The sequence below is a fragment of the Peromyscus eremicus genome, chromosome 14, assembly GCF_949786415.1.
Source record: "Peromyscus eremicus chromosome 14, PerEre_H2_v1, whole genome shotgun sequence".
NCBI lineage: Eukaryota > Metazoa > Chordata > Mammalia > Rodentia > Cricetidae > Peromyscus > Peromyscus eremicus.
The window spans coordinates 12,711,256-12,999,613 of record NC_081430.1 but is presented as its reverse complement, the minus strand read 5'-3'; positions in this window follow the sequence as shown (position 1 = coordinate 12,999,613).

Below are 288,358 nucleotides of genomic sequence, written 5' to 3'. Positions count from 1 at the left end.
CCTTTCTGACTAATAGGCAACCTCACACTGGCTGGCCATATATGACAATATTATCAGTCCTATGTCCTTGACTAAAAACTAGGGACTGAAGAAAATGACTTGCCAAGTCCTATCTAGAAAGCATGTCTGCCTTGTGTTTCAATTTCAAACGAGGGGGGTGAATTTGGTTTATCAAAAGGAAGCATTTTGGAAGAGAACATAATTATGCTAATCTGAATTAAACTGATTTTTGAAACAGTTGGTGATTATCATACAGGCATAAAATATAGGAAAAGATGTATTTTTTATTTTAGTTTGGAATGAACAGATATCCAAATAGGCTAATGTTTAGCCAAAAACCAACACCAATATTAAAGCTAGCCTGAAAGGCATGTTCTTTATCTGTAATCCACAGCAGCAAAGTCTGCTGCTTCTTCAGAAATGTTTATTCAGGTCCACAAAGTGAGGAGGTATTGTAAGTATTTGAACAGCTACAAAAAAAAGTAAGGATTTCACTGATGTAACTGGTTCAAAGTGAAATTCTTGAATAATTTCTCAAGAATATAAAGTACAGTTTATATGCTAAGGATTTCGATCAGGGTCTTGCTGACAAGAGTCACTCTCCCCAAGCTAAGCAGGGAGCCCAGGTGATGCATTATGGCCTTCCTAAGCTATGGACAAGTGCCCACTCAGCCACTGCCACTCTCACCAGGTAAATAGTTTGAAGGACCAATGAGAATGCTTCAATTCCAAAATTCCACATCACTGACATTAGGGTGGAAAAGTATATAACTAAAAACAATGTAGCAATATATGTGCATGTAGACAAGTGTTTATTCTATTAGTTTGGAGCCTAGAAACACATGATCTCTAACTAGGTGCTATTTTTCCATACATTCTTTGAGGTCTCACCTGAAATTTAGATGCACAGAAGATAAGGGAAAGTTAAAATTTACCTTGACTGAAGGAGTCAGTTTTAGGTGACAGTCTCCAAATCAATCCCAGTCTCTTCAGTTTCTGTCTGTGTCCCTCTCTGTCTGTCTGTGTCCCCTGTCTCTGCTCTCTCTGTGGGCACACACACACACACACACACACACACACACACACACACACCCCTATGTTCCACTCTGCTAGCACTGCTGCTGTTTCCTTGTAAGTGGAACAAAAGGCCTCAACAAGGAAATTAGAAGCACAAACAAATCATTGATCAAGGGATTGTGGAATAATTGTAAAATGTTAATGAAGAATCCAGACAAAAGAGTGATACTAAATTGATCTTCCATTTGTTACTGTGTTCCAACATACTCCAAGCATGAAATTAATTAAGAACCCCATCCTTACACCTACCTTTAAAATATCAGGATTTCTTTCTAAATAAATCTATTACTATGTTTTTAATTTAATAATTAAGGTAATGCATAGAGTTTAAAATATAAAATTATAAAGGCTTCAGATTCATTATTAAGATCTTAATTCGAAAAATTCACATAATTTGCAATATTTAAACTTTTGTTTTTGTTTTTGTTTCTCGTTTTTTGTTGTTGTTTTTTTTTTTCTTTTTTCTCAAGCAACAATTGATTCAGAAATACCCTGGGAACAAGAAGAAGCCAGAAGAATCTCATGGTAGTGAATGAATGAGTACTGAGCTTTTCCTTGTATGTACTGATGTCTGTTTTGTGAGTAGAGAAAAACCAGATCTAGAGGAGTTTAAGCACAGACTGTCCCAAGTTAATAAACACACTGACAGACATTCAAGTCCTACCAGGAGGGACTCATGCTCCATGGAATCAGCTGCAGACCTCACTTTCGTGAGCGCTGCTGTGATGGTCCACCCCAAAAGGCAGCTCCCAAAGGCTGGGAATCAGCAGCTCCTCTGTAATTGCAATATCAATGGTTAAGAGAAGTAAGTAGTCCACGGTGGTGGTTATAAGCTGGTCTTATCTTCAAATTTTTTATTTAGCTTTGTCAAAATATTGGACATGAAAACCAGCAGGTGCTAAACTCCAGTCTCCTTTTCTTCCTCCTGTGTTTCAAAATTAATAGAATTGTCTTAAATATGTGTTTGTATTTTTTATTAAAAGGCAATGTACATATGTTTACTGTTGGTTCAAAACTGTATCTATAATAATCTTTTTTGGCATATTTTTTTATTTTTCATAAGTAATTTTTCTGACTGGTCATGTTCCTTCACATTTCTTGCAAAGCCCTGCTGTCCCATTTCAGGTGGCCTCTGTGATGTCTCTTCTTCCTTCTGTCTGCCTCCAGTTGTCTTCTCTGGTTGCTTACTAAGTCTGCCACTGGAAAGCCACAGCCCTTGCAACTGCTGGTTGCCTTCTTTATTCCCCGAATTCCATGTTTTTCCTTGTTCTGAAGCTACATGTTTTAAGTACATGGAATTTTTGAGAAATACTTATCAATAAACTATCCTCCATTACCATCACACTGTATAGATACTTACTCTGGGTATGAGATACATGTTAAAATCATTTCACTTAGAATTTTGGAAGCATTATCCAACTGTCCTTTTCCTTTCAATACTACACTAGACAAGTCTCCTAAAATTCTCATGTTAAGTTATTTGTACATCATTTATATTTGTATTTTTGAAATTTGGAATCTCTGCATCCCTAGCATTTTATTTCTGGTGTGTTGATATGCATACAATACTTCTGGGTAAATACTTAATGAACCTTTCAGACTATGTAACCATATTTTTTGCTTCTAGGGGAAAACTTTACTTTTTATAATACTCTGTTGGTCTTATTAGATTATACATACAACCTCTTGCTAAATACACATTTGATCTACTGAAAACAAAACATATTTCATTTTTAGTTTTTGAAGTTTAATTTTTATTAAAGACATTTTTAAATTTAAATACATTTGGATCATATTCTTGCTCTCATCCAAGCCCTTCCATATCCTCTCTCCCAGCCTACCCACTCAATGTTAAGTTCTTTCTCAAAAAACAAAAACAAAAACAACAAAACTCCTAAAACTGAGAAAACAAAATAAGACAACAGCCGAAAAGGAAAATAAACAAACAAACAAAAACCAAACAAAACACCACACTGTAACCAAATAAAAATAAAAGCACACACACATAAAAGAAAAAAACCACCTGTGGAGTACATTATTTGTACTACTACATTATACTACAAAAATACTGTGGAGTACATTATATGTTCAGGAGGTCAAGTACTCTGGAACAAAAGCCTTCCCTGGAGTGGTTGCTATACCAAGAGTCTTTCCATTGAACAAAATTGATTTTTTCCCCTCTCCTAGCAAGTATAAATTACAGATGATTGTTAAGCTGAATGACTAGGTTTTTATTCATTCACTCACTTGTTCCTTACTTCATTCATTTTTTTAAAATATAACAAAATAATATGTAATAAGATAAAACAAAAACTATCCCATGGAAGTGTGACAGAACAAACCAACACAGGAATCAGAGACCCATTTGTTTGCACACTCAGGATTCCCATTAAAAACACTAAACTGGAAGCTGTAATATATAACACGGATGACTAGGTGCAGATCCATGCAGGCCTGTGCATGCTGCTTCAGTCTCTGTGAGTTCATATGTTCTTCACTCGTGTTCGTATGAAGGGCCTTGTTTTCTTGATGTCCCCCATCCCCTCTTGCTCTACACATCTTCTTCTGCCTTAGGGTCTGCTGAGCTCTGAGCAGAGGGATATGATGAGACATCCCATTTAGGGCTGAGAGTACCAAAGTCTCTTACTCTCTGCATAATGTCTGGCAGTGGATCTCTAAGTTTGTTCCCATCTGCTGCAGGAGGAAGCCTCTCTGGTGATGGTTGAACAGGGCACTGATACATGGATATAGCAGAATTTCATTAGGAGTCATTTTGTCACTACATTTTTCTTTCTTTTTCCTGGACCAGTATTATTTAGTTTTACTCTAGGCACCTGGGATACCTACTCTCAGGTTCTTGGTCACTGCAAGCAATGTTGAGTGTGATTCCATCTAGTGGCATAGGCCCCTTAAGTCAAATTAGTTGTTGGTTGGTTACACCTACACACTTTGAGCCATCATTACCCTAGCATATCTTGCAGCCAATATACCATTGTAGGTCAATAGGTTTGTGACTGGGTTTTTGTTTAAGTTTCTCTTTTGGTTCAGAGCACTTTCCTCCACCAAGGACATTAGAATGCAGGGAGGAAGGCTCTATGTAGGCACCAGCTCTATATCTCTATTTTCAATGAATTGTGCAGATGCTGTCTTTAGCAACTGGGACTTGCTGTCAATTTGTGGAGAGGATCCTTTAGTCTTGGCAACAGCCTGGGTTGTTTGGGGATTCCCATGGTGCTTCTTTGGACAACAGCTTAATTAGATATAACCCAATCCCATTACTGGCAGCTTTGTTTAGTGACAAGAGAAGGACTTTGTCTTCCCCTTTATTTGGCGATTTCAATTGGATTGCCTTCATATTTTTTATAAAGGTTCCACTGTAGGTTTCCACACTAGCCCTTTAATTTCCCTTAATTTTAGCTGTCTCTTGTTGTAGAACATTATTTTAAGGTGTGTTATTTTTGTTTATGTTCCATTTGTTTAACTCTGTGAGGCTGTGCCTGCCTAAAACACCTGATGGTCTAATAAAGAACTGAACAGCCAATAGTGAGACAGAAGAAAAAATAGGCGAGGCTGGCAGGCAGAGAGAATATATAGAAGGAGAAATCTGGGAGGAGAAAAGAAGAAGTAGCCAGAGAAGGAAGAGGACTCCAGGGGCCAGTCACCCAGCTACACAGCAAGCAATGGAGAAAGAGTAGGATTTACAGAAGTAAGAGAATGAGAAAGCCCAGTGGCAAAAGGTAGATGGAATAATTTAAGTTAAGGAAAGCTGGCAAGAAGCAAGCCAAGCTAAGGTTGTGCATTTATAATTAAGAATAAGCCTCTGTGTGTGATTTATTTGGGAGCTAGGTGGTGGGTCCCCCATAAGGGCAAAAATAACCAACAGCAGTCTCTCTCTGTTTTCCTCCCATCATCCCCTCTCCCCTCGCCCTTCTCATTTGATCCTCCCATTTCAAGTCCCCATCCTTTCACAGCTATCTATTCTATTTCCCTTTACTAATGAGATTTATGTTTCCTCTAGTTCCTTGCTCTATACCTACTCTCTGTGGTTCTATGGATTGTAGCTTAATTGTCTTTGACTTAATAGCTAATATCTACATAAAAATGAATACAAACCATGTTTGTCCTTTGTTATTTGGGTTACCTCACTCATGATGATTTTTTTTCTAGTTCCATCCATTTGCCTGCAAATTTCATGATGTCATATTTTTCCCATGGCTGAGTAATACTCCATTGTGTAAATGTACCACATTTTCATTATCCATTCTTCTTTTGAGAGTTGTCTAGGTTGTTTCCCGTTTCTCCATTTCTGGCTATTATGAATAGAGCAGCAAAGAACACAGTTGAGCAAGCATCTTTGTAGTAGAATAAAGCATCCTTTTGGAATATGCCCAAGAGTGATATAGTTGGATCTTGAGGCAGATCAATTCCCATCTTTCAGAGGAACCTGCACACAGATTTTCATATAGCTGTACAAGCTTGCACTCCACCAGCAATGGATGAGTGTTACTCTAACTACACAGACTTGCAAAATGAACTATCACTTACTCTGTTGATCTTAGATATTCTGAATTGTAAGATGAAATATCAAGGTAGTTTTGACTTGCATTTCCCTGATAGCTAAGGTTGTTGAACATTTCTTTAAGTATTTCTCAGCTAAATTGTTTTCTTATATTGAGAGTTCTCTGTTTAGATCTGTACCCCCATTATTAATTAAGTTATTTTTTCTTGATATCTAGTTTCTTAAATTGTCTATACATTTTGGATCTTAGTCCTCTATTGGATATGTAGTTGGTAAAAATCATTTCCCATTCTGTAGGCTTATGCTTTGTCCAAATGACTGTTCTATGCAGAAGCTTCTTAGTTTATGAGGTCCCACTTACTAAGTATCTTAGTGCCTGTGCTAATTGTATATTGCTCAGAAAGTTTCTTTCTGTGCCAATGAGTTCAAGGCTATTCCTCACTTTCTCTTCTATCAGGTTCAGTGTATCTGGTTTTATGTTAAGGATTTGATCCACCTGGACTTTCGTTTTGTGCAGGATGATAAGTATGGCTCCATTTGAATTCTTCTATATGTAGCAATCCAGTTTTTCCAGCACAATTTGTTAAAGATGCTATTGTTTCCCAGTGTTTATTCCTGACCTCTTTATGTAACACTAGGGGTTTTTAAGTGTGTGGGTTTATGTTTGAGTCTTCAGTTTGATTCCATTCATCAATGTGTCTGTTTTTATGCCAATTCCATGCAGTTTTTTTCATACTATACTTTTATAGCACACTTGAAGTCAGGGATGGTTACATCTCCAGCAGTTCTTTTATTAGTCAGCATTGTTTTAGCTATCCTGGGTTTTTGTTTTCAATATGAAGTTGAGAATTGTTCTTTCAAGACCTGTGAAAGATTGTATTATAATTTTGATGGATATTGCCTTGAATCTGTAGACTGCTTTGGGTAGAACAGCCGTTTTTACTATGTTAATCCTACTAATCCATGAGCGTGGGAGATCTTTCCATCTTATGATACCTTACTCAATTTCTTTCTTTAAAGACTTGATATATTTATCATACAATTCTTTTATTTGCTTGTTTAGAGTTACCCCAAGATATTTTATATTATTTGAGGCTATTGTGAAAGGTGTTGTTTACCTGATTTCTTTCTAGTCCATTTGTCATTTGAATCTACGAGGGCTTTTGACTGTGGTAAGTTAATTTTTTGTCAAGATAGTTTTCTGAAGGTGTTTATTAACTGTAGTTTCCTGGTGAAATTTTTAGGGTCATTGATGTATACTGTCATATCACCTACAAATAATAATACCTTGACTTCTTCTTTTCCAGTTTGTATCTTCTTGATCTCCTTCAGTTGTCTTATTACTCTATCTAAGACTTCAAGTAGTATATTGAATGTGTGTGGAGAGAGGGGACAGCCTTGTCTTATTCCTGATTTTAGCAGACTAGCTTTTAGTTTCTCTCCACTTAAGCTGATGTTGGCTACAGGCTTGCTGTAAACTGCCTTTATTATGTTAAGGTGTGTCCCTTCTATCCTTAATCTCTCCAGGACTTTTATTATGAGGGGTTTTGGATTTTGTCAATAGATTTTTCTTCATCTAATGAGATGATCATGTGATTTTTGTCTTTCAATTAGTTTATATGGTGGGTTACATTTATTGACTTATGTATGTTGCATCATCCTTGATTCTCTGGAATGACTCCTACTTGACCATGGTAGATAATATTTTTAATATACTTTTTATTTGGTTTGCAAGTATTTTATTGAGTATTTTTTGCTTCTATGTTCATAAGGGAAATTGGTCTGTAACTTTCTTTCTTTGTTGGTTCTTTGTGTGGTTTGGGTTTAAGGATGACTGTGGCCTTGTAAAATGAATTGTACAGTGTCCCTTCTGTTTCTAGTTTGGGGAATAATTTCAGGAATATTGGCACTAACTCTTTGTTGAAAGTCTGGTAGAATTTAATGCTAAAATTATATGCCCTTGAGCTTTTCTTTTTGATGGGAGACTTTTAATGACTGTTTCTATTTCACTAATGGTTATAGGTCTGTTTAAATTGCTTTTCTGATCTTGATTTAACTTTGGACAGTAGGATATATCAAGAAAATTATCCATTACTTTTAAATTTTCTAATTTGGTTGAATACAGATTTTTAGAGTATGTCCTTATGATTCTCTTGATGTCTTCAGTGTCTGTTGTTATGTCCAGCTTTTTATTTTTAATTTTGTTAATTCGGATATTCTCTATCTGCCTTTTTTGCTATTAGAAAAACTCAAAACATAAACAAAAACTTACTAAGTGGTTATAAGAGCAAGGGATATTGAGGAATCAAGGGTGTAAGGATAGTTTCTAAGTCTATATATAAAAGCCTTATAGAAACCCATGAGTTTGTAAAATAATTACAAAGCATATATATTTGAAAATGGAGTTTGAGCAATGTTCCTTGCACAGGTAGAAAACATTCCTTCCATAAGCTATGGATTATAAAATTAAAGTCATCTTGCCAGGTATGAGTTACCTCCTTAGAAGTTATTGGTAGGGAGGCCATACAGGTCTGTGAATTAAAATAGACTATTATCATTGCACTTGGTTACCAACCATAATTAGATGGTAAGATTCTATCATTATTATATTACACAAAGTGTTTGTTAGACATAGATAAGTCAATCTGTAATTTGCAGGGGAAAGTTCTACAAGGAGGAAAACTTGCTCCCTGTAGGCAAGGTTTCATAATGCCAGCAGTGCTATGTAGGCTGCTGAGGGACAAAAGCCATCACTGGTTTTACTCAGTACAGGACCTTGAATGCTACAATTCTGACATGTAAAGATCAATGTGCTCACTGGTGTTATACTGACTTGACTGTTATGAAGTATCCAATTTCTTTCTGTTTTGATTTGAGGCCTGATTCACAGGAAAAATTTTATGCTTGTTACTATAAATCTGACCAAAATCTTATGACTTGGGAGGGCATAGAGTCTAGGAAGAAACCTATTATTGTTTTATTATAAAAAAACATATTATTTTGCTGAATGATCATGTTATCAAACTACTTTTTAAATATTATTACTTATAGATCTGCACTATTCTCAGCTTTTGCCAGAGAAGCACTTTTAGGCAATGGGAAATGGTTACTGCAGTAACTTGTAAGTGTTCATAGTGCCAAGATTAAGTTACTGTGGGTGTTCAGTTCTAAATAGTATATCTATGTTAACCCATGCAGTCTCTACTCACAAGACTAGGGTAACACTGAAAAAGAGGAAAGGGAAATAACTAAGAGCTGAAGGACAAGGAGAAATGTGAAATGTTGTTTTCTAGACATGGCATGGATGGTGCACTAATGACTTCAAAGCACTGGGGTTACCTACCCACCTGCATAAGAGCAAGGCAGCCAATATTACAGAATGGATGAGGATGGGTTAGGGATTTATGAGGCCCCAACCTTAGCTGAGAAGATGTTGGAAGTTGATGGTCAATGTGGAGGAAATAATCATTTTCTTATGGGATGTGGCCATTTGGTAAGATATATATATAGCTTTATAGCTATATATAGCTATATATACATATATATGAAAACTTTAAGAGGATGTCAAGTTAGTAGAGGACATGTTGAGGAACATGAGTAAATATCATTACTATACACTGTATACATGTTTTAAATTCAAATACCATGATAAATGAAGATATCATGGGAATAGAGAGAAACAGGGTGCTAGAGAAGTTCCTGCTGTGGGATGTTCTGTATGGCAAATGTGTTGCTAATTAGTCAATAAATAAAACACTGATTGGCCATTGGCTAGGCAGGAAGTGTAGGCGGGACAAGGAGGAGAATAAAGCTGGGAAGTGGAAGGCTGAGTCAGAGAGACACTGCCAGCCGCCATGATGACAAACAGCATGTGAAGATGCCAGTAAGCCACGAGCCATGTGGCAAGGTATAGATTAATGGAAATGGGTTAATTTAAGCTGTAAGAACAGTTAGCAAGAAGCCTGCCATGGCCATACAGTTTGTAAGCAATATAAGTCTCTGTGTTTACTTGTTTGGGTCTGAGGGACTGTGGGGCTGGCAGGTGACAGAGATTTGTCCTGACTGTGGGCCAGGCAGGAAAACTTTAGCTACAAGTTCCCAGTAATCCACAAGGATAACCCCACATTAGACTACTAGCAATAGTTGCGAGGGTACCTGAACTGGTCTACTCTGATAACCCGATTAGTAAATACCCTAACTAACATCATAGAGCCTTCATCTAGTTACTGATGGAAGCAGATGCAGAGATCCACGGCCAGGCACCAGGCTGAGCTCCAGGAGTCCAGTTGATGAGAGAGAGGAGGGATTCTATAAGTAAGGGAGATGGAGACTATGATGGGAAAACATACAGAGATGGCCAGTCAAACCAGTGGAAACCCTTGAACTGTGGACCAATAGCTGTGGAGCCGCCATGGGACTGGACCAGCCCTCTGGATATGTGAGACAGTTGTTTAGCTTGAACTGTTTGGGGGACGCCAAGGCAGAGGGATTGGGATCCATTGCTGGTGCATAAGAGGGCTTTTTGGAGCCTAATGCCTAAGGTGTGACACCTTGCCCAGCCTTGGTGCGGGGGGGGGGGGGGGGGTTCGGATCTGCCTCAATTGAATGTGCCAGGCTCTGCTGACTCCCTGTGGGAGACCTTGTCTTGAAGGAGGTGGGAATGGGTTGGGGGGGATACTGGTAGGTGGGAAGAGGGAGGAGAGGGGGATCTGTGGTTGGTATGTAAAATAAATAGAAATTTTCTTAATAATAAAAAAAGAAAGAAAGAAAAAATTCTTAAGGAAACAACTTTAAAAATATTTATATTTGGTGAGTGACTCTTCTCCCACCCAGAGAGCACTGCCTCTAGGACCTAGGCCCTGGGACACAACCATTCCCCAGGAACTCCCACCCGTCTCTGCCCCAGTTGCTAGCCAGCAGGGAAGACCCCTGCAGGCAAGCTTCCCCACCAAAACCCTCCATCAAACCCTGCAATCTGTAAGACTCATGCCCTACTCCAAACCTACCCACCCCCCTGCAATCCCAATGGCTTCCTGAAACATAGAATCTGTTGGTGCTCACTGGACCAAGAGAAAATCCCTGAGACACAGAATCTGCCAGCTCTGATTGGACCAAGAGACCTGATAAGACCAAGAGTGGCTCCTGAGACACAGAATCCCCAAGCTCCAATTAGACCAAAAGCTAAGATTGGACCCAGAGTGGCCCCCTGAGACACAGACACAGCAAGCACAGATTAGACCAAGATCAGCTCGCTCAGACACAGGTACCTCCTGCACCTATTGGAAGAAGAGTTGGGTAGACACCAGTGTAAAAATACACACAACAACATATGGCATCACGAGACCCTAGTGGTTCTACAACAGCAAGAACTGACATCAAAACATAGAAGAAGCAGAAGAAAGCAACCTAAAAAATAAATTTGTGAAGATTATAGCAGCCTTTAAAGAGGATATGAAAAATTCCCTTAAAGAAATTGAGGAAAAGACAAAAAAATGGAAGAAATCAATAAATCCCTTAAAGAAAGCCAACAAAACCATGAAAATGCAACTAAACATGTGAAGGAAATAGTTTGAGACCTGAAAACTAAAAACAATAAAGAAGACACAAACTGAGGGAATGCTGGAAATAGAAATCTGAACAGGAAATACAGATGCAAGCATAACCAACACAATATAAGAGATGGAAAGCAGAATCTCTGGCATGGAGGATACAATAGAGGAAATATATTCATCAGTCAAAGAAAACACCAAAGCCAAAAAAGTCATAACACAAAATGTCTAGAAAATCTGGGACACCATGAAAAGGCCAAACCTAACAATAATAGGGATAGAAAGGGGAGAAGAATACCAACTCAAAGGCACAGAAAATATATTCAACAAAATCATAGAAGAAAACTTTCCCAACTTAAAGAAGAAAATACCTATGAAGATACAAGAAGCCTATAGAACACCAAATAGACTAGACCCCCCCAAAAAAATCCCCTTGCCACATAATAATTAAACAACTAAACATACAGAATGAAAAAAGAATATTAAGAGCAGCAAAGGAAAAAGGCCAAATGATTTAAAGGGGCAGACCCATGAGACTAACACCCGAATTCTCAATGGAGACTCTGAAAACCAGAAGGTCCTGAACAGATGTAATGCAGACACTAAGAGACCATGGATGCCAGCCTAGACTAATATACCCAGCAAAATTTTCAATCACCATAGACAGAGTGAACAAGGCATTCCAAGACAAACCAGATTTAAACAATACCTATCCACAAATCCAGCCCTACAGGAAGTACTAGAAGGAAAACTCCAACCTAAGGAAGTCAGATGCAACTACAAAAACACAGGCAATAGATAACCCCACAACAGTAAATTCCAAAGAAGAGAAATACACACACACTGCCACCAAAAGATAATAGAAATTAACAATCACTGGTCATTAATATCCTTTAATATCATTGGTCTCAATTCTCCTATAAAAAGATATAGGCTAACAGAATGGATTTGAAATCAGAATCTATCCCTCTGCTTCATACAAGAAACATACCTCAACTTCAAAGACAGACACTACCTCAGATGAAAAGGCTTGGAAAAGACTTCTCAATTAAATGGACTGAAGAAACTAGCTAGTGTAGCTATCCTAATATCTAACAAAATAAACTTCAAACTAAAATCATTCAAAAAAGATCGGGAAGGACATTACATATTCATCACAGGAAAGATCCACCAAGATGAAGTCTCAGTTCTGAAAATTTGTGCCCCCAATACAAGGGCACCCACATATGTAAAAGAACCATTATTAAAGCTTAAATTACACATCAAACCCCAAACACCAGTAGTAGGCCTTATTCTTCAACAGCCTACTCTCACCAATGGACAGCTCAACCAGACTAAAACTTAACGGAGAAATAAGGGACCTAACAGATGTTATGACTCAAATGGACTTAATAGATATCTACAGAACATTCCACTCTAACTACATATATATATATATATATATATATATATATATATATATATATATATATATATATATCTTCTTCTCAGTACCCCATGGAACCATCTTAAAAATCGATCACATACTTGGTCACAAAGCCAATCTCAACACATACAAAAAATTGGAATAACATCCTGTATTTTATTGGACCACCGTGGCTTAAAGTTAGACTTCAACAACAAAAGTTACAGAAAGCCTATACCACATGGAAACCGAATAATACTCAATTGAATCAACAATGGTTCAAGGAAGAAATAAAGAAATTAAAGACTTCCTAGAATTCAATGAAAATGAATGTACTACATACCCAAACTTATGGGACACTATGAAAGCAGTGCTAAGAGGAAAATTCATAGCACTAAATGCCCACATAAAGAAGCTGGAGAAATCTCACACTAGTGACTTAACAGCGTACCTGAGAGTTGTAGAACAAAAAGAAGCAAACTCATTCAGGAAGAATAGACGCCAGGAAATAATCAAATTGAGAGCTGAAATAGAAATAATAAAATAAGCCGGGCGGTGGTGGCGCACGCCTTTAATCCCAGCACTCGGGAGGCAGAGCCAGGTGGATCTCTGTGAGTTCGAGGCCAGCCTGGGCTACCAAGTGAGTTCCAGGAAAGGCGCAAAGCTGCACAGAGAAACCCTGTCTCGAAAAAACCAAAAAAAAAAAAAACAAAAAAAAAAAAGAAATAATAAAATAAAGTAAAAACAATAAAATAGAAACAAAGAGAACAATACAAAGAATCAACGAAAAAAAGAGTTGGCTCCTTGAGAAAATAAAAAAGATAGACAATCCCTTATCCAAACTAAACAAAAGGCAGAGAGAGAGAACATCCAAATTAACAAAATCATAAATGAAAAGGGAGACATAACAGACAACAAAGAAATCCAGAGAATCATCAGGTCATATTTCAAAAACCTGTACTCCACAAAATTGGAAAATTTAAAAAATGGAGAATTTTCTGGATAGGTATCACATACCAAAGTTAAATCAAGACCACACAAACAATTTAAATCCAACAATAACCCCTAAGGAAATAGAAATAGTCATTAAAAGTCTCCCAACCAATAAAAGCCCAGGATGAGATCATTTCAGCACAGAATTCTACCAGATTTTCAAAGAAGAGCTAATTCCAATGCTTTTCAAATTGTTCCACACAATAGAAACAGAAGGAACATTACCAAACTCTTTTTATGAGGCTATAGTTACTCTGATATCCAAACCACAAAAAGATGCAACAAAGAAAGAGAATTAGAGACCAATCTCCCTCATGAACATTGATGCAAAAATACTCAATAAAATATTGGCAAACTGAATCCAAGAACACATCAAAAAAAATTATCCACCATGACCAAGTAGGCTTCATCCCAGAGATGCAAGGATGGTTCAACATATGATAATCTGTCAATGTAATACACTATATAAACAAACTGAAGAAAAAAAAACATGATTATCTCATTAGATGCTGAAAAAGCCTTTGACAAAATCCAACACCCCTTCATGACAAAGGTCCTGGAGAGATCAGGAATACAAGGAACATACCTAAACTTAATAAAGGCAATATAAAGCAAGCTGACAGCCAACAAAAAATTAAATGGGGAGAAATTCAAAGCGATTCCACTAAAATCAGGAACATGACAAGGCTGTCCACTCTTCCCATATTTATTCAATATAGTACTTGAAGTTCTAGCTAGAGCAATAAGACAACAAAAGGAGATCAAAGGGATACAGACTAGAAAGGAAGAAGTTAAACTTACACTATTTGCAGATGATATGATAGTATACATAAGTGACCTAAAAAATTCTACCAGGAACTCCTACAGCTGATAAATACCTTAAGTAGCGTGGCAGGATAAAAGATTAACTCGAAAAAATCTCTAGCCTTCCTATATAGAAATGATAAACAGGCTGAGAAAGAAATCAGAGAAATATCACCCTTTACAATAACCACAAATAATATAAAATACCTTGGGGTAACTCTAACTAAGCAAGTGAAAGACCTGTATGATAAGAACTTTAAGTCTCAGCAGAAATAAACTGAAGAAGATACCAGAAAACAAAAAGATCTCCCATGCTCATGGGTAGCACTAACATAGTAAAAATGGAAATCTTACCAAAAGCAATCTAAAGATTTAATGCAATCCCCATCAAAATCTCAAGACATGGAAAGAACAATAATCAACTTCATATGAAAAAAAAAAAAAAACAGAATATCTAAACGAATCATGTACAACAAAGCCACCTCTGGAGGTATCACCATCCCTGACATCAAGCTCTACTATAGAGCTATAGTAATAAAACCAGCTTGGTATTGGCATAAAAACTGACATGTGGACAAATGGAATTGAATTGAGGATTCTGACATTAAACTACACACCTATGAACACCTGATTTTTGACAAAGAAGCCAAAACTGTACAATGGAAAAAAGAAAGCATCTTCAACAAATGGTGCTGGCATAATTGGATCCAACATGTAGAAGATTGCAAATAGATCCATATCTATCACCATGCACAAAACTCAAGTCAAAATGAATCAAAGACCTCAATATAAAAAAAAAGTTATACTGAATCTGATAGAGGAGAAAGTAGGAAGTAGTCTTGAATGCATTGGCACACTAAATATAACACCAGTTGCACAGACACTGAGAGCAACAATTAATAAATGGGGACTACTGAAACTGAGAAGCTTCTGTGAGGCAAAGGTCACAGTAAATAAGACAAAACAACAGCCTACAGAATGGGAAAAGATCTTCACCAACCCCATATCTGACAGACGGCTGATCTCCAAAACGTATAAAGAATTCAAGAAACTAGACATCAAAATAATGAACTCCAATTAAAAAATGGGCTACAGAGCTTAACAGAGAATTCTCAACAGAAGAAGCTCAAATGGCTGAAAGACATTTAAGGAATTGCACAACATCTTTATTCATCAGGGAAACGCAAATCAAAATGACTCTGAGATACCATCTTATACCTGTCAGAATGGCTAAGATCAAAAACACTGAAGATAGCTTATGTTGGAGAGGATGTGGAGCAAGGCGAACACTCCTCCATTGTTGATGAGAGTGCAAACTTATACAGTCACTTTGGAAGTCAGTGTGGAGTTTTCTCAGAAAATTGGGAATCAACCTACCTTAAGACCCAGCTATACCACTCTTTCACTCTTGGGCATATACCCAAGGAAAGCACAATCATACCACAAGGACACATGCTCAACTATGTTCACAGCAGCATTATTTGTAATAGCCAGAATCTAGAAACAACCTAGATGTCCCTCAACTAAATAACAGATTAAGAAAATGTGGTACATATACACATTGGACTACTACTCAGCAGTGAAAAAATGACATTATGAAACTAGCAGGCAAATGGATGAAACTAGAAAATATCATCCTGAGTGAGGTAACCCAGACTCAGAACTGACAAACATGGTACGTACTCACTCATAAGTGGATACTAGATGTAAAGCAAAGGATAACCAGACTACAACGCACAGCTCCAGAGAAGCTAGATAACAAGGGGGACACAAAAATGGATGCATGGATCACCCTGGGAAGGGGAAATAGATGAGATCTCCATATGTAAACTGGGTATGAGGAGTGAGCAATAGAGGGTAGGGGATGGGGGATGAGAACATAAGGGAATGGGATGGTTGAGCTGGAACAGGGATGGAGTGGGAGAGCAAGGAAAGAGATACCATGGTAGAGGGAGACATCATGGGGATAGGGAGAAATTGGATGCTAGGGAAGTTTCCAGGAATCCCCAAGGATGACCCCAGTTTGGACTACTAGAAATAGTAGAGAGGGTGCCTGAACTGAACTGGCTTACCCCAGTGATCAGATTGGTGAATACTCTGTCATCATAGAGCCTTTCTACAGTAACTGATGGAAGCAGATGCAGAGATCCATAGTCAATCACCAGGCCAAGCTCCAGAAATACAGTGGAAGAGAGAGAAGAGGGTTTCTATGAGCAAGGGCTTCAAGATCATGATAGGAAACCTACAGAGACAACCAAATGAAACTAGTGGGAACTCATGAAATTTAGATCAACAGCTGTGAAGTCTGAATGTGTCTGGACTAGGCCCTCTGCATAGGGAGACAGTTGTGTAGCTTGATCTGCTTAAGGGGTCCCCTGGCAGTAGGGTCAGAATCCATCCCTGGTGCATGAGGAGGCTTTTGGAGCCCACTACCTATGATGGAGCACCTTGCACAGCCTTGAGGCGGGGTGGGGTGGAGTGTGGGGAGTTGGACATGCCCTTACTAAATGTGCCTACCTATGGGAGGCCTTACCTTCTTGTAGAAGGGAATGGAGGGTGGGTTGGGAGGGGGAGGCTGGAGGGATAGGAGAAGGGATGAGGGGGATTTTTGATTAGTATGTAAAATTAATTTTAAAAAATTCTTTAAAAATATTTATATTTGAAAATGGGATGGGAATAGGAACTGGGAATGGGAAGACACTTTGTGTTGTAGATTTATCTTTCACATCTGAGTATGAAAACTGTAGTTAATAACAAATTCAACCATAAAATGCCATAATGTATGGAACTTAAAACACTGGAAATACAGAGTAATATAGTCACCAATTTCTCAGTCAGCCAGGCAAACAGAAAATTTAAAGAGTTTATTTAAAAAAGAAAGAAGTTGTTGAAATTCTAGAAGGGCCATGGGAAGGGCTACACCTACCAAGACTTTGCAGGTCACTGGGTAGATGTAGCAATCTCAGAAAATTCTAGCACTTACCACACAAAAGGAGAATGCCAGAACACCACCGACAACTGGCCATCAGTGCTTTATTTTGATCCCATATTTGTTTTCCAGAGTATAAAGGGACATAGAAACTTCAGCTACTGTGAAAGGCTTTGCACTGGAGTGGAAACTGGCAAGGCTTCTAGGAAATTAGACACCTGGGCTCCCACTTCCTTTCATATAAGAGAAAACATGCCACCACCATTGCAATTATTTACTGTTAACACTTGCACTTTGAAATGTGTTTGGCTTGATACACTGCATGCTTTTCCCTCAGTTCTCTTTGCTCTGTGTTATGGATTCTGTGTTGTTCATGATGCTGTTATACTGCTTTTTGTGCAATGTGTGGTTCTTCTTGAAGCACCATAGGCACCCAGAAGCTGTGTGAATGGAGAGGGTGTTTTCAACATGGGCCTCAGTTCTAGGAGGTCACTCAGCGTATACATTTAAGCAATATGAGCAGATGCCCATCTCATCCTTTAAATTTGGTTTATCTGTACTGGGGTCCTGAGAAATTCAAAACAAGAAAGGCAGCATGAAGAACAATGCAAAGGATGGAAGGAGAGGTAACTCTTCACTGGCTACATAGACACATATTAGAGTTTCAGTGTCTGAATCAGGCATCCTTCAAACCCTTATCCCTACTGATGTTGGAATCTTTCTACTGAGCTGGCTTCATGCATTTACTTGCTCTGAAGTCACAAGAGCTGAGAGTCACAGACTTAGGGAGGCCTCAGATGTCATTTAATGTAGCCATATTCATTGTTCAGCTTTCTTTTTAGAGTTTAGGTTTGTCTTTCTCCTTTGGCTTTTTGATGGTCCTGGAAATTAGATTTGGAGTGTCATAGGAATCTACAACTGAGCTACATTTCAAGCCCTAGTTTTTACTTTGGAGAAAGCTTCTAACTCACCCATACTGCCTTTAAAAAACCTCTGAAGCTGAGAAAGGGCTTCATCTTTGATCACCCTGACTCAGACTCTGAAGTAGCTGGGACTACAGACCTGCACCAGTAAGGTTGAATTTCTATTTCTTTTTAAGTTTACACAGGTTTTCACTTTTCACTACTTTGCCCCACAAATGATGCAGCTGTCCTTTGCTCTGCATAGTTTCTACAAAACCTGACTTCTGAGTTCTGTAGAACAGGAGGAAGGTGGCTACTGTTCTGCCTCAGAGATCATATATTGGAAGAGATGGTGGCAAGGCAGATGCTAACTATAACAAACAGAAGACATCCAAATAAGCAAATGTCTAAGACCTCTGTCTATTGTTTCCAATTCTACTTTCTAAAACCTGTCCAGTGGCCTTTCCCTCGAATCCAAGTCTAACCTGTTCCATAAATCATAAACTTCCCTGGCTCTCACACTATGTGGGTAGACTCAGACATCGAGAACACACACACACACACACACACACACACACACACACACACACACACCACATCACACATCACACATCACACATGTGCACGAACACACATATACACACACACAAAAAAAACTGAGTTCTGCTTCATTCTTTTTTCTTGTTTTAGGGGTGTTATTTGGATAAAGAACAGAGTAGAAAATTCTTTCTGCATCCCAGTTGAAACTGCATACCCAAGTTTATTTTTATAAACATAAATTGAAGAGGCTTTCTCAAGCTGATCCTCTCAAACTGAAACATATGGTTTGGAAATACAGAGCTAAAAAGGTGATGTCAATTATCATTTTATAAATATTTCAATTAAAACATTCCTTGCTCAGTGTGTCATCGGTATTATTTTCCAGACATCCTTACTTACTGATGTGAAACGTATTTATGGAGAATTACTTCTGATAATATACACTGACTTCTTGATTATATCCTTATTTCAAACCAATAGGTTTAGTCATTAATGACATGTGTTACTCTTTCCTAGATAGCCTACTTTATTAAAATAATTTAAATTAATCATGACAAACAAGTCAAACAATTTATTAAAATAAAAGTAGAATTTACAATCATGGGACTGTAGTGTAGTAGACTTAATAACCATGAAAACTTATAGTTGCATGAAGATTTTGCAACAACATTTGCCCTTCCTGAGAATCATTGTCCTCACAAGTGTCAGTGACAGAAGATTGCTTGTTCCTTATTTAACAGACAACTCTAATTCTTTGATATCACACAGGCCCCAGATGTGAAGAACTACCTGCCCTCATGGAGGGTTATGCTCCTGGTACTATTCCAAATCCTCTCAGCCAAGGGCAAGGTATTTTCAGTAGGAATTAGTCTAAATTTTAGTTTCTTTAATTTTAATTCCCTCCTCTCTCTTTCTCTCTCTCTCTCCCTCTATCTCTTTTCTCTCTCTCCATCTCTTCTCTCAATATGTATATATATATATATAATTTTTCACAGATTAAGATATTTTATTAATTTTCTGTAACACTATAATAAATATTCATGAAGCATTATAACAATGGAGTTAACCTTAACAATAATTGTCATCTTACCATGAAGTCTAGAGCAACTTCTTCCAATTACACTCCTACCTTGATTTTTTTAAACTAAATCCTATTATCTGTAATAACCTCTGTTTTCTTTTTAAGTTATTGAAATATTTCTCCTTAATATTATATTGAAAAGACTGATTCATATTATTTCATGAAATAGTAGTGCATTTAGTTTTGATCATCATTATATTCCACTGTGCAAATATTGTGGGAGCCCACAGTGACTCCAGCTTGTGGCTTGATTCCATCTTGACTTAAGATCAGAGATTTCAAGCTTGTTTTTACTCCTCAAGACTGAATAACAGGATGTTTGGCCAAAGGCATGGTTACTAGATGTTTTGATAATTAAGGAATTGTTTACACTTGTTTGATCCTTGAACCATGGTAAGGAAGTCTTTTGCCCACTCCCTTGCTTTGGATATAAAAATGCTATGAGAAATAAATTTGGGGATGCTGCATTATTCATTGAGAGCCCTCCCAATTCTATATTCTGTCTCTTATCTCTGTCTTTTCTTAGTTCTCACTCCCCTACTTAGGTACTGTTTGACAGGACAGCTGGTCCTGACAAAATAATTCCCCGGTGATTCATCCAGTCAATAGTAAGTGTGCACATTCTATGTTCTCCAAAAACAATAGCAAAAAGAAATGCTTTTCCAGTATTGTAAATCTCAGTCATTTCACCAGTGCTGTCTTGCTTCTCATCTTTTACTTATACTGAAATAAAATTGTCTGCTGCACACTAACCAATTAGCATGTTCTAGTTCATGACTGAAAACAACTGGTCCATCAAGAGCAGTGCTGTTTTGCTTCTCATTTTTTACTTATACTGAAATAAAATTGTCTGCTGCACACTAACCAATTAGCATGTTCTAGTTCATGACTGAAAACAACTGATCCATCAAGAGCAGAATGCTCATGCCTAGAACCAGGATGAAGGAAGGGTGTGTGTGAACTAATTTTTACTGTCAACTTGATACAACCTGGAAACACCTGGTAAGAAAGTGTCAGTTGAGGAAGGGTCTATGTCCTGGTGGCTTGTGGGCCTATTAGTGGGGGCTGACTTGATTGCTGTAATTGATGTGGAAAAACTCAACCCAGTATTGTGGCCATTCTCCAGGCAGTGGCTGCACTATATAAAAACGAGGAGAGCCAGTTAAGCAAAACCAAGCAGGCAGTTAGAGTGCGTTCATTTCCCTCTGCTTTTGACTGTGGATGTGGTGTGACCAGCTGCTTCTGCGACACCCTACAATGACAGACTGACACCTGGAACTGTGAGCTGAAATAAAGGCTTCTTCCTCTGGGTTGCCTTTTCTCTGGATATTTCATCACAGCCACAGGAATGAAGACAAGACAGTGTTGAAAGCAGGAGACTTGTTTCCCCAGGGTGTAATGTCTTATCTCTCATCTGACCGTCTACACCATGGGCTTCCTTTAATCCATGGTCCTATCCACAAAAACACCTTTTCATTTCTAAATAAACACCTCACACATGATTGTACATATGAGATAAAGTAAATCATTGCAACTCAGTCAATGCTCAAAATGAACGAGACTTTAAATGCATCATCCTACTTACCAGAATCTTCTATGACACTTCAAGAATTCACATGGAATAAGAAAGTAGCACATTTCCTTGGGCTAAAGGTGTCTTTGATTTTCACAGTGGTTGAGAACAACCTTCACCTTTGTTGTGGTGAACCCACAGAAGAACTGTAATTTCCCTAAAATCTGGCTTTCAACTATTTCACCAAACTGTCTCCATTTTTCTCTCTAACACTAAATGTGCCTTTACTTGTTTTCTGACTTGGGCTTTCATATCTGTATGTTCAGGAACTGTCTGGTTCACCTACAGACATTCTAACCCAGTGTCTCCTCTCTCACTTCTGCCTCCACACAGCAGCACCTGCTACACTCTGAAAGTGCTCACAGCTACCTATCCCCCTTCCTCCATGATTGCAGCCAGTGTTGGCTGTTCAACATATGTGTGTAGCAGGAATCTTAGAAGGTCTTATTAATAAAATCAAACCTGAGGCCAGTTATTGGGGGTGAAGGTTGAAAGATCAGAGAAGCAAAATAAGCCACAGCTACCTCACCTCGCCAGTTCCTCAGCTGATCCTGTTTCCTCAGACTGGATGCCTCTGAGTCCTCATCCAGAATGAATCTTAGCTGAACTGCTGCTCAAAAGCCTGAAAGCTTAACCAGCCAAATGCTTCTAGTTCCCAGTTTTCATGCCTTATTTACCTTTCTGCTTTCTGACATCACTTCCTGGGATTAAAGGCGTGAGTCACAATGCTTGGCTGTTTCCAGTGTGGCCTTAAACTCACAGGTAATGCTAGGATAAAAGGTGTGAGTGCCACCATTTTCTAGCCTTTGTATCTAGTGGCTGTTCTGTCTCTGACCCCAGATAAGTTTATTAGGGTGCACAATATTTTGGGGAACACAATACCACCACATATGTGCAAAGCCCTTCACAAAGAGAGAAAGCCTGCTGATTGCCAGAATAAGAGTTAAAATGACACCAGACAAACCATGCCACATATTATCTCTCAGGCTTCTCTGTCCCCACAGTTTCTTTTCTTGCTGTCATTTCTTTACCAACGCGTGCCAAGTCCTGATGTCTTCTATCAGGTTGTTTTGTTTCCTCCATCATCCAATTTTTATCTTCAGCTGCTCTCATGCTTTCTCTTTCCTGAAAACAGATATCTTCCTGTTGTTTTCTTTATCCAACATCTATGGTTGCCCCATTTACATAATATTGTTATATAAATATTATATATTTATCAAAATGTAAAACAACAGTGAATATGTTCTTCTTAAGGAACCCAAATCAACATAAAAATAAAAATAAAAACCATCAAAGAACTCTATCACATACTATATATGCCTTATTAAGGGATGTCTTGGGCATTTCACCTAATGAAACCCTAATGGGGGGATATTTTCCAATGAAAAAATAAAATGAAAATCACAGGTTTATCATTGTGTGTTTCAGGAACTGTGATTAAGACATGTACATCATGGAAGTTTGCAACTATTTTAATATAACAACTTGAGCATGCCAACAGAAATTGATTTTCAAACATTTCTCACATTCAGGTAAGTACTAACCAGGCACAGTCTTGTTTAACAAGATAAGGTGAGTTTAGGGCATTGCAGCCTTAGAGCAACATCTGTAGCAGCTTTATTTATAATAGCAAAAAGTAGAACGTCCTTGTACTGATTTAGTTATGAGGTGTCCCCTGAATCCCACAAAGGACTCAGGAGTTAACAACAGCTTGATACCTAGCTGGTAGTGTTATTTCTGGATACGATCTAAGTGAAAGAAACAAATTACTGGAGCACAGGTGTGGGGGACCTGTCTGTGGCCCTCTTGCACAATCCTCTCCTCTCTGGGCTCTGATGTGAGCTCTACCTAGCCGCATGATGGACCAACCCACCATGATGGGCCAACTGCTCTGAAACCAGGAACTAAGTGAGGTCTTCTTCCTTTGTTTATGTTAGCCATTTTGTTGCAACAAGAAGGAAAATAACTAATACAGAAAATTTCCCCAACAGATGAATATTTTAAGAATTTGAGTTATTTGTTTACTGTGGGATACTTGGTAATAAAATAGAATAAATTGTTGTTCTGAACAACTTGCATGCATTTCAAATGATGCTGAGTTACGAAGGAAGCCAGTTTTGAAAGGTCACATATGGCATGATTCCACTCATGGGAATTTTTAAAATGATAAAATTGCAGAGATGGATTAATAGCATTGATCATTGTCGGGGGTTAGGAGACAGGTAGAGTGTAGAACTAAGAAAGTGCAATACAGGAATTTTGTGATGGTATTGTTTGTGCTTGGTTTAATTACACAGAGCTACACAAGTAACAAAATTGAATACATACAATACCCACAAAAATGAATGCATACAAAACCTTGCAAAACATAAGATCAGTACATTGTTTCAATATTAAATTTCTGGATGTAATGCTGTGCAATAGTGATGGAATATGATGCCATGAGGTTGGGTTATTAAACACTAGAGAGTTCCTTCAATGTTCTTTCTTATAGCTGCATATTATAAGCTCTGACGACTTCAAAATCAGGTTGAAAAGCAATAGTACTAGAGAAAGATAGGAAAAACAGGATTTATGTTTTTAATATATTGGGATTTATTTTGTGTTATAATATGAATATCAATAATTGCATTTGCCTCTCTTCACCTCCACTCACAGAAAACTGTAAGCAATCAAGGAGCATGGAGGACATTTCTCATTTTTTAAAGATTTATTTATTTATATATTTTAATAATGATGTCTTGCATGCACGTATGTCTGCCAACCATGTATAGGCAGTACCTACAGAATCCAGAAGTGAACATCAGGTTGTACTGCAAATTCCAATTTGTCTTAATAATAAATACCCAGAGTCAGATATCGGGATAAATGCTGAAAGATCAGAGAAGTAAAGGAGCAGCCAAAGTCACCTCTTACCTCCACAACTCCTCAGACAGAAAAGGGCTGAGCTCTTGTCTCCACTCACTTTATATTTTTCTCTCTGTGCATCCATATCTCTTCCTGTCTCCTGTCTGTACAGACCTCCAGACCTCTATGGTTAACTAATGGCTAGCCCCACCCTCTGATCTTCAAGAAAGCTTTATTTGTTAGAGTAAAACCAAAATATTGCCACATCAGATTCTCTGGAACTGGACTTCAAGACAATTATGAGCCAATTGTGGGTGCTTTAAAATGAACCCCTATACTCTAGAAGAGTAACCATTGCTCTTAACTGCTGAGCTTTCTCTCTAGACCCAGGAAGAAGGTTTTAGCATAAAATGTACTTTATAGAAAAATATGTGGCTCTCAATATTGAATCATTCCACTCTATTTAAAAATAGAGACAAGATAATAAAGACAGCTGTTTAATTTCTGATTAAGTTAAAATCTAATTCAGAGAGAAAATACACAAAATTTCATTTTAAAGTTCATACAAAATATTTATTATAAGTGAAAGTTTCTGTCCCTCCAGCAACTCCGAAATACCCAGCAGCTGCTTCTCAAATAATTGACTCGGAGTCTTAATATTACTTATAAATGGTTGGCTGATGGCTCAGGCTTATTATTAACTAGTTCTTACATTTAAATTAACCTATTCCTATTAATCTATTTATTGTCATGTGGTCTGTGACTTATAGATCCTCCAGCATCTTGCTTCTTGGGTGGGTTATTTAAACATAAGAGCTAATTAATAATAAGCCTGAGTCATTAGCCAAGCATTTATAAGTAATATTAATTCACTGAAGCTTAAAAAAATTTCTAACTGCACAGAAACATAACCTCGCTGTGAGATATTCTAGGTTTATAAGCCAAAGTTGGATGCCCCAACATCACAGAGAAACCTTGGGTGACTTGTCTAGGCAGCCAGCTGTTTCTGTCATTCCTTGGTATTTTTGGAAGTCATTTGCTTGCACTTCCTGCTTACTCAGGTAATACTACTTTCCTTCTCAGGTCTTTGATGGGGTTGAAGACTGATAGTCACCCGAATCTTGGCCAAGGATCTATTAGGTACAAAACTTAGATTCTTCAGGAAAGGACGATTGAAACAATCTCTATTAAAATTGCCTATTACCTATGGTCTGGAAGTCTAGAATGTATTTCTTTCTTGGTAGTTGTTCTTGTTATATGTAGTTTCATTCCTTTTTAAAATTATTACCTTTTCCTTTCTCTTGACAATACTTGATAATTGTTCTTAATGTATATAGTTTTTATTATGTTAGGATTAGAACCTTTTCAATTTCGACAAAAAGGGGAAAATGTTGTTGAAATTCTGCCATGGAATGGAGTGGGTTGGCCTAACGGGCATGGTCTTCTCTGGGGATACATCACCCTTTAAGAATAGGATGAGGAGGGTCACATGCCATTCTTTGGTGGAAGGCTTCCTGATACCACAGATCAGTGAACTTGTCTGGAGTTTCCCCATCTCTCCCTGGTGGATGAAGCAATGGTGGTGCAGCTTTGTTCTGTATTCATGAGTGTCCTGTATTGATTTCATCCTTTAATAAATCTGTCCTGATCCAAAACTTCTATGGCCTGCCCCAATAATTTATCAATCTCAATAAAAACTTGAATGTACCATGAATCTAGGTACTGTGTTGTCTCATAACAACATTATACATGCCATATAAAGACAGGAAAGAAATAGTGAAATGCTAGAAAAATGAAAACTGTATTTTCAAAATTTAGGGTATAACTATAAATGTTATGTAATACACTGATATGATTCCCAACAGTTACCATTTGTAAGTGGATCCTTAAATTCGTATAGAGCACATGGAGTGAGAGCAGTCAATATACACCTGAGGTTGAGGAGTAGCACACTGGCTGCTGCTGCTGATACCCGAACTTGAACTTTATATAAGACGTTCCTTCAGGGACCATGGTACCGCTGCTGGTAGGAAGAAACCTTTCTGGAACACATTTCTAGGGAGGCTAGAAACAGACTCATACAACATGTGAAGAGGTGGCACAGGTCAGTGTGTGGCAGAGGGAGCACTATAAACCTCATGGATGAGAAGAGCTGCTTTCAAAGCCTGGCAATGGTGTTCCTTAGGAGCTATATGAATGAAAACAGTCTCAGATTTCAACATTACACTCTCAGAAAAAAAGGTAAATTTCAGTGCATTAAGTCAAATGTGGAAAGCCAACATCATAACTATGAGAAGTAATGAAAGAGAATATTTTATGACCTTTGAGCAGAAAACTTCCTGAAATAAAGTATAAAGATAATAAATTCTACTGGGAAATGATGAATAAATGAAACTCACTTAGACGTCAATTCTAGAACAGTTATCACAGAAAGGGCGAGGAGCTGAAGCCTTAGAGGAAACATTTGTCACCACGTAACTGTCAAAGTATTTGTATTCAAAATTTGTAAATGACTCCTGAGATAAATGACAGATAAGGGGAAAGCAACACATTAATAAAATCCAGAAATATTCAAGCATTAATACTCTAGTTTGATGAGACAACTCAAAGTGACCCCTAAAGAATCAGAGGCGGGAAGTACATTCCCACACACAAGTCTTTTAGACTGACAAAACAAGGTTTTAGATATATTTTGGAATTAAAGATCTTGTCTACAAATTGGGATGGCACGTAGACCACAGAGACAGAAATGAACTCAGTAAATGTGCATAAATAAGTACATCTTTAGACAAAGTAATTCAATTTCCAAGTGTGGAATGCAAATCATTCTATACAAGAAAACCCACTCTAAGACATCCATCACCACCCTGCATCATAAGAAGACTCTTTTCAGCTATCCATGAGCAGAAGAATGGACAAGAAGACAGTGATCCAGCCACAGTTATTACAGAAAGTTAAATGAAACTACGTGTCACTGTAGGTAAACCTCTAGAACATAATTCTAAAATGTAAAAGCAAATTGTCCAGCACTCAGTAAATATAGCATCTCATGGTATTTTAATTTATTCACAAAGTCAGAAGGAATCATGAACAGTGAAGCTCCATGGAATACAACAGGCCTGATGCCTTCCTTAGAACCCCTCATATGTATTTAACCTGAGGGCATATTGTGTTGTGTCAAATAAGGTGCATATAGGACCTGCTGACGTCCACGAAGCAGTAGCTCATTCTGTCTTCCCAGAATGGCTTGTTTCTAGGTTCAGTTGTGCACAGAGATGGGAAAACCAGGAAAAGCACTTATGCTCTCACAGCGCTTCAACCTCCACAGCAGACAGCCATGATGCTGCCACAGTGGGTATTGGCTAAGTCATTTTGCTCTTTAGAAAGTGTTTTAGAAGAATTTTTATAATCTGTTTGTTTTATACCTCACAAAATAGAATACTGTAAACATATATTCAGTCATGAAGTAGTAAGACAAATTGCTAAATGATCTTATTAATAAAAAAAAAATCTGGAGCCAGATATTGGAATGAAAGCCGAGAAATCAGAGGAATAGGACAAGCCACAGACAACCTCACCTCACCAAACCCTCAGCCTCCAAAGAGATCTACTTCCTGTACACCCATGCCTATATGCCTTTTTGTCCCTGCCATCTCACTTCCTCTCTCTGCCCAGTTACATCACTTCCTCTTTCAGCACAGCTCTGTCACTTCCGTCTGTCTGTACAGACTTCCAGATCTTTATGGTTAACTAGTGTTGGAATTTAAGGCGTGTACCACCACACCTGGCTCTGTTCTCAGTGTGGCCTTGAACTCACAGAGATCCGGATAAATCTCTGCCTCTTGAATGCTGGGATTAAAGGCATGTGCTACTATTGCTTGACTTCTATGTTTAATACAGTGGTTAGCTTTTTCCTCTTGTCCTCAGATAAGCTTTATTAGGGGTGCACAATACATTGGGGGGACACAATATATCACCACGTGAAGTGTTACTGCAATATTCCTGAATATCCAATATGCTTGTACAGTAAAGCTTCTTCCTATTTGTTCTTCACTGTGTATTCTCTGTCTCACCATCAGTCTATGAAACCTTCTTTAAATAAAATCCTAACCTGCTCTTAAAAAATACGCTTTCCTGGTAGAAGGCTCATCAATACTTTTGGCTGCTCATTTTTTTTTTTTTATCCTACAGTTGAGTATCAATGGAGAGATTTAAATGTTTGTCCATTTTCCTTGTGTAAAGAGGAAAACTTTCATGTTTAGAGTAAGAAAATTAATCATTCTTATGAATATCAATCACTAGTCATCATATCATATTACTGTTAATTGTTGAGGAGGGGCACATTTCATGAAATATCATTCATTTCTGCAAATTTTACCTTGTATAGTAAATAAAGTATCAGTAGTAAGATTGTGACTAGGTCTAGAATATTGGAGTTTAGTGTCCCCTTACAGTCAGCTATGAGAGATGATGCCAAGCTCTACCTGGAGCAGCATCAAAGCAAAAAGTCTACTTTGGATTTAACAACATATAAGCATGCTAATTCTTAAATGACATGCTATTTTCTCTTCCCTGTCTAAATCACAGGCTCAGCAACAAATTCCTCTCCTCTTCAGTCTACAATACCCATAAGCAGGGAAGCTTATTGCTGGAGATAATCAGTAGCCAGCTGAGGCAGGATTTAATATTGAAGTCTTTAAGGATAGTTACACCAGAGGAGATGAAGAATAAACCATTACTATCAGAATTCTTTAGTCAGAAATTATTATCATTAAGATAATCTAGGAACATCTTAACTCATAGCCGTAGGAAATGCAAATCTTTACATCATCAAATTTTATGCATTTACTTTGTGTTTTTAAAATGTACTTTACAATATATTGATTATTTGAACCGGTTATTAATTTATATGGGAGCTGAAAATACAATAATCTTTTATCAAATGTATCAAAAGCTGAAGAGGAGCCACATCTTCACCTGAGGAGAAAGGCCATCAAACAACACAGGGGGGGAAAGAATCATGATGTCCTTATGCACCAATGGTGGGAAATTGAAATTTCTCTTATATCTAGCAAGTGAATAGCTAAGTCAGTGCCATGAGAACATTAAATGTACATTTAAAACTTTAGTTTTTAAAAACTTTAAGGTATCATCTGTCCTAGAATGCATGCCTTGATCACATTCTATGAAGACAGTATAACAGACATGTTGTGAGTGTGCTAAAGTACACACACACTGTATGTAAAAGTGAGCACCAGAGCAAAACCTGTACATACACACATAGTCACTCACACTTACCATTTAGTTTTTGTCACCTTCATAAATGAGCAGTGCGCAGACAAACAATTCGGTGTCCAGGTCTGTCACCTCTTGATGGTTAATATTCAATGGGAACCTAGATGGATTTAAAATCATCTAGGGTATAGACACCTGTGTATGTTTGTGATGGTGATGCCAAAAATATTTACCTGAGAAAGGTGACCCACCATGAACATGGGCAGCGCCATTTTATAACTTGGCCTCTACACTGTTGCAGTAGGGAAAGTGCTCTAGGGATAAGACCACCACCAACCAAAGACTTCAACTTATGAAGATGCAGTTCAATTGAAAGGAAACCGCCCAAACTGGGAATGCCACTGAAGGAGCTTCCCTGTTCTAAAACAGCTGTCTAAGCGATTATTTTCCCAAGTTCATCCACAGGTAGACAAAGGCCAACTGAGACGTTGAGGAAAGAGCCCAAACTACTATGTAAGTCAGAGAAGACATTAGCAGTGTTCTCCATGGAGTACTTTGTAAGCTTGAAAATGCAGCTTGTACCGTCTTGAACCAAGGTTCCAGAAAGCCTCTGAGACCAAGCAGGATGTGGCAGGATCAGAATGTCTGCAGAAAGGCCATGGTAAGGATACTGCATAAAGCTTATTTTATAAGCCAGAGCCCCAGGAAGATTTGCCAAGGAAAGCTGTGACCACTAAACAGAACTATTCCAGGAGAAATTATCCTGTTCATGTGCTGCAGGTAGCAGGACTGGAAGGGCAAAACTACTCTATGTCACCTGAGCCCAAATGACTCCATTGCCAGATAGATGCTTGAGGTGGAGCTGGAAGAGCTGGCTTTTCCCTATTAGGTTTCAGAGAACAATGAAAGAGGACAAAACAAGACTAGAAAACAAACAAATATATAATGTCACAGAAAAAAAAACATTCTTCCATTCTTTGTAATTGGAATCTTTACTCTGTGGCATTTTATGTTGGACATCTGTAACTTATTTCTGTTTATTTTGTTTTGTTTGGAATTAGTATTATCTCAGAGACACACTGTAGGATACATCTGTAGAGGTGTTTCCAAGAAGGTTGAACTGATCTGTGATAACCCACCCTCAATGTAGGCAGTACCATCCCATGGGCTTGGATAGCAAACGAAATAAAAACTAAATGAGAAAGCAAGCTGAGCATGGACATTCATCTCTCTCTGCTGCTTACTACAAATGCTATATGAAAAACCACTTCATGTGCACACTGCCATGTCTTTTGCTGCAATTCTTTTTTTTTTTTTTGCATCTCCTCCAACCATGATACTTAAATTGCCTTTTTTTCAGGTAGCTCATCAGTGCAACCAGAAATATAACTTACATAAGTTCCATTTAGGGTTTAATATCTTGGTACCCCATAAGGTCTCTTCACCTGTGCTGAATTGATTATAAGTGAATCAGCAGCAAATTTCACCCTTAGACCAACTCTCGTCTATCGCCAATCTTCTTGAAGGCCACAGGAGCAAGGTTCTACTCCTCAAACAGCTACAGTTTTAAAAGCCAGAAATCATTGGTGCTTCTCTTATGCCTAATTTTTCTATAAATAAAATTCTACCATATCCATGCCTTACCATGGTCATGATCTCCTTCATTCATCTAAAAGGCTATAAACAGCTCACAAACAGTATGCTGTTCCCACTCTCAGAAGCAATGCTGAGCTGTCCTCTATGCCTTGCCCACTCATGTACTGAGTCATTGCCAGTACAGATCATGATTAGATGTGATTCGTATTCCTGGCACATAAAATCTTTCACAGGCTTCTCTGTTTCCCTTCTGGGCTTTCTAGTCGGATGTCGATAATGATGAAGTCTAAGGGACAGATACAATATGGCATGGGTCTGGCCACATAAAGACAGCCTACCCAACTTTCACAGTCCTAGGACAATAATGGTAGAATGAAATTAACTTCTAATATTTAAAAATCACTAATGTTTTGGAGTCTGATGATATATTGCCTTCTCTAACTAATATGACAGCACTTTCCTCAGAGAATTCTATGGGCCACTTGAAAGACCATTTTGGGGCCAGCTGTACTTTTTTAAGGCAGCACACATGACTACTTTTAAAGATGTCAATGTCTGTGTTTGTCAAATTTGACCCTAAAAGCGTATTTATGTTTCAACATGAAAATTAAAACTCATTTTGGCATGTTATCGAAGACATTGAACCATTTAGGTTTATACAAAATGGGAAAGACCATACGTTAGAAATTGTTACTTGGGACTAAACAACAAATTTAATAGAAGGAAACTACACTAGATTATATAAAACAGAACTTCAATTTTGGTTTATAAATTAATTCACCTAATACTTATAGTGTCACTAAAATAACTTCATCTTATCTTCATATGTCTTATGCACAAAATTGGCAAGTATCTCCTAACAACTATCATTGTATGAAGGAAGGATTCTATCAAACACCAAACTGCCAAAACTGCAATACTTCTTTGGGGAGATGGCTCAGTAGATAAGAACGCTTTCACAGAAACATTGAGAAGCTGTGTTAGGACCCCCCAAACACATGTAAGTAGCTGATTGTAGTCATATATTTCTTGAACCGAGCTATGGGGTATAGGTAGAAAGGAGCATCTATCCACGGGCTTGCCAAACAACCTGACTAGAAGAAAAGTAGTAATCTTCAGGTTCAATGAGAAATCCATTAAAAGGAATGAGGTACCAAGTCATAGAGGAAGATATTCTATGTCCTTTTCAGGGTCTCTATATGCACATTCACATACATACATATATGAGAGAGAGAGAGAGAGAGAGAGAGAGAGAGAGAGAGAGAGAGAGAGAGAGAGAGAGAGAGAGAGAGAGAGAGAATCTGTTGTGAACTTTGAAGTACTTTGAAAACTAGTGTGAAAATTCAACTAGTAGTTTAATATTCTAAGACAAATGCATAGTCTCACTGCATTCCATTTATTTAGTCATTCACAAAAATTCATATCTTTTATTTCTGGTAAAACTTTACTTCTTTAGGGCCAGAATAAGGATCTTCAGATGTAGCTTTTTTTTTTCAAAGTCCTTGATACTTTACTAAACTCCATCACAGTATTTCTAACAGACATAATTATTATAATTCTGTGGATTCTCATTCTTGTCTCTCTTCTACCTAGCTATTCTTTCAGTGATCTCCAGTCCTAGAGAACAGAAAATTGCTTCCAAGAATGCTTTGAGTACTGACGCTATGTGAGAATAGCAACAAGAAAAATAGTGGATGTTAGGTAAAGCTTCCACCTTTCAAAACAAGAAACAAACATTAAACTCATTTACAAAATATTTTAATTTTATTTATTTATTTTATAATTTTACGTGTATGAGTGCTTTGATTTCATGTATTCTTGTGTTTCACATGTATGCCTGAGGACTTCAGATATCAGAATATGCCATGGGAACTCCTAGGGCTAGAGTTACAGATGGTAATGAGCTGCTATGTGTGTGCTGGGAATCAAAATCCATGTCTATGTCTTCTGCAATAACAAAAAGTACTCTTAAATGTTGAGTCAACTCTCCAACCCCACAAAGTATTCTTAAATTCATTTCTTGAAAAAGTAGAAAAAAACTTCTTCAAGAGAAAAGAAATGAAATTCTCATATTTTTAAAATATAGTATACTCTACCTTTTTTTTATTATGGCATCCTAAATGTGAAATAGATAAACAATCCCAGTGCTGTACATAACTTCTGTATACACCAACCAGCTAATCAAATTGTGGCAAGATTATATAATTATGTGGGAGGCTCTAACTGGTTTTGTGAAAGGCATGCCTAAATGTTCAAAATTACTAAGGTACAGAAATGTTTAAATTGCTGAACTAAGTGGAATATCAATGTCCATTATATCTATGTCTGGTGTGTGTGTGAGGTGGGGGAGTTGAAAGTTTTAGAAGTCTTAAAAGAGGAAATCAGAAAGAATAACAAAATATTAAGAATAAAGCAATAACTCTCCACTTTTTCTCCTACCTTTCATGAAAAATGTGGGCATAGACTCATCACAGTGATATTTCTCTCTGCTTCAGTCCAATCATCGTGCAGTCTTCTCAAGCCTTAGTTTGTATCTTGAGCCTTCTTATTAACAACATTTTGATAAATTCAGTCAATCAATTTAACATTGATTCTTTGCATATCTGTCACTCTTTCCAGTGTTCTTATAGTATAAACTTTTAATAAATACATAATAATTGTACATAATTATTGGGTTTAGATGACTTCATATATATTATATACAATATATGATGACCAATTTGTATTACTGTATAGCAAAAAAGTCTGCGAAATATTTAAATACACTTCTTTAAATGAAAACAAAAGTAGAAAATGAACCATCTATCCATCATTAAAAATGAAAAACATTTAAATCTCAATGTGCAAATTGCTCATGACTGTTTTACTTCTCCCTAAACGTCTACTCATACATTCTTCATGTAGTTTTGTGGAACCTTCATGGCTAAGGTAACCACTATATTGGATAGAAATAGTAGGGGCTGGTGAGATGGCTCAGCAGTTAAGAGCACTGACTGCTCTTCCAGAGGACCCAGGTTCGATTCCCAGCACTCACATGGCAGCTCATGGGTATCTGTAATTCCAGTTGCAGGGGACCTGACACCCTCACACAGACATATGTGCAAGCAAAATACCAATAAAATAAAATGAATGATTTTCTGCCGGGCAGAGGTGGCACACGCCTTTAATCCCAGCACTCGGGAGGCAGAGCCAGGTGGATCTCTGAGTTGGAGGCCATCCTGGGCTACCAAGTGAGTTCCAGGAAAGGCACAAAGCTACACAGAGAAACCCTGTCTCGGAAAAAAAAAAAAGAAAGAAAAAAATAGTAGGGATGTTTAAGAAAATCAATATCAGAGATTAATAAATTAGCATACATAGTCAATGGAAAGTAAACAGCTTTGGCAAAAAATGATCAAAATAATCACTTGTCTATGTGTGAAGTCAACTGTAGTTCCTTCTCTGACATTGGTCATTACCGTCCTAAACTATATTCTGTTCCTGAAATAAGGGGATATAAAAGCTTATGAAAATAATGAGAGATTGAAAGGATCTTGTGAATGAAGTAAGATTAGAGACTGTTTGTCAGGCGCAAGGAGGGGTGGGCATTTTTGATGATTTACTACAAAAACTAAAACCAGTTTAATTAGATCTTTGTGAGTTTGACAACTCTGCCCCTGCACTCATTATTGTTCCTCAGCTACCACTGACACTACACAAAAGTTTCCTAGTACCCTAGCTATTTCTTGAACCTGAGATTGTGAACCACCCAAGCAACTTATTTATTAGAAGTGACTTTCAGATTGTCGACTTACTTAGCCCACCAATCTAAGCTATTATGTCATAAACTTTGTCTTGTTCCCGACAGCTTCCCTGTTGGTAAGATTTGTCTGTGTAATGCACAGCCTGGGTCTTAAATCCCTGTAAATATCTTACCCTAGCCTTTCCACCTTGAGATCATCTCCCTTACAACAGACAAGGGCAGCTTCTCTATCAGATACCACCACAGCCTTTGAGATGCTGGCAGTCAATACCTTGAAGACAGAGATTATAAGGATAGAAAGTGCTTAGGGTTAATAAACAAAAAGCATGTGGATTGTTCTGATCTAGAAAGAAAACAGCCAAGTCAGAGGAAAACTGGGAGTTTCTAAAAACATATATAAGCCTGAAACTGAAAGAAGCCTGAGACATGTTGTGTAGAGAATATCAAAATAAAACATATTTGGATTTCTTTCTGTCAGAAGTTAAAAAATATTATTATTTTAGATTCTATCTTATAATTTTGTTGAAATATCTTATGAGATCCAATTTTTGTTCTAATTTCTTTTGATATTTCATGAGAGCATAGGACTCAATGTCAGTTGTCACTTCTGATTTTATGCAAAAACAAAGCAATAGTTGTGTAAGTCATTGCTTCAGAGACACCCACTTCTACCTGCACCCAAGAGCATTGTATGCACAAGCATAAGCTCTAGTTGCTTAATATTAAAACTTCACCAACAGTACTTCAGAAGACTGCAAAATTTCAAATAGTGTACATCTATTGTATATTAATAAAAGATCTGCCCCAGTGTATAACTGTTGGTTTAAGTCTTGGTTTAAGTCTTTATTTGCCAACAATTGGAAAGCTGACACACATCAAACAAAAAGTTATTGCCTTATTTTAAAAAGTATGTAATTTGTACGTGAAACACTGAATCTTAGATAATTTAAGAATATAAATTATCTTAAAATGTCTAGGAAATATTTTTAACATTTGTAACAATAAATGTTAAAAATGAAAAGAAACAAGATAACTTTTAATTGGATATGAGAAATATTAAAATTTTTATCAAACAGGGCAATTGGCAATCAAAAATTCTCTCTATATAAAGATACACTTCAAGGAAATTGGAAATTTGAAAATAAAAGCTGTTCTAAATCATTGTACTAGAGGATAAAAACATAAACATAGATAATTCAGAACAACACTAAGACTATTCCTAAAATAATAAAGGCACTCAAAGTTGATCCCCATGAAAAATTAAAACATGTCTGCAACATTTTAAACAAATGGAGCCTGGGAATTGGGACATGGCTCAGTAAGTAGAAGTAGATTCTGTAAGCATGACTGCATGACCTCAGTCCCTGGAACCCACATGGAGAAGACAACAGACATCCACAGGCTGTCTTCTGACCTTCATAGAAGTGCCTTATCACCCATGCCTCACACTCCCTACATATGCAATAAATCAAAATGAAAATTAATATTTGAACTACATCAAGTTGGTGAATGCAAGAACTAGTGAATGGAAGAGCTAGTTCTTTTGAAGAGAGTGACACGGAGAGATCTCTGACAACCTAATCAGTCACTACAACCAGTTCTTCCAGTCCTTCACTCTCTGTTCAGAGTGTGAAAATAACTACTAAGCCCCTACAGGATATTTTTCTTAGAGTTTCTTTGAAATATAATATTTTATTCCAAAACTGAATTGACAATAAAAAGTAAAATGCAGAAAGGTGTGTTGTCTAACCTGATTAGGGTCAATAAAAAATTCTCTTTATGGTTTTGAACATGTTGACTAAATATTTTGTTCATTTGGAAGTTCTATTTCTATCTTTAGAAGTGTACTTGGACTATAAGCTAAACATACCTTGGAGAATTAAAAACTGAGGGCTCTGGATGAATTTCAATTTACTTACACATCAGTCTGGTACTGTGTGCTATTATTATGAAGAGACTAGGCAATAAAAGGTACACACACAATGTGGAAAAGATAATAACACACAATCCCATATTGAACATTTAAAATTATATGAAAGGAAACAAATCTAACATACAAAGGTGCTCATGACTTTGGTTAAGTAAATTAAATTACAACCTAATGAATTCTCCTCAGGTGCCTGCCCTGTTTTCTACCAGGTCCAGAACAGAAGCTACAAGTAGCTAAGGATTCTAGTTGAGGGATATAAAATGAATCTAAGCACACTGAGTTCTTTAGTTGGTTCACTTTATTCTTCTAAGTAAATTCTCTCTACACAGTTTCTTTTCTGTTCTCATACTTAGCTCATATCTGTCCCTCCTGCTCTCAGTCCCTTCTACTGTTCTCTTATCTCTATCTAGTTCTTTCCATCTCTGTCATCTTGTTCTTCTCAATCAATTCCCAAAGTGCTGTGAGGGAACCAGTATATATACAGCAGCAGTAATTCTTTGGCAAAGCAATGTGAGGCTTGAAGTTTTCAGGATTGCAGAGAGAGGTGATAAGGATCCACACACAAAGCAATAAATGTCAGCTTCCAATTACAACCCAAAAAGGGAGTGACTACAGGGGAGTTCTCTGGTTAGGGTCAACTAAAGGCTAAGATCAATTAGGGAATCTAGGAATAGCACCTGGCTGAGGAGGAATTAAAACTTAACTTGCACAAGAAAGAAGCTTGGCACCTATCACCTGCCTGGCCTTGAAGGCAATTTCCTTGGGTCAGTGGGAAGTACCTACCTTAACTCAGCAACTAGCAGGTGGCTAAAACATCATCCCAGGAATGTGAGCAGTAAGTCTCTTAAGTCAGGGTCTTGTGTAAATAACCCGGGGTGAAGGTAAGGAGTTGAGGATTTAATTGTTAGTGGTTTATCTATGTGTGGTTTTGTCCCTTGAAAAACTATCTTTGCTGAAATACTTTTGTCTGGAGAATGGCCCTGGCCATATTTATATTAATGAAAAATAAACACAGCTGGGGATAGTTATCCAGTTGCCCCAAATGTATAGGGAAAGTTGTGCCCAAGATTGAGATGCAATCTTGAGATTACATGTACACTAACATGGAAATGCATGGTAAATGGGGAGAATCATAGCTGTTATTGCATAAGAAGTTTACAACAAGAGATAGCCAGTTCATTCAAAAGGCAGTAATTCCATAATGCCTTGTGTGATGATTTCCTCTAAGAGAACCTTAGTTCCGAAGGTTGACCTTCTGAACACTAGTTGTAACTTGCTGTATACTCCCATGGTCTTTTGCTACCAGTGGCTCTCAATAACAACCTGTATAAAATACACATAATAAGCCTTATAATCTACCAACTTTTAAGTCACTCCATCTCTTTCAACTATAATTTCACTGGAAGTGTGTGTGTGTGTGTGTGTGTGTGTGTGTGTGTGTGTGTGTAATAGAGAGAGAAAGACAGAGATACTTCAGCATAATTCTTTTTCTATGCCTATAATTCATAGATTTTATATTTTTTTACTTTCTTATTAATGTAGCTTTGTCATTGTGTAATATCCAAATTTATTAAGTACGCATACTGTACTCCTGTCCCATTATGTTGTAATAACTATCATGGAGGTTTATTTTAGACTTAATAATTTTTTCAATTCTAGAACTTTAGCTTTTATCAGTATTTCTCTGTGTTTATTCCCACTCCCATACACTGTATTCACTACATTATTTTATTCTATTTGTTTGTGTTCTGCTGTGATTCATTTATGAGTTTATTTGACTCCATTTCCATTTCTTAGGACATACTCACAACCATTCTTCTGAATTACTTTCTGGGATTTTTTTCTAATCCACTCCCATTTGAAAACATTACTGTGGTACTAGTAGTCTTTTTAAGAGTAGCATTTCATTGGTTTTTCATATGTCTTATGTTTTTGTGTTGGCATTTGTACTGAAGCTAAATTGTTGTTCGAAATATTGGGTATTTTTAAGATTCTTGTAGTGAATATCTTTGCAATGTTCATCAAACACTGGGTTATAGTAGAGTTGTGGTATCACTTTTCTCTACTGGACTTCTGTTCAGAACAGATATTCTGATGATTAATGATCAGTTCACAAACCAAACACACACATATTAACACATTGGATTTTAAAACAGAATCTAAGAAGTTATGTCCTCAAAAATATCCTTCATCCGCAAAGATAGACATAACTTTAAGGTGGAAGGTTGGGGGAAAAGGTATCCCAAATAGAAGAGTATCAGAATTAGTCAGTTGTAGCTGTTCTTACATTTGACAAAGTAGACTTCAAGCCTAAGCTAGTTAGAAAAGACGAATACTACCACATTACAGTGATTAAGGAAACAATCCATCAGGTAGACATTATAATTTTAACAACTCTATATTGATCATTAGGTACACTAAACTCTATAAAAAAATATACAACTAGACAGAAAGGTAGAGATTAACCTAACAGTGGGTCACTTTAAGACTCTACCATTAGCTGGGTCATGGTGGCACATGCCTTTAATCCCAGCACTCAGAAGGCAGAGGCAAGCAGATCTCTGTGAGTTTGAGGCCAGCATGGACTACAGAATGACTTCTGGACAGCCAGAGCTATAACACAGAGATACTCTGTCTTGAAAAACAAACAAACAAACAAACAAACAGAAAAGAACCTACCATTGTCAATACAAAGGTCATCCCGACAATAAGAAAATAATTTATAAATTAAATTATCTCACAAATCAGCTCTATCAAACAAACACAAAAGAATATGCAAAAAACAGAAAATATATAATCTTATGTAGATTTAATAAAACACATTAAATGATGAGTCAGTCACAAAAGAAAAAAGAAAGTTTTTAAATTTCTGGAATCAAATAAATAGGAAAACATTATATTCAAATGTATGGGATTAATGAAAACAGCCAAATGAGTAAGTTTGTAGTTACAAAAGCCCACAGAAAACTTTCAACTAAACAAATAAATAATACACATTAAGGTCTTGGAAAAAAATAAGAGGAAGCCATGAGCCCAAAAAGTACATAGAAAGAAATAAAGTAAGTGTAGAAATTAATGAAGTGGAAATGAATAAAAAATACAAAGAATTAATAAAACAAAGATTTATCATTTTGAAATTATAAACAAGAGCACCAAATTAAACAAAATAAATAGAAAATCCAAATTAATAAAATTTTATATAGAAAGGGAAAGATTACATCAAATACCAATGAACATTTAAACAAACAAACAAAAAAACATTACTTCATTCCTTGAAAAATTATTGTCCATTAAGTTTGAAAACTAAACTAAATGGATAAATTTTCTGACAACAATTGAACCAAGATGTAAGAAATAATTTAAAAGGTCATATAGTATAGGCAGTGGTAGGAATGGCTCCTTCTTAGGCTTTTCATTCCAGGACACCCTGGGAGAATCTTAGATCAAGTCTCCCTATGTAACACCTTGCCTCTATCTCCACAACTTGTGCTGTCCCAGTAATCTTTGCCTACGGAGGTACCCAGGCCTTGCTAACAACCCTGAAGCCTTATCCATCACTGTTTTGACTTGGGGTGGGATGAGTACAGCATGGCAGTCACTCCTGGCTGCTTTTCTGAGACAAAAACTCCAATGTATTTATTTATTTATTTATTTATTTATTTATTTATTTATTTACATTCAACTCTTACTTTGTAGAAATAGAGCCCACTAATTATTACCTTGTCTTCTTGTCTCCTTGGTCACACAATGGCATGTTCTAACTCATCACTTTACTCCAAAGTCTCTAAATCTGATGTTCCTTATAATGAAACAAGAACATCACCAGATCAATTCCTGGAACATAGTTGTTATTTATGGATTTATTCACCACTTAACTGTAGATGTAACTCTAGTGAGCTTTTCCCATTTTTGGTAACGTAAATGAAAAAACAGAACCTTAGTTTTAATTTGTATTTTTCATTTTATAAATAGTGCTTTATTAAATGCACAAATACATTTAAATTTACTTTTCTATAAACTTTATCAGTATTCCATTGAGTTTGAGTCCTTTGAAGATTTGTAACATGTGTGTGTGTTTAGCAATAATTATTATTTTCAGCCACTTGTTACTCTTCTGTGTTTGACCTTTTCTATATACATTTTAAAATATTTTATGTAATTAAAATTTTAACACGTGATTTTGTGACTTTTACTTAACTACTGTACTTACAACAAAATTCTCTTTCCACGGTTTATATTAAATTATCATTAAGTATTTAATTTTAATGCTTTATGACTTCATTTTTGTACTTTTCTCTTATTCATGTATTTGTTTTGTGTAAAGAATGAGACAGGAATCAAATTTTAATTTCACTTTCTAGTGTGGACCCCGGTTGTTCCAACAGCATGTAATACATAAGTCATTTTTGTTCTGTGGATTTGCAACACACATACAACACAGGAAATCAGGCCTTCCTTAAGAATCTGCCCATTCTCATCATGTCCAGAATAATCATATGTCATCTCCGTTCCTCAAAACACTAAACACAGAGGTTTCATCATATGTCGAGGATGAACATCAGTACTTCTTTTTAACTCTTTCCCCAATTATATCAAACTATTTCCCACGAACTGAAGCTTAGTTTAACATAATTTTGTTTCTATCTTTACCCCCCCTTTTTTTTTTACATCAAATATTACCCAAGCTTCCCTTTCTCAAGTCAATTGATGTTATACCTTCTTAGTATGTATACCACCAAGACCCACTGGAATAATCTATTATAATATATTTTGGGATATTTTAAAATACATTTTTTTCAAGACTTTTGATGTCTCAATATAAAAAAGTAAAGCATGTGACTAGACACCTTGCAAAAATATGAATTACTAGAAAATATTTAAATTATCTCTGATGATCAAATAAAAATCTTAGTATAATTTTTATTTTTTGCTCTAGGAAAATGCCATGTATGAATGGCTCATTTGTATAATCCTAGCACTCAGGAGACTGAGACAGAAGAATTGGTATATTTTTTAAGAACAGCTTGAACTACATTTGTATGATACTCTGTTTCAAGAAGACAAAATAAGATAATCAAGGTGAGGAGAGAGGTTGTGCATACATCATTGCATGGGTGTAAGCATTTATTTGTCTAGAGAAAAATGGCTTCATAGTTCTATCTGACAATGGCCTATGGTCTACAACTTCAATTCTACTAATTTATTCTGCAAAATCATCCAAGTGTACAAAGTTCTATGTATATAGATTTCATAGTGTGCAAGAGTAATACTAAACACACAGCACGTTCTAACTAAATAAATGTTCACCATTGTGATATGAAAAATGGAAAATGCTTCAGGGTCTCAGAAAACACACATGAGACGGAACAACATGCTCTCATATTCCTCTTATGACTTCAAAATATATAGTAGCTTTGAATTAGGTCACTGTTAATAATGAAGCAGCAAAAAACAAAAATGGGAGCATTAAGTTATGACAGCAGTATGATCACAGTCATCATCATGTAGTACGTATATTAAAATGCAACTCATGTATTTCTATGTAAACTGTAAATAATAATTGTGAATTATGCAGTTATTGATGATTTTTATATATTTTTCATCTTCTTGTATTTCCTGTATGGCCAATTAAGCTAGTATAATTAATAAATATTAAGACTAAATAAAAACATTTTCTGATGGTCATAACCATGAAAAATCACTCATTATATTTTACAATGTGTAATAATATAGCATCTGCTTAGCTATGATCTTAAATGCTCATTTATTTTGAATATTTATTAATTTTGATGTATTATCTGCAAACATAAATTATAATATATCTATGTATTTCGTATTACTAATTCTATATTTGCATCTCAAACTGAATACATCTGTATATGTAACTCTAACATCCTAAGAGCTCTCTCTGTGATCTTTCATACAGGTCAGACTTAGTACACAATAAATAAAGCCTAAATCCCACAGCTTCCGTACTTGCAACAAACCTTCCAGATGCACAGAACAGGTCTCTGAGTGTTTTTCCATGATGAACCACATGCCTAAGGTTTTCCAAAGGAAGATGTTCTGTTATCAACTGAAGACATTATCTTTTTCTACTCATATATCCCTACATCTCATAAAAAACATTTAAAGTGGGTTTAGACATTTTGAAGACTTGGAAATTTGTAATTTAGTTAGAGATTTATTTGTTTGTTCATAACAGAGGGCATATATGATAATTGACAGTTGCTTTCACATATAATTTATGTACCAAGAGCAAATCTGATATGTGGGAAGTCTTTGAAGTTGAGTCTCAATGATGTAAAGTTAGAAGTAACTCAATAATATGAATTGTTTTATAAGTCCTAGTACTAGGTCTGTGTGATAAGGAAGAAAAGAAATGTACAATTCATAGAACTAAGATCTAGCACTGGAAAAAATAATATACAGTTTTACAGTGGATCAGTAAGAGATATGATAGTTTATTCCTTTTTTGACAATATTACTAATGTTTTACACAATAATGCTTAGCAAGTTATGAAGCTTGAAATAAACTTTTATCAACTATTAGTCAGAAATTTCAAAATTTTAATCAATCATTTAAGAGAAAAATGCAGTATATTTCTACCATCTCTGTAGACACTGTTAATGATTATTGTCAAAAGAATAAGGAATCATAGGGAGTTCTGTAAAGTACAAAAATAAATATCAGAGACATGTCAAAAGTGAATAAAAACAGCACATTCTCTTCCCTACATTTGTGTGTTTGTGGTATTGCACCCACTATTAGTAAGATTACCCTGAGTCTTTCTGTATTTATACAAGCAAAAAGATAAATTGTATCACTGTATCTAAAAATTGATATAAGCTTCAAATCTGAATCTGTAGCCAACAATTGGTTAATGTTTGTATTTATGATAGCATGTTTGTGCATGTCTCTCTCTGCGTGTACACATGTGTGTGTATATGTGTGTGTGGACCTATAAAAGGAGAAGAAAGACATGGAATGAAACATTCAGTAAGCTGAGATTTTAAAGAATGAGATGAAATGCATTTTATTTCATGTAACTTTCTAAATCAAGTCCACCTATCATTCATTAATTGTTAAGTTTAAATTTAGCACACTGAAAATAACATGTGATTCTGTAGCTGAATTTATTTTCTATTTCCTATTATTTCATTCTTAGTAGGAATTATTACTATATATATATATATAATATATATACTAATATTATACTTACTATTATTGCTATCCTTACCTTTTCACTGGTATGGTTCTCATAGGATAATGAGTGGTACATGCCACTCATTTTGATATGATTTACTCCTTATAATCCTCTAGATTGTTTCTTAGTTCAAATACAGAATTTTAGCTTTAAAATCCTTTCATGTTCTTTCTTTTTAAAAAAAAAATGGGAAAATGTTCATTTTAACACATTTTAATGTAAACTCTATTTATTATGTTATAGCTATAATTTTTTATTTTATATAAGAAATTTTCTAGTCATTTTACATATTAGCCATGAATTCCCCTGTCCTCCCTCCTCCCACCCCCCAGCCTTCCCCCCTAATCCACCCCCCATTCCTACCTCCTCCAAGGCAAGGTCTCCCCTGGGGAGTCAGCCCAGCCTGATACATTCAGTTAAGGCATGTTCAATCCCCTCCTCCCTGCACCAAGGCTGAGCAAAGTGTCTCAGCATAGACCCTAGGTTCTTTCTTACAACAAGAAGGTAATTTGGAATTTGTTAGAATAAACAGTAAATAGGACATTGATATAATACACAGCTGAATTTTTTTTAAATGAAAGGAAAGGAAAGGAAGGGAGGGAGAGAAGGAGGGAGGGAGAGAGGGAGGGAGGAAGGGAGGGAGGGAGGGAGGGAGAAAGGAAAGAGGGAAGGACGAAAGGAAGGAAGGAAGGAAGGAAGGAAGGAAGGAAGGAAGGAAGGACCAGAATGGTAAAACAAATAAAAATCCACTTTCAAGAGCTATAGAGAAGAACCAACAGGATCTTCATTGCCACTGAATAGATGTACTGGAGACACACTTGGTCTCTGCACTTCAATTCTTGGACAAATCCAGTTTAGGGATAGGATTCCACTTTATCACAGGATCTGCTAGGAGAAAGCATTGGGTAATACATGTTGGATCTACAAAAATATGAAGACATTGACTGCAGCACTATCTACAATCAGACACAATGCATAAGAACATCCTGGGGATTCTGCCAATTCTTCTCAAACTCATATTCCTGTTAGACAGACTTCTGTCACTTATAGAGTGAGCTTGGTGTCACCTCACAGTGATTTCCAACCTTTCAAACTCAAGGAGCATTTCCAGGCTTAGGAAAGCCTGCTGTCCTGGAGTGCAGGCTAATTCAGGAACAGAATCTTATGACTGGGAAAATGAATTTGTCCACATCCAGGTATTCAGATACCAAGTTAAAAAAATATCCTCAATAGGTTAAGATACTGACACTGCCTCTAAAAGCAAAGGGAATTCTGCTAAGTGGAAAGCTGTGATACTGAGGTACCTTTCTCACACCTCTCATTTTGGCATGTTAGGCTTTGTAGACATATGTAGGTCATGAATACCTGGAATGATGAATCTCTTCCTTCTTATCACTTTTGCTCATGCCTGCAGCTGTTTCAGCCCTTGCTGGCCAGCTTTATTCTGTTGCCAAGGACTTATTGAAATATCAGTTACAGAGACTCACGAAAACCCTGGTAACAGATTCTAGCAAGTACAGACTGTGGGTCAGAACCATTCACTAATTTGTTTACTCATTTGACAAACATTGAGTGCATAGTGGTTTTTATACTCTGTATAAATGCTGAGAAAATGGACTAGCTTCATCTGTGGATATAACTCATGTCCCTAGAGACATACTTTCAAATGATTAGGAAAATTTCAAACAGATAATGATGATAAATTACCCCAAATTCTCTAATACAGAAATAAACAGAATCATCTAACATCACAAAAGGAAACAAAATTGAAGAAACAATCCTAACCAGAGGCAGTAATACTGGAGCAGCCACATCAAAGAGTTTCTTTGCTCATTTATGCCAAGGAAGGAGTGTAAAAAATAAGTGAGTTAGAGCCCAGCTCCTTTGCCTGCTCTTGGGACCCTTTTCCTCCTACTGGGTTGCTTTGTCCAGTCTTGATATGAGGGTTTGTGCCTAGTCTTATTGTAATTTGTTATTGCCATATTCAGTTGATACGCCTGTGAGGGCTGCTCTTTTCTGAAGAGAAACAGAGGAGGAGTGGATACTGTGGAGAGGGGAAGTGGGGGAGATTTAGAGGAGTGGAGGAAAAGGAAACTGTGATCAAGATGTATTATATGAAATAAGAAACAATTCTTTTAAAAAATGAGTTTAAATAACACCTATACTATTCACTAATTTGTGGTATATATAATTTGTTAATTGTGTGGTAAATATGATTAATATAATAAAAATTATAATTCTACAGCACAATAAATAAACTACCTATCAAAGTCAAGAAAGCTGTTCAAGGCACAAAATACATACTTCGTTACAGTATATAAGCATTGGTTTTGATACCAAGAGCTCCTAATTTAGATGTTGATTTTTTCCTAAGCTAAGTTTCCTTCTGTGTGGCAATTGCACTTAAGGATGAAATAAACTATCCTTAGATAAACAACCTAAGTTTTACATCCTGCTTTATCTTCTGAAATACTTTTGCAGAGTCTAGTACACAAAAGTGCTCAGTGCTACTGCTGGAGTGAATAGTTAACACACAAGACTAAGCTAGCATTCATCAATATCTTTTATAGTCTTTTCCTCTAAGAACTGAGGTATGACTGAAGAAGTCATGACAAGGTGAAAAACGAGACAATCAGGAAGTGGGGTGAAGAACAGATGGTAGCTGAGATGTGAGACGGCCATGCTAAAAATGTTGACAGTCAAGGGAAGGATAATCTCATTTCATTTCCATGACTCCCTTGGAGCGACTCCAAGATCACCAAGATTTCATATTGAGTCTCATTCAAAATTTATTGTGTATGTTTGTATGTGCAATTTCTTGCAAGGATCTTTGGAGAGCAGGCTCTTTTGTCACTAATCCCCAGGCACTGTGACAAAGAAATATGAAAAGACTCAGCTGGCCAAGATCCAAGAGGGAATAAACAGACTGAAAAGATAATGCAGGTGGTTAATCTCCTAAAAGTAAAGACAGGTTTGTTCCCCAGTTCCCTGACTAAGATCTACTTCTATCTGATTTGTTATCTGACCCAATGGGAAATCTATGACTCGACAATGAATCACAAAATAAGGAAGTCTCGGGTCACTAAATAAGGTAAAGCCAGTGAAAAGAAAACCATTTAGTCATACTGTATGCTAGAACTGAAATCTGGAGAAAAATTGGCCCCAGGCATAAATGACTCTGAGTACCTTCATTATGACTTGAGGAAAAGAGAAACCAATGAATTGGCAACATGCCTTATTATTACAAAGCAATCTCTTTTTATCATCATTCAATAATGGCTCTAGATGGCTATCTCAGCCAGAAAACTGCACTTACTGCAGAAAATTATATTATATGTATTACCATAAAGATGACATCTCAATTGTCAAAAACATTAAGTGCTGTCTAGGTAGACAGTGTAGGTTCCATAGATTCTCAATGGACTGAATGTTTCTATTCATTCTCTAATGTGCTATTACTTACTGTGAGATAAGCAAATGTATTTCAGAAAATTTAATATTGTATCAGCTTGCAGGACAAACTCAAATACTGTTGTCATCTTTAAAATGTAGCTTACATGATTGGCATGATACCACTGTTTCCTCCAAATAAATATGAGAAAAATTTGCATGTTTATTTGCAATGTCAAATCAATTTCCATACTAATAAAACATTATGTGACTTTTTACTGAGTCTTGGGTAGAATTCGGGGCCTTGTACATGCTAATATTCACTTTATGACTGAGCTGGATCCCCAGTTGTCATTCGACTGTAAATCTCACTTTCTAAATAATCCATAAAGTTTTCTAGAAATAAAATGACATGTGATATCAGGTTAAAAGCTTAAGTGCAGGCATAAGAAGATAGCTATTTCTAGTTCATCTAGATAATAGTTTTGAATATATAAAATACATATGCATGCATGCATGTATGTATATATGTATACTTAGGAACAGTCTTCTTGTAAGTGTTGAAGCTCACATGGAAAGATATCCTGGAAGCTCTGCTCCCAGGAAATGTTTCCCCAATTCAAGTGTAACAAGTCTACTCCAGGCAGGGAGAGTTTCCCCAGCAAAAGTGTTACAGTTCTACTGCATTCCCACAAAAGTTGTCACACCTGGGCTCCTCTCTGGAGAAAGTGTCTCGCCACACAACAAACCTCACACAAGAGATTTATTGATAAGAAAAACTCCAGGAGGGCGGCTGCCTCTAGGGTGAGAAGCAGCAACAAACTGAACAGAAGACAAAGCTTATATAGGGTTTCTTGGGGGGCGGGGGTAGAGCTTTCCAGGGTGGCTTGGGATTGGTGCGTTTTTATGGCCTGATTCTGGAGCAAGCTCAGGGGTTGGTGTGATTTCAAGTCCTCAGCCATGGTTTTGGGGTCAGGTCAGAGTGAAGCAGTTTTTTCTTGGCCCTGGTCTTAGGGTCCAGTCAAGGCCTGAGAATTTTTCCTGGCCCTTTTACCCTACAGTTCTAATCTCCCATTTTAGTGCTCAAACCTGGAGGGAGGGAATCACAGTGACTCCAGTGAAGAACTGTTTGTTGGTTTTATCCTTTTCCCTTTAGATAAAAATTTGATGATGGAAAACGAAGGAAAACTGTCAAAATCTAAACTGCCGGTTGTAGGACTTATATTTCATACCCCACATAAAACTAAAAGGATAAACTTTTGCATTTAAAGTGAGAATTAAAGTGATATAAATATTAATGATGCAAGAGGGAAGGAGAAATGCAGTGCAAATGTAATAAATTCTTTATGTTTCGTTTTCACATGCAAACAAGACAGGTATAAATGGTATAGAACAAGACAGAATTATTTGGAATCAGGAACCTAACCTTCAAACACTGGAGATGAAAACATGAAGTAGTGATTGACACGAGTGTGTAATGAAAAATGTTTGCATTACCTTAAAAACCTTATAAGGAAGAGCTACCCCCACTGTGCTATTATCAGAGGACAGGGTCACTGGCAGGTGACTGTGTCCTGAAGGTGAGGACTTCTTAAACAGGCATAATACTGTGAAGGCCTAGACTTAACTTTACAGGCTCAGGAATATGCCATGATAACTCAAATGGATACAGAGCAGTATCTTCCTGCAGACATCTTGTCTTCTCTTTAAAGGAAAGCCTAACAAGATCCAGATACTCCTGCAGACATCCTGTCTGCTGTTTATACAGGAAAGGAAAGCTTAACAGGATCCTGTCTGTGGTTTATGGCCCTTGGAGATATCTAGATAATCCTGCTGAGCAGTCCAGATAATCCTGTTCAGCGGGTTGTGCTTCCTTGCCAAAAATCTAGACCAATAGTTTCCAAAAAATCACCTTGCCCCTTCTACCCAATCCCAAGTTGCCAATTCCCGGCTTGTGTTTCTTCCCTATAAAAACCCTCTACACCTGGGCTCATGGCCGTCACCACATTTCCTTCCATCTGCCGTGCAGCAGCCCAGGTTGAACCTGAATAAAAGGACCCTCATGTGCTTGCATCAGAAACTGGCTTCTTGGTGGTCTCTGGGGGTTTCACAAAATGGGTACAACAATACCTGTATGAAAAGGACCCTGCAGTGATCTGAATAAGAAATGTATTTGTGTCCAGCATTTGAACACTTGGTCCACAGTTGGTAGTGCTGTGTGTGGAGTTTAGGAGGTATGACATTAGTGAAGAAAATACGTCACTGGGGGGCAGAACTTGAGAGCCTAAGACCCCGCCCTACTTCCAGTTTGCCCTCTCTGAGTATGTGCCTGGGATTTGGGCTCTCAGCTTCCTGCTCCCGCCATGCGGACTGGCATGGCTCCTACCTGTTTACTGTTTTTTTCGTGCTGTGATGGATTCTGATTGCTAGTCCCTGACAAGGAGGCCATCCAGCCTGGGCCACCAAAGTGGTTATGGCATCACCTGTCACCAGGTGCGTTTCCATCGTCAGCTCTCCAACATGCACACCCTGTAAAAGTGCCTGTTCCTTAGTCCTCTCTCCCTTGCCACTCTTGCCCCTCTTTGGCCCTCTTGCTGTCTTTCTGTCTCTCATTTACTCTTACCTCCCCCAGCAAACCTCTTAATGCTAGATCTGTTGTGCATGGCTTGTTCTTTTAGGGGAATACTTGTCAGGGCTTGCCAAAGGTGCTCCCGTTCTGCTTTTTTCTCCTTTCACTCATCCCTCTGCAACTATAAGCCCAAATAACGCCCCCCCCTTGTGTGTGTGTGTGTGTGTGTGTGTGTGTGTGTGTGTGTGTGTGTGTGTGATATAAGGAACAGTAAGATTGCAGCCTAGAACTCTGACAAACTTTGCAAGAATCCACCCATGCTGGTATGCTGATCTCAGATCTCTAGCACCCCAAACCATCAAAAATACATTTCTGTTGTATTTAAGCTGTACAGACTATATTTTGCTGATACACTGTACATTTATTTTTAAAACTTTTCCAAGTGTTTCTATCACTCACTCCTATACTAAAAATATTTTAAATTAATTTTTTCTCATCTTTCATAATACCATAAAATTTAAGTGGCTACAGGAAATATGTATCCCCTGGGTTTCTGAATTTGCATTTGTAAAACTCTAAATGTGTTTCCAAACTGATGCTGTAGTCATAGTTTTTATATCCTCCCCTGTATAATAAATCAATATAGTTTTTCAATTTTAAGTAAAGTGTTGTCTTTTTTAATGGTTAGAGAGAATGTATTCTTATTAAAAGACAGTTGTATAAATCTCTTTTTTAAATAAAAAATAGATGTGCAAGTAAATCTCACAAATATTAAAATTCAAATTTTATGATATAAATTGTCCAATTTAGCACCTTGCAAAAGTCACAATTTTATGTTTATTATATTTTTTCATTTCTACTACCAAATAACCATTTGATTTATTGAATTATCTATTCATTCTTAATGATAGTATAAAGATTTGATAATATTTTGTTTTCCCAACCTTTATAAGTAAATAAGCTTTATTATTAGAGCAGTTTTAGCTAAAAAGAAAACCTATATCACAAACACATTATTATCCTATGATTTAACATCTTGCATTAGGGTGATATATTTGTTAGGATTGATCAGCCAATATTAATATGTTACTAACTAAAATTCCTAGTTTATGTAAAAGCTTATCCTTTGACCTGTATGGTCATGCAGTCATGAGTATTGTCATAAAGTTGTCAAAACACAATTATTATTTATTCCACTATCATATAGAAGTTTTACTGCCTAGAAAATCCCCTGAACGGGAGCTGAGGAGAAGACATGCAAATGTAAGGACCTGAGTTCAGATTCCCAGAGACCACAGCAGTATATTCCCATAACCCAATTTATGGGAAGCACAAATAGCAGATTCCAGAGTCATTATCTCTAAGAAGACCACTATTCTTGCTTTCAACCTCCTCTGAACAGATGGTTCCAGGTCCATACACACACACACACACACACACACACACACACACAAGATGGAGAAGTGATTGGATTGAAGAGGACCTCCTGACATCAGTCTCTGGTTTCCACCTGGGCCTAGTACACATGAGAACACCACACACAGGAAAGAAAGGAAGAAAGAGGTAAAGGGAGGGAGGAGGTACTGGAAGGAAGGAAGCAAAGAGTGGGGAAGAAGAGAGAGAGGAGGGGAAGACAGAGGGAAGGAAGGATGGGAAAATCTCCTGGGATCTACCGGTTTTCCTTCCTCCTTTATTTTTCCCTGTAAACTTGACAGTCTTCTAGTTTTGATGTTTCTAGATTCATCTTCTCTGTCACATAGTTGTGATCATATCTGCGGCTTTTTGTATTTGGACTCTCTCATTTAGTAATAGGCTGTAGCACGAATCTTAAAAGGTTTTATCAATAAAAACAAACCTGGAGCCAGGTATTGGGGTGAATTCTGAAAGATCAGAGAAGCAGAACAAGCCACAGCTAACCTCACCTCGCCAGTTCCTCAGCTGATCTTGTTTCCTCAGACTGAAAGCCTCTGAGTCCTCACCCAAATTGATCTTAGCTGAACTGCTGCTAAAAGCCTAAAAGTTTAAAAAGACCTCTAGTTCCTGGTCCTCACACCTTATATATCTTTCTGCTTCCTGCCATCACTTCCTGGGATTAAAGGCGTGTGTCTTTCCAAAGCAAGATGTGAGATCTCAAGTGCTGGGATTAAAGGCGTGTGCCACCACACCTGGCTCTGTTCTCAGTGTGGCTTTGAACTCACAGAGATCCAGAGGCATCTCTGCCTCCTGAATGCTAGGATTAAAGGCTTGTGCTACCACTGCCTAAACCTATGTTTAATATAGTGGCTGTTCTGTTCTCTGATCCCCAGATAAGTTTATTGGCGTGCACAACATATTGGGGAACACAATATCACCACAATAGGCTCTTCAGGCACCCTCAGCCCCATGTCTTTTCATGATTTAACAGATCACTTTTTAATTGCTGAATAATATTCCGTTGTCTACATGCACCATAGATGTTTAGCCACTCATCTATAGAGCAACATTTCAATTGCTTCTGACTTTTGGAAGTTATGAAACTCTAAATTCAGGTACATTTTCAACTCACTTGAGGAAAAATGTCTTTCACAAAACTTTCATGGAATATTACTACTTAGGTTTAGGTAATAAATGGAAAATAAATACACAACTGTAATGTTGCTGTGGCTCAAAGGCTCAAACCGTACTAAAAGTATTCTTGTGTGGACAAAGTAGATTACAGCATCTGAGTCCAAATTTATTCCTCAGTAAAATACAAATTAATATATTTCATGTCTTTGTTGTCAATGAGATAGCTAAATTCATGTAAATTAATTATATGAAAGACCTAACTTCTCTTCACATTTCTATATATAAATCTAATACGGTCACTTTCCCAATATCCAACTGTTTTTTTTTTTCAAACATCTAGTGCTCTAAATTTTATTATTTAAGCATTTCTTTGGATTATGCAAATTATCTGGATATTTATAATTTTAACAAAATTAAATACTGTAAAAAGAGCTAACCCTTAGCATGTTTATTAGGAAGCCTGTGGGGTTGAAATTTGAGTAAATAGCATCTATGACTTGCTAATTTGCTGTATCTTTATAATTGATATCATTTAGTCAGGTGACCTGATATATCACTAAATTTAAATACATTCTACCAATGTCCCACTTGCTATAGTTTACCTCTTTATAATACACATTTTCTTTTTTTATAGAATAAAAAGTATTAGAAATGCACATTTTTTGTGTTCACAAGGTAAAAATATGCATGAGTAATAAACAGAATCAATATGCACAAAATTAGTAAGTAATGTTTACTGACTTTTTTTAGCATTTATTAATTTTTAACATGTATGAGCGTTGTGCTTACATGTAAAGTATGTGCACCACATACACACCTGGTACCTAAGAGATCAGAGGAGGTCATCAGATCCACTGGAACTGGATTTACAAGTAGTTGTAAGCTGCCAAGTGGATGCTGAGAACTAAATCCAGGTCCTATGCAAGAGTAGCAAGTGCCCTTAACCACTGAGGAATATCTTTTGCCCAAGTTTAGTGATATGTTAATAAGAAACTCCAGCAGCCTTTAAAAAAATATTTCTATTTATATGTGACCCTCATTGCCTTTTGTAATAAAGAATATTTAATTTTTAATAGTTTATCTCATTAAAGTTATTTTTATGATTTTATCAGCTAAAATAATTTGTGTTAATATCTCCATATTCAAGGACCCTGGCTCAGAGATGTCTCATTATCCTGCAAATGTGCTCTCTCAATGGTTTACAAGACTCATACAGCAAAGAATCACTATGAATGAGGCCCAACACAAAAATGTAAACTTACTTTAAACGTTATATGATTTTTCTATTTTGTTTTCTGTTTTTGTAACTCAACTCCATGATTCTCCATTTTTGCAATGTCAAAGGTTGAACAGGTCTGCAAGGGTTTTCTTTTAGATCTTATGTTTCAAAGTGTGAGCTGCAGAACATTACTGACAATCTCAGCATGTTTGCTAAACTCTTGTCTTTGAGCCCCCCTTAGGTCAAGTCAAAATGTGCAGGTTTGACAATCTTAATTGATAATTAACTGTCTAATGACTGTTGGCAAAACCTTTCAGGACTCTGAGTAGCAAAGCTGTTCACTTTTACATAACTATTACAAATCTATCCTTTTCTATTTGTTAATATAAATAAATGATATAACTTTCACAGCAAATGACGCAGTAAATTTGATTAATCCATATAGTTGATTCAGATGTTCTAGGAAAAATTCCAATTCTACTTAGCCCTTTTATCATCATAAATATTGATGTTCAGAATCAAAATTGATATATATGTGACACAATATTTACATATTCCAAGATGTTCCTGGATCATTTATATGCTTCATCTCCATTGAACAAACTGTCATAAAATCAATTATAGTCCTCAGGAAATAAATTTGACAGTCATTTTTATTCAAAGAAAGTATATTCAAGGCTTAGTATATTTTCCCGAGGTTAACAGAGTCCCTGTGTGCCATAAATTGACTACTACACAGTTCCATAAATGAGAAGGTAAATCATAAATAATACTCAGAGGCAAGGGAATAATCTAGGAGAAAAGAGAGGTCAGTCACTCACTGGAGAGCACACAAAGCTGAGGACTTCAAAGGCAATGTCATAGTCAGAAACAAAAGCAAGGGGAAGCTGATAACATATGACCTGAGGAGTCAAGCAAAACTGCAGGTCTATAACACCATTATATAAGACATCATTAGAATAAGTCAAGCATATTTTTAAAGAACAGACACAAAACACCAAATGTATTGAAACCTGACATCATTGTGCCAAGAGAGAACTTGAAAGCACTGCCTTATTTTGTTTCTTTCATCTTATGATCTTATCAGACTTTTGTTGTGTCTTTTAAAATAATGAAAGTTAATATTGACTGTGCTAAAAGTACTGAATATTTAATTTCTTGTAATAGATAACTAATCGACATACCTTATCCTAGACTCAATCACATTTGTTTATCAAGAATGAATTCATTCAAAAAGTTAGCTCAATTACTTAGAGCATGTAAAATGACTTTTATTTGAACTATAGATACTCTAGGACAGTTGTAGCCTACTGATATGGAATCCAGTCCCAGCTCTGACACTTCTGAGTGAGTTATTCAACCTCTCTAAACCTCATTTTCCTTACCTATTTACTGAGGATAAAGTATCCATCCCCTAGGTAGAAAATTGTATTAAAAATTGTTGTACGGGCCAGTGAACAGGTTAAGAGTCAATAAATAATAATGTTATTTTAGAAATAACTGTTTTTACATCAACATTCTAAACAGCATAGATGCCATTGGCATAAGATTTCAGAATGAGTTTCCCTGCTTCAATTAGAAAAGTTCCACTACTAACTAGCAAGCTCACCAGCTTTCAAAGTTTGCCAATCCATTCTTGGACAATTCAAATTTTTGAAATATTTTTACTTAGTATTTATATGGATCTATCATTTTATTGCCTATATACTTTATTCTAGCAGTGACTTCCAAGGTATTCCTACTTAAATGCCTTTATTTTGTTTTGATGTCAAAGAAAGGGTTATCAGGAAAATTTTTATGAAAAGTTGCCATCTCCTTTATTACATATAACCCACATTACAAAGCCTTCCTATAGACTGCATTTCCTAGACTTGCCTTTTGTGACAGTAAAACAAGTATTTAGAGAATTGATCGGTGCAAAGAGAAGCAGCTGATGATTATGTACACAAGTTTTCGTAGTACCTACTAAGGAAAGGAAAATGATGCTCTTCTGAGATACACTCATTTGTTCACTCAACCCAGCTTCATGCAGAACAGACTTTTCTTGAACAATTGCATTTCTACAAAGCTGAGCAGTAAAAGCAACAAAGTTTGCAGAGAAATAGAATCGAGTCTGTCTTCTATTTTGTGACCAGAGCAGTAACATAAACAGAACAGCTCAGATGAAGGATCCTGGTAAATTTAATGCTCTTTTAACATTATCAGAAAATCTACTGCAATATTGTACACCCGATCCTTCCTCTATTCGAACACAAGTTCTGAAGTCATGTACTGTTTATAAAGACTTCATTAGAAAGCTCTAATACATTACTTTAATTGAAGGAGAAATTCATCCAGTCTGCCTATCTGCCCTCTCTCAATCAGCTGAGCTGAAAGGAACACCATGCTGTTGTTAAAGCAATCAGCCATTTCTTGCTCTATAGAATGTCACTTCCAAGGTTTTCTACCTCTAGCATTTTATTTATTGTCAGAGTTGCCAGGCTGTTTAAATTAAGAAAACTGATCCTGTCGGTAACCAGCACTGATAGGCCAGGGATGACTGTGCAAGAGTCACTCATCCGCCACATTACTATTGCACAATGACTCAAATTACTAGCAATGTATGAGATATTTCAAGGAAATATAGACATTCAGACTATAGTAACTGTATATATGAAGCCCAGAGATGGGTTTCGACATGTGGTTTTCAACAATCGCAATACAGAGATTACAAAGCTACATGGTATTTTGATCCAGGAGCCCAAGAATCATGGACTGGCAGCACCAACTTGCTCCTCCAGAAAAGAGAATGTAGTTAAGAAGTCTTTGAAGTGATCAAGGGCATCTGAATATGTTTATTTAAAATTTACACAGGACTTACTTCCAAAAATGACTATAGGTAACTGCCAGAGAGGAAGGGCTGTGTGCCAAAGAGAATTTCATGCTCTTTTTTTCTGTCATAACATATAAATCAGATGTAATTTTGACTTAAACTTTAGTGGCTCCAAATGGAAAGAGAGCTTAGTGATGATGTAGATGTTGTACTTAAGCAAGACTGGGTTTGAATGTTGGCTTCTCACTCACTGTCTGTAACATGGAGTGACTTCTCTTCTTCAAGCTTTGTTTCACTCTTCTGTGGAGAAAAAAAAAGCTAATAAATATATATCCAAACAAAGTTTTCCTGAATCAAATACCATGTGAGAAACTCCACAACATATTGTAACTAAGAAATGTATATATTTTACATTATTATTTTGTCTTTTGCCAAGAGTGGATCTCATTCAGTATAATCATAGAGCCATTAAACATCTATCTATATGCTAAATGGTTTCAAAATTTCTTGTTATAATAGCATTTTTGAGCTTCTAGAAGTCTCATTTTGTTTCAAAAATGCTAGCTTCCACTTGCAGCACATGCTGGTGTCCTTGAAGGTCACTGAGATCTCATCATAGTTATTGTGAAGCCAGATAAGTAAAAGTGAAATGTCAAGAAGTAAAAGAAGAGCAGAAGCCTACTTTGTTTAGTCAATAAAAGTGATTGGACTTGGTTATCTTTTCTGCCTCCTTCATTAGCTCTGGAGACACTTGAAGGTTATAAGTGATTGGACTTGGTTACCTTCCCTGCCTACTCCATTAGCCCTGGAGACATTTGGAGACTATAATGTAAGCTGTTCTTAATATAAGATCAAAGAAAGAATTTCTTTCTGCATGTAAGCATTTTACCAACAAGTTGGTAAATCAGACTTCCTAAGCGCACATGTAAGAAAAATAAGAGGAATGTGGACACTGGCCAAGCTTTTTATTTCTTTTTGATTAGTTTCAAATTGAAGCATTTAATGCTGCCCCTGGTCTGTTTGTGAATTAGGATTGTACACCTCAGCTGAAAACAATATATTCTGTGCTGGTCATTTCTAGACTTTGACTCTTCCCAACCTCTAAAACCTGTGGTTTTACACTTACTGTTAGAATGTCATCCTATGTACAGCATGTAGGCATCACCTTTAGTCTAACAGAGCTACTGAATGGGAAGCTGCATTTGAATAGAATTTCAGGGTGATTCCTATAAACTCAACAGTTTGAACACTGTGTCTTGTTGTGGGATGTTCTGTATGCTGTGAATGTGTTGCTATGATTGATTGATAAATAAAATGCTGGTTGGGCAGCAGCCAGGCAGGAAGTATAGTATAGGTAGGAGATTTCTGGGAAGTAGAAGGCTGAGTCAAAAAACGCTGCCAGCCGCCACCATGAGAAGCATGATGTGAAAGTATCAGTAAGCCACAAGCCACAAGCCACATGGCAACTTATAGATTAATAGAAATGAGTTAATTTAAGATATAAGAACTAGATAGCAAGAAGCCTGAGCCATTAGGCCAAACAGTTTAAATAATATAAGCATCTGTGTATTTACTTGGGTCTGAGTGGCTGTGAGCCCATGAGGGACTGGAGATTTCTCCAGCTACAAATGGCATCCAATGTGGGGCTCGAACCCATGAACCTGAGATTAAGAGTCTCATGCTCTACCAACTGTAAGAATACAGTGCCCTCATCCATCAGGAAGTAGTATGAGAAGCTACACCCAAATTCCCAATATACCAACCTGGTTTGGGAGATGGAATTGGCTCACTCCTTCTCTAAACCCAAATATATTGCTAAAAAAAAAGGTTGAGAGATTCTTTTGTCCCATATCAGAAGAGCCTTCTTGTGTGGGACAGAGAAAAACCAATATTTTTTATTTAAAGCAAGTTGATTATAAATACAATCTCTTTCTAAAGAAAAAAAAGGGGATAGTATAGATATATAGGATAAAAGGGTAGATTATTGAATCTATTTTTAAAGAGTAACAACTTGTTTAAAATGTTTCACATTGCTATGGATTTTAGTTTGTTGATACAAGTTTAAACTTAGTTTTGTTATACTGTATATATATTTCTACTCTCCTTTGAGGTATTATGTTTATATAACTCATTTAGATTGTAATAGATAATTTAAAAATACAGATTAATAACTAGTCTATGATAGTCAAACTTATAGTCATGTTAAGTTTTCTAGGTATACTTAGATATAATTCAATTAGGTAGGTAATCTTCAAACACTTCAAAGACCTACAGAATATGGCATTTAAAATGTTTTTAAAATTTAGACTTTCTGGACAGTGATACATGTCTGCTCCTGGCAGCACCAATTTACTTCAGAGAGGAGGATGGGCATTGAAGACACTCTATATGGAGTTTATCTTCTTCTTGGCAAAAATAGCCATTTGGGCAAGAAACTGTCCTCGCCTGGACTACTTGATTGACTGGACATGCAGGACCCATAGGAAGGTGACCACTGAATTCGCAGAGGAAACAGCCAAACATTCTACAGGACACAGAGAAGTGACTGTGAGACACTAGGCCTGTGGGCTGAAGACAGATGCCCCAACTTTGCAGAGGAACTTTGGATGACTCTCCAGGCTGCCAGCTGTCTCTGTCTACTCTCTCAAGACTCCTGAAAGTTGCTTGCATCCTCCTCCCATTTCTTAGGTAATATTTTATCCTTTTGAGCTCTTTGATGTAGTTGAAAACTAGATAGTTATAATTTCCTTAGTTATGATAAAAGATAAGTTAGATATAAAACCTTAGACTCATAAATATAGGATAGATATAATATCTTCTTTAATTTTGCCAAATACAAATAGACTAGATATTATAAATAGACTAGATATTATAACTGTAATTCTTGCTTGATTGCTGTTTTGTTATATGTAATTTTACTATGTTAAACCCTTCCTTTTTGATTAGTTAGAAAAGGGGAGGTGCTGTGGGATGTTCTATATGCTGTCAATGTGTTGCTCTGGTTGACTGATAAATAAAATGCTGATTGGTCAGTAGCCAGGCAGGAAGTATAATATAGGTGGGATAAGCAGAGAGGAGATTTCTGGGAAGTGGAAGGCTGAGTCAGGAGACACTGACAGCCACCACCATGAGAAGCATGATGTGAAAGTATCAGTAAGCCACAATCCACATGACAACTTATAGATTAATAGAAATGAGTTAATTTAAGATATAAGAACTAGATAGCAAGAAGCCTGAGCCATTAGGCCAAACAGTTTAAATAATATAAGCATCTGTGTATTTATTTGGGTCTGAGTGGCTGTGGGCCCAGGTGGGACTGGAGATAACTCCAGCTACAGTGTCTATATTTTAGCTCCCATAGATTTCCTCTTCCCTTTATACTCTTCCAAAACTCCCATATCCCCACACTGATGTCTTGGTACTATTTTGTATAATTTCACTCTAATTGAATATGTTTGTTTTAAAATTCTGTATTTTTCACACCAACAGAACTAGGTTCATAGGAAAAATGAGGGTTGGCATGGTCAGTCAAATTATAATTAGTAACTAGAGGCACTAACCAAAAACATAATTGGTATCTCCAGAGATAATATGCATATCCAGGCAGATGTCTAGCATGCCCAGAGACATCTTCAAAGGCAACACAACACACAGTGAACAACAGCATGGATGTGGTGGCCTGAAAAACATACAGGTAATGTGTTGTGGAACATTTGATAACTATGCAAAGATGTGTTGCATTTGTTTAACTATGTGAAGATGTGCTGCATTTGTTTAATTATGTAAAGATGTATTGCTGTTTTACCTTGCCTGCCTAAGGACCTGATTGGTCTAATAAAAAGCTGATGTCCAATAGCAAGGGAGGAGGTATAGGTGGAACTTCCAGGAAGAGAGGATAAGTAGAAGGAGGAATTTAGGTTCCTGGGGGAAGAAGGAAAGTAGATGACAGAGAGACACCAGGGGCCAGAAAGAGAGACACAGAGAAAGCAGGAAAATAGAACTTACAGAATGAAAGAAAGGTAAAAAGCCACAAGGCAAAACACAGATGAATTGCAACAGGTTTAATTAAGTTAAAGGAAGGTAAAAGGAACCATGTACAGGACAATGATCACAGAAGGAGATACCTTTGGAAAGTAGAGACTAATGAAGAACTCTGCTCTGATTGGGTCTCCATCACATGCCAGCTTGTCTCTATTATTATTATTATTATTATTATTATTATTATTACTATTATTATTATTTAACTTTACTTTATGTTCATTGGTGTGAAGGTATCAGAGCCCCTGGAACTGGAGTTACAGACAGTTGTGAGCTGTCATGTGGGTGCTAGGAATAAACCAGAGTCCTCTGGAAGAGCAGCTAGTGCTCTTAACTGCTGAGCCATCTCTACAGCCCCTGGCAGTGGGATCAGGATCTATCCCTGGTGTACAAGCTGGCTTTCAGGAGCCCATTACCTGTGGTGGGATGCCTTACTCACTCTTGATGCAGGGGGAGGAGCTTGGTCCTTTCTCAACTGAATGTACCAGGCTTTACTGACCCCCAATGGGAGGCCTTACCTTTCTGTAGGAGGAGATGGGGGGGCCTGGGAGGGAGAGGGAGGAGGGATGAGAGGGGGATCTGTGGTTGGTATGTAAAATTAATTTTAAATTTTTTAAATAAATAAATAAACAGAATACAAAAAAAAGAAAAAAGAAGTTTAAAGAGTTAGTGTGATAAGCCTAAGTAAATGCCAAGCATTCAAAATTAATAATAATTCTCTGTCTATATTTGGGAGCTGCTCAGCAGCCCAAAGAAAATTCTAACTATAGCAAGCATGTAGAAGTTATTCTAAATATATAAAAGTGAATATTCCATCAGATGTGGAAATCTGGGATTAAGATTTCTAGAAATGTATGCCTAGATGCAATGATTCATTTTTCATTTTCTTTAAATTTAAGCCAGAAGACTATCTTCATTATAGACTTACACTAATAGATCTTTCCTACCATACAGGATTTCCTACTCTTACTAAACCATTTCTTTACCAATAATGGGTCACACATTGACTAACATAACTTTGCTTTTAAGTTGGTTTCATGCTCATCTAAATAATATCAAATACATGGTTGTTATAACAAGAGTTAATCTGGCATTATTTTAGTCATTCCTATAAGCCAAAAATCAAAATGTCCATATTAGTGAATTCTCACTTAGGCATTAATCTAAAAGTATTGGAGCACCAGAATAATGTATAGAATTCAGAAGTCAGTTTCTATTATGAGTTATCTATTATAGTGAGGGAAGATATATTTTAGTAGAGTTCTCTCTCAAAAACCTTCATATCAGACAACACAAGCAAACACATATACCCTGCTGTCACCTTTTTTTCCCTTCCTCCCTTTATTCTTTTATGCCTACTCTCATTCAACTACTATGTATGGTACATACTATGTGTATGGCATTCTGCTGGATGCTATACATGAAATACGCCTTATAATAGGAACACCATTTTAAGAAAACTATTTAGAGATCAAGAGAGGAGTCACAGAAAATGGTCAAAGTATATATATATAATCTATACAGAGACATTAGAGGAAAGCATGTGATTTGTCCTAAAGAGATTGTCAAGGGTCACCTCATGAGTGACTGCAGATATTGGAAATGCTATTTGATCAAGTAGGCTGTATAGCAGTTCTTAGCACTTCAGGGAAAATCAAGTGACTAAAAATGGAGGAAAAGATTTTTCAATAGATGTTTAAAGGACTGTCCTAAAACGATTGACAGTTGATCCCGTAATGGGATATAATGTTTGAAATGCAGAAAGACCAAAGACAGTGGACTTCCAAAAGAGTTTTACCCAACAGAAAGTCTTAAAACCTTCTCACATAAACACATTTAATATTGTATTTCCAAGCATCTTACTAATGATTTACTTGAATTGATGTCAGATGTAATCATCCAGACCAGACACAAAGTAGGGTAGCACAGGACATTGTCCTTGTTTGCAGAACCTCTCCATGTGTTTGACATCCACAATCATTTTATCATCGCTTTATCACCACCAATCCATAATATACATCTACTTTGGTATTTAGAATGTTTGTCATTTGCCATACTCAATACCTTTAAATGCATTCTCCTATGTAAAACTCAAAAGTAAATATTTCTCAACCCAATAGCCATGTGAGTAGGAGATGTGTTATAGGCCATTGTGCAGCAAGAAATTACATTATTTCATGTTTTGTGAAAATCAGCCGGGACTCTTCCTCTCTTCAAAAAGTCTGGGTTCTGGCATTTTGTTAGTTAATCTAGATATTCAGAAACCAATTCACATAAAGACAATTTTCTAAAATGCTACTAAAATAACGGGTAAGATATCTTTTCAGCTCTTACAGAGTAACAATGCTTAGGAAGAGCCTATATTTTCCTCGAGCCCCAAATTGTTTTCAAACTTCCACATGTATTGCATAACACAACAGATTCTCTTCCTTGCAGGGTATTTGTTCTCTAGCCTTTAGGTAATCCAATGTCTTTGTTACTTTTCACATTGCTGTGATAAAATACTCTGACAAAATCACCCTCAGAAAAAAAGAGATTTACTGTAGTTCACAGCTCAAGGTTATCCTCAATCATGGTTGGAAAGCCACAGCAGCAGGAGCTTAGGGTATCTGGTCCCATTGTGTCCATGGTGAAGGGCAGACATCTAACATTGCTTATGCTCAGTTTTCTTTCTTCATTTTATACAGTCTGGGAACCTCACACAGGAAATGGTGCCACTTACTCAACCTTTTAATCTAATCAATAACATCCCTCACAGACATGCCCAGAGGCCTGTCTCCCTGGAGGTCTTAGATTCTGCCAAGTTAACAATGAACACAAATGGTCATATTAAGTATTTCATTTTCCTGCAGTACTAATGTGCCTCTTACTTCCTAATCACCACAATTTCACTAGAGTTCCACTGGCGTCTCTTCTGTTGAAGCTGAGGAAGTTTAAGAAAATGTCTATCTAGTGCCCATTTACACAGTTGTGTGTTACTTGTGCATGCACATTTTCCTATGTACATTTGTATTATAGATATTTCAAAAAGTAATGCAATGAGAAAGAATTTGCAAAGATAAAAAAGAACAAAGGAAAACATTAATTAAAATATGGTTACATAACTTTCCCCTCCTTCTTTTCCCTCCAACTCTCCCATTGTCCCCCAAACTCCCTCTCAAGTTCATGACCTCTTATTACTTCATTATTGTTACATGCACTTGCACACGTGCGCACACACACACACACACAAATATATAAATACACGTGCTGAGTCTGTTCAGCATTACATGTATATGTTTTTAGGTCTAACCAGTTAGTATTAGATAATCAATTAGGAAACTCAATTAGTCATCCCTGGGGAAGACTAATTCTCCCTCTCTCAGCAGTCCTTAACTATTTGCAGCTCTTTATCTATGAGTAGGGTCCCACGAGAGTTCTCCTGTCCACATTGGCAAGTCAATTGGTGTTATCATTGTTCAGGTCTTGTTCAGGCAGATAGATATATTGTGGAGATTTTTAAGATCTATATCAAATGTATTACTTAACTGTAACTTGAATAATGTTTAATAGCTTTGCAAATAAAAATACATGACTTCACTATTTTAATTATTAGCATGGACATCATTTTAAATTTTAATCCCAATATCTTTGTTGTCCATCATCAAACAATAATGACTTCTATAAATTTTCAAACTGTGCATGGTTCATCTGTAGTCAGAGAAAGTTTTAACAGATATTTTCATGTTTTATTAACAATTCTGTTTTTAGATTTTTCCAAAGACACAAGTTCTTTGACAATTTTAATTCTTGTAGTGATTTTGTTTCTCCCAAGAATGGAGAGATGATAGAGATTACATTCATAAAAATATCTAAATTTGTGATTGTGTAATAGGTACCTTTATAATAAAGGAAATTATACTATACAAATCCTATGAAATTAAGAAATTTGGCTACAGAAGTAATGAGTTTTATTTTCAAAGTTTTATAGCACTTGTAGACAATACTATTTAAATAATGTCTTTTTTTCATTACCAATGGTTTTCAGTAGGCTACTGTACTATTTAGGAATTGCTTCTTTAATAGAATCAGCTGGGAAAAGCTTTACAAGCGAAATTCATCATGAAAAAATAGAACAAAGTACATAGTTACATTTTCTCTATCACTGTTTGTGAAGTAACAGCATGAAACTAGGTCATTGCCTATTCATTTTTAATATGCAAAAGTTTTAATACAAGATAAAGAGTAAAGCAATTTCTCCTTTTACTGTCTTTTATCTACTTTTTTCACAGAAATGCAGAACTAAAATAAGAAGAACTTAAGAGGTAAATTAATAGCATTTATTGTTAGAGCTCACTTGATAAATGCATTCCCAGCATGCCTTAAAGAAGTAAGTTCTGCTTGAAAATATTCAACACAAAAAACAATTCAATTCCTCTAAAAGCTTTCTTGGGTGAAAAATTCCTGTAAGACTTTCTTTCTAAAGGGTAGCATTTATATTCTGTTAAAACCTATTCCAAGAGCTCCCATGGGCTAGTAATGAAACTGCCTCAAAGAACCAATGCCTGGACATGCAGTTCCAGAGACCTTGCCTAGTAGGTGCAGGGGCCTGGATTAGGCTCACAGCATCACAAAATGAAGGGAAAGTGTAGGCAGACTTTTCTGTCCTTCCAGCCTGCTCCCAAATAACCAGACAGAGACTTATTATTAATTATAAATGCTTGGCCAATAGCTTAGGCTCATTTTTAGCTAGCTCTTATAACTTAAATTAACCCATTTCTATTGTTCTATGTACCACACCAAGGCTCATTTAACTCATGTACATCTTCCCATCCTGTTCGCTTTGCATCTCATGGTGTTTACCGAGACCCCACCCTTCTCCTTCCCAGTATCCTCCTAGTCTTGCTCTCCCACTCAGTCTCTTCCTGCCCAGCTATAGGCCATTTAGCTCTTATTAACCAATGAGAGTAATATATATTTACAGTGTACAAGGATTGTTACTCAGTATTTCCCTTTTTGTCTAATTAAAAGGAAAGTTTGAACTTTAAAAAGAGTTATCGAATATGAATTACAGTTACAATATCCAGTCCAATTGTATTTGTCAAATTTAGAAAAAAATACTACCTATCTTATCTTTGTGAGTCTAAAGTTTTATATCTAATTTATCTTTTTTAATCATAACTAAGAAAAACTGTAACTTTGGCTATTTAGTCTTTAACTATATTAAAGACACTGAAAGCATATAGTATTACCTAATGACAGGAATGTTTGGCTGCCTGGACAGTCACCCAAAGTTCTTCTGTAACACTGAGGCATTGAACTTTGGACTACAGGCCTAGTATATCTGACAGACATTTTGAGAAGCAGAGGATTTCAAAGAACTACCTTGTCTTAGTAAAGTTCGGCAGCTGCCTTTTTTTTTTTTTGCATCCTGCAGTCCAGTTTGGACAGTATACTGTCAGCAATTGAGCTAAGGGCATTTTTTTTCCAAGATGTATAGCTTTTGCCATAAAGAAAGTAAACTCCATAAGGAGTTTCTTTTATGTCCATCATCTTCTTTGAAGTAAATTAGTGCTGCCAGGAGCAGACATGTCTCACTATCATAAAAAGCTTTAGGTTATTAAACATATTAAATGCCATATTCTGTAGGTCTTTGAAGTGTTTGAAGACCATCTATCTAAATATACTTGTTTAACCTTGGAAACATACTTAATATGACTGCAAGTTTGATTATTATAGATGACTAACTTGTACTAATCTGTATTTTATAATTATATATTACATTTTTAATGAGTTGCATAAGCATAATACCCCATTCAAGAATAGAAACATACATATAATATAGCCAAAATAACTTTAAATTTGTATCAATAAACCAAAATCCACACCAATATAAAATATTTTAAGATTAATAGCTGTTTTTTTAATTAAAGTAAATCCAATAATCAACCCTTTGATCCTATCATTCTTATACTGTACCCCCTTTTTTCCTTTAAAAAAAGATCTTTGAATTCAACTCTTTGTTTAGCTTTTTTTCTGACTGTGATGAATAACAACTTGTAACCAAACTCCCTAAACAATGACAAACATTTATATTCCATTGAATAATCAAAACCCACCCATATCCCATTTCGTGGGAATGTGAGCATCACTCTCTAGACTACTTCCTGTTATCTGTTGGCACTGATATCTTTGGGAGACCCCTGAGAAAATCAGGATAATTGTTAGGTCTTGGCTGGAGTAGTTTGTAAGGCTGGACCATTTCTGCCTATAGTCTTGAAGCTGTTTTGGATGCAGAATTCTGAGGAGACTGTAACAGGGGCACTTTGAGATATTGGATCACCTGGGCCATCTCTTTTTATTGGTGTCTGGTCTCCTTGTTCTGAAAATACATAAACTTTTAAAGGTAACATACATTTCTGTATTAATACAAGTGTAAACTGTGTATTGTACACAAGTTAGCTGTAGAGAGCCGTGCATGGCCACGCCTCAAAGATGGCACCGGCGTCTGGCTTCTGCCTTCCCAATGGCAGGTGTTCTCTGGGATAAACAACTCCTTATTTGGTTAAGGCTAGGATCTGGCTTGCTTCCACGCACCTGGACCTAATCTGGCTTGCTTGCGTATGTCTGACCCTATCGGCATTGTCCACGTGGCACTACGGGGTTGGTTGCCCAGTGGCTATAAAGGGCATGGGCTGGCTTTCCCCAGAGGTAGTCAGAAGATGGCTGTCCCCGGGATCAGAAGATTGTTCAAGGTTCCTGAATAAACTGCTTGGAGAAGAGCCTGGTGTTGCGTCTTCCTTGCTGGTCGAGGAGGACGCGAAAAATGGTGGCCTGTATGGGGATCCTCAGCCTCTTCCTGGAGCTCAGAACTTTTTGCTGTTAGGGTGGTATACCGGTAAGTCCTCAGGTAATTTGGGGAGCCACGATAAAAGCGGATTTTGCTCTCATCTGTAGATAAAGAGAGAGCAGGAAAGAGTAGAGCCGCAACAAAAGCGGACGGAAAACTTAAAGAGTAGAGCCGCGATAAAAGTGGACGGGAAAATTAAAGAAAGTGAAAGCAGGTGAAGGCAAAAGTGCTGCTAGTATCATGGGCGCAACTTCTTCGCACCCAATTTTTCTGGCTCTTAATGAGCTGCTCCTTTCAAAGAAATTAAAGATTAAGAAAAGTAACCTGGAGGTTTGGAGACAGGTTAGAACTGAAATGCAGTTAGCTTGCCCAGTGTTTCTCAATGCCCAGACTCAAGAGAGATACCATGAACCTTTGGATTTTAAGGTCATCAAGTCTCTAGCGGAATCTGTCCAGGATGAAAATAAGATATGTGAGTTTGTAGAAATTCTGTCTTATTAAATCTGTGTTAAGAAATCTTTAGGTGTTTGCTAAGTTGAATATATGCTAATGGTAGCCTTATGTAAGTTTGTAAGATAGATCCATAGAGTTCCTTTAAGAATATAAGCTTGCAAGAAGTATCTAAGGTAGTCTTAAGACATGTAGTAATAAGCTTGTAAGAAGTAAAGATGTTAGTTGTACATGTAAGTTTAAATAAGAAATATAAGAAGTATATAAGAAGTAATAAGAAATATATTTGCTAAAGTAGTTCTATAGTTTCATTAAAGAGAATAAATAAGTAGATGTTAATATGTTATATGTGAGTTCGTAAAAATGTGTAAATGTTGAGTGTGAGTTTAGGCTTAAGCACATGTTATATGTGAGTTTGTGAAAAGGTGTAAATGTTGATTGTGAATCTAAGCTTAATGTATGTGGTGAAAGAACCTGAGACACAGAAGGTTAGTGTCCTAGGAGACTGCAAAGTAGGCAGTCTGAATGGTTTTCAAAAGCTCCAAAAGCCGCTAAGAATTGCGGACACGAGAACCAGCACAACAAGGCATCCACAGCTGAGATCTGTGGAAAATCAACGCAACACAGAAAAACCTGAGCTAACATCAAAAACGGTACAGTTTAGAATACTACTGTACCTAAAAAGGTCTCTGGCTTGAGAATAAAAGTTCAGAGACGCTTATTTGAACAAAAATTAACTGCAGAAAGTTTTGGTTGTAAAACGTATCTTCATATTTGGAAGTGAAAGCCTGATACCAGAATTTATTTCTTGTTTGAACTTTTTGAACTTAAAATGAGATAAAACTATATGCTCTATTAACTGGGGCCCTCAGCCTCAGGGCCCACAAATATATGGGGCAGTGGAGATTCAGGAACAAGGCGGGAGGTTCTGTTTGTGTTTTCCCACAGGACCAGCTAGACCCTATCTGGGTACCTGAACGATTGGTGCGACAGGCCCCTCAGACGGAGAGACATGATGACACCCCGGAAGCTGATGTGCCTGATCCTGATAGCCCTGATTCTGACAAGCGTGCCAGCAGGAGCAGCTGAGGATCGACTCATGAGCGGAACCTGGTCGGTGGAGTTTGATAACCTGACCCAGATCCTGTGCAATGAGATCATTGTGGTCAACTCCACACGTGTGCACCTGGCCTCCGCTGCGGAAATGATGTCTTGGCTGTGAAATTCTATCACCTTTTTAAAGGAGTGGGCAGGATTAGGTGCCCTGGCAGGCCTACTGGTACTTGTCTCCCTGATGTGCCTGTGGTGCATTGTTCGTTTAAGGGTTTCTCAGCAGCACAATGCAGCCATGATTATCCAAGCCTTTACAGCCATAGAGGCTGGACAGTCTCCCCAGGCCTGGCTGGCCACATTATAAGTTTGATCGCGCAGGATGTGAGGCTAGTGCACTGCACTTGGGTCTAGCTGTATTGCAAAACCCAAGAAGAGCAAGTCTAATCGCATGTGGGTTGATACTCTAATTCCCACCTCTGCAAAAAAGGGTATCGGACGGGTCAAGTGTTCTCTGGGTGGATGACACCTGGACTAACACCAGTACAATGTCTAAGTTGTATTTTGGCAGAGATTAGACCTCTGCTCTTGCCTGCTGCTTAAAACAATAAAGGGGGAACTGTAGAGAGCCATGCATGGCCGCGCCTCAAAGATGGCGCCAGGGTCCAGCTTCCGCCTTCCTGATGGCAGGTGTTCTCTGGGATAAACAACTCCTTATTTGGCTAAGGCTAGGATCTGGCTTGCTTCCGCGCACCTGGACCTAATCTGGCTTGCTTGCGTATGTCTGACCCTATCGGCATTGTCCACGTGGCACTACGGGGTTGGTTGCCCAGTGGCTGTAAAGGGCGTGGGCTGACTTTCCCCAGAGGGAGTCAGAAGATGGCTTTCCCCGGGGTCAGAAGATTGTTCAAGGTTCCTGAATAAACTGCTTGGAGAAGAGCCTGGTGTTGCGTCTTCCTTGCTGGTCGAGGCGGACGCGACAGTTAGTCAAAGATGTTTTTTTTTTTATGTTTCAGTAGATAAAAATTGTTACATGTTTTGTAGTTTTTCTAGGTTTTTTTAATGTCTGTAGTTAGGATTTTCAGGGGGTCTTCCCCAATCAAACCTGATCCATATCAACCTGTAATGAATCTACAGCCTCTCATTTCCTATGGAAATAAAAGCATAACCTCTTCCCCAAAGCAACATACCTTTTGACTTCCATTTTGAAGTCAGGACATTTTTAAAATATATTGGTTAGTTTAATCCAGTTTATTTTCATAATCCAGTGTGACTTGGCAGCACTGTTTCTCCATTAACAACCAGAAAATCAAAAGACAACACAATAGCATATAATCTGGACTCTATTTATTTCCCATCTTTACATGTTTACTATATTTTTATTACTTTATTTTACTTTACTTCTTTCTTAAGGACTTTTTTATTTTTAAACTAGTTTTAATCTATGACTGTACATATCATTTCTCTTCTCTCTCCCAAGGCTATGTATATTTTTAAACACACTGTAACCCATTTAGAGGTTTTTGTTCTTGTTTTTGTTTTCTATCTTGATGTTTTTACTCAGCATCTGTATTGTTCTTTGATCACATGAGATGAATATTCAACTACTTTGTTAGTCACTGGCATGGCTTTGCTTAGTACATGCATTGGAACATGGCAATGGTGGCTGGCTCCTCCTGCCTTGTTTCCCTGAGAGCTTAGCCTCATAGTAGAGGTACTGACTGGATCCATGTCTACCACGCCAGTTCTGGGAAGTTGTTGGGTCCATGCTGTCACTGAGTAGCATGCCACCCACTGCTTATAAACCCCATTTATGTGTGTAGTAGCAGGGCCTCTTAAAAGAGCAGTGCCCATATTTGCTGCTAGCACAGAGCCAGGAAGCTGCCTCCTAAAGCAGTTGTGGCCCCATTTGCTGCTAGCAAAGAGAGCCTACCTGAGAAAAGACAGTTGTTAAGAAGCCGAATTTAACTCTGCATTGGTGTGTTCGGAACTTTTTTCTTTTTAAGCTTTCTCAGGTTTTCTGTGGATCTGTGGCCAGACAGTGAGTACCAGATGTAGGCAGACATTTCTATCCCACCAGCCTGTCCTCACAGGGACTTATTTTTAATTATAAAAGCTCAATCAATAGCCTAGGCTAATTTCTTATCAAACTATGCGCTTCACAGAGGCTCATTTACCTCATGTACATACTTCCCATCTTGCTCATTTTGCATCTCATAGTATCTCCTAAGACTCTGCCCTTCTTCCCAGTATCCTCCAAGTCTGGATCTCCTGCCCAGTTTCTTCCTGCCCAGCTATAGGCCAGTCAGCTCTTTATTAACCAATGAGAATAATGTATATTTAAGTGTACAAAGATTGTTCCTCAGCAGGAGGAGGATGATTAGTTTAGATGGTTGGGTTTTAATTTTAAATTATACTATTTATGTTTGAATAAAAACATGTCCAAGCCATATAAATTGGAAAGATACCAAAACTGACTGAGAATTTGATTGCATTGGCCACATGCATAATGAATCTCTTATCTATCTGATATATACTGAAGTTCTTTAATCTCCCAATAGTTCAAATGTTATTTTTGCATCATATGGACAAGGACACCAGCTTCTTATAAACTTCATTGGGGATTTAATCTCCATTTTCTTAAATGTGGGATTCTAAACACTCTAGAGTTGTTTATCGTTCTGTTGTTTTCTTGGAACTCCCTAGCTCATCAAATCCCATGCCAGCAAGAGCTGCCTCCTTCCCATAGGTGACACTCCTCTGGATTCTATCACGGTGACTCTTCCAACTGCAAGGCATCAGCATTCTCACTGGTTTCCTTCTTCCATAGGCTATATCACAGGCTTGACCAGTTGATCAGTCATACCAAATGACTACTATTCTTTCTCCTTTCTGAGATCTATTCTTCTTTAGGAATGCATCCTTTAACTTATGATGAAGATGATGTATGTTCAGAAACCATCAGGCCTTTCCTTGGAGTCTACAGACAAATACTAATGATCTTCTGTTTCCACATTTTCTCTTTAAATATGTTGGAAAAGAGAATCTGATTGAACAGTGACTAGTCAGGATATAAGTCCCTTGTGAGGGATATTTCCTATCTTATTACCTTATGACCAGCTCAGCTCCAGTACCAAGAGCCATCATGTTAATATGCCAGCCTACTAATGTGACCTATGAATGAAATTCATGTCTCAGATTGGGGGGCTGTGTAATTGAGCAGTTCTTACTGCATCCCATGAAATAGAAACATATATTCCAAGGTCCCAAGCCCAGGGCCTATTTACTTCACATAGTTCAGATAAAGAAGAAAATAAGTTTTATATTTTATTTCCAAGTAATTCTTTCATAGAGGAGAAAATATAGGAAGGAGTGGAAGGGAACAAGAAATTATATAAAAGCATGAGTTAGTATAGCAAGTGTGGATGCTAGAGGATGCTCTTAGGACCCAGAACTTTAGCTGAGACAGATTTCACAGTTTAGGGCTTCAAATTACATGGTATATTCTCATTCAGTGTGGTCTTCACTAAACAACCATTATAAAGAGAAATCACATGTTGTAGACTCTACTATTTTTATTTTATTTTTAATTTTCCTTTTATAGCCCCTACTCCTGATGAAGATCCACAGTTTCTCTATTCCCCCTCAGAAAACAACAGGTCTCAAAGGAATATCAACATAACAAGTTAAAAAAGACTAAGCACAAATCCTAATGTCAAGGCTGGATAATGCAATCCAACAGGAGGAAAAGGGTCCCAAGAGCAGGAAAAAGAGTCAGACACCACCACTCCACTCTTAGGACTTATGTAAAACCCCAAGCGAAACAACCATAACATATCTACAGAGGACCTACTGCAGAATCATGCAGAGTCTGTGATTGCCACTTCAGACTCTAAGCCCCTATAAGTCCTGCTTATTTGATTCTGTGGGTAATGTTCTCCTGCTGTTCTCAACCCCTCCAGTTCTTACAATTCTTCCTCCCTGTCTTCTGGGGAGTTCTACCTAAGGTTTGGCTTTGAGTCTCTGTAACTGCTCTCATCAGCTGCTAGAGGAAGCCTCTCTAATCATGATTTTGCTAAGCATCTATAAGAATAGCAGAATATCATTAGTAATCATTTCTTTGGCTTTTTTGCCAGTTGTGTTTGGTTCTACCCTAGGACTGTTGGCCATCCAGCTTCTGGTTCCTGGCTTTCCTGGCAGTGTTGAGCATAGGCTTCCTCTCTTGGTGTGGATGTTCAGTTAGACCAATCATTGGTTGACCACTTCCACAAGCTCTGAACTACCATTGCCTCAGCACATCTTGCATATAGAACAGGTTGTAGGTGGAAGGTTTTGTGGCTGGATTGGTGTCCCAGTCCTACCACTGGCTGCCTTGCCTGGTTACAGAAGATGGCTGGTTCAGGCTCTGTATCCTCCACTGCTAAGAGTCCTCACTATGGTTACCCTCATTGATTCTAGGAAGTATCCACTATGTTAGGTTTCCGAATTCTCCAAATGGCACCTAATCACAGTAGTCTCTGCCCTCATCTTCTCTCCTCCCATCACTCTCCCTGACATGATCTCTCCAGTTCCAGTCTCCACCTGGCCCCAATCTACCTATATAATCTATTCTATTTCCCCTTCCCAGGGAGATCCATGGGTCCCCCCTAGAGCCCTCCTTATTACCTAGCCTGTCTGGGTCTGTGGATTAGAACATGATAATATTTTACTTAACAGCTAATATCTACTTTTAAGTGAATACATATGTTTTTCTTTATGGGGTGTATAGCTAATACCTACTTTTAAGTGAGTACCTATGTTTGTCTTTATAGGTGTATAGCATTAATCACATAATGTATTCATTTTTCATTTATCTTTACATTTATTGTTTTGGGACACTGCTTAGTAAGTATATAGCTGTTGAGTAAAATTGTCTTAATTCAAATCCTGCTGCTTTCATTCATTAGGTTATCTAGTTTCTTTACCAGTATAAAAAAAATAATGTTTGTTTTGTCTTCACAATGGTATAGTCAATGTTCCCACAACCTGATTAACACCCAGTGCATGGTGCTGCTGTTTGTCCTCTAGTGGGGACAAAGTAATATGCACTGTCTTCATCAGGCTACAGTTATGAACCTCACATCCTTTGAAGTATCAAACACAGACTTGGTGCTGGAAATTTGAATGTGTTGTGTTGAGGACAACTTATAAGAACTTCAGGTTGTGACCATTGCAGATGATCCAATTATGTAAATAATTTCTCCTATTGCAAGGTACTCAAATGGCCACTGTATTGCTTTATTAGAAGAGTCTCGGTAGAGTCCAGGTCATGTCACCCAGAACATTTTAAACTGTATTAATTTGAGAAAAACAACAAAGCAAGAAGGTACTTCTCTCTAATTTTTCCCACTCACATCCCCCAAGGAATTTTATCATTCCTTATTTGAAAGGTGGTTTCCTTGACACCTACATGAAAAGAATACACTGGTTTCAAAGAAAGTACAAGAAAATGGAAAAGACTGAAGAAACAAACCCCAAATTCATTACCCCTAGGTCACGAGCTTTCACCCAATGGTACTTCTAAACAAGTATCCATTTCTCTATCAAAACTAACAAAAATAAACAAATAAACAGGTCCCCATGTTCCTTTGGAATATCATTTTATTTTATTTATGAAAAATCCTCTGTTACAGATAATGTCTTTCTCTTATTGATCTCTTATTGTGGTGTCTCAGCTACACTATGATGGCATTGGATGATACATCTTTTCCCCAACAGTATCATACAATGAGCTTCTTCCAGGAACTAAAGCAAAACACAATGGGAAGGTCACATCAGCTAAAAGCTTGTCTTGCTTAAAGAGCAACGTGAAACTCAGCGATTGTCCAGTTATATTTACCAGAGATGCTGCTCAACAATAGCACACTCTAAGTGGTTGGTAAGCAGAATTTTAGTGGAATAACAAGTATCAACAAGCAGAATTTTAGTGGAATAACAAGTATCAACATGTCATTCTGGTCTTTCTCCATGCACAAACTAATGTTTTCTAGTAGCTGAAGTATTCACTTAGTCTATCTTTTAAGTTATGAATTCTCAGTATTTTAAGTCAAAAACATAGGAAAATTACCATAAGTTTTAACCACAAACCACAAAATTATGGTCAAAATCATATTTCTACTTTATAACAATTGGGAATAGTAAAATTAGAAATTATTATGAAAATGATACTGTTATCATTTTAGTGATACACTACTGTCCCTCCATAAGATCCAAATTGGGTTCCCAGCACCCATATTAGGTAGCTCACAACCAGTTTTAACTCCAGGGCAATCCAATACCACTGACTGCAGGGGGCACATGTCTTATGTTTGTCTATGGATCTCTGTACCTGCTCCCATTAGCTGCCTGATGAAGCCTCCCTGACGATGATTGGGCTAGGCACTCATGTCTGAGCATAGTGGAATACGATTAGGAGAGGAATCCTTTTGCTGACTTTTTTTTTTCAGTTGTGTTTGGTTCGACTGTCTGAGCCAGTCTGACACTGTGTGTTAGAATATAGGAAGAACTCAAAAATCAAAGTATCATAAAACAACCATTTCAAGAAATAGGCCTGAGACCTAAATAGAGTACTCAAAAGAAGAAAATATCCCTAATAAATATCTTTCAGAAATATTAATTCAGTGACAATTTTTCAGTCCTGAAAACATACATGCATGTGCCATTAAATGTATTCAACAGGTTATATTTAGGAATATGTATGTATATACAAATATATATAGTATACAGTAACAATTAATGAAAAAAGAGGTCATAAATTTGAAATAGAGCAGGAAGAGGCATATGGGAAGGTTGGGGAGGTTAAAGACAAGGGAGAAATTTTGTAATTAAACTACAGTCCCAAAAATAAACAAAAAAAGTAAAAATGTTCATGGTCCCTAATAAATACAAAAATGCAAATCAAAACAACTTTAAGGTTCTATCTTACCAGTCAGAATGGCAAAGACCAATGGAACAACCCACAACAAATACTGAAAGGGATGCAGGGAAGAGGGAAAATTCATTTACTGTTGGCAGGATTGCAAACTGATGCAATTATTATGAAAATCAGTGTTCTCAAAAACCTAAAAAGAAATCCAGCATAAAACAGATTTTCAAAGCGGGTGAGAGTTAGTGACACTCCTGAGCCAGTCAAGTATGAGCAGGAATCATGTTTACTGTTGATTGAGAAAGCTTCAAAGCTCCCTCGGTTTCACTAAACACAGATAGCCTTCCTTTTGACTCTAGTAACAAATTTGTCGTGTATTTTTCTGCTCATTGAAATATCCTTTGTGCCAGGCAATGGTGGCGCACGCCTTTATTCCCAGCACTCGGGGAGGCAGAGCCAGGCAGATCTCTGTGAGTTTGAGGCCAGCCTGGTCTACAGAGCGAGATCCAAGACAGGCACCAAAGCTACACAGAGAACCCCTGTCTCGAAAAACCAAAAAAGAAAGAAAGAAAGAAATATCCTTTGTTATGTTCCTAACCAATTTCCCAGTCCTAGAATAACTTTCTAAGAATGACCTTTTCAAAATGTATTCATCTATGAAGATAGCATCTTATCTTCTGCCTCTATATGGGTGTTGGAGCCTTAATTTCTTGAGCACCAGTTAACAAGCACAGTCGGCCTAATTACAAAGAAAGTCTTTACAAATTCACAAGTGTTTCTATGTGCTGGACACAGTGTACCTATCACTTTCAACCCTAACACTCATCAGTACTCTCCCAGAGGCTCATCTGATTCATAAAGCCCCCCCCCCCACCTTCTGTGTCTGCAGAGCTGAGCTCTGTCTCCCTTTCTACTACAACAGACAAAAGAAAGTTTTTCCTGCTTATTTTGCTTTGTCCTTTACAATTTATATTTTCCATTATGAAAGAAAGGCAGACTTTGAATATAACAAAAGCATATTATCTAAACTTGTGTGCTAGAATTGTGTGTGGTAAACAGCTGGAGCTTACCTAGACTATTCAACTGGCCCTGCCAGGCTTCTTTCAGTGAGAGCTTATTTGCGTAGACCACCTTCAATTTGCCTTGTCAAAGGTCAAAAGCTTGGCTGAGTCTCAGTATGGATTCTTCTAGGGAGGGTCAGAAGCAGCTCTCCAGTGTGAAGAGCACAGCATACAAGGGAAGCCTAGATCACAGACAGCAACTGTCGGCTTTCATCCAACACATCCCCATGTGAATGAAATCCCATAGAATGGCAAGTTCAAACTACTTCCTGCAGGATAAAAAGCAGAATCCTCACTATCCAGGAAATAACAAAATCTCACACAAGACGCGCATCTTCAAACGTAAGCATTATTATGCAGAACTATATTTCTAAGCAAAAAGCCATTTGCAGCTACCCTTCCTTTGTATGTGAGCAATAATTTACTGAAATTTAATGAATAAAAGAACATCAAGAGAAAATTGGACTGTGTGTGCTGATAACAAAAGGCTATTATGCCTTTTATACTTTTTTATTCTATACAAGACCATTAATTTAGTAAAGCTACAGAATAGCCCTTGTTCTAGGAATTCAGTGCAGAACAGTTGTAAATGTATATAAAGATAATGATCTACAAAAGAACATAGAGTTGCAGTATCTATTCCAAGAGTAACCATTGCTGTTTAAAGCTACAAGAGTAAAAGAAATGATTATTTTCTTAAAAATCATAACTATCACTGTCCTCAAGTTAGAAAACATCAAAGGTGAATAGGGAAATACAAAAAAAAAACTAGTCTAGAAAATTAATGTTCAACAATTTGATATAAAAACAAAGATGGTATGATTCAGCCGAAAGTATGAAATCATAGCTAAAACTTTCAGGATAGCTGGAGGCAAAATTGTAGAAAGAAACAATTTACCTCCCTCCTGATCCATGTCTCTCCTTCCGGGAATAGGAATGACACAAGCCTGGCCCTACTGCCTTGGTGCCTGCCCTATCCTCAGCTTCTTATTGGCTGAATTCACAGAAGAAAGGGCATACATAATGCTGTTTGATTTAAAGGACACACCTCCTGTGCACCTTATCTTTCAATAGCCAGTTCATTGCTGACTTTACATGTTTGTCAATAAATGTCTCATATAAACCACTTCTATGATTGATCTTACAGTTTTAATCAATAAAAAACCCATAGTGATTACCACGAATTTTCTCCAGAACTGGTGCAAGTTTCACAAGACCCCTGGGGGTGGGGGGTGGGTGTTAAACATAAACCTTTAATATCATGTCAACATTTTAATATGCTGAAAATTAATCATAATGCATCTAATTATCTCCTGTGCTTCATCTACCTGCAAAACTAACATCTATGTATAAGGAGAGAGGAATTTTCCTAGCACTGCGATAACTTCACCAAGATCTGAAGGGAGAAGTACAGACCAAGGTAGGACCAAGGTAGGAATTTAGCCATGTTGAGCATAGCATGAAGGACCATGGAAAATGATGCAGTATTCACAGATGGGTGTGAGGTGATAATTGTCCTTTCTTCTGAAAAGGTGTAAGATACTTAAAATAAAACATTATGCATCTGTTAGTTCATTTTTTCCTATTATAATCCAAATTTATGGCTAAGAAATATGTTTCAGGGAAGTGTTTTGTTTTTTTTTTTTTTACAAGAAAATGTATGGAAGGTATATATGCTATCAAAACCATTTATTCATTAGCCTGGTAGAAAATTCAAAGCAAACATCTGTAAATGTGTACATAGAATTACCTGAGCAGTTATTTGTTAACAGCATGCAAAACACCACAGGAAAGGCTTTTAAACAATAATTCATTGCTCCAGAATTGGCTGTCAGTGAATACAATAATCTCTTTCAGGAGAACAATACACTTATTCAAAAGTATAATTTGCTGTTTCATCATACCTTTCTTTCTACCTTGGATTTGCAATGCTAATCATTCATGGTTTGCTGCTGTTGTTTTAACATCGTTAAATTCATTGCAAGTTATACCAAGATTATAAACACCTGTATATTTTTGCATACATATGTATAGAAAAATCAATATTGCCATCTAAAGTGTTTGAAAAAAATATTATAACTACCTAGGCAGTTCTGCCGATCCATTACCACATTGATTTCCCTTTATGGTATTTTTAAGATTTTATAATATAGAAAAATATATAGTCCCATTTATTTAACCTTATTTTTGAAAGAAAGTTCACCAAGTCAATTAAAGTTTCTTCTGCAGATGGATCTTCTAAAGTGTGAAACAGTCTTTATCCAGATGCTAAAGTGAGCAGATGAATACTTAACATAATTTAACAGGTCCTTTCACAGAATCCCTCCTACACAGTATTTCACAGGCAAAAGAAGGATAAAAAGAAAAGAAAGGAAAAGAGAGTCTCCTTGGAGACAATACTGAGTAAAGCAACTGACATCTTTTATTTGGGTATTTTTCAAATGTTTTAGAAAATCACCATGTACCTCTATATAGTTTCCTAAATGAGAACAAAACATTAGTCAGCCCACAAATAACTGCAAATGTTTGACAGCCTAAGGGGGCATTAATTTATTCATTCATTCATTTACTAATGTTAGCCCAAGAAGTATGAAAGTAAAGAGTGGGCAAGTAGGTAGAAATAGTTCTGTGGTAAACCATACTATTCTAAAGCTCGCATTTTGTAGGTGACTGACTAGAGATGCATGCATGACAATCTTCAATAAAATGAATCACAAGTCACACCATAGTGCTTCCTACTTTCTTTAAGATAAGTAAAAATAGCACCTTATGTCACATGACTTCATTTTTTCTCTCTATATTTATTGTTACCAACATGACCTTGGGTCAACCACTTACCGTATGTTAGTTTTTCATCTGTAGTGAAAGGGTATTTTCTCCTACTTTGGATAATTTTTGGTACATTGTTGGCCTCATTAGTATGACTTAAATATAAATTGAGAGGGAAAATGTCTATACATAACTATGATTTCCACTTAAACCTTACAGCCTCCTGGAAATCAGGCAGAACATTGATTCTATCCAGTCTAGTTAAGAGAAAGCTTGGGTATCAGGGATAGCTTACACATTATCATAAATGAAGTATGGTAAATTGTGGGAGCCCACAGAGGTTTCCTAGTGTGATCTGAGCTTGCGTTACCCAGCAGGGTTGCATAAGAGGATGGATTGTCCATGTGCATGGTTACCAGATGTTTGGAAGGGTCTGCACTTGGCTGTGCTAGGGGGAGTTCTTTTGCTCCGCACCTTGGCATTCTTTTAAAAAACCCTTTAGAAGAGACAGAAGAGGCTGGTGGATAAGCATCCAGGCCCTCCCAAGGCTATCCTGTATTTCTATCTGTCTCTCTCTCTCTCCCCTCTATATTTCTATCTAAATCTCTTATCCCTCACTCCTCAAGAGTACCCAGGTGGGCATGGGGGTGGGTCTCACACAGTAAATGTCAAAGCTTACATTTGAACTCATGTTTCCTGAGATTAATTAAAAATTATTTCTGCAGCTATAGATCCTAGTTAAATTGGCCATACACTATTTTCCATAAGCTTTTACATATCAATCAAAATCTAAATTACTTGACTAGTTCTCTATTTTCATCCAGAAAAAGTAAATGACATATTCATCATTTTGTTATAGAGCTGTCTTCTCAACCCAAAAGACACTACCATAGTGACTTGGTTTCATCAGTAACAGAGTATGCACAAGTTCAGGAAAAATCACACCAAGCCACCCAAATGCAGCACTACTAACTCAGAATAACGGAAAGTCTTCTGGAAGAGAAGAGTTCATTATAACAAACAAAAGCGCTAGACAGTGGGGAGTAGCCTGGCTGGCCAGAATGAGTTGGAACCTATGTCAGGACATGGCCTGCATATTGGACATAAGTGAGAGTCAGAGGAGTCCAGCATGTTAAAGACACTTACCTGAAAGTTCATAGAGAGCAGTTTTGCTGGGAATCTTTTATACTGTCCTCACAGTTTCTTCCAGTGAGTACATTGCCCTTTCTTTTAGGTTAACACAGTCATTTCCCAGATATCCACTTTAACCAACTCCAGAAAGGCCCAGATTTCAACAACCCATCTGCAGCTTTTACTACTGGTTCACCAATACCTGAAGCACTGTTTGTGACAGAAGAAACACAAGAATACATATTTATTGAAAAATGGAATAATCCCCAGAGCAATTGTCAGAGAAACATGTGGCATGTAGGAGAGCATAGCCAGAGGGTCAAGAGGCAAGTTCAGTCTGCTGAATCAGAGGGGGGTTTCTTCGTTGTACTGGTGGAGAACACAAACCCAGTCACAGCCAAAAGAAATTGGTTACGTCATAGCAACTGCTCTTGTTTCCAAGTTTCTTCAACCGAACTATGTAGAAGAGATATGTACCATAATATAATCTTAACTATTACATGCCTTTTCCTTGATGATGTGTAAGCTGACATATGCACAAACATCCTTTCTATTTCATCAAGCAGTTCCTAGTTATCTTTATCTGGAAATTAGGTGACTGGAAGGCCCGAGGAAACATAACATATATTAAAGGAAATGATCATCTCTGTTTATCAGGTATTGCATCAACAAATAATTTTTGTAGTGCATGTAAAAATACTTGTGATATTAAAAATCTATTACTGTTATCCAAACCATAAGAAATACTATCAAATGAAATCATTTTCACTGGCTGAAAATCTAAAATGGCTATGTTGTACACTTTTAAGAAAGCCTACTAACCACCAGAGCCCATACTGTCCTGTTTGGTCATAAGTGAATGAGCAAGGCTAGACACTTACAAGGGTAAAAGCCAATAAAGAAAACATTCTGCCTCATCATTTTAATTTGGCTCTACCCTTTTAAAATATTTAGTTAGCAAAGTATTTTCCTCACCCAAAGGCAGACCCTGGCAGCAAGCCCAACTTTTAGTTAATGGGCTCTTAGGGGATAAAAAAGAGAATTAGGGAATTTGATGGTGCTTCATGGGCCTGAGAGCAGTAAAAGCTATGTATGAAAGAGGATAAGATTGCTACTTCATTTGAATTATACAGCAATTGGGTTTCCCCTTTGGGAATATTTCTACATATGTGTTTAGAAATAGTCATTTCAATAAAGAGGCCAGACTGTTATTTTAAGGCTCTCACTGGCACTCAGACCTAGATTTTCATGGTGAGTGCCTACTGTGCACCAACTCACACGTGGGGCTGGCATCACACATCTGAAAACAAACTCAAAGTTTATGACCACAAGATTCTTAATGTCTGGTGAAGAACAAGAGAAATCAATAAGAATCATGGGATGCACGCTTGGCAAGTTGGAGATGAGGCATACCCAGGGATAATGAGTAGAAGTGGGGAGCATGAGGAATTCCTTTCATGACAAACTGCTATAATGGCTGAATCTGGAAGATGGGGTACATAAGATTCAGGCAAAAAGAGGAAGACTCTTAATGCCCAGGCAGCATGTCCAAACATGTGAGTAAGGAGCTCAGCTTCTGCCTGGCTAGAAAAGAATGAGGATACTGATGCATCCTTCAGACATGTGAGAGAAGACACTAACATTACATAACAAATATGCCCAACTAGAAAGACACACCTACTAAACGCAAAAGCTTCCTTTAAGACTAGTGACTCCAAAACCCAACACTTCTTTTAGCTTTCTAACTTTTGTACTGTACAATGAATTTAAAACAAGTAATGCATGAGACACATCCAGACTCTGATCCAGATCGGTGATTTCCTCTCAGAGGTCGAAGGAGAGCCCTTGTTGCTGAGGACACTATATATTTAGGACACAGGACTCAAATGACTTGAGTTGGATCTAATCTGAAAGCTTCCTTCCTGTGGGCTAGCCTCCATGATACCAGCAAATTCTATTCATGTTGCCAAAGAAGAATAAAATTAATAGTTCTAAACTGCTGCGATATCTATGAACCACAACAATAACCAGCATGACAAAACATACATAAAGGTGCAAAAACTGCCATTCAACAGTTGTGCAATTTTTTAAGGCCCATGTAATCAGAAGGAAAGCATGTCTGGTGTGAGATACCTAGCTAGATTCCTTGAGCTACTCAGGTCACAGATCCTAGAAAAAGTCTGCTACCTTGACTTGCTAGCCCAGCATAATTCCTTACTGCTTTCTGAATTTCATACCCACATATAAGAGTAGCTACCATCCCTCATCAAAGAAGGTATTCTTAACAGCAAATGGAGACCATAACAGAAAACCACAATTGGACACAATGCAGAGATCAGGGAACTGTAGGTAGGCCAGCCCAGTGGCTACATGAACAGCACAGCTACAACGTCTATGGTTCAGGGTTCTTCAAGGAAGATGAGGTAGAAAGATTGTAAGATGAGTCAGTATACCAGGAAGTCTGCTGTGAAACAGTCTCTCCTAGAAATGACTGCATAAAGAAGAACGGAGCAATAACAATATCTATACATGTGCTAACATAGAAGGGGGAAATTTTATGGGGTCCCACCCCTAGACAAAAAACTTCAGGTAACTAATGACTGTTAAGGAGATGAATCATCCTTCCTAATGGATAAGCCCATTACTGGTTACCAGTACAAAAGGGTCAAGTGAAACTATGTACACACAAACAACAAAAACAGACCCAGGAGGTTGTATTATATATTTGTTCATGTGTGTACACACACACACACACACACACACACACACACACATACGCACATATATGTAACAACAGTAATCAAAGAAAAGAGGCTATCAGTTTAAGAGTTGGGATATTGAAGTGTCTGGAGGAAGGAAAGGAAAAAAAGTGAAACATTCTCTTTTAACTAGAAATGTATAAGAAAATTAAAATAAAAAATCACAAATAAAATTAATTATTCCATCTTAAACAGAAATTTTAAAGTTGAATTACAATTTAAATAGGACTAATTATCTTATTTATGGCTACTGTAAAATTCAAGACATAGATTCTTTAACAAAAATGATCAAACTTTGTTTTCATTTTCTTCAATATCTCTTAATTCTACTCATCTTCAGCATTGAGTAACACTTACTAGAGAGACATTTGTCTTCTGAGCTCATCAAGGGAAAATTCTGGTCAATTTTTAGTTGTAACTGTACTATAAATTTCAAGACTTTAGGCAACCAAGAAACAGCAGTGTATGCCACTGATGGCCAAACACATGATTAGTTAATTTCGCATCATGTTGGGCTCTATCTCCCCAGTATGTGATGACATCAGAGGCTTAGCTTTATCTTATATACTTAGTGGTTTATTGTTTTCTCAACTAATTTCATTTTTTATCCTATTAGAAGCAAAATGCTAAGTATGTTAAAGTGAAGAAGTAAAAGCCTGAGTTACAGGAGGGTCCTCATGGGTTTGTCCAGTCAAATATCAATAGGCAGGAAACAGTAGCAGAAGGAATGTGGAGATGATGGACTAGAACAACTTGAGAAGATGTGTTTTTCTGTACTGGGTTCATTTGTCTTTCATTGAGCACAAATAAATGACTAATATCACACTGTAAGAACCAATCAAAGTGTGTAAATAATCACGTTTGACATATATGGGCTTGAGAAACAAAAGCCATACAGAATTATTTCAGTCATCACCTGTAACAAGCTTGTGTGAACTGGAGATGCTATGATTACTTAGAAGTTGAAGACTTACTGATTATCTAATCATTATGATTACTTGATTCATTGTTTTAACCCTGCCTTAATTTTTCTTCTGTAAGTGGGCAATTCACAGAAGTGTAAAGTGATTATATATATAAACCAAGGGGCCGGTGTCAAATTGAAATAATTTGAGAGTAGTCAGTTGGTTTTCTGAATTCTAACCTTAAAATGATGCCCCTCTGGATTCTGTGGTTAAGAACACTTGCAGCTCTTGGAAAAGGACAAGGTTCTCTTCCCCAGTATCCACATGGTGCCTCACAACTGTCTGTTACACTAGCTCCTGGGGATATATTCTCTCTTTTGGCCTGCGTGCACCAGGCATGCATGTGGTGACCTGCTTACATGAATGCAAACATGTGTTCATGTAAATCATTTTTAAATACCCCCTAACTGTACTTCTTTTGTGCACGAGCACTCCTCCTGTCTACATGACCTTGGCTTCCTTTGAAAAGCAGCACTTTCCCATTCCCTTGCCTTCCTGAACCCTGATAGCCACCATTGTACTTTCTGCTTCTGTAAGTTCAACCATTTAGCGCCCACTTACAAATGGGATTGCTGTCCACTCCAATCATACATAAGAGAATAGATCCAAAGCCACAGATCCCTCAGGAGTAGTCTCAAGTCCCCACAGGTGACTCTGAGTTGTCACTAATAAAATAGAAGGCTAAAGGTTTTTCTGTATCAGATTAAAGAAAATCAAGACGGTTGTGACTTTGTGAGAAAAATTCATTGAAAACTAACGTTTCTGTAAAAAGATATGGATTCACATCTGGTTATAGGGAGAGGTGAAGAAGGAGGCAGTCTCCAGAGGGACCACTTAAAAAAGCCAAGGAATGGTAGGAGTGGTAAAAGTTGATCTACCGCAGAAATTTAACACACAATGAAGAATGTTCACATTCACTCTGATCAGCGAGGAAACTTAGATTCAGACACTAAACAGTCATTGCATTTTTCTAGTGAATTAAGGAAGATAATGGAACATAAGCACTTAAAATATTCTAAATTCCATGAGCAGTTATTCTGTGTACAGATACATAGCACAGTTTCAAAGCTAGAAAGATAGTGTATGGATCATTTTATTTAGGAAAAAATGATGAGTCAATAAAACATTTTCAACACAATGTAAAGCTGTATTCTTAAAGTTATAGGTAAGCCATAGCATGATAGAAATATTTACCATGTTAAACACTTTGAAAATGAAAGGTATGTTAAGATAAATACTACTCCATAATTAGTTTTGACTGCATCAATCTAAAGGAATGAAAATATATGAAGTTATATGTTTTAGGACCTTGGTAGACACCAGGTTCATCCATTTACTTTTAGTGCTGAAGAAATATACCTTCAATTGACCAAAATTAGAAAAGCTATCAACAATATCTTCAGATTGCTTAAATTTTTGTAATTGTAAACATATGAATTAAATGTTTACAGTAATGAGCCAAATTTCTCAATCCTTTTTCTTCCTTTTTCTTATATCATAGTTCTAATATGATTATATTTTTTAAATTTCCTAGACACCTTAAATAATTTTCTGGTCAAATGTAAAGGGTGAGATATAGAAATGGAGGAAGGAAAAAGAGAAAATTATGGAAGGAAATAATCAAGAGATACAGCATCCCCATCTCACTTCTTAGCTAACGAGAATGCCCCAGACCATCCTTTCTCCTCAAGTACAGTAGTCTAGGAATTCTCTCTTGCCATCCTCTCTGCAGAATCAATATGTCATTTTCTTCTAAAGCACTGGTCATAGTTGTTATATATACAATTAATCTTTCTTTTAAAGGAAAAGAAAGAGAACTTGACTGGCAATATCACATATAGAAGGTCAACCTGCCCTTTCTGTTTCCATCCAGGTTCCTGGACAAGGGCTGGTGACCAGTGTGAGAGCTGCTGGAGCAGAGGCAGGACTAGAGTGTCTTTCTGCCCCTCAGCCCAACCTGCAAAGATGGTGGGATATAGGGAGCCGGGAGGAGTTTGGTGCCTGGGAATAAAATTTTTTCAAGCAAGATATAGAAACACAGATTTATCAATGCTGCATGAAATGTAGAAAACACTACTATCCTGTAGCAATTTGCTATGGATAGATTTGTGCACATCTCCAGATAAGAGACAATGTCAAAGAAATAGTGATTAATAGGCATATGTCCTAAACTGAGGTATTGCTGGCCAAGAGCCTGCCTGCTTCCTGGGACACTTACCGTGCCAACACAGAGGCTGTAATAGCGGTGCAGAGTACAGCTATGGAGAGGTTTTCTGCCACTTTACAAAATATCAGTGTAGGTGAGTCTAAGGAGACCTGGATTCCTGGATTTTGGAAATGAACAAGATACTGAAGACTGCATGTCTGTAGCTGAGATCTCCCAGTTTATTAAGATAAATTCTATTAAAGATCATCAGCAGCATATCCAGCACTGCTGAACTCTTTTAGGGCATGAATTATGTGGAAAACTTGAATGGATTATGTCACAATTTAAGATTTGATATCTATTTATCACTTCTCCATACTTTTAAAAAATAACAAAGTCCTGGACTTTACTTAAAATACTGAAAAAATTAACGCATTGAACACATTTATAATAAACCAGTTTAAACATTTTTAAACACTTTTACATGAAGAAAACCAAGGTGACATTTTGGAAAAAGAAAGATGACATCTCATTTTGTAATTTGTTCTTTCATTAGTTCTTAGCAAAGTATGTTATTAAAGATGTGATTGACATTTTTCTAATGAACCCACTAAGAAGTTTTATAGCCTATGGTAACTACAAAGGGGGTGGGGGACATTTTCAACCTCAAGAGCTTATTTTCATTGATATAAATAAACACCAGATATATAGTGATGAATCCCAAACTAGCTTAATCTTATTCCTCTTACGTTCTCTTAAATCAAAACACAAATGAGCATACATACTGCTTCTAATTTTTAGTGTAATATTACATGTGAAAAGCATTTTGCTTAAGGTAGTATACAATGTGTTTTGATTAATGACTCGGATATGTTCCATAGAAAAAGTTTCTGCAAATGCAGAAACTATTAAAATCCTTTGTTACTAACTAATGAGGTAAATAACGGCACTGGGGTTGAGGGCCAGTGTGTAGATTTGCCCTGTATTCCCTGTATTACTCACTCTAAGCAGTCCCTCACCCTAATCATTCAGTTGCTCTTAAAAGAGAGAAACCAGAAAATACTTGCTATCACATATCTACGCTCTGCTGATCAATAACGTACATGGAAATCCAAATGAGGGGAGTATCTGTCAGATACTTGGCTTTAGTTACTCACAGACAAAAGTCCACAGGGAACAATTGTCACATTATCCTTTGTTGGTACTTACGCCAACTAAGCACTGAATAAATTGTTAACTAATCAATAATAAATTATGATTAAAAACATCAACTCATTTCTTAATTGAAAACTATGGTGTGAAATCTGTCTATGCAAAGAGGTGCCATTCAATAAATGTTATTTTAAAAATTCACTAGTCTTTTAATTATTAAATTATATGTGAAACAATGAAAGTGAATTTGAGAGAACAATTAAGTCTCATCTTCCGAGCAACAGTGATAATGTCTTAATTTGATTATTTTACAAGCTGGATGTGGGAGACTCTTTCACAAGCTGATTTATTAGTTTCATGTGTTTTTGTCCCCCAAATTTTCTGGCATCCTTAAGCCTACTGGGTTTCCTCTACACTTCTACATTCAGTGTCTTGTATTTTCTTAGCTTTCTAAACTCAAAAGTCAATTTAGCAGCCCTGGTCTCAACCTGTGGATGACTCATTTATATAAATAAATACCGGGTATATACCCACAAACTCCACACTAACATTTCTGACTACACCCTTGAAATTAAGTGCATGTATCTGACTATACACTATACATGCATACTAAGTAACTACATGGAATAAAAAAAAATGTCATAAAACACATTTCCAGTCCCCAGCCTCACGCCCGTTATCCTTTCCTGCTTTCTGCCATCTCACCTAGACGGTAACTCTAGTCTTGCTGTTCTATGTGACAGAAAATTTGAAGTCATCCTTGGTTCTCTTATCTCATATTCCACTTAAAACTTCAGCCGGTGTCACCTTGTATATTTTCAAAGTACTTCTGGCTTGATTTTAGCACCCCCATAGCCAGCCTTAAGGCCCACTCTCATCTCTAATTATCACTATACCTTTCCAATCGCAGTAGCCACTTACAATACTCCCTGCCTTTGTTCTTGCCTCCTGCTTGCCCCATTTTCTCTTTTAAGCATGGCGGGAAGAGTAGTCCTTTAAAAAAAAATTAATTTGAATTTTTTATTTTTGAGATTAAAATGTAATTATACCACTTCCCCCTTCCCTTTCTTCCTTCTAAACACTCCCACATGTCCCCCCCACCCAACGTACTTTAATGTATATGTATTTTATTTGTGTTTTACACATATGAGGGTTTTGTCTTCATGTATGTATGTATGTGTACTACTAATGTACAGTATCCTCAGCAGTCAGAAGAAGGTGGTGGATGTCCTGGAACTGGAGTTACAGGGGGTTGTGAACAGCCATCTCTTCATCCTCATGAATATTTCTTCTGAAATGTGACTCTGCTCCTATTACTTCTCTGGTTTCAGAAGTCCCTATCTGTCTAATCTCTAGACACAAGGATTTCCAAGTTGTTTCTCAAACACATTAACTACGCTTTAGCCTCAATTTTTTCATCTCTCTCTGCTTCTTCCCACTCTTATTAGTAGATAGCCAATCCCCTTTCTTCCTGCACATCTTTCTTCAAAGGTCCCTTCAGACACACTTCTCTAATTATCCTGTTTTCATGTGTTTGCAGCTGCATCTCCAACCCGGAACCATTTGTTCCCACAAGCTTGCTTTATCTTCAACCATAGCACTTATAATCAATCAGCATAAGTTGTGCTTACTTATTTTATGAATCATCTATATGCTGCCATAAAAGCAAGTGCTTTTCACCTATTTTTATAATCAACTATAACCCTAGCACTGAGAACCAGGCCAAGCACACAGTGTGTCCTCACTATCCCTATCTGACCTTGCATTTGATGCCTTCTCCATATTAAAAAAAAAATATATCTTAAGACAAAGTACCAGATGGCAACTGGAGATGTCCTGTTTGGAAGCTCATCTGACCTTGTTTTACTTTTAAATCTCTTGAGTTTCAGCCACCACTGATTAAAGTTAATAAAGAACTAAAAAGTGCTACCAGTTAATGTGGTGACATTCTTCATTTATGCATAGTCTCTTTTACTTTATTTAATGCTAGAAGAGATTAAAAACACATAAATAAACAGGGTGAGCTGACATTTGTTTCTCACAGTGGCCAGTTTCTAGGTCAAGGCTTAGTAAAGGCAGAAAATGTAAAATTAAGAAATGTGTCTTCTATTCTGGGTTTGAACATATTTAAAAATTTTTATATCTCAATAAATTTAGGAATCCAAACAAAATTCTGTATTTTCCAGTTACTAATAACTTTATTTTTAAAATCTCAAATATATTTTTTTAAAAAGAAGCCAACACCTATGCTTTCTCCTCTCATTTTTTAATCAGCCCACTTCAACCATAAGTAAAGTCCCACTAAACGAGAATGTAATTATTAATTCCAGTAATCTTAAGAGCATTGGGTTAATTTGGTAAGCAGAGACTTTTTAAATGAGAAATATGAGAGACAAAAATCTGCCTCCTCTCATTTTCACACTCTAGATAACATGCAGCCAGGCTCTAAGTACCAGCTCCACTCCAGTGACTCCCAAGTCGTCTTTCTCTCTTGTGCATCTCCCTTGAGCTTTGGGGCAATATTGTTATGCATCACTCTACATCTCAGTCAACAATGTATCCCAGCCATGATGATGATCCCATAAGATTAGCAACAGCTGAAAGATTCCTGTCAGCTAATGATGGTTTAGCTGTTTAACAATGCTTTCTTCCTGTGTTTGGGATGAACTGATTTAAGCAAACTTTAGCAGTTTGTTGTATAAAAGTATAACATGATTATATACAATATATAATATTTAATAATGTTAATACTGACAACAATGACATGGTTACTTTATTTATGCATTTGATATATATATATTAATATTGTATATGCATTTAATATATATGTACATATTATATATACCTTGTTTATACATTTATTATGTATACATATATGTATACACACATACACACACATAAAAGTCAGAGTACATTTCTTCTATTTACAAAATTTACTGTAAAATAATGGTATGATTAGTGTGTACCGTATAGGTTTGTGTAAATACTCAGCCACACATTTATCAAGCTATAACCCATAACCCCACTGTTAAATGATTGGGTACTTCACATGCAATTACCTAGGCCATACACCACTTGACAAATACTTACTCAGCATTGATGTCTTTATGACACTCTCAAACTTCCAAACATGTTCGTTTGCTCAGGATTTTACAATTATTGGTGATACCATCATTTACTTATTTATTCAAACCATAATTTTCAGTCTTTTCACTTCTATTTTTATCATAATGTTCATTCTTTAATAATGTATACATGACTTCTTATACATAAAATATAATGATAAGATTATCCACATAGCTTCCATAATATTCCCTCTGCTTCTGCTCTCCAAACCACGAACTAATTTCTCAACACAATATCCCAAAAATTCCTTTGGAATGTACATTGTTTGAATTCTGTTGATTAAACCCAAGACTCTCAGAATAAGGTGCAACTGTCTTCCCTGGTGTCTTCCTTAGCCTCACCTTTTCCAAACTCAGAGGCCTCACCTCCAACCCAGCCCCTCTTTGGTCATTTCCCTGGAGCCCTACTGGTGTTTTCCACCTGCTGCTCCAAGTGCAAGCCTGTTGTTCTGAAGTGATCTCACAGTGAGTCTGCTGAGAATCTGTTCTCAACTCTCATTTCAATCCTTGCCTTCTTTGATGAAGATGTTCTTAACTTCCCATCAGATCAGTTTGACCAAACTTCAGAACAGCCTCTTTATTGTTATAGGCCCATGACTTTCCTCCTTTAGAGCATTTACTATAGAAAAACTGCTACTAGGTATTTTTTCTTCACCCAGTTTTAGACTTAAATATGCCAGTCTTTTTTAAGTTTTAAGATCCAGGAATGTGTTTCTCAAGGATCTCAAGAAAGTCATTACTGTCTCAAGTGAAAGAGAGAAGCCTAACATTGATAAGAGGTAATCAATAAGCATAAATGACCCAATCACTTGTTCACCTATACCCTCCATCTTCCCAGACAGTTCTAGTGGATCTCCATACTACTAAATATTTTCAAGCTTTTATTTAAAGAAAATTGAGTTAAGACTCATCCCCTTCTTTTTATAGTCTCGGTCCTACAACCACAGTCAGAGAGAATCTCTTTGATCTTTTAGTTCACTCTGGTGAACTGTGGTATACTCTCACAACCTCATGTGATTTACCTGTCTTTGTAGAACTGGTTACTACCTAACATGCCACCCTCTCTTTTAACATGAACTCCATGGGCACAGTGATCCTCATCACCATTGGACCCTTAGCATATAGAATTTCTTTCTGTATATAGTAAGCTCACAATAATTGTGTGCTCTGGGGATGGAGGGAAGGATTGGAAAGGATTTCAAAATAAATTCATGTAGGAAAGAAAATGTTTCAATATTCTATATTTTCAGTTTTGCTTGTTCAAAGTCCTTGTGATATTCCTAAAAATGTAAGGCCCATGCCAGCATTTTGAATTGCTTCTATATTATGATTCTACAGAGATCTCTTGCTTTCAGCAAATTGCAATTCAATTTCCTACCCCACAGAGGGTGCCTCACTTAAAGCATTGAGAGCAAAATCAGGAGGAGATAGCTCCTAAACTGGCAGGCTCAGTCTTCTCGGTGTGTACAGCCCCCTCTGTACTTCTCTGTGAGGGGGTATGCAGAGACATTCACTCAGGCTCTTTCCCCTTGCCAATAACTCTCTCAGTTTCTAGGTAGAATAGCAGAGGTGAATCCATTTTTCAGGGATCCATTCATGGCCTGATTCTCAGAGGCTGCAGGAAAGAAAATCCATCCTATTATTCACCAAGTATCACATTATAGTAATATGAGCATAACTTAGCAAAAGGTAAAGTAAAGGTCACTTGGCAACTTCTGTTCTGGTGAAGACATATCAACAGAGAAGCAACCATGTAAAATGAGGGTTATGACGGGAATCAAAGCCGGATCATGTCCAAGGATGGGATGAAATTGATACCTGAAAGATAAATAGGAGGAAATCAGGAAGGCAAGAGCAGGCTACAGAAAGAGGAAAGTATGGATCAGTAAGTGGGGGGAGAGGTAGGGAAATCTGAGACTTAGTTCTGGAAAGATGTGGGGAAGTGGTTGGTGAAAGATACGAGTGGGGAAATAACCAGAGAACATGTACAAGATGCATTGTAAACTAACGGAAAGGAGCTTGTGCCTTTGAAGACAGAAACAGCACTGAGCATTATAAATAATTCTACCTTTCAGAAGGGTATTCAGCCTGCAGTGTAAACAGCAAGTTAGAAGGGATCAAAACTTGAGCTGAAAACATTTTTTTGGTTTCTTTTTCTTATTTTAGACAAGATCTCACCAAGTTTCTCAGGCTGACCTCAAGTCTAAGATCCTGCCAGTTTAACTTTTCAAGCAACTGGGATTAGAGAAAGATCATTGTCTGGGCATTTTTGTTTTTGTAATTCCATTGAGATATGCTGATGTCACAGTGACAATCCATCTTCTTAAACTGCAGATTGTGACCCTATATCTGGCCAGCTGATTGTCTCTGTTGAAAAATACTGGGCAAATAACAGTTTCAGTGTACACAACAAATGATCATTAATTCAAAATCAAATTGTTGTGTCAACTGCCATTGTCATTATTCTGATCTTATTCAGACAAGCCCATTGTTTGATGAGTACATTTTCCCTGCCATGTTCAGTGGACACTATCTAGCAACAGGTGCCATAGTTGTTTAACCTATACGATATTTCCACCTCTTCTTCTGTAATTTTCCCTGAGCTTTGATTGTAGACTTCGCACTGCAGATGTTTGAACTGGGGCTGGGCATCCCATAATTACTTAACAGCTGCATTGTGGCCAGTCGTGGATCTGTGCAATAGTCTCCATCTGTTGCAAAAGTTAGCTTCTCTGATAAAGGGTGAGAATCACACTTATCTGCATATATAAGAATAACTATTTAGAATACAGTTCGAAATTATATTAGTTCAGGAAAATGGCAGTAGCAAGTTCTCCTCTAGGGTCCAAATCTCTCCACTAGTAATTGGTTAGGTATATAGTACCAGGCAGGAATTCCCTCACATTAAGTGGGTCTTAAGTCCAATTAGACATATGTCATTTGTTCCCAATATAAAGTGCCACTATTGTACCATTGGCATCCTGAACTTTGTTGTGGTTCATAGGCTTCATAGCTTGGCACAGTGGCAACACTAGTTGACATGCTGATGTGGATAGGAATGTTCCACAAGTTCCAATCTCTAGATGAAGAGCCAAAGATGGTAAATGGCTACTGAGAAAGGGATAATCAATTTCTTCCATAGAGAAGCTCTTGCATAGTTTGCCCAATCCCAATGGTCATCCCTGGACATCTGTACATGGGAGCAACATATACTTCCAAGTGTCATTGTCCATGTAGTGTGTCTTGGGATATTATGTTAGAGTGCTTGATTTTAAGAATTGCTATTTAAATTATCAAATTGAGTTTCTTTTAAAAATTATTAAATGAGTTTTACTTGAGAGTAGGACAGAATTTCCAGCAATTTCTGAAATATATGTAAGCATGTACATGCCACTTTTACTGTACATTTATACAAAACAGCATTCTCAGCATTGATGATTATAAAGTCAAAGCACTGAACAACTCCAAAGAAATACTAAAAATGCTATACATGTTGCCTTATCAGAGATTCAGCTAAGACTCAGTTCTTCATGTAAGAACAAGAACATCCATCTTACTAGTATGTGAATTTGCTTTTGTCCTTAATAAACAGTAAACAAAATATGCCTACAAAAGAATGTAAAATAAATTTCTTCATGAATTAATAGTGTGATTATATACCTATTTCATAACCTATAATGAACTAGTTTCTCATGGTGAGATCTGAATATTGGGGGTGAGAGAAATCACAATTGGTTTCCAGGTTAAGATTAGTTTCAATTCACTAATATGAATAATACTGGCAAAAGAATGGTTATTTAAGGCACGTAATTCACCTGTTTAGTTCATAACATTTAATCATGGCCCATGTTTTCGTGCCCCCCAACACAACAGGAAAGACTCATAAATTTCAAGGCTATACAAGCTTACAAGCTACTCTATTCAGGCTCAGCTCAACCTGCCAATTACTTTTTATAAACTGCCTCTCATTCATCTATTATTGATATTACAGAAAGGTCTGCAGTTTTGATGCTGAAAATGATGGGCAAGATTCTCTTGTTTGTAACAAAACTCTCAGGCATACACAGTCACCCTTTGAAATTGAGCCTAGATAAGAGGACACAGACCCACTGCCTTGTCGGCCTCTCAGTAGTAAAGATTTCAAGACGCAACTCATGATTGCATTTCACACTTGATTTTTTTTCTTCTTCTTTGCTTTCTGTGATGATATGGATCTTAAAAATACTGTGGATGGAGAAAAAGGAAATAAGCTCCCATGGAGAAAAGACTAAAAGGTGTTAGCTCTCTTCTCTCAAACAAGAGAGCACAGTAGGGAATTATTCTTTTTCAATATCCTGTAGCTTGCCAGGCAGCTACATTATATTTGATGGATACATTTTGGACTCATTATTTCCTCTTTGGAACACTGGACATTTTGCTCATTTTGAAGGACTCACAATGGGCAAAGGTTAGAAAAGAGGAAGAGTGTTAGTAGCTGAATGCTCCATTTAGAGCACAGGCAGGTCAGAGGGGCTAAAGACAGAAGGGCCATCATGCTGAGCCCACTACTCAGGGACATCTGACCAAACTCAACTATCCAACCATCAGAACTTAGTTTTCAAATGAGACTTATGTATACTAAAGTGGTGATGATTTCTGTAAAATGAATTGCTAAAGAGTCTTATTAATAAAAAAAACTCGGAGCCAGACATTGGGGTGAAGACCAAGAGTACAGAGGAATAGGACAAGCCACAGTCAACCTCACCTTACCGACTCCTCAGCCTCCAAAGAGAGCTACTTCCTGTATACCCATGCTTATATGCCTTTCTATCCCTGCCATCTCAGTCAGTCCCTCTCTCTGCCCAGCTACCTCACTTCCTCTTTCTGCCTGGCTCTGTCACTTCCTGTCTGTCTGTACAGACCTCCAGACCTCCATGGTTAGTGCTGGCACTAAAGGCGTGTGCCACCATGCCTGTCTCTGTTCCCAGTGTGGCCTTGAACTCACAGAGATCTGGATGGATCTCTGCCTCCTGAATGCTAGGATTAAAGGCGTGTGCCACCATTGCCTGACTTCTATGTTTACTATAGTGGCTGGCTTTTTCCACTGATCCTCAGATAAGCTTTATTGGGGTACACAGATAAAATATCGCCACAAAAAATGCGTATTATTTATCTGCATAAAACAAAAATGACAAATGGATACAAAAGTCCCATAATTGTGGAAGATAGGATCCCCGAACTGAGAAAATTCAACTCTGATACCAATAGTGAAAATATACTGGACATCGAGAAACACACACACACACAGACACACACTGGGGCTGGATTTTGGAAGTTCATTAGAAAGGTGTATAGAAGATAGAAAAACAAATAAGACTAGTAATATATCCTATCTCTGGAATTTAATACATATTTCTAAGCCCTTTAAACTACAACAGTGGAAATATAACTTGTCTTGTTCCTATTGAACAGATGCATTGGGAATCTAAAGAAAATAAAACCATGTTAATTACAGTGAAAAGACACATTAAAAGCCCTGGACCAGCAGAACGGTCAGTAAGTAAAGTCGCTTGACGACAAGACTGACACCTAAATTCAGTGCATGGGGCTCAAAAGAGAAGAAGCGAGAACTGATTACTGAAAGCTGTCTCTGACCTCCATATGTGCACTGTGGCACAAATGCATGTGCACACACATACAGACACACACACACACACACACACACACACACACACACACACTGTGGCACAAATGCATGTGCGCACACACACACACACGCACAAATAAATAGGTAAATAATAAATAAGAAGAAACAAATATCCTAATAGCATAAATTTTACTCATTTCATTTTAGTTTACAATGGTTACTTTTACTGCTTTAGTTCAAGCAAAAATATGCTAGCAAATAAAAAACACTACATCTAAAATTAAATAAAGTCATATATTTTTAAACTTAATTTATAAAATGACCTACAAGAACATCAAGATATACTAGAAAGCAGTCTAACTTGAAAAGACTCATTTCAAATATCCTGAAAATAATCTCTATATTATCCAGCATTGAATGTTTTTTTGTAATCTTCCGACTCTATTCTCATTTGACCCTTCACAATCATGTCCAACATGAGACTTTCCTGTAGACTCACCTTAGCAACTGGTGATTTCTTCAGTTGTTATCCCAAATTAAAGAAGTGTATTAATCAGGATTATCTAGAGGAACAGAATTAATGGACAAAAATAAATGTGTATTGTTAGAATTATGTGTATACCCATCTATAAAAACACATTTACGCGGGCGGTGGTGGCGCACGCCTTTAATCCCAGCACTCGGGAGGCAGAGCCAGGCGGATCTCTGTGAGTTCGAGGCCAGCCTGGGCTACCAAGTGAGTTCCAGGAAAGGCGCAAAGCTACACAGAGAAACCCTGTCTTGAAAAAAAAAAAAAAAAAAAAAAAAAAAAAAAAAAAAAAAAAAAAAACACATTTACTAGATTGGTTTATGTGAATGGCTATGGAAACTAGAGAGTTCAACAATGATCTTAAGGCTAGAGTGCCAACAAACCCACGAGATATATAACTCCAGATGCTGGAAGCCTAAGAATAAGAGCAACACATTATGTGACCATAATCTGAGGCTAAGGTTTGGAAGTCACATGGAGAGTTGCTGGTAGGAGTTCAGAATACAGAATTTTGTTTCATTCATCTCCTAAATACGTCTCAATCAAATCAATTTGACAATCAAAATTAACTGTCACAGGCAGAGAATCACTGAAGGCGTCAAACCTTATTTCTCTCCTTTAAATTTCTAATTTAACACATACTCCATTTGTACATGGAATATATGCACTTGACTTTCCACATAATAATTACCAGGCTGTGGAAGAAAGAGTGAAGAAATCTAAAGCCTATGTGGGCATGGTCATCTGAGAACTCAGGAAACTTAGTAAGGAAGAATGCTATGATAGCCAGACCCATTTGAGCCACATTAGTAAGACTCTGTCTCTAAAACTGCAATAAGCAATCTTCTGGACATGTCATTGCCATTGTACTCACGAGCTCATTGCAGTCATGGTTACCTGCACAAGATTAAGCCAACAAGGTCAGTCAACACGGAGGGTAGAGAGAAACATGATGGAAAGTTCTAGAGGCCATGAAGGGGAAGCTGATAGAACATATGATAAAGACATATTTACATGTATGAAATAATAAAAAAGATATTTTAAAATCTGAATAAATAAATGATCATTCTGAAGACTAATTCTCTCACACCTGGTGTAAGCTGAAAATTGTAGGTTGTATTGAGCTTGTGAAGGATACAGGAATCTGTCTAATTCTCTGGATGAGAAAGCTTAAAGTAGGTATAGAAAGATAGGTCTAAATTTTCATTCTAGATCCTACTTCTAGGTCACCCAAGATTGTGTGTCATAACTGAAAACTCACTCTCTATGCTTTACTGAGGTAAATGCATATCAGTTTTGCAGATACATAACAATCTCTATTTTTACCGCTATTATTTCTTTACATACTTAGAACTAATTCCCACAAATCTTCCTTTCCATATTATTGTTGAATTAAAAAAAATGACAAGAACAAAACCCATAAAAATGCAAAATCAGAAACTATAATATGCAAGCAAAGAGCCAGTAAGACAAACTTCCCAAATCAAAGCAATAAGAAATAGAAAGTCTACAAAAATACCATTGAGTTCACTTTATGTTGGCCATCTACTGCTGGGCATGGTTCATACTCTTAAGTATGATTAATACACCCAGTAAGACTCCATTGGAGAAAAGTTGGTGGATAAACTGTCTCCTCTGGTAGCACACAGAGTACTTTCCAGTATCATGAACATTAGTCACCAGGAGAGAAAGCTCTAATTAGTCAACAGGTCTACTTTTCTGTGTTCAGCGAGATATGCAATTGTTATCTTATCATTGCTACATATATACGTATATGTATGTATGTACTCATAATATATAAATACAACTACTGAATCCATTTTTGTTGTTCATGTGTATATGGCTTCAGGGCTAACCCCATTTTGTTGGGTAACAAATGAGGGGCTTCATCCTTAGGAGACGGTTAATTCTCATTTTTTTCCCTATAGTTCTTTGCCTAGGAGTAGAACCCTATGAGACGGTCCCTCTTCTGCATTAGCGTGGCTATCAACATTGCCATTATTTGGGTCTTATTTATGCATCTGTTTTTGGAAGAGGCTATTTCACAGTGGACATCCTGACATTCTGGCTCTTGAAGTCTTTCCACCTGTCTTTTCCTCGATGTTCCCTAAGTCATAGATGCAAGAACTGCGCTATTGGTGTATCCACTGGGGCTGGGCTCCCTACAGTCCCTTGACCTCTGTATTGTTTACAGGTATGGGTTTTTGTTAAGGTCTCTGTTTTCTCTGGAGAGAAGCTTTTCTGATGAGGAATGATAACTACTTATCTGTGGATAGAAGAACAAGATTTAGATTGTAATTAGAAATTAGTTGGGTCTTGCACAGTGGTTACAGTTCATTCTCTATTAAGATCCATGACCTGATTATTCCCAGAAGTTGCCTGTGTTTCTAGTACCAGGCATGAATTGGCCCTTGTTTTGAGTGAGTCTTAGGTCCAATTAGAGAGCAGTTGTTTGCCACCAACATGTGAATGCCACTTTTTTTTTTTTTTCAGCAATTCTGACCAACTATTTGAAAGGAGATTTCTAGTATCTGGTACTGAGTGTTTTCTTAGTCTGTGGTTCTTGGTGTGTGCGCAATTATCAGACCAAGCAGCAAAAATTTTCTCTGTGTGTGTGTGTGTGTGTGTGTGTGTGTGTGCATGTGTGTGTGTGTATATGTGTACGCACACACTTAAACATATTGTGTATTATTTTAGGTAAATGTAAAATAATAAAATTCCTTGAGCCTTTATCAAATAGCTTTTGTGTTATTTGTATCCCCCTCCTTCTCCTTATGCATTACTCACTTTCCTCTCTCAGCACAGTTGGATCCCCCACCTATTTTTCTATTTCCCACTCCTCGTCACATATATCTTGCTATTTCCCAATCAAGTCTCCTCCCACTTCTCTGCAAAGGTTGTTCTATACTTTCCTTGCTTCTGTGAAACTCCATATTCTAAACTTACATCTGAAGATTTGGAGCAAACCATAGATGACAGGAAACATGTGAGGTTTGTATTTCTATGTCTGAGTTACCTCTCTCAATATAATCTTTTCTAGCTCCATTTACCTACAAATTTCCTAATTTGATTTTTCTGAACAGCTTAATTGTATACCATTGCATAGATGTACACATTGTCACTGTCCACTCATATGTGGAAGCACAGTTAGGTTGTTTCCATTTCCCAGCTATTTTAAATAAGACAGCAATGAACATTGCTGAACAAGTTACCTCAGAGTAGGATGCTGAGGGGTGTGGGCATACCAAGGAGTTTGTTGAAGATTCACCATACTTATTTCCATAATGACTGCTCCAGTTTGAATTCCCACCAACTGTGAGTGAAGACTCCTTTTTTTGCCACAAACTACCCAGTATTTGCTGTCATTTGTTCTGTTGATCTTTGCCATTTTGACTGGAGTGAGACAGAATCTCAAAGTTGTTTGTTTTGGACCCCAAAGGTTTAGGGTCTCAAGTGGGCGCCCCAAGAACCCAGACTCCAGTCCAGTTGATGCAACAGCACGAGGAATTTATTGGCTTCTGTACAGAAGGGCTTCTCCGCTCCCAAGAGCAAGAGTCGCATCTTACTGCAGCCCCATAAGGGCTTTTAAAGGAAAAACCCACAAAACCCACAAGATTACAATTCCCATACAATTTCATGGCCTGATCACAGGGTGATCACAGAGTGGGTACAGTCACATCCGCATGTACATTCTTCCTGAAACCTCAAGGGGGGTATCAGGGCAGGAGTGGAGTTTACACACAGGTCACGATGGTCCTTCCTGGAACACCTGCAACTATCCCAGTCACAGTTGAGCACATCTCTTGACAGAAATCTTTTTACATTGTTATATTGTTACAGGGGTGATTGAGTAGTGGCTGAGTCAGGTGGCCCTTGGAACTAGATTTCTTTTTAGTTCCTTATTTCCTGGGGCTTGGGGGTGTAAGCCTGAAGGGTTAGGGTCTTTCAGTTTGAATTTGTGTTTCCCTAACTGATAAGGTAAACAATGTTTTGGGTGTTTCTTAGCCGTTTACATTTCTTCTGTTGAAAACTCTTCTTTCAGACCCTTAGCTTGATTTTTGGTTTTGTTTGTTTGTTTGTTTGTTCATTATAACATTTGTTTCCTTGACTCTGTGTTGGAACCATGGGAAAGGAACAGCAAGTGGCTTTCGAACTCATAGAACGTGGCTTGGCAGTCAACATAAACTTGCCTAGTGAGCCTCGGAGAAGCAGAGAACCCTGAGGACTATGTGTTCTACGGACCTCATATTGTTATTGAGCACAGCTCTGCTTATTACCCTCTCAGTCACTGTGTCCTTCCTAATCTATGAGTTGTATGAAAACTCTAAGGGGTCTTTAGCCCCTCACTGGGCAGTGTCACTGGTACTTACAACAATAGTGATTGACTTTTTCAAAGCATTGCTGCTGGAGCAGATTAATGATTCAATCACCACCCTTAGAAAAAAATTTAGAGATATAGATTTTTAGTAAAGTTAGGTTAAGTTGTCTTTATGAATGGCTTTGATGTCGAAAATCTTGGGAAACAATTTAAAGTTTAGAAGGGCACACTTTTAATAGTTGGTGAGAGACTTGTTGAGGTCAAGGAACAAAAACAAAGGCAGCCCGGTTATTACTAGCTGACGGGCCTTTCACTTCAGCTTCAAGTCCACTTTGTCAGACATTAAGATGGCAATACCTATTTGTTTCCTGATCCCTCTTGCTAGGATACCTTTTCTCCATTCCTTCACTTCAAGGAGGTACCTGTCTTTAAGCTGAGTTTCTTGTAGATGACAGAAAGATGGATTTTGTTTCTTAATCCATTCAAGCAGGCCTGTTTTGATTGAAAAGTGTGTGGATATTACATTCATTTTGCTGTCATTTAACTTGCTTGTATTCTTAATTGTACTTTGCATTTTATTAAATTATAGCTGTATTTTCTTCCTGGTCTCTTGCCTGTGCTGATTCCTCTCTTAATTTTAAAGTATTGCTTCCAGTATTCTGATTGGGGTTACTTTGATGGATATGAGTTTTTAAGCTTCTTTTTTTTTTTTTTAATCATGGAAAGTTTTTCTTTCTTCTTCAATTATGGCAGATAGTTTTTCTGGGTACAGTAATATAGGTTTGTAGTTGTGTTCTTTTAGGACTTGGGATATATTCCTCCAGGCTTTTCTGGATTTCAGCTTCCATTGAAAAAATCAGATGTTATTCTGATAAGGATTTCTTTATATGTAACTTGTATTCTTTTCTCCTGCAGATTTCAATTTTCTCTTTGTTCAGCATATTTAGACTATTAGCTATTATGTACACTGGAGTACTTCTTTTCTGGTCTTATATAGCTGGGTTCTGTGTGCTTCTCTCATCTAAGTGGTTATGTCTTTCCTTAATTTGGGAAAGTTTTATTCTCTGATTTTGTTAAAGTTCTGATCTGTGCCACTGATCGAGAATTCTCTTGTTTGAGTCATTCTGTGTGTAAGACTTTCCCGTGAATTTTCTTTTCTTTCTTTCTTTTCTCTCTCTCTCTCTCTCTCTCTCTCTCTCTCTCTCTCTCTCTCTCTCTCTCTTTTGGTTTTTGGAGACAGGGTTTCTCTATATAGTTTTGGTGCCTGTCCTGGATCTCACTCTGTAGAGCAGGCTGGTCTTGAATTCACAAAGATCCGCCTGTCTCTGTCTCCTGAGTGCTGGGATTAAAGGTGTACACCATGACCACCTGGCTCCCCTGAGTTTTCTAAATAGGACAGTGACATTTTTAATTCCATCTACACTTTAGCTTGTGTTCTCCTCAACGTCTCTTTCTCAATTTACTTCAATTTTCAAATCCTGAGTTATCTCATTTCTTTTAGTCATGTACTTGTATTTTCTTGGACATTACTCAAGCATGTATTGTCCCATTGGAGTTCAATGAAATATTTGCTCTGTTGTGTCTTCCTTAAATTGCTTGAATTTGTAAATCAAGTTTATGATTGTTCTCTTAAAATCTCTGTCTGGGATTCAGTTAGGTAGTTCTCATTAGAGAACACTTACATATGACTGTGGTTGCTGGCATATATAACTCTTGGCCATCACTGTTTTATTTTGCAGTGTTACCTGGGCATGCGGACTTGCTTCTTTGGTGGTGCATCTGATGTGATAACAGGCCAGTATAGTAACTGCATGACTTGTGCTATGGCAAATAAAGCTGGTAGAGGACCTGTTTAACTGGCAATGATGTTTCCTAAAACTACAGATCTGGAGCTACCCCGGTGAGTTTGCAGATGGTGACATGTTGGGGAAAAGGAGAGGAAAGAGAAAAGGTGTCCAAGGTAAGATGGCTCACAGGTAAAACGCATAATTCTTATGGCTATGTCTTCGGTCATTTATCATTCTGAGATTACTTCTTTCAAAATTCCTATAATCTTCAGGAATAAATTACTAAATTGTCAGATATATTGTCATCATGTAGTACTTTAAACATAAACTATGTTTATTATTCATTGAAAACTTCTGATATGATTTCTGATTTCTCATAGGCAAATTCGTATTCTTTATCATTCTATAATGATTCAAATTATATTATTTTAAAGCTTGACTGCTTCAATTCAAAGTGTCATAGTATCTAGCTAGAGTCACACCCTGGAAATTTTCCATTATAACCTGTGCTGACTCTTAGAAACTGTTCTACTAATAGTTTACTGAGTTTTCACCTTTTTCATGACTTTGGGAAATTGAAGATTTCTGCAGAGAGAATGTTTGCTCTTTTTTGAGGTTCATTCTGTCTGCTTTCCTGAAAATGTCATGTATCTTGCATAGGATTTGAATCTGGCTGCTTGTGAAATTCTGTGACTGATGGGAAGCTAACCAGTGTCAACCACCAGAACTAATCCATCACATACAGTTGTCATAGCACAAAGAATGTCAATTATCTCTCACAAAGTGACTTAGATGGCAAAATCGATCCATGAAGGTGCAGCAAATTATCTTCTAAATATAGCATGTAAAGCTAGAGTCTGTGGCATTCTCAAAAGTTCTTGCCCTAAAGAAAAAACCAAATGACAGGTCTGTTAGACAACACATCAGATACAAAGATCTCAGGACCTAAAAGCCAGAAGGAAAGGGACAGGCAAATTCCAATGTATCTCACACAGAATAGTCCAAGTACAAGGTACAGGTGAAGCAAAGCACTAGCTATCATTTGTGACACCACTTTTAATTGTTAAATTACTCAAAGAACTTTTACCTGAGATTTCCAATTAAGAAAGAGAAAAGAATGGCATCTATCTAATGGATCCATTTGATCCCAAAGTTAAAGAAATATTTTCTCACTCTCAGTTGGTTTTTAAACAGAATTATGAAAAGCATAAAGTATTCCATTAAGTGATAAGGTTGATGTTCTAGGTTAGTATAAAAGACAGTATTCTATGGACCACACAACCGCAGAGATTGTGATTTCTATTTTACACTTATGTACTTTTAATTCAGACAGAGTGAAACAGCATGGAAATATCATCTTCTGTTCAAATGTTTAATGAACATGTACTTCAGATACTGTGCACAGACATAAGTACATTGTAATGAACAACCAGGAAATGACCATTGTCCTCATGGATCTTAAACACAGTAAAACAATAAAACTCATTACTAAAGAACAGTAAATATCTTTCAAGGAATTAATTTCTCTTTTTTTTGTCAGTGTTATTACATACTAGTTCTATTTTGTTAAGATACATACTAAACTATACTTGGGATGAAAGGATACGCTCTGCTGAACTATGACTGTGCTGGAGCATGTTGCAATTATTTTGCCATGTCAAATAGCAAAATTAAAGAGTAACACAATTGAATAAAACCTTTCTTTGAGCAAAGAGGACCAAAATGTTTCATTAATGGTTTAGAGGTAAATGCGAACTTGTGTTTAATTCTACTAAAGACTTAATGATCTCTGCAGGAACTTTGACAATTCAAAGTGAGATCCAAAGAGATGCATTGTGGGCTATCAAATTGTATAAATTAGATATTCAATGAAAATGTACAGTTGAAATCCTGGAAATTATATTCCAAATGTATTTGAATCCTTTATTGTGACAAGAGAATTCAGCTTCAGTTAATTAAAGTTATTTTTGTAATTTAAGTTACTAATCTTACAGTGCATTTCAAGAAATTAGCCAATTCATTCCTAAGAAGTGAATAGCATTGCTGAACAATTGTATGCATATAACCAGGCTTTAAGATTAACAAAATAAGAAATACTGAATTCTTATTAAACATGTTAAGAAACACTGAATTCTTACTAACTAAACACATTTTCTTTTTTAATCTGCCTGTAAATAATGAAAAGAAAGCACAAATTGATTTCTATGGAGGCAAGGAACTAGATAACGGTTGACTGGCTCTTCTATACCAATGATTCAAAAGTCACTCAAAAACCCATGACATTGTCAATTCATGTGACATACAAAGGGTGGGTGTTGATGGACAAGCAGTCCTTGGATGTCCTCAGAAACGACTACTCTTGCCACTTCTACAAAACAGCAACCGAACTGTACCTAAGAAAGCAGTACATCCAGATATATTCATCTTTCAGGCTTAATACTTAAAGCCTAAGTTTAATGAATAAATAGGATCTTATGGTTTCCAAATGACCATTTAGGAAATGGATATGCAACCCCTTGACTCTGCTAGCAAGCCCTTGTTATGAAAAATTTTAAAAGTGCCCCCATGAAATTTTCTTCCCCGTTATGCTCTTCTACAGAGAAGCACAGAATTACAAAAGTTACATGTTTGACCTTGGTATTTTGAACACTGCCAAGAGCAATATTCTCTTAAATTTTCTCCTCCTAATTAGTACAAGCTGTCTCTTGCTTTTTATCTCTCCACATTTAAGTGGAAATATGAGGCAAAAAAAGACAAATTGTTCTTTGCTCCTTTGCTAACTGCCACCAAGACAAATGATACTCCTGTAGGTTATGGGAGCACTTCAAGGAGCTAAAAGCCCTTTATTACGATCTACTAGTGCCATGTGTAATAAAGGAATGAAGAATGAGCAGCATAGCACATCACTTAGATAATGAGCCACCTACTGAACTTGAAACATTGCATGTTTCTTATACAACCATTCCACTATTCACTCCTTTATTCACATATATTTGGAGAACAAAGAGTTTTAAAAAAATACATGTGAAGATAGGAAGCTACAGGCATTGCTGGATGTGTACTTGGCTATGCAACTGATAAAGGGAGATGCCTAAAAATACTTCTAAGGAGGACAAAAATAGCGCCACACTTCAAGAAATGTGTAAAACTAAGTGTTATACATTTATTAGTTTGTTCATACTATACATGCATCTACTATTAAATTGTTGTTCATGAATACTTATTCATGAATATAAACACACAAATGTAAGCCAAATATAGTATGTGATGAGGATTAGACAGAACACAACTGGAGGTACTGGTTAGGGAATACTATTCTTTTGACAATGACCCTTTTTTTCTTTTAACAAATAGTCTATGATATAATGATAAATTGTGGACTGTTACGTATTCTGGGTGGCAATAATATGGATGCTCCTATTTAACTATGAAAATAGTTTCTCTATAGTTAAATTTAAAAAAGAATGAAGAAAACCAACATGACACATTGAAAAATGATGCACAGTTCAGCCAGGTCAGCATAATGCATATATTTTTAAATGTGCCATGGCAGATTTTCAGTGCCAGTGTAAAAAACACTGACTAACTTCAACAAATAGTAAGTTGAATTTTGATAGAAAATTTTCACTAGAATACTAAATCTGAGTTCAATAGGATTGAGTCCCTCAAATCTGCATACACTCAGTTCATGTGAATTTATCACAGTGTTCTAACCTGAGCTAGAAAAATAAGGACGACAAAGATATTAAATGGGGAGCCTGCATGGGACCGAACTAGGCCCTCTGAATGTGGGTGAAAGCTGTGTGGCTTGATGTGTTTGTGGGTCCCCTGGCAATGGGACCAGGACTTACCCCGGGTACATGAGCTGGCTTTTTAGACCCCATTCCCTAAGGTGCAATGCCTTACTCAGCCTTGATGCAGGAGGGAGGGGCTAGGTCAGGCCCCAACATGGTATAACTGCCTGTGTTGACTACCCAAGGGAGGCCTTACTGTCTATGAGGAAGGGATGGGGAGGGGATGGGGGGATAGGTGGAGGAGCAGGAGAAGAGGAGTGAGGGGGAACAAGGGTTGGTATGTAAAAGGAAAGAAAATATTTTTTTAATAAAAATTATATAAAAAAGAATAATTTCAAAATTTTCAGTTTGATAATACCAAGAGATTGTACTGTGTCTAAAGGAAAACAAAACAGAACCAGCAGATGAAAGCATCTGCCAGATAAACATCCTATTATGAGAGCATCATGCCATGTTAGGTAGAGGAAAGGAACTAGAGTTTCATCCAGGTCCTAAACTCAGAGTTACTATGAGAGCTTCCAATGTCATTAGATACATGTAGACAGTATGTTTGGTACTAGAAATTGTTTTTGTGTAATGGTTTTGTGAAATGGAAAACAATTCCTCTGACTAGCTCACAGAGAAGAGAAATACACAGATAGATGTTTGAGAAATGAGACAGTACAAAACTTCATGTGGGAGAATGAGAGCATGTCCCCACAGGAACTAGAACAAGGTTAATAGAACCAAGTTGCAACTTGGACTATACTCATTTATTCAGAAACAAATGAAATACTGGTATACAATTTTTAGCAGTGGTGTGTATGTGCAAAGCAAGCTGAGAGTAGAGTAAGATGGAATTGGGGGTTGCCTGCCACAGAAGATTCAGCGACAGGAGCCAAAGAAAGGGAAATCAAGACCAACTGCGGAATGTAAATTCCAAGGGTGCTATGAAAAGAAACATGCTTTTCAGACATTACAGCGTCACACAGTGGCTGTGACTGCATGCACAAGACTTGTACAATGTCAAGCCAACCTAATTTCCAGGATGGATGGAGGAGGAGCACATAAAATCCTACCCATAGCTGAGAAGCAACTGGAAATCAATGGCTGCTGGGGAAAAGCGAGTCTATTTTCTTCTTATAAGGCCCCTGATAGGCTGCGTATGCTCCAGTGGATGACCCAACACCCATGCATATTCAAGCAGCAGTAAATGGGCTCAGTGGACTTAACAGTGAATATATAAGTGAATCCATAAAATTGGGAAGGAAAAGTGGTAGGGAAGTTACAGAAGGAGTTAGAGAAGAGAAGGGGGGATGAGTTTGATCAAAATGCATCACATGCATGTCTGAAATTCTCACACTAAATTTTTAACAAGAATCAAGGTAAGCAAATGAGGGTGACAGAAAAATTATGAGAACTGCTGAGATGGCTTCACAGATAAAATTATTTACCACGCAAGTCTGATATCCAAAGTTTATTCCCTGAAACCCATGCTGGAATGAGAAAACCAACTTCCCAAAGTTGTTCCACATGCTCCTTGATTCCCATATATTATACACAGAAACATTTCAAACTGGGTGAAATGATGTTATGATCAGTTTAATATTTCAGGGAGTCTTATGCTCTGCTAGAGAAAATGAAGAAAAAGACGTGTTAGGTACAAAAAGTGAACTGAAGAGGTGAACATTGTGGAGGGAGAGCTAAGATCAACAAGAATAAAGTAACATTACTCAATATGAGTATTGAATTCGTGAATATGGATATTGAAATCAATAGCTGTGACAATAGTGAGTATGTCAACAAATGAGTAAAGAAGATGCCTGGGCGTTGGCTAGATGACTTCAATAAGCTTTAGTCCAGAATAACTCATCAATAAACTTCAGAAGAATTCAAAATCTTGATAATAGGAAGTAAGTCTGAAAGAGGCATGAATCATCAGAAAAGATAGTTGTCTTAAGTACAGAAATGTGGATGATGAAAAAGAGAAAAAAAAACATCATTCTTTGAGAGTACATTTGGAAAGTTTCTTCAAGGAAGCCATGTTTTAATTAGGGAAGGAAGATAAGAGGGACCTTCTACAAAGGGCTTAAATATGAAGGAGACTTTTTCTGATTACTGGAAAGAGTAAAGATACTTAAAAGAGTAAAGAAGAAACAATCAGGAAATGAAGAAGTACGGAAAACCTAGGCCAATGACAGGATATTGTAAGTTATTTGATTATAACCCCCCATGTAAGATCACATTGAATATCTATTATGACTGACAGACATGCATAGAGGGATTAACATTGGCCATGTCTATGGTGGCAAGAGCATCTGTAGTATTTTGTGAAGAAGAAACACTGAGATAGTATAAGTAGTTCACCATGCCACCTCTGGGGTTATATCAGTGACATGTTGAGGTCTATGAGGAACATCAAGAGAATATGGAGATATTTTAAGTGTTCCCCATCTGTCTCCTCATTGTGATGGTGAGAAGTTGGTCATTACTTCTAAGAGCTCTTGTGCCTGTATTAGAACTTTAGGAAGCAAGTTCCCCTTTGAAAATGTAAACATCCAAGGGCTGCTAATATGAACCTATAGAGCACTCATATCTTAAAACTAGTTACTTTCATAACAATTACTTTCCAGGAGGCTGGGTGAATTTTAGATTCCCAACATCTATGAAAATTCTGGACATGACAATGCTTGTTTGGAATAGAAGCAATGGTGACGAGGGTGAAGTAGAGACAGATGGTTCCCTGGAGTTGACCAGGCCATTCAGAAAAACTAAATCAGTGAGCTTCAATGATTCACTGGGAAATTTTGTCTAAAAAAAATTTTTTTAGTGAATGACAAAGACTTCCCTGACATATCCTCCACATGCATATGTATATACACACACACAAAATAAGGACACATTCATAAATACACATACTCACACTAAGATAAGCAATAAAGACAATCTTTTCCACTGACCTCTTTCCTTCTGCCATTTGTCCTTGTATGTACAGTATGAACTCACTGAAATAAAGGAAATAGGAAGCTCAGACCTTGGAAATAAGTTTTAGAATCAATAAAAGGAAGAAGAGAAAATACCCTAAGCAATATGTTGGGGCCAAAGTAAAATAAATGAACCAAGAACTTAATAGAAATGAGAAATGAGAGGAATAAGCAAAGCTAAGTCGGCAGCACCTAAGATGGGTATCTCAGTTTCTTCTAGAAAACAAGCAGAAAAGTTAAAAATAAGCCAAAGTGTTTTGGAACTCCTGAGTTACATTAAATAGCGCTCCCTGTTCATACAGGGACACTGAAAATACTACTGCTAGCAATGGCCAGTGGTGGCTCAATTCCGAATGTTTGAGACCCAGTGACAACACTAGAAAACTACAACCAGCAGAGGCCTCAGAAATGCTGCTTGATGACCGCTCCATACATAACCGTAAAAGCCAGATGTGTGCCCTTAGGCATAGCCTGTCCTGGCTGTTTCCCTCTTGTTTACCATGACCAGCACCCACTTAAACCACTTTTCAGCTCAAAAGTTCTGACAAATGTGGAACCTCAACACACACACACACACACACACACACACACACACACACACACACACATCTAACCCATCTCTTCTCCCATGCAAATCCTTATAGTCAAGTGTGTATAAAATTCGAGTTTTAGCATGAAGACAGAAGGCCCAGGCTGTCATGAAGTGGGTCTCCTAGATGTGTTGATTTAATCAACTATACATTTAATGTACACTAAAGTTTGAATGATCAAATGTGGTCTTTAAGATCAACTGAGAGCGTGGAAGCAAATGTCCTCATTTTTCCTTCTACGAAGGCATTAATTGGGTAACTACATTGACTTGATTTACTGTATGCTACAGATAAATCCAACCAGAAAGTGTCAAGTGCTCATTAATCACATATGGACAGCAAGCCCAAGACTGGACTCGTGAAAAGATGGTGATTATTCCACACCTTTAACTTTGCCAGCCCTTCCTGGAATGCCTGCTGCACTCTCCCAGGCTAAGCATTCAAGTCTGTGTCTGATTTTTATTTCCTCTGTAAATATTTACTTAGTTCTGGTCATTTCTGAAAAGTTCCCTTCGCAACATCATGCATCATTGTGCAGTGCCATTAACATTTCCATTTCTCTACTCTGTCGTTCATCCTTCCACTAAAACATATCAATACAGTGGAAGTTTATTGTGGTTTCATTTGTTTTCATATATGTATGTTAAATATGTCACAATGAATGACCAATTGTTTACTTCAGGCTTGTGAATACATATTTCCCAAAAACAAGTCAATTCACCAGTAATGCAAATATCCTGAACAACTGTTATTCTAGAAGTATGATATTGTTGTATTATCAATAGCCATTAAATGAAAACAGATATGACTACTATGATTGATGCACTGTATTTTTAGGACTTTTGTGTTAAACATATTTTTAATTTGGGAAAATATCTATTAGACGAGGATTATTTTTTCAGGCATCAAGTAGCTAAACAACTGGTTCCTTAAGGTTGTTTCTTCAAAAATTAAGTGCTTTTACTGAACATTTTAAACTTTTTTCTCAAAATGTATTCACATTCATCCTGTAAAAAAAATCTTCTAAGGTTTGCTTTGTGTGCTGGCAAATTACTATCATGAAACAGACGGGGTCATGAATTATCTTCCTTTCATAAGGAGTTAGGGGAGTTCTGTGTATATTTTAAAATTATTCCCTAGAACTTTCCTTGGCCTCCAAACAATAATGCATTTCTATTTTGATTCACCATTACTCCACCTAGGTCTTATATAACATAAAACATCAAAAAAATTAATGGTTTCTAACTCACTTGTAAAATTCAGTTTTGTGTTCATCTACAAGGTAAGCATTTTTCCCTTAAATAACACAAGAATAACAGCATGACACATTTTACTAACAAAACAAATGAATTTAAGTTCCTCACTCTCTCCATTTATATCATCAATGTAGTCTGATTACGGTTTTCCCACCTCCCAATCTCTCCGAGTTCCTCCCTACATCTCCACCCACCCATATCCACATTTTTTCTTTCTTTCTCCCGTTAGAGTGCAAATGAACATGTAAAAATTTGTAGCTAAAGTTTTCCTGCCTGGCCCACAATCAGGACAAATCTCTCTCACCTGCCAGTCCCACAGCAGCTCAGACCCAACCAAGCAAACACAGAGACTTATATTGCTTACAAACTGCATGGCCGTGGCAGGCTTCCTGCCAACTGTTCTTACAGCCCAAATTAATTCATTTCTATAAATCCATACCCTGCCACATGGCTCGTGGCTCACCGGCATCCCCACACGCTGTTTCTTATCCTGGCGGCTAGCAGTGTCTCTCTGACTCAGCCTTCCACTTCCCAGCTTTATTCTCCTCCTTGTCCCGCCTATACTTCCTGCCTAGCCAATGACCAATCAGCGTTCTATTCACTGACCAATCAGCAACACATTTGCCATACAGACCATCCCACAGCTAAAATTAATAATGATAAAATAAAAACAAACAAATCAGGACAAAACAAATAAACAGGAAAAATAAGGAACCAAAGAAAAAGCACAAGAAACACAGGCAGATGCTGACATTCATATTCACACACACACCAGAAATCCCATAACAAAATAGAAAATCATATTATATAAGCAAAAGATCTGTAGGGTTAAAAAAAATTTTAAACTTCCAAAAATAACATTGAGTTTGTTTTGTGTTGATCACCTATTGCTGAGTGTGCGGCTTTGTAAATTTTTTAGTTTTTGATACACTTAAAATAATAAAGTGCTGTGCAGACATTAAGATTTGAGTACATTAAGATTTTGTTGAAATTGTAATGCTTCTTCCAAGCTCTTCACAGACACAGATTATAGAAGGTAGGGGAACAGTCAGAATTAATCTGAAGCATGTAAGAACAAACAGAGCATACACTGGTATTGTCAAAACCAAACCAAGGAATCAGTAGTAGATGGTTTGTTGCCCAGACCATCAATAAAATATCACAAGTTCAGTTTCATAAACATCAGATATACATTATTTACCAGTTCTGGATGCCAGGTGTATGAAACCAAGGTGTTAGCAAAGCCATGGTCCTTCTGAAGGCTAATGGAGAATCTTCCCTTGCCTAACCTTTATCTCTGTCTCCGTTTTACACAGCCTTCCCTGACCTCTCTGTCTTTTAATCCAAACTGGCAGTGCTTCCTTTATTCGCTATCCTCAAAAACTTTACTTGCTTGGTCAAGGATTTGCAAACAACAGACAAGGGTTCCTCCACAGAGCTCTCATAGACAACCCATCTCCCTCCCTCATGTCTGCTGTATAAGTCACTCATCTACCTCGTTCTGAAAAACTGTTTCCTACCACCTGTTGGGCTCATGTATATCCCAACAATGAATTTCCTAACTTCAGCACCTTTTGCAAACTGCTTATGCTGAGAACCAAACAAATTAGTAAACCCATGTTTATTCCTCATTACGTTTATCTCTTTCATATTTTACTGTAAGCAACAAGGAGAAATCTTAGGAGTATAGTTTCTGCCTCCTGAAATTTCACATCAGTGCATCTTCATCTTCTTCCTGCAAGGGTACCAGTCACTGGATTCAAGGCCCACTTTAAATATAGAATTATCACATTTCATAATTTCCATCTGTGAAAACTGTCTTTTCCAAATAAGGTTAAGTTTCCATGGCTGATGTTAAAAGTAGGGTTTATATTTCAGTGGGCATTATTAAGTCTATTATAGATAGAAAGTTGAGATTTTCACCTTTATGCACCAGGCTTTCTGACTTATTATGAGAAACTTGCAATAGCCACTGTGCCATCAGCTTACTGCAATAACAACGTTTGTTGTAGAAGCTCCTGCTCCAAAACTCTGAGGATACAGAATGTCAAGTGGAACATTCAGGAAGCCACACTTAACTACAAAAGTTTACCTGATTTTATTCACAAAGAATTTTAACCCTGCAAATATGTGAAACCAGATCCTAGATCAGTATGAGGATGAAGTGAGGGGAACAGGGGTAGGGTCTGCAACCTATTCACATCCAGGAAGAAAGCTGCACACTATAAGTGCTGATAGTGTCTACCCATGTCTTTTAATCCCCAGGCCTCAGAAGAGTAAAATTCATTTGCATTTTGATTATGAACCCAAGCAAAGAAAAATCAGTATTATGGAAGAGGATAACTAAATGAGAAGTCACAGAACCCTGGAAAATTTCCCTGTATCAATTCATTTGGCTTCAAAATGGCTTTCAATAAAGGCAACATTGCTATTATTCTAAGAAAATTCTAATGATGATCTTGGAGTTACATAACAGTTTGATTTTCCAGTTAAAAGGAGAGGAGTTTGTATTTGATCAATTAAAAATAATAGCATTTGCTTAAAAAATATCATTAATCGTTTTAGTTCCTGACATAACTTGAAAAGGCTGCACATTTTTCTATTTTGTGAAGTTAATTGAAATAACTATACCAATCACCTTAGGATAAATTGACAAACTGTATATGCTGGTAACACCTTCCCATCTTAAAGATATATAAACATGAGCAGAGTAGGCATCAGGCAGATTCTTGTGTTTTTAGGAAGGAAGTTGCAATTTTATTCAGCATGAGATTGTGGTGGTTTGAAAGAAAATGGTCCTCCAATGGAGTGGCATTATTAGGAGGTATGGCCTTGTTGGAGGAAGTGTATTACTGTGGGGATAGGCTTTGAGGTCTCTTTTACTCAAGATTTTCTCAATGTGACAGTCAGTTCACTTCCTGTTGCCTCTGAGTCAAGATGTAGGACTCTCAGCTCCAGTTCCACATCTGCCTGCATGCCGCCATGCTCCGCATCCTGATCGTAATGGACTAAACCTCTGAAACTGAAAGTGAGCCACCTCAATTAAAGTTTTTATTTATAAGAGATGCCGTGGTCGTGTCTCTTCATAGTAATAAAAATCCTAAGTCAGACAAGACCATCAATTACTTCTCTTTAAATTTAAAGAACTTTTTTTCTGAATTTACAGAAATGGTACTGGCTTACTAGAGGAAAACAGTGCTAATGATATGGAGATTCAAACTCTGCAGTTCATTCCTGTTCTCATCATTCAGAATCACCACCAGCAGTTACCATCTTTGTCACCCCAATGGCAATACGCAAATACCAGCCTTGACTTATTTCTCTGGGGGACAGCACAGTTGGTTATTGTTTACATAAATATCTTCTTCTGAAATCTGTTAAAAAGGGCACTTAGTTGAAAAATCCATACAATAAAAGAAAAAGCAGCTGGAGTATAAACTGTAAAGTCAGCACATAGTTCCCCCACTTTTCAAATTTTCCCTGAGTCCAGTCAGTTTCATTCTCTGTCCATAGTTGCTCACCTTGGAAGCCTAGGGATGGTCATGATTTAACCCTACTCTGTGGCTGCATCCTCCATGCTTCTATGGTAACCACATAACCATGCATAATTCTCAGGGCACCTCTCCAAATCTGTTATCTCACCCATGAGAGTACTTTCACCATCTAAGTGGCATGAAACCTCCTGGTTAACCTTCTTCCAATCCTAGGCAGAGAACCAGGAGCTGGACAAGGCCTGATGGCAGATCATACATGTGCAGCAAGCCTTACTAAGTAAAATTGTGATCACAAGTATTCAATCAAATGTAATTTCTCATATTTATATTCCCATTCAGCCTCTTTTCTCTCCATCTCATAAAGACATAATGAGAAATATATGCCCCTGCTTTCCACACTATTTTATTCATTCCTAAAAGGGAGTGACTGTAGATGGGCAAGACTGTTTGCCAGCAGAACCAAAGTCATATTGCCTCTCCCAGAGTAGAATTTCTGGCACCTTGGGAAGGAAGTGAGCACAAAGAGGAAGAAAGCTGTGTCATCCCCGAGCCCATTAGAGATCCAGTTTTCTTTTCATCCAGCAGCTAGATCAACTAATGGCTAATGCTTCTCTCAATCACTGAACAGAAGTAGAAAGGAAACGCATGCTCCAGTGGCAATAGATTGCAGCAGGCATTTCTACAGTGTACAGACATTGCCTTCATCTCCAACATGCCACAGGCTTGGCTTTTCTTATCAGAGAATACCCAGCAAGTTTAAACAGTTGATGAAGTCTATGATCTGTAAACCTCATAAGTGGAACGCATTATGCTGTACTTTACTATGCAGGGGACTGAGCTGTCAATACTTAGAAAAATATGGAAAAAATGAAGCAAAATTGGGATTTGTTTTTAAAGGTCATGGAAATGGAGGGCACACATATTGGTTCCTACCTATCCAAAAATAGTATAGTATTTTTATAAAGATAAATTAAATATCAATTATACTACTGTCTATGTAGGGAGTTGTAGTGGCTAATTGTATGAGTCAATTTAAGTGGTTTGAGTATGATATGTGAATAAGTAGACCTAGAATAAAGCAGATTTTCCTTCATGATGTGAATGGACTACACCAATTAGTTGAAGGTTTGACTATAACAGAAAGTCTCAGCAAACTATCTTTCAGTTTCATCTAAGCATTGGCCCACGGGGATCTACAGCCTTCTCACTCACCATGATAAATCTTGCTCTTTCCCAGTCTATTTGTATGTGCAAACCCCTTGTAACAAAATTTTTGATACATATGTGTAAATTGGCTCTATTTCACCTGAGAACTCTAATAGAGCTTGTATATATGTACACTCACCACACATTTCTGATTAAGTTTAATAAAACACATATAATGTGTGCATGTACACATCCTAACCAACCTTTTCTGCTGTCACAACTGCATGTGCCACAATGTTGAACATCACTAGCCACATGGACATTTCCCCAAGTGCAGCTGTATGGCCACTCTTCCTGTGGGCCCCTTAAAAGCCTGCAAGGAATGCTCTTGAGAAACAATGCTTCCTTCCAGAGCAGCCTCTGTTAGAGCTGCTTCTACAGATCTGCTCTTGTCTGGCTGCTTATTATCTACCTTTAGAAATGTCACAATTAGGGTCCACACTGCATCAGATGTAAGCATAAACATAATCCAGATACTTGGATTTTTCGTATAGGTTTGGATTTTTAAACTTGTAGACTTTCAATATTGATACATTCTAGAGTTTTTAAATTCTTAGATCAGTTCTATGACACTTCCTGTCATCAAATCAGTATGATTGTCATCTGTCCTGATACTCTCTGACATTGAATAACCTTCCTCAGGATAGTTCTAAATTACAGGTTATCCTTAAGAAGCAGTCACTTTCAAGGCAGGGAAAGGAGAACCAATGTTTGCTGGCAACAGCCACTGGACGATGTTCTCTAGTGTTTGTATTAGTCAGCCTGGTCTCATAAAAAGAGGAGGTGGCTAAGACAGCATGAATCCATTTTATCACATTTTTGGAGAGTACTAGCTGAAGATCAAGGTGTCATTAGCTTTGGATTCTTCTGGGGCGTACTTCTTTGTCTAATAGATAACCATGGTGCTATAGGGCATGAACCTGAGTGGATTTGCTGACTATGAAGCATGTTCACTGTGCACCCCTTACCAATTTGTAACTTCTACCACTTAAACAAGTCAGGTGAGGTCGACCTCCCACAGAAAATGTTAAGGGAAGCCACTTTATCACTCAGATAGGCATCGAAAGATGAGAGATGCCTAGAATGCATGGCAAGCTCATTTCTCAAAGCTCAGGAAAGCTGACTGTGGCAATAGAATCCTAGTCAGCACGTGTTCTTCCCATTATAGCCAAGGGGCAGCAGCACTGCCTTATCTGGACTTTTATATACCTGATATCATATGGATGTCTCACAGACACTGAAGGCCATCCTTTCCAGGAGGGATGCAAGTGAACCCAAGTTAGTCCAGATAGCACCTCCTCATCAAAAGATGAGGCATTCCAGGCACTCTCCAGTTAATACTGAGAGATATGAGCAAGAAAGGCAAGAGCAAGCTGAGTCAGCCAGACCTGCCCTATACTGGCTCTAGGCACATACACCATCCACTTATACAGCACTTCCAAGAGTGTTTCTGCAGCATGCCTTACAGCACAGTTTTAGTCCCCCTAGCACTAGGTGGGGGTTTTGTCTTTTTCACTCCCCATTTGTGGTGATTTGAATGAAACTGGCCCCCATAGGCCGATAGAGGATGGCACTATTAGAAAGTATGGCAGAGGAAGTGTGTCACAAAGGGTGGGCTTTGAGGTTGCAGAAACTCAAGCCAGGCCCAGCAGTTCTCTATCTTCCTCCTGCCTGTAGATCTGGATATAGAAGTCTCAGCTACCTCTCCAGCACCGTGTCTGCCTGAACGCCACCATGCTTCCCAGTATGATAATGGACTAAACCTCTGAACTGTAAGCGAGCCCCAATTAAACATTTTCCTTTATAAGAGTTGCTGTGGTCATGGTGACTCTTCACAGCAACAGAACCCTAATTAGGACAGCATTCTTCTTAAACTACTAGTTTCTTGTTTTCATACAATTCAGCAAACTCATACTTCTTATGCCTAGAGATTGGCATTAGAGTGGACTCCAACTATCATGCCAAGTGGAGACATTTTTAACCAGCTGTGAAATATTTTATCAATAAGGCATTTCCTTTAATGCAGCAGTTCTCAATTTGTGAGTCACAACACTCTTGGGGATCAAATGACCCTTTCACAGGAGTCACATAAGACCTTTGGAAAACAGATAGTTATATTATGATTTATAATAGTAGCAAAATTACAGTTATGAAGCAGCAATGAAAATAATTTTATGGTTGGAGGTCACCACAACATGAGGAACTGTGTTAAAGGGTCACAGCATTAGGAAGGTTGAAAACCACTTCCTTAAATATGTTAATATGATAAGTGTGAATCATTCAGTAGCTACAGAGAAAAAGTTTGAAACCAATAATTCAGCTCTACTTATTATGATGCAAATTAGTATGATTTTATTCAGTGACAATCCACAATGTTTTACTTGATCATTAATGAGATTCCTCACACTCTTTTCTACATCTTCCAAGAGATTGTTTGAACTTTCTTTTATTAAAGACTTCTATCCTTTAATTTAATTTTCTATTTCATTCCCAAGGGGCTACTGTATTTCTCACTAATATATGTGTTACTGAATATATTATTTTTGCCTGCAACTTTTTAATTATTATAATTACTTATCAGTAGCACTTTTGCATTCTTGCCTGTTTAAGTGGGCACTTTAATTATCAATGCACAGGAGTTGTAATTTTCATGCAAAACAACCTGGTGATATAGGCTAGCTCACTTAAACTACTGATGTATAGTATGACAGGTATGAGTCAGTCTGTTAGGCATGCATGCTATCCAGTTGAATTTCATAGCAGCCTTCAGAGATAAACAATATAGTGCTCTCAGAGAAGAATTTTATGTGTCACGGTTTCATTAGTTTTTTTAAATCAGTTTTTCCTTCACTAACCCTATGACAGAACCAAAAATTTGAATTCTAATTATCCTAGGAGTGGGTAATTAATTAAGCCGAAAGAACTATCAAGAAGTATAGACTTTAGTCATGATGTCATTAGCACAGTCAGGACTCCTCCCCTTCCAAGAAGCTTTGGCTGCTCATTTCTTCCCCATCTCTCTGGTCTAGCATATGACCCCGTTCCCTGCTCCTATCTCAGCTTCCCCATCTGTCTGGTCTAGCACATAACTCACTTCCTTGCTCCTAGCTCAGACTTGTCATCATGTTTATACACTGGAACATTGGGCTCCACTGTTAGACTCCCTGGCCCTGTTACAGTCATGTGATCACTACCTATTCACAGCCACCAAGGAAATAGAACATCTCAGTTTTGTTACTATCATGGATATCCAAATTAACCACAAGCAAATTTTATAGACAGTCACTCATCTGCTTAATTTGTAGATGGCTCCAGCAGGTATCCAATCATAAGGATTATATGATACAACTACTTAAAAATTTGTTAAAGTTTCTATCTAATGGAAAAATAAGAACTTTGAAAACCCCAAGAAATTCATTAAGTATGTAAATTCTTGATTTCATCTTCAAGACTATCCCAGCCCTAAATAAATGTGATCCAATTTAATGGTAAATGGTACATTTTTATCTCTGAAGAGCATATATAGAGACAGAGACAGAGACAGAGAGACAGAGACAGACAGAGAGACAGAAACACACATGCACAGACAGAGACAGGGACACAGAAACACACAGAGATGCATAAATTAAGAGTCAAACTCTAACCACCCACACAGCTCTATGGAGGACATGCACTGTACATCACCTTCAGCTAAATAAACTCAGAGTTGCCCCTAAAGTTTAAAAGGAAGGTTTATAGATGTTTATAGATACAGTTTCTTGAGGTGAGTAGAGGCCATACGTTTACTACAGAAGAAAAAGATCTTAAACAAGGAGAAATTGTAGGTCTAGTTCTGTTTGATAAAATTGTCCACAGCTTTCAGGCCATGAGTTCAGAGAGATCCCTTTTCACCCTCTTCTTCAGAGCACCTCAGAGAAAGGGCTGAAGCTCCTGTTCACAGATGGGGGTTTAGGGGGAAAGTTACATAACCTCTCACAGGTGTGGTTCATTGATTGATGGCTATAATCAAAGGTGCCTGGTAACAAACAAACCCTTCAGGTGTGTTCAACCTTGTGACATTGAGATACACCTGTTGTTATCTCAAAGTTTATGTTAAGATCTTCACCATGTAGTTATACAAAACTTCGCAAGAAAATCTCATGTTTAAGTAAGCTTAAAATTTTGTATTGGACCAGATTCATAGTTATCCTTGGGCAAACAAATATGGACTTCAGGCCACAAGTAGGACAAATCTGAAAGCCTTTCTGAAAAGCACATGACATGTAGATAAGAAGTGAATCTGAAAAATCCAACCATCCTGGAGCCCTGTCAGAGTCACATATATTGGAAAGTAAGTGCTAACCACAATACTGTGGAAAGTAAGTCGCCTAGTGATTCATAGACCTATAGGTTCTTGATGAAAATAGACTTTTCTCAGAGTAGGTAGATAAATGCACTGGCCCGGAAAAGTTCACTTGAAGTTATAAATTTCTAGCTCTCGTTTTTGTAATTCAAGCTTAGGAAGTATGTAGTCTAAAACTATAAGACTGGCAGACCCAGACCACAGCTGAACTGCCTATCCCTTGTACTGGTGATTCAGCAGAAGAGAAGGGATCTTTACTCGAAAGAAGTGAGGAGTAGGAACTGGTATCCAGAGCAGTGTATAATTTTATCAAAGGGGCAAAAAAAGTAAGGAATATTTCAACTCATTTCTACAAGTCTTCTTAGAGAAAGCTGAACTTGGTCCAGCAAGATAGCTCAGCAGGTAAAGATCTTTTCTGTGAGTCCTAATGACTGACTCGCATGAATTCAGTCCCTAAAGCCACCATGTGGGAGGAGAGCCCTGACTCCTGTAATTTGTCCTTTGACATCCACATATGATTTGTGGAGTAAGCGTGCCTCTTTCTCCCCCTTCCACACATAACTCTTTAGTTAATTATTGAATTAATTAATGTAAGAACTGAGGAAAGGGGAAAATTTAAACTTTATAAAAGTTAAAAATGTTTCATTTTCCACTGTAGTAATTTCTGACAATATAGATTAAAATAATTATAACAGGTTGAAACATACTTACACTTTAAATGTGAGGGATGATTAAAATGTAATTAGAACATTTATCCCCTTCCCTTTCCTCCCTCCATCCCTTTCTGTATATACTTCCTTGTTCTCTCTTAAATTCATGATCTCTATTTCTTTATTGTTGTATGTGTGTTTGTTTATGTGCATTCATATGCAAATTCCTAAATATAGTAATACAACTTGATCAGTCTGTACAATTTCACTTATATGTATGTTTTCAGGATTGACCACTTGGTGTTGAATAAACAACTTGGGGGCTGTTTCTCCCACTTTCAGCATGCCTTAGGTACTTGGAATTCTTTGTCTATGATTAAGTTCCCATAAGCTTTCCCTTTCCATGTTAGCAGGACTATTGGTGTTATCCTTGTTGAGGTCTTTTATAGACAACCATGCTGATGAATGAGACTTTATGGAGATAGCTTCTCTGATATTTGTAGGAGACTAAATTTCATAGAAAACTTCTTCCTTTGCCTATTACAATCTTTCTGACTCATTTCTACTAATGACCCTTGAGCCGTAGGTATAGGTGTTGTGTTGTAGATATACTAATTCTGGCTTGGCACCCACAGTCACTTGATCTCTGCATTTTGATCAGTTATGTTTTTCTGTAATGTTATTTTCTGTAACAGTCTTTGTTGTTGAAGGAGACATTTATTTGATGAGGAGTGAAACCTATACTTACCTGTGGGTAAAAGATTTAGATTATAGTTAGGAATTACACTGGTTTAGAAAGTGGTGGTGAGTTCTCCAAGATCTATAACTTGACTATCCCTAGATAATTGGCTAGGTCTACAGTAAAAGGCATAATTTCCAACCTGTTGAGTGGTCTTTAAGTACAACTGGAGAGTTGTAGGTTACTGCTAAGGTATGTGTACCACTATTGTACCCTTGGGGATACTGTGTCATGGTGGTCCACAAAAGATCCAAGATAGCCAAAACAATCCTGAGAAAAAAAATAATACTGGAGAGATTACCATTCCTGACCACAACATAAATTACAGAGTGATAGTGATTTTAAAAACTTATGGTATTTGCACACACAAAAAATGTATGTAGACCACTGGAACAAATTTGAAGACCAAAATGTGAGTATGCACAATTACAACCATCTAATATTTAACAAAGATGTCAAAAGCATATACTGCAAAAAAGACAGAACCTGCAACAAATTTTACTTGGAATGCTGGATATTCAAATGCTGAAAGATAAAATTAGACACATATCTATCACTATACAGTGATGCTTCTGTTTCAGACCTACTTTTATGAATATTTAGGTCACAGTAATGTAAGAAACCATATGACTAATTAACAAGAAACACTGAAGTACAGAATAAAATATTAGAATGTAAATATGAACATAATGAGGATAATGTGCTAAAGCTTTAATTTGTTGTTGTGTATACACCCATAAAGACATTCTTTGTACTTCTTTAAATTACAGAAGCATAATTTATTAAAAATGTGTTCCTCAAAAAGTTAGTATTTTTGTCATCATAGAGTCTTCATCCAGTAACTGATGGAAGCAGATGCAGAGACTCACAGCCAAGCACCACATCAAGCTCCAGGAGTCCAGTCGAAGAGAGGGAAAAGGGATTCTATTCGCAAAGGGAATCAAGATCATGATAGGGAAACCTACAGAGACAACCAAAGCAAGCTAGTGGGAACTCATGAACTTTAGACCAGCATCTGTGGAGCCTCCATGGGACTGAACTAGGCCCTCTGCTTGATCTGCTTAAGGGGTCCCCTGGCAGTAGGATCAGGATCCATCCCTGGTGCATGAGCTGGCTTTTTGGAGCCCACTACCTTTGGTGGGACGCCTTGCACAGCCTTGACGCAGCGAGAGGGGGCTTGGACCTGCCTCAACTGAATGTACCAGGCTCTGCTGTCTCCCCGTGGGAGGACTTATCTTTTCAGAGGAGGGAATGGGTGTTGCGGGGGAAGGCTGGGGGGGATGGGAGGAGAGAAGAGATGGGGATGTGTAATTGGTATGCAAAATGAATTAAAAAATTTTTTAATAAAATAAGTTAGTATTTTATTTGAAGAAAAGTTCAAATAAGTGAAACATGGTTTTTCTTTCTAGTTTTTGTTTACATTGATATCTAAAGGCTTCTAAAAGGCTAAAGTGTCTAGTGAATTTCCAAGGATCAGATACTGGGGAGCTGATGAAGTGGGTTTCCAGACTAACACAAAGTAGAAGACGCTTTCAAAAGAGCTAAGACTTTGCTCTTACTCAACTGTTTATGGTACTTAAATAGATATTTTTATGACGCTAATCCTTTGGTAAATTATACCAAGAACATATCAAATATAAATTGTTTCTCTCCTCCCTGAATCAAGAAATGTTTCCTCCAAACAGGCTTGAATCTATGTTTAAGTATCTAACTGTTCCAATCCACATTGTCTTCCACCACTTTCCCGAGTCTCTGGTTACGAGTCTGTACACATATCTTTGCTTTTTCCTTTCCTCCCTCTACAAGATTCATCAGTTTTTGCCTGAATACTGTCTTGCCTCTTAATGGCCTGACTGTGGCTAAATTGTTTATTGTTTAATGATTCAAACTGTAATATCTAGATTTCCAAGACTTGTTTAAAGTCATTCTTGTCTAAGCCATGGATCTAGAAGAAGAAAAAGCATATTAAAATCGGATTAAACATGAAAATGTACAAGAGCAGAAACCAAATCAGAGAGTTTAAGATGGAGTCTATCGATAATTTAGGGAGGCATGGAATATGCTTTTGTTTGGGCCTGTTTATGTGCTGTAGAGATTCTAGGAAATCTGAAAACTGCCCTTCCTAGGAAGCAGAAACATTAGTAGGGTCTTAAATAATATGTGGAGATGAGTAATAAAAAGCAAGCCACTATAGCATTATTGAGAGAAAATTTCTTCATAGATGAGCTTGGGCAAATGGTTCTTCAAAGTTATTTCAAATCTCAGTAAAGAGTCTGTGTGTGTGTGTGTGTGTGTGTGTGTGTGTGTGTGTGTGTGTATGTATGGTGTATACCTATGTGTGCCTGTATGTGTACACATGTATGTGCATGTATGTACATGTATATGTATGTGTGTGCATTTGTGTATGAATGAGTATGTGTCTGTCTGGCTCTGACCTGCTACTGCAGTTTATTATTAACTGAGTCCCATGATCCACTTGTCCAGTGAATTCTCTGTATGGTCATACACTTGACAAACCTACCCACTGTAGCACAAATTTTAAAGAGTCTTATAAGTAAAATCAAAACTGAAGCCAGGAATTTGGGTGAACGCTGGAAAATCAGAGAAACAGAATAATCCACAGCCACCTCACCTTGCCAATTCCTCAGCTGATCCTTTTTCCTCAGACTGGAAGCTTCTGACTCCTCATCCAAAAGGATCTCAGCTGAACTGTGCTACTCAAAGCCTAAATGCTTAACCAGGCTAGTTCCTGGTCCTCACACCTTATACACCTTTCTGCCATCACTTTCTGGGATTAAAGGCTCTTGTTACCATGCCTGGCTATTTCCAGTGTGGCCTTGAACTCATAGAGATCCGGATGGATCTCTGCCTCCTGAAGGCTAGGATTAAAGGTGTGAGTGCCACCAGTTTCTGGCCTCTGTATTTAGTGGCTATTCTGTTCTCTAACCCCAGATAAGTTTATTAGGGTGCACAATATTTTGGGGAATACAATATCACCACAACCCACTGTTGTAACTCAAGAAAAACCAATGTCTATGGGGTTAGAGTTGTGATTTGTGGATGGATGTTCCTCACAGGCACACTTCTAAGAAACTCCACATGAACTTAGAAGAGCTGTGCCCAGGGTGGTCCAGCAGCAGAACAAGGACATAAACAGAGCAGATATGCTATTTCAAAACTAGTGAATGAAGAATGTTGATCATGGCAAAAATAATATGTTTCTGGGAAACATTTTAAAATATGGGTTGAAACCCTATAGAATATGATTAATGTGCCATTTTTAATATGGTTAAACATTTTTTTTTTTGTTTTTGTTTTTGTTTTTCAAGACAGGGTTTCTCTGTGTAGCTTTGCGCCTTTCCTGGAACCCACTTGGTAGCCCAGGCTGGCCTCGAACTCACTGAGATCCACCTGGCTCTGCCTCCCGAGTGCTGGGATTAAAGGCGTGCACCACCACTGCCCGGTCTTTTTTTTTTTTTTTTTTTGTGGTTAAACATTTTTAACAGATTTTAAGGTATCATAATTAGATACAGCTACCAAATTTCCACAAATACTTTGATGATATATTCCTTGAATATGCTCTTAAATAAGAAGTAAATAGCAACCTTGAGCTGATGAACTTCCCACTGTTATCATCAACAGTATCAGGTCTTCAGATGCCCACTGATTTATAGTGGAAACACATTGTGTTCAGCATTTTCTGTAGTCTTTGGTGTGAGGAGCTCCCTATTTCACATCCGTAGGGCCTTGTTCAGGTAACACCTGATGGTTTCTTTGAAATAAGTTATATTGGATAAATTTACAAAAAACGTATGGGTCAAATATTATAAACCTAATACCTAGAGTATTGTCATAACACTAGAGTATTGTCATAACACTTGAAATATAATGACAAATATGGTATTTCACTTAGTATATTCTCAATTTTAAAAGTAATCCTGATTTCAGAGAGATTTAATTTTTAAGTAATTATCTTAAAATTTATAAAACCTTTAAAATACAATGGCTTCAGATAATAAATGTGCTAAAATGTATATCTATTATACAATTTAAAACTAACATGAGTCTTCAGGGGTCATCATATATCCATTCTTATATCAACTGCAGATATGGTTTTACCGGGCATCCCAGAGATACTTTCTCTAAAATATTCATCAGTTCTGCCTACCCCTGTTCTTATTCATGGCTCCTCCTCCACCTAAAACACAAACCATTGTGATCTGTAGCTTGGGCTAAGACTGGCTTCCCAACTGATTTCTCAGCACCCATGTTTGACTCTGCGACTCATTTATCATCAATCAGTAACAGTGTCGTTTTAGTAGCTTTTGACCATCCTCACAGTGAAATCCGCTCTCCTCAACTGTTGCTTGCACAGACCTGACTGACACAGCTGCTTTCCTCTGACGTAACCCGCCCTTGACCACTCTCTCTCTGGCTTGCTTAGCCCCCTCATTTTAGCTTCTTTCAGGTGATTGCTCTGAGCAAGATATATAAAGTCCTTCCTTAGGACTTCACTCTCTCGACTCCTGTCTAACTGGCTTTTTGCCCAACCTTCTTGTCATCACTGTGTTCTCATGGTCCTAAGGCCCCATTTTACACGTCACTGACTTGATGGGATTATCCCTGCTCAATTGAAAACAGGTCCTCTGCTGTTACTTTTTCCAACCTGATTCCATCATAACACTTTCATAATTGAATATATAGTCAACTATTCACTGGTTTGAATTTAAGTTCCATATCAGCATCAATAGACAGCATGGTGGTTTTCTTTAAAGCTCTGTAATTAGCACTTCCCAAATACATATCTTATTGAAGAAATTAACACGTTTATATCCTATTGCTATAAATAGATAATACACATATCCTTATGTCTCAGTGTATCATATTCATTACTGAGCATGTATTTCTTATAACAGAGACTGCACAAAGACATTTATGTATTGTTATTTAGTTACATATTGAAAATAACTTCATTTTAGACAGTGCTAATCTAAAACAGTGGTGATGCCCTGTCCAACACGGACTACACATGTTAAAAAGTATAGGATAATTGTGGTACAGCAAAACTCAGTCTCTGTCTTTGTCCTCTGTAGTTTCATGAGAGGTAGAAACAGAGAGAGTGGGGAACAGTGGCCATACTAAAGAAAGCATCCTGAGTTCTAATCTCAGCCCTGTCTCTGTTAGAATCAAGGATTTTGAAAAAAGCCTCACATCTCTTTATGTCTCAGTTCCCTTTCATTAAATGGGTTTGAGAAAATAGTCTTTAAAAATTTTAAAACTCTGAGTAATCTTATGAACTTTTCAGCTTACCAAGAATAAACATAGGGATTGTCATGTGGCTAATGCTAGCATTCATTTGTGTGAGATGCAAAATATACCCAACATTAGCACATTAATCTTCACAATTCTACTGCCAGTAAGACTTTCATAGGTATGAAGTAATCACATCACATTGGATGATCTGTACAAGTTCTCTAATCTGTAAGCCATTGTCAGGCAGGACGCTTCATCACAGAGCTCATCCTAATCACTGGACTACACAGGCTTCTTGGTATCCCTAATTTCATTCTTCATTGCTCTATGCTAAGATTGCACACTGGCATACCCCAAATCAACTTGCAGGCTTACTGATGACTAGCACTCTCTGAAGCATCAATTAGATATGTGCTCATGTTGTCATGTGTCCCTGGAGTTTCAATAGAGTTGAATCCCACTTATCTTTGTTCTGCTTTGTCTCTTCAGGAGTGGTTGGTGTGTGGAAAAACTAGATTGCCTCTGTCTCACAGGCCTGCCAGGAAGGTCTCTTCAATGCTAGCTGTTTCTCAGATGTCTTTATTGATTTTTGCATTGCTTTTGGCTTGTTTTCAGCACATCACTTTAGTGTCTTATTTGATGGCCCTCTGACCTATCTGCTATTGAATTGTTGTCCAGGAATGTACTCCTTTGCCCTGCCTGCACAATAGGGCTGAGTACCTATCTATAGCACTGATCAGATTGACACTGTAAAGTGGTGGCCGTATAATTGCGATGGAAGTTTCTATAAACCTGATTCAATAATACTTAGCAAAATTGGATTACAGAATAATGACTTAGGTGTATCCTTCATTTTTTTTTATCATTTTATAGTATTTATATTAATTAACAAACTTTATTCAGTTAGTAGGTAATATTGAGTGTTTTTCATTGGGCCAGCACACTATTGGAAACAATCTCTCTCTCTCTCTCTCTCTCTCTCTCTCTCTCTCTCTCTCTCTCTCTCTCTCTCTCTCTCAAAAACACACACACAAACACATACACACACATGTGTAACCTTATGAGGAAAATGTTTTTGTTGTTTTAATTTTAAGTTATTAAGATAATATAAAAAATGGCTTGAGTGAATATTTTAAGAGTGTCTACAATTAGGATTTTTTAAAGTATGTGGTTACAGACAAGTGTTGATGGTGAAGGCTCTAAGGAAGACATTATCAGCATGAGGAAGCCTAGTCACCATATAGATTCAAATTTTTCTTCCCCTATTCAATAAGTAAATACTCTCGGACAAGTTGTTGGTTTCAAACTCAAAGCCAATTATTAATAAACTAATAATAGTAACAATATTAACCTTACAGAGCTGTGGTTGGGATTAAGGTGGGTGAAACATATGAAAGCAATTTAGTGGCAGGATATGGAACATAATGAGTAACACTGTTAGATCATAGGACAGATGTCATCTGCCTGAAGGATGAACTAGGAGAATATTTCAGGGAAGTGAATTACATCCGCAAGAGAACCAAGGAGCTGGGAGTGAGCATGGTTTATGTCCGGGTTAGAGAATGAAGCTACCTGGTATAATCTAGGCAGTCTAGTGTTCTTCTTCTAGGCATTCTGTTCCAACATTTGAGTTTGGACAAAGAACAATAAAATGTAATTAGGTTTTAGAACTAGCATTTTACCCAGCCTGCAGATGATTCAAACCATCTCACTGTGAAGAGTTAACTTTCATCTGTATGGTGCATTGCTCGCATACTCTCCCTGGCAGTCTTCCAAAGGATGCTCACACTTTCTTAATGTGGGATGCTGTCTCTTTGTCAAGTGATGTCCCAATGCAGGAATCATTTCCAAGCTACACCAATACAGATTCGGTGTCTGACTTTGGGCCATTGAGAGACCAGAGACCCAAAGACAATTATGGGAGGCGGAAAAAGTTCTTTCAGTTATTATGAGAGTGTCTTGTGTGTCCTTCTCAGTGAATTTTATCAGAGATTACAGTGACACATACTGTGGGAAGAGTTAGAATATGTCAGAGTATATTCTATAGAGGCATGGAAGACAAACAGCAGGCTTATTATATGAAAGTTAGGGCCAAGCTACTCCAAGCTAATCTCTTTATTATAGAAAAATTGCTCTCCTTATTAGAACAACAGGAAAATTCTTCCATCATTTCCTGGAGTCTATTAGAAAGAAATACAATGAGAAAAACAGTATTCATGTTTTCACAGTACATATGAGCACCCAAACCTTTATCTCCAAGGCTCACAACATCAGGTAGAGAATTGCCTGACTCTTTAAACCCAGCTTTACCTAACCCTTCCTACTCTTTGTAGCACCCCTGACTTATCAACATTATGGTTCATTTTTGATGTGAAGAACATAGAACGTGTGAAACCCACAGTTAGATTTTTGTTGCAAGATATTCTGTGCCTTATTGCTCTATGCTATCAAAAAACCTTCTTAGCTCACACTTGAGGGACTGTCAAAGAAAACAAAGGGTGCTATAGACTGTGGTATTTGGGCATGAGTAGGTTTATGAGAAAGAGTCAGCAAGAGGTAGTTTCTGTGCATAAAGTCTGGTGATTCTTGGTGAAGAGATCCAAATGGCACACATTGCATTTTAGCTCTTTAGTTTAACAATCAAATCCTTAAGATTTGTCATAGTATGATTTTGTCTATCTGTTGTCAAACCATTCAAAGAAAAAATAATTCATATCATCTAAAACTGTGGATTTGGAATTTATGTTGACAATAGAACTGTAAGATTAGATTGAACTATTTTCTTTCCTTTGGGGTGTGTTGACACTACATATAAGCCACTGGTGGATGAACAAAATAAAGAGAGAGAGACTGAGTGGCCACCTTCCTTAGTTTCTGACTGACATTTGTCTGTCTGACAAACTGTCAAACTTACAAAGGAGATAGTGCCTGGGTGTGGAGGGGTTCATTATCCCTCTCAGACACTAGAAGTTCTCAGTCCACGGAGATGATCCAGAAGCCACAGGAGCATCACAAACCAGGATATGTCCAGACAATGACATAGAGGCAGAGGAGAAGCCTACCATAGTACTACACATACGGCTCTGAGGTACCCATTTAATAAATGCCACTATTAAGAAACCAGATAGACTTTGGATGAGTTCTCTTCTTTACTTTAAAATAAAATATCTTTCTCCCAAGCCTCTGATGCAGCCTATTTAAAATAATACAAAGAGCTGCCTGCCTACATGATCATTTGAAAGCCTATGAATATTGTGTCTGCTCCTGTCCTTATCACAATCCAATCTCTGCTGAGCCTCAAACTTCAAAACTCCACCAACAAAGAAGGCTGGAAAATGTATAAATCATGATGTTGCTCCTGGCTACTTTGCCACAGTGATGAAGTGCTTAGCATCTTCAACCACCTGCATCCTAATGGGCCATAAGCTATTCTGTTTTCTCCGAGGCTTTGAGAAAAGCAAAGTGAATAAGCAGCATGCTCTATCTTTAGTATTCAGGACTGAAAAGAACCTGTTCTCAAAGCCTTCTCGCATGCCTTGGTGCCAGCACACGTTTGACTAGGGATGCGACAGTATTGGATAGCTTTAGAATGCACCGTGTGTGATCATGAAGTAACAGGCCATAGACTGGTTAATGCCTGTGGTGCTGACAGAGGTCTCTCGCAGAGTTCCTCACAGTCAGGAATCCTAATGTGATTACAGCTGCGGCAGTTGGGAATCACACACAGAGAAGGTTGGGATCCTGCATGCTCTGTATAGTCAATAGCTCATTTTCATTCTCAGTTTTCCATTATGCCTCAAGATGGCCTACCAATAGTTGGGCATGTCCCCTCCACCCCCCCTCCATTTGTTTCAGTTCTTACAGGACAATAGGTTGCCATCATCTAGTACAGACCATGAAAGATTTAGAAAATCAACAAATACCATGTAAGAAAGCTGCTTTGTGTTTGGCACTGAATGTTGTTACCAAAAAAAGAAAATTTTAAATCAAATTGAAAACCAAACCTTAACATCCTTTTAATAATCCAGTTGACATTATAAAGCATCTCTCATAGTTCCCATAAGAATGACTAGGGCCATGTTCCCCTGGTGTCCTCCATCACCTCTGATGCCTACAATCTTTCCTTCTGTGGGGTTCCCTGATCTCCAAAAGGGGAGACTGAATGGAGACCTCCAATCTAGACTCTCTCTCCACATAATGTCTGGCTGTGGTTTTCTATACTCATTCCCATTTACTGCCAGAGAAAGCCTCTCTTCTGACAACTGGGCAAGGCACTGATCTATGAGTATAGCAGAATATCATTAGGAATCATTCATTGATTTTTCTTTCCAGTTGTGTTTGGTTCTATGCTAGGTCTCTGGGCTATCCAGTCTTTGGTTCTTGGCCATCCAGGCAGTGCAGGATAGACCATGGGCTCACAGAGGCTGAAATGGTAAGCACAGGGCTTCACCAGGTCCTCTGTGTATATAGCTTGGCTATTATCGTGGTGTTCTTGTGATACTTTCAACAGTGGGAGTGTGTGCATCTCTGACTATTTGACCTGCTCGTGAAGCTCTTCTCCTCCTGCTGGGTTGTCCTGTGCTAACTGGATGGGACGGCTTTGACCTGGTCCTACTGCATCTTGTTTTGTCCTGTTTGGCTGTCCTCTCTTGGAGCTCTGCTCTTTTCTGAAGAGGAAACAGAGGGGAAGTCGATCTGGGGGAGAAAGGAAGGAGAAGGAGCTAGGAAGAATCGAGGGAGGGTAAACTGTTCTTAGGATACATTGTATGAGTGAAGAATATATTTTAAATTTAAAAAAAATGACTGGGGCATTCTTCCTGCCAATGACATTGAAACATTACTCATATTCTCACAATGGTCTGGAGAATGACTTCATGAGACTTGACGATAGTGAGTGGGTAAGAGCTAGGCCCCGTAATCCAGTCAAAAGATGATGGGTTTTGTACCACAGTGTTGAGAGCAGGTACTTGTGAGAGAAGGGGCAGTTTGGATCCACACATGCACACTGCTGTACTCTAAAATAATGCCATGTCGTCTAGCCGCCATTAGAAAGTCATTTTAGAGACTCAGAGGGTCCTCAGAATACACAATGAACTATTCCAAACCTACAGTAAAGGATCTCTGTACATACACATACACTTCTCACCCTCATTTACATTCCTGGAGTAAAGAATGTAAACAACATTGAAAGAAACATCTTGAATTAAATAAATGTGATGACTTAGACTTTCTATTCCTCAGAGAAAGCATATTATAAATATATCATTTTAGAATGCATTTTATACTTTAGAGTAATTATTAGTAGAAACTCACAATCAGCATCTAATGTAGTCTCAATGGCATTTCTCTGCCACAATTTATGAAAAGCATTGCAAATGTCTAGACCTCCATGACACACCTATTTCCAGGTATCAATGTTTGTTTGTTTGTTTGTTTGTTTCAGGATTATGGTTAAATTTTTTTAAATATTTTTTAGAAACTTAAATTGTACATTTTTTTATATTCTTAAACTTTAGGGGTATCCTAGCTAGTTTTTATGCCAATTTGACCCAAGCTACAATCATCTGCAAAACACAATATTCCCAGTGCTTTGTTGAGAAATTACTTTTCCAGAATGAATTGTGTCACATTAGACTCCATGCCAGCCTTATAGGTAACGTGTGGCCAATGGCTGGCTAAAGGAACCTACAAAGACAAATCATTTCCCCAAAATCATATCTCCAAAGGGCTGCATGGCTGAGCTCCAGAGCTTCCATAGACCTGGCTATAGCCTCTGTGGTAGGTGTAACTGAGCTGAGCCTTTCCCTCTATCCATCATGCCTCTCTTGCTTCTTCACAATGTGGTTTCTAAAAGCATTCATTCACTAGTAAACCTTCTACACACACATCTCTACCTCAGCTTTTTCCAGGAATCCATCTAAGACATTACAGTCTCATTTATACAACCATTACCTAATACAAATGGAAATGAAACTGCAAATACAGCTCAGTAATTGGCCACCTAAAAATAATAACGAGATATATTCACTAAAGGAGATTCTTGTTAGCTACTACTATTTTCACTTTTAATTTCAATCTAATCACTGTTTATCTTAAAGAAGAGGCTTTTAAAATGACTTACTAATCTTCAAGATAAAATGCTTTGCCAATGTACAAAACACATTTTCTATTTTTCATATCATTGCAAACATACACATAGTTTAAGAATACACCTGTCCTTAGAAGTCATGAGGCTATGCCGTAATTACCTAAGCATGCAGAAGTCTTGGAAGAAAATCAAGACAATCTTGTTTGAAATTGTCTTCTAAGTTACTCAGTCACCTGGCCATTAATGAAACGAGCATTAACAAAGTCATATTGACAGACAGAGATGTATAAGCTCATATCTGCACCCTGTATTTATTCATAGGTGAGTATGCTTACAAGTGTTCCCTTGACTGGGAATTCTTTCATAAAGTATTTTAAACACAGAGAAACACTGCTTTTGAAGATATCTATATGCCACTGAGAGTTCACCTCCCTAGAAACAGAAAAGATTAACATAATATAACATAATGTAATGTATTCTAGTAATGGCAGTAATTGATTATATATATATATATATATATATATATATATATATATATATATGCCATTGATATTGGTATTTTAACACTGCTCCACAAAACATTTTAATATGCATTGGTAAATTGTCAATAGAGTGAATTGAGAATACTTATTTTCTCATTTGGTTAGCTAAAAGCATAAGAAGATTGAAGATTCCCCCCAACTTTCCTCTCTTCCACTCTCTATTTCCTTTTACTTTCAAAATACTTTCTGTTCTTTCTAATGTTTTTATGAAGGTTGGGTAAGTATAGATTTTTTTTACCTGTTTGAAATATTATTATATGGAAAAAATCATTTCTGTATTGAAGGATATTTAACATTTAATAATGATAAGGGAAGCATTCAATGTTGCTTTGAGATCTTATTTGTCAGGCTAGACCTAAATTACTTCATTTTGTAATATCAGGGCTGGAAACAACTTTCAAAATTATCTAATTATAGTTACTTATTTTTTGAAGAAAAAATTCAGGCCCAGTGTCTTAGTTAGGGTTTACTATTTCTGTGAAAAGACACCATGACCATAGCAACTCTTATAAAGAAAATATTTAATTGAGGTGCCTTGCTCACCCTTTCAGAGGTTCAGTCCATTATCATGACAGGGAGCATGGTGGCATGCAGGCGGATGTGATACAGGAGCTGAGAGTGCTACATCTTGCAGGCAACAGGAAGTCAACTGCCTGTCACAGTGAGTGAAGCTTGAGAAAAAGACCTCAAAGCCCACCCCCACAATGACACACTTTCTCCAACAAGACCACACCTACTCCAACAAGGCCACACCTCCTAATAGTGCCACTCCCTTTAGAGGCCATTTTCTTTCAAACCACTGCAACCACAATGATAAAGTTATGTCAAGTTCATAGACATATTTGTGGTGGAAATGAATCTGGAAATGTGGACATCTTTTCTATCAGGATATTGGATTCAGGACCAGATTTACTTTGTCATCTCCCGATACATGACAAAAGGAGTTATAATATATATCTTGTTTGTAATTATGTGATAACTCTAAAGGCAGAACACCAGCAGAATAGAAACACCAAGGCATTCTCAGGAGACATAGCACATGTCCCTCCCTCTTGAATCCATGTTTACTGTACCATGCAGTGAGCCAGCCAGACTTTTCTATTTAGAAGTAAAGGAGTAGCTGGTGGTTTTGCTATGCTGTTTTATTTTGTTTCCTGTTACTGCTTTTGTTTTAGTTTTTTTGTTTGTTTGTTTGTTTGCTTGCTTCCTTGCCACTGAGTAATTCATAAGAGAATAGGACAGAGTCTATTAGTTGCTCCTCAATGAATCAGGTATGAGTTAATAAAGTATCTCAAAAAAGTTCATGTGTTTGCTCCTGGCACTGGATACTATTGAGCAGTCATTGGATGTTTAAGCCATTAAGCTCACTGTAATGGTTAATTGTCAACTTTATAAACTCAGTTTATAATAAGGGATAGCCTTAGTGTCTGTAGCAGCTTTTCCAGAAAGAATTAAATGAGTGAGGAATGCTTGACCTAAACTTGGGTCACAGCATCCCATGGGCTTGTTTCCTAGGCTGAACAGAAAGTGAAAAAGAAAAAGGCAAATTGAGTGCCAGCATTCCATTCTCTGCTGCCTGATCCACCGAGATGTGAGCCAATAGTCCCACAGGCATGCTGTCGTGGAGTCACCCACTGTCATGTCTTCACCACCACGGGACTTCCAAACCATGAGCCAATATAGCTCCCCTTCTCTTGTTACTTTTGTCAATTAGAAAAGAAACTAATACTCTCATTCATTCACTAATCCATTGATGAGTTCCTACTGAAAGCTTGTAGGAGGCAGCAACTACTAGGAAATGGTGAGTCACTGTGGGAATCTCTTGAATTGCATATATTGTCCCTGCACCTTCCTGCCTTGCCCATCTCTTCCTGTCTGCATGAGGTAACTCACTAACTCCATTACATGCTTCCTACCTTGATGTTCTGCCCCAAACTTCGTGAATCCCAAGACACCAGAGCCAAGTGACAATGTACTGAAACCTCTGGAATTATGAAGGAAAATAAGCCTTCCTTCCTGTGTTGATTGTCTTCATTATTTTGTCAGAGTAATGAAGGGGCTGATTATAGTCAGCTTTCCTAAGATCATACAATGTACCATCTGGGACTCTACTGCCTGGGCACAGAGTTAGGACTCATAACCACATCACATGTGACATCCTGAACATTTTACTTGTTTTCTTGGAGACTTATCTATACATTCCTGATAATAAAGGTTCCTACTTCAGAGGCTACAGTTACTTGTTATTTTACTATCATTTTCTGTACATATACAATGTAAATAATACATAGAATGAGAACATTTTGAAGAAATACCAGTGGGACACCAATTGAAACCTCTGCAAAGGGTGTAGAAGGTTGGTGCATGACAATGCTGGAATGTAACAGGAAACTGCTGAGAACTTTGACCTTGAGATTCAATGACAGCAAAGAAGAAAGGTAAACAAAACAAACGGGGAAAGATACTTAGAATCAGAGAATTAGCCACCAAAAGACTCAGAGTCCACGCCCATCCCTCTATGTAATACAAGCTGTGTGTCTGTCTTCTTCGTCCGTAGGATGAAGATAAAGCAGCACTATTGAAATTAGCTATTGATTTAATTGACCTGAGGTAATACACAGACATATACATTTATTTTATCCTGGTAATACTGGGGATTGAACCCAGGGCCTTATACATAGTAGGCTAGTACTCTACCATTGATCTACAACTTCATCCTATAAAATGTGCATATTTGAACTGGTCTTTGAATGCCTGTGCGTTAAGGACTGTTTTCCTAAATGTGGTCCCTGGTCATACAGACTCATCAAGATGTATGAACTTAGCAGAAACACGAACTGTTTGATCCTATGCTAAAGTAATTAAAGCAGAATCTCTAAGCATAGGACATGATATTTTGGTTCACAAAACTATAAAATGAAATCATCAAAGTTTCATTCAATTCAAAAGAGTTCCTGAAATTCAGTAGCTGGAAACTGTAGCAGACTCTGATAGTGACAAGCAGAAGCTTTGGGTACATGATTCACAAGGAACATGTGCTGCAGAATACTGGATGGATGCAGAAAAATAAGTCATGCTGAGTCCAAAACACTAAAAACACAAAAGCCTGGGAAACAAAACTTGTGATGAGACATGAGATTCTTTGAGGGAGTCTGAGAATCATAAAGTGCTCATGATTTACTTAAGACCAGAGATGAGTAAAAAAGCAGCTACAAGACATTGGAATGCCAAACTGAAAGTATTGATAAAGACACAAAGGCAAGAAGTTAATCTGAGAGTACAGTGGTTTTTACTGCCTTCTTAACATATCTAAAGCCGCCTATAAGGGGAAACTTCAACTGAAGAACTGTCTCAATCATCTTGGCCTGTGGCTATGGCTGTGAGGAATTGTTTTGATTAATGATTGATGTGGGAGGGCTCACTGTGAGATTTGCCACACCTAGGCAGATGTTCCTGGGTTGTAAAAGCAGGCTAGCAAAAGTCCTGAGTGAGACAGTAATCACCACTCCTCCATGCTTCCTGCCTCCAGGCTCATTCCTGAGCTCCTGCCTGACTTCCTTCAGTGATGGACTACGGACTGTAACCGGGAAATAAACTATTTCTTCCACAAGTTGCTTTTAATGCTCTATTACAGCACGGAGACTCAAACTAGAACAGAAATAATTGCAAAAACACACAGGTAGAGGTAGGAAATTAGGTTCACACCTAGATAGCAACAAAAAAATTACTGATGACAAGCTTAAAATATTTAATAAATGAATACACAGAAGATACATAAATCCTGACTTCTATACGAGACATATAAAGTAGAAACTGACACCATTATAGAAATAATTTAGGAAGTCAACTTCAAATTTTATAAAGTGAGGACATGACCACTTCAAGGTACAGTTGAGGGGAAGGTTTTTATTGTAGATATGAGAGTATAGCTAGAGGCATCTGAAACAATCCTGAGCAGGGAGAGAAAGTAGTGGAATGTACATGGCTGTCAGAATGGACTGGAGCATGACAAGAGACAGAGAGAAGGACCAAGAGTGGAAGACCGAACAGCGAGATAAAAGAGAGCAGGGCCAAAATGGCAGGGTTACATGGGAATGAGAAGCTGGGGGAGGAAAGCTCATGAGGCGGAGAAGTTTAGGGAAGCAGGTGGTGCCGCAGGTAGCTGGGAGACTGAGAAAGTCTGGGGGCCAGAATATGCTTTGGTATGATAATAGGAGTGACGGCCATTTGTCCTGAGTTTCTTTTGGAACACACACACACGCACGCACGCACGCACGCACGCACGCGCACACACACACACACACACACACACACACACACACACACGAAACAAGAACAACAAATAAAGCTTTACCTTTTAGAAGCTAATATATTTTAAAGTAGAATAAAGCTGTAAAACTGATAGATTGAACATTTATGAAGTTAGTGTGGCTTCAAATGATTTGGAATATAAGTATGTAACAACAACTAGTAACTCACTGGCCCGTATAGAATCTCAGTAAATCACCCCAAAAATCTTATGGACTGATAATATCTTCTAATCACATAGCAAATAAACAGAGAATAACATCAGAAATATTTTAAAAATATATTAAAAGTCACACTACTAAATAATACATACTTAGTAAAAGCATTTGTATAATTGATTTCCTATATAAAAAAATCACACCCTGTGATGGCTATTCTTGGTTGTCAACTTGACTATATCTGGAACGAACTACAATCCAGAAATGGAGGGCACATCTGCGATCCAGATCTTGAGGCGAGAAGACAACATGCCTTTGATCTAGATCTTGAGGCTGGGGGGCATACCTTTGATCCAGGCCATGCCTTCTTCCAGAAGCCTGTACAATGACAATGAAGAAGGAAGGGATTGTTCAGTCTTCTGATTGCCCTCACCTTGTCAGCACATCCATTCCTTCACTGGCCTTGGACTCTACTTTTTCAGGATTCCAGCATATACTGTAGACCAGCTGAGACACCCAGCCTCATGGACCTAGCAACTACTAGATTCTTGAACTTTCTATTCACAATCAGTCATTGGTGGATAGCTGGACTGCAGCCAGTAAGTCATTCCAATAAGTTCTCTCTCTCTCTCTCTCTCTCTCTCTCTCTCTCTCTCTCTCTCTCTCTCTCTCTCTCTCTCTCACACACACACACACACACACACACACACACACACACACACACAGATTCATTCTGTAACCTCCGTAACTCTAGAGAACCCTGACTAATACAGACCCTTAACTCAAACTGCACTTTATGGTAAGACTCAGGTGCTTTGAAGACCTAAATAAAAATAAAATAGAAAATTAACCAAAAAATTGAAACCATTAGAAGAAAATACAGAAGACTCTCTTATAAACTTATAACATAAAACAGTAAGGTATTTTTATACAAGACACAACATAATCAGTGAAGATATAGATTGATAAATATGACGATACTACAATTTAAAAAGTTCTCCATAAGAATAAATTCTATAAAGTGGGGGCAGGCATGTGAAAGACTGAGAGACTAGGTATCAATGTGTGTGTGTGTGTGTGTGTGTGTGTGTGTGTGTGTGTGTTTTATAATCAAATCATTTTTCACTCTGAATATCAATGAACTACAAATCAATAAGTATAGGTCAAATAGTAGAGGAAAATAATGAAGTGGTAACTCATGGAAGAGGAACCAATGTGACCAACAAACATATAAGAAAGATACTGCATGGACTGAAAATATGACTCCATTGTTAAGTGTGTCCTTTTGCAGTTGACTCAAAGTCATTTCCTAGCACCTGTTGACAACAGCCTGGGACTAAATCTCCAAGATACTTGGCCTCCTTTTCTATACTCTGCTAGCAGCGGTGCTTATGTGCATAGACACACATGTACACATGTAATTCAAAACTAATAGATATAAATCTTTAAAAGGAAATATATATGCCTTACTACCAATTAAGGAATTCAAATATAATAACAAGAAATCATTGTGAGAAATCAAGATGTCTGACTGGGCTAAATGCTGATTAAGGAAGCTGTATCTAAAGGAACTAAAAACTCTGTAGTAAAGGTGTCAAATAGGACTTCCATTTTGTATGTCAACTAACACAGCTGGGGTAGATACAGGGACTGTGAGAGGGAATACTCTATAAATGTAAGGCATTTCCCATACATCTTTCCAGTCTTATTTAATAATACCCATGATCATAGAGATGTTCAATAAGTTTCTCATGTGTGGATAGTCATACCAAGCTGTCACATTAGGAGAACAGGCTTACTCTTTATCATTTTCTCATTAAATCGGGTTCTCAATGGCTCATCTATTTCTAATTCTTCATTTCCTAATTTGACTAATATTTACAAAACAAGGTGATTTTGCCAAATGTAATAGAACCAGACAAACAGTTACCAGTTTATTGTAATTTGCAACTCAAAGTTCACAATGCCCTCACTGCACATGCTAGAGTCCACACCATTTCACAAAATCCTGTTAGGTTTGGTTTGTATTTTTAAAATGGTTGGTAGAGACTTTACTTTTTAAGAATTTTATTCAGCCGGGCGGTGGTGGCGCACGCCTTTAATCCCAGCACTCAGGAGGCAGAGCCAGGCGGATCTTTGTGAGTTCGAGGCCAGCCTGGTCTCCAAAGCGAGTTCCAGGAAAGGCGCAAAGCTACACAGAGAAACCCTGTCTCGAAAAAAACAAAAAAAAAAAAAACAAACAAACAAACAAAAAAAAGAATTTTATTCAACCAATTATTCAGTTAATGAGAGTTTGAACCTCACGATACTTTAATAAAACAAAAATATTTAAAATATATTTGTGTTTTTATATTTTAGATATTCTTTAATAACTGAAAATTGCCACGTACACTCTCGAAGCTATTTTTTCCCTGCATGTCACTGGTTCAAATGAAATAGAACAATCTGGAAAGAAGAGTCTGTTGACATTAGTCTTCAGGCTACAGCAGAGAGCTCTGTGTTTCACTGAAGTAAGTGCATCGTTTGTAAAGTTACCAGACTGGTTTAGTTGCTGCTCTTAGGTAAGATCTTCCTAAACATCTAAAGCCAAGAAACTTTCTTCTTTCCAAGAAAATAAAATTTGAAAATACATATAATAAACCAATATATGTATGTTATATAGAAATGAGCAATGCTAGCACTATTTTGTTAAATAACAACAACAACAATAATAAATCATAGCAGATACAGAAAAAATTCTATTGTATAGTCCTTTAACTCTTTTCTTCTGAAACTCAGGGCAGCTTCCTTGCTAATATAATGAAGACACAGTGAATATAACATTAATGTTTTATAACATTCAATACTATAAATATCTATAAATGGTCTGTAAGACATAACTTCCTACAGTGCTCCTTTGTATTCTTACACTCCTTTCAAATCTATTCTTAGTGTCCTGGCATATCATTTCCACTTTACACACATTTCCATTGTTTGAATGAACCATCCTTTACATGGTGAGATTTATAAACATTTGGTTTGTGTCCATTGTTTCAAACTAAAAATATTTCACAGTTTTAAAACTACTGCAAATATGTTTAAGCATGTCTCCAAGAAATTTTAGGGCACGTGGATTCTCAAAGTTAGAGACTGAATAACTTAAGCCTGAGTTCAGAGAATTTTCATTTGGGTATTGACCAAAAGATTGCATGAGAGAAAAATAATCCTTATCTGGTATAGTATGAGGTGAAAACCAGGAAGGAGTCCTTGTGATTATTTAGAAAAGCGTATTTCAACTTTTAAGAATTTTAAAAGTTCTTTTTAAAGAATTTAAAGAATGCATGCAATCTTTGACTAGAAATTCCTGTGGTGGTATTGTGTTCCCCAAAATATTGTGTACCCTAATAAACTTATCTGGGGTCAGAGAACAGAAAAGCCACTAGATACTTAGGATAGGCAGTGGTAGCACACGCCTTTAATCCTAGCATTCCAGAGGCAGAAATCCATCTATTCAAGGATACAGCCAAGCATGGTGACTCACACCTTTAATCCCAGGAAGTGGTGGTAGAAAGCAGAAAGGTATATAAGGCATGAGGACCAGAAACTAGAAGCAGAAACTAGAAGCATTTGACTGGTTAAGTTTTCAGGCTTTGGAGCAGCACAGTTCAGCTGAGAGCCATTTGGATATGAGGACAGAGGCTTCCAGTCTGAGGAAACAAGATCAGCTGAGAAGTTGGCCAGGTGAGGTTAGCTGTGGTTTGTTCTGTCTCTCTGATCTTCCAGCTTTACCCCAATAGTTGGCTCCAGGTTTGTTTTATTAATAAGAACTTTTAAGATTCCTGCTACAAATTCCATCTACAAATTCATTGTACTCATATAGCTTCATCTCTGTATATAAACATACTTTCAGAACATTGAAAAATGCAGCATTTTTGAAATACCAATCAGACTATTAAATTTGATATTCTTTCTACACATTTTTATAGGGAAAGTAGTAATTGTCGAGAAGTACAATTCTGTGGGATTTTGAATGTAACTGGCCCCCATAAGCTCATAGGGAGTGTCACTATTAGGACATGTGGTTTCGTTGGAGTAAGTATGGACTTATTGGAGGAAGTGTGTCACTGTAGAGGCAGGTTTTGAGTTCTCATATCTGCTCAAGCCAGGCCCAGTGTCATAGATCACTTTCTGTTGCCTGGTCATCAAGATATAAGACTCTCAGCCCCAGCACCATGTCTGCACGCTGCCTTGTCCCACCAGGATGATAATGGACTAAACCTCTGAAACTCTAAGCCAACACCTCAGTTAATTGTTTTCCTTTGTAAGAGTTGCTATAGTCATGATGTCTCTTCATAGCAATAGAAGCCCTAACTAAGATAAACCCCAATCCAGCTACACAATGCATGCATACTCTGAGCTGTTAACACACTGTATTTCACATCTCTTTTCTTTTGTATCCTTTAGCTACGTGCCTGGTGTTTTCAGTCATGCTTCATCTATGTTTTCTTGGCCTCAAAATTATCCAGTATCTATGGCAGTAACTGTCCTCCTCAAAGCAAAGAGGATGGCAATGGGAGTTTTCAATATGTGTAGTGACTTTGGGTATCATTATTTCCTAGTGAAGTCTCTCTGGCAGCCCTGCATGTAAAACTGAGTTGTGTCATGTCTTATTTGGATCAAGAGTGACATTGATCTTAAATCAATGCTCCAGGACCTGAACTAACGTCCTAATCTCTGTTCTTCTCCCTCCATGATCCTTTTCTACCACAGCACATGGAATTTATTCCAACTCATAGAAAGCTCCACAGGATCCCACTATTTCTCAACACAACTATTTTCAGCTGTTGTTAGGGACTATGGGACATGTGGATCTTAAACCTGACCTATAAAGCTATGAATTCCTTAGAAAGATTAAGTCTGACCTATCCTCTGTCTTACTACATTGCCTAGATTGATTAATTTTGATGTGTTCTTGCCCCAGGCTGTTGCTAGTGATCATTTGAAACAATCTTCTTCAAACATGTATTGAGATAAAATTGTCAGTATTTCTATCATCTAAAACTTCTCTGACACTTTAGGTCGAAGGTAAGAGTAAGAAACTCGGTATCTTCATGCTCTTTCTACATCTGCTTTTCTCACATTCTCCATGCCATGAGCTGGGGGTCCGGATGGACACATTTTCTCTTAATGGTCTAGTTCTGTGTCACTTTCTCGCATGCATTCTATAACCTGCATTTTCCTAAGTTGACTTTCCATACAATGAATTCAGAATAATCTTTTTAATACTTAGCTCTCAAACTAGGCATATATCATAAAAATCTGGTTTAGAATTCAGAAACAAAATGTTATCATTGAATAACTGCTGTAGCAATTTTCTCTATCACTATTCTCTTCCCATACTCATAACTCCAAAAGGACAGCAGAAGGATGCCTTAACATAGCATTATAAAAAGAGCAATTAAAGAAAGCATATTAACATAGCTCAGCATAACACACACACACACACACACACACACACACACACACACACACACAGAGAGAGTGATGGAATCCCAGAAAACCAGAGGAATGAGAGGAATGAGGAAGATGGAGCAAAGCAATGGATAGACTGGGAAGAGTCAGTATTGAGAACTCAGGACCCACAGGAAAGTGACCCCTAGAGGGAACTGAGATTTCATCTCTCTGGGTCTGATGCAGAGGTAGATATTGTTCTAGTATAAATGCTAAGGTTTATGGATTTTAAAAATAAAAGAATATTTGAGCAGACCACAAACCTCTACCTCTGTGTGACTAAGAACAAGAGCTAAAGCCTCCTCTGTCTCCATGCTATCCATCTAATCATGCCTACAAGTGGAAATAAGACAGTACTTTAAATAGCATATAAAAGTAGAGTTCTCTACCTCAGAGGGCAGCTGACTACTTTAATTTTTTCCTTTGCTTCTTGTTTATTTGCTTTAATAATTGTAAGTGAACAAAAAGTTGTGGAACCTATGCAGTTTTCTGTTAAAGGAGTTGAAACAATGTACTGATGAGCAATAAGAGAAGAAAGGAAAAGTCTTCACATTCATACTGTATTGAGTTTGCATAATTAAATGCCAAGTGTACATGAAACTTAGGTTAGAAGAAAATCTATATATGCATGTAAATACATATCTATTGCCAGTAAAGTTGTGATTATTTTTTATTTGTAACTTTATAAATATTTTAAAAATCCTAAAATAACCTTTAAAGGACACAATTAAACTACACTGATTCAAAATGAGCAAGTACAGAAAAAGCGTTATGAGACTATCAAGAATGATTTTCGAGGTGTATTACTTATGACTTACTCTTTCATTAATTTCCCCATGTAAGAAGCAGTAGTAATCATAGTTGTCATTGTGCATTTAGAAGTTAATATTTTCTAAATGCTGAAAGAAAATGAAAATTCGTAGAACTGATTAGGACTCCAGGTATTAAAATAGAAAAACTAGAAGAAGTTGTGTATTTGAGCCTCCTGGAATGACTTAACTTGAAGGTAATCTTCCTGAAGGGGAAATGGGGACTCAGAGCTCCCACTGCCATCGGCTCAGTTACACTCCCTTCTCTCTCTCTGTTGCTGAGCATGGTCTCTCTGTTTCTATCTTCAAAGGTTTCTTCGTCTTGAGCCGGCTGGCTGCCTGTGAATAAATGACCCATGCCATGCAAAAGGCAGCAAGAAGCCTCTAGACTCCCCTTAAGAAAGATGGTCATTAATGCAGTGTTTTCATGGAATCAGATCATCCCCTCAGATCAAAGGACATTTCTGTTTTCATGACCAAAGGGCCTCTCCTTGATAATCTTGCTACTGTCATTCCGAAAATATTCAGAGTCCAAACAAAAGTTTGGCCACGGTAACCCTTCAAAGGTTATTTATTTGGTTTTTTTGGAAATGCAATTATTTTCTTGAGTACTATATTTGTAGGTGTATTATTCTTTCACAAGAATCACAATTTTTAGTTAATCAATTATATTACTTACTGATCTTATTGCTACTATTTTGGGCAAACAAGACTGAGAAGGAAACTAGATTAATGACAGAATTAACCGGTTTATTTTAAGCTCAAAAGTCCTTTAGGCATGGGTATCAAAAGCATGGGGCCAAATTAACACGTAATTCCCTTTCCTTCACTTGATATCAGCACTGTTCTCTTAGATACTCTGATTGTATAATAGCAAATTCGTGGGTCACTGAACAGCACCAGATTCTTTACCAACAGTATAGAACATGATGGAATATTACAAAGAAAATTCTGACATTATTTTCAAAGCAATAAAGAGCAAAAATACATGTTTAATAGCGCTGGTATTTTCTTTATTGGAAACATTTGTTGAATTAACTTTTTCTTTTGTTCACTATAAGAATTTACAAATTTATTTTTAAGGATTTGTAATTTTTTAAAAAAAGCATTTTACAAGTTAAAATAGGTTAAAACCTATTTTGTTGCTGTGGTTTTTGTTAGTTTGGTTTGGTTTAATCTTCTCAGTGCACATTGAGGAACTGGACAGACATTCACGTACCCTCAGTCCTTTCTTTGCCGTTCACTAAATAATTAAGGTCCACCTATTGAAAAAGGTTACACAGACCTTGGAAATCTCTGCCCTGGATGTTTCTCCCACTAAGCTGAACTTCAAGCCCAGCCAGTGAGTACAGGATTAACCCCTTAGCATTGAAGGACAAATTCCTAGATGCTCAGCTCATCAGAAGTGGGCTCTGAAGTGTTACATAGGAAAATTCCAGCCCTGGTTGCCCGGAAGAGGTAGAGGTCCATGCACCCTCAGTTCCTCCCTGCCGTTGGCATCCCCAAGCTCCTGCTCCAAGTTCTTCCATCTCTACTTTAAACAAAAAACAAAAAACAAAAAAAAAAAAAAAAAAAAGAAAGAAAGAAAGAAAGCTCAGTACTGTCTAGGAAGCACATCCCTGGTGCCCATGGATCATCTTCCCCTCCAGCAAACTTTAATTATAAACCTGAAGAGCTAATACAGCTGGAGCCGCTGTGTTTCTCTGATAGAGTAAGATTGTTCATTTTCCTCGGGTTTCAGGATCTTCAGGGATGGACAAGGCTGACCACACGAGTCATCCACCGGAGGTGCTGACTCCAAAGACTGACCATTCAGAAGGGTGGAGACAGGGGAGTTCTCTGAAATGCAACTGCAATGACAAAGAGCATGTGGCTATGGCAATTGACATGGAAGCTGGAAAAGGCAGGAAAGGTTCAGAATGACCCAGCCTGCCTTTATCAAGACTGAATCAGGGAGAACGACACAAATGTTTTGTCACTGTGTGGGCATTGCCAGACAGGCTGTTGTTTAACTCTTGCCCCAAGCCTGCAGCTAGCCTGCTTTCTGTTACAGCTGCCGTCCTGCTACTGTGGCTACCAACGTTTATTCTGTGTACCGCGTGATTAACAACAGTAGCTACTTTTCCGTAGAATGTCCATTGAGCGCCAGGGTCTGTGCTTGAGTTATGTGAGTCATCCTCACCCACTGCTGCGACACAGCACTGCTGTCAGTCCTATTTTCTAGAATCTGAGGTTCGGGACATTTAGTAACTTCCCAGAGACTAAGGACATAGCACAGCAAGAGCAGATCCAGTGCAGAAATGGTCTGGGCTCAACTTCACTGTGTGGTGTTGAATCAGGAGAATCAATGGTGTAACTGAATACCATGTCACCCTTTGTCTTTTGGACTGCAGAAGAAGGAAGGCAAGCAAGCCCACCTTTCATTGACATTGGCTGCTACTGAGTGAGCCAAGATGTCTGAGGTGGCACTGTTCTCCTGGCATCTTCTCATCTTTGTGTCCATATATGAAAGAAAATACATGGAAAGAAAATAAGATACATGCTTTTTATCTCAGTTAACGTTATTTGTCCCATCCCATTCATTTTCCTATAAGATATCAGTATCTAATTTTTCATGGCCAAATATTGTAATGTGCTTTTTTTTTTATTCAGTCACCTATTGACTAACAATAAGGCAGATTCTACACCTTGGCCATATGAATAGAGTCACAACAAACAACTGTGCATGTATTTCTTTTCTACAGTGACTTTATTTCTTGAAGTGTACAAAGAAATAGGATAGCTCAATTACAGATTAGGTTCTATCTCTAATGTTTGGAAAAACCACCACACTGCACTCCATCATGACTATATTAACTTATATTCCCACTAATTATATAAGCTCTTCTTTTTCTCCAAGCCCTCACTAACATGTTTTGTTAATATGCATTCTAATTTGGGGATGGGATGGAATCTCATTGTGGTTTTCACTTACATATTACACTGATTACTAAGTAACCATTGGTAATCAGAGGCTTTTCTCTGTTCCACCCTATCTCGCAATTGCTTCCCAAATTATCACACAGAGGCTTATATTAATTATAAATATTTGGCTGATGGCTGAGCCTTATTACTAACTCTTACATTTAAATTAACTCATTTCTATTCATTTATGCATCACCACATGGCCCGTGGCTTACTGCTTCTCTGGCATCATGTTTCTTGGGTGGCTGGATCGCATGCCTAGACCCATACTCTGCTCCTCCTCTAAGTCCTAGTTTAATGTTTCTGCCTAACCTTATCCTGTCTTGCTATAGACCAAAACAACTTTATTATCAACCACTGAAAGAAACACATATTCCCTGCATACAGAAGGACCATCCCATAGCATTTTCCCCTTTCTGTCTAATTAAAAAGGAAGATTTTTAACATCAAGATAGTAAAATTATATAATAAAACAGTTATCAAAAAAGAATTACAGTTGTAATATCTAGTCTATTTGAATTTGACAAAATCACAAAAAAAAAAAAAATTATCCTATCTTGGTGAGCCTAAAGTTTTATATCTAATTTACCCTTAGTTTACCCCATAACTAAGAAAAATTATAACTATGACCAGTCTTCAACTCCATCAAAGACTTCAGAAGGATGAAACATTACCTAATAATAGGGACATCAGGCTGCCTTGACAGTCACTCGAAGTTTCTCTGTGATGTTGGGGCATCCAACTTTGGCTTATAGGCCTAGAATATGTGACAGATCTTTTTCAAAAGCAGGAGAATTTGAGGGACTGTCCTACCCTGTCTTGGCAAATTCAGCAGCCACTCTTTCTTGTCCAGATTGGACAGCATTTTACTGTCAGCAGTCAAGTTAAGGGCAGTCTCCTGCCTAATAGGCCAGTTTTGCCAAAAAGAAAACAACCTCCATATGGAGTGTCTTTGGTGCCCATCATACTCTCGGAAGTAGATCAGTGCGTCCTCAGTGTTGTGAAAAGCTTTAAGTTATTTAAACATCTTAAATGCCATATTTTGTAGGTTTTGAAGTGTTTGAAGATTACCTATCTAACTGAAATATATCTTTGTATACCTAGAAAACCTAACTGATATGACTGTAAGTTTAACTATTACAGATAACTAATTATTAATCTGTATTTTTAATTATACATTACATTTTTAAATTATATAAATATAATAAATTTATATTATAAATTTATATATAAATATAATACCTCTAACAAGAGTAGAAATATACATACAGTATAATAAAATTGACTTTGAATTTGTATCAATAAACTAAAATTCATAACAAAGTAAAATATTTTGAGAATAAAAGGTATTTTTTGGATTAAAATAAATTCAATAATCTACCTTTTTCCCATCATTTTTATATCATAACCCCCTTTCTTCTTTAGAAAGAGATTGACTATGACCAATAACAATTTATAACCAACCCCCTTAAATAAAAAAAATATTCAGAAACAATATTTTGGGAATTTGGGTGTAGTTCTCTAGACTACTTTCTGTTCATTGGGGGTGTTGGTAATGTTATGGGGACCTTGAGACAATTTAGAAGTATAGTCAAGTCCTGACTGGGGTATTTTGTGTGGCTGGTCCACCTCAGCAAGCAGCCTTGAAGCTGTTCTGGATGCAGAATTCAGAGGAAACTGTAACAGAAGTGCTCTGAAACATTGGATCATCTGGGCCATCCATTCCCATTAGAGATTTTTTTCAGTCAGTCTTCTTCAATCAAATCTGATTCTTCTTAACCCAAAATGAATCCAGAGCCTCTCATTTTCTGTGGAAATAAAAGCAGATCCTTTTTCTCAAAGAAACATGTCTTTTGATTTAAATTTTGAAGTCAAGACATTTTTAAAATATATAGATTAGTTTAATCTTGCAGTTTTCATAATTAAATGTCTCTCATCAGTTATCATTTGTTTATTAGCAGTCAAAAAATTATAGACAACACAATAACATACATTATCCAAACTCTTTGTGTATTTTCCATCTTTATGTGACTTACTGTATTTTTTATTACTCTATTTCTTTTTTAGGGACTTTTTCTACCCTTTTTCTTTTTTCTTTCCCAAGCCTATATATATTTTTAAACACACTGTAAATCACTTAGAGGTTGGTTGGTTTGTTTGTTTTTCTTTATCTGTCTTTACTACATATCTCTATCTTTTTCTGACCACATGAGCATTTAAACAGCTAAGCAGGTGTGGCTAGGACTGAAGTGGCTGACTCAGCCCAGCTCCTTGGTCTGTGAAAGCTCAGCTTCATGGCAGAGGTACTGGTGGGAGCCACATTTACTGGCCCAACTCTAGGGAGTCTTTGGATCCATGCTGTCACCAAGTAGGGCACCACTTGCTGCTCATAAACCCCAATTAAGTGTTCAGTAGTAAGACCTCCCAAAATAGGCCTCAGTGTTGCCAGCATGAACTAGGAAGCCATATCTCAAAGGAGCTGTACCTCTGCTTACTCCCAGCAAACAGAGCCTACAAAAGAAAATGCTACTACCAAGAAGCCATGCTTGATTCAGTTCTTTTGGGTGTTTAGAATCCTTTTTTTAAAGCTTTCTCAGGTTTTATGTAAATATTCTTGTCAAACATTTGGGAACCATATGTAATCAGAGGCTTATCTCTGTCCTGCCCTGCCCTGCAGCTGCTTCCCAATTTATCACATGCAGCCTTATATTAATTATAAATGTTTGGCCAATAGCTCAGCTTATTACTAACTAGCTCTTACATTTAAATTAACCCATTTCTATTAATCTATGCATTGCCACATGGCCCGTGGCTTCCCAGTTCTCTGGCATCTTGTTCCTTGGGTAGCTGGATCACATTTGTCTCAATCCAGACTGCTCCCCTTTCCCTCTGAGTTTAATTCTTCTGCCTAACCTTACCCTGTCTTGCCATAGGCCAAAACAACTTTATTATCAACCACTGGGAGAAATACATATTCACTGTAGCTGGAGTTTTTCTGTGTCCCGGTCCGCCGGCAGTTGGGGCTAATCTCTCCTACTAGCATCCAAGTAAACATACAGAGATTTATACTACTTATAAACTGTATGGCCGTGGCAGGCTTCTTGCTATCTGTTCTTATATCTTAAATCAACCCATTTCTATAAATCTATACCTTGCCACGTGGCTTGAGGCTTACCGGTATCTTACATCACGCTTCTCCTCACTGTGGCTGGCTGCATCTCTCATTGACTACACCTTCCTGTTCCCCCAATTCTCCTCTCTGCTAGTCCCGCCTATACTTCCTGCCTGGCTACTGGCCAATCAGCATTTTATTTATCAATCAATCATAGCAACACATTCACAGCATAGAGAACATCCCACAGCAATTCACAGCATATGGAAGGACCATCTCATAACAACCATTTATTCATAAATTTATTGTCCATTTGTGTTTCTTTATAAGCGGTTATTGAGATTTTCACAATCTTTGGACTCCTTGTTTTCTCAAGGTCTCAGTTCTGAGGATATTGATCCTATGAGACAAATACCTGGCAAAAATCACATTCATTCTGTGTTACCTCTCCACTCTGTCGTTCGCTTTACTATGCAGGAATTTTAAAATTTGATGAAATTCTAGTCCTCAATCCTTGCTTTTGTTCCACATACTTGTGGAGTCCTCTCCAAGAACTCTTGGTCGTGCCAATGTCCTACACTGTTTCCTTTATGTTTTACTCTGCTCTCTTTAAGTAAGCAATAAATCTTATATTAAAGTCTCCCACCCACACTGATGGTTTTTGTACAGAGTAAGAGAAGGGCCTGTTTCCAATCTCCTATGTGGGAATTTCCAGTTTTCCTGGCAGAAGTTATTGAAGAGACCATGATTATGTATGCTTTTTAACACTTACACTCACAAGAGTCTTAGGAGGAGATATGGGTTTATTTCCAGGTTCATTGTGTTTCACTGTCCCACACATGTGCTGTTATGCCAGTAACACTCTTCGATGTTTTGCAGTCAGGAGTTATGCTTTCACTATTTCCTTTCACATAGCTTTCCTTGGTTACTTGAGGACCTTGGTGCTCTAACATTCATTTTAAGATTTTTAAATAATTCTCTAGCATTATTATCAGTATAAAAGTGAGAAACTATTACAATGGGGCCTAAATCTCCCTTTTATCTTTAACAGTGTTTGTTTTTATAAAATTAAGTATTCTGACACTAAGCATATATAAATTTATTAATATATTTTTCAGAAAAAATATTCTTTTATTCACATTACAAAATATTCTTAACCTTTTATATAAAATATAGTCCTGTATCAAAGGGCATGTATGATGGTGGCAATAATTGCATTCTCTGAGGCTGAGAAAAGTTACTGAACTGCTTTAGCTGGTTAAATGGCAAAAATATCAAAATCTCACATTTCAAATATGTATTCTGTTCTACACCATTCTCTTGTTAATCATTTTTGTTGGGCTTGTCCATTTGCCATTACGTAGTTACTTGACCATGCAAAAAAATCAGTCCATGTCAGTATTCCACTGGGTGCTACAAAGTATCATTGTTGAAAGTGTGCTCAGTGAGGAAGTCATCTACATTTGACCCCATACCATCCATAGTTATTACCATGACATTCCTTCAGCACACATGATATTATTATATTTTCTTGACAAATTGTTTCTTGGATCAATGTAGGTATACTTTTTATGAAATATGTTTTGTCTTTAAGTCTATGTAGTTAATCTATTCTTGCTTGCTTTTGTGGCCTATATACTTTAAATAGTATTTCTCAACCTTCTACTCCAATTATGTACTCAAGCTGAAATGAGTTTATTACAGGCGTCATCTGAGTCCTATTTATTTTTTTAAACTGGTAAATCTGTGTTTTAATATGAGAGGTAAGATTATTTTAATTCAGAGTTACTAGTGACAGTAATGTGCTTAGTACTGATGTGTTGCTGACTTTCTTCTGGCAGTTGTGGACATATTTTGGTCATTTTTTCCTCTCATTTATTTTATCACATTGATGGTTTACTGTCTTGGTAATATTTTATTCTTTACAGCTTTTCATTTGCATACATATTTTTTCTAGTGGGATCTAGTCACATATTCTAATGAGGACATTTATCAAATTCTTCCTCTTCTGGGTATGGAATTCCTGTAAGCATCTTCTGTAGCTCTGGTCTAGTGGTCAAGAATTCATTAAATTTGTCCTGGTTATGGAAAGCCTGCACTTCTCCTTAGCTATGAAGCTGGTTTCAATAATCTTGGTTGATGGTAAATTTCTTTCAGGAACTGAAATGCATCATTCTATGCCCTGTTGACGTTTAGAGTTTCTTCTGATAAAGTAAACTGCTGTCAGTCTAATAAATTTATCTTTAAACGTTGTTTTGCATTTCTCTCTTGCACATTATAATAGTCTTTGCTTGTCCCGTACTCTTGACAACTTAACTAAAAATATGTTACAGAGAAACATGTGTACTTGGGGTTCTAAAGGCTTCTTGAACACAGATGTTCATGTCTATCTGAAAATTTTGGGAAAGTTCTGTATTATTTTGTTGAATAGTCTTTTTGTTATTAGTTCAATAATATTTTTATTACTTGAAAGTTTTGTACATGCAAACAATGCCACATTTATCCACTACTACTCCCTCCAGCTTGTTTTGTATGCCTTAGACCTATAATTATTTATTCCCATCAAGTTCACCAATAAGCCTAATATTTGATCTCTTAAGGGTGTTGCAAAACACTCCCATTTTTCTTCTTTCTTGGTTTTCTTTGTTTTTCTCTGACACTAACATTTCAGAAATCTTATTTTTTCATTTCTTTATTTTTTCCATCTATCTGATGTAGTCTGCTACTGAGGTTGTCACCTGAATTTTCTATCATGTTTTGAGTTTCATATTCTTGGGGATTCTGTTTGGTTCTTTCTCACAGTCTGTATTCCTTCACTGTATATGTATTCAGCTGTCCCATTGAGATCCTGCAGTACCTTCAATAACTCACTGTTCTATTTATTCATCTTCTCCTTGAATGTCCTTACCCATCTTTGAATATGCCCATTTAATGGACTTCTTGAAGCCATCTTTTGAATTCTTTACTCCACAGTCATCTATTTTGATGCCTTTAGAGTAGAGTTCCTAGAGTGTTATGAATTTGGGAGATAGCAGCAGGATTCCTTTTATGCATGTCACAGTCTCCAAGGCCACTCCCCTTTACAATTGTTTTTTTTTTTCCTTATGTGACCCTTAACTTACCAAGCTAAAATTAGGAAGATGTATACTATGTATTCACATGCTTGCAGTCATATGGGGGGCAACAGCACACACTGGATACACAATTTGAACAGGTCCTTCATCTTTAAAAATGTCTTGATATCAACATTGTCTGTGACTGGTTTGAGTATGTAGTCAGTTAAAGATTTACAAATACATGAAACATAAAACCTTTTGTCAGCCATATCTTACTTATGAAGAATTGCCAAACTTTACCTAAACCTACCCTCCAAAAGCAGGAGCCTAACTTTAGAAATTTTGTTTTCCAAATATTTCACTAGAGACTTAAAATTTAAAACCTCAGACACAGTCCACGCTAAGACATAAAACTTTGCTTTTATTTATTCTCAGTAACTAAAGAAACAAAAATATCATACCAAACTGAAACAGAGTAAGCCAATGGATTTGTTTGTTTTCAGGGAACAGAAAATGGTATTTGCTGGTATAGTATTTATGTGAAATATTTTTCAAAGCTTATGGTTTCATATTGCATATTTCATGTCTTTAGAACATGGTTTTAGATTGGTAAACTCATGTTAAATAGCCAACATTTTGAGCACTCTGAACTTTAAGTTTCCTTATTGATTTCAGTGAGAAAAACAAAGCAACACATTTTATCTTTCTTTTAAATATTTGTCTTATAGGATTTTATTTTTATTATTATTATTCTCTTATATATTACATCCTGACAACAGTTTCCCCTCCTTCTATGCCTTCCAGTCCCTCTAGCCCACCTCCTCTCTCCCCCAGATCCACTCCTTCTCCATTTTCCTTCAGAAATGAGCAGGCCTCCCAAGGACAGCAACAAACATAGTCTAGCCTGAAGATTTCCTGTGTCCTGGAGTGGTCAGGACAAATCTCTCCCACTTGCATCCCCCAAGGAAACACACAGAGGCTTATATTAATTATAACTGCATGGCCATGACTCAAGCTCTTTGCTAGCTCTTATATCTTGAATTAGCCCATAACTATTAATCTATGTATTGCCACATGTTCCATGGCTTTATCTGAATCCCATTATATGTTGCTCCTTGGGCAGCTGGCCATCGTCTCCTCACCTTCTTCCTGTCTCTCTCTTTGAATTTCCCACCTGCCTCTAAGCTACCTTGTCATAGGCCAAATGGCTCTATTTATCAACCAATCAGAGCAACACATATTCACACCATACAGAAAGACATTTCCCCATCACTTCCCCTTTTCTCTCTAAACAAAACAAAGGTTTTAACTTTAACCTATTAATATTACATATAACAAAACAATTATCAAGCAAGAATTATGGTTACAATATCTAGTCTATTTGTATTTGGCAAAATTAAAGAAAATTTTCTATCTATCCTATATTTGTGAGTCTAAAGTTTCATATCTAATTTATCTTTTATCATAACCAAGGAAAATTATAACTATCTAGTCTTCAACTACATCAAAGACCTCAGAAGTATACAATATTATCTAAGTAAACAGGAAATGCATTGTAAGCAACTTCTAAAAATCTAGAATGACAGAGACAGCTGCCTGCCTGGACAGTCATCCAAAGTTCCAATGCAACACTGGGGCATCCATCTTCAGCCCACAGGCCTAGAGTCTCTCAGTTGCTTCTTCCTTTGTCCTGTAGAATGTCTGGTAGTTTCTTCTGTGAAGCAGGAACCTGAAGAACCATCTCACCTTGCAAAGTTCAGTGGTCACCTTCATATGGGTCCCGCATGTCCAGTCAATACAACATTTTGTCAAGCAGTCCAGGAAAGAACAGTTTCTTGCCAAAATGGCTATTTTTGCCAAGAAGATAAACTCCATATGGAGTGTCTTCTACGCTCATCTTTCTCTTTGAAGTAAATCAGAACTACCAGGAGCAGATGTGTCTCACTGTTCAGAAAGTCTAAGATTTTTAAAACATTTTAAATGCCATATTCTGTAGGTCTTTGAAGTGTGTGAAGATTATGTACCTAATTGAATTATGTCTATGTATACCTAGAAAACTTAACATGACTATAAGTTTGACTATCATAGAAGACTAATTATTAATCTATATTTCTTAATTATCCATTACTATTTAAATGAGTTACAAAAACATAGTACCTCAAATGAGGGTAGAAGTATATATATACAGTATAGCAAAATTAACTTTAAACTGTAAATTTGTATCAATAACTAAAATCTATAGCATTGTAAAACATTTTTAACAAGTTGCTCTTTAAAAGTAGGTTCAACAATCCATCCTTTTATCCTATCATATCTATACCCTATATTTCCATATCATATCCCCCTTTCTTCTTTTAGAAAGATATTGACTATGACCAATAACAATTTGTAACCAACAACCTAAATAAAGAAAACGTCATAAATTTTGGGGGAATGTGGGTGTAGTTTTCTAGGCTACCCCCTGCTGATAGAGGGTGCTGGTAATCTTATGGTGGACACAAAGAAAATGTTAGGATTATGGTCAAGTCCTGACTGGAGTAGTCTCTGAGGCTATATTCTCTGAGCCAGTTGCCTTGAAGCTGATTTTGGATGTTGGATGATCTGGGCCATGGTGTTACTGGAGACCTTTCAAAGGGTCTTGGCTGGTCAAACATGATCCATCTTATCCTAGAACAAATCCATAGCCTCTTGCTTCTTGTGGAAACAAGAGCAGAGCCTCATTTCCAAGGCAACATATCCTTAGATCCAAATTTTAAAGTCAAGATACCTTTAAAATGTACATATTGGTTTAATTAAAAGTCTTTCTGCAGTTAAAAATCCCAAAGACAACACAATCCAAATTCTCTGTGTAATAGCCTTCTTTATGTGGCCTATTTTTTAAATTACTTCTACTGTCCCTTTAAAAAACTTTATTTTTTAAAAAACTATTTCTTTATATAACTGTCTATATTCATTTTCTTCTCTCTTCCAAGCCTACGTATATTTTTACACATACTATAAACCTTTTGAAGTCTTATTCCATCTGCCTCTGTCTTATTGTAAATCTATTACTTTAAACTGCAGCATTACTAGGACTGAAATGGCAGCTTTGGCTGCTGGCTCTGCCCAACTCAGCTACCCAACATGGCAGAACTACATTTACCTCCAGCTCTATGTTTCCATCCAGCAGCCTGTAGCCCAGAAATATCTTTTTTTTTCCCTGTACTAGCAAATGCTAAATCTGTCCAGATGCAGCACACTGTGTGGCTCTGAGACACCACTGTGTACTGTGGTGGAAATCTGCCATGCTGCACTCAAGTCCACAGGCCACTGCAAACCTGCCATACTGTAGCTCATGGCTGCCCTGAAAGACACAACTAAGAAGTTGTTTTTAGCTCTGTTTTAAAAATTGGGTTTTTTTTTTTTTTTGTAAAGCTTTCTCAGGTTTTAGGTCCCACATTTTGGCACCATTTGTTGGGATAATGCTTTTGTACACTGGTTTAATAAAATACTGATTGGCCAGTAGCCAGGCAGGAAGTATAGGCAGGATAAGCAGACAAGAAGAATTCTGGGAAGAGGAAGGCTAAGTCAAGAGATGCCAGTCTACCATCTAAGGAAGAGTATGTAATGGCACACAAGTAAACCATGGAACACGTAGAAACATATAGATTAACAGAAATGAGCTGAGTTTCAATGTAAGAGCTAGTCAGTGGTAAGCCTGAGCTAATGGCTGAGCAGTTTTAATTAATATAAGCCTCTGTGTGTTTATTTGAGTCTGAGCAGGTGCGCACTGGGTAGGACACAGAAAAACTTTCAGATACAACACAGCATAACAAGTAACAATAAAACTAGGCACACACCTTTGTATCAAGGCTGAATGAAGCAACTCAGTAAGAAATAAAGGGTCCCAAGAGCTGGCCTTTTGGCTAAATGAAGTATTGTTTTCTAGTTTTGAGCATAGAGCGGTATGGGCAGATTTTTCTATCAAGACCACTGATCAGCACCATCCCACCAGCTGCTCCCCAATTAATCACACAGAGACTTAATATCAATTATAAATGGTTGGCTGATAGCTTAGGCTTCTTTTTAGTTAGCTCTTATAACTTGAATTAACCCATTTCTATTAATCTATGTGCTGTCCTGAGGCTTGTTTACCTCATGTACATACTTAGCATCCTGTTTGCTCTGTGTCTCATAGCATCTCTCCTAACTCCACCCTTCTTCTCCCTAGCATTCCCTCTGCCCCAAAAATCCTACCTAGCCATTGGCCAATTGGCTTTTAATTGACAATGAGAACATCACATCTTTACACTATACAGAAGAATTATTCAATAGCAGAAGAGATGAATATTTAGTAAACTTTTTCCAAGAAAATGCTGGGACACAGTGGTAGGCATCTTTAATTCCAGTACTCAGAATGCAGAGGCAGGTGAATCACTACAATTTCAAGAACAGCTTGGTCTACAGAGTGAGTTCCAGGACACACAGAGAAATACGTGTCTTCAAAACCCAAAGAATAATATTTTTTTAAAAAATTTTTATCAAAGTCAAAATGTATCCTTAAATCCCACATTCAAGAATAATATTGGAACTAAAAAATAATTTTAATTTTATTATTTGTAGCATTGACACAAAGGAACAGGCAAAGATTGTTAGGAGGCAGAAAACTAGTTATAAACTCCACATGATAAATCTATTTCAAAATGTAAATATTTTCATCTATACTGAAAGAAATAAAGCCACTACTGCATTTGGGGTAGTGTTAGAAGGAACTAACTAAGAAGGAACATGAAAGAAATTTCTAGAATAATATTATAGTTGCATATTTTTTTTAAGTTTAGGTAAGAGATATTTCATGTACCAAAACAACCTACCAACTATGTATTTGATGTGTGTTATTCATTTTAGGTAGATTTTACATTTAAATTAATATAGATAGATTATGAATTCTGGTTAAAATACATAAAGTCCTTAATAAGAGGGAAATTATAATCTCTAATTTACTTTGAAATGCATAAAGAAAATAAAGATTTGGGATGAAGATAGAGAGGAATATGATAGATTTATGATAAAGCCCATCTTTTTAGTAATTAAGAAAAATATCCATCTAACCAGGAAGTAAAGAAAATGAGAAGTAGCAGCCAAGAAACAAAAGTCAGGAGTATGTGATTTTTCTGTGTATTTAATCTTCTCTTTCACTCAGTTATTATACATTCTTTGTCAGTCATTCAACAGGGATTTGACATGTACAAGGAATTGAGTTAGTTTAATAAAACACTTTTGCTAAATTTGTAAAACTTGAAGGCATATGGGGGCAGGCAAAGCTCTCTTGGGATACACAAAACTTTAGTTATGAACCCAAAATAATCAAAATGTAAAATTTTTCCTTATCAAAAGAACTGTTACGAAAATACATGAGAGAAATCAGTGAATCTCAAAAGAGTTGGTATTCACAGAATTTCTTAAATATTCTGGCATAGCATGTCCACAATTTTTAACCTTGAATTTTGTTAATATTTGGAAAATAATCACTAGTAAGCAGGTGTCAAAAGCAAGAGATAAATGATGAATGATAGATAGATGATAGATAGATAGATAGGTAGGTAGATAGATAGATAGATAGATAGATAGATAGTGATAATTTTGCTGGGACTTATTAGGAAGCTAACAAGTAATTTGCTTAACTGATTTTGATAGCACACTTGATCCGTTAGAGGAGTTAAATGAAAGCATCATGGTAAACTCCTAACAATTACAAGATCTAAAATTACAACCAGCTAAACTCACAACTTTAACTATTATCTATGAAACTCAAGTACATAATTTTGGCCCAGAGCTCATTTCAGAATTTTAAAATTTAAATGCTCACTAGACAACTATTACTTCAAGTATTTCAAATTCAGAATATTCAAAACTAAACTCAAACCAATGTGTATATAGTCAAGGGGTGGAGATAGGACATGGTGAGAGTAACAGGAGGGTGAATATAAGCAAGGCATGTTCGTATTTTAATATGTCATAAGGAAACATTAGTTTATTTCCTAACTAAAAATTTCAACTTTAGACATCAGAAAAAATAAACTACTCTTTCTTCTTTCCTAAATCTTCCACTAGAAAGGTCTAACCTTGCCACATATTTAAATTTATTTAATAATACCATTCTCTATTGCTATATATTTTATTAGATTCTAAAAATATTTAGGATTGCACTTTTATAATGAAATAACATCTTTTAAATAAAAATTGGAAAAGATGAGAAATCAAGAAATGCCCAGACTCTCATCACCTCACATGGGATTACAGTGCTGCAGTTTGCTGCTGCTCTTTATTTATTAATTATTTATTATAGTTAAAGTATTATGTTTTCTTTCACCTCATTAGTAGAAAACTCATTAGTGATACTAAAGATGCTAGTATGACCTTGCCTAAGGAAGAGGTACATTGAGATCCAAAGAGAAGCAAATGATTTGGTGTAGCATAATCATTCTCAAGAATGAAATTCAATAACATTTTCCATGATAAAAACTACCACAAAAGGTAAAAAAATTAAATTTATGTCATCCATAAAAATTATCACACCAAAAATAAATTCAAGAAACTCTTTCCCACAATGAGAAGAAAAATCAATAAATCACAAAACACCACATGTATGTGGTAGTTTGAATGAGAATAGCCACCACAGGCTCATAGCTTTGTAGAGTTAGTGCCCAGCTGGTGGAACCATTTGAGAATGATTAGGAGGTATGGCACTGTTGAGGAGGTGTGTCAATGGGTGTGGGGTATAATCATTTAAAACTGGCTATGATGCTCTAAAAGATTCCAGCCATTTCCCCCCCTCTTTCTCCCTCTCTCCCTTCATCTTTTCTTTCTCCCTCCCTTCCTCCTTCCTCCATTCTCACCCTTGCTCCTTCCCTTCAAATTGAAAATCAAGCTGTGAGCTCTCAGCTGTTCCTGCCACCATGACTTTGCTCTGCTATTGTGGACTTTCTTTGAAAATGTAAGCACTAAATTAAGCACTGTCTTTATAAGTTGTCAAAGTCAAGGTGCCTTATTACAGCAACAGAAAAATAACTTACACTATACCATGTATGTAGCTAGAGTTTTCCTGCCTGGCCCACAGTCAGGACAAATCTCTCTCACCTGCCAGTCCCACAACCGCTCAGACCCAACCAAGTAAGCACAGAGACTTATATTGCTTACAAACTGTATGGCCGTGGCAGGCTTCTTGCTAACTGTTCTTACAGCTTAAATTAATCCATTTCTATTAATCTATACCTTGCCACGTGGCTTGTGGCTTACCGGCATCTTCATATGCTGTTTGTCATCGTGGCGGCTGGCAGTGTCTCTCTGACTCAGCCTTCCACTTCCCAGCTTTATTCTCCTCCTTGTCCTGCCTACACTTCCTGCCTAGCCAATGGCCAATCAGTGTTTTATTTATTGACTAATTAGCAACACATTTGCCATACAGAACATCCCACAGCACATGTACATATAAGTACTGGGAAGGACATCTCAGTTGGAATGACTCTGATCAAGAAAGCATATGAAATATCAAAATGATTAAACAAAGAAGTAGATGATATGAAAAAAAAAAACACTTTCAAAAATAAAAACCACAGTGTATGAGAAGGGGAAAAAAACTGGATGGAATGAGCAATATATTAAAGACAAGGACATAGAGTGAAGATAAATCACTTACACTGAAATCTAGTTATTTGAAAAGAACAATAAAATTCATTAGCCTCTAGCCAGAACAATGATAGAAAAAAAAAAGCAAGCACATTATCACAAAGAACAAAAAGTCAGTAACCTAGCAGACATGGGCAAGTCTTTGGAAGAAATAAGCTCCCAATGACCACTCATAGCTTGTTGGATAAGGGAGTGGGGGTTTGGGGGGTGGCTGGAGGGGCAGGAAAGGGGAAGAGAGGGGAATCTGTGGTTGGTATGTAAAATGACTAAAAAATTCCTTAATTAAAAAAAAAGAATAAAATAACATGAGCAGACTGGTAGATATCAATGAAGTTGACTTCTCAATTGAAGTGCTTCCTACAGGAAGTACTGAAATACATGGTATCATTGGTGATAATAAGCAAAATATTAATAAAAATAATTCCAAATCTATATTAACAAAATTGAATAAAATATTTCTGATATATTCTAAATATAAATATTATCTATTATATAAGCTGGGCAAAAAATTTTCAAATTATATAAACAAAACCTCTTTTAGGAACAAATATGCTGGGGATGGAAAATGGTTTGGCATTTAAGACCATATGCTGCTCTTGGAAAAGACCCAGGTTTAACACCCAGCATTCACATCAGGAGGTTCATGACACACAAATGCCTTTAAATCCAGTTCCAAAAAAATCTGATGCCCTCTTCTGGCCTTCATATAGAACAAGTAGCACAGACACACACATACACATAAATAAAAACAAAATTAAAATAAGAAGAAGAAATACAGATGCAAAATTTAATACTTTAGCAAATCAAACTCAACAATGCCTAAAAAATTCTAATGTATCATAATGGATTTGGAATAATTTTCAAAGTTTCAGACTAGTTCAGTATTTGAAAATAAATGCATTTCATCTTATCAAAACAAAAAAGGTGGAAACAGTAATACTCAAGAGACCTGAAGAAAGCATTTGAAAAATAAATATCCAGGCTTCATGTAAAATTTTATCAACTAGGGCTAAGAGCATCAGCTGCTCCTGCAGAGGACTGGAGACTGATCTCAACACTTACAGAAGTCCACAATTGTCTGTAACTCTAGTTTCAGTGGATTCAGTATTATCTTCTGGATTCTTAAGACTCTGTACACACATGTTACACAGTCATACATGTAGGCAAAACACTCAAACATATAAAATAACAAAATAAAATAAAGCTCTAGCAGCTAACAGAAGGAAAGCTATCTGCCTCATGAAATACACTTCATACAAAATAGATTGTGAATCTATAGGTTAAGTCACAAAATCAAAAACATCTCAAAAAACATGACAGCAAACACTTCTCAGAAATAATGACAAAATCACAATTCAAAAAAAGAAAGTCAAGCCGGGCGTTGGTGGCACACGCCTTTAATCCCAGCACTCGGGAGGCAGAGCCAGGCGGATCTCTGTGAGTTCGAGGCCAGCCTGGGCTACCAAGTGAGTTCCAGGAAATAGGTGCAAAGCTACACAGAGAAACCCTGTCTTGAAAAACCAAAAAAAAAAAAAAAAAAAAAAAAAAAAAGTCCCTTAAACTTGAACTCAAAATTTTTTAAAAAAAAAAGTGTCTCTTAAAAAGACACTATTAATAATGAAAATTAAGTCACAGGATAGAAGAGATTTATTAATTACATATTTAATAAATCACATGGGTGCAACATACATAAAGAACATTCTGGTATGAATAAGAAAAAGTAAATGAATAAAATATCTCAACAGAAAGTTCACCAAAGATGATAGCCAAAGCCAAACAGGGAGGATGTCTATTGGTGAAATTATTAAGGCCACTCCACGTAGTTAAAAGGGAGATTTATTTAGTGGAGTAACTTACAAATGAAGGGATAAGTAACAGGGTCTGGGAAAGATGCAGCGCAGTCCAGCGGTGTTCTCTGGAGAACTCTGCTCAGTCTACCTCCAGCGTCCAGGGTCCAGGAAACAAGAGAAGGCAGTGCATCTGGATCTCAGGTCTTCAGGGCCCTCTCTTGGCCCTGTCTTGTAGGCATGATAGTTACCGAAGCCTCAATGGGGGTTGGAACTTCCAGATCAAAGCTGGAATGGCTATCCACTACAGATGTCCAACATAATTAGTTACTAAGAAAAATGAAAATAAAATTACATTCCATCACACAATCATTCAAACAGCTAGTGTTTAAAAGACTGACTATATACTCCAAGTATTGAGGAATATACCCAGGAACTGGAATACCCATACACCAATGGAAGAATATGGAAAAAATGGAAAGCAGATGATATTTTCCTAAAAATGGAAGCATTCACTGACCATATTGCATGTTGTCTTAGTTAAGATTTTATTGCTGTGAAGAGACACCATGACCACAGTAACTCTTACAAAGACAAACACTTAGTTAGGGCTGGCTTACAGTTTGAGAGGTTTAGTCCACTGTCATCCTAGCAGGAAGGATGAGGGTGTGCATCACAGACATGGTGCTGGAGAAGGAGCTGAGAGTTCTACATCTGAGTCAGCAGGGAGTGAGCTGAGACATGCTGCCTCCAACGAGGCCACACCCCCCTAACAGTGCCACTCCCTATGGGCCTATTGGGGCCATTTCCACTCAAACCACCACACATAGCTGTTTTCTTCATAGATACTGGCCCACAGGAAATAAAACCATATTTGTGAATACATATTATATATGAACTTTCAAGATACCTTTATTACAAGAGCAAAAAATTCCTTTCTTTCTAGCCCGTCTTGACAACACACCTGAAAGCTTTAGAAAAACAAGAAAAAAGGATGACCAGAAAAAATAGATGGCAAGAAATAATAAAACTTGGCACTGAAATCAATGAAGTAGAAAGAACAATAAATGTGTGTATAAAAACTATACACACACACACACACACACACACACACACACACACACACACACAAATAATCCATTAAATTAAGAGTGGCTTTGAGAAAATCAACAACATTGACAAACTCTTAGTCACATGCAGGGTGCCTTGCTCCAAACGGGTCCAATGACCTGGGACGGTTGTGTGAAGTAGGCTCAACAAAGAAACTGTGACCACCTGTTTCAAACAAGTGGCCCTGGATAGCCTGGGCCGTTTTTATTGATACAATTTCAATGGTTTGCATGAACAGTTAGTTTTACAATCAGATTTGTTCTTTTAAGTTTCTAAAAATGGTTACAGTAATCACCAGTTTGTTCCTTTGCTTCCTTCCCCCTCGGTCCCCCGAATTTCCCACTGGTAACCATTACCTACTAGATTCATGGCTCCAATGTTAGAAGCATAAGCAGTGTTGCAAATGACAAAGGACTTTTATAACTAGGCACACCTACAGCAAGGACAGCGTGCCCAGTTGGCAGCATTTACAGCTATAGTGTCATGCAATGTGGAAGACAGTTTTGTCGCTAGTGGTTAATATTTACATCTGGTAGGGTCTGAGTTCTCACAATCAACTCACCAGCCAAAGCTGGATCAATTCATTCTTCATTCAGTACTACTCTATCTCTTAAGGGGGATATACCAGGTTTTTTCCTATCATCCTATAAGCAACATAACTAGAAGTTTACTCTTAATAGTTGGCACTGCTTATCCCTTGCTCTCATGTCTCCTTCCTCTCAAGTTCCTACAGTATTGGCACAGCTATTAGAAAAGAGGGCATTGTGGATTTCTATGGTTCTGCTTTATTCCCTGTTCCTAGATTGTTCCCATTAACTCCTGACATCATCTACTTATTTGTATTTCTCCTAGACTCTTGTTGTTAAAATCATTCTCTCCAGAACAGTTATGCAAATTTGTAAGATTATCATGAACTACTATGTTTCTTTTAGGTTAGTCACAAGGTGCACCGAAAGGCAACATTCTGTTCTTAAGAAGCCTGAATTCATGGTCACACTTGAAACATCAATGGCTTTAGGGTCTGAATCAGATCTACTGCATATTTTTAACAACATCCCCTCTGGCTCATCCAGAGGACAGTCATCAGGGGGAAGTTTTTCTTTTGTAATGGTTATTTTATCTGTAACTCTGAGAAAGTGGATCTAGAGGCAGCCAGCAATATGGCTTGTATAATGAAAGCAAGGCGAGCAGGTAGCACATACGCTCCTGGGGTCATGCCTGGAATTATTCTGCGAATTGTCCACAGGCTTTGCCAAATGGGTCAGGGTCTCTCCAGGTTCTTGCCACAGAAAAGCTTGTTCATGCTATTCTCAGGCCTTGTCCCCCGAAGAAGTCACATGGCCCCCACCAGTCACACAACAGATTAAGAGATAAGATCCAAACTAGTAAAATTAGAGATGAAATGATGGCATTACAACAGATACTGAGGAAATTCAGAGAATAATAAGGACATATTTTAAAACTCTGTATTTCATCAAACTGAAAATATAAAAGAAAGGAATAATTTTTTTATTATATATGATCTAACAAATTTAAATAAAAATGAAACAACCAATTTAAACAGACCCAAAATCCCCAGTGAAATATAAGCTGTAGTTAAAAACCTCATGACCCAAAACAGCCCAAGGCCAGATGCAATCAGAGTAAAATTCTACTAGATATTCCAAGAAGAATTAACACTAATACACTCAGATTATTTTTCAAAATGGAAACTGGAGGAATATTCCCTAATTCTATTTATGTGGCCACAATAACCATGATATAAAAATCACACAAATAATCAACAAAAAATACAAGTTATAGAGAGATATCCCTTATGAACATAGATGAAAAAATTATCAATAAAATACTTGCAAACTGAGTCTAAGAACACATCAAAAAGACTATCCACTATGTTCAAATTGACATCATCCTACAGATGCGAGGATGGTTCAATTTACCTAAATCAATAAACATTGTCCATCATATAAAGAGACTGAAAAAAAGAAAAACCGCATGATTATCTCATTAGATGGAGAAAATGTCCTTGACAAAATCCAGTATCCCTTCATGATAAAAGTTTCAGAAGGGCTAAAGACATAGGGACATACCTCAACATAATGAATACAATTTTCAGTAATCCTCCAGCCAACATCAACCTAAGTGGAAACTCAAACCATTACCAGTAAGATCAGGAACAAGATGAGGATTTCTCCTCTTTATACCTATTCGATATAGTACCTGAAATCTCAGTTATAGCAATCAAGCAACTGAATGAGATCATGGGGAAATAAACAGGAAAGAAAGAAGTCAGAGCACCTTTATTTGCAGATGGTATGATATTATCCATAAAAGAAACTAAATAACTTTACCACAAAACTTCTACAGTTGATAAACATTTTCAACAAAGTATCAGGAAACAAAATTATCACACAAAGATCAATAGTCTTCCTGTTACAATTTACAAACACTCTGAGAAAGAAATCCAAGAAACATTACTTTTCACAGTAGTTCCCCCTCCCTCCAAAAAAATTATGATAACTCTAACCAAACCAGTAAAAAACTTGGATAATAAAAATTTCAAGATAATAAGGAAAGAAATTAAAGAAAGTATCAGAAGATAGAAAAATCTCCCACACTTGAGAATTGGTAGGATTAATATTGTGAAAATGGTCATCCAATCAAAAATAATCTCTACAGTCCACACACAACCCCCATCAAAATACCAGCACAATTCTTCACAAAAATTGGAGGAATAATTTTTAGCTTCACATGAAAAGGAAAAAAAAAAGGATAGTTAAAATAATCCTGAATAATAAAAGAAGTGTGAAAAGTGTGGATGGTATCACTATGTACAATTTCAATTTGTACTACAGAGCTACAGTGATAAAAACAGCATGGTACCGGCACAGAAGCAAACATGTTTGTGAGTGGAATCGAATTGAAGATGTAGGCATAATTCATACACCGATGGACATCTGATTTTTTTTAAGAAAGAAGCCAAAAATACATACTGGAGAAAAGATGGTATCTTCAACAAATAGTGCTTGTCAAAATGGATAGCTCCACGAAGAAAAATGAAAATATGTCTGTATTTATCACTGTTTACAAAACTTAATTCTAAATCTATCTATTGAGGGTCTCAACTTAAGACCAAATAGCCTGAAACTGATAGAGGAGAAAGTTGGGAATAGGCTTGAACTCATTGGCACCAGAAATAGCTTCTGAACAGGACACCAATAGCATAGGCAATAAGATCAAGCTGAAAACCTTCTCTTTGGAAGAAAAAAAAAAATCATTGCTCAGGTAAGTGTCAGTCTATGGAATAGGAAAAAGTCTTTATCTTTTACATCTGATGTAAAAGGTTTTGGGTTTTTGTTTGTTTGTTTGTTTGTGTTTGTTTTTGTTTTTGTTTTTGTTTTGTTTTTTCTTTTTTTTTTTTTTTTTTGTTTTTGTTTTTCGAGACAGGGTTTCTCTGTGTAGCTTTGCGCCTTTTCCTGGAACTCACTTGGTAGCTCAGGCTGGCCTCGAACTCACAGAGATCCGCCTGGCTCTGCCTCCCGAGTGCTGGGATTAAAGGCATGCGCCACCAACGCCCGGCTTGTTTTGTTTTTTCAAGACAGGGTTTCTCTGTGTAGCTTTGCGCCCTTCCTGGAACTCACTTTGTAGACCAGGCTGGCCTCGAACTCACAGAGATCCGCCTGCCTCTGCCTCCAGAGTGCTGGGATGTAAAAGGTTTACTGAACATCAAAAAATAAATAACCCTATTAAAAATGGTGTAGACAGCTTAAGTGAGAGTACTCAAAAGATAAACACAAATGGGCCAGTAACAGGTAAAGAAATGTTCAATGTCCTTAGCCACCAGAGAAATGAAAATTAAACTATGTTGAGATTTCCCCAGTTAAAATAGCCAAGATCAATAAAAGAAATGACAGCACACTCTGGAGGTGGGGAAAGAAGACTTTTGCTCATTGCTGGCAGAGCAACTATGGAAAATTATGTGGAGTGTCCTCAGAAGGCTGCAAATTAATCTACTTCAAGATTCAGCATACCACTCTTGAGCATATACCTAAATAATACTATATCCTACTACAGAGACACTCTCTCCCCAATATTCATTGCCATCTCTATTCTCAGTGATCAGAAATTGAAAACAGCCTCGATCTCCATCAACTGATGACTGGACAATGAAAATATGGTCCAGTTACACAATGGACTATTACTCAGTTATTAAGGAAAATGAAAACATGAAGTTTGCATTTAAATGAATGGAGCTGAAAAGAAAATCATTCTGGTTGAAGTAACCTAGACCAAAAAAAAGTCAAATATTGTAAGAAATTTAAATGGAATCACCAAATAATAGAGGAGGAAATGTCCCAACTAAACGTTTTCTGACAACAAGTAAAACCTCTAGGGCCAGGAATGGATTACAATCTTTTGAATCATTGGCCACCAGAGATACATGTAACCACCAAACAACACAGGCTATTGCCAAGGCTATTGGTTGTTCTCCACAAACTGAAGGCAACACTTACTTATGTCATCAAACAAGGAGAAGTTAAGCTGGTACATACCTCGAAATGTGACCCCTACTGACTAGCATTCGGATGCTGGAAGATACTCTACGTGCTACTGGTAGAAGAAGGTGGTCATCCATATCACTCAGCTGCCATCTGTGTGACCAACATCAGCAACCTGCCTATAAGATATACTGGTGCAATGCTGGCACAAGAGCTATAGGAATAACCAATCACTTTTTTTGTTGGACTTAAGGTTCACTACATGAAATGGAACCCATACTTAACATTGATAAAGTAACTAAGATCTTGAGACTAGATAGGCATTGGATCTAGGAGTAAACCTATACTAATATTCTTCTAAAGGAACATAGCAATTACATGTCTCTTAATGACATATTGTTATATGTATAGATGAGTGCCTTGCTCCAATCTCATCAGAGAAGTTTCTTATAGTAGGTAGAAATTAACACAGAGACCCACAACTGGACAGTGTGCAGAGAGTGAAAGATTTTGGAGCACTCAGTTCTAAATGAGATTGTTTTGCTTTTTTTTTTTTCAAGAGAGAAAACACAATATTACTTGGGTAGGGAGGTGGAGAGGATCTAAAAGAATTTGAAGGAGGAAAAAACATGATCAAACATATAGTATGAAAAAAAATTAAAAAAAAAATAGCAATAAACTAAAAATAACTCAGAAGTCCATTGATCAGTATATATACAAAGTATGGTGTATTGGTCCAACATAGTATTATACAAAGTAGATACATATCAAAATGTCTACAACAGTAAACAAACAAGATACAGCTAGATGGTGCAGCTCACACATGCAATATCAGCATTCAGGAGGCAAAGGAAATACTGCCACTTACAAATGCTGGGCTACAATGTTAGTACCTGTCGTGAAGCCTCACCTGGAAACTATAGCAACCAAGGAGTGCTGAGAATGGGGAAAATTGTCTTTCCCAGGGTTACCCAATACTAAACAGTCAGCCCTGAAAAGAAACGCACACAAGTAACATTAAATGGACTGGGCAGGCTGTACTTACGTATTTAGAAAAAAATCATATAAATATATAATGTGTGTGTGTGTGTGTGACAGAGAGAGAGAGAGAGAGAGAGAGAGAGAGAGAGAGAGAGAGAGAGAGAACAATTAATGAAAACGAAGCCGTGAATTTGAAAGAGTCAAGGAGCAGTATAGGTGGAGGATTTGGAGGGAGGGGAGGGAAGGGGAAGTTATGTAATCATATTAAAATCTCAAAGAAATAAAAAAAGAAACAAAGCCAGATCATAAAATTACATATTTCACCATTTCTGTTTTTAAAGAGTCTAGAAAACAGACACTAATCCACAGCGGAAGAGGGACTGTGAAGTGGCGAGAGAACCTTTGTGATGACGAAATAAATATTTACTCCTTCGATTGTGTTGGTGGCTTTATAGTATATAGATCTCTTAAAGTGTATCAGCTTTGCCTTTTAAATGTGTTGTTTTTATTATACCGGATAAACCTTTGAACAAAAAACAGGAAGGAAGAGAGAATAGAAAGAAGATGAGGCAGGTAAAGCAAGAAAGTGTGAAGACAGAAAGTCAACCCTCTGCAGATCATTTGAAGTAATCCTCAAAGTCTTGGAGTCAGCCACACACTACCTTCCTCTTCAGTCTTATCCCTCACTGCTCTCCACTTCCTATGTCTTCTCATTTTCTTTTTCGCACATATTCAATATTCTAGTTCACATTAACTGAAAACTAGTTACCTGAAATTATCTCTGAGTTGCCCATTCACCTTCCAATGATAAGAGAGACCATTCCTTCCCTCCTACTCCATGGTGCCTGTTTTGAGTAGATATCCCAATTAGCTTTGCCTTGATTTTGCACTTTGGACCAGCTCAGCAGACAGCAAAGAGGTGGTGGAGTCCACCAAGAAGCCTCACTGGCAACTGCTTTGCCTTCAGCACAAAGTACTTATTGGTGTACTCTTGAAGTCTAGAGCTTAGGTGGTCTCATAATTTCACCCTGTGAACTTGTGTGAATATCAGGAAATGAATTCATCTGGCTCTCAGAACAATTCCCAGTGGGATTGACAGAGGAATGAGGAGGCTTCTCTGTGGAATGAACAGATGTTTTCATCACAATGCATCTTTGTTTCTCTACTCCGGCAATGTTTATGAACTAGTCACAAAACACACATTTACTGCGAATAGGTATTTGGTTGCCTAATCAGGCTTAGAGACACAGATCCTAGAACAGAGTAGAATAAGATCCCAGTGTATTATCACCACATGATCCAAAAGCAAGGAGTTTTGTAATGTCCTTGGGCAGCATGCTTAATGTGAAAGCACAGACACTTAAGATACCACTGTGTCATTTAGGTCAAACAATAGGAAAATGCAATAATTTAAGCTGATTTCTAAAGTGTAACAAAGAACACTGATGTAAGTGTGAGTCTCCATCCATTCTGGAAAGAGGGTGAGAAATAAAATCTAGCTAGTTATTCCCTCTGGAGTATGTTGTTTACTTCTCTTGAAAATTGCAAAGAAGCCCTGCACTGAATAAGCTAAATTATTTTAAAGCTGCTGCTAGTGGTAGCTTCATTTATTTTTCCCCTGAGCAAGCATTGTTGGAGTCAAATGAAAAGCTAGCGGCATGTTTGGTAGACGATAATGAATGATGGTGAATCTAGCTAGGAAAGTTACAGTACAAAATCAGAATGGTAAGTTTGCTTTTACAAACATTTATTTAATAGGGACAAGTACAGAAACCTGAAGGCAAATGGTTGATGGTAAACAATTATGATGTACCTAGGAGCATCTTTCAACATCTATTTCACAGTGCTGGGAACTAAGGAAAAAGTAAAGGCAAATGAAATCATCACCAGTCAATCACAGGGAACAGGGAAAGTGGCAGCACAAAAGGATCCTTCACCTTCTCCAGACAGGGGGGCCACACTGCAGAACCTCATTTTTAATCACGCTAACAAATTTAGAAAGAAAGAAAAAAGGAAACAACAACAACAAAAATATGTTCTGATCTGAAATACAGCCTACCGTATAAACCAAACCTGTAACAGAACATATGTAGTATACAAGTTAAACCTCATTAAGCAATAATATATGTGTGTTTACCATATCAACTTCTGTTTATTGTAGATCACCTTTGCTTTTCAATTTATGTGTCTCTTAAGCTGTAGAGGGAAATATTGCAGAAATGGCTTCTGACATCAGGATCATTTTTTCCAAGGATCCACCTTTAGAGGGAAAGTATATGATTTGTAAATGCTAATAAGCTTTCTGCTGTGTTGGTAAAAGCCTATGCCTTTTGGAATCAATTATTTTTGCCCTAAAAGAAATAGAATGGCAATTCTGAAATAATAGCATCTTAAAGATACCTTCTTTAGAAGGTACTATCTCCTTTCCAGTAGCATAATGCCTACAAAGAAGACTTTCTTTTTTCCTAAGTCATGGAGTTGCAGCAGGAAGGAAATATAATGATAGAAAAGTCTTCAACAACTGCAGTATGCTCTGGGAATCATACTAAGTTTTACATATTAGCTTGAGGTATTACGAACTTCTTGCTTTAAGATCATCACCTTATCAATGAATGTACTGAGGTGATTCTTCTAGCCTAATTTACCCATTCTGTAAACAATGGGATGAGATCGAACATAGCATATTCCAAAGCTTTGATGGCTAACATGTACTCCTGGTTAGTTGGATCACTTGTCACATTTGTGTTTTTAATGATTCCTTTCCATACCAGTCATGAGATCAATATTTCTGGGAAGCCCTTCTTCATGACTACAGTGTTATCAGGAGCTCCAAGTTGTCTTAAGAAAATTTCATTACAAACATTGAAATGTGTGGTGATATTGTGTTCCCCAAATCTTGTGCACCCTAATAAACTTATCTGGGGTCAGAGAACAGAGCAACCACGAGACATAAAGGCCAGAAAATGGCACTCGCCTTTAATCCTATCACTTGGGAGGCAGAGATCCATCTGGATCTCTGAGTTTAAAGCCACACTGGAAACAGCCAGGCATGGTGATTCATGTCTTTAATCCCAGGAAGTGAGCCTTTAATCCCAGGAAGTGATGGCAGAAAGCAGAAAGGTATACAAGACATGAGGACTAGGAACTAGAGCTGGTTAAGCTTTCAAGCGTTTGAGCAGCAGTTCAGTTGAGAGCCATTCAGATGAGGGCACAGAAGCTTCCAGTCTAAGGAAACAGGATCAGCTAAGGAATTGGCAAGGTGAGGTGGCTGTGGCTTGTTCTGCTTCTCTGATCTTCCAGCTTTAACCCAATACCTGGCTCCAGGTTTGATTTTATTAATAAGACTTGTTAAGATTCCTGCTACAGAAATGCATTAGATTTAAATATGGAATTGACTTTCTTTAGAATTTGAGGCCTGGGAGCTTTGAATTATGGCTATTTTTACCTCATAAATACTTTTCAGTATGTCAAGAATGCAAGTGGTACTCAGAAAAAAATGTGGTCACCGGTAACAGAACTCAGAAAGATTTTCAAACAGTACCCCTGAGAACACTAGGAATCCTTCAGAGTCACTGGGTATCAGTAGGTGAAGGAATAACAAAGAGAGAGGAGTGATAGGCAAACCTCAATAATATCAGAACTCCAACCACCCTTTCTTCAGCTGGGAAGCTGGCCCTCCACAACCTATAATTGAGCCAAGGAGACTATATCTAAAAATGCTTCCCATTATTAATGTACACATTCATACTTTAATTTCAAATGTATGTTTTTGTTTACTACTATCCTCTATAAAGTCTATAACTGTAAAAGAAATAAGCAAACATGTGACATATATATAGGGAACTGTGGAAATTATGTCAATTAGTGTGCTTCGTTGGTGTTGTGTGTTCCAAAATCTCATGGACGGAACTCAGCTTGATAAGCTCACATAGATTCTATAAAAAAAAAAAAAAAAAAAAAAAAAAAAAAAAAAAAAAAAAAAAAAAAATTCCTCACCCCATATTCAGACAGGTTGAGAGGATATCGTGACTGAAAGAAGACATGCCCTACTTCAAGTTTGGAATATAAATCATTCAGAATGTTCCTACCCATCATGTCCCTACACATACAATAAGCTGTATTGAAAATTATTCTCTGTAGAAGTTCCTACAACTTCTTTGATACCATAAATGGCTGGAATAATTTGTCAAGGAATGGTCTTCAGAAGCAGAAGAGAAGGGGAAAGTAACAGCATGTAAATAAGGAAATGCTTGCCTTAAATTAATGTTCACAAAGTGTGTGTAAGAATGGCCAATTCCCACAGTGTAGGTGGAGTTCAGCGGAGGGATCAGAATGACAACGTCCAGGCCTCATTCTAAGATACACTAGCAGGTGAAGCTTCACTCCCAAAACCTTATGCTGTGGCAATTTGGAGCATAGGCATCAGGCAAATGGAATATACAGAATTGGGGCAAAGTCAGGGTGGCCTGTAGCAGGCTTTCTCTTGGCCTCTAGCCACTTCCCAAGTAAAGACACGGAGACTTACTATTAGTTATGAATGCTCGGTCTTATGCTTGTCCCACTAGCTCTTATAACTTAATTTAACTTGTTTCTCTTCATCTATGCTTTGCTTCAGGGCTTTTTACCATGTTTTTTATTCTATATGTTCTACTCCGTGTCTGGCTGGCTGGTGGCTGCCTGGCTAGCTGGCCCTGGGTGCCTCCCTCCCTTTCTCATTTGTTCTTCCTCTCCCTTGTGCAACTAGATTCTTGCTCCTACTAATTCTCTCTGGCCACTGGCCTCACCAGTCCCTCTTCTGCCTAGCTATTGACTGTTCAGCTTCTTACTAGACCAATCAGATGGATGAGGGAGGCAAAGTAAAAGAGCGACATGTCTTTACATAGTTAAATGTGGCTTAAACAAACACAACACACCTTTACATAGTAAAAGTAATAGTCCACAACAGTGGCCTGCATCCAATCAACCAAATCAGATTCCAAGAGAGATGTATGTGGGACATTATCAGAAGTGTAACACGGAAAAAGAACAAGGTTAATATCTGGGTCAAGATTCTCAGATATACTTTCCAACTCTGAAGCACAAGTTAATTGACCAACCAGGTCAGATCATATTTAATTCAATTAATAATTATGTTACATAACTGAGACTTTTGCTTACTGGTGCTACCTAAGAAAGAACAAAGAACTAGATACATACAATTAGTTACTATACTGGAATTGTGTGTAATATGTCCTAACCCAGAGCCTAGGCCTTAAAATGTTCATGGCTCTCACAATCACTTGAGGTGAGGAAGCAGGGGTAAGAACCTCCACAGATGCTGAGTGAAGAATCATCACTAACTCTTTGTGAGCACTGACTTTGTTTCAGGCCAGACATGCCATCATCATTCACATTTTGCAACAAAATTATCGTACAGATATGAGTTGACCTCTTCAGGACCCACTCAAGTTAAATGAGAAGCTTGGCTTTGAGTCTTTGTGGTTTGCCACAAGGACTGACAGCCGGGAAGGCTATGGATCAACATATTTTGATATCATGCTGCCCCGTCTTGAGAAAGTATTGCACTTGATCATGTTTCTAAAAGGCTAAGAATCCACCAATCGACAAAATGAATCCACCAATCCACAAAACATATCAAACTTCAAAAAATGGACAGCTTTGTGAAAATTAATACACTGAAAAAATTACACCAGAAGATTAGCACATATAATAGTGGTTGAGAACATGAGTTTAAGACATTTTTAGAGCCAGACTAAGGTCTTGATTCTGCCATTTGGTCTCTCAGTTATAAGAATTAGAGGGGTAAATTATTGGAATAGTTCCAGGAACATAATAAAAGCATTGAAAATGCCAGTTCTGACAAGGTTACTGTTGTTATTGTATTTATAAGCATATTTAAGTTTTGCATGTCTTTTCTGTTTTTTAGCAAAAACATGTTTTTCCTATTTAGTTCCTTCTCATGACCCCATAAGATGCAATAGAGACCTTAAATATACTTCCATGCCCCTGTCTTCTCTCTCCTTACACCTTTACATCAATATCTTTTGACTTCCATGTGTTACATGTGGTTACCACCACTCCCTAAACCCTGTTTTTGTCCCTGTTTTAGCTCCTCTCTAGTCCATAGCCCCTACAATACAACCACACGATTATTCTTACCATAATCTTCTATAAGACACTAGTGAATAACTAAATTAGTATCACACATACTTGCACATATCAGAAGTACATTACACTCTAGAATGTGGGAAATTATGGAGGAAATTTTCATTACAAATGCTAACTTTCTTATGTAGTAATACAACCATACAGGAAAATCTCCTAATGTTAAGAGACACATATTGCACTGTCCGAGATGAAATGTGGAGATGCAGGAACCACCCTGTGTTTCTCAATCCTCAATGGCATTCGGGTTTCTGCATCTTTGTGTCATAGACAATGCTTTTTTGAATAGAAACTACTTTTGAAAGACAGAGACAGTGTCTTCCTCTGGAACAAAAGTTAAGTCAAAGTGTTTGCAGTCCTTTACTAAAGGTGTGGGTTTCCTCACCTGGCACATGAGCATCCATCTGGACCTGACTGGGACTGGTAAAGAAGTAGAAGCAATGTGACCATAAATGCCACGCACACTCTTAAGCTATGAGTAACTTGGGTCTGGCTTCCAAGTGAGGTGTCTTGTGTCTTCTAGTAACATCCAGGAGACATGTACAAACTAACTTACTATTTTTAAATAGAATAGAATCTCAGTTCTTTCATAGTTCTTGGTAAAATATTCTTTCAAATCTTTGAGCCAAATGCATTTATGTGGTTTTGTAGTGGACATATTCAGCAGTTCTGATTGCTTCTGCAGTTAATATTCTATTCTGGGATAATACAGAGACTGCACTGGCACCCTGAGCTCATGGACCAAGGGTATAACTTCTGAATCTCATACCACAACTCTACCATAAACTAGCTTCACTAGAATATTGTGAATAATTCAGCAAAAGAATATAGCTTATATTAAAAATTACAAGCAACAAAGTAACTCAAGATGTTTAAATCCCAGTTCAGTAATAAAAAAAAAAAAACATGAAAAATCAATGCAACATAACTCCTCCAAAAATTACTAGTCCACAGTAATGGTTTCCAGTTAGAGTGAAATAGATGAAATCTCAGAAAAAGAACTCAAAAGAATGATTAATTGTATGTTCAGAGAAATAAAGAGAAACATAAAATCCTTAATGAATCCCAAGAGAACACAAGCAATCTTCTGAAGGAAAGAAGGAAGTTCATACAGTATATGATATGAAAGAGGAATTCTATAAAAACTAAACCAAACTGAACTATTGAAAATGAAAAAAAAATAATAAAACAAGTCAAATAAAACTGTAGAAAGCTTTATCAACAAACTGGATCAAGAAATGATGGAGTTTCTGAACATGAAAAAGGTGGATGGATGAAATGGGATGTTGCAATTAGGACAATGACAAACTAATAGGAAGATAATGCAGTATTTTAGAGACAGGAGATATGAGAAGCCCAAATCTAAGAATTATGAGGGAAGGGGGAAAAAGAAGGAGGAATATGAAGCAGAGGAGGAGAAGAATTGGATTTTAAAGTCAGAGAAAGCATTTGCAACAAAATCACAGAAATTTCCCCCAAATTAGAGAAATATATGCCAATCCATATACAGCAGACATTTAGAACACCACCAAGACGAGGCTAGAAAATGACTTTCTGTAGCTGGAGAATTTTTCTCCAGCTCCCACCGCCAAGTCCCGCTAGTCCCAGAGCCCACTTATAAAATAAACACACAGACTCTTACATTATTTAAACTGCTTGGCCATTAGCTCAGGCCTATCATTGTCTAGCTCTCACTCTATATTCAGCCCATTTCTATTAATCTTTACTTTGCCATGTGGCTCGTGGCTTACCGGTACTTTACATCTTCCTTGTCCTGGCGGTGGCTCCAGCCAGTCTCTCTTTCCTTCCTCCTTCCTCCATTCTCCTCTCTCCTTGTCCCACCTATACTTCCTGCCTGGTCACTGGCCAATCAGTGCTTTATTTATATAGAGGGATATCCACAGCACTTTCCCTCATCATATTGCAATCAAGTCACTAAATGTGCAGACCACAGAATAATGAAACAGCAGGAGAAAAGCACTAAGTCTCATATAAAGTCAGGACCATGAGAATAACAGCAGACGGTAAAAGTCAGCAAAACTGTTCAGGAGTAAAGGAATTTATGAGCACTAAGTCACTTCTACAGAAGATACTAGATGGAATCCTTCAGACTGAAGAGAAAGGCAAATCCATGCTAGAAACCATAAGAAAAAATAAGCCACACTTGAACCATAGTTAAGAAATAGAAGAATAGAAAAACACTAAACACTATAAAACCGACTAATGACAAGACTTAATAATATACACTTTTCAATAGCAGTGAGTACCAATGGCATCAATACTCCTAATCCAGTGACTTAGGTTAGCAGAACTAATTAAAAGGCAGCATCTTCCAAGAAATGTACCTCATTATAAATGAGGTAGGGAGAAAATGTGAAGCAAAATATTCTAAGTAGCCGGGCGGTGGTGGCGCACGCCTTTAATCCCAGCACTCAGGAGGCAGAGCCAGGCGGATCTCTGTGAGTTCGAGGCCAGCCTGGGCTACCAAGTGAGTTCCAGGAAAGGCGCAAAGCTACACAGAGAAACCCTGTCTCGAAAAACCAAAAAAAAAAAAAAATATTCTAAGTAAATGGGGCTAGGAAACAAGAAGGTATCATTGTTCTTATGTGTGAAAAATAGAGATACTGACTGAAAAAGATTAGTTCGAAGAGATAGAAATCACTTCAAACTGATTAAAGGAACAATCTATCAAGTGGATATTACAATATTAAATACATATAAAATGAGGGTAGATGAAATTGATTCATAAATGCTACTAGATATAAATTCACAGACTAATGCCACCACAATATTACTGAGTGAATTGATTTCCTTACTCTCAACAATTTACAAGTATTACTGGTAAAAAAAAAAAAAAAGAGAAGCACATGAATTAAATGATACCATCAATTAAATGGATTTAACAGGCATCTACAAAACATTCCATCTAAACACTGCAAAATTCATAGCAGGCCATGGATCACTCTTTAAAATATACCATGTACTATGAAAATTAAATATAAAATTTAAATAATAACTTGTAATTACTGATTATGATAAAATACAATTACAGATAAACAAGAAAAATTTTAGAGCATACACAAACTCCTGGGCATTAAACAACACATTACTAAGTAATAAATCAGTAACTGAGGAAAGCAAATGGAAATAGAAAAAATTCTAAGAATGGAATGGAAATGAAAACCTGATATACCAAATCCTAGAAACAATCATAAGAAGGAGGTTTCAAGCTCCAAGTATCTACATCAAGAAATCAGAAAGAGTCAAATGAATTGTTTAAAGGTACATCTTAGGCTGTTCAAAACATAGAACAACACAAAACTCAAACCAGTAGACATAAATAATTAAGGTCAGGTCAGAAATTGATGAAATGTAAATGAAAAATACAAAGAATTAGTGAAGTGAAGAGTAATTCTTTGAAAAGGCAAGATAAGCATGATTGATAACCATATTAGCCAAAATAACCATATGAGAGAGGAGGAACAATATAATAAAATTAGAGGTCTAAAGGGAGCCATTATGATAGGTGCCAATGAAATTCAAATATCATGAACACACAGAAACACACACACACACACACACACACACACACACACATATATATATATATACATATATATATATATATGTATATATATATAAAACATATAATCATGGGCCTGGGACAAGAGTTCTGTGGTGAGTTAAAGTGTTTGCTAAAAAAAGTATGAGGACTGCATTAATTTCTAGCACCCATGTAAAAACTGGGCATGGTAATGTCAGTGCTGGGAGGCAGAAAAATATGGATTCAGGAGCTTGATGGCCAATTAGTTAGCCAAAATAGCAAGCATTTAGGTTAAGTAAATAGCCTGTCTCAAAATATGGGGTAGAACTGATTGTGGAATACATTGCAGCATCAAATTCTGTCCCCCACACTAACTGATATAAGCAAATGCACCCACATACTCATGCACATACACATTCTCCTATCTCCTCTCTTTTCTCTCTTCTCTTCTCTTCTCTTCTCTTCTCTTCTCTTCTCTTCTCTTCTCTTCTCTTCTCTTCTCTCTTCTCTCTCTCTCTCTCTCTCTCTCTCTCTCTCTCTCTCTCTCTCTCTCTCTCCCTCTCTCCCTCTCTCTTTTATTCTCACTCACTCTCGCTCTCTCTTACATGAATGCACACATACAAACCAGTGCATTGGAAGTATATGAATTTCTAGATATGTATGACTTACTGAAGTTAAAACAATATAAGTAATTTAAATAGATATACAATTAGTGAGATTAAAGCAGTCATAAAATTCTTCCAAGTATAAAAGGTTCAGGCCCAGATAGATTATCTTATGATTTCTATTAGGTCTTCAAAGAAGAACAAGTGCCAATTGTTACAAATTGTCCCATAAAGTAAGAAATGAGGGAACAATACCGATGGCCTTTTAACAAGGTCATTATTGTCTAGATACTAAAACCAAATAAAGGAACAACAGAAAAACAGATCAATTTTGATAAACATAGATGCAAAAACTCTTGATAAAATGTTTGTAAACCAAATTCAAGAACACATCAAAAATATAATTGACTATGATGAAATTAGCTTTTTTCAGATGCAAAAATGGTTTGTCCTATACAAATCAAAATGTATAATTCACATTGTATCACAAAAAATGGACTGGAGGGAAGAAATTACATGATCATATTAAAAAATCTACAATTTTTACAAAATCCAACAGCCTTTCCGAATAATGATACTGAAGAAATTTAGAATAGAAGGAGCCTATGTCAGCACAGTGAAGGCTATATAAGACAAAACTATAATCAGAATTTACACTAAATTGGGGAATAACAAAGTATTTCCACTAACATCAGACATAAAACAAAGGTTTCCTCTTCCTGTACTTTTATTCAATATAGTACTGGAAATCTTAGCTGAGCAATAAGGCCAAAGAAGCACTGAAAGTTTATAAAGATGGAGAAAGGAAGGCAAATTCTCTTCATTTGAAGGCGAAAGAATTCTATATATAACAGAACATTAAGACTCCATTTGAAAACTCTTAGAATTGATAAGCATTTGAGCAAAATGTCAAAAATAACTCAGAAAAATTAGTAACTTTCCTATATTTCAATTAAAACATGCTTAGTAAGAAATAAGGAAAACAATTCAACTCACATTTACACATTCTACAGAAAAATGGAAAATATCATTAGATGGAAATTTTACTATGTTCAGGGATTGGAAGAATCAGTATTGTAAAAGTAACCATTTTATCAAAATCCACCAACCGAGTCAATGAAATCTTCACCAAAATCCCAATACTGTTCTTTGTAGAAATAGAAAAATAATCTTAAAATTAATTTTGAAGCACAAAAGACTTCTAATAGCAAAGCAATTCTGAGTAGTAATATAATAATAAAATAATAATAATAATAATAATAATGATGACTGTAATGATGATAATGATAAAGGCAACATTGTACTTGTATTCAAGTTCTGTTTCAAAGCCACAGTAACAAAAACAGCACAGAACTGTCAAACGTATACATGTAGATCAATAAAACAAAAGAGAAGATCAAGATATAGAGCCATTGTAGCTGGAAGTTTCTTGGTCCCATCTGGTTTCACCCAGAAAGCAGCCATTTTTATAAAATAATCACTCAGAGTCTTAATATTAGTTACAAACTGTTTGGCCTATGGCTCAGACTTTGCTAGCGAACTCTTACATCTTAAATGAACCCATTTCTATTAATCTATGTATTGCCATGTGTCTCATGGCTTTAGCTGTGTTCCTTTACATCTTACTCCCTCAGACAGCTTACAACGTCTGCTATGACTCTGCCTTTCTTCTCCTGTATCTTTGCTTGGATTTCCCACCCGGCTATAACCTGTCTTACCGTAGATCAAAGCAGCTTCTTTATTAACCAATAATAGCAACACATATTCACAGCATACAGAAAGATCATCCCACAGCAACCCACAGAACAACAGCCTGAATTTTGACAGAGTCCATGAATACTCAATGAAAGGCAATCCCTTCAATGTGGTGTTGGAAAACTGGATATCCACATATAAAAGAATTGAACTAGATATTTGTGTCTCACCCTGCAAAAAGACAGTAACTCTAAAAATTTTACTGTCCTTAATTTCTGATATGAAACCCAAAGTACAGTAGGGAAAATACCTCTTCTTTAATATAAACATGTAAGGACTTTCTGAATAGGGCTACCGTCTCTCTGGAAGTAAGGCCAACAAATGGCAACTGATGATTGTGGAACTAGAAAGTGTCAGCACTCCAGAAGAAGCAGTTATTTGAGTGAGGTTGCAGCCTACAGAATAGCAGAAAATCTTCAGCAGGTATATGTCCGACAGAGGATTAATATATAGAAAGTAGAAAAGACAAAAAGTTCAACAAAAACAAACACAACCCAATAAAAAAAATGAGCTAAATAACTGAATGAAACCATCTCCAAAAAAGAAACAGAAGCCATCAATAAATGTTTCTGGAACTGTTCAACCTTCAGAGGCATCGCAGAAATGGAAACTGAAATAACTTGAGTTTCCATTCCAGTCAGCATGGCTATAATTAATAAAGCAAATGACAACAAATCTAGAGAAAGAGACACTTTATTTACTGCTTGTTGGAGTGTAACCTGGTGGTGCCAATATAAAAATTAATGTGGCACTTTCTTCAAAAATTGAGAAGGATCTATTTGACCTAGTTATACCATTCACAGGCATATGCCTAAACACTTTATATCCTGTCACAGAGATACTAACACCTCCATATGTATTGTTGCTCTATTCACAATAGCAAAATAGATAGCCTATGTATTTGCCAACTGATAAATGGATAATGAAAATGTGGTACAATTCTATAATGGAATTTTGTTTAGAAATGTAATAAGCAGAAAATAGATCGAACTAGAAAATATTACATCAAGTGAGTAAACCTAGTTCTTAAAAAATAAGCACTACATGTTCTCTCTCATATGGAGATACCATATTCTCTTTTCATACATGTATATTCATATGGATGTATTGTAGAGGCTATGGACCAGAGAGGAGTCAAACAGAGTCAAAACGGGATTTGGAGAGTGATAGTAAAACACATGTAATATAGAAGTTAAAAGGTGAGTGCAATCGATGTAAGGGTGTAAGGAGAGAGAGGACAGGACATGGGTTGGGGAGGCTCAATCAGTACCAAGGGTATATGAAATGAAAAAAGACATTTTGAAACAACTTTTGAACTACTTTTCAAACTAATTTAGAAACATACTTACTAAAGTTTTGAATAGTGGTAAATTATGTCCATGGATAAAATCTCTTTCAGAACCCATAAGGTTATCAAATGAAAATGCCAGTTCCAAGGGTAGGCTGCTTCTGTGAGCAATTAGCCTAGGACGACCGCTGATCTCCCAAACAGTCCTGGCTATTGACACTGCTGTTGACTGCTCATCAGAATTAGATGATAAACCCTACTGCTAATGACAATATATGGGTTGGTTGCAGGACACCAAAATAAATTAATGATCTAATTGCTTTCTCCAAGATGCCTAACTTTCATAGTGTTAAAGGATGCCATGCAGGGATCAACAGTCACCCACGGTCTACCTCAGATACTCGAATCTTGCATTCTACACTATGGACCTGCAGGGCATGATGTGCCCACAATTGCAATGGTGCAGTGACTGTTAAGGGGGCAATCAGCTAATTTCTGGTTGAATTCGAAGCCTACTTGACAGAATGGAATTCACACCTGGTGATGGAAAGCTGGACAAAAGCCTGTAGCTCAGGGGGTAATAGGTCCTAATAAGGAAACCATATCTGCTCTGTGGTTTTGCTAAATAAATATCATTTACCTGCCAAACTGCCTTTTGGATATTTGCGCCTATTCCCACAGGTTGTTTCTACTGTCAGATTTAATCAGAGAACTTTCTTTTTGCAGTGGCAAAACTTCATTTTAGCATTACAGAGGCCCATAACTTTTTAATGTGCTGAGAATATGTGATTATTGAATTCTCAGCCTTGCAGGGACATCTGAGTCACCCCTCCAGTGCTCAGGGAATACCACAGAAGAGAAATAGAAAGAAGGTCAGACGTGGAAAGGTGTGGAGTGTTGTAGGACATTGTCTCTCTGGGTATGATGTCCACTGAGTCTTAAGCAGTTTTGGTCACCTGCACAAGATCTACACAAGATTGGGCTCATCATTCATTCTATGATGGAGAAAATAGGGACTCATGCGACTTCACTCTTTCTTTAAGATTTACAAGCAGCTAATGGTTTCTGGGAATGAGAGAGATATTTTCTTCATGTGTAGCCAACACTACTGTAAATGTAGTGATACTTCCCCTATCCTCTTAGAAGCAAACCTAATCAAATTCAGTGGGAAAAATATTAATACCAATAACAATAATTTTTAAAAAATGTTATCTGAGTTTGTATCTAGATACCTGGATTTACTTTAATAATAATTCTCTATGTGATTTGGGGGATCTAAGTATATTTTCATTATTTAATGATTTTTAAAGACCTTATTAAAACTGATAGTCTTTATTCATTTAAAAAGCCTGAGGACATTTGCTTACAATTTCAACTAAACAAAATTAACTAGATTCAATTTCTTTCTTTCAAATATGAATTAAGTAATAGCTTCAGAAACAAAATGATAAGCTAAAAATCAAAATTATTCCATCAGTTGATTTATGGAAACCTGAAGAAAGACAAACTCAATATTTATATGAATGATTCTGTTGATAATATTCTATTTTACCAGGGTTTCTATGTAAATACAATCTGCATAATGTTTTGAGTGTCATATGTAAAAATTTGTCTCATTGAATACAAATAATCACAATGGTAGACTTTTATATACAAATGCATCGATTGATTTATGAAAAGAGTTTAATCTGAACCTAGAGTTATTCACAGGTGATTTAAGATTTTGAAATATATAGCTTGTTTTTTAGGCATCTAAAACCTCTGGGGCTATGACACAAGCCACACTTACTTTTTTAATTTTAAAAATATTTTCCATTTATTTATTTAGTGTTTGTGATGTGTATAAATGCATTTACATAATATACGTATACAGACAACAGCATGAGTTGAAGGTTAGCGGACAACTTGTAGGAATCGGTTCTCTCTTTCTACCATGGGTGTTTGTGAGATAACATTCAGATTTTCATCCTTGGCAGCAAGTGCCTTTACTCATGAGCCATCCTGCTGTCTCCAGAAGACCTCCTTAAGAAGCACATGTTCTTATAATATTCTTCTGATCTTTTTTCCATTAAAAAGGAAGAAAACAACTAGGGTTCTGTGGTATTGCGTCATTTTTAGAGAAGATCAAATAAAATATCCAAGATGCTGTAGTCATACCTATTTAAAACACTGAGGAGGAAAGGCAGGGAGAGAGTATGGGAGGGAGGGAGGGAGGGAGGGAGGGAGGGAGGGAGGGAGGGAGGGAGGGAGGGAGGAAAGAGTGAGCAGGGATTAGACTACTGTTTGAATGACCTGATTTATGAATCAAAAGCAGAATGGACATAGTAGAGGACTTGATCCTTGACTGTAAAACTCCTTGTTATAGATTTGGCCACTTTGTGTCTAAATCTTTTCTTTATTTTCTAGATGTATGAACTGACAGGAAGGCTCTCAACTCTTTCTTAAACCATAATTTCTTTCAATAAGCATAAAAAATTTATACTGTCAAAGATTCAACCAAACTTCTTAAAGAACTGGGATCACTTCTTCAGGTGAAAAAATCTTTCTCTTCTATTTTTCTTCTAAGGAGTCAAGAAAATTTGTATCTAATTTTACCATCTGTGACTTGCCTTATGACAACAATAGATATGTATTCCTTTCCAAAGCATGATACAATTTGGATTTTGATTTTTGTAAGCACCATCTTAAACCTCCTCACACAGTTGTCTTGATAAGGAATTGTGTTGTATGATATTTTGTTTGTGTTCTAAAAAATAAAACTTGCCCGGAGATCAGAGGGTGGAACTAGCCACTAGTTAACCATAGAGTCCAGGCAGTGGTGGCACACACCTTTAATCCCAGCACTTGGGAGGAGGAAGCAGGAAGATCAGGAGTTCAAAGCCACCCTAGGCTACATGAGATTGAACCAGTCTAAAAGAGAAACAGAGTTGGTATTGGTAGTGCTCACCATTAATCTCAGCATTTGGGATCTCATGCCTTTGATCCCAGTACTTGGGAGGCTCAAGCATTTGATCCCAACACTAGGGAGGTGGAGACAGGAATATAAGGTGGGTGGAGATAGGATTTCACCCCCATTCAGTCTGAGGATTCGTAGAGACAGGGTTTGTCCTCATTTGACCTAAGTATAATGGTATTTGTAATGCCCCCTCTCCCAAAAATGTTACATTTTTTCAGTGTTATGGATAAGTTGTAATAGGATTGGGGGTGGAACAAAGAAAATTTAGACTTGGGATTCTCTTTTGGAAAAGAAAAAAGGGGGAATAGGTAGGATAGGATATTAAGGTATAGGAAGATTATTGTATCTACTAGTGAACTAACTTAGCAAACTATCAGCTGATAATTTGCACTGATGTAGATTCTTGTATATTAATACAAATGTAAACTATTTTTCTATTTCTATTTAAGATAATTTGTATATTGATACAAATTCAAAACTATAATTGTCATATTGTACACATGTTCTTACTCCTATTTGAAACATTTCTTATATTGATACCAATGTAAAATTATGTTTCTCATACTATCTATATGTTCTACATATGTTTGGGATATTTTATGTATTCATACATATTAAGAATGTTGTAATATTTTAATTATTGTCACAATTTTGAGGTCATTGTCCTTATACTGTACAACTGTTTACAGATTGTTTAACTATTAATGTGAAGCCTTAGTCCTTAGGTTATTTAGTTAGATAAGACTTACAAATTAATAGTCACCCATGTTTGTCATATCTACAGTTATTTTACATTTTCTAGTTTCACAGAAACATGTGTCAGATGGATAGGTAATCTTCAATTACTTCACAAACCTAGAGAATGTGGCATTTAAATGTTTTGATAACTCAGAAGTCTGTTGACATGAAACATAATTGCTCATGGCAGCACCGATCTACTCCTGAGAGGAAGTTTGGCTTCAAAGACACTCTGTATGGAAGTTCATCTTCTTCTTGGCAAAAAAAAAAAATGGCCTACTGGGCAAAGAACTGCCCTTGTCTTGACTGCTGACAATATACATGCCATCCTTTCTAGATGAGCAGGACACAAGGAAAAGCAACTGCTGAACCTTGCCAAGACAGGGTAAGACGGTCTTTCAAAATTCCTGCTTCTGAAAATGGTCTGTCAGATATTCTAGGCCTGTAGCCAAAAATGGATGGCCCACCTTTGCAGAGAAACATTGGGTGACTGTACAAGCTGCCAGTCATCTCTGTCTATTCTTGCAATTTTCAGAAGTCGCTCGCTTGTGCTTCCTATTTACTTAAGTAATATTATTGTCTTTCTCAGGTCTTTGATGGGGTTGAAGACTAGATAATTATAGTTACAATCCTCTTATATCTTAGCTAAGAATATATTAAGTACTAGAGTTAGATTCCTCAGGATAGGATAGCTATTGGAGTAATCTCAGTAATTTGCCATTAACCTGTGATCAGGATATTTAGCTTGTGTTTCTTGTTTGATGTTGTTCTTATTGGCTCTAGTTCTATTTTTGTTTATGTCATTACCCTTTGTTTCTCCTGGACAATACTCGACAATTATTCTTATTGTATATAATTTGTATTAGGTTTAGAACCTTCTTATATAGACTAAAAGGGGAAATGTATTTGCTTTGCCCATGACCTTGAGCTATATGGCCTGAAGGAGGCAGTGTTTCTTGCCATCCTATGGGACCTCTTAAAAGGAAAGGGAGTGGGGCCACAAGGTCCCTTCTCCCTGCTTCCTGCTTCCTGACATGATTGGACTGCCCCAGTCCACAGCCACTCAGACCCAAGTAAACACACAGAGGCTTATATTAATTAAAACTGCTCAGCCATTAGCTCAGGCTTACTACTGACTAGCTCTTGCACTTAAACTCAGTCCATTTCTGTTCATCTATATGTTGCCACATGTTCCGTGGCTTTACCTGTGTGCCATTACATCCTGCTCCCTGGATGGCAGGTTGGCATCTCCTTACTCAGCATTCCTCATCCTAGAATTCTCCTTGTCTTCCTGCCTGGCTACTGGCCAATCAGCATTTTATTAAACCAGTGTGCAAAAGCATTATTTCACAGCACCATGTGGAATTGTTCCCTGTCAGATCAGAGAATGACTTCAGCTGTTTACTCAGCTCTCTATTTGTGAGTGCATTTCCTCAATTTATATCCTAATATTTTCCTTAAAACTCCATAAGCAAATTCCTGTGGATTTCTTGCTTTAGTCTGAGGATTCATAGTGGTAAGAAGTTTCTAGTAGCTACTGCTCTGCTTCCCTGATTTTTCAGCTTTTACCCTAACCTCTGACTCAGGGTTTTTAATTGATTAAGGCTAATTAGGATTGCATTTCAGAATTATGTAACAGTTTTAATATAATCACATTTAATATATAATAACTGTGCACTGAAATGATATTTATGAAAATCTTTGCCTTTAAAGATACCTTTTCACTGTTAACATTCATATAATTAGAATAATGTGTATTTGGTTGTTAACAATGGTGTCAGTTCGAGAAGAAATAAACCTTTAAAGAGATTTGATGATGTTATCACAGCATTTTATGAGTATCTCCTGAGCACTTGGAGGGGTTGTGATAACAGAAGGAAAACACCAGTGGAGGAATCCCATGTTCAATTGACTATGCTGTCAACAGGAAAATGAATGCCATATTCCTGCGGCATAGTTACTGACACTGATATACAAGAGGTCCTAGGATATGTAACAGATTCAAGTCATTATTATTCTGTTGGGGGAAATTAAAGGCCCTCTGAATCTTGCACTGAAGTGTTTAACAATTAATGGAAAAGTACATTTATAGCTGAATAACACTGATGGGCACACAGCTTGAGAAAAGTGGCCCGGTAAGTTCTTCCCTGTGCCAATGTTGTGATGTGTACTTACATATACTTGGATCATACTAAACAATCATTCCTCATGATTCTTGATGAAATAAACAGATGCAAAAAAAGATTCCTCAGCTGCGTGCAACATATCAGTGTTCTATAGTAAATATTTGTTATAAGTATACTCTCTAATAAAATAGTTTAAAAAATGCACAATATAGTCATCTTGCAGTATCAATAACTCAGTATTAAATCATCTGTTCTATAGATTCATTTTAGTTCTTGAGTTATTCTGTATTTTCATAAAGGCACCTAGAGTTCAACCTGTTCATATGCTAAGACTTCAGATTATAAGTAAAGATGTCATATAAAAATTATTCATATTTCCCTAATTTGCTGTTTTTTGATAATTTAATATATGATTACTGTTATTTATATTATTTCCTCCCTCCCTCTCCTCCCTGCAATGTCTCCCATGTATCCTTCCCATTTGATTGTGAATTCAATTTTTTGAAATTCTGTTCTCATTTTGGAAATTAGTGTGCCTATAGACATAACCTAAACATTTCATAGAAGACTTCCAATACCACAACTTCTAACCCCATGATTTCAACATTTGAGTTCCAGAAGGACATGAACACTTTTATAATAGCAACGACATTTTCCATTTATAGAGTTCTAATTTTCAGAAATTGTTGAATAAATTTGAAATGTAGCTAAGAGCTTTTTGCTGTGTCTTTGTAGAGCATAACAAAGTGGTCAGGTATTGCACTGTCTACTTAAGCACATAGCTCTTCTCAGAGCTGTTTTCCCATCTCATGTGCCCTGTGGAGAGGCAGGCCACGTGTTTAAAAAAACAGCTCTTGATTATAGTGATGGCCTCAAAGTCCTGCCAAATTCTAGAATTCTGTGTGACCTGGTGCACTTTCTAATTAAGAAAATTATCTTAGAAATCATCTTACTTAACATTTCAGCTAACTCATGCATCCTTCACTAGAGGACTCACCTACTTCAGCTGGGATGCCTCCTGGTCATATTGCACTACTTCCCACAAAAGCTAGAAGAAAGAACTCAAGAATTTTTTGTTTGGATTGGTTTTTTTAACTTTATTTATATACCTCTGACAGTTAAAACCTGTGTGGTGATATTTTATTTGTAATTAAATGTGATATTTTATTTGTATGTTAATAAAGTTGCCTGGAGATCAGAGGTCAAATAGCCATTAAACAGAACATGCCCTTAATCCAATCACATGGCAGGCAGAGTCCCTGTGTGGTCAAGGACACAGCCAAGCATGGTGACACGAGCCTTTAATCTCAGTACCAACCATAGAGACCTGGAGGTCTGTATAGACAGGCAGTAACGAGGAAGTCATGTGGTTGGGCTTAGAGCCATTGAGAAGGCATAGCAGGAAAGCAATAAAAATACAAGTCACACAGGAAGAAACTCTCTCTTTGAGGAAGCTACTGCTGGTGGTAAACTAAAGCTAGTCATGGCTATTGCTCTGATCTCTGGCTATTTCCTCTGTATTTGGTTCTGTGTTTCTTATTTAGTAAGACTGTTTAGAATTTTGTCTACAAACTTGTGAATATTTAAGTTGTACAATCTAGAATATTGATAAATGTAGACTTTATAAAATAGATACTATTTATATGTGAAAGTAGTTAGTATATCTACTACCTTACGTAGTTACCAGGAAAGGGGATGGCAAAAATAAAACATTAAAACCTCCCTCTCAGTTTTGAAGCAAAAAGTTCCATGTGACTCTAACAAATGTCCTTAACTTATTTTCAATTTCCTCCATTTTAAATACATATCATGCTGTGTGACTTCTGGACTATCATGATAACACAGAAGAAAATATATAAAGTCATATTAGTGGTCACAAATGCTATATACCCAACAGATACTTTTTTAGACATGGACAAAAATCTGTAGCTTCTTAGATGTAGTAATTTCCTAGATCTGCCATAGCAAATTACTACAAATAAGGTGGCTGAAAATAACAGAAATTTGTTTTTCCACAGTTAAACAAACTGTCATATGCCATGCTGTCTGTGAAGGTTCCATGGAGCAAGAGTGTTTCTATAAACTTCCTGGCCTCTGGTGACCACCAACAGATGTCAGGCATCCATTGATACATAGATCCATCACACTAGAGTTCTTGTATGCTCTATTGTGACATGGTATTACCTTGTGTATCTACCTGTGTTCGGAACTGTATTCTTGTAGATGGACACCATGCATATTCCTCTAATCTACAATTATTCAACATGATTAAATCCACAAAGACCCAGTTTCTACTTAATGTTATATCACAGATTCCACATAGTCATGAGACTGGAGAGGACACAACTAAACTCAATACATTGCAGTTGTTTGGACAATCAAGCAAAGTATCATCATAAATCCTCTTTCTTGAATTTCAATCATCATCTATACATGCCTATCTACCTATCTTTCCCTCTTTCTTGTAATATGTACAACTCATGTATTTAGGACAGAATGATTTCTTCAACAGTTAAAAAGAGTTACTAATACCATAGGAAAACAGGAGATAATCTTTATCTTCAAATAATAAAGTTATAAAAGAATATATGAACTTATTCATGTCTACTGTGGCATTTTATATAAAAAATAGTTTATTTTAGAAAACTTTTAGTCACAGGATATATGAGGCAGCTGCTAAACACTAAATTTATTTTTATATTAGTTTCTGTTAATGATTAAATTGTGCTGATGAGAGTTCTTGTGACTTTGCACTAAAGGGTAAAGGACTGCTTACAAACTTTTATTTATATAGAAGTTTTCATGGAATAATGGTTCTATCACATCACAATAGGAGAAATAGGTTTAGCTCAGTCATCATACGCATATGTATATTTACATGAAAAGCCTATGACAAAAGTCATCTTTTGTAATCATTAAATTTGGTTGCAGAATGGCATCTTAAGATGTTTCACTTGCTCTAAAATCATGATCATTTAAGTATCAGAACTTTAATTAGCACTAGCACAATTGAAATGGGTAAAGTATTTTCTTCACAGCTCCCTGTAGCAAGTCAATCAATGTCACTTGAATTGCAGCCGTTGGACTCCCATCCCAACAGCCTATGATTTTCACTGTGTGTCACTGTGTAAAATGCAACTCAAATACAATGATCAGTTCTAGGATGGAAAAAAAATGAGACTTCTGCACAGGCAAAATGTGATCTTGGAATGACTGCATGGGTCTGCACAGAAATTAAGAAATCTGCATAAGTAGAAGACCTACATTCTTCTCGTGAACTGATACATTAATGTTCTGAATACCTGAAGACGTATTGGGATTGTATTTCCAACAGAAATAGCCCATTAGAAAATGAGAATATTTAAATGGTCTAAAAGGAGAGCAAAGAAGACATCCAAAACAGTTAATCTCTTTCCATTTTTATACTCTCGGATAAAAGTTTCACAAATGCCCTTCTAAAATTAGACTGTAGACTTGTAACGCTACATTGGTTCCAGTTGAAGCACATTGTGTATTTCACAGTGTCCTAGTCCCCAGGCTGATGTCTCATACTGTCAGCTCAAGCCACTACATCTCTGTCCTCATTTTGCTTGGTGGGAAAATGTTCATCTCTCTAAAAAAAATTGTTGATATTTGGATATCATTTGGCAGTGCAGGAGGTAGAAACGTCAGGAGTTGATAGGTAAGGAGAGGTCTTTACTTCTGGGAAGTGGAGTGGCATAGAAGGATAGATACATTGTCAGAGGAGGTGTGGGGAGTTTTTAGCAACTTTTGCTTAAGCTTTCACCATGTAACAACAGTCAGAGAACCTAAGTAGACACCATTGCTTTGATTTTGGACTCTCCAGCCTCAAGGACTATTAGAAAATAAATAGCTCCTTTACAATCATCCAGGCTCAGGAATTTTGTTGTAACACTACCAACAGATACAAGACTGCAATAGCCTCCTCCTGTCCTTCAGCTTGGTTCTGCCTTTCCAAGACATCATCTTATAGCATACTTGATTCTGCATTCCTCTGAGGGGAAATCTGCATGGGCCACCACTGCATGCCAATCAACCTCCTCTGAAATCTGATCAGTTTCTCCACTTTTCTTTACCACTTGGTCCTCTCACAACTCCACACATCAGAGTGTTCATATTCTCTTCTATTCTCTATGCTTAACAGTTTCCCTCACCTCTGTTCAAATAATTCTACTTGAACTACCTTTCCCAACCCAAACCTTTCAAGGCCCATTCAAATGCCTTTCCTTCAGGAATCTGCTCAGATTAACCTATCCATTCCCCCCAGAAACTAGGGGAAATTTTGCTGTCCACACATTGTAGTTTATCTTCAATGATGGGTGATGTCATTCTGTATGCTATGAATATGTGTTGCTCTGATTGGTTGCTAAATAAAGCTGTTTGGCCAATGGTGAGGCAGAATAAGATTAGGCGGGACATTCTAACTAGAGAGGAGGAAGAAGAAAGGCAGAACAGAGGAGACCCTGCCAGCCACCGCCATGAGAAGCAAGATGTAAAGATACCGATAAGCCACAACCCATGTGGCTAAGTATAGATTTATAGAAATTGGTCAATTTAAGATGTAAGAGCTGCCGGGCGGTGGTGGTGCATGCCTTTAATCCCAGCACTCGGGAGGCAGAGGCAGGCGGATCTCTGTGAGTTTGAGGCCAGCCTGGTCTACAGAGTGAGTTCCAGGAAAGTCACAAAGCTACACAGAGAAACCCTGTCTCGAAAAACCAAAAGAAAAAGAAAAAAAAAAAAGATGTAGGAGCTAGCTAGTAAAAATCCTGAGCCATGAGGCCATACAATTCGTAATTAATATAAGCCTCTCTGTGTTCATTTGTCCTGAGCAACTGCCGCGGGAGCTGGGCAGAACCAGAAAACTTCAGCTACAATCTTCTATTTGCTATGCGTTTTTCTCCCTTACTTGTATGTGTACCATCATACTTTGTGGATTAAATGAAAACAGTTTTTCAAATGAACTTGTTTCTTAATAGTCCATGGCAGAGATGATCATTTTATAGAGGAAACCAAAGACCCCTTCAGAGATTATTAGATGAGGACCCTGAAGAGCCAAGTAAGAAGAATTATGACCTCCTGTAAAATTTTCTGTTCTTGGAAGATGGATTAAGAGAGCTATAGAGAGTAATTTCTTAACTAAATACTGTAGGAGTTCTAACATAAGACATTCTATTTTTGTCTCAGTAGCCCCAGCCATGTTCTTCTGTCTTTCTGTCTCCAGAGGTTTTTTTTTTTGAAAGTTGTTGCTATAATCCTAAGTACAAAACAGAGTTGAAATTTGGGGGTATTTGGCTTATTTATTTGATATTATTATGGATTTTCAGCTCCTCCAAGTTCTCAAAAAAAGATAGATGCTAAGATGGAAAAGACTCTAGTGCAGACATGATTCCCACAAGATGATAGAAAGACATGAGAATTATCAATCATTCTACCATTTATTAACAAGGGGGAGGAGAACCTAAATATAGCTGTGCTTATTGAAATAACTCAAGAGTATTGGAAGACCTGAACACAGTTTCTATAAAACAGAAGTTGAATTTCTTTTTACCTGACCTCCATTCAAACACTTGTAATTCTGTTGAGCACTCCTATTCAGTAAGCCACTTGATGATAGAAAATACAGCTTCACACTCGGGTAATAGAATTATGTGGAGTACTGACTTGATAGTCCCCTATGAGAAATTTGTGCTTCCTGGGCATTGTTGAGCATTGCATTTCATATTGAGATAAAACTTTCATTTCACAACTTCTTTGCTACTCTTTACGAAACCCAGGTAGTGTAAATCAGCTCTTGTACATATTCATTTGAGTAAAGTGAAAAAAAGGCTATTAATGAAATCCTCCCTTCTATTAAAACAGAGACCAACAACAGTATATTACTTCTCCACAGGGAGTAGAACTGAATTTAAAGGAGCAGTGAGCTGTTTGGCAGATATGAGACTCTGGAGAATAATTAAATTCCTATAAACTTTCCTCAAAAAATTCTCCCCAGCTTATAAGAAATGTAGAATGAAATGCTTTCATAGATTTAGACTAATTAGATTATGTTTGGTGTTTGCTACTGTTACTCATAAAAACGGTTATTCTGAGCACAGTACTGGCTTGCTGTCTTTGCCCTGCAACTCTCTCCATTGATTTGTTTGAGGGTTTGAAATTAAATTTTTGTTTTGTATTTTTTTCACTATTTAGGTTTATTGAATAAATTTCTCCATTAAATACTAATGTCTATCTTAATCATTCACTTTTATGCTTAATAACAATATAATACATTTGTAATGCAACACTGTCCACTCAGCTTCCTCTGCTAAGATGAAAATATGGAAACACTTTTATAGCCTGTATTTATCCTTGATCTTGCATAAAATGTTCTTGATATTTGATGATGTTTTCATCTGCAGATACTCCTTGAAAAATGATCTAGTTATATACCAATAAGTTTAAAATGTCATGTTAAAAGTTCATATAATTGCTAAGCATAATGTTGCACCCGTTTAGTTCTAGCATTCAAGAGACAGAGGCAGGTGAATCTCTGTGAGTTTAAGGTCAGCCTGGTCTACGTAGTGAATTCTCACACAGCTAGGCATCTAAGGCTATATAGAGAAACCTTATCTCAATAACACAATAATGATGATGATGATGATGATAGATGGCACCAGTGTGAAAATACAGTACAGTGAATAGGATAGGACCTTACTACCCATTGGTATATAGCCAATTAGGAGATGCTGCTAACTTCTGCTGGCCAGTAACCTCAGAGTTTGGTCCAACATACTGCTAGATTTGGAAAAGATCAAACTTCAGAATTCATATATTGAGTCTATCAAAAGCAGATTGCTTTGTACCATCATAAATTTTCAACTCATAAATTGAGCCACAGTGAAGCTGAGGGACTTCCATACAGAAATAGGAACAAGATTCAAAACATTGCCCATGGTTCTATTGATACCACAATTCCAAGTAAACAGAGCTTAATTAGACTGACAGTCTGAGTAGAGTATTTTTGAAGTCTCTGTGCCTTGTCTTTCCCTACCAGGTCTTAAGTCATACCTCTATTAAATATGGTTTATCTTATGGAGCCTTAAATGGTAGGAATCATTTTGGTGGTGGTGGTTGGTTTTGTGTGTGTACACACGTTCATGCAGGCATGTGTCATATGTATGAAAGTACGTGTGTATGCTTATGTGCAAGTGTGTGGAGGCCAGAGGTAGATTTCCAGTAACTTTTTCAGTTGCATCTGCAGCATACTTTCTGAACCTGAACTTCTTCAATTGCTTCTGCACCATGCTTTCTGAACCTGGAGCTCACTAATTCAGTTAGCCTGTCTGGCCAGTAGACTCAAGGGATCCCCTTGCCTCTGTATTACAAGCACTGGGATTATAAGTGTGCACAGCCACATCCAATTTTTTACATTGATGCTGAGTATAAAACCTGAGGTCTTCATGCTTACCAGAAGACACATTGCTGACTAGGCCATCTCCCTAGTCCTTTTTCGTTTAAATTGTACCCCCTTGCTTTGAATAAAATATATTACAAATAGTATAGTGCATTAGCTTCTATTTACTAGATTGAAATATTTGAGATAGTAACTTCCTATAGAGAAAAGTTTTATTTTGTTTACAGTTTTAGAAGTTCACAATTCAAATGGCACATCTCAAGCTGGGAGATGGCTGTTCTATGGTATTACCTCTAGGTAAGGAGGAAGGGTCAGAACAAAACACTCCTCCAAGGAGAACAGAGACAGGAAGAACTTGCTCAAGTTTCATGGTCCCTTTGAGGTTATGACCCTCAGTAACCTAACTGAAGATCTCTCATTAGACTCTACCCCTTAAAGGTCCATTGTACTTTTAACATACAGGCTCTTGGAGGACAATACTCACTTTCTAATCATAGCATTTAGTGTGTTATCAGGACTTCTAGCAACATTTTCCATAATTATTTTGTGTTGTCCCTGCGGCTTACTTTACAGAATAAATTCCAGCATCAATGCAGAAGACTCACAGCTTTGGAGTGTAGAAGTCTGTCCATTTTAATGAAGTCAAGATTCTCTTTTAGGCAGGAAAATGTGATTGGATCACAAACTCAGATTGCTTGCCCCACAGTTCAGTTTCCTCCACAGAAAGGCTCTTTCCTTGAGGGTATCACTACTCTACTCATCTTTCAATCACTCTGAAACTATGATGCACTCCCCTCTCTTGGAATGTGGAACTCCAGGCAGTTCCTTTTGCAGCATGTTTTATATTTATTTCATTTTGATTATGTGATCAAATGCCCCTCAAAAGTGAACACGGACAGGAAAGAGCTCCTGTGTTTATTTATCTACCATAATATCAGACACCTAGCAAGTAATTGATCAATATTCTTAGAGCAAATGAATGAATGCACTCATCAAATCACTGATCATCCAGTTTTCCAATGCACAATAAAAGGGATGTATATTTAAAAAAAAAAGATGAAGAAGAACCTTTTCCATTCTCCAGAGAGGAGTTTGGCTTCCAAAGAAGTCGGAAATTCTTACAGAGTTGAAACAGAAGCAGCCTTTGAACTTGATCATTTTTAGAATACTGGTCTAGGCTGTGAGTCAAAAAGAAAATCTTTATGTTCCCCAACCCCAAGGGGTTTAGGGCATGATCCAGGAAACCTGGAAGAAAAGTCTGCCACTGAGGCATGAAAGTCCAGGTGGAAAGGGAATTTCAGTTAGGGTCTACTTATTAGGAATTTAAGTTTTAGAGTCCTTGTTCCTCCCTTTATCAGATGACTTTGTAATTCAATTGTTTCCTTAACTCCAAAGAATCTGGTCTTCCTTTTTTTAATTTTTATTTTTTGTTGTTGTGGTGGTGGTTCAAGTATTATATGAACTAAAATATAGAGAATAAAGAGATTAAGTAAACTAAGATAGCAATGGTCAAGCTTGCTTGCTGCTGAGTGTATCACCCTTAACTTAAATCTTTCAAAGCACACACAATTAATTTGAGAGCCTGAGGGCACTTGCATGGAAAGGATAATGGACTAAAATTTTAAATTATCTGAAGTCTAAGGCAAAGTCTCTCTGCTCTATTGGTTTATGCTAACACCTAAGTGATTAGTCTGGTGATGAATCCAGGGATATCAAATTGACTTCATGAACCAATTCAATTTGGGGTCATTTAAATTCTCACTCATCACAAACTTGATTGAACTGACTACCATCACCTACTGTTTAAAACTTCAGAAAATACTATATTGGTCACTGCTTGATCCATTGGATATTGTAGATAAAACTTGTGTCTATGATATTTTCCAAGTTTTAATAAACAGCTGCAGACAGCATGTAGATGCAACTACAAAGGTCTATTGTTCAAATTATCTGCATGTGCAACTATAAGATATGGATTGTAGCTGGGTAGATGCTGCAGGCCTATAATCCCAGCATGGAGAAGACTAAGGTGGAAGCCTAGAGAGCTCAAAGCTGCCCTAAGCTAGAAAGTGAGATTCCATCTCTAAAAAGCAAAGCAAAAAAGGGGGGGGGTGTTAATTTATAAATAATAGAACATCCACATGAGTGCTGTAGCAACGCCATCTTCAAAAGTCATAATTGTCGGTAAGATGTTGTTCGAATCTTAGATTTTTTTTTTTTTAATAAAAAACCCAGAGCCAGATATCAGGGTGAAAGCTGAAAGATCAGAGAAGCAGAACAGCCAGCCACTAGTTCTTACCTCTACGAAATCCTCAGCCTAAAGAGAGTGAGTTCCTGTTTCCTCATGCCTTATATATACCTTTCTCTTTCCTGCCGTATTACTTCCTGGGATTAAAGGCACGTGTGCTTCCCAAGCAAAGGCATGCGATCTCAAGTGCTGGGATTAAAGGTGTGTGCCACCACTGCCTGACCTGTATGTCTAGTGGCTGTCTCTGTCCTCTGATCCTCAGGCAAGTTTACTAGGGTACACAATATATCACCACAGGTAAATACTAACATAATGTTAAGGGGAAAAAGCCAGTAACAAAACTATATAAAACTGCAGAGCCACTTTGAGGAGAAGATATAAAACTGTCAGTCAAGGCCTTGCCTTTTGACCTTGACTTGGCTGTAGACTTACTGGGTCTGGTAGAATTCTGTCTCACAAGTATCGTAAGCACTATGTGCAAACATGGAGGCTACAAAGGAGGGCACTTCCCCTTAGCTTGCACACATCCTTAGCTTGCACACATCCTTAGCTTGCACACATCCTTAGCTTGCACACATCCTTAGCTTGCACACATGCCTCTTTCTTCTATCAGGTTTTACTTATAAATCCCAACTTTAAAGATGCAACCATGAGCAATTTCAAAACCACAACAGCATAGCCGCGAGTCAAATATCCCACCCTTCCAACTGCAGCCCTCTGTGGATTCAGGGCTTGCATATCTGACACAGCCCTAGCATGCTACTTTGCGTTTTTGAACAGAGTACTTTCCAGCCCCAGGGCATCCTAACACATACTTATCTTATGATCAGAATTAAATGTTATCAGTCCAGAGGCAGAGGAGAACCTGTGTACACTGACTGTGTAGAAAAAGGAGATTAGAATAAATCCATTCAATAAGGGAGTTAATCTCAATCTGATATTCACATGATATTACACAACTGCCTAAGCCACTGCTTTATAGTTTATGAAGAAAGCCAAGAGTGAAAGATCGTTGGGCATCTGGAAGAAGAGGAGCCTGCCTTGTAGTTATTTCAGATGCAGTTCTCAAGATCGACTGGGACACTAATTGGAGAGTCATTAAGTGAGAAGGTAGAGTATTACACATATCAATGGTCTGTGTTCTTTCTGGTTGACAAAAACGAACAATTCCAGGAATCATGTTGAACGCTGTAATCTGATAATTAAGGAAGGGCTCAGTGAAGCAAATGGAAAAAACAGGAAAATTAAATTTGGAAAGAACTGATGAAAGGCCAGGCACCAGCTGACACAAAACCATTCGTTTAAGATGTTCTAAAAGAGAAACTGAAAATGTTCCTCATAAACAAGGTTAACAAGATCCAAACAGAGAAGCGTTTCTGTAAAATAGTACCAGAGCTGTTAGAACAATGTGTTTCTGGACCAAGCAACTAATACTGCTTCTGTTTACTGCCTCGCTCAAAAGCAAGTGAGGTCAGCCTCAAAATATGATCAAATCAAGTGCACTTTAACTGAGCTGTTTAGGTACAATCTGTGTCCATCCACATACTTAAAGTAGCTTTCACGTCAGCATGGCAGAAAAATCAGATTAATCAGAGATTTTTATATTTATTTTCATTGTTTTTCAGACAGGTTTAGTCTCAATTTTATGTCAATTTGGCTTGATTACAAGTGCCTCAATCCTACCCGAGAGCCGCAGTCCTGACAAAATAACTATTTGTATTCTTCCTCCTAATAAACTATCTTCTCCTGAGCTGGAGTCAGCTACTCAAGATTTTCAGTGCGGCAGAGTTTCCAATATATATGTATAGACCAAATGCTACCTGCCACTGGCCAAATGTTGTCTTCAGACATGCAAATTGGACATTTCTTCATATTTATCATTATATTTCTACTGCAAGAATCACCAGATTAGCTCTGGATTAAGTCGGGCCATAATATCAGTCATTCCTGATATTATGCCCTGGACTCGCTGCTTTCATGGATAAGACCTTCATTGTATATCAACTCATATGATTACCTCAGGCCTTAAAGGCACTAACAAATAGTATCTGTGTCTAATCACGGCTCTTTTTCTCACTAATGCAATCGGATGATTGGAAGTTCAAGATGTCCATAGTTCCAGTTGGTCTGAGATGCCAAATAATCCTGAGGTCACTCCAACATAGGACTTAATCATCTGTCATTTGCCCTGGTCTTTAGCCTAAATTCTTCTGGTGTCTACTATAAATAAGGAAGAGAAAAGGAGGTATCTATGCATTAAGAATTCAGAAGGATTAAGACAGTTCTTTACTTCAAAATTACCCCAATCTACATGCTAAATGATTGCAGTATCACCCTTGTATTTCAAATCAGTTCAACATAAATCCCTTGAACATTAACGAAAGGAGATGCAGTGGCTGGCTCTACCCATAGCAAATATAAATTAGATGCAGCCCTTGTGGAGCTCATAGTCCAGTTAAAAAAGAAATATCACACACTGCACTGCATTCTGTTTTCTTTTATGTGAGTCCGTACTACAAACAATCACAATGTGCTCCCAGGATACAGTCTGAAGATCATTTTCTTGGAGTTAATCTTCACTCTTTTCCAGATTTGATTTCATTCAAATTATTCCAAGAGGCAATAAATTGGTTATTACAGCTCTTGGAACCTTGCCTCTCCTCTGAGCTGTGTGCTAGAAGGTGATAAGTGTGTTTGGAAATTTTAGAACAAGATAAGAGGAATCAGAAAAATATTCATTAATGCCTTCATTCATGCATTTAACACTTATAAATCACCAACTGTCTGACAAGTACTATGCAAAATACTATGCAGAATGAGTAGATTGTGAGGGACAGCTAATGACTCTCAAAGATCTCATATGACAACCTGCTCTATCATGTTGGGTAACCAAGTTGGAGTTTTTATAATTTAAAGTTTGGTGGTTGAATTTTTAACCTTTCAGCTTAATTCATATTCTCCTATACCCCGAGTTCAATTGTGTATGTACAGGTGTATCTTATACCTCAGTCCACTGTGAGGACTACATTTCTATGATCCTTTCATGCTTGCTCAGCTTCACTTTTCAGTAACATTAAAAAGAAAAAAAGAAGGCAAAAAGACTAACTGCTGAGTGCTTTGTTTCACAGAGTGAAGTCCTCACTCTCCAAACCAGAAGGACCTATTGGTACACTCATAAAAACACAGTAAATCTGATCCTGAATCTTCAAGGGTGAGCACCAATAACATGCCTTCTTAGTAAGCACACAGAAAAACTGAGATTTACCACTGTGGCATGTTCACCTTTCCTTAATATATGTAGATTTAAGTCTTTCACCCTTTAAAGTAACAGGATCTGCTTTCTGGACTCATTTCCATTCAGAATATAAGTGAACAAATTTTAGGGGTAGGAGACCACAATTAAGTCTACGATGTGACTTCGAGGTCCCATAGATTTGATATCTTATTTCCTCCCCAAGGCCAGCTCTACTGACGCCTATTCTACTCTGGATCCCAACCACACTCTACCTAGCATCTACTTGCTTGACTGCATGAAGTCTCCCTCAGCTGTTTACAGCGTGCTATTCCTAATGCCTGGAAGGCTCATTCCTTGCACTTTGCTAAGCTATCTAATTTTAATTCTTTATATTTTATCTTTTTTAAAAAATTCTACAAATTTTATTATAAAAAACTTGCAAATAAACAATTCTCCCTATTTTATATCTATGGAAGATAATTTCTCTAACCAACAAATATGAGCTAGGTCCCACATATTGGTCTTTTATAGAGCCCAGATCCCTTCCATTGATGAACATATGTGCAACTATACATTGTATGCATTTTGTTGGATGCTTAGCTCAATCACACTTCATTTAATTTACCAATGTATATTTGCTGCTACTTCTATAGGAGATATGTTGTATGACATTTTATTTGTGTTCTGACAAATAAAGCTTGCCTGGAGATCAGAGGGTGGAGCTAGACACTAGTTAACCATAAATGCCAGGAAATGGTGGCACACACGTTTAATCCCAGTGCTTGGGAAGAGGAAGCAGGAAGATCAGAGTTCAAGGCCACCCGGGGCTACAAGAGATTGAGATAGTCTAAAAGAGAAACAGAGCTGGTGGGTGGTTGATGGATGCCTTTAATCTCAGCACTAGGGAGAGGAGACAGGATCTCACCCCTCATCCTGTGCGGTCTGAGGATTCATAGAGGTAAGAAGTTTCTAGTGGCTGTTGTTCTGCTTCACTGATATTTCAGCTTTCACCCTTGATATCTGACTGTGGGATTTTATGGTTAAGACTAATTAGGATTGAGCTTTACAGATACCTAATAATCTGCATAGAGTAAAATGATATATAAAAAAAGCAACAGGAGACTGTATAATAAGTAGTAGTAAGGTCATGAAATATATAACAAGTTGTAGTCAGATATGAGGATTCATAAGGCTAAAAGCCCAGTTGCATTAATGTGATCAGGAAAGATTTCATAGATGAGATTGAGCTTTAACTGGGTCTGAGATACTAATTAAAAGTGGCCAAAAAGGGTGGGGGCTGTGGGATGTTCTGTATGCTGTGAATATGTGTTGTTCTGACTGGTTGATAAATAAAATGCTGATTGGCCAGTAGCAGGCAGGAAATATAGGCAGGATAAGCAGAGAAGGAGAATTCTGGGAAGAGAAAGGTTGAGTCAGGAGATGGCAGCCTGCTGTCCAGGGAGCAGCATGTAACAGCACACAGGTAAAGTCACGGGATATGTGGCAACATATAGATTAACAAAAATGTGATGAGTTTAAGTGTAAGAGCTGGTCAGTGGTAGGCCTGAGCTAATGGCCAAACAGTTTTAATTAATATAAGCCTCTGTGTGTTTACTTGGGTCTGAGCAGCTGAAAACTGTGGAGGGACACAGGAAAACTTCAGCTACACGTGGGGGCAGACAGACAATACTCATAGACACAAGTTCGAAGGCCAGAATCACAGCATCCTAGTTAAATTATCCCAAGATTTATTCCAACTCAGCACATTTTGTTTCTAGATAAATTCAGTAAAGATTTTTTTACTTTGATTGATTTTCTTGTCCCTGGAGAAACGGTCTAGAGAAAAGCAATATTAAAAATTCCCCCGTGGTTTTATTGATCCCATCACCCAACCCAAAAAATGAAAGTACACTGGGATTCAAAATGTAAAAAGAGGTTAAAAGAGAGTCAAACTGTGGCCAGCTATTTAGACAGACATTATGAAATTGAGCAGAGGTGATATAAATATTTGAAAAGGCCACATCTAATCTGTCAGAGAATTAAATCAGAACGTGGTGAGACTAACTCCTCTGCAACAAACGGAGGTCGCAGGGATTGGCCTCCCAGGAGTTTTAAATGCTGGGGTGCCCAGCCTACCTTTATTTCTGTTTAAATTGTTTTCTATTACAAATGCAAAGAAAAAAAATTCCATAAATCCATGTTCACTTAAATCCCCAGTCTACTAAACAGTCTGAACATAAGAAGATGAAAACATGAAATATTTGACTTTTTTCTCCTCTGTTTCAAGCATGCTTTGTAAATTGGTGTAGCATTCATGCCATGTTCAGACATTAAAAAAAGTGTCTTGAGTTATCAACTTGTGTTCTTTTGTAAGTATGTACATATATAAGTTTTTAACTAGGGCACTGTTCAATTATACAAGATGAATTAAAAATTGCTCATAAGAGACTTTATACTAAAGTAAATACTTTAGTCATATCTTAGTTAGGATTTTTGTTGCTGCAATGAAACTCCATGACAAAAAATCAAGTTGGGGAGGAAAGGGTTTATTTGGCTTATACTTCCATTTTGCTGTTCATCACAGGAAGTCAGGACAGGAACTTAAACAGGGCAGGAACCTGGAGACAGAAGTTGATGCTGAAGCCATGGAGGGGTGGTACTTGCTGTCTTGCTCTTCACGGTTTGCTCAGTCTTCTTTCTTATCGAAACCAAGACTGTCCACCCAGGTATAGTACAACCCACAATGGGCTGGGACCTCCTCATCAATCACTAAGTAAGAAAATGCCCTACAGCCATATCTTATAGAGGCATCTTTTCAATTGAGGCTCCCTACTCTCTGATGACTATAAGTTGTGTCAAGTTGACATAAACCTAGCCTTATCCTCCTCTGTAACAAATGGAAATCCAGAAAACATGAAAATACATGAAATAACCAAACTATACATTGTCATTCCTGAAAGAAGGAAATCTAATGAGGCCATCTGTTCAGTATCCCTTTCACTTGAAGGATCATTGTAGACTGCAGTGCCACAGAAGAACCTGGCACAAAAGGAAATCCTACTGGGCCCACACACATAGCTCAAGGTTAAGTTTGCTGAGGTAATCACAGTTTATCCAAAAAATAGAGGGTTGAAATGTTGGAAGAAAAATTATAGAAACATTCAAGGGACTTTTTTTCTAAAGTCTGTTTTTAAATACTAAGCCATCATACATAGCATGAAATTGCACAGAGCAAGCAAAAAGCAAGAGAAAGCTATAAAATGAAGAGACCACAGACTGGAATGGAAGGCATTCAAACACCCATCAGCCAAAATGGAAAGCTGTAGCACAAATTGTTAGAAGGTCTTATTAATAAAAACAAACCTGGTGCCAGTTATTGGATGAATGCTGGAAGATCAGAGAAGCAGAACAAGCCACAGCCACCTCACCTTGCCAGGTCCTCAGCTGATCCTGTTTCCTCAGACTGGAAGCCTCTGAGTCCTCACACAGAATGAATCTCAGCTGAACTGTTGCCCAAAAACCTAAAAGCCGGGGTTGGGGATTTAGCTCAGCGGTAGAGCGCTTGCCTAGCAAGTGCAAAGTCCCGGGTTCGGTCCTCAGCTCAAAAAAAAAAAAAAAAAAAAAAAAAAAAAAAAAAAAAAAAGAAGCCTAAAAGCTTAGCCATAACCAACTATAGTTCCTGGTTTTCATGCCTTATTTACCTATCTGCTTTCAGCCATCACTTCCTGGGATTAAAGGCATAAGTCACCATGCCTGGCTGTTTCCAGTGTGGCTTAAAAGTGATAGGATTAAAAGTGTGCCACCATTTTCTGCCCTCTATATCTAGTGGCTGTTCTGTTCTCGGACCCCAGATAAGTTTATTAGTATTCACAATATATTGGGGAACACAATATCACCACAGAAAGCTGTGAATTATCTGAGCAAATTGTAGACACTCTATAACATTTGTATCTTAGAAGTCAGGTTCAACCAGGCAGGACGGAGCCACCTGAGAGATGGGGAAAGTCCACTGCACTGGTCTAGCAGGAGATGAGGCAATGCTTAGAAATATCAGTAAGTCTGATGACTTAGCAATAGACAACATCCAAACAGAAGCACAAACAGAAAATGACTAAAAGAAAACTGAAGACAGCCACTATAATCTATGGGTGACCATTAAAGTCTAATGTGAAATTTAAATGAAAAGATTTCCTATATTTGATGTCAACTCATATCATCAAGAAGTCCAAGTGCTTCAAAAGCCAAGGGAAAATGAATTATGAATCAGGTCACAACAAGACATGCCACCATCCAAAATAAAAAAACTCTAAAAATAATTACAAAGAAATGGGGATATTTAATTAATAAATGGCCCATTGAACTGAACAGACAGTTTCTAAATTAAGAAATAGAAATATCCAGTAATTGTTTTTTAAAATGTGTTCAACATCTCTAGACATCAGAGAAGTTCAACTTAAAATTACTTTGATATTCTTTCTCATCCTAATCAAGAAAGCAATGACCACATATGCTAATGTCAGCCTAGTCTGGGTAGTATAGTACATATTCATAATGGGATATTATTCAGGCAGAAATAAAAATAAGATATAGAAGAAAATGGATGGAACTAACAGACATAATAAAGAAAATTCAGGGTCAGAAAACTAGACATTGTATGTTCTTTCCCATATATCTACCCTATCCTCTAACTGTTAAATATGTGTTTCTAAGTGGAGCTAAATGTGGATAACACTAAGGAAACTAGAAAATTGTCCATGATACTTGAAAAATAAAGTGGCTTTAAAGGGGGTGATGGGGAAGACCAAAACAGTAAAGAGGAAGGAGGAATACTGTGTATGAAAAGTTCTTCTGGGAAATGGGGAACAGGGAGATGAGGCAGAAGCAAGGAGAAATTAGCCAACGTGTAACATGTATTACAATCCCTACAGTAATGCTATATTGTAGGCTAATTTTAAAAACAGAAATAAAATATTAAAATGCTTTTTAAAGGTATGTTACACACACATACACAAGCAAAGGAAAGGATGACTAGAGACTTCATAAAAAGAAACTTCATAAGAACTACTGGAAGTTAGGGAAAAAGTAGAACTTTATAATGCTGAAACAAACAAAAATCATGCAGATTTTTATGCTCAAAAAGGAGGGGAAGTAATTTTCAGACAAATTAAAAAAAATGGTGTGTGTTATCGGCTAATGTGTGCTACCAAGGAGAAGTAAAGGGAACTCTCCAGAAGAACAATGACTCCCCATGGAAATCACTCTGGATGCAGCATGGAGTGCTCCAGAAATGTCAGCTGTGCATGTGAATAAATTATACAGCACACGCAGCTTAAAATTTAGTTAAAATATAAATGATAAGTGAGGTGGGGTTTAAAGTCAGGGGAACTAGAGGGAGCATGGGAACAGAGATCCTCAACCTGGAATCTGGCCAAAGCCTCTTGCCAGCTGAAAAGCAAGAATTGGCATAACTGACATTTGTTGTGGAAATTGTGGGTATAGAAATATTACTTTTCATATCTATGCTTAAATAGCAATGATACAGATTTAAGGTCAGAATATAGATGAACTTGGGTGTGGCCTCATTCTTTCCTTTTCTCAGATATTTTTCTGAAATCTCAAACAAGACTACTAATTTGTTTACAGTAAATATAGTCTACATTCCTGCATCCCTGCAATCTATATGTTTACCTTTACTGTAATCCTATCTTGTGCCCCTCAAGAAGCTCCCTATGATCTTATTTAGGCTCCTTAGTAAGCTAAAGTCATATATGTGACCACAATGACACGGAAGTGTTTCAGTTGTTAGAGAAGCCTAGTCACATTGTCAAATATGTCCTGATTTATTTCTGAGAACATCTTTCCTTTTTATAACTCCCATGCTTAAAATCTATATTAAAATGTCTTTTAATAAATCCTCATATTGATATATACTGGCTCACTGTGAAATTCTCCTCTGCACTGGAGCCAAGGATTTGGGTTTACCTACATTAAGGTTAAAGATTTGTAAACTCCTCTGGCTATTGCAGAAGACAGCACAGTGCTATGTCTCCACCTCTGTAGCCAATAGTAAACAGGACAGAATGGTGCGTGTCTGCAATACCAACACTTAGGAGGCAGAGGCAAGAAAATCACAAGTTCTAGGACAGCCTGGGTTACACAGAAAAATCCTGTTGGAACAAGAAAAGAAATAAACCAAAAGGTGAATAATAAAGAAAAACAGTATTTTATGGGCCTATATGTAGAAATCAAACAGAAGTCAGCAATATGATACATGATACAAAGTGAATTGGTAATAAACTCTGAATGTTCTCACAAATATATGGGAAGTAATAGTCTACTGTTTTTAGCTAAACAAGTTTATTGCAGATTCTATACCACCAGTTAAAAAAAGAAACAGATTTATAACTTAAACACTAGATACACAATAGGTTTTTTTTAATCTAAGAAATGATCAGGAAAAGGGGGAAAGGGACAATAACAACACCATAGTAATAACACAGATACAAAGCAGGGGTATTGTGCACTTAAATTACCTACTTCAAATTGTATACTAAGTATAAAAGGACCAAATAAGCCAATTAAATACAGAAGTTACTAGAAATGATCAAAAGCAAGACCTGTTATGCCCAAATCACAGGGACCCCCAAAAGACCACCACAGAGACCAAAACTTGTATGTAAAATCAAAGAGCCCTTATTTTCAAGCTCCAGGGCTTGGTCTGTCTGTCCCATGAAGTGGTGAGAGCAGAGAGCCTTGAGCCCAGGCAGGGTAGGTTTTTTTTTTGTTTGTTTGTTTTGTTTTGTTTTCTAACCATAGCAGGAGTTGGGGTAAGGGGGTTTCCAGGGTTCAGGACCCTGATTGGCTGACTATTTTCTAGGGGTATCTGTAAAACAAAAACAGGTGTGTGCTAGACTGAGGTACATCTGGCCACCTTATCTAATGGTTAGATTATTTGGGATGTCAGGTACTTCCCCATCCCTGGGGTGGTGTTAGCTTATGGCTTTTCCTGGGTCTGGGTGTTGCCTACCAGTAAGCCTGTCACAGAAGCTATGTCTGGGCCTCTAAACCTGTCATGGCAGCTGTGTGGTCAAGCTGTTTTGGGCCCCCCACATAGATACACGAGAAAAGACTAACCAAGATAGAGCTGAGAGTGGTTACATTAACATCAACAGAGTGGATTTCAGAACAGGGAATTTTCCAGGGATAATGGGAAATTAAATAAACAATTTATTAAGCTGTATTAGTTTTCTGTTGCTCTGATAAAACACCATTACTAAGGCAACTTAGTTGATTTGAAAAGTTTATTTGAGCTTATGGTTTCAAAGGGGTAGAGTTCTGTCATCGGGGGACAGCATGGCAATAGCAGAGGGAATTTAAGAGCTCACATCTTCAAACACCAGCAGGGAAAGCAAGCCAGAAGTGGAAGATGATTTTCAATCTCCAAAATACCTTCAGGCACATTTTCTCTCCAGCAACACTGTGCCTCTAATCTAATGACAAATGGAGTGTCTCCATCAAGTATCTGAGCACATGGGGGATGTTCTCTCAAATCACTAAAGGAGACATAAATATAGCCACTGTATTTCAGTGAAATCTCTAGCATTTATGTATCAGTAAAGAGCATTTTAAAACTTTTTTTTACGTTTATTGATAATTGTTGTTGGGGAGGGTCATGTTGGTACCATGCACAGAGTACATGTGTGCAGGTCAGAGGACAACTTGTAGAAGTCAATTTTCTATTTTACCCATGTGGGACTCAAGGATCTAACTCAGATTGTCAGGATTGGCTGCCAGTGACCTTACTCACTGAGACATCCAACCATCCCAGAAATAAGTATTTTTAAATTATATTAAAAAAAAATTGAATCATTCTGCCAACTGTCAGTCACTAGGTCAAAGGTGATTTAACCTAGTTGTTTCTCATGAAATATCTTTGTCCAGTGTATTTCAAGAGTATCTGACATTAAGTAATCTTAGTTAAACCAGCTGCTGGACCATTAAGAAGCCTCAGTGACTATAAAAAGATTTAACTCCCACAAAATAGGTTCTCAAATTGACATAATTAATTCAGAAAAAAAAAATGTATGGTCTCCTGGGATGTCATCAAATATTTTGAAAATTAACAGTACTACCCTAAATGATTCAGCATCAAGAAGTCATAGTTCATGAGTTCCTTTGAGCTTGGTTCAGTTGTGTCTGTAGATTTCCCCATCATGATCTCGATTCCCCCTTGCTCATACAATCCCTCTTCCCTCTCTTTGACTGGACTCCGGAAGCTCTGCCTGATGCATGGTTGTGGATCTCTGCATCAGCCTACTTTCTGGATCCCATTATCTACGGTCGGAATACCTCCCTCAGCCCTGATCAAGCTGAGAGGGACTTGGTCCTGCCTCAATTGAATGCACCAGGCTTAGCTGTCTCCCCATGGGAGAATTTACCCTGTTGGAGGAGGGGCTAGGGGAAAAGGAAGGTGGAGAGTGGGGGAGGGGTGGGAGGAGGGATGAGAGGGGGCTCTGTGGTTGATATGTAAAATGAATTTAAAAAAAACACAAAAAAAGAAGTCACAGAGGAAATTACTAATTTTTTTGTTTTTTCTTTGTTGTTTTTTTGCAACAGGGTTTCTCTGTGTAGCTTTGGAGCATTTTCTGGAACTCATTCTGTAGCCCAGGCTGGCCTCGAACTCATAGAGATCCTCCTGCCTCTACCTCCCAAGTGCTGAGATTAAAGGCATGTACCACAGCCACCTGGTGGAAATTACTAATTATTTTGAACAAATATTAAAGAAGAAGTTTTATATACACAACCTGTAAATAAATAGTGTTTAGACAGAAAACTAATTAAATATAATAGAAATATAAATTATCTAAGGTCATTAGTTAAGCTTTAATCTTTGGTTTTTAATGTTACTATATTTATTGGTGTGTGTATATTTGCACACGTGAGCACACATGCTGTGGTGCACAAGTTATCGTAAGATAACTTGCAGGAGCTGATCCTCTCCTTCTACCATGTGAGTCTGGGAGTTGAGTTCATGTTGTCAGACTTGGCAGTTAAGCATCTTTACCTGCTAAACCACCTTGCTGGCTCCAGCCTTTGATCTTTACAAGCTTCTGAAAAGACAAACCAAATAATCACAAAAGAAAAAAATTTAAAACTCAAGAAATGCTGGTGAAATCAATTCTTTATTGAAATCATTAAAATGGGTAAATCCATATCTAAATTCATCATGAAAAGTATTAAGAGTGCAACTGATGTATATCTGGAATAAAACATGTCATCTGAGGTCCTATAAACACCAAAAATATGTTAAGGAAACATTTTTAATGATTTTCTGCCCATTTAATGTAATATTTTATAAGGAAAATACAATTATTAAAATTAAAACCAAACGATATACATGAAAAGAACCTACTGAAATACATCAACTAAAAAACTGAAAATAGAATTGAAACTTTCCCCTTTCAGACCACAATAGTTTCATGTATAGGCTACAAAGTGTGGAAAAGAAGTCCTACACAAAGTAGTTTTAAATAGATGAAAAGAGCAAGCTCCTCTAAAACCACAAACTTCAGAGACACCTTCAAAACAAAGTCAGAAAAGAACAGCACAAAGAGAGAAAGTCGTGAGCTACTTTGTAGTTATACTTCCTCATTGGGACTACCAGCCCACAAGTAATGACATGGAGACTTATTATTAATTATAAAAGGTTGGTCTTAGCTTAGGCTTGTTTTCAACTAGCTCTTATAACTTAATTAACCCATATTTTTAATCTATGTCCTGCCATGTGGCTCATTATCTCATCCCCATACTGCATGTCCTACTCTCCCTTCATCTACTTTTTGCTGACAGCATGGCCTTTCTTCTTCCCAGAGTCCTCCTTGTCCTTGGAAGTCCTGCCTAACTAACCTCTTCCTGCCTAGCTATTGACCATTCAGCCGTTTATTAATCCAATCAAAAGGTGCCTTGGCCTTCTTCTTCACTTACATCTTCACAGTGTAAACAAATATTCTACATTAATTGATGTCTTTTATGACCACAAATGCAAGTATCCTCAAAAAATATCAGATTGAAAGAAAAAAATGTGGAAAAAATAGCATATCTTGACCAAGTGGCACTTGTTTCAGGACTCCAAGGGACTTTAATAATTAAAAATTCTTAGCAGGATAAAAAGAGGAAATGTAATCTCATCTTAACAAGATGCATACATCCACATCACATATCCAAATATTTATTTCAATAATTTTCTTGACAATCTAAGAATGAAATCAAATTCTTCAAAAGCAGAAGACAGCATTGGAAAGCCACAACTAACACCCAAACTACTATAGAAAGATTGTTTTCTCCAGATGTGAATAAAGTAAGAAAACTTGCTCTCACCATTTCCATTTAGTGCTTTACTGGGAGGTTTAGTTATTGTAACTAAGCAATATAACAAAAATAAATCAAAAGCACAAAGCAGAAAGAAAAGGATGTTGTTCTTTGGGGGAGAGGTACTTAGGATTGGGTCTCTCTATATAGTTCTGGCTGTACTGGAACTCACTACTCAGAGCAGGCTGACCTCGAACCCATAGACATCTGCCTGCTTTTGCCTCTTGAGTGAGTGCTGGAATTAAAGGTATTCACCAAAAGGCCTGACTTAAGTTGAAGCCTTAAAACAGAATTGTCTAAATAATATAGAAAGCTATGGCTCATATACTAGTCCTAAATGAATCTACTGAGATCTCAAATGGCACAGGAATAAAATACAACAAGCAGTTGTAATTCCATAGACTGGGAAATTTTTAATACTATTTTAAATAGCATTTAAAATGTGAAATATTTAGTATTTTTAATTTTAAAATATCCAAATAATTTTTAAAACATCTAAAACCTAGACACTGAAAACTATAAAATGTCATTGAGAGATTTAAAGAAGACCCAAGTATGGTATGCTGATTTATTGGTCAGGATTTTTTGTTGTTGCTGTTTGTTTTTTGAGACAAAGTTTCTCGTGTAGCACTGGCTGTCTTGGAACTAGCTCTGTAGACCAGTCGGGTCTTGAACTCACAGGGATCCATCTGCCTCTGCCTCCTGAGAGCTGGGATTAAATGTGTGAGCCACCATTGCCGGCTTGGATCAGGATTATTAAGGTGCAATATTGTTAAGATGTCAATTCTCCCAGATAAAACACTAACAGTTTTAAAGCACTGACAATCAGACTACCTAATTTATATGGAAATTTTAAAGATTCAGAATAAGACAATTTATATCATTTGATTTCAAGACATATTAAAAATGTGACATGGACATAATGATTTTCATATTTGTCATTGTAACAATACAGAGTCCAGAATTATACCTACATAACATCATATTTAACAGGCATTCTGCTCTGGTTTGCATGTGCAGCATCCCCACAGGTCCATGTTTTAGAGTACTTGGTCAACAGCTGGGTGTCATTGTTTGGGAAGGTTGAGGAACCATACTTAAGAGGTGAGGCCCAGCTGTTAGAAGTGGGCACTAGGGAGGGCTTATGAATCATAGCTTGGAGCTGGTCTTCTCCTCCTCTATGACAAGTTGAGAGCTGCAGCCCTAGATACTATGCCTCCCAAGCCCTGTGAAATAAAATAAATCCTTTCCCTAGGCTGCTTCTTGACAGGTGTAGTAGTTAGAATAAAATAGTCCCCACAGACGCACATGGAGTGGCACTATTAGGTGTGGTATTGTTGGAGTAGGTGTGGCCTTGTTGGAGAAAGTGTGTCATTAGGCCTAGTGACTCATAGTCACTTCCTGCTGCCTGCAGATCCAGATGTAGAACCCTCAGCCACCTCTCCAGCACCATGTCTGCCTGAATGCCACATACTCCCCGCCATGATGATAATGGACTAAAGCTCTGAACTATAAGCTAGCCCCAATTAAATGTTTTCCTTTATAAGAGTTGCTGTGATCATGGTGTCTCCTCACAGCAATAAAACACTAAGACATCAGGTGTTTGGTCACAGCAATGCCAAACTAACACAGTTTCCAAGGGAGTTAAAGAGATTTTTTAAAAATTTTATTAAAAAGTAATTCTGGAGCAAGCTATTCTGAGAGTTAATTCAAAATATATTGAAGCTCTAAAATTCAAAGAAGGGCTACAAACTTCTAGAGGGATTATATGGGCAAAATAGAAAAAGAAATTTTAGGATTCTGAAACCATAAATTTAAAAAAAGAAAAGTGATAAATTCATGAAAATTAAAAACTTTTTCTCCTCAAAACTTACCATTGAATAAAGAAGAAAAATTATATTTATATAACTGGCAAAGCATATATAAGAACACTCATCACTAGACATTGGGGAAATGCAAATTACAAACTCAAGGAGAACCATTAACATAACATGCTACAATTTAAAAGATGAACAACATCAACTTTGCCAAGAATAAGGAACAAATAGAACTTTCATGCACTTCTGGACAAAAGATAAAGTGACATGTCATTGAGGGAAAACTTTTGACAGCTTTTTATAAAGTTGACCTTGTATATTTAATATTCCATTTCAGCATACTTACACAGAATTAAACTATCCTATATGGATAAATTGTCCAGACAAAGACACATAAGAATAATTATAGGAACTTAAATCAGAACTACCCAAATTAGAAGCACACAGATACCTTCCCTAAGCATTCTACGTAACGTAACGGACTGTCACTCCACAATAGACAGACATGAATACTGCTACAGACAGGAATGATGCTGAGCTCAAGACAGGAACAAAGTACACGCAACATGACTCTTTGTATATGAAATTCTTCAAAACAGAAAATTAATTTTTATCAAAAGCAAGTGGGTCACATGGTTCCTGGGACCTACTATGGAGGCAAATTTGTTAATCTGTTGCGAAGAAGAATGAAGGAAGTATTAGTGAGATGGCCTGCATCTTGATTGGAGTAGAGATTACATGGGTGTATGAAGCTGTGAAAATACATCACTATACATTTTAGAAGGCACAATAATTGTTTGCATGTTTCCATGGCCATAGCTCAATAGAACATGTTTGTCTCCTGTGTGCAAACCTCCTGTGATAGATCCCAGCACTACACATACACACAAACAGAAAGAGACAGAGAGATAGTTCCATAATACTTTTTAAGCCTCTTAATCACAGCACTGTCTATCATGGACAAGGTCTCATGAGTTGAATATATTCTTCTCGAACCAACAATTTTTCACTTTTGTCTTCAGGTTTTAGGCTAAGCAGCACAGGGGGCAAGGTTTATTGTTTTTGTTCTTTTCTTTAATTTGTTTTATAAAGAATGTCTGACAGTAAGATGCTAGATATTTTCATTTCAGTACATTTATTTATGAGGGGGAGAAAGAGAATGGGAATAAACACCCATGTGCAGTTGCCTATATGCAGGTGAGACCAGAAGGGTGCATTCTCCTCTATAACTCTCCACCTATTCTTTTGTTTGTTTGTTTGTTTGTTTTTAGATTAAAAACAAAAGTTTGTATTTTTAATTTTTTAATTCATTTTACATATCCCCCTCTCATCCCTCCTCCCGCTCCCCCACCCCCATCTTTCCCCCACCCCTGACCTACCTTTCATCCCCTCCTCCAATAGGGTAATTTCTCCCATGGTGGGACAGCTAAGCCTGGTACATTCAATTGAGGCAGGACCAAGCCCCTCTCCGCTGCATCAAGGGTGAGCAAGGTGTCCAACCAGAGGTAATGGGCTCTAGAAAGCCAGGTCATACAACAGGGATAGATCCTGAACACACTGCCAGGGGCCCCTCAAACAGACCCAGTTACACAATTGTCTCCCATATGCAGAGGGCCTAGTCCATTCTCATACAGGTTCCACAGCTGTCGGTCTAAAGTTCGTGAGTTCCTTTGAGCTTGGTTCAGTTGTCTCTGTAGATTTCCCCATCATGATCTTGACCCCCCTTGTTTATACAATCCCTCTTCACTCTCTTTGACTGGACTCCCAGAGCTCAGCCTGGTGCTTGGCTGAGGAACTCTGCATCTGCTTCCACCAGTTACTTGATGAAGGCTCTTTGATGACAGTTAGGGTATTCACCAATCTAACTACCAGGGTAGGCCAGTTCAGGCACCCTCGACATTATTGCTAGTAGTCTAATCTGGGGGTCATCCTTATGGATTCCTGGGAATTTCTCTAGCACCAGGTTTCTCCCTTAGCCCTTAATGGCTCCCTCTATGAGGATATCTCTTTCATTACTCTCCCTCTCCGTCCCTGCCCCAGCTCAACCATCCTGCTCCCTTATGTTCTCATCCCCTATACCCTACCCTCTATTGCCCCCCTCATCCCCAGTTTACTTATGGGGATCTCCTCTGTTTCCCCTTCCCAAGGTGATCCATACATGCCTCATAGGGTCCTCTTTGTTTCCTAGCTTCTCTGGAACTGTGGGCTGTAGTCTGATTATCCTTTGCTTTACCTCTAGTATCCACCTGTCAGAATGGCTAAGATCAAAAACACTAATGACACCTATGTTGGAGAGGATATAGGACAAGGGGAACACTCTTCCACTGTTGGTGAGAGTGAAAACTTGTACAATCACTTTAGAAATAAGTACGGCAGTTTCTCAGAAAATTGGGAATCAATCTACCTCAAGACCCAATGATAACCACTCGAGCATATACCCAAGGGATGCTCAATCATACCAAAAGGAAACTTGCTCAACTATATTCATAGCAGCATTATTTGTAATAGCCAGAACCTGGAAGCAAACTAGATGCCTCTCAACCGAAGAATGGATAAAGAAAATGTGGTACATATACACAATGGAGTACTACTCAGCTGTGAAAAACAATGGCATCATGAAATTTGCAGGCAAATGGATGGAACTAGAAAATACCATCCTGAGTTAAGTAACCCAGACCAAGAAAGACAAACATGGTACATACACACTCCCAAGAGGATACTAGAGGTAAAGCAAAGGATAATCAGACTTTAATCCACCTATTCTTTTAAGGCAAGGTTTCTCCCTGAAGCTGGGGCTCATGCTTTCTCATCTACACTATAAGGCATTGTGCTACAATACCCATCTCTATCTTTTCCTCAGAGCCAGGCTCACAGTCCTGTATGAAATATAAGTTTTGTGACATCAGTATCAAAACTCTGTTCCTCATGATTCCACACCACATGATTCCACAGCAAATGCTCTTAACTGCTGAATCATTTCTCCAGACTCAAGCTTCTTTTTTTCTGTAGAGTAGGAAAATACTTTCTTCTTTTTCCTCAGCTTGGTACTTTCTCTGATTTTTCTTTAAAATTTGGTATCTAAGTCTTTTTAAAAGAAGAATGCATTGGTATATTTGTTTAGGAACACTCTCTAGCTATGATTCAAATGAAGTCTAATAATTTAGAGTCAGAATCTGGTGTCCTTGCCATGTCAACTATCCATGGTGGTTAAATCTAGCTGATTGAAGAGAGTTCAGTAAATCTGGCTACCTAAAAGATTTGGAGAAAACTCGAAGCTTCCTGGGATGACTAGTAAGGAAGGTGATAGAGAGCACTAGAATCTAGACAGCCTTTATGAGGGATAATGCCAAAATCAGCAGGCCTTGCCAAGATGAAGTGTCTATAGACTGTAATTCTCCTCAAACATTTTTTTTTTTTTTGCAAAATAATCAGAAGAGATTTCAAAGTTATACAAGCCTTAAAGGCTCTTGATTTAATTTAATGTGAATAAATGCAAAAAGGACTAAATTACTTGTTATTGAGTAGAAATGACAATGCATGTTAAGAAGGTGTTCCATATTTGTTCTATGGTTTTGTAGACTTAGCAGCACTAGATCTATCATAAGTACATGTGCAGATATTCTCAAGCATTCTAAAACTGTAACACATTATAAGACACAAAGTAGAAACAGCTTAGCCTACAGACAACAGAATTGTTAAAGATCTGTCTCCAGGTTACATTCTAGATAGACCAAATTTCAAAAATTTTAAAAATACTGATCTACTAGTAGGTACGTAAGAGAGGAGACAGGGGATAATGGTATCCAATTTAGAAAATACTGCATTTTTTAAAATTCGTTTTTAGACGAAAAGTCTCTCAACCACACAACTCCTTGTAAATTTAAACCATAACAAGTTTATTATGACTCACAGTTCAAGTACACAATTCATCACAGCAAGGAAGTCAGGCAACAAAAGCTTGAAACAACTGGTCACATCACATCCTCAGTGAGGAAGCCGAGAGCAATGAGTGCAGGTCGCATCTCAATCCCCTTCTCACATTTACACAGTCCAGAATCCCAGCCAGGGAATGGTGCCCCCACAGCAAGCAAATCTGCCCACCTCAGGTAGTCTAACCAAAGTAATCCTACACAGGCATGCCTGTTTACCATCTAGAGTCTATGAAGTTGACAGTTAACACTGGCCATCACAGTTCCCAGGAAAGATTTATATCCTTTATTGTTAGATATAGGCAGAGGTTGTACGTTAAAGGCTACCAAATGTCCCCCTTTATGACCATCTTGAGGAGGAATGTTCACAAGATGCTGGTACAAATAAAAGTAGATGAACTGCTCTGGAAGTTAAAAATCCAACTGTCTTTTCACTGATAATTGAAAATACATATTTAAGTAACTATTTAGTCATGACAGAAACAAATTTTTGATTAGTCAAACTCATTTACCCATATTTAAATTTGAACAGAATTTATTATAGCCATTGAGTATAATGTTTTATTTCAAATATTTGAGTTGTCAAATTGCAGTTTTCCAAACCAGGAAACCAAACATAGTCACCTTAAGAGGTAAAGTGAAAATATTTTAATTGTTTAATAAAATAAATTACTGGTTCTCGATAAATTCCACTGTACCATACATGCTTTGTTTTTTCTGTTGTTTTTTTTTTTTTGGTTTTTTTTTTTTCATTGTTGTTGTTTTGTTTTGTTTTGTTTTTTAGCTAACTGCAGAATGAAGTTACTGGCCTCATGTTTGGTATATGCTGTAGTCCTGGAATGTTAACTTGCATGGAAGTTCACCAAAGTATCTTTAAAGATAAATTGGCCCCCAGGAGAGAGATCATTCACTTGTTTTTCACTCAAAGGTGCTGTGTCAGGAGTGGGACCAGTTATCTGTGGAAATCTGAATTAATTGTCAGTGTTTTCCGACTTACTTCTGTAATCTTTAGGGCATGCTATAAAATACTTACTTGATCACATCACATCCCCACTGGTCCAGTTTGGAAGACCCTTTCAGTCAAATGTATTGGTGGATAAAATTCTCAGTATGAAGAGAAGTCAAGGTACTTCTTCCTAGGAGGTCTTCCTAATGAGTGTCTTAAGGGGTTTCATTGTTGTTGGTTGGTTGCTTGGTTTCAGTTGGTTTTATTAGCCAACTTGAAGGCTAATTCTCTGCCCTGCAAGGTCAATCTCTGATAACAGAGAATCGGGTTACAATGAAAAGAGGAAGCACTTTAACAGTTGCTTAAATAGACCACAGCTCTTCCCAGAAGACTCCTCATAGTCCATGATCAATCCCACTGGTTTTCAATAAATTAGCTTGTATCAGAATCAGCTGAAAGATCACTAAAGGCAGTTCCTCAGCTGTTTCCCAAGAACTTCTCTTCCAGAATCTCAGGAGGACATGGGCATTTTTACACTTCTCACAAAAGTTTCATTGCCATTGGTGTTATTTACATGGGATCACACCTTAAAAAAATCCTAATCAATTCATAGGACCCTAAAGTTCTACAATGAAACTTAGAGTTGTCAAAATATCAGATAGTTATAAGATTTGTTGTTAGGCTTGACTTCACTTTTAGTTTCCTTTTTGTTCTAAACCTGTAGTGGTGGTAGCATGTTGGTTGAGGACTCTTGCGAAAAGCCTCTTATCTATCAGCCTTGGAGACCTGAGTAGCAGCAGGAAATATAGGCTTTGTGGCTCCCCTAAAATAACAATAACAATTATAACAATATTATGTAGTATTGAATTATCACAGTTCCATACATTAATAGGTACCATTTACTGGCAATTGCTTCCATTTTGGGTTCTACAGGTTTTGGGCAGCTGGAGACAGTCGGTAACTTCCTAAAATTTTGTGGCAGCTTTGGTGATGATAAAACAGCCTTAAAAACCTCACCTTGTGTATCAAGGAATAGTGAATAAGCAAAGACAAATATATAATAGGTATATTCCATACAGTAACAGCTGTCATCATCAACTAGCACCCGAATTAAAACCATTTGACATTATGACATTAACACTTTAAAAATATGGAGAAAATTAATAATGAAGCTAAGAAAAAGAAATTCATCCATAATTGCATACAACATAAACTAAGGTGAAGAATAACTATTTAGTATTAATCAAGTATACTTGATTAATTAGATTCAAAAGACAAATGACAGACCGAGAAGATGACAAATTCTGCAAGGATTAAGAAGAGTATGAGCTTTATGTGAAAGAAAAAATACTATGCAGACAAGTACCTAGAAACACAGAATTCCTCATATATTTTAAATACCATATTTTTTTCTCAGATAAATAAAAACTATTACATATTATCTCTTCTAAATAAATTAGGGGTTAAAAGAAGACAAGCTGGAGGGAATGATAGATAATGAAATTCTCTTGATTGACAGAATGAAAATAGAAAATATTTAATAAAATAAGATCAGTCTTAGGTGACGAAAATCTAAATAACATGAAATATAAATGCCACATTTTGTTTTATTCATCTAGGAGAAGACAGGGAATTTTTAAAAAATGAGGCTACCTGGCTACATTTGAGAGTCAGTATAGAATCAACCAGCCCTGACATTTGCTTTCTATAGTTTAGTCTACTAAAAAGCAGTGGTTTGAATCATAATCTGAAAATATTACAAGATGCTCACTTAGGAATCAGAAGTTAAATTTATAGTACTTTTCCAAACTTCAGTAGATAATAAGTTGAACCTAATATTGATCAAAAGAAGAAAATGTCAACCCATCTCTCAGCAGACAGGACATAAAAAGTTGTTCATGGAGAGCTTTTGCTGTCTGACTTGTGAATGACACACCACCTACCTACTTATGGTTGACTCTAAGCTGCAAGGTTCATATCAGGGAAAATAAGCAATCTTATGAAGTTTGGAGACATTTTAAAGTTTGATGTTTTTTTTCCCAAAATTTCTATGCTGTTGTCACAAGGTAACAGGGTTAATTTATTTGAACTCATTTGCTGTCACTAGTTATAATTGGTATATTGTTGAACTTGTGGTTAATTAGTGTTTTTGTTTCCAGTTGCTATAGTAACAAAGTGTTATAGTCGTGGAACAACTCTCATTTATTATTTATTTCTACCTGCATCATCTACTCAGAGGGACCTTGGATATTTCCTATCTTATGAAGCAGAAAGACCTATGTAAGTTAGGAGTCTATCATGTATCTTGCTGAGCTGAAAATCAAGCTGTTGGCAGAACTGGATTCATTTCCTGGGGCTCTGGTGGTGAATTTGTCAGCTTGCTCTTTCTAAAACCAAGAGGCCATTGATATTTTGGGTATCCTCCAAGGCCAACTCAAATCTCCCTGACCATTTATATTATTATTTTCCTCTTCTATCTGACTATCCACTTAGAAAGACCCTTATGAGTTCATTGATCCCACATCAGTTATCAAGAATCATCTTCCCATCTCAAGATTCTTAACTGAATCACACTGTAAAATCTCTTTTGCCTTCAGTACAATAAAATTGCCTCTCAACATCTTCAGGAGATTGGTGTCAGTGTCCCTGTGAATACCAAGATCAAGAGATGTTTCTCTTTTATACAAAATGATGAAGTACTTTCATATATGCCCATTCTCTTGCATATTTCAATGACTAGCTGATTTATAATACCCAATTCATTATTAATGCTACATGCTTGTTATAATATACTGTTCAGGCAATAATGACAGAAAAAAGTCTGTAAATTTTCATGAAAGATGAAGCTTTTTAAAAATATTCTTCACCCATAGTTGCATGCATCTGAATATGCAAAACCTCTGTACATGGAGATCCAACTGCAAACACAAATTTCAGAAAATGGAGTATGAAATTCTCTAGAAAATGGAGCATGAAATTCACTTACCATCATATTACTCAACATATCTCATTCACTCTTCTAGTTTAGATTTTTCTCGAACATGCAGAGAATAAATACAGTTATCTAGGTCACTTTCCTTCCAAACACAGCCACAACCAGCCTTTCTAGCACTCACACTTGCTGTCACTCATGTTCACACTCTTGCTCTCATCTGCTTTAGTGCATTTCACACTCTCAGTGAACATATATACAGCCTAAAACATAATGGCTCTCTCTTTACTTACATTTTGTAACTCATAGACTTTTTTCTTTTGAAAGCAATATACCCTGTAAAAAATGCAAGTCAAGCCACACATGCCAAGTTATATGTTGTAAAAAATTACTGAACACATTTTGTTGGCTTACAAATATCAATAATTTTATTCTTGTTTTATAAATATTAATGCAATAGTCCCATTTAGTCTGGATTTGCTGAAAGAGGATGAAATAAAGAACATGGTGAAGGGCTTTCCACAGATGTGGCTGTTTCATTTGATATCTAAAGAACAAATTTATGTGCCTTATGCTTTCCTACTTATATACTATTTTTCTAACCACAGACATTTACCTATAATATATAGCAAAACCAACAAGGAGAAAAATCACTTATGAGTTTATCAAATATTATATAAAAATAAGAGTATTCAAAGATAGGTACCATTTCATTTAAAAGTTAATTCATTCTCGAACCTGATTATACAAATCTATTCTTTTAATTAGAGTAGGTTGATGAAATCTAAGCATCCAGAATAACAACTCAGGAAAAATTATATCTAATTAATGCAGCTCATAGCAGCTTCCATAGTTCTCTGTGATGTTGATTTCTTTTATGTGAAAAATTACTCATGAATAACTCATATGAAATAATAGCCATATTCATGAATATGATGGAAAGATATATATGGTAAAAATATTCAGAATTGTCATCAAAAGAAAGCTATTTTGTTAACACTTATTTCATAATAATGTTTGTAATACTGGACAAAATGTATAAAAGCATACTCCTCTTACACTTGGCAAATGCTTACTTTTATCTCTAAGATTAAAAATGATCAGCTAAGTATTTTAAATTATCCACAATTAAATTATAATCTATAACCACTCACCATTAAGTAAAACATATGTTAATTAGAAATTCTAAACTAATTGTAGGCTGTCAGATACATATGTATAATAAAAATTTCTTATTTTCATAATAGTCTATAATTATATGTTTTACAATAGACTAATGGGGTTTCAGGAGCCATTACATTGTGTGAGCCTCCTTCTTATTAAACAGCACGATATATAATTCAGGAAGAGCTGTTTTCTTCTTTGTGCTATCAAAAGTTGAGGGAGACCCACCCCTACCTTTTTCCCCAGGGTACTCTTGAAGAGTGAGGGATAAGAGATTTATATAGAAATATAGAGGGGAGAGGGAGACAGATAGAAACACAGGATAGCTCAGGAGGGCCTGTATCCTTATCCACCAGCCTATTCTGTCTTTTCTAAAGGGCTTTTTAAAGGAATGCCAAGGGGTGGAGCAAAAGATCTCCCCCAGCACAGTCAAGTGCAGATCTTTCCAAACACCTGGCAAACATGCGCATGATCAATCCATTCTCTTATGCAGCCCTGCTGGGTAAAGCAAACCTCTGTGAGCTCCCACAAAAAGTGAATTAAAGCTAAATAAAACTAAAGCTATAATCAACTTGCATTGGTAATTAGAAAATTTCAGGGTAGTTCCTCTTCAGGGTGACTTTTGTTTTTCTGTGTTCATGATGAAGGATTGACTTGTGGACTAAAGCATATCTTTATCACAGCCAAGACAGAGAGATGTGTCAATACACGAAATATGCTGACAAAACAATAAATTAATCAACTCTAGTAGAAATTTCCCCAAAGACACCAAAACTAATTTTTAGTTTTATTGTTATATTTGCCCTTGAACAGAGCTAATACAAGTGAAAAAAAGAATGTTATAGAATAATAAAATAACTTTGGAATGTATGATGGTAATCCTACTTGTCAACTTGATTCTATTTCTCAACCTGGAAGACAGGCCTCTGGGATACCTACAGGAGATTGTCTTTATTAGAATATGCAGCATGTGGTATTATTTCTCATGCTGAGATCCAGGCTACATAGGAAGGGTGTGTGTGTGTGTGTGTGTGTGTGTGTGTGTGTGTGTGTGTGTGTGTGTGTTTACATACATGTAACAACAATTAGTACAAACAGAGACCATGAATTTGAAAAAGAGAGAGGAAGGGTGTATGAGATGAGATGGTTTGGAGAAAGGACAGGTAAGGGGAAAATGATAAAATTATATTAAACTCACAATAAAAATAATTTCTTTTAAGGAAAAAATGAGTTGAGCAGATTCATTTGTTGCTCTCTGCATCTTGACTTTGGATGGAGTACAACCAGACGCCTCAAGCCTCTGCCACGGCAAATTCCCCACCAGGATATATTGGAACCTCAGAGTGTAAGTCAAAATGAACTATTTTGTGTTGATTAGTTCTTTGCCAACTTGGCACAAATCGGAGTCATCTGAACCAAGGGAACTGCAACTGAGAAAGTACCCTAACCATATTGACCTGTGGGGTATTTTCTTGATTGGTGAATAATGTAGAAGGGCCCAGAACACTATGGATGATGCTATCCATGAGCAAGTAGTGTACAAGAAAGTATACTGAGCCAGCTAGGTGGAGCAAACCTGTCAGCAGCACTCCTTCATGGTCTTTGCATCAATTCCTGCCTCCTTGTTCCAGATTTTGCCCTTCTGCCCTGACTTCCCTTCATGATGGATAACAACCATGAGCTGAAATAAACTCTTTCTTCTCCACATTGCTTTTGGTCATGGTACTTATCAAAGCAATAGAAATCTAAGGAATGTACCTTCCTTCCTTGGGTTGCTTTTATTGAGGTATTTATTTGGCAACAGAAAATTAACTAAGCATGATGCCGTAGCTATCTTTGAACTGGATGGCTTTACATTTATATCAGGTCCCATGGAACATTACAACTGAGATTTAGTTCACTGACTTTGTTAGTGGTTAAAATTATTTTTCACTAAACTATGCGTTCATACTTAAGAATATAAAATCAGTCCCTATATATGAATTGCTAAATGATCTTATTAATAAAAAACTTGGAGCCAGAAATTGGGGTTAAAGCCTGAGAGAGATCAGAGGAATAGGAAAAGCCACAGCTAACCTCACCTCACCAACTCCACAGCTTCCAAAGAGCTACTTCTTGTCTACCCACACCTATATGCCTTTCTGTTCTGTTCTCTCACTTGCTTTCTCAGCCCAGCTACATCACTTCCTCTTCCTGCCCAGCTCTCTCATTTCCTGTCTGTCTATACAGACCTCTAGACCTCTATGGTTAGTGCTGGGATTAAAAAAGTGTATCACCATGCCTGTCTCTGTCCCCAGTGTGGCCGTGAACTCACAGAGATTCAGACAGATCCCTGCCTCCCAAGTGATAGGATTAAAGCTGTGTGTTACCATTGCCTGACTTCTATGTTAATATAGTGTCTGGCTGTTTCCTCTGATCCTCAGATAAATTTTATTAGGAGACATAATATATTGAGGGACATAATACATCACCACATTTCCCCTTCTTATATCTAATAAAAAAATTTAAAACATTTTAAAAAGTTATAACTAATATAAGAAAAATTATATATAATAAGTACAATAACTATATATAATATATACAAGCAACAAATACATCAACAATGTCTAGTCCATTTGCAATTGACAAATTCAGAAAAAATATTCCATTATCTATCCTATTTTTGTGAATCCAAAATGTATCTAATTCACTTTCTATCCTATCTTGTTACCTACTTGTTTCTATTCTATCCTATTACCAACAGAAAACTACCTTATGATGTCTTTCAAACATACATTTAACACCTCTTAGTGAATTTCTTTTTTGAATTTCTTAACAAGAAAAATTGTAACTATAACTATATAATCTTCAACTCCCTCAGAGACCTGAGAAGAAAATAATATTACCTAGTAAAACAGGAAGTGCAAACAATCAACTTCCAAGAAATGTGAGTTATGACAGAAATAGTCAGCTTCCTGGACAGTTACCTGAGGTTTAAGACAACTGTTCTTGCCTGGACTGCTTGACAAAATATTGTATCAACTGAACATGCAGGACCCATGGAAAAATGATATCTAAATTTTGCCAAAACAAGGCGAGATGGTCCTTCAGGTTCCTGCTTCACAGAAGAGACTGCCAGACATTTTACAGGACACAGGGAAAAATGACTGAGAGACTAGGCCTATAGGCTGAAAATAAATGCCCCAGTGTTGCAGAGGAACTTTGGATGACTATCCAGGCAGGCAATTGTCTCTGCCATTTCCAGAATTTTGGAAGCTGCTTACAATGCATTTCCTGTTTACTTAGGTAATACATTCTTCTGAGGTCTTTAATGTAGTTGAAGACAAAATAGTTATAATTTTCCTTGGTTATAATAAAAGACAAATTAAATATGAAACTTTAGACTCACAAATATATGAGAGATAGAATATTTTCTTCAAATTTGCCAAATATAAATAGACTAGATATTGTAACAATAATTCTTACTTGATAACTGTTTTGCTATATGTAATTTTATTAGGTTAAAGTTAAAACCTTCCTTTCTCATTAGACAGAAATGGGGAAGTGCTATGAGATGTCATTCTGTATGTTGTGAATATGTGTTGCTTTGATTGTTGATAAATAAAATGTTGATTGGCCAGTAGCCAGGCAGGAAGTATAGGTGGGATAAGCAGACGCGAGAATTCTGGGAAGAGGAAGGCAGAGTCAGGAGTCACCAGCCAGACACAGAAAGCAAGATGATAAGGCAGAACTGAGAAAAGGTACCAAGCCATGTGGCTAAACATAAATAAGAATTATGGGTTATTTTAAATGTAAGAGCTGCTCAGTAATAAGCCTGAGCTAATGGCTGAGCAGTTATAATTAATATTAAGCCTCTATGTGTTTATTTGGCACCAAGTGGTTACGAGACATGGGTGGGAGAGATTCACCCTGTCCACAGGGCCTGGGCAGGACCAGAGAAAACTTCCAGCTACAAGTCCATTTGTACTGACATATTGGATCCATTAACAAGCCTGTGAAAATACATTGGCATTTCTTTAAAATGGTAACAAATAGAAAACACTAGATATCTGATGACATGAAGTAGGGGGAAGAAGATTAAGAAAAAAGAGGGATGTTCAAAAGACTCAGAGTTGGCTGACTCCCTAAGAAGAAGGCAGGAATAGGGAAAGGGTAGCTATTTGATAAAAGTTAAGCCATGATCTGGGCTTCACAGGTGGCAGTGAAGTACAAGGATATTCTAGATGTGTCCAAATAGTTTCCTTAAATAGTATTTATAAATTCTTCCCTTAGACAATCTTAAGATATTCAATACCTTTGGGAAAACACTTATTTCTTACCCACCATTTCTAATATGAAACAGTCCTTTCTCCAAACCTCCTGGGAGCCACCAAACTTTCCCTGGGGCTCTTGGAAATGACAATCCCACCAAACAAGAATAAGACCCCTATCACAATCTTTAAGTGAAATTTGAAGCAAGCTTTAGTAAATATTGGCCAGGGCTGTGGATACTGGCCAGGTCCACACAGAATTCCCAGGGTATGGCACCAAATTATAATAGACAGGGCTGTATAAAGACAAAATTCACATGGCTGTATACTTCCCCTCTTTGTCCGATCAGGGACAAGCATACATCCCTATGTATCTCCTGCCTAGATGTGAGCAAGCACACATCCGGTGTAACTGATGCAATCATGCTTGTTTAAAAAAGTGAAAACATTAGGCTTGTTATCTGACACAAACTGCCCCTAGCATTCTAGGAAGTTATCTGACCTTGGGCAAGTGAGGCTCTTAAGGACTGTAATTTAAACTTAAAACATACCTTTAGCTATTACATTCACCCCTTGAGTTATACACTGAATCAAATCCTTGACTCTGTGGTGGGACCTGTTCATATTGGCATCTAATAACCATCTGTTCAATGGTTATCAAATGGAAATTCATGTATCTAGTTAAGACATTAATGATGAAAGAACCTTCAGTAATTAGCAGAAACAGAAGGGCCAAGCCCCTGTGATTCCTGACATCAGAGTTACTATCAAGGAGGAACCCAAAAATGAGAAAGAGAATCAGTTTCTTATTTCATCTCAGGTCCCCATTTTTGCATTTTTTTAAGTATGGGCAAGTTATCTATAATGGTTTCTGAGTGGTTTGCATAGAAAAAAACTATTTTCTATTAATAAGCCACACAATAACCTCCTTGTTTTATCTACACCAGGTTGAGTGTCCTATCACAGTGTAGAACTATTTCAGCTGATGAATCTACATTTTTGATACATTTTGGGTCTATTTAGTTTTAACAGGTACCTTTCCTAGTATGTCAAAAGGCCGTATAGGTAGCAACTTTGTCCTCTTTGCCAGGCAATTTACTTTTCACAAAACATTCCAACCTTCTGTTGAGGATAAAGGGCAACATACCCTCTTCTGTAACTTCTTCCTACTGAAATTAGGACATTGTTGTCAGGTACAGGAAGGCTGGAATGCTAGTCAAATGCCAAGAGTGGATTCAGGCATCTGGTTCGCTGACCCAGCTGAAGAGAAAAGGAGCAATCACATCTGCTGGATCATATCAGCTTCAGCAAAGTCCAGGGCTCAAAGCTATTTGGAACATTTGTAGTCCACAGCTGATGGTGTCTGTCAGCTGAGTAGAAATCTGCTGGAACAGATATAGAGTAGGGACAGAAATTACAGTTAGGAAACCTAAAGGAAAATTTTACATTTGGAATTTACAGGCAAAACTTACATTTGGAACCCATGGTCCTGTTAGTGGAAGAGGGGAGGAGTCCCAAGATCAGAGAGGAGAGAGAGATCCCACCCTCAGGAATAGGGAGGTAGGTAAACTTCGGCTATTGATTGACAAGTGTAATTATCTGGAGTCCGGTTAACCTGTGAGAAGTGGATCCAAGTTTTATGATTCCTTTGACTCCCTGAACCTTACATAAATTTTTTAGTTTACAAAAACAGATAAAAGCTTTAGATACATTAGCATTACCACTGTTTGTAGCCTGTACTGAAATTAATCCATATTGTAGAAAAAGCAGTTAACAGGAGTCTGCAAATAAGTCTGCTGGAATAAGCTCATGCCTTCGAGTCATGGCAAAAGCTATGGCTTTAGGTTAAAAAGCATGAAAAAAGTTTTGTCTGTTCAGAGGGCAGATACATTGGAAAGAGATGTTTTTAGCCTGATGAGAAGCACATATAAATCTATACTTAGAAGACAACCAAAGGAAATTAGAAATTTTGAGCTTGTGACTATGATGCAGTCAGGCTTTACCAGGGCTAGATTAATAGTTTATCAGAACTCCACTGATTAATGTTAAAACTCTAAAATTTTTGAAATCTTAGTAAACATTTTTTTTTATTACCTTACCTTTACAACTTGTATTTACATGCCTTAAAATACTTCCTTCAGACCCTGAGAACTTAATTAAGCTTTCACATCCTCAGACCTTTACATACCTTAGAATACTTTCTTAGATCCTCAGAACTTACATAAACTTTTTTTTTTACCCAGTCATTTACCATGAGACACAAGTAGTTGATGACTGAGAGCAATCATTGCAAATCAAATTCCTTTAAATAAAGGAACAATAAAAAGTTACAGCTGAAACCTGTTTATCCTTTCATATGAAGTCTCTGTGTGATTATTTGGGAGCAACTGCCAGGACACAGAAAAACTCTACCTACATGATTTAAATGCAAATCCCAATCTTACAAAAGCTACTAACTTTGTAAACTGTTAAATATGATTAAGAGATACAAGTTTGTGATCACCTTATAAATGATCAAATTCTTTAATGTGCTCAGAATTATGCTCATAGTCATAGTTCAAATGTAATTTATTTACAGGAATATGCTTTATTTAGCCTCCTATGTGTGTTTTCAAGTTTAAGCCTAAGTCAAACAAGTAAGAACATATAAAATTTATTTAAAATCAGGTATACTTAATAGACGGTCCTTAAACTTTTCAGAGACTTGCTGAATATGGTATTTAAAATGATATATATTATATATAGAATGATATATATTATATACTGGGAATGTCTTATATAAGAATATATAAGACATTCTCAATGCATATCCTAAATGGGAATGTCCTTGCTTTTCTAGAGCTATTGGGTCTCCCAATGAGAAAGACTTGCTAACAGACTTCATATGAAAGGATATGCATTGCCGGGCAGTGGTGGCACACGCCTTTAATCCCAGCACTCGGGAGGCAGAGCCAGGTGGATCTCTGTGAGTTCGAGGCCAGCCTGGGCTACCAAGTGAGTTCCAGGAAAGGCACAAAGCTACACAGAGAAACCCTGTCTCAAAAAACAAACAAACAAACAAAAAATAGGATATGCATTGACCAGGCAGCTGCAACCTTATGGGAGAAGATGGGTGCCTGCTGCTGCCAAATTGACAAAGCCACAATTAGATCAACACAATTAGAAATCTGAGGATAAATTATAGCAGGAAGTATAAACCAAATGGCCTCTGTATTAATTAAAATCACAGAGGTTAACCAGCAACCTGGACAATTACCCTAGAAGGCTCCCATGGTCTCAATGGCTCTGTTAGAGTACATAGGTCAGGGTCTTCAACTGTTACACATGACAGCTTTGCATCTTCAGGTGCTGCACAGGACAGCATAGCCTTTGATGACCAGCCCTAGAAGGTCTGAGATTTTCCTGTGGAAAAAGAACTTGGGAAAATTAGTCTATCTTGACTAGGCAGAGTAAGGCAGTGAACCCAACAGTGTTGACAGTTTGTTCAGGACCCTGGTAGCAGATAAGGCATGAAGTAGTTCTTCTGAGTGGTTAGCATCATGACAATCCAGGTCTGTGCCCCATCTGTCTTCTTTATCGAGCTTAGAGTTATCCCTAGGGGCTGCATTTCTATCTACCACAGGAAGCTTTTTCCATTAAACATTTTAAATACCATATTCAGCAGATCTCTGGAAAGTTTAAGGACTATTAATTAAGTATACTTGATTTTAAATAAATTTTATATGTTTTTACTTTAGGCTTAAACTTGAAAACACACATAGGAGGCTAAATAAAGCATATTCCTGTAAATAAATTACATTTGAATATGACTATGAACATAATTCTGAGCACATTAAAGAATTTGATCATTTATAAGGTGATCACAAACTTGTATATCTTAATCATATTTAACAGTTTACAAAGTTAGTAGCTTTTATAAGATTGGGATTTGCACTTAAATCGTGTGGGTAGAGTTTTTGTGTGTCCTGGCAGCTGCTCTCAAATAACCACATGGAGACTTATTATTAAATATAAATGCTCAGCTGATAGCTTAGGCTTGTCTCTAGCCAGCTCTTACAACTGAATTAACCCGTTTCTATTCATCTGTGTGCTGCCCCGAGGCTCATTTACCTCATCTGTGAACTTCCCATGTTGCTTCTTTTGCATCTGGCTCACAACTCCTCAGACTCCGCCCTTTTTCCCAGCATTCTCTCTGCCCCCAAATTCCTGCCTAGCTATTGGCCAAACAGCTTTTCATTAACAATGAGAGCAACACATTGTCACAGTATGTGGAAGGATTATTCCACAGAAAAATCTCTGTTAGGTTTAGCCTTAAAAATAATTGAAGCTCTTTTGGTATCACAATAAAACCTTAAATCATAAATACAGTTCATAGAGAGACTGGCAACTTTACTTTCCTGGTCCTTACATAGTGTGCCATTACAGAATACCGCCGTTTCTTGTACAACTCAGTTTATCAAAATAGCTAAAGCTTAACAAAGTTAGCAAAGACGAGGAGGCTAGACATACATTTTCAAGTCAGGCTTTGTTAGCCTGAACAGACCTTAAGTAAGGAGAGGCATTCTATAGGCTCTTTGCCAGGATGCTTAATATCCCAGTTTCTGATGCTCATACCTATGACCCTAACTCTTTAGCCTTTTATTTTTTAAGATTACACATTAATAAAGACATTGAAATATAAAACATTTTATTAACTTAAATTTCCCCATAGCCTTATAAGTTTAAATAAAAATCTCTTAATTGTGGGCTCCTCAGTAAAAAAAAAAAAAAAAAAAAAAAAAAAAAAAAAAAAAAAAATCTTTTTTTACTTCAAGAGGGAAGGAACAGAGCACAACCCGAAATCTGGACAAAGCAAGGCAAACTCCAACAGTGCAAAGAGTTCAATGCTCAGTATCTGGGATTCACTCACAATACTCTGGGGTCTTCCAAGGGGCCTGGGTCACCTCTCTTGCTTCCCCCTGAACAGCACATATATTCTGTCTTCTAGGCTTCAGCCAGATCCATTTCATCTCAGCTGTTGCTCCTGGTGGCCATCACATGACAATGGTATTTCCAAAATTGTGGTCGCCTCTCCTAGGCTCTCTAGGAACTCTCCAGTCCTTCCACACAGTGCCAAGCCTCAGTTGCTTCCCATGACTCCATCACACCTTTAAAATCAATACCACCTTCGTAATCTTACATTACAAAGTTCAGATGCCAGCACAAGGTACATTCTTGAATATGAATATGTGGAGGTGGAGCTTCAGTACCTTCTTAAAGAAGCATTGTTTTTAAATTCTATCTTTACTAAATCTTGTTTTTATAATTATGTTTTTAGGACAGGAATTATCATACAAATATCTATCCTAATCAAAAATATCTTAAAGAACTGTTGTTGCCTCCTTAGTTTATACCATGTGGTCACCTTTAATCAAGATGTTGGTGAAGTCACACAGCAACTATCCTTTCTAACATTAGTAGAGATGGCTGTCAGCCATGTGATTGCTTCCATCCTGATGGGGGTCTTCAGCTAAGTTATATGTTGTTTACATCCCAAGACACCATCAAACTACATGGTTCCTTTAAGATGTATATATTTTTATATATCAATGGATATATTTTTAACTACCAACCCGTTGTGTTACAAGTTTTAAGTTAACGTTTTTTGTCACAGGTTTTACAGATTTTTAATTATACCTAATAAACTTATAAATATTGAAGTACAGAAAGTTCACACAACAATATTCTTACAAATCTTGATAAAGATTATATCTTGTCAAAAGTTTTAGGCAGTTAAGTGAAACCTATAGTCTTTTTTTTTTCTGTTTTCTTTTCCCTGTCAAAAAAGTCAGGTGGATCACATAACATAGGACAGAGAAAAGACTTAAATAAGCATACTTGGGTCTAGAGAAGGAAGAACCATGACCCAATTAGAGGCAGCTTTTCAATAAAGTAGAATGGCATAAAACAAATTTAATATTGTTCACTGTAGCTGGAGAATTTCTCTCCAGCTCCCACCAAGTCCCACCAGTCCCAGAGTCCACTTATAAAATAAACACACAGACTCTTACATTATTTAAACTGCTTGGCCATTAGCTCAGTCCTATCATTGTCTAGCTCTTACTCTTCTATTTAGCCCATTTCTATTAACCTACTTTGCCACGTGGCTCCTGACTTACTGGTACCTTACATCCTCCTTGTCCTGGCGGCAGCTCCAGGCAATCTCCCCTTTCCCTTCCTGTTTCCTCAATTCCCCTCTCTGTTAGTCCCACCTATACTTCCTGTCTGGCTATTGGCCAATCAGTGTTTTATTTATATAGAGCGATATCCACAGCAATTCACATATAAAAGATATTTGAATCTCTGTTAAACTGAATCCAATGACCAGAAAGCTTGAAGAAAAAAAAAATTCTGAGTCCTGGCCATCTAAATAGCCATAGTAAGCAGCAGTGGCAGAGGCCAGTAGCTGGTGGCCAGTTGTGGCAGAGACAGTAAAAACAAAACCAATAAACACAAAACACAGAAAGCTTGCATACTCAAAGGAGACCTGTCAGAAACAAAATATACAGTGGCTAACATCATTCAGATATTCAACTGAGCCTGACCGATTTCTGTCTGGGTTCTCATGTTTGAAACAATATTTATGGACACACCAGGAAACACAGGCCCATCTGCACACACAAAACAGACAGACAAAACATTACAACATTTAACTGGGCTAGACCAACTTTCATATCAGCTCCCAGTATCTAAAGCGGGTGGTGCAATATCTCACTTTTTGCCCCGGATGGGAGTATATAGAATCATAACAGAACCAGATGTCGCAGAGAATTGTTGTAACTTACCAAGGCAGGCTTCCATAGGTGCACTTGTGGCTTTTCTCGGCATGGCAGTTCCCTCTGACAGTCCACAAAGCCAAAAGGATGCCTCAGAGCCTTAGAGTGTGTCAGTGTGCACATTCCCTGAGGTGGTCCTTCAGCCCAGGAGTCCTGAAGCCAAGATTCAGCTGTAGAATTTGGGTGGGTGGTTTGATCTCACTGACGGCCTCCAGAAACATGTTAACCTCACAGGGCAAGAATGGGGGCCACCATTACGATTTTTGAGCCAAATCTGAAGCAAACTCTGTTAAATACTGACCAGGACCATGGGTACTGGCCAGGTTCATTCCCAAAATTCCCAGAGCATAGCCCTGAATTACGTTAGACAGGGGCTTATAAAGGCAAAACCCACAAGGCTACATACTTTCCACCTTCATCGAATTAGGGACAAGCATACATCCCAATGTTATTTCCTGCCCATGTATCTCTTGCCTGTGTGTGATCAAGCTCACATCCTGTGTAACTGGTTCAACATGTTTGTTTACAAAAGTGAAAACAACAGGCTTGTTATCTTACATGAACAGCCCCTAGCATTCCAGGAAGTTATCTGCCTTGGGCAAGTGAGGCTTACAGGTTAGAGGCACTTTTGTTTTGTATATCTCTTAAGCACGGTGATTTAAACTTAAAAACATGAATTTAGTCATCACAGTTTCAGCCCCCCAGAGATTTGTCAGTTCAAATAGGATGTTTCAGAAAATAGACATAAAAACATATCTGCTCTCATTAAAAAAAAGAAAGAAAGAAAAGGAAAAAAAGAAAAAGAAGAAAAGAAAACCCACCTATCCATATTCACTCACCCACCCACACATATGCACCTATACACAAAGAAAGAAAGAAAAATAAGAAAGAAAAATAAATAGTTTGCTGTACTTCACTGAAGCAAGAAATCCTGCTCAGTCCTGTGGAGGAGGCTGAGAATTAGGTCATTAACAAGGATTTCAAAGCATACCGAAGAACCGCCTGTCATCATGGCTCCCCTGGAGGGGTAATGGTATTCATTAGAAAAGGTGATTGTGTTTTTTGTTGGGACTTGACAGGCTGTCCTCAGATACCAACCCAGGACTCCCTCTCTTGTTAATCATTATCAACAGAAGTATCTGATAGTTTTCTCTTCCGGAGCAGATGGTAAACTAATAGGAGAGTATGGCCTGTCAAAATGACAGTGTACATGGATTCTTCTTATCTTGATGTCTTTGGGAGGACAGCTTATCTGGAAATTTACAAAAGAAGGAACTCCTTATCAGTGTTTCTTCATCAATAAGTGACAGTGACAGGTCCAGCTTGTAACTAATTGCCTGTTTCCAAAGCAACATTAAAATGTAACGCAAAATATCCACAAGCCACACTGATAGACAACTGCCTTTGCTTCTAATAAAGAAAGGCATATTATTTAGAAGAGATTAAAAAGTGGAAATATTACTATCACAAAAGTAGAAAAGTATTTATAGATTTATGTAAAATTATGACTGTAAAATGTGAATGGATGATATGTGGTGGTTTATAACAATATATGTGTTATCTATAATGAAAATTTTTACTAAGCTATTAATTAGTAGGCTTGCTTTGGTTTATATTTCTTAGAATTTCAAAAATTTTTATTCATATATTCTTTCCTTTTATTCTTTATTTTGATTTCTAAATGAGTAAAGGTGGAGGCAGTGTCATATTTTATAATAAATATCTTAAGTTCTCTATTGTTAAATAATGTAGGGATTTAGTAATTGAGTTTCACTAAGGAACTTGAGAGGAAGACAAAGTCAATAAATACAAGACTCAGCCGGGCAGTGGTGGCGCACACCTTTAGTCCCAGCACTCGGGAGGCAGAGCCAGGTGGATCTCTGTGAGTTCGAGGCCAGCCTGGTCTCCAAAGCAAGTTCCAGGAAAGGCGCAAAACTACACAGAGAAACCCTGTCTCAAAAAACCAAAAAAAAAAAAAAAAAAAAAAAAAAACTTCAAAAAAAAATTTAAATAAATAAATAAATAAATACAAGACTCACACCCCACCTTCCCACTGTTCCTCTTGTCTCCATTCTAGAGTATTTCTTAAACTGTAGCATGCATTTATGAATTGAAAATACAGGTGCCTGGATGAAAATCAATTAATTACATATTTTCCCTAATGAGTGGCTAAGGAACACTGTCTGACTTGTTCCTTCTGTCTTTCTACCCCTGAACCAGTCATGCGCTCTTTCCTGATCTCCGGAGCCAGTTCTCAAGTTTAGGATGTAGAGGCAAAATTATTCACAATTATCTAGCTAATAGCTCTGAGGTACCACAGCCATTCAGAAGTTGGTTTGGTTTCAGGTTGGAATTAATCTGAATTGTTTGACTCAAAGCTATTATGATACAATTACCGTCAATTGTATTTAATTTCCTTGTATCTTATTTTCCTCAACTGAAAGGTAAAGATAAGTAGGGACTATCTCATGATTCTAGAAGAGCTGAGTAAAATATTCTACACAAGGCTCTTGGAACACTGCTCAGTAAGTGTCAGTTTTTAATAAATTATAGCTATCTTTATTGTTGGTGATTTTTAAGGACTCAGACTAGTTCTTCAAAATGGACAATACAAATCAGCTAAGTCTAATTAATATTATTTTCAAAGATGAAAAAAAGATATTCTATTGCCATTCAATTTTCACAAGTATCAAAAATGACCATCTTAACTTCTGTAAAGTCACACAAACTCTGTGAGGTCCTAGCTGAATTTTACTCATACAAATTGACATCTCAGTTTGGAAGGCATGCCCTTGAAATGTGTAGCCTCAAAAACAAAACTACTTAGGAAGAGCTGGGCTTTGTTGTAATAATTCTCTTTTATGCAGGAAGGGCTGGAACAAGAGAAATATATAACTTATTTTGATACAGAGACCCATGCTCTGAATTTCGAGTGCTATGTCTCTATACTTAACATACAACATTGATAGATATTTCTAAATTTATTTGCCAGATATCCTTGTAAATAGAGAATTGTGTATTCCTCCTGGTGAGTGAATTTAGAACTAGGCAGATTCTCTTGACTTTTTCTTCCCTCCTGCGTTCTCCCCCATCCACTAAAAAAAGATACCAAAAGTATTGCTTGAGTGTCTGTCAGCTACATAGGTAAAAGAAAAGATCAATGAGTCTTTAAGTCTATGGTACACCCAGAATACTAACCCTATTAACCATTCAAGGAGCATATAAATCACATTATTGAATTAGATTTGAACAAATCAACTCTCTTACCAAGAATTAACTTCTATGACAATTCAAGGACATGAGCCGTCAAGAGATTCAGACAAAGAAGAAAGATCAGACACCGATGGCTACTCCCAAGTCTTATTTTGAGTCAGAATAAAAGATGAACCTCTCATAATGATGTTCACTGGGCTGTTTAATATAGTTAACAAGAGGGAACTTTTATTGTGAAACATCCCTGTGATGCTTTGGAGGAGAATGGTCCTCCTGGTTTGCATAAAAACAGTCCTCTTAGGCCCACAGGGAGTGGCACTATGAGGAGAAATGGCCTTGTTAAAGTAGGTGTGGCCTTGTTGGAGGAAGTGTGTCACTAGGAGGTGGGCTTTAAGATTTCAGAAACTCAAACTAGGCCTAGTGGCTCATTGTCTATTCCTGCTGCTTTTGGATTCAGATGTAGGAATCTTGGCTCCTCCTCCAGCACCACATCTGCCTGCGTGCGGTCATGTGTCCTACCATAATAATAATGGACTAAACCTCTGAATTGTAAGCTGGCCCCAGTTAAATGTTTTCCATTATAAGAGTAGCCACAGTCATGGTGTCTCTTAACAGCAATAAAACTTTAACTAGCCGGGCGGTGGTGGCGCACGCCTTTAATCCCAGCACTCGGGAGGCAGAGCCAGGCGGATCTCTGTGAGTTCGAGGCCAGCCTGGTCTACAGAGCGAGATCCAGGAAAGGCGCAAAGCTACACAGAGAAACCTTGTCTCGAAAAAACCAAAAAAAAAAAAAAAAAAAAAACTTTAACTAAGACAGCCCTCAGAGGCTAACATGAATACTTGGTCCCTGGTTGATGGAGTCTTGGGGGAAGGATTAGGTGGTGTGGCCTTGTTGAAGCAGGTGTGTCACTGAGGACAGGCTTTGATGCTTCAAACGCCCACACCATTCCCAGTTAGCTTCTTCTTTCTCTCTAAACAATACCTGTGGATATGGATGTGAGCTCTCAGCTACTGCTCCAGAACCATGCCTGCCTGTCAGCTGCCATACTCACTGCTATGGTGAATCTTCTGGAAACATGAGCCCCAGTAAGCTTTCTTTTATAACTTGTCTTGATCATGGTGTCTCTTCACAGCAACAGAAAAGTAACTAAGATAATCCTAACTTAATATCCTAAAGATACAGAGCTAACATGGGATTCACTAGTGAGCTATGCCTCCTTGACTCTAGTTCATGAAATAATTCATTCACCTAGAAAAAGTGTCATTTTCAGGCACATAAAGTAGAAATGCTGGTACAGAACCAGCTCTCAGAGCACAACTAGCTGAGCAGTGCCTTCACTGAAATCTTCTCAGTCCTCCTCCAGTGCCTGGGTCGTTCTACAGGGAGCCTATCAGGAGGAGAATCCTTTGCTCAATCGGCTCCTGTGTGAGCTATGATCTCAAGAAGCACTACACCAAATTTTAATTGATATTTTTTTTTATTCTTGGCAACTTCGTTCACGTATATGAAGTATTTGGTTATTCTACTTTACATTACCCTCTCATGCGTCCTCCTCCCACTGAACACTTTCTTCTGCCCCATAAATCCTCCTCCTACTTTCTAGCTTTCGTGATTGTTGTTGTTTTAAGGGTTTTATTTGTTTTTTGTTTGTTTGTTTGTTTGTGATTCGCTGAGTTTAATTAGTTACGTGCATGATTATGAACAATGTTTCCTGGAGAATAGACAAGTTACATCAAACCACTGAAGAAAACGACTCCCTCAACCAGTGACCAGGAACTGTCGATTACTCCCCAGAGAGGGGTAGGGCCTCATGACCCACTCTCCCTCCCATGATAAAACATTGATGTGTCCAGTTCTATACAGGTAACTACAACTACTGTGTGTTCGTGTCTAAAATAGCCACAGTATGTTGAAAGTTAGCATTTCTCAGCTCATGGATCATGTCATAGAAATGTCATGATTATGGGCTAAAATTTTCAAGGCCATAAACAGTATAATCATATGTCCTTCAATTCCTATGCTGTGCACTTTCAAAATATACACATAATGAGTCATATGTTCCTTCTTAACATAGGAAAACAGTGGATTTTTGATCATCAACAAAGCACAGTAACAACATCTAACTAAGCACAGTCCTTAGATACCAGATAAGGAGATGGAGGTGGAGTAATTTACCACCCTGAATAATGCCACTATCACTAAATACATGGTATTATTCCTTTTGGGCCCCTTTGTGAACAATATTTAATTATTTATTTAGTTGGAGATAGAGCTTGAGACCTCATATTTACTCTCCAATCCTTAAAATAAATAATTTGTGAAAAACCTAAAAATTAAAAATTTGTGACATAATATTGTGTTGGTCTAAGACACATGCAATCATCCAGGAATGACACAATAGACAAGCAATAATATCATCTCTGGAACTGAGCTAAAAGACATAAGTGTACACCGTGAGAAATCATCATGTTCTTTGATCTGGAAATTAGCCAATATTAAAGTAATACTTACTTCTCCCTATCTAAAATTTTCATCAATGTATCTCTAAAAATCATATGAATGTTTTAATCTTGGTTCATGATTATTTCATCTAAAGACCTTTAAAACTTCTCTATGTCTAGAAAATATTTGCCTAGGACTTCCTAAGCCTTTTGGTGTATCCTTTCACATGAAGCAGGATTCTTAAATAAGTAACATCTTTTCTTGGTAATACACTGTACTCTTTTATTCCAGTTAACAAGAAGATTTTTTAGGACTACTCACTTTCTTTCCTGTCCCCTGGGGATATCATTCCCACCCAAAATGTAAGTCGTTGGTCAGCTGCTTTAGTTACTTAAAATTTGCAAAGGCCCTCTTAAAGGATTGCCTGTGTTTAAATTCTAGACCCACTCTTTAATAACTACATAACCATAAACAGTTAAACTTTTTTTCTTAGTTTCATTATCATACACAAAACACTCAGTTCACAGACGTTTATTGAGCACCTACTAGAATCCAAAACAAAACTATTTGCCCTCATTGAAGTTGTAAAATTTGGAATAATTCCTTGAATATGGTAAATGCTTAACAATAATTTCTTAGTTATATATGTACATGTTGGTATATATATATTTGCTTATGAATATGATGACCAAAGTTGTCAAATAAAAAAGATAGTCATGCCTTGACTAATGGTGAGTAAATTAGCATAATTGCCTTTTTATAATGAGATGAATATTAGCTTCAAAGCAGCATAAAATATTTTAATAACTGGGTCCAATGGTGCAAATTCATCTTTTCCCATTACTTTCATGAAAAGTATTGAAAAAGAGGTAGAAAAAGAGACCCTTCCATGGAGTGTGGAAGGAGACACACGGCCAGTAGTGATAGCCCATTGTAAAAATTCCTTATTGAAAATAGGAACAGACAAAGAGGCATGAAGTATCTTTGGCATCTTCTCAAATTCTTAGCAGAAAAAAAAAAGTATAAATTCTGAGGATTTGTGGAAATGTTTGCCCTGTTTGATATTCTAGTAATCAAAATATTTATGTATAGATAATTTACATTCAATGTTTTCCAGGGTGGTACATTTGCAGGACTGTGAAGCCATTGCCACTTCAACTCCACAACATTGTTGACAATTCCACACATGCACACAGCATATCCGATCATATTCACACCTGCCCATTTCCCTCTGGTCTTCCTCCCACTCCTTCTGCTTCCCAGCTATTCGCCTTCTACCTTCACATTTCTGTCTGTACGTGCAGGCCCTATATGGGAATCCACAGCTGCTGTGTGCATTGTAATTGCCGTGGTCATATCTATGGAAGAGTGTTATGTAATCATTTCTCCCCATCTGACAATCTTTTCACTCCTCATCTATAGTGTTCCCTTGACTTTGGAGGGGACGATAAGGACACCCCCATTTAGGACTAATCATTCAGCACTTATTTTCCACATTCTAGTCAGTTAAGAGACTAGTGGTTGCCAACTGTAACCAGAAGCTTCTTTGACCAAAGCTGATAGCAGCACTGGTCAGTACATATAATCATAAATATATTAATGGCAGTTTGACTATATGTATATTTAGCAAAATATCCGTAGTAGCTTCTTCCCCAGAGCCTGTGACATCCTGAAGCATAGGCATTTACCAGGTGCATATGACAAAGTGTGTATTGTCCCCTTGTGAGTGGGTCTTGAATCTAATCAAAAAGCAATTGGAATTCCCATTTTTTTTTTCTAAATCAAAACAAAAGACAGAAAACTGTCATGGATGTAGAAACTAACAGTACATTTTTGGATCAACTTCGAGCTATAAAATCCCCACAATGTCACAGATTCAATGGCGTATAAAATTTTAATCTTGCAAATTCTTCAGAAAGTGCATAAATTCAATAAGAATTTTTTAAACAATCACTTATTCATTAATGTGTCTCTGAAGTGTCAAAATTCAACAAGGTTTTCTTAGAAAGATTAAGAAGTAATACCCCATGAGAGCAGGTCAGTGCACATGTAAGAACTCCACAGATCCTTCAGAAACATCACTTAGTTCCAAGTTGTAGAATAGAAGCTATTCATATGGGTGCTGGAAGTGATTCATTATGATCCCCAGAATTAGTTCTGTGGTGTTAATAAGAACACTATGTAGAAAAACCTTAAGCATATTATACATTTTTTACAGAGCAGAAAGGTCTCTCTATTGGGCAGGTACACTTTAAAACCCAAGTCTACCCTGACTGCTTTTCTATCTCATCTTCATTTGGCAAGCAGACCTGAGAGCAGGGCCTTAGGCCTTAGGTCATCCTGGGGGAGTGTGATGTGAACAAGTGTACATGGGAGATTACTGTCTTGTTCCATTTCAGATACTACAAGTTCTCATAATACAGACTGGGCAGTGGTAAACAATACTTTTTCTATTTTTAAATACAGTATTTCTTGTACTTCTGAGGTTAAGGAGGCTCAAGGTCAAGGCACTGGCTGATAGAGCGCCTTGATCCTTACAAGCTAGTTACTGTTCCTCTGTTCAGTTTTTGGTTTTTGTTTATTGATGATGTTTGGGATAGCATGGTTATTTGTTTGTTTTGGATAGCCCCTTATTGTACGGTGCAGGCTCATCCCCAAATCCTGGACTCAAGGAACCTTTTTGTGTCAGCCAGTCTAGCAGCTCTGACCACAGATGCACCATCAAGCTACAATAACCAGATTTTGCTCCACTGTGAAAAACGCAAAAATAAACCATAACTTAAGGAAATGCAGCTTTATTGTGGCTCATGTTTTCAGAGACTTCAATCTTTTGTCCTTGACACCATTGGTTCTGGATCCATTGTGATCAGAACACAGGTGGTAGAAGCATGTAGCAAAGCCTACCCAGAGCAAAGCACACAGGAAGCCAAGAAAACAATGACTATGGATGTGGCGCATCTTCCTAAGACATACCCCGTGACCACTTTTTCCAAATAGTCTCTTCCTTCAAACATGTCCCAAAACATCCAAAATAAAGTCATAAGCTAGGAATCAAACATTCAACACATGAGTCTGTGAAGGACAGTTTGTATACAGTCATAATACATGATGAGTATAATTTTTTATAAGCATTAAAAGTATTGTTTAAAGAGTAGAAAAAATAAAAGTAATTTGTAACATGAATCCTAGAATGGTCTTTTAATAAAAAAAACCCAAAGCCAGATAGTGGGGTAAATGCTGAAAGAGCAGAGAGACAAAGGAACAAGCCATTGCCACGTCTCACCTTACCAACTCCACAAATCCTCTGACTGAAAGCCTCTCTGTCTCTGAAGCTCTCCAGCTGAAAAACCTTTAGTTCCTGTCTCCTCACGCCTTATATACCTTTCTCCACCCAGTCATATTACTTCCTTACTAGTGCTGGGATTAAAGGCATGTGTGCTTCCCAAATACTGGTAGCAGAGGCATGAGATCTCAAGTGCTGGGATTAAGGCAAGTGCTTCCCAAGTACTGAGATTAAAGATGTGTGCCACACTTCCTGGCTCTGTTTCTCTCATGGACTGAATCAATTTCATGTAATCTAGGGTGGCTTTGAACTCAGAGATCCAGAATGCTAGGATTAAAGGTGTGTGCCACCACTGTATGGACTCTGTTTAATCTAGTAGCTTGTTCTGTCCTCTGATCTTCAGGCAAATTTTATTAGGGTACAGAATATATCACCATAGTAATTGATTATTCAAATAATAAAACTAATGTCCCAAAGGAATTAGCTACCTACCAGAGCAGCACAACCAAGACCAAAACCCAAGTCTGTTGATCCTAACCTAGGCTTGCTAGCATGTAATGATAGTGTTGTTGATTCCATTTGGTGTTTACTGACTAAAAGATTCCTGATTTGCTCTTACAGCATTCTCATGAACAGACCTATATGGCCCTTGCCAATAAAAATCTATGAAGTAGACACATCGTGTGTGAGCTCAGAATATGTAAACTAAATAGAAAATGAGAAAAGGGGAAGGAACAAAGAAATGAAGATGGGAACCAGCCATGACTTTAATAAAGTGAATAGCTCAGATGGATTCTATAAATTTCTAACTCCTTTGCCTACATTTTCTGACATTCATGACATACTATTTACAAGCATTTTCTAATTGACAGATAAAAAAGGTCATATGGAACAGCTAAATTTACACATCTAGCTCTTATTTTGACAGTGTTAACTATGTTCTTTTTACGTATCATGGAGACACGGGAACATTTTGTACATTTTGCAAATTTAAAATAGCTCAATTTTGAAGCAACAACAAAAAAAAAATCTTGATACTGCTCCATAGTTTGGTTCTGATAAAGAAAACATTAGGAGCTCCTATCCAACCAATGTTCTTTATTATTAATATCTTGTCAGTGATGCCAGAATTCTCTAAAGGGTTGCATATTATGTCCCCTGCTCATCTCCAGATTCTATTCATCAATCACTAAATCCTCTGTATTTCCACTTTACACTGCCCTCTTCTCTTTTTAAAAACATTTATACAGCATTCACCTAGTCTATGCCAATTGCCTCTTGGTATACCTTTCCATCTCTGGACTTAATCTACTCCAACTTTCCCAAGATATTTCTATAAAAATAATTAGATAAGAAACAAATTTATATCGGTTTCCATTTCCTATAGCAGTTAATCTCCTTTATACATTTTCACTAATTTTTGTCTTAATCTTCCCTACTATATCTGAAGCCTTAGCTTCTAGCCATGCAAATATACTTAAATTGAGTGCTTTACAGTTTCCTTTCTTTAGAATGATCAGCATGCTTCACCCTGTTCATTCTTTCTCATTCAACCTCAGTTTATGTAAATACAGAAGTACCTTCCTCATGAATACTCCTTATTTCTTGCTAACTATATTTCTGCTTTTTATAGTTTGGAAATAGAGTGATCTCAATCAACTCATGTGTTAAACACTTGATTGCTAAGCCTTGGACACTATTGGACAATGGTAGACCTCTTAATAGGTAGGGCCTATTCAGAAGAAACTACATTCCTGGAGACAGGAATGCCCCGAAAGGGAAAGCAGTGACATACATCCACTATATCTCTTTGTTTCTCAGCTGAAAGGCAGTCAACAGACTTCTACAGCACAGCCCAATCATAGTGTACATAGTTGCCTCATTCCCAAAGCAACAGGACCTAGTAAGCCTGCATAGAAGACTCTAAAATTGTCAAGGGAGTTGTTAAGGTCAGTGGACCCTGGAAACCCTAACAAGCATAGCCAGCCATACATCACCAATAGGCCAATTAAAGAAACAAGTGATCATGAGAGCATGAAAAGGCAATGTATTCAACGTGCCCACACTAGGAAGAAAGAGGACGAGAACCAGTAAACTCCCCACCTGCAGATCTACCTTTGGAATACTCACATAAGATCTAGGCTTAAAGAAAGGAGGAAACATGTGCATAAGTAAGCAATTCTGTGCAAGAAGTAAGCAACTTTAACTACTGTTGTTTCCTCTCTAATCTCTCCTGCAATACAGTCTGACGAACGTCACAATTAACCTGGGATCCCTTTATAGGAGACAAGTTCCTCCTTTGGTGGACACCAGGCTTCAGTCTTTGACCTTCCCCATTATGAGATTCCTAAGGAGATGCCAGTTTCATGGGGGCACACTGGCTTAATAACCTAATAGCCAAAAGGAAAGGCACAAGCATCTCCTTGAAATACATTCATTTCTGTCAAGTTTTATTTTCATATATTATTCGTGAGGTGCATTATAACTGTGCCTGAAATAAATATCATAAGTACAGTATAAACAAGAAACCAAATGTTCTAGTTAGGGTTACTGTTGCTGTGATGAAACACCATGACCAAAGGCAAGTTGAAGAGGAAAATGTTTATTTGGCTTACAATTACACATCACTGTTTATCATTGGAAGGAGTCCATAGGAACTCAAGTAGGGTGGGAACCTGGAGGCAAGAGCTGATACAGATACTTTGGAGGAATGCTGCTACCTAGCTTGCTCTCTCTGGCTTGCTCAGCATGCTTTCTTATAGAACTTGGAACCATCAGCCCAGGGTGGCATTCTCCACAATGGGCTGGGCCCTTTCACCCATATGAATCACAAATTAAGAAAGTGCCCTACATAATTTCCTACAGCCCAATCTTAAGGAAACATTTTCTTAATTGAGGTTCCCTTCTCTCAAATGACTTTAGTTTATTTCAAGTTGCCATAAAACTATTCAGCATATTAATGTTAGAAGAAATTTATGTAGTGATTGGTAGCATGCATAAAAACAATTTCTCCATACCTACTTGGCTCACTCTACTTTTGGAAGGGCTGGTGTAATGGTTCTCTTTTGCTGCTGGCTTTGATGTAGGTTTGTTCTAGGAAGCCCAGGCTACCTTCAAATTTATAGTTCTATTGCCCAGCCTTCAAATGTTAAAATTACCAGTAATCACCACTATATTTATTTAGCATGACTTCATTTTCCATTCTGACAACTTTAACCCTTGTCTCTTGAATGAAAAAAATGAGGACGTGACTTCTCCAAGGTATGGTTGAAGAGAAGGTTTATTGTAGATGTGAGGAAGAATACAGCCAAAGGCATCTGGAGAGATCCAGACTGAACCAAGACAGCAGACTGAACCAGGCCATGAGAGGAAGGAGGCAGTAGAGGGAGAAAAGAGAGGGGGGGCAAGAGAAGAGCTGGGCACCGAGGGTCCAAGAACACAAAGAGGCCAGTAGACTGTGTAGCCAAAATGGCTGGGTTATATAGGAGTCAGAGAAGCTGGGGGAAGGGAAGCTCGGGGCCTGGAGAGGTTAAGGGTAGAGGGGTTGGGATATGCCAGCCAGGATGACTTTGTAACACATACTTGTGTGTAGGAACTGAGGAAGACTGATGGCCAAAGTCTGCTTTGATATCTTAAATAGGCAACTGAGTTAGCCATTTGTCTTGGATCTGGATTTCTTTGAGACCTAACATCTCTGAACAGTATTTTCTTAAGACATCACTGATAGGCAGTTTGATCTCAACTGTCCCTTGTCACCAGAAGTTGTCCCAATTGGTCTGATTTGATCCTATGTCATGGAGATAAATGACATGTCAAAGAGTATCAATAAAACCTTTGGGACAAATTTTAAGCAAATAAGAGATATAGAAAAAATGACACTTAGGTCTGGTCTACATAGAGTCCAATCTTACAATTGAGTTATTTATTTGGAATGTTAATAGACTACAATTTTACACACACACACACACACACACACACACACACACACATGTTTATGTATGTATATTGTCTTTTCTGTAAGCCTTCTAAGATGGGAAGATTAGAACAACTTGCCAAGCTAGTGTCCTCTTAGAATTTTTAGTGCTTTTAATCTTTTGAGGTTGTGTTTATGTGTTCTTAATTGTATCACAACTAAGCAAAGGTAGTTAGACACGTTCTCACACTGTTCACTGCAAATAATGCCTCTTAATGTTGCAAATGTATTGGACATTGGTCACATGAGGCATACATCCGTAAACATTTGTAGCTGAGTACTTCGTATCTACCAATATGGTTGCAAAACCATGAGCCAAAACAAACCTTTCTTCCTTTAAAATCTATTTTCTTTGATTTTTGTTATAGCAACATGCAGTATGAAACTTTGAAGTAATAAATAAGACTTATTCAAACCTGTGTTCTGTACCATAGTATAACATCTGACACAGAGTTCTCAAAATAATATTACAATACTTTTAGGAAAGACTAGACATTTTAGATCTCTACATTTAGAAAATCATATCATATATAAAAAGTACTAAGTGATCTATGAGTTTCTTTTAACAACTTGACACACCACTGTTTCGTTTTAGTTGCCCATTTTTTTCAAATTCTAGGGACCAGAATTATTTCAGATTGTTAATTCTTTTTGGATTCTCAAATATATATATACTCATAGTCTAAACAGGGAATTCATCCTTCAACTATACATTAAATGCATAGTCTGGAAATATTCAACATTTCTACCTTTTTAATATACCTTTGTTTTGCCTACAGCCCCCCATAAGTCAGGTACTAGTGTTGGAGGGGTTTTTAGCACTCAAACAAAGCTTCAGAATTTGGAGCATTTTGGATTTCAGAGGTTTGGTTTGGGGATATTGAACCTGAACTGAATTGCTATGACTATTCATGTGCTTTGTGACATAGAAGCCTTTTCCCTGTGTCATTTCAGACAGTAGCCTACCGATGACGGAGCCTCCCAAATTAGTTGTCGTGTTGAAATGACACAGAGGCTGCTGTTCTTTAGGGGCTATCACACCCAAGCATGAAGACTCCAGTGACTCTGGGGCTTCCTCCAGCCTCCTTGTGAGCTTCCCCTTCCTGTCCCCTGCATATGACTTCACAGGTGGCCTACAGGGTATTTCCTTTGTGTCAGTACCTATGCTTCAGAATGGTGTGACTAATGATGAGAGACTTTCTCTTTTCTCTACCAACAGCTTTGCAGTCAAAATCTTAATCAGCTATACACAAAACTATACCAGCCTTCATTTCCACATTAAACCATTGATTCTTGGGATGTGTGAAGGGGCTCTGTTTTCCTAACCAAATCTGAATGATCCAGTTTTGGGTACTGGAAGTAAATCCAGAGGACTGGCATCTTAAGTATAGGAATCTGAGCCAGTTTCTATTCAGATTTGAAAGCATTAATAATCTCCTTGTCAACCCTAAACTTGATAGACTTTTACCATAATATGTGGTCATAAAATAGTTTCTTCTTTTGAATTACCCATAGTTGGATACCTATTGCTTTGGAGGATGGTAATGATATATGCTTCTGCAACAAAATACTGTTCCAGATATGGGCTGGGAAGCCCAAGATCAAGACACCAATAAATGGAATGCTCATTGAGGGCCGCTTCTTCACTGACAGTGTTTCTTTCCTGTGCCTTCCCATGGTATAAAGAGCAAGGCAGCTTTCCCAGGTCACTGTCTTCTCATCTACTTTAAAAAATTACTTTTTTGAGATTATAATATAATTACATTATCCCACCCTTCCTTTCCAACCTGCAAATCTCCCACCTAACCCCCCCCCCCATGCTCTCTTTCAAATGTGTGGCCTCTTCATAACAGCACTGAAGGCATTCATTAATTATCCACCTGATTACATTCCATAGACCTTCCTTCCTAATGGATTGTGGTAGTATGACTCCAGCATATGAAGTTTTAGAGAACACCTTTGTGTACTAAAAATGAGTGTGTGGATATACCTATGGACCAGAACCTAACATTCCAATTAAAAATGTAATAAGAATGTGTAGAGTATAAAATGAAGGAGGAAAAGAAGAGGGAGGAAGACTAATGGTTTTAACTATACTGGAAAAACTAGAAAAAACAAATGATGGGATTGGCTTTCCCTTCTCTCAGTATGAACTATGGATAAGGACCATCTCCAACTGTTAGAAAGAATACTTTGTTGATTTTCACTGCAAGTTAGAAGTATTTCTAATCAAACCCACACACAATACTACAAGTGATTGACTTAAGTTATAAATCCTTCTTCTAACTTCTCCATATTTCTTATACTACTTGGCTGACATTTACTGGGGAAAATGCAAAATTGAAAATTGAGGTATTGGATGGATTTTGAAGAATATGAAAATCCTCATAACAAGAACCTCCTGTCTGAGTAGACTTAGCTCCCTCTACTAAAAAGCATGTGACCTTGTAGGAAAAAACAAACAAATAAATAAAAAAACCCAGACTTTCTTCAAGATCCTCCACATCATCTTTCATTTCTTCTAGAATTTTATCTGGACCCAAGTTTTGAGAAAAATTTGAAGTCTAATCCTGGAAAGTGTATTGTATCAGTGCAAAATGGGAAGGATTATATACATATAATATGTGTGTGTGTGTGTGTGTGTGTGTGTGTGTGTGTGTGTGTGTGTGTGTGTGTCTAGGAGTAGATTATAAGGCAGAAAGGAATACATCACTAAATTCAGCTAAGTTGATTTACAATCCTGACCTGAGATTCAATTTGCTACCTTAAAAATAGTAATAATTCTAAAAGCTTTATATTATTTAGAATTCTTCAGAGACACAGAAACAATGCAGGGGGTAGAAGAGGAAAATCAAAGAGAGATGACTTGTTCAAGGGCCTGGCTATGTAATAACGGAGATTGATTAGCTCAAAGATAAACCACTCAATTAAAGACCAAGGGGTGCCTATAACATGCCCTATTCCAAATGCAAAGGCATCTGAACCAGGGAAATGATGTAATTTGATTTAATCAATCAGGTGAAAGATTTGAAAACCTGAGAAACAGATGATGCAAGGCCTGGACACCAAAGGCCAGTGAACAGAAAATTCTGATGTCCAAGGATGTCAGGAAACATTAGCCCCAGCACAAAGAGATGAGGGAAGAGGGAGGGAAGAGGCAAAAGAAAGTAGAGGATGAGGAATGAGAAGGGCAGGGTGGGGGAGGGGGAGCAAGAGGATGTGGAGAAATACAGGAAAAGAAGAGATAAGGGAATGCTGATAGAAATATGGGTAATAAAGACTGTCCATGGTGTTTGGGACTCTACCAGGAATCTGGCTAAACTGCGTTTGTGTCGCATTCGGACAAAGAATTGGACTATGTTTTGTACATGTCCTGAAATATGATTGATTTTGAATTTATTGATGCTGATTTATTTTCCAAGTGAATTATAAGACAGTGTGTAATTTAGGCTGTGGCTGCATGGTTATTGCTGCCATTTTTTTTTTTTTTGCCATTTTTATGTTAAGAATCAGAAGCAAAATGTGAAGCAGAGTGAAATGAAAAGTATGTAGTCTGGCTAGAAGAGGAGCATGGTACCGTTAAAGCCACAAACAATGGGGAACCGGAAAAGCAACCATAATTACTAAAGGAAAATACCTTTGAAGAAAAACTACACATTGCCCCCAAAGCAATAGGAAGGTGCCTCAGTGACTACAGAGGTCCATGAAAGTGAAATGTTAACCTCATTTGATAAAAATACCATTTAAAAAGAGAGTGTCTGAAAAGAAAGTTCGACTTGGCAAAGCAATGTCTGTGAAGTGCTTTTCTGGGCTCAGTGTCACAGGACCTCAGAAGTTGCTACAACTGTGGTCCAAATGGGCCCAGATGCTATAAAGCCAGGCAATGTATAATAGAGACAGATCTCCTCTAGGTAGGCCTTGAACAGGCCATGAAGGAATAGCCTAAGTTATAGTGGAAATGAGGATTTGTGGGATCTTAGGACTGTGGGACTACTGATGAGGAAAGACACCGGCACCAAGTGGGGCCAGCATAAGACACAAACCACTGGCACTGTAGATGGTAAAGTGGTAGAGAAAACCTATGACAGCCTGTTAGAGCAGCTCAAATGATATCTCAAGTTCCAAATGCCAGACATGAAGCTACAGAATTTGTTGCATGCCCTATAATGGTTCACTTATATTTCATCTAATCTCCCCTTGATATCATTCCATTCCTCACTTTTGGGATGAAAATGTTTATATTATATCATTGTGTGTTGGAATTATGCAATATTCTTTTTTATTTCATGTTTTAACTCATAAGAGACAGCTATGAGCTTCTACAGGTGAGCCAGGAGCAAAAGGTTATGTTTTAAATTCTCCCCCTACTGCTGTTTTAAGTGTCTGGTCCCCAGCTGGGGCATTATTTCAAAAGGAGTAGAGCTTTTAGGGAGTGGGGCCTAGCTGTAGGAAGTAGGTTACTAGGTGCTCACCATGTTCCATTTTAGCCTGCATTCTCTGCTTTATGGTAACCACCAAGTAAACAGCTGTCAGCAGAAGTTCTTACCACCACCGTCTGAGTCATATCCCTCGCCATGTCTTCCCAACTACAATAGACTAACATCACTCTGAAAGCATGAGGGTAAATAATTCTTTGCTCCAGTCTCTTGCTCCTATTGGGTATTTTGTCACAGTACTTAAAAAGTAGCTTATGAATATGCCAGTTTATTAACCCTAAGTCCCTCCCTAGCATAATAGCATTCCACAGGGAGAATACAAAGCTATTTTTAAACACATATATTACATGGCCAAACATTTTTCGAGAAAAAAATGTAGTAATTTGTTCCATCTCAGTAGACACTCATGTGCTGGATCTAATTTTGCCTTCCCTGCATGTAAGAATTTTTCTTAGTTTGCAGTGCTTCCTTGAGGAGGAAAAACAATAACTTAGCAAAATTATAAGCTGATAATTTCATCTAGTCATATTAAGTTTATTTCATAAAATAAATAGGCAAAATGTGGGATGATCTCAGTGGCTGGCACAATTTAGTTACTCATACTGATGGTAGAGAACAGCATGCCTAATTTGGTAGGCAGACATCAAAGATGGAGTGCATTAATCTTCAACTTTTGATATTTATGCTCTTAACTAATCCATGCTCTTTAATAAGGAACAAAATTCAGTAATATTTTGGCTTTCTTTTTTATTAAGAAAGTTTTTTATTCATTTTACATACCAATCCAAGATCCCCCTCTTCCCTCCTCCCACCCCCTCAGCCTTCCCTCCAACCCCCATTCCCATCTACAAAAAGATAAGACCTCTCCTGGAGAGTCAGCAGAGCTTGGTATATTCAGTTGAGGCAGGTCCAAGCCCCTCCCTCTGCATCAAGGCTGAGCAAGGCATCTCACCATAGGAAATGGGCTCCAAAAGCCAGCTCATGCATCAGGGATGGATCCTGATCCTACTGTCAGGGGACCCCATAAGCAGATCAAGGTGCACAACTGTCTTACTTATGCAGAGGGTCTAGTCCAGTCCCATGGAAGCTCCACAGGTATTGGTCTAAATTTCATGAGTTCCCACTAGTATACCATCTTACATCTGTCAGAATGGCTGAGATCAGAAACACTGATAATAGCTTATGTTGGAGAGGATGTGGAGCAAGGGGAACATTCTTCCACTGTTGGTGGGAGCGGAAACTTGTACAGCCACTTTGGAAATCAGTATGGTGGTTACTCATAAAATTGGGAATTAATCTTCCTCAAGACCCAGCTATACCCTTCTTGGGCATATACCCAAGAAATGCTCAATCATACCACAAGGACACATGCTCACCTATGTTCATAACAGCATTATTCATGATAGCCAGAACCTGGAAACAACCTAAATGACCCTCAACTGAAGAATATGTGGATAAATAAAATGTGGTACATATACACAATGGAGTACTACTCAGCAGTAAAAAACAATGACATCATGAAATTTTCAGGCAAGTGGATGGAACTAGAAAATACCATCCTGAGTGAGGTAACTGAGACTCAGAAAGACAAACATGGTATGTACTCACTCATAAGTGGATACTAGATGTAAAGCAAAAGATAACCAGACTGCCACTCACATCTCCAGAGAATCTAGCTTTTTTTATTTATTTCTTGTGTCTTTCACATCATGCATCTCAATAACATTCATTTCCCTGTCCCTTTGTATCTGTCCTCTGCCCTTGCAACCCTTCCATCCAAAGAAAAGAAAAGAAACTTTCAGAGAAAAAAACAGAAAAAAAATTTCTTTGTGGAAGTTGTAGTGTGACACAGTGAGTCACACAGAATACCCTTTAGTCCATTTATCTTTACTTGCAAGTATTCATTACAAAGTGTTATTGGTCTGGTTTGAGATCTCTGGTTTCTGCTACACGATCAACATTGGGCCCTCACTAGGACTCCTCTTAGATATCCTGTCGTTGTCCTGTGTTGTGGAGATCCTATAGCTTTGAATCTGCAGGACCAGCCTCTTCACATCTTCCAGCAGATCATAGATGGGGTGGATTTTGGGGTGGACCAACTCATGACCCTTGTTCTGGGCCTGGTTAGTTGCAGGACTGGTCAGCCAGCTAGCTCTTCCCTGTCCTCATCACCAAGGTGAGTTCTCCAGTGTTTCCCTGACTAGCTTACCCTGTGCAGCAAGAACCAAGAGAGGGGGCCAGTTTGGCTTTTGTGCCTTCAGGGTCAGCTAACCCATACCTTCAGTACCAGGGCCAGCTCTACTGTGTTGTCCAGGAAGGGTGCAGGGACCACTCTCCTAAGTGCTGTAGCTGGTGAGGGACAGTGTTGTAGAATATTATTTTTAGATGTCTTACATGTGTTTATGCTGTGAAATACTTGTTTAATGATGCAAAGATGCATTGCATTTGTTTATATTGCATTTGTTTAACTCTGTGAAGCTGTGTTACTTTGTCTAAAACACCTGATGATCTAATAAAAAGCTGAATGGCCAACAGCAAGACAGGAGAAAAGATAGGCAGGGCTGGCAGGCAGAGAGAATAAATAGGAGAAATGTGGGAGGAAAAAGAAGAAGGAGAGAGAACAAGGAGTGGAGGAGTCTAGGGGCCAGCCACCCAACCACACAGCCAGCCATGAAGTAAGAGTGAAAGTAAGATATACAGAAATAAGAAAAGGAAAAAGCCCCAAGGCAAAATGTAGATGGAATAATTTAAAGTTAAGAAAAGCTGGCAAGAAACAAGCCAAGCTAAGGCCAAGCATTTATAATTAAGAATAAGCCTTCATGTGGGATTTATTTGGGAGCTGGGTGGTGGGTTCCCCAAAAGAGAAAAACAACCAATAATAGGGCAGAGATAGTTTTCCCACTCTTATGACCTCAGGACCAGCTCTCCCAACTGCCACAGGCAGCAAGGAGTTGGGGGCGGGGGGGGGGAGGATATCTCTTCCTTATCCATGCCACCATATGGCAGATGAGGAGTGGGACCATATCTCCCATGCTAATGTTCTCCAAGGCTCACCTTTGCCCCTGTCAACAGAGTCAGCTCTACTGTGCTGCCCAGGTGAGGTGCAGGGCCCACTTTCCCAAGTGCTACAGCTGGTAAGGGGGAGCATCCATTTTCTTGCCTGCTGCAAGTAGCAGTGGGGGGAGGGAATCTTTCTCTCACCTATGACACCACATGACAGACAAGAGGGTGAGACACACTCTCCCACTCTCATGCCCTCAGGGCTAGCTTGCTCCTTTCCTAACCCCCACAAACAGGTAAATTCTATTGTGCTATCCAGGCAAGGTGGAGGATCCACTCTCCTGAGGACTATAGCCAGGGAAAGGCAGGGCCGTTTCTCTCTAGCATTGCAGACAGTGAGGGGGGAAGGAAGCTCTGTGCAGTCCAATCCTCTCAGCCTTCAGTGGTATCAGGAGCCAGGGCCATCAACACAGACCACAACAGGGCCGTGGACCCAGACATGGGCCTTGGCAGAAGCCCAGGCTAGGCCATCACCATGGCCCCACCTCAGCCAGCTTCTCAGCACTTTTACCTTTTCAGATCTGCCTTTGTCCACAAGACATAAACCCTCTCTCTCTCAACCCTCTCTCTCTCTCTCTCTTTCTCTCTCTCTCTCTCTCTCTCTCTCTCTCTCTCCTCTCTCTCTCTCCTTCTCCTTCCCCCTCCCCATTCTCTCCCCTCACTCCTCTCTCTCTCTTTCTCTCTCCCTACCCCCATATCACACCATACAGTTGCTCACCATAATAGTGCCCAACAGCCCAGCTCCACAAGGAGCCAGACAGGCCCATATTTTCTCCTAGGCACTCAGAGCAGGTTGCCCCGTGCATGCATGTGGATCTTCTTATTCCACTCAGTCGTAATGGCCTTGGTTTTAATAAATAGAATACTTTAATGGATTCAGTTCTTCACAAATGGGATCTGACTTCATGACTGAGTTATTTAAAAAATGTGAACTCTGCCGTCATAGTCTCCCTGTGGTCTTCTGAGCTTGTATAACTTGAGGGTTGGAGGTACCATGTTAAAGAGACCAGCCTGAGAAGGAAGTAAGGGAACCATCTGGCCCCACAAGTACAGAACTGAACCTAATGCCCTCTGTTGAACAGTTTGCAAGCAACTGTCTCAACAACAACCGTGAACTTGGAAGTTCAGTCTTCTTTGGAACGCTGAAATAACCACACTCCCATCAACAGCTTCCTATAGCCTTTGTGACACAGGTATAGCAGCTACTTTTACTGTTCTATTAATAGGTAAAGCTCGGGAGTCCGATGTTATGATATAAATCTGATAGAGCCACAAAGCAACAGAGAAATGATCAGCTGACCCTCATCTCCACCTTCCCAGATTGAAAAGCCTGAGCATCTCTCTAGACACCCTCTTCCCGCCATTCATTCCTGTGTCTCTATATTCATCTGGATCAGTCAAAAAAAATTCTATGGTTTACTCTGGCCAGCTGAACCTGGACTCCACCCTCTGAATCAAGGTTTGACTTGATTTGGCAGTACAAACAAATCTCCCACAACAGACATGAAAGAAAAGTGGCCAATAAAGCTGTTGCCTGATTTCTAATGTATAGAAAAGCTGGGAGAGGAAAAATCTGGCATCATAACTGGCTAAGCAGTGGTGGTTTGTTATATAGCATCGTGGACCCGATACTCACAGAATCTAAGATGAACTCCCTTTATACCCCTGTATTATAACTGAACCTGAACATAAAAGCAAGAAGGCTAATGATTCAGATAACCTTCAACATTTGGGGTACTTAGTGAAGGCATAGAGGCTGTAACATATGGAGTGGAAAAGTAGCAACATAAAAACTGTTCATGGGACACTGGAGAGATGGCTCAGCAGTTAAGAGCCCTGGTTCCTCTTTCCAAGAATGCAGATTCAATTCCCAGCACCAAATACTGGCTCACAACCCTCTGCATCTCCAGTTCTACAGGATCTAATGCCCTCTTCTGGCCTCAGTGGACACTGAATGTACATGATGGACAGACATACATGCAAGCACAATATCCATATCCATAAATTTAAAACGTATATTCAAGTTTATTATTTATAGTTATTAAATTAAGTTCATTATTTATAGTTCATAGTCATGAGGCTGTACACAAAAATAAAGACCAAGAAGATGATGTATATTTCCTTGTATTCATTCATGTCTATTATAGGTATAAACACACGCATATTGTATGTATGTACATATATATGAATGCAGACTTTAATATGCAAAGTACATAGAACCTATCACACTTAGAGGAAAAAGTAACACATAATAAATGTCAACATTTCTTGAGCCCACCAGAGAACTGAGGTTGTAGTACAGCTACTATTGTAAAATCTGAAGTAGGACGAGACTGCCTCAAGGAAAAATTAGCAATTGAAATCTACCTATCTGGAGCAGATGCTGCTGGAGCCATAAACTTTGAGTGTGATTATATGAACTGCTGGAGGCTGAGCATAAATAAATAGAAAGCAGGAAACCACAAGAGTGGGCATGCTTTGGAGGACTTTCTCTCCCAGAATCCTACAAAGTCTCTAATAGAGAATTCTGAGACAATCAGAAAGTGGCTGTGGAAGGGGCAAAGAAACCACTCAGATGTAAGCCTAGGGCATCCCTCAAAACAAATACCTGTTCTCCAGAGGAAAGTTTTCTATCAAAGCCAGCAAGAAAGAGAAATTCCTCCTACTGAAGCTTACTTCAGGCATCCCTTTTCACCTAATTGGGGGTAGATGTATAACACATAAAGCTAAAAAAAAAAATGAAATTGAGAGGGGCATGAGAAAGCTATAATATTCACTGTGCAACTCTTATGAACATCACAGTGTTGAGCAGAGATCTACTAAACAACTAAAATTTATTCTAACACTCTAGAATACTCACTATTCACATTCTTTATCACCCCGCCAACAAGGTTCCAGCATAATAATAGTGGCTTGCAGTTCAGAGTACTCTAACACACAGACTCTGAGAGGATTTGGGGAAGACTACCATAAATGGAAGAATTTATGAGAGCAAAGAGACATTTAAAGCCTCTGAAACATACTGTATGGGTGCTGATTTGAGTCCAGAGCCACCTCCCATTAAAATTTCAAGATGATCATCACAGAAGCTTCCTCCTTTAGGAGATGGAACAAATACAGAGATCCAGAGCCAGACATTATGCAGAGAGTGAGAGACCTCAAAACACTCAGCCCTAAAGGGGATGTCTCTGTTAAATTCCTCCCTTCAGGGGCCAGGGAACACTGAAGAAGAGGAGGAAGGAAGAGTGTAACAGCCAGAAGCCGTTAAGGAAACAGGCCTTCTAAACACAGCAGAGCTAGCATACATACAAACTCAAGGAGACGGGGCAGCATGCACAAGGTTTGCACCAGTCCGTAGACGGGGCCCTGGAGCTAAAGACCTTAACACATGTCCCCAGGAAGCTATTCCCAACTGATAACCACGTATAAATGAAAACTTAGTTTTCTCCAAGGAAGTCTCAGACACTTGAGAAACAAACTACTCTTAAGGATAGACTGCATGATCACCACGAGATTGCCAATTGCAAATGAACTCAATTCCATTTTACAGGTTTCTTATCGCATGTCATGTCAGAGGTTTTTTTTTTACTTTTAAAAAATGTATTTATTTACCCTACAAGTTTTGCATATATATTATGGCTTCCAGTTTGGTGGCTTTATGGGATTGCTGAGTGTGCAAACTAATGGATTTATATCTTTCTTATGTCTTTTTTTGGCCTCTTTTCCTTCTATTTATTTGTTTTGTCTTATTGATTTGCTGGAGGTTTTTTTTTTTTTGGCTTTATCTTATTATATTGTATTTTATTTTATCTCTTAGAAGCCTGCTTGTTTTCCAAAGAGAGACAAAAGAGAGGTAGATCTGGATGGGAGGGAAGGTGGAGAGGTACTGGAAGGAGTAGAGGGAGGAGGAACCATAATCACAATATATTGTATTGAAAAAAAAGTGTATTTTCAATAAAAGAGAAATTCAGAATAACCTATGTAAAATCATGTTATTCTTGTTTAGACCTGGCATTTTTCAAAGATTTATTTACTTTTATTTTGTTTGTATAGGTGTTTTGTCTACATGTATATTCAGGCACTATGTGTATGTTCAATGCATGCAGAAGCCAGACGAGAGCATTAGATCTCCTGGAACTAGGGTTACAGATGTTTGTGAGTCACCATGTGAGTACTGGGACTCCAACCTAGGTCCTTTGGAAGAGCAACAAGTATTCTTAGCCACTGAGCCACTTCTCCAGCCCCTAGACATTTAAAAGAATGTGTTCTAGGATATATAATGATTTCAAACTAAACCCCCTATGCTACAGTGAGTACTGCTAATCCTTGCTATAGATAACCCAAAGCCTTCTCTCCTATTGACAGATAGAGTAAGAAAAGAGCTTTATGTGCTGTCTTAGGCAAGGACTACATCCCTCATCAGCACCGAAGAAGTTATAGGGGGCTGGTCATCATCCTTCAGTTCCCCAAAACGACTTGTGGGACCAGGGGTGTCAGGGAATAGTTTTGGCAAGGAGGATAGGGCATGGAGAGAGAAAAGCATCAATATTAACACATTTTTGAGATTCATTGTTATCTTTAATTTTGTATATAGTTAAAACATTTGTATAATTATGCATTTATATATAAAAGGAGTCAGTGGGCAGAAAGGATGAAAAACCTCTCCCTATCAAGTGCTACATGTAAGAAAACAGCACATACAACAAAATGCCAATGGAATTTCTCTGAGAAGGTAGATGCAAGATAAATGACCCATAAAGTCTCACCATGTCTTCCTGGTGGCCAAGGGTCTATTAGAGTTTCTATTCTTTTTTATCTCTTTGGGACACTTCTCTATCAGAAAATATTATTTTCCATAATAATTTTTGATACTGTTATTACCATATATATGCTCCCAATCAAATTCTTAATTCCCAGTCACAAGAACCTAGAAATTTCAACTGATGCCTTCTTAACGCAGATCAGACGCATGCCCATTACAAAACCATGACTACAGTTAGTATTAAATATTGCCCGACTACAAACTAAATAAATATAAACCTACTTCAGGTAAAAATCCATTGTCCTCAGTTCCTATTATTCTATACAACATATCCAGCTTTTGACAAAATTAAAATGCAAGCTTAAAATCAGAAATTTTTTTAAAATGTAATTAAGATAAAGCTCATCAGTCTGCAGAGAAAGGATTATGCCCTATTCAGATGTGGTATGTGTTAACACAAAACATTAAAGAAAATATTGTGAGGACTTTAATGTGATAATGAAAGGAAAACCCTCAAGAGCAACTGAATAGTGTTGCCAAACGGGAAAACTCTAAGAAGGAAGTAAAAGCAGAAAATAGTTATTGAACCTCTTTCACAGAAGTAATGAGTGGCCCCAGTGAGCTTAATGAATAGACACTGTATGGAAAAGTTGTGGGAAATCTTAATGGAAAGCGTCTATAAGCTTAAAATAGATCAATGACATTTTCTCAAACTGAAATTAAACCTAAAAAGGAAAACAGCGGAACTACCAAGAACTACAGGATAATCACACAACATACAACATGCACATACATGCATGCTAGAGAGAGAAGGGAGGCCCAACTAAAGAAAATCTGAAGCAACCATAGTGGAGAACCTTCCAAATATCAGACTGTAGATCCAGAAATTCAGAGAACACAAGGAAGGATGAACATTAATAGAATATATAGGCTAACTAAAAATGTAACTATTGTTGATACTAGTCAAAATGAAATTGGAAGCCAGGCGGTGGTGGTGCATGCCTTTAATCCCAGCACTCAGGAGGCAGAGCCAAGTGGATCTCTGTGAGTTCGAGGCCAGCCTGGTCTACAAAGGGAGATTCAGGACAGGTTCCAAAGCTACACAGAGAAACCCTGTCTCAAAAAAAAAAATTAAATTGGAATTTCTATATTAATTCCAAATAAAGCAGACATGAGAATATAAGATATTATTGTCTTGTCTGGGTTTTATTCTTATGATAAATCACCATGACCAAAAGCAACATGGAGAAGAAAGGCTTTATTTCACTTTACAACTCTCAGGTCTCAGTCCATCGCGGAGGGAAGACAGGGCAGGAATTTGAGCAGGGCAGGAACCTACAGGCAGCAGGAGCTGAGGCAGAGGCCGTGTTGGGGTGCTGCTAACTGGCTTGCTCACTCATGGCCTACTAAGTCTGCCTTTTTATAGAACCCAGGATCACCTACCCAGGGGTAGTACCACCCACAGTGATCTGGGTGCCGACCCGGTAATGATATGTCCTGAATTGAGGTTCTTTCTTCCAAAACGACTCTAGTCTGTATCAAATTGACATAAATCCCGGTAGTACAATTAGGAAAGATAAAAAAGAGGCACTACAAACACACATACATTAACAAAATATGAGAATCAACTCATGTAATTGAAAGGAAAAACAGACACTCTGTTTCATGTTTTAAAAATTTCACCCCATTGGAATTCTTCTGTTTCAGTTATAAATGTCTTCCAAATTTAAAGATTAGATGATACACACACACACACACACACACACACACACACACACACACACGCAAATATCCTCAATCTTTAGACAGATTTACTACAATAGCAATCTGATAGTATTTGACAACAGATTTCAGTTGGGGAAGGAGATTTCTGTTAGACAAATCCTCCTAACACAGCCTACTTCAGGCTACCAATATGACGTACCAAAATATGATGATTTGTATTAAAAAAAAAAAAGTCTCTGTAGTCTCAAACATTTGAAAACTAGTTGGGACTGTTTGAGGAGGTTATGGAACCTTTCAAAGATGTACGCCTTTGCCGGAACCTGCCTTCTCTCTCTTTCTTTGCTTCTGATGTGGATGGAAATGTGATCAGCCAGATTCCTTCCCGCCACCATGCCTTCCCCACCATTGTGGTCTTTCCCTTTGGAGTCCTAGGCTAAAAAAAAAAAAAAAAAAAAAAAAAAAAAAAAAAAAAAAAAAAAAAAAAAATTGATTCCTTTGTTCCCTAAGTTGCTTTTAGTATTTTATCATAACAACAGAACAAAAACAAGAGAAAAGCAGTTAGCACACTGAATACAGAATTGTGAAGAAATGGGTATAATTATCCTACCAAGCTATTATGAGCTAAACTTGCTAATGCTACTTATTATCTGATGATTTTTCTATGATTTTTTTCTTTCATAAAAATGGAAATTATCATTAAAATATTTCTGACTTTATTTTTTATATATGATGTGAGATAAGCATTGAATTTTCTTTCAAAGGTGATATTAATCTGTGCCAATATTGTTTACTAAAAAAACTTTTCCTCAAACTGAGCTGAAATGTCAAGTTTTCATAAGAAAACAAAATACATATCCTGTGACCTATTCTTGGATTGCATTATTTGGCAGAACTTTTTACTTTGCTTGCTCTTTTTCTGATATTATATGGGTTCATTATGGAACCTTAAATTTCAACGTTTTAGAAAGGAAGGTGTTCCATTATTATTCATGGCTTTTAATTATCCTTAAGAACTTCATATATGCATAAATTTTTAAATTATAGGATCCAAGCTCAAAAACTGAAGCTTGACATGCAATATCATTAAATTTACATAACAATTCTGGTACAAATGATATTTTTATGAAACAATATAGAATTTTTGTTAAAATTATATTTAAGTACTTTATTTTAATTTTAATTGGTTCTCTTATTAGAATCACTGTTAATTTCCATTATTTCAAATCTAAGCATATGAACATAGTATCATTCTCCAACAATAAAGTTATTGAACTATGGTTGAATTATCGGATCCACCACCACCATGCCCGTTACCCATCCACTCACCACTGCAAAAAAGGAACTGTGGAATGAATCAGGATCATGTGCACATTAATCAAGTACTTCCTGGTTTTGTAAGACATGTCTTCTCAGGACTCAGGCTTGCCTTGAGCTCACTGTGTAGCTCAGGTTGACCCAGAATTCTGATCATCTGGTCTCAGCTTTCCAATTGCTGATATTACATGTTTGTGCCAATGCAACTTGCTCTTTGGTATTTTACAACTATATTCAACTTTATTTGTCTAGAATTTTCTTCGGGGGCATTACATTTATTCTAATACTAAAGTTATGTATTCATCATAAAATGAGTGTGTTACTAAGCATTTTCAATAGTCTAATAGTTTAAGTAATATGGAATTTTCTATAAAATTTAATTATACATATTGAGAGTACTTCTACCTCCTCTGATGTGTTGGTGATCATGTATCACCTTTATACTATATATAATACATTCCTTTGAATTAATTTCTTTTGGCTTACATTTGATTATTGTAATTCTTAAAACGTCTAAACATAAAATTGTATTTTATTGCAATCTGCTAATCATTGGTATTTTAATGTTTTCTTAATTGCCATTCTTTTTTTTTAAGCAGGGTAATAGAGTAACAGATTTCTCTTCCCAAAGAGCTGATTTATCTAATTATGAAGTACATTATCATTTTGTCTTTAAGTATTAGCCTTTATTTCAGCATTTGTATTTATTAAGTCCTGTTTTTACTTCCCTTATCTTGTTATGCTTTTTCAAACTGAGATAAATGTGTTTAGTCTAATGATATTTGGACTTACCAGTTTTGTTTTGATTAATGGTTCTTATTTGTCTTCTATAATTTGTGATAAAAAGTATTTTTACAGCTTTCTTGCTTTTCAGGAATTTCAAGATTTTTATATTCTCTAGCCCAAAGGTCAACTACAGATAGATTTCCTAGTGGTTAAAAATATTAACATTTTTAATTACTTTTTACAATAAAATAAGTTGTTTATTTTATCGTATATTTTAATTTTTCTTAGATGTGAGCAAATTGTGTTTTTTCTAAAATTTTAAGAATATAATTTTATAATTTCACATGACTATATATAACTTTATATTTCGTATATCATATATACAAAAACTTGGTATTTTAGTTGATTTTTATTACATTTTGTATATTAAATATTTTCAGCTACACCCTAATTACATTTTCCATCATTACTTTATATAGAAAAATTATATTTTTATTCAAATTAGTTCCAATATTTAGAAATATAAGGTGGCTTGCAATATGCTATTTGCAATTCATATTTTTACCATTAGCCACTACCCTCTTTGTATTCCTCAGATTCCATACTGTCTATTAATAATGTTATCATGGCTTATTTTATCCGCAGTTGCTTAGTATCTCTTTGCCCATTTTGTTTTTCTCTTTCTATCAGCTATTTTTGTCAATCATATTTTGTCAAAGCATATTTTTACTCTCAGTGTTTTAACCTAAATCTAGGCTTTAAGATTTAAATATACTCAGACTTCATTTAAAATCTGTTGTCTTTCATTTCATTACTTCTATTTTAGATGATGTTGACTGTCGTTCATAACAATTTTCTAGTTTACTCATTTGTAAGTGACTTACTCAGTTTCCTTCCCTTGTTAATTGGAATATTTCGTATTTCTACAAAGAAAACTGTATATTGAATAAAAAGGAACTGAGAATACAACTATCATATGAAAACAAGAACCGTACTACTTTCTTCCAACAGTGTCTCTCCCCCTACTTGAAATTCTCAAAAGGCAATTTTTTTCAATCCAAGTTTGCTTTAGAAAAGTTTTTTTATTTTCCTGATATTTATTATACTTCAACCTATTGAGTTTGTAAAACTCTCTATTCTTTTCAACCCAGACAAGTTTTAGATCTTTTCACTTACTGTGTCAAAATTAAAAATTACCTAATAAACTATTTTGTTATATCTAGTCCAGGAGTGTTTATAAACTTGTAAATGCTGCTGTTATCACTTAGAACTGCCTAAATACATTCTACTTTCCAGTGGACATTCAGTCGAAACAGGAGGGCAAGCTGTTGTACAATGAAGTGTTAATTGTGCATCACCAGCATGGACACATCCTAGACTTCTTCCTCAGGCATTTGCCATATGCAATAGTAGTGTAGCTTTATTTCCTCATTTCAAACAAAATGTGAGGAACATTGTACATTTAGACAGCAAAGAGAACTGAAAACAGGGTAATAAGCAATGACTGGAGAAGTTAGGCATCTTCAAACTGGCAAAAAAAAAAAAAACTTACAAGAATCATTTTATTTTTTCTTTCTCCTTTGTTTGAAATTCCTTGAAGCAAGAAATATGTCTATCCTGTGGCTTTGCAGCACTTGTACACTGTGGTGAGGATATAGTAGACCATTGTTCAATATTGACTGCAGGTCTTCATCAATAACTGTTCTCTATCTAGTGTTTATTACTTATTGGGAGACAAATGAACCAAGAGTACAGACAATGATATATAAATCTGTATGTCCATGAAAATCTATGACTATGTTCTCAAACATATATCACCTGTAAATTAATCACTTTCAATTATTTTTATACTTTTTTCTTTTTACCCCTTCTCTTTCTTCCCTCCAAGCTCTCCCATATGCCTCTGCTTACACTCTTTTAAACTGATGGCTATTTTTTTCATTAATTGTTATCTACAGTTGGTTCAGTCTGTGTAATGTTACTTGTATGCATGCTTTCAGGGCTGACCAATTGATATTGAGTAATCAATTGGTCTGTTCTTCCTTAGGGAATATCATTATTATTCCCATATTCAGCATTCCTTAGCTGCCCATAGTTTTTTTATGGAGGGTCAAGACTGTGTGGATTTTTTCTCATTCACTTTCTCATTTTCTGTTCTTGTTCAGTTCATGTTTGGAGAGTCATGTAAGTGAGAACATATGGATGTAGCTTCTGACATTACTAGGAAACATAAACTCACAGCAAACTCCCCAATCCTCTGGTTCTTACAACTTTTCTTCCCCCTCTTCCGCAATGTTTTCCAAGCCTTAGGTGTGGGGATAGTTTTGTATATGTATCCATCCACTGGGACTGGGCTCCACGACTCTTTATTTCGATTGGCTTAGATGGGATGGATCTGTTGCAAATAGAAGTTTCCCTGATGAAGGGTAAAGACTAAACTTATCTATGTTTATAAGGACAACTATTTAGAACGTAGTTAAGGATTGTGCTGTTTTAGTCAAGTGGCAGTTGTAGGTTCTTCTCCAAGATCCATGACACTAGCCCTGAGTTGTTGGCTAGGTTTCCAGCATTTTCTACATAAATCCCTTTTGTTGAGAAGGGTCTTAATTCCAATTATAGAGTTGTTGACAAGAGACATTTTAATTATAACATGTCTTGTAACCATTCTCTATAACAGACATTGGATTTTAATCTGTGGGGCTCTAGGGGAATAAGTAGTGATCAGCGAATGGAGGCTGCATTTCCCCACAATATGAGGGCTTATCCTTTAGTCTTCCTTTAGAAAACACATTTGGACTTTGGTCGAGTCAATACAAAAGCATGCCCACTCCTTAATAGGAAAATTGTTGCAGAATGTCATTAATGTGGAACTTGGGATAAATGGTCTCTTGTAACACTCTGCCAAGATTTTATGGTTTACTTCCCTTTCTTTTGTATTAGTTATTACAAGCTTGAATGTTCCTGCACATCCATTCCAAACTTAAAGATGGAGACAAATTCTAAGGACTAATTTTGTCATTGCACAAATATCATAACATATACGTATACAGAGCTAGATTCTATAGCCACTGTACCTCTTGGCTATTGATGTTGTCTCTAGCCTACAGCCATGCTGAACAAAACAAGATTAAGTGCAGCATATGAGAAAATGATGAGCAAATACACAATGTTTGAAACTGTCCCAAGCAAACAAGATGTTTTACTTTATAGAATATATTTCAGTTGGCTAATGTAAAAAAAATAGAAGTAATACACTGTAAAATAATGAAGTATAATAAACATATAAACCAACACTCATATTTTTGGTCATAGTTAATATTATTAAGTATCTAGATCCCCATTTACAACAATAACTATTTATAACCATTAGGGAATGGTTATAGATGTTCAACACTACCTGATTTACAAAGTCATTGTGTTTTAAATAATATTTTATTATTTGTTGAAAATTTCATATACAAATGTAGTGACATTCTATTTGTGCTCTAACAAATAAAGCTTGCCTGGGGATCAGAGGAAAAAGCCAGCCACTATATTAAACATAGAAGTCAGGCAGTGGTAGCACATGCCTTTAATCTTAGTATTCAGGAGGCAGAGATTTATCTGGATATCTGTGAGTTCAAGGCCGGACTGGGAACAGAGCCAAACGTGGTGGCACATGCCTTTAATACTAGCACTAGTTAACCATAGAGGTCTTAAGGTCTATACAGACAGAGGGGAAGTAATAGAGCTGGGTAGAAAGAGGAAGTGATGTAGTTGGGCAGAGAGGGGAATTAAGATGGCAGGGCACAGAAAGGTACATAAGGAATGAGTATACAGAAAGTAGCTCTCTCTAGGGCTGAGGATTTCTTAGCAGTAAGAACTTATGGATGGCTTGGGTTTTTTTGGTTTTTGTTGTTGTTGTTGCTGTTGCTGTTGGTGGTGGTGGTGGTGGTGGTTGTTTTTGTTTTCCAAGACAGGGTTTCTCTGTGTAGTTTTGGTGCCTGTCCTGGATCTCACTATGTAGACCAGGCTGGCCTCAAACTCACAGAGATCCACCTGGCTCTGCCTCCCGAGTGCTGGGATTAAATATGTTTGCCACCACCACCCAGCCTGTGGCTGGCTTGTTTTATCCCTCTGATATTTAAGCTTTCACCGCAATACCTGGCTCTGGCTTTTTCATTAATAAGAATGTTTAGCAATTCATGGCTCCAGGTTTTTTATTAATAAGACCATTTAGCAATATGGAGTTTGCTTTTTTTATGATAAAAGCTGGCTATTTGGGCAAGAAAATTTCTTGCCTGGACTGCCTGACAAAATATTGTATAGACAGCACATGCAGGACCCATGGAAAAATAACCATTATATTTTGCCAAAACAAGATGAGATGATCCTTCAGGTTCTTGCTTCACAGAGGAGACTGCCAGACATTTTGCAGGACACAGAGAGAAGCAACTGAGGGATTCTAGGCCTATTGGCTGAAGGTGGATGTCCCAACATTGCACAGGAACTTTGGGTGACTGTCCAGGCAGCCAGTTGTCTCTGTCATTCTAGATTTTTTGAAGTTGCTTACAATGCACTTCCTGTTTACTTAGGTAACATTATATCCTTCTGGGGTCTTTGATATAGTTGAAGACTAAATAGTTATAATTATAATTTTTCTTGGTTATGATAAAAGATAAATTAGATATGAAACTTTAGACTCACAAATACAAGATAGATGATAAAATATTTTCTTTAATTTTGCCAAATACAAATAGAATAGATATTGTAACTATAATTCTTGCTTGATAACTGTTTGTTATATATAATTTTACTATATTAAAGCTAAAATGTTCCTTTTTGATTAGATAGGAAAGGGAAAGTGCTGGAGGATGTCTTTCTGTACACTATGAACATATGTTGTTCCCATTGGTTAATAAATAAGCTGCTTTGGCCTATGGCAAGGCAGCATAGAGGCAGGCAGGAAATCCAAGGAGAGAGACAGGAAAGAGAAAGGTAGAGTCTAGAGAGACAAAGCCAGCCGCTGGCTGCCTAAGGAGCAACATGTAATAGGATGCAGGTAAAGCCATGGAACACATGGCAATATATAGATTAGTAGTTATGGGTTAAGTTAAACTATAAGAGTTAGCTAGCAAGAAGCCTGACATATTGGCCATACAGTTTGTAATTAATATAAGTCTCTGAATGATTATTTTATAAGCAGCTGAGGGACCACAGTGCTAGGAGAGACCAGAGGAATGTAGGACCAAGGGGCCAAGCAGGACCTGAGAAAACTTTCAACTACACACATATGTAACATATCCTAATTATATTCCAAACCCCATTCTCCCCAGCTCCCCAAAATGCTTCTCACCACATCTCTCTATCAACTCTATATCCTCTTTTTATTATTTATGAATTTATTTATTTTAAACCACTGAATCAAATTAGGGCTTCCCATGTATGTATGCCATCTACAGGAGCATGAGCTACCCCTTCACAGAAGAGGGTCTCTCCTTCCTCTAGTTACAACTGACTTCCAGTAGTTCTTCAGTTAGGAGTGGGTTGAAGTGGCTCCTTCCCTTCCACACTGAAATTTTACCTGGCTTGATCTTGTGTGAGCCATCATAGCTGTTGTGAGTTGTTCATGTGTGCAACAGCCAAGTCAGATCCAGAGGACATCATTTCACAGGACTCCTTATTCTCTGGGTCTTCCACTCATTCTGCTACGTCTTCTGTGATGCTCTCTGAACCTTGGTAGAGAGGGAGGGCAGACTGATACAGATGTTCTTTCTACATTTGAACACCTGCAGTCATATATTTGCAGCACTTTCAACAGTTATGAGTCTCTGTTTTAACCATTACCAGTGTTATCAGAAGCTTCTCTGACCAAGGCTGAGAGTAGCACAAATCTATGGATACAAACAAAAATATGTAGAAGGCAGTTTGATAACTTGACCACTTTTCAAAACAACAATAGTACTACGTTCATTCCTAGGGCCTTATACTTCCCTAGCCATGAGATTTGACAATGTTTACTATAAGGAATGCATTCTTTCTGAGCAGCAGGCCTCAAATCAAATCAAAGGAACAGTTGGTGACCTCCTAAAATAATCAAACCACAGTTGCACCAGTGGGTAATTATTGTCTGTTTGCTCAGTGTTCCAAGATTCAGAGTCTAGTTCTGGATAAAATCATTGACATCTTTTCTTTCCCAGAATTCTGCATAGCACCTCCAAGCACTATGAAAGCCAGTCATCAGCGAGAAACAAAAACCAGGGATTTATAGTGAATAATTTAGACAATTTGTGTCAGTAAATGGAATCACTACTATACTTTGATAAAGGCCTCCATTTTATCTATGAGGAAGACACAAAGAATTTGTTAACCTACCACAATGAAAATAAAATATTTGAAAACAATTGTACATAAAAACTGATAAGCTGCTTATAATCTGAAGAATATGATTTTTTATTTTTCTTTTGATTAGACAGTCTTCAGTAATATGTAATAACTCTCAAATGTAAGTATTTTCAATTACATGGCTAAATAAGTAATTGAATCAGATCAAATAAAGGTCATATTTTATTCAACTCTCTTTACTAAAGGGGACTTAAAGAATTTGTTCCTGTTTTACCTTGAAAAATATGGCAGTGTCACATGCTTTAATCCCAGCACTTAGGAGGCAGAGCCAGGTGGATCTCTGTGAGTTCAAGACCAGCCGGGTCTACAGAGCAAGATCCAGGACAGGCACCAAAACTACACAGAGAAACCCTGTCTTGAAAAAAAAATTGAGAGGTTCTACATAAAAATATGAAATTTTATATTCTCTCAAAAGAACAGGAAAGCTGGGCAATGGTGGTAAATGCCTTTAATCCCAGTACTCAGGATTCAGAGGCAGGTAGATCTCTGAGTTCAAGGCTAGCCTGGTCTACAAAGTGAGTTGTTCTGAAACAGCCAAGGCTACATAGAGAAACCATGTTCCCCCCCAAAAAAAAGAATGGGAAAAATTAATTTAAGTAATATTTATGTGATCCAGTTTACCTAAAATATCATCTCATATGATTCAGTCAATACAAATAATTATTAATGAAATGTTTGAATACTACCAGACAAAACATAAAACTGTTGACATGAGTTTTCCCTTTTTTTACCAGAATGCCCAAATTATTGAAAAGCATGAGACTTAACTCTAACCCTCTAACCCTTGATAGTTTGCAGTGAATGGTTATGTGGGTGTCTCTATACAGAAACTTATGACCATTGATGAGATGATAAAAAATGTGTAATTTCGTACACATAAAAAAGAAACAGGATGGCTTCGTGAGGCTTAAACACCCACTAAGTGGAAGGGCAGGGCTTCATTTTTAACATAACACACCAGGTTGGGAGATGTTTATAAATTCTAATATATTGCCAATAATTATTCAAAAGTCAGACAAACACTCTGCAACACTGAAACATTTAATGTTCTTTTATGCCCCTTACTTTTTTGTGGCAGTGGCAAAAATCTTCAATGTCTCATTACCTGGTTATTGTATCTGTCAAGCTATTACCATCCCGCTTGCCTTCCCTTGAAGAATTACAGATAAATAGCCATAATGACCCTGAAGAAATGGGATTTCCTGTAAAAAAAAAAAAAAAAAAAAAAGTAGGAGGCAAGCATTCTAGAGTTACTGGCCAAGAAAAAAAAAATCTACTTTAAGTCAAGTAACCTCTTTGTTTAAAAGGTTCACAGGCCAGTTCCCCAACCTACCAATTCATACTTATTGTTTAAAAAAATGACAATTACAACAAACATTTGGGGACCCATTAGCATAATTACATATCTATAAAATTATTTATGAATAGATAAACTCATACATACCACATAAATTAAAATTACTTAAAAACACTAACAAGACTATAGAGATAGATGTACTGAGAAATGAATAATTTTAAAATTTCTGTTCATTTGATTGCCATTTCCTCATATATACTCTATATTAATTTGTAATACTAAATTTGCAATAATTAGGATACATAGTGTATAATTTAAAGATTTCAAGTTACAAGGGCCATAAATGAACAAATGCTGGGACAGGAAGGTCTACATAAATAGCTGATTTCCACTGAGGTACATAATAAGCCCTTTGCACCCCAATCTGCTCACTCAGTACTAAGTAGGCCATTGGTCACTAGGGCATCTCTTAAAAGGAACTCAACCTTTTCTCCATTATGGTGAAAACTCATCATAATGAGTAACGGAAACCATGGGAACTGCTGCTTGTGTCATTGAGCATTTATGGAGTGAGTGCACTCCAGTCAGGCAGCTTTTAGTGATTTGTTTGCATTTTTGATAGTTGGTCTGCAGCCCCCAGCAACATGTAAGAAGCATGTCTCAGTGCTCTCTCAGCAAAGAAAAGAACAGTCCCTCCTTTGTCCTCATGCTCTCTGTCTTCCCTAGAGTTTTCCTCTTCCTTATTTAGTATTCCCCTCCAAATCCCCATCCTCAGCCTCCCTGACTGATTCAGCAGCTGACTTAGAGCTCTAGTTAAAACCCTTTGTGGCCATCGAAATTCACCCCAGTCTTGCTTATCCCTGCAAGGGGAACAGAAGCACTTGAGGGTTTTGATTCAGCACCCTGGGAGTCACAACCTACCATTACATTCTCCTCATCCTTGAAGAGGGCTCCCTATATAAACATAAAAATAGAATTCAGGAAAGAAGCCCCTGGAGACGTGTTGGCAGGCAGAATTAAAGCCAGCTACACTGTGTGATTGATTGCAAAGGTTATACATGACCTATGGAGAAGGTATAAAGGCCAGATCATGGGATTTACAAAGTCTCTTGTGGATGAGAATTTAGTCAATAATATTAGCACTTCTGGGAGTTAGAAAACTCCTTGCAATCATTAAAACCAAGAAAAGTACAGATAGGAAGATTCCCTGGCTCACTCACTTGGGACACAGAGAACTAGAAAGATAATGCTGAAGACTGAGGCAAATAGAAAGGGGGAAAGGAACGCACATGGGCATGTACACTCTCACTAAGAATCTCAGAGTGACTGATCTATTTGGAATATTTTAAAATTTTGTTTACATCAATGATAGTCTTAAGTGGTCACAACATGAACTTTTATTGTAGGTCAGCATTCAGCAACAGTAGCTTAATTATGCTACTCAACACATCCTACCAAAAGAAATTACAAATTAACTGATTATAGCTCATTGTGATGTTACAGCCAGATCTACTTAATGCCTTTTGTGGCCAGCTAACTGTTCAAATCTTCTCAGGATTTCAAAGCATATATATGAAGTGCCATTTGTCTTTGGATGGGTACATAAAGTATACCTTCTAAATATTGCTGGTGCTTTTTTCCACATGTAAATTGTACATTTAAAATGACTGTTTGAAAATGAATTCATTACTACATAGACCAGCTACAAAGTGATCGCATGAAGACAATGAAGACTTAATTTAGAACTGCCTTGATTTTATCCATTTAAACGTATAAACATTGAGTGAGCATAAAGAAGCAACCTCAAGAAACAATGAAAATAGCTAGCAAAAACATTCAACAGAAAACTCCCCAAAGCCTAAACAGTTACTAAAATGTAACATAAAATTAAAATGAAATAAGACAAAGCAATATGATCAATCCAACCACTCACAACAACACTAAAACATGAGATTGTGACAAGGAGCGATGCCTCCACGGAGCACTCTCGCTAAAGTCTTTATGATGTATGTAAAATAACACATTTGAATTTCATGGCTAGTTTATTTCTTGCATCAACAAGGTTAAAAACATTCCCTGAGTTTATTGGAATATATGCATCCTATTTTATATAAACTATAAAGAAGTGTGCAAAACCAAAATACTTGCTTCCTTTTCCAAATGAAATGTTATGCTGTTAGAAGAAATTACAAAAAAAAAAGTCAATGTTTTCCATTTTATGAAGTGGAGTGCACACATAGATAGTGTATGCGAGTTCTCCTGAACACTTTTCTGTCCCTCAATTTAAACATCTAGTTCTTCAGTAAATCCTAGCTTTAACATTCAAGGCAAGGTCACGATTTCCACCGTGTCACAAACTTCATTCTCATCCTATGCGCACACACACACACACACACACACACACACACACACACACTAAAAAAAAAAAACCCTGCAGATTCTGCCAAAGCATTTTAATTATTCTCCCTGTTTCACTCTGTAGTAAAGTAGCTGATATAAAATAAACCTCCAGTCCTACTACATTGACCAGAACTCTTCTTGGACTTCCTAGAAGAATCATAATAAAATACAAGCTGTTTGCAGGCTGCAGTAAGACCCCACATAACCTATATAAGCCATCCTCTACTTCTCCCATCTCATCTCTAATGGTTCTAGCTGCTGTGTTCACATTGTTTACAAAGCCACAGATCTTTTCATTTTTCCTCAACTTAACTAAGCAGGTTCCTATCTCAGGGGCTTTGCACATTTTATTCTTTCTTCATAATGTCCCTTTCTAAAGAGTTTAAGATATATTCCTTATCTAACACAATCCATCGATATAAACTGTACAGTTTAATATTTTATGGTATATTCAAGGAGTTGTGAAGCTATCACAACCATAATTGAAAACATTTCGTTCTTCTACAAATGCCTCTTCTCATTTGATCCCATCCTCTTTTCTAGCCCTGCACTATGTAACTCAATTGTCTGTCACTATAAACTGGGAATATTGTATGAATAGAACCACATAATATGTAGTCTAGTCACTGGTTATTATATCATGGCATAATATTGTCAAGCTTTAGCTGTGTCGGAATATTTTTCTTTGAAAAAAATCTTCATAAAGATGTTACCATGCTTTGTTATCCACTTAATAGTAGATGGATATTTAAGGAATAGTCACTTTTGCACAATTTTGAGCAGTGCTGCTGTGAAGATACATGTATAAATTTCAATGTGGAAATGCAGTTATTATTTTTCTCAGATACCAAGGTGGAAGATTGCTAAGCAATGTAGTAACTACATTTTGAACACTTTGAGGAACAGTAAGACTTTCACAAAATTTCTGTGTCACTTAACATTCCCACAATGTAAAATTAAATAAAGAAGAGTAACAATGCCAAATCTAGGTAAGACTTTGAAGGAACTGAAATTCTCATGCATTGCTAATGAGAATATAAAATAGTACAGCTAGTTTGTGAAGCACCTTGAGACTTTTTCATAAAGTCAAGTATATCCTGACCTCTATAACTCAGCAATTACACTTATAGGCATTTGTCTACAAAGAATGAACACACACAAAGGAAGAAACAGATATATGTTTTAAAACTTTTTTTAAACAATTTAATTCATGATAACCCCAAACTATAAGCAGTGCCCATACCAGGAATAAGAATATGGAGTATTATGTTATACATAATCTATATTAGTATCCAGAGAAAGATCTGCTTTATTTTCCGTATTGTTACAGAGTGCCAAGAATAAACCCTAAAGCCTGGAAACAATTGTCAGCTACTATAGTACATGCTGTGAGACTGTGTAAAGTTCTGTAATATGCAAAATTAATCTAATCTGTTATTATAATAGTAATGTTGACTGGAAAGAGACATAAGGAAGCTTTCTTGGATAACAAAAGCATATTTTAGTTTGATAGCATATGTGCCACCATATATAATCATTTGTGAAAATACACCAAAATGTATACTTAAAGTATATCCATTTCACGAAAAATAAATACACAACAATATAAAATAATGGTGTGCACGTGAATAAGTCATGGATCAAGAAGGACAGGAAGCGCCAATAAGGGTCAGTGATATTAACCATTGTACACAGTATTTGACAACCTGATGAACTGGATCAAAGGAAATCAATAAACATCTACAATTCAAACCTCTGTGGAGAGTATGAATAAATGACATCATAGTGGTCCTTTGGGAACTCACAAGGCTCTTCCTTCATCTACCCTGTAACACCAGCAAAAGTAAGTTCAAACATGACTAATGACATTCCAAAAAGAAAAGTTGCTTGTCTATCAACAATTAAAAGTTTTTTATAATATCTTCTGGATCTCAGCAAAGCACCTAAAATTAAAAGTGTTGAAAAAAAATGGTCAGAGAATCTTTTTGCCGTAGCCAGAAATCAATGGAGAGATGCAGGACTGGCGAACATGCTGAGAATAAAATACTGGGGACACAACCCTAAATGAGATGTCTAGACCAACTCCACCCAAGGCTCTGGGATCATCAAAGGAGAGGTGCCAGGGTGAATGTAAGAGCTGACGGATGGCAAGAGCTTGTGAAGTGTTGCTTCTGGACATGACACAGCTACCCTGCCCTCATGAACCCAACAGCTGTGGTTACAACATAAAAACGGTACAAGGGCAAATGAGCCAAAAGTCTGCAATTTAATTATTATTGAAAAATACTCATGAGTGAGGATAGATGTTTGGGTAATACAACCTAATCAAGTACTAAAAGTTCAATAATTTGAGATTTTTATTAAGAAAATGAGTGAAGGAATCAAGAGGTAAACAGCTTGGTAATTAAACTTGTTGTTAATACTAAAGCAGAAATGTTGAAGAGTGCTGAACTTAGAATAAAAACAACACAGACCATTATTCTGGTACATGCTCATTTGTTTTAGAATGTAGAATGCTACTTACTGAAGATTTAAGACAGCTATACATAGTCTATGATGGAGACCTAAGAATAATATTACTATAAACATAAAGAATAATTGACCTTCTTTCAAGAGACTTCTTCAGTAGATTCTTATTAGTCTAATGTTTCATGAACGAAGTTGGAGAACAACTCTCCACTCTGATTTATCTTCTGAAATCTGCCACAGATGGACTCATTGCACTGTACTAGGAACTAGGTATACCATCACATATCTTAAAGGAGAATGGGAACAAACAATGAAGAGCAACAGATAGTAAATTCTGATGAAGACTCATGAGGACTTCCACAAAGCATCTTGTGTCATACACGCCAGACTGTCTCTCATTTGAACTGGAGCATGGATCTTAACCAAATGTAACAAGGAGATGGTAAGGGCATGCTTAGGAGTGTTTGACGGGGGCTGTGCAAACAGAATAGTATGATAACTTTTTAGTGTCTGCGGGAACACATTGATATTAAAACTGCATAAAGCCACAGAAACCTCTGTAGCCCATGACTATCCATTTAAAAAACGGGACTAAGCAACTGATAAAGCTTTGTTAGGGAGTTGTGTCCCTAGAAACAAAAGGACAAACATAAAGTTAGAGGAACTGCAACTGGACATAGAATACCTCCAGCTCTGAGATCTTCTCCAATACTCCCAGATCCTTCTAGTCAGAAGCTTTCCCTAGGGCGGGGATCAGGTCGCCATGTTGGCTACTCTAGCCGCTGACTGCCTAGTTTCCTGAGCCTTGGCATCCAGCTTAACTATGACAAATGTGCTGCTCAACTGTGAGATGGAAATAAGAGCAAAGCACAAAAAGAAGAGTCAGTTTTGACTTATATATAGAAAAATCAACTCGCTTATCAGTGGAATAAAAAGATTATAAGTGAAATAAATTTTAATGGTTAAATATTTCCAATGAAAAGTAAAATAAAATACTATTGTGGGTATGTAGGTATATGAATCCACTATTTGGTTGTGCAGTGAAGACTTAGTTTAACCTCTTGGACATAGACACAATGATTAATGCTTTAATTACACTAAAAATTATGTGCTTAGGATTATGTATGCACAAAACATAATATTAACCTGCAATCAGGTTATACAGAAAAAAAGCCAAGAGTCCTCACATTAAAAATGTTTAATATTCAAGTCTTTAATATTTCTATTTTGTTTTGTTTTTTAAGACCACTAAATGCAACTGTCTGAATCAAGACTGAATGTTTTCATGTCCCAAGTTTTATAAACTGGACTCCTAATCAACAATGTAATGGTATTAGCAGTGGAGTATTTCAGAGGTAACTAGGCCATAAGGGTAGACGTCCATGAATTGATCTAGTGTCCTTATAAAGGGGTTTTAGAGAGTTCTCTTGCCCCCTTTCTGCCATGGAAAGGTGTAACAGGGGAACAAGGAACAACAGGAAATGGGCCATCAGAGAAACAGAGGCGAGGCCTCTGAAGAAGAAGAAAAGGCTGATTCCCGCTTTCAAAACTGAATCATTTTCTAGCCTGCAGGAAGGTATTTTGGTATAGAAGCATGAACTCAATTTCTGTATAATTAATATACAAAAAATATACAAAAAAATGCTAAAAATGACTTAAATTGATAACTTCATGGGGAGAACTAACAAATCCTTTTTTGTTTCCTTCATTCCTGTCATTGTCTGTCTTTGTAATAAATTGCATCTCATTACGATCTCTCTAAGGAGCAGAATTTATATAATAGAGGAGTAAGATAAATCGGCCGACTTCCTTCTGCTTCTCCTAAATTCTCCACTCGTATTCTAGTTTCAGCAGGACAAAGGCAACCTGCAGCATTCACTATTGAAGGTCATCTTCTCATTCATTTTGCAGAACTGTGTAGGGTAAACAGGTTTTTTTTTCTAATGTTATACAAAGAGTAAAGGGTCGAGTCTTAGTCTCCAGCTCATGATTCTCCCATTATCCATCTCCCCAGTGCTGAGATGGATGTGAGGGACTACGGGAACTGAAATAGCATAACACACTTCAGCTGACTGGTTTGGTGGCAGAGGCTAAATGAGAAACATGGCCTTTCAAGTCAATTAAAAGGAGAGCCCACTTAAAATTCCAAAATTAACCCACCAAGTCCTCCAGTGTCTGCCTCAGAATCTACAAACGGCTGATAGAATACACATGTAAATATACTTAATCCCAGAGCCTGATGTTACTGTTTGATCACTGGCTGTAAACTATTTCTCAATTTTGTTTTGGGTTCATTCATTTTATAATTCTACAATTCTTCATAATTTCTTCATAATTCCAGAAAATGTGGCTCTTCTAAGCATAACTAAAGATAAGATGGACATATATTAAAGATGATATGACATATTGAACCTGGGTGTTATCACCTCAACTTTTTCACAAAATGAACATGTACTCTTTAAAGAAATGTGAGGTCCAATCTACTGCAGGTATAATGACAATGGGAAGCCCTGGCCATGGTCTGAATCTTACTAAGAGTAGTTAGACAAGCTGTAGTAAAGACCATTAGCAGGTGGAAGATTTGGCCATACCATCTTCAAGCTCTTTGCTAACTTTGTGCCCATTAGTCTTCTGGTGTACATACAATTCAATACATACAATTCGTTTTCATCAAGAAAGGGCCTTCTGGAATGTGTCTTAGGGTACTGTAGTCCCATGCACACAACATGCAATAACATGTTAAGTATAGATGAGTTTAATAGTCTTTTGGGAGAGAGTTTTCTCGTTTTCTGACAAATAGAGACAAAGACAATACCTCAAAGTCTCAAACCCCCTACTCAAAGCAGAAAATCTCTTACACTTGTCCCTCCTGTAACATATGAACTTAATAAATCTTTCCTACTACTGAAATATCAGAACTATATTGTAATTACAGTATATAAAACATGACAACTACAAAATCCTTTCAAAAGATTTGAGAAGTTTTGATATCCTGAAAGAAGCAAGGAATCATTTCTATCTACTGATTTATTGCTATTTCTGGATTAGACAGAAGGGGCTTAGATGACTTTGATATAAACTTAGTAGTTGTATGTTAAGTAGATCAATGTAAACCTACAGCCAATTTGATGAAGACACTGAAGATTTGCAGAAGCATCAATAGAAAGCCTTCCCCTGTGAGTTCTAAAGAATGGATTACACAAAGATTTATACTACGATGATATGATGGCCTTAAATTGGCTGTTTTGTCTTTTTCATAGTATTAAATCACCAAATCTTTTTAGTTTAAGGCAAACATATCACTCTTTTTAAATATTAAGTTTGGTTTTAGTTTCATCTGATAAGTTAATACAGGTTTTTTCCCTTTGGACTTTAACATCAAACCTAGCTGAAAATAATATGTTTTGATCAGTGACAATTGCCTGCTCCTATCTCATAAGTATGTGAAAGCAATATATATGTACTTCATTCATATATATAAATATATATATATGAAGTAATATAGGTAATTAATGACTGTTAAAGAGGAAAATTCCTGAGTTCTAGAGCAAATACAATAAGCCCATGTGAGACATGAAGAGCACCCCAAATTTGTGTTTTCAACACCCTGACATGTAACTCTAGAGGAAAATAAAGGCCACATGACCAATAGAGATGTGAGAACCAAGGATTAAACGGAAGTTGCTGTATAAGAAGAATCAAGAGAGTCAAGAAACAAAATCAGAAAGGACCTTGTCCCTATGTGTATAAGATAAGTGGTAATGGTAGTTTATGGACCTTGGCATAGTCCAACTACTCCTTTACCTAGCCTTTTGTAGGTTAATATTTTTATGCCTTTATTTCCTCATATGTTAATAATATCTACCTTGCAAAAGTATCATTTCTCTCTCTTTCTCTCTCTCTCTTTTTTTTTTTTTTTTTACCTTATATATCCTTTTAATCCCTTGTGTCTCAGTAAAGGAAAGAAATAGTGACACAGTTCTGTCTTTTACATTTTACAAATGAGAAAGCTGAAATCTAAGAATTATGGGTGGCCCAAGGCCTTTCAAGGAAAAAGAAGCATGTACTCTGACTGATCCCAATATATGGTTCAAACTTTGTGCTGTAGCTTTTCCCAAACTGGTCACAACATTCTAGAAAATTATAGACATCACCTTGATTATATGATTTTTAAATACAGAAAACAAAATTATAGCTTGTTCCATTATTGACTTTAGTCACATTGCAGAAGGGGATTTGTAGCAAAACAAATTGTTGAGCCTAACATTAGTCAATGTTTTTCTGCAGTGCCTAGTCTTTTCCATTGGATTGTAAACTCCTGTAGGAAGCACCTGCTCTTCTTTACGGACTGAGCAACAGCACTACAGATAGATTTTAATAGATATAGGAGATGTTCTCCAACTGTAAGTTCTGAACCCATAGGGTCAATCTACTAACGAAAGAATATTAAGAAATTAGATTGTGTCTGAACTTAACATAATTTTCCTTTCATTTCTTCCCTTAGAGTGTAATGGATATTCACACAGCATTTTCTTTGTATTTGTTAATTACTTAACACATATATGAAGCTGTAGACAGACTATATCCAAAGGATATACCATTTTATAGAAGGTGCTTGAGCTGTAGCAGGTTTTGGTACCTGTGATGGGTACTAGATACTCAAGAAAGGCTGTAGTTCCAAATGAATGGATAGGTTTTTTGTGGGGGGGTCAGGGCAGGGCACATTTGTTTGGTTGGTTTGGGTTTTTTGTTTGTTTGTTTGTTTTCTACTTTTTTTTTTAATCTTTTTTCTATTCCATGTCTTTTCTATTCTGCACAGAAGTGAAGTTCTGTTTTCTTTCTTTGGTTTCTGTAACCATTCATTTATCTATTCATGTAACCACTTTATTTATATAATAAATTATAAAAGGTTTACAAGAAATTTAGAGAAAATGGTTACTAAGAAACTATTTATTACCTAGACAATAAGCATTCCCTCTTCAGGACTTTGAGATTTGCTGAAGTATTTTTTGGAAAACTCCCACAAAAGCTTTGCATAATAATGAGGGTTACCACTCAGTGAGTTCACATGCAATCAGGCTTGGGCCCGTCACATTACTGATTAGTCCTACTTTGCTTTTGCAACTCAAACCGAGTGCTTTGCTCTTCAATCTAGCTAATGCTTTTTGCCTAAAAGTGGCACTTCTTAGAAGGATATCATGGGCACTTTGTTCTACCCCTTGTAGTAAGTTAAAAAGAAATTTAGAAGTGTGTTAAACTTTGCTGTTTCTAAGATTATTTCTTTGTGTATCGCACTCATCTCGTGCATGATAGTCAAAGAATCATGCACCACTGAACTTCATTCCTAGCCCTCTGTATACTTTTTATTTTAAGATAAGGTCTTACTAGCTGGCCCAAGTTGGTCTTGAACTCACTTAAAACCCAGCAAGACCTTGAACTTGAAATACTCCTGGCTTAGGGACAACAAACCCGAGCCACCAGGCCCAGCTTAAGTTCTTCTTGAATTCTAGAATGTAATTGTCGTCTCTTTTTACCTTCTGATGGCTCTACTAGTCTAAGGCTCTTTCTCAGGATGTAACATCCAGGGCATTTAGGCCCATTAGCAGGTTAGTGACCCTGTAAACAAGTTTCAAAGTGGTGGCCTTTGCTTATAAAGTCTTTCCAGAGTTAACGTACTCCCAACTGCTCCTGGCCACAACCTTTGCTTGTTGAACATGGTTAGTTTTTTTAACTTGAGGGGTTTGTGCTAATTAGATAATGAGATGGAATGGCTCAAACTTTTCTTTTCTCTATAGAAAGATCTCAGTTCCTTTGATTGCCTCCAATGTCCCAGACACCAAGATTCCAAGCTAAACTTATGACTTCACTATACAAGTCAAATGATGGAGACTCATAGGAAGTAAATTATTGTCATAGCATAGAGTTCAGGGGAGGTTTGATCTGCACCAATCAATTTTTATTTAGTTTTATTTAATAATTTAAGTTATCAAGAGACAGTCTCACTCTAGTTCACAGTACAGTCTCAAATTCGAAGACCTGGGTAATTCTCCTGCCTCAAACACCCTAGTATTGGAATTGGTATTTACCACCCCAGATCTGGCTATCTTATTTTAATAAATTCATTCTGGAAATTCAGGTTGAATGAGTCTATTATAAGAAACAAAATTTAAAACCCTGTGGAGTCAGCAGTTGTTAAGAACCCTGAAAGAACAATAGCCATGAAAGTATTTTCAGTAGACAAATATCTCTGTTATTGGCACAAGACTCTGTAACTATATTCATTTGTTCATTGATAAAGATGCTGAATGTCCAGAATCAATGCTCTATTTTACTCCACTTTCTAAAGTAAACATACAATATTAATCTTGGGGCCATGGAAACATATAAAAATTAACAACAAATCTCTTTGATCATATTTGACTTAACCCAAGACCTAAAGTCACTGAGGTTCAATTTGACCTGAAAATGCTCTAGAAGCCTAGAACTCTGTAAAGACTTTTCCAGTTCCCTAGAACTATAACTCAGAGATTTGAAAAAAAAAAAAAAACACTTTCAAAAGATTATTTTTAAGGACTTGTTGATTATATATTTATGTTTATTGTTTTATGAACTCCTGACTCCAGTCATATAAAATGCCACAGTTGCTATTTAGTCCTATATGAAGTTAAGATAATAATAAATCTATAGGACATGTGTAGAAAAGAATCCATTCATCCTAGCAGACTGGAGAAATTGTTCCAGTACTACTGCCAGGGATGACAAAAATGTTTCCTCTGAAAACTACAGTAAAATAATCATTTTCCTCTTTAATGAGCCAGAAGATATTTAAAAATAGCTGAGATCTTGAGAACTCCAGAAAGTTCAGACCTTAGAGACAGAGAAATTTGCCTCTCAAAAAAATGCACTACTTTCTAAAACTTAGTTCCAATAGAGATTGAGTATCTGACATGATCTCTTATTAATTAAAAACTACCTCTTCATTTTCAAATGTTTATTGAGTACTTTATCAAAATTCAGACACTAGAAATGGAAGATAAATACTGACAGTCTGGAAAATGCACCATAATGGCCTGCTGATCCATCAGTATTCCATAAACTGAGGGTGGTTTCAAATGTTGTAGCACTAGAGGGATATCACTGATAATGCTGGAGTCATTCACTTACTCAAAAATTGTTTTTTGAAAATGTACATATTTATACATTTCTCTAAGAACTAGAAATGTAATAAGAGGGACAAATAGATTCACACATGCACAGCTGCTTTCAGATTGCTTCTGGTGTAATGGAAGAAACAGAGTAGTTCAGGAGTTAGAAGAGCTTGATATTACTGTGAAAGACAGACAAGATGGAAGAACAGCTAACTGATAGACTTCAACACTTCTTGGAGGTTGATTACAAATGCCTTTGAGTTTGATAGAAGAGCAGGAGTTGGGGAGGGAAGACAGGGAATAGCAACCCATCAGTTTTGTGGAACACAGGGTACCCAAAAACTTCAGAGCCCATGATTAAGCAAAAATAATAATTAAAAAAAGAGTAAGAAAGAATACTAGTACCAGTAGAGAGAATGGCCTTTATAAGCCTCTTAAAAATTGTATTATCTTTAAAGATAGCATGAATAATCAAATGCACCAGGACGTGGACTTGTCCTTGCACTTCAGAAAGATTACCTTAGACATAAGACAGAAAACTGAATGGTTAGAACTGAGCAGAAAGCAGTCATAGCAAGAGACATGGGATTATGATCTAACAGAGTAACAATGGGGAAAGAGAAAGAGAAATGAATACATATGTTCATATATATATATATATATATATATATATATATATATATATATATGAAGTCAACTAACATTATTTGGTTCTCAGTTGGACAAGACAAGTAAAAATATAAGGAAATGTTCAAGATGACACTTGGATTTCTGACTGAGACACTTATTAGTATATAGAATATAATGGCAAGGAAAAGTGATAGACAACAGAATTCTGATGTAGTTTGGGTTCTGGGTGTCTGTGGAACATTCAAGAAAACATGTTCAGTAGTAGGCACTAGATCACAGGTGAGAATTCCAGCTAACAATAATAATGGTTATAATGAATGTAAAAGCTCATATGTAATAACAAAATATTTCATAACAAGTATTTATATTTATTTAAATCTTAACCACATTTTTTTTTATTTCTCATCTAACCTCATAGTTTATAATAAACTGAGACAGAAATAAACTAAGTTTCTAAGGTTACACAATCACCAAATGGCACAAGGTTGACCAGACAAGATTTTTGATGATGTCTTTAGAGAATTAGTAAATGGAGTGGGAAAAAATGGTGGCGAGGAGAAAAAGTTATGACGTTGGTTTCTAACACACGGAGGCAAGTGTTCATTAAGATACTGCTAAAGTGTGATTACATCAATCTTAGCTTTTATTTGCTGATTTTGAAATTTATTTATTCTAAAACAATCTAAAAATCACAAGAAAGTTGTCCTGCATAATTAATTGCCTTACATGCCAGCCACTTGAATCATTGCCACCAGAAAACAACAAAAACCCTCAAACTGCCAAACAATTGCCTACCACATCCCCAAAACAAAGACATTCTCTTGTCTAACTACAGAATACCTGTCAGAGTCAGGAAAGCGGCAAGGGCAGAGCATCCCTATCTAATTTTAAAGGCCTATTCAACTTTTAGCAAACGTCCCAATAATGTCATTTAGGCAAACATCCACTCCCGGATCTCATGCATTTAGTTGTCAGTTCTCCTTAGTCGTCTTTAATCTGAAACAATTTGTCTTCTTTTGGTTTTCAAGGCACTGACACTGTTGAGGATGACAAGTGAGGTGTTTTGTGGAATGTTCCTCCGTTTAAGCTTGTCTGCTATTTCCTCATGATTACATTCCGGCTATGCATCCTGGGCAGAGAGATTCAGAAGTCATGACATGTTCCTCTCATTGCATCTGCCAGGTGGTATGTAATTTCAATTTTTCTCATCACCGGTGAGGTTAACTTCAATTTCTTTAAGGTGCTGTCTACAGATTTTAAGTACCGTGATGATTTCTTTCTTTCTTCCTTTTTTTTTAATGATCAGTCAGTATTTTAGGTTGAGGCATTTTAAAACTTCCCATGATCAAATGTCTATTCATCTATTTGTACCCATATAAACAGAGATTTCTTTTTTATTCCACTGACTAGGACTGATACTGTTCTTGCTTATTTTGATGTTTAGCACTATGAGCTCTTTGAAGTTGACTTCTCTATCTTTTGATATGTGATCATCTTTTTTGAGCAGTTCTTACTCTCTAGCAAAACGAAATGGCTCAGCTCTCTGTCTCCCCTCTTTCTAGTCTTGCAAGTAGATTGTCTAGAGAAACCCTGACTTGTAGTGAACCACACATAGAAACCACATCACTACATCTGTTTTTACTCCTGTGATGCTCTGGCCCTCATGTCACTATGTCAAGCACCAGATCATGCCTCTTCCCTAGAGAACTGATGAAGGGACATTTACCACCTTCAGAGAAAATGTTCTGTTCATCCCAGGAGCATAACCTTTCCTCGAGGACAATTTATCATTGTCAGTACTTTCTGCATTGGTCTGAGTTGAATACGAGCGGGTACTGAGCACAAGTCACACTGTCTAGTCCTTTCTTTCAAGTGTTCCTCAATGCCAGGTACATCTGATGATAACCCCATGCCTTTATCACAGGTGGCTGACTTCCTTTATTACTTACTTCCTGTCTTAACCTTTTGAGTAAAACTGCCCACAACTTGCCCAAGAACAAGCAACACTGTGAAACCACTTGGTATTTTAAACTCATTCAGGGCCAAGAAATAATTGTCTTCTCCTTCCACAGATAAATAAACACAAATAAATATTTTAGGGATGTTTGTCTCATCGATAAGTTAAGAGCCTTTTTGTTACCAATAAAATGCTTATTTTTTTTAATTATTAGATTTGGATCAATAATGTCCTGTGTTTTCATAAAGACAATAGGTGAATTTTTAGTTTTTATTTAATAAAAAGATTGTATTAAATATATTGTCCAGAGAAACATAGTATTCTATTCTGACTTTAAAGAGATAAAATTTCTTATGCTTTTAAACAGTGAGGATGTGCAGCCAGTTACTCAGTTGGTTAGAGTTAGTGCTAATAAAATAATGAAGAGTCCTCTCTGTTGTATGTCTTTAACCCTCTTAGGGCGAGGTGTCTCAATGTAGAAACACTCAGTGTAGAATCCACAGCACTGTGGATTTTAGATATGAATGAAAGACACAATACTGGCCAGTAGTGTGAATAACAAATGAGATAAGGCTTTTTTCATGTGGGCTCTTGAGAGGTTCATGGGAATAGTCTGTCAGGAAGTGTTAGTGGTACAGAGGACCTCACTGATGAGGTAGTAGCCCACAGAGGTGAGAGATGGGGCCCACAGGACAGGGAGAGTGCTTGGATATGGCCACTAGGAATGAATTCTCTTCCTGAAAGTATAAGGAAAAGGGTAATAAAGGTGATGGTAGATGCCACAATCCCTATGAAAATGGAAAAGGATTAAAGTGTTCTACATGATGGTGCTCATGTTACCATCAATAACATTAGAGGGAAACATTAAGTATTGAAGACTACTAGTGAAAACTACTGGTTTGTGATTTCTTTCGACTGCAGAACACATGCTAAAAATAACAGTAACCACTTATTGCAGAGCCTAGGAGGTACAGTCATATACATGAGAATAATCAGTTATGAGATGAAATGCTTAACTGGGGCAAACAGGAATAATAGTGAATTTCTCAGGAGGATAGCTGATTGAATGAAAATATAGTGAATGGTCTAGCCAACATGCCCAGCCTTTTGACACTGTGACACAGCATTTTCATCTGAAAAGTTGATTCCTGAGAACCAGACCACTGAGTTACAAAAAAACGCAAATCTCAGATTGTTTCAAGTAACTTTATGGGTTTTTTGGGGGGCCCATTCATTGTGATCTTGGACACTTGAGGCTGCATATAGCCACAGGTCACAGGTTGACGACAGTGTGTGTTAGGGTCTGAAAATATTACTGAAGGAAGGCAGATAAAAGAGGCACAACATGGTGAAACAGTGGAAAGGGAGAAAAAGAATATCAGAGTCCTCCATGATTTTAGAGGAATGAAGGTCACAGCTATTGGGCAGCCCCACAGTAAAAAGAGCAGAAATGTTTTGGGGTGAAAATGTCCTATGTTGAAGAGGTCAACAAACTCTGATGTAAAAAGGTGGGGTGGACATTTTTACCTAGACACAGATAAATGCTAAGACTCGGGGAGAAGTTAAGCCTGTGAGCCTTGTCTATCTTTGATATATTTGATGAAGAAGATAACCAGAAGTCCATATATACATATGCATGTGTGTGTGTGTGTATGTATACCCATGAGTAAATATACATGAGGTAAAATACATCACAACACAGTAGCATAAACATTAAAAGAAAAAAATAATCATTATAAGAATTTTTAAAATAAATAACTTATCAAGAGCAGAAAGAGCTATATTTCAAGGTAAAGACAGAATGAAACTGACTGCAGATAAAAGAGTCACAGGACATGAAATGAGAGTATAGAGGCTCCCTGAGCAAGGGGAGGTATGTTTTAGATGGTGGTCAGTAACAACAACATAGCATGCCTGTGAAGTTCCCTTACTTTGAGAGTCTGACATGATTGGATTGTAACACTGTCTCAGACTCAAGCTGAGACACTAGGCAATATACATGAATGTCTGCTAAGATCACCAAAGCAATCCCCATAGTATTGAGAAAAGGAGAAATCTCTGCAGCCCTTGAAAGAAGCTTATAGGATCTTTTTTTGAGACACACGGCTTGCCTACCTCTGGTGAACCAGTTACATCACTTGGAGAACTATGTATTTGCTGGAAGAGATTGAGAGTTCCACCTGAAATGCTGGGATGCTTAAAAATATTACTTCTGACAGAAGCAGCTTAGACTTCAGTAGTAAGCTACGTGGTCAAGTACTTCTGTCTCTTGATGCTTTTTCTTCATTTTCCAATTGATTTTTCTCTACTTAACCAGAAATAGAGTCAAAATTTCATCATTTTTAAGATTTGGCCAGACTAGAGGACAATTTAGCCAATAAACAAGGTGACAAACACTTATCCAAAAGTTTCTTTCTTTTTGATTTGACATATTACAGGACTTGAAATCATTTAAAGAATCACTAAGAAGTGTGAAGAAGACATTGGCTTTTTTAAGTTTCTCAACTTAATATTTCTCACAAACAATATTTCAGAATAGAGCTTTCAAGGGAATGCCTTCCTCTGCCTTCAGGATTAATGTTACAGGCAGCCACTAGCTCCAGAAACAACTTCTTCTAGAGTTCTCTCATCATCTCTAGAGTTCCAAATTCAAATCACATGAAAATACATCCATTTAGGGGCTATGCCCTGTGTCCCTGGCACTAGGGGAAACCTGCTATGCAGTATCTGCGATGCAAAATGCACACTGTAATTAGATGAAAAACAGTGCTAAACAAACCAACTTCTACTACAGTATCTGAGACAAATTCTGGTGACAGGGTCAGAGATCCACTCTCCTAGCTCTATTGCTCTCTTGACCAGAGTCTACCTGAGATTACTT